At 42.4% G+C, this 271,109-nt stretch overlaps 3 protein-coding genes across 5 annotated transcripts; all 3 read left to right on the top strand.

Moving 5' to 3' along the window:
- The first annotated feature begins 42,318 nt into the window (after positions 1-42,318).
- On the top strand, positions 42,319-54,747 carry LOC110523963 (trimeric intracellular cation channel type B). The gene is made up of 6 exons (XM_021603141.2): positions 42,319-42,728; positions 48,592-48,748; positions 51,504-51,688; positions 52,552-52,639; positions 52,953-53,070; positions 53,668-54,747. Exons 1-6 carry the CDS (start codon positions 42,605-42,607, stop codon positions 53,977-53,979), a joined length of 984 nt encoding a protein of 327 aa, XP_021458816.2. The 5' UTR covers positions 42,319-42,604; the 3' UTR covers positions 53,980-54,747.
- Positions 54,748-114,773: 60,026 nt separating this feature from the next.
- Positions 114,774-210,734, top strand: LOC110523964 (zinc finger protein 462). Of its 2 annotated transcripts, none has more exons than XM_021603145.2 (13): positions 114,774-115,132; positions 153,221-153,468; positions 155,504-160,824; positions 161,108-161,245; positions 177,117-177,517; positions 185,811-185,929; positions 193,319-193,543; positions 203,745-204,009; positions 204,350-204,486; positions 204,782-205,005; positions 206,139-206,364; positions 206,944-207,073; positions 207,263-210,734. In XM_021603145.2, the coding sequence occupies exons 2-13, from the start codon at positions 153,252-153,254 to the stop codon at positions 207,489-207,491; spliced, it is 7,632 nt and encodes a 2,543-aa protein (XP_021458820.2). In that variant the 5' UTR covers positions 114,774-115,132; positions 153,221-153,251; the 3' UTR covers positions 207,492-210,734. The 2 variants fall into 2 exon arrangements, with proteins under 2 accessions (XP_021458820.2, XP_021458819.2); XM_021603144.2 differs by having other exon boundaries at positions 114,775-115,132; positions 177,114-177,517.
- Positions 210,735-227,350: 16,616 nt separating this feature from the next.
- Positions 227,351-243,194, top strand: LOC110523965 (UV excision repair protein RAD23 homolog B). Of its 2 annotated transcripts, none has more exons than XM_021603146.2 (10): positions 227,351-227,556; positions 228,610-228,691; positions 229,027-229,106; positions 233,168-233,358; positions 234,288-234,343; positions 234,497-234,624; positions 237,103-237,241; positions 237,614-237,741; positions 238,573-238,761; positions 242,325-243,194. In XM_021603146.2, exons 1-10 carry the CDS (start codon positions 227,491-227,493, stop codon positions 242,436-242,438), a joined length of 1,173 nt encoding a protein of 390 aa, XP_021458821.2. In that variant the 5' UTR covers positions 227,351-227,490; the 3' UTR covers positions 242,439-243,194. The 2 variants fall into 2 exon arrangements, with proteins under 2 accessions (XP_021458821.2, XP_036833592.1); XM_036977697.1 differs by lacking the exon at positions 227,351-227,556 and adding an exon at positions 227,616-227,730.
- The last annotated feature ends 27,915 nt before the right edge of the window (positions 243,195-271,109 follow it).

Below are 271,109 nucleotides of genomic sequence, written 5' to 3' on the forward strand. Positions count from 1 at the left end.
CCTTTTTCCCTCTGATTAGGTCTCTATATCTCTCTCTGTTTTTGTTTCTGTCTTTGTCGGATTCTCGTTTGTGTTACTCATGCCTGAACCAGACTATCGTCATGTTTGCTGCAACCTTGTCCTGTCCTGTCGGAATCTGCCGGTCCATCTGAGCCTACGTATGTTTCGTTATTAAAGAAGCTCTGTTTACGTTAATTCGCTTTTGGGTCCTCATTCACGCACCTTAACAGAAGAATCCGACCAAGAATGGACCCAGCGACTTCGGATCCTCTCCACTCAGCCGTCGAGATCCAGGGAGCGATGCTAGGCAGACACGAGCAGGAATTGTCTGCTGCTCGACATGCCGTTGAGACCCTGGCCACCCAAGTCTCCAACCTCACAGAACAGGTTCACCATCTCCGCCTCGATCCACCGGCCACTTCCAGGGCTTTCGAATCTCCGGAGCCCAGAATCAATAACCCGCCGTGTTACTCTGGGGAGCCCACTGAATGCCGCTCGTTCCTCACCCAGTGTGATATTGTGTTTTCTCTCCAGCCCAACACTTACTCCAGGAGCACTGCTCGTGTCGCCTACGTCATATCTCTCCTTACTGGACGGGCTCGTGAGTGGGGCACGGCAATCTGGGAGGCAAGGGCTGAGTGTACTAACCAGTATCAGGACTTTAAGGAGGAGATGATACGGGTTTTTGATCGATCTGTTTTTGGGGAGGAGGCTTCCAGGGTCCTGTCTTCCCTATGTCAAGGTAATCGATCCATAACAGACTACTCTATTGAGTTTCGCACTCTTGCTGCCTCCAGTGGCTGGAACGAGCCGGCTTTGCTCGCTCGTTTTCTGGAGGGTCTCCGCGCAGAGGTAAAGGATGAGATTCTCTCCCGGGAGGTTCCTTCCAGCGTGGATTCCTTGATTGAACTCGCTATTCGCATTGAGCGACGGGTTGATTTTCGTCACCGAGCTCGTGGAAAGGAGCTCGCGTTCTCCGTTGCCCCCCTCTCCGCATCACTACCATCTTCCTCTGCCGGCTCGGGTGCTGAGCCTATGCAGCTGGGAGGTATCCGCATCTCGACTAAAGAGAGGGAACGGAGAATCACCAACCGCCTCTGTCTCTATTGCGGTTCCGCTGGTCATTTTGTCACTTCATGTCCAGTAAAAGCCAGAGCTCATCAGTAAGCGGAGGGCTACTGGTGAGCGCTACTACTCCTGTCTCTCCTTCAAGATCCTGCACTACCTTGTCGGTCCATCTACGCTGGACCGGTTTGTCAGCTTCCTGCAGTGCCTTGATAGACTCTGGGGCGGAGGGCTGTTTTATGGACGAGACCTGGGCTCGGGAACATGACATTCCTCTCAGACAGTTAAGGGAGTCCACAGCCTTGTTCGCCTTGGATGGTAGTCCTCTCCCCAGGATTCAGCGTGAGACGCTACCTTTAACCCTCACTGTTTCTGGTAATCATAGCGAAACCATTTCTTTTTAAATTTTTCGTTCACCTTTTACACCTGTTGTTTTGGGCCATCCCTGGCTAGTTTGTCATAATCCTTCTATTAATTGGTCTAGTAATTCTATCCTCTCCTGGAACGTCTCTTGTCATGTGAAATGTTTAATGTCTGCTATCCCTCCTGTTTCCTCTGTCTCTTCTTCACAGGAGGAGCCTGGTGATTTGACAGGGGTGCCGGAGGAATATCACGATCTGCGCACGGTGTTCAGTCGGTCCAGGGCCACCTCTCTTCCTCCACACCGGTCGTATGATTGTAGTATTGATCTCCTTCCGGGAACCACTCCCCCCCGGGGTAGACTATACTCTCTGTCGGCTCCCGAACGTAAGGCTCTCGAAGATTATTTGTCTGTAGCTCTTGCCGCCGGTACCATAGTCCCCTCCTCCTCTCCCGCCGGAGCGGGGTTTTTTTTTGTTAAGAAGAAGGACGGGTCCCTGCGCCCCTGCATAGATTATCGAGGGCTGAATGACATAACAGTGAAGAATCGTTATCCGCTTCCTCTTATGTCTTCAGCCTTCGAGATCCTGCAGGGAGCCAGGTTTTTCACTAAGTTGGACCTTCGTAACGCTTACCATCTCGTGCGCATCAGGGAGGGGGACGAGTGGAAGACGGCGTTTAACACTCCGTTAGGGCACTTTGAATACCGGGTTCTTCCTTTCGGCCTCGCTAACGCTCCAGCTGTCTTTCAGGCATTAGTCAATGATGTCCTGAGAGACATGCTGAACATCTTTGTTTTCGTTTACCTTGACGATATCCTGATTTTTTCACCGTCACTCCAGATTCATGTTCAGCACGTTCGACGTGTCCTCCAGCGCCTTTTAGAGAATTGTCTTTTTGTGAAGGCTGAGAAGTGCTCTTTTCATGCCTCCTCCGTCACATTTCTCGGTTCTGTTATTTCCGCTGAAGGCATTAAGATGGATCCCGCTAAGGTCCAAGCTGTCATTGATTGGCCCGTCCCTAAGTCACGCGTCGAGCTGCAGCGCTTTCTCGGCTTCGCGAACTTCTATCGTCGTTTCATCCGTAATTTCGGTCAGGTGGCAGCTCCTCTCACAGCCCTTACTTCTGTCAAGACGTGCTTTAAGTGGTCCGTTTCCGCCCAGGGAGCTTTTGATCTCCTCAAGAATCGTTTTACATCCGCACCTATCCTTGTTACACCTGACGTCTCTAGACAGTTCGTTGTCGAGGTTGACGCGTCAGAGGTGGGCGTGGGAGCCATTCTTTCTCAGCGCTCCCTCTCTGACGACAAGGTCCACCCTTGCGCGTATTTTTCTCATCGCCTGTCGCCGTCGGAACGTAACTATGATGTGGGAAACCGCGAACTGCTCGCCATCCGCTTAGCCCTAGGCGAATGGCGACAGTGGTTGGAGGGGGCGACCGTTCCTTTTGTCGTTTGGACTGACCATAGGAACCTTGAGTACATCCGTTCTGCCAAACGACTTAATGCGCGTCAGGCGCGCTGGGCGCTGTTTTTCGCTCGTTTCGAGTTCGTGATTTCTTATCGTCCGGGCTCTAAGAACACCAAGCCTGATGCTTTATCTCGTCTCTTCAGTTCTTCAGTAGCCTCCACTGACCCCGAGGGGATTCTCCCTGAGGGGCGTGTTGTCGGGTTGACTGTCTGGGGAATTGAGAGGCAGGTAAAGCAAGCACTCACTCAAACTCCGTCGCCGCGCGCTTGTCCTAGGAACCTTCTTTTCGTTCCCGTTCCTACTCGTCTGGCCGTTCTTCAGTGGGCTCACTCTGCCAAGTTAGCCGGCCACCCTGGCGTTCGGGGTACGCTTGCTTCCATTCGCCAGCGTTTTTGGTGGCCCACCCGGGAGCATGACACGCGTCGTTTCGTGGCTGCTTGTTCGGTCTGCGCGCAGACTAAGTCCGGTAACTCCCCTCCTGCCGGCCGTCTCAGGCCGCTTCCCATTCCCTCTCGACCGTGGTCTCACATCGCCTTAGATTTTGTCACCGGACTGCCTTCGTCAGCGGGGAAGACTGTTATTCTTACGGTTGTCGACAGGTTCTCTAAGGCGGCTCATTTTATTCCCCTTGCTAAGCTTCCTTCTGCTAAAGAGACGGCACAAATCATCATCGAGAATGTTTTCAGAATTCATGGCCTTCCGTCAGACGTCGTTTCGGACAGAGGTCCGCAATTCACGTCTCAATTTTGGAGGGAGTTTTGCCGTTTGATTGGGGCTTCCGTCAGTCTCTCTTCCGGCTTTCACCCCCAGTCTAACGGTCAAGCAGAACGGGCCAATCAGACTATTGGTGGCATCTTACGCAGTCTTTCTTTTCGCAACCCTGCGTCTTGGTCAGAACAGCTCCCCTGGGCAGAATACGCCCACAACTCGCTTCCTTCGTCTGCGACCGGGCTATCTCCTTTTCAGAGTAGCCTCGGGTACCAGCCTCCGCTGTTCTCATCTCAGTTCGCCGAGTCCAGCGTCCCCTCCGCTCAGGCTTTTGTCCAACGTTGCGAGCGCACCTGGAAGAGGGTCAGGTCTGCACTTTGCCGTTATAGGGCGCAGACTGTGAGAGCTGCTAATAAGCGTAGAACTAAGAGTCCTAGATATTGTCGCGGTCAGAGAGTTTGGCTCTCCACTCAGAACCTTCCCCTTAAGACAGCTTCTCGCAAGTTGACCCCGCGGTTCATTGGTCCGTTCCGTATTTCTCAGATCATTAATCCTGTTCTTCTTCCGCGATATCTTCGTCGCGTCCACCCGGTCTTCCATGTCTCCTGTGTTAAGCCCGTTCTTCGCGCCCCCGCTCGTCTTCCCCCCCCCCCCCCCCCATCCTTGTCGAGGGCGCACCTATCTACAGGGTCCGTAAGATTTTGGACATGCGTCCTCGGGGCCGTGGTCATCAGTACCTAGTGGATTGGGAGGGGTACGGTCCTGAGGAGAGGAGTTGGGTTCCCTCTCGGGACGTGCTGGACCGTTCGCTGATCGATGATTTCCTCCGTTGCCGCCAGGTTTCCTCCTCGAGTGCGCCAGGAGGCGCTCGGTGAGTGGGGGGGTACTGTCATGTATTGTCATGTTGTGTCTTGTTTCTGTCCTTTCTCTTCACCCTGTCTCCCTCTGCTGGTCGTACTAGGTTACCTTTTCTTCCCCTCTTTCTCCCAGCTGTTCCTTGTCTTCTCTGACTACCTCGTTCACCCCTTTTCCCACCTGTTCCCTTTTTCCCTCTGATTAGGTCTCTATATCTCTCTCTGTTTTTGTTTCTGTCTTTGTCGGATTCTCGTTTGTGTTACTCATGCCTGAACCAGACTATCGTCATGTTTGCTGCAACCTTGTCCTGTCCTGTCGGAATCTGCCGGTCCATCTGAGCCTACGTATGTTTCGTTATTAAAGAAGCTCTGTTTACGTTAATTCGCTTTTGGGTCCTCATTCACGCACCTTAACAAATACCCCATAATGACAAAACAAAAACTGTTTTTTAGAAAATGTTGCTAATTTATTAAATAGAAAAACCTGAAATATGACATTTACATAAGTACTTAAGTAAAAATACATTTAAAGGACTACTTTTAGTCATATTTTACTTTACTCTTTATTTTTTCACAACTTTTACTTTTACTTCACTATATTCCTAAAGAAAATAATGTACTTTTTTCTCCATATATTGTCTGTAACACCCAAAACTACTTGTTACATTTTAAATGCTTAGCAGGACAGGAAAATTCTCAAATTCACACACTAATCAAAAGAACGTCTCTGGTTATCCCTACAGCCTCTGATCTGTCAGACTCACTAAACACAAATGCTATGTTTGTGTAAGTGTTGGAGTGTGCCTCTGGCTATTCATAAATAAAAAAATAAATAAAAAAATGGTGCTGTCTGGTTTGCTTAATATAAGGAATTTGTATATTTGCATGTTTTAGCACATCTACTTTTGATACTAAAGTGTATTTAAAACCAAATACTTTTACTGAAGTAGTATTCTATTGGGTGACGTTCACTTTTACTTGGCTTTTCTATTAACTTTTTCTTAAGTATGACAATTGAGTACTTTTTCCACCACTGCATACATACTGCATCTACAAATATCTTTACATGGTGATGTTTCTATTATTTGCTTGTATCTGCTAAATATTTGAACCTGATATATAGAGCACTGTATCATCAGCGTATATGTGAACATGTGTATTCTGACAAATTAGAGGCAATTCATTCATGAATATAGAGAAAAGAAGGGGGGTCAATACTGAGCCTTGAGGTACAACACATCGTTTTCTATTGCTAAAATATTCATGGAACCAGGTTTAGTGATCGGTTAGTGAAACCAATGTTTTTATCAGGGGGTGCGCTCAGCACCTCCAGTACCCCTACTTCCCGCAGCGATGATGACATGGCGTGAACAGGATGATGTCCAAGTCTGTTTGTGTGTACTTGCCTTTCCTTGTCTTTCCTTCTCGTACGTGCCATAATGACTCACATGTGCATATGGAGAAAAGGATAGAGTAAACCCCTGGGGAGGACCTTAAAATGGCGCCAGACGAAATTGCAGAAGTTTTATTGGCACCCAACCAATTGTGCTATTATGTGTTTTTTTCACGTTATTTGTAACTTATTTTGTACATAATGCTTCTGCAACCGTACCTTACGACAAAAAAGAGCTTCTGGATATTAGGACAGCGATCACTCACCTCGGATTAGACAAAGATCTTTTCTTCAACAATTCTCCGAAAACCAGACAAGGCCAACATCCCAGTTATTGGCAAGAGGAAAAGAAGCAGGTACAGAGGACACAGAGCGGGATGCCTCGTAAAGATTCTCAGAAGGCGAGTGGGAAAGCTGCCGTTATCGTCAATATTACTCGCCAACGTGCAATCATTGGACAATAAATTAGACGAGGTACGATCACGAATATCCTTCCAACGGGACATCAAAAACTGTAATATCCTATGTTTTACAGAATCGTGGCTGAATGATGACATGGATATTCAGCTAGCGGGATATACACTGCACTGGCAAGATAGAACAGCACACTCCGATAAGACTAGGGGAGGTGGTCTGTGTATATTTGTAAACAACAGCTGGTGCACGAAATCTAAGAAAGTCAAATCAAATCAAAATGTATTTGTCACATACACATGGTTAGTAGATGTTAATGCGAGTGTAGCGAAATGCTTGTGCTTCTAGTTCCGACAATGCAGTAATAACCAACAAATAATCTAACCTAACAATTCCACAACAACTACCTTATACAACACAAGTGTAAAGTGATAAAGAATATGTACATAAAGATCTATGAATGAGTGATGGTACAGAATGACATAGGCAAGATGCAGTAGATGGTATCGAGTACAGTATATACATATGAGATGAGTAATGTAGGGTATGTAAACATTATAATAAGTGGCATTGTTTAAAGTGGCTAGTGATACATTTTTTACCTCAATTTTCCATTATTAAAGTGGCTGGAGTTGAGTCAGTATGTTGGCAGCAGCCACTCAATGTTAGTGGTGGCTGTTTAACAGTCTGATTGCCTTGGCACCCAAAAACAGAAGCTGTTTTTCAGTCTCTCGGTCCCTGCTTTGATGCACCTGTACTGACCTCGCCTTCTGGATGATAGCGGGGTGAACAGGCAGTGGCTCGGGTGTTTGTTGTCCTTGATGATCTTCATGGCCTTCCTGTGACATTCGGTGGTGTAGGTGTCCTGGAGGGCAGGTAGTTTGCCCCCGGTGATGCATTGTGCAGACCTCACTACCCTCTGGAGAGCCTTATGGTTGTGGGCGGTTGCCGTACCAGGCGGTGATACAGCCCGACAGGATGCTCTCGGTTGTGCTTAAAACTTTCTACCCTCTCCACTACTGTCCCGTCGATGTGGATAGGGGGGTGCTCCCTCTGCTGTTTCCTGAAGTCCACGATCATCTCCTTTGTTTTGTTGACATTGAGTGTGAGGTTATTTTCCTGACTCCACACTCCGAGGGTCCTCACCTCCTCCCTGTAGGCAATCTCGTCATTGTTGGTAATCAAGCCTACCACTGTAGTGTCGTCCACAAACTTGATGCTTGAGTTGGAGGAGTGCATGGCCACGCAGTCATGGGTGAACAGGGAGTACAGGACGCACCCTTGTGGGGCCCCAGTGTTGAGGATCAGCGGGGTGGAGATGTTGTTCCCTACCCTCACCACCTGGGGACGGCCCGTCAGGAAGTCCAGTACCCAGTTGCACAGGGCGGGGTCGAGACCCAGGATCTCGAGCTTGATGACGAGTTTGGAGGGTACTATGGTGTTAAATGCTGAGCTGTAGTCAATGAACAGCATTCTCACATAGGTATTCCTCTTGTCCAGATGGGTTAGGGCAGTGTGCAGTGTGGTTGCTATTGCGTCGTTTGTGGACCTATTGGGGTGGTAAGCAAATTGGAGTGGGTGTCAGGTAGGCTGGAGGTGATATGGTCCTTGACTAGTCTCTCAAAGCACTTCATGATGACGGAAGTGAGTGCTACGGGGCGGTAGTCGTTTAGCTCAGTTACCTTAGCTTTCTTGGGAACAGGAACAATGGTGGCCCTCTTGAAGCATGTGGGGACAGCAGACTGGTATAGGGATTGATTGAATATGTCCGTAAACACACCAGCCAGCTGATCTGCGCATGCTCTGATGACGTGGCTGGGGATGCCGTCTGGGCCTGCAGCCTTGCGAGGGTTAACACGTTGTTTTACTCACGTCACCTGCAATGAAGGAGAGTCCGCAGGTTTTGGTAGAGGGCAGTGTCAGTGGCACTGTACTGTCCTCAAAGCGAGCAAAGAAGTTATTTAGTCTGTCTGGGAGCAAGACATCCTGGTCCGCGATGGGTCTGGTTTTCTTTTTGTAATCTGTGATTGACTGTAGACCCTGCCACATACCTCTTGTGTCTGAGCCGTTGAAATGCGACTCTACGTTATCTCTATACTGACGCTTAGCTTGTTTGATGGCCTTGCGTAGGGAATAGCTACACTGTTTGTATTCGGTCATGTTTCCGGTCACCTTGCCCTGGTTAAAAGCAGTGGTTCGTGCTTTCAGTTTCGCACGATTGCTGCCATCAATCCACGGTTTCTAGTTTGGGAATGTTTTAATAGTTGCTGTGCGTACGACATCGCCGATGCACTTGCTAATGAACTCTCTCACCGAATCAGCGTATTCGTCAATGTTGTTGTTGGATGCAATGCGGAACATATCCCAATCCATGTGATCGAAGCAGTCTTGAAGCGTGGAATCAGATTGGTCAGACCAGCGTTGAACAGACCTCAGCGCGGGAGCTTCCTGTTTTAGTCTCTGTCTATAGGCTGGGAGCAACATAATGGAGTCGTGGTCAGCTTTTCCGAAAGGAGGGCGGGGGAGGGCCTTATATGCGCCGAGGAAGTTAGAATAACAATGATCCAGGGTTTTACCAGCCCTGGTTGCACAATCGATATGCTGATAGAATTTAGGGAGTCTTGTTTTCAGATTAGCCTTGTTAAAATCCCCAGCTACAATGAATGCAGCCTCAGGATATGTGGTTTGCAGTTTACATAGAGTCAAATAAAGTTTGTTCAGGGCCATCGATGTGTCTGCTTGGTGGTGAATATACACGGCTGTGATTATAATCGAAGCGAATTCTCTTGGTAGATTATGCGGTCGACATTTGATTGTGAGGAATTCTAAGTCAGGTGAACAGAAGGCCTTGAGTTCCTGTATGTTGTTATGATCACACCACGTCTCGTTAATCATAAGACATACCCCCCCGTCCCCCCCCCCCCCCCCCCCGTCCCTCTTCTTACCAGAAAGATGCTTGTTTCTGTCGGCGCGATGCGTGAAGAAACCAGCTGGCTGTACCGACTCCGATAGCGTGTCTCGAGTGAGCCATGTTTCCGTGATGCAAAGAACGTTACAGTCTCTGATGTCTCTCTGGAATGCTACCCTTGCTTGGATTTCATCAACCTTGTTGTCAAGAGACTGGACATTGGCGAGTAGTATGCTAGGGATTGTTGCGCGATGTGCCCGTCTCCGGAGCCTGACCAGAAGACCGTTTCATTTGCCCCTTTTTACGGCGAAGTTGTTTTGGTTCGCCGGCTGGGATCCGATCCATTGTCCTGGGTGGTGGGCAAAACAAAGGATCCGCTTCGGGAAAGTCGTATTCCTGGTCGTAATGATGGTGAGTTGACGTTGCTCTTATATTCAGTAGGTCCTCCCGACTGTATGTAATGAAACCTAAGATTACCTGCGGTACCAATGTAAGAAATAACACGTAAAAAAACAAAATACTGCATAGTTTCCTAGGAACGCGAAGCGAGGCGGCCATCTCTGTCGGCGCCGCAGATAGAAAGGCTTTGAGTAGAGTTGACACAATTCCACAAAGTAGTGCTAGATTTTGCTCGCATGAAGTAGAGTATCTTGTGATAAAATTCAGACCACACTATTTGCCTAGAGAGTTTTCAGCTATACTTTTTGTAGCTGTTTATTTACCACCACAGACGGATGCTGGCACTAAGACTGCACCCACTCAGCTGTATAAGGAAATAAGCAAACAGGAAACCGCTCCTCCAGAGGCGGCGCTCCTAGTGGCAGGAGACTTTAATGCAGGGAAACTTAAATCAGTTCAACCTAATTTCTATCAACATGTTAAATGTGCAACCAGAGAAAAAAAATATATAGATGACCTGTACTCCACACACACTCACTCGCCCTCCATTTGGTAAATCCGAACACAATTCTATCCTCCTGATTCCTGCTTACAAGCAAAAATGAAAGCTGGAAGCACACCAGTGACTCGGTCTAGGACGTCGTCCCCACAGTGACTGTACGTGCGTACTCCAACCAGAAGCCATGGATTTACAGGCAACATTCGCATTGAGAGAAAAGGGTAGAGCTGCTGCTTTCAAAGTGCGGGACTCTAACCCGGAAGCTTATAAGAAATCCTGCTATGCCCTCCGAAAAAACCATCAAACAGGCAAAGCGTCAATACAGGACTAAGAATGAATAATAGTACACCGGCTCCGACGCTCGTCTTATGTGGCAGGGCTTGCAAACTATTACAGACTACAAAGGGAAGCACACCCGCGAGCTGCCCAGTGACACGAGCCTACCAGACGAGCTAAATCACAAGCAGAAAATGTAAAAAGTAATAGCAATTTCTCTCCCCAACCTATGCTCGCTTCGAGGCAAGCAACACTGAGGCATGCATGAGAGCATCAGCTGTTCCGGACAACTGTGTAATCACTCTCTCCGTAGCTGATGTGAGAAAGATCTTTAAACAGGCCAACATACACAAGGCTGCAGAGCCAGACGGATTACCAGGAAGTGTGCTCCGGGCCTGTGCTGACCAACTGGCATGTGTCTTCACTGACATTTTCAACATGTCCCTGGTTGAGTCTGTAATACCAACATGTTTCAAGCAGACCACCATAGTCCCTGTGCCCAAGAACATGAAGGCAACCTGCCTAAATGACTACAGACCCATAGCACTCATATCCGTAGAGCTTTGAAAGACTGGTAATGAAGAGCCAGAAGAGGACTGGCCACCCCACATATGCTCTCTCTAATTCTCTCTTTCTTTCTCTCTCTCGGAGGACCTGAGCCCTAGGACCATGCCCCAGGACTACCTGACATGATGACTCCTTGCTGTCCCCAGTCCACCTGACCGTGCTGCTGCTCAAGTTTCAACTGTTCTGCCTTATTATTATTCGACCATGCTGGTCATTTATGAACATTTGAACATCTTGGCCATGTTCTGTTATAATCTCCACCCGGCACAGCCAGAAGAGGACTGGCCACCCCACATAGCCTGGTTCCTCTCTAGGTTTCTTCCTAGGTTTTGGCCTTTCTAGGGAGTTTTTCCTAGCCACCGTGCTTCTACACCTGCATTGCTTGCTGTTTGGGGTTTTAGGCTGGGTTTCTGTACAGCACTTTGAGATATCAGCTGATGTACGAAGGGCTATACAAATACATTTGATTTGATTTGATTTTGATTTGATTTAATGGCTCACATCAACACCATTATCCCAAAAACCCTAGACCCACTCCAATTTGCATACCGCCCAAACAGATCCACAGATGATGCATTCTCTATTGCACTCCACACTGCCCTTTCCCACCTGGACAAAAGGAACACCTACGTGAGAATGCTATTCATTGACTACAGACTACAGTTCAACACCATAGTACCTTCAAAGCTCATCACTAAGCTAAGGATCCTGGGACTAAACACCTCTCTCTGCAACTGGATCCTGGACTTCCTGACAGGCCATGCCCAGGTGGTGAGGGTAGGTAGCAACACATCTGCCACGCTGATCCTCAAAACTGGAGCCCCTCAGGGGTGCGTGCTCAGTGCCCTCCTGTACTCCCTGTTCACCCATGACTGCATGGCCAGGCACGACACCAACACCATAACTAAGTTTGTAGACTACCCAACAGTGGTAGGCCTGATCACCGACAACAATGAGACAGCCCATAGGGAGGAGGTCAGAGACCTGGCCAGGTGGTGCCAGAATAACAACCTATCCCTCAACGTAACCAAGACTAAGGAGATGATTGTGGACTCCAGGAAAAGGAGGACCTAGCAAGCCCCCATTCTCATCGACAGGGCTGCAGTGGAGCAGGTTGAGAGCTTCAAGTTCCCTGGTGTCCACATCACCAACAAACTAAAATGGTCCAAACACAACCAAGACAGTCGTGAAGAAGGCACGGCAAAGCCTATTCCCCCTAAGGAAACTAAAAATAATTGGCATGGGTCCTGGTATCATCACTGCCTGGTACGGCAATTGCTTGGCTTCCGACCGCAAGGCACTACAGAGGGTAGTGAGTATGGGGCTAAGCTGCCTGCCTCTACTACTGTATGGCAAGTGGTACTGTATTTTATTTTATTTATTTTATTTTACCTTTATTTATTTATTTATTTATTTATCTAGTTGAGAACAAGTTCTCATTTACAACTGCGACCTGGCCAAGATAAAGCATAGCAGTGTGAACAGACAACAACACAGAGTTACACATGGAGTAAACAATAAACAAGTCAATAACACAGTAGAAAAAAATAGTCTATATACATTGTGTGCAAAAGGGGGGGGGGGGGGGGCGGAGCTGTTGGCCGAGGTTGGAGTAGCCAGGAGGAAGGCATGGCCAGCCGTTGAGAAATGCTTGTTGAAGTTTTCAATTATCATGGATTTATCAGTGGTGACCGTGTTCCCTAGCCTCAGTGCAGTGGGCAGCTGGGAGGAGGTGCTCTTGTTCTCCTTGTTCTTCACTTTAACTATACATTCATGTACATACTACCTCAATTGGCCCGACCAAGCAGTGCCCCCGCACATTGGCTAACTGGGCTATCTGCACTGTGTCCCGCCACCCACCACCCACCAACCCCTCTTTTACGCTACTTTCTGTCCATCATATATGCATAGTCACTTTAACCATATCTACATGTACATACTATCTCAATCAGCCTGACTAACCGGTGCCTGTATATAGCCTCGCTACTGTTTTTTTCCCCTGTCTTTTTCACTTTTGTTTTTATTTAATTACTTAAATATTGTTCACCTAATACCTTTTTTGCATTGTTGGTTAGAGCCTGTAAGTAAGCATTTCGCTGTAAGCTCTACACCTGTTGTATTCGGCGCATGTGACAAATAAACTTGGATTTGATTTGATTTGACATGCATGCACATTCCCCTTATCTAATTTCTGGGTTTCGGCAGTACCAAGACAGGAGTTGGAGATTAGCATGGGTGTGCTAATCTCAATAATAACAAGGATGCATATTAGACGCATGTTAGAATGTGTAGCTCAGTTGGTAGACCATGAGGCTTGCAATTCTAGGATAGTGGGTTTAATTCCCATGGACCACCCGAATATAAAATGTGTGCACGCTTTGGATAAAGGTGTCTGCTAAATGTAATAATTACTAACATGTTATGTTATGACAATCGATCTCTCCCTAGAGAGAGGGATTAGAGAATGGCATGGTAAAACCTACCCTTGCAGTCAATGTGTTGCATATCACCAACAAGATATACTGTATATAATACTTGCGTGTGGAATAATCACAAGGAGGCATGTTAGAATAAGTAGGGTAATATCTCTCTCTCATGTATGCACACACATTCATAGTTCCGTTCCACTAATTTCAAGGTCATTCATTGAACACTGTTTTTCAGGACATGAACTGATCTTCCAAAAGCTGAGGAGGCTGTTATTGTTATTATAATGGTATGTTATGAAGTTGCCATACCAACTGACAACTGATGTCTATCTGTAGACCAGAGATGAAAGTTTGCCAATCAGACAAGCAGGGTTTTGAATAGATGGTATACAGTTCCCACTGGGCACAAACTGGTTGAACATAATTTGTCAACGTATTGTGGAAAATACATTGCATTTGCATAAATGCATACATTGCATTTGAAAAAAGCAATCAATATAAACTGTTGTTTTGAGGGTGAAATTTTACCCACGGGATGATGTCATCATGGTAACCAAATTTCCACATAGACAAACCTTATATAAAATATGTTGAATTTGTACCTTTAAAACAACGTCAGATCTTCAACGTTTGTAAAAAAATTAAGGCTGGGCAGCACCTCCTACTGGAGAATTAATCTATGTGCAGCTACATCCAGGGTTTTAACCATACCAAACCCAGCCCTGCTTAGCTATGAAATTTGTCACTGACTGTTACCAATATGCTATCATGAGAATGATTGTTGCGAGATCTCAACTTAAAAATGAAATAGATTCACTGTTGCTATCCAAGTAATTCCAAAGGGTAGGTTTAAACTTTTTAGGGCTAGGGGGCAGGATTACAGACATTTGGTGTAATGACGTGCCCAAAGTAAACTGCCTGTTACTCAGGCTAGGATATGCATATATTTGGTAGTATTGGATAGAAAACACTCCGAAGTTTCTATAACTGTTGAAATGTCTGTGAGTATAACAGAACTGATATGGCAGGTGAAAACCAGAGGAGAATCCATCTGGAAATGTCTTTTTTTGAGGTCATAGCCCATTCAATGCTTGTTTATGGGAGATTCAAAGGAATACCTTCCAGATTGCAGTTCCTGTGGCTTCCACTAAATGTCAACAGTCTTTAGAAAGGGTTTCAGGCTTGTTTGTTGAAAAAGGACTTAGTAATTGTAGTTTTTCAAGGTGGCTCTCATTTTGGACTGTAGTCTTTTGACGTGCGTGGATGAGGGCGCACACTTCGTTATTTATCTCCGGTATTGAATATACTACATTCCGTCTTAAATGTTATAGTTCATTTACACATTAGGGTACCTGAGGATTGATTAGAAACATTGGTTGACTTGTTTGGATGAAGTTTATTGTTAACTTTTGGGATTCCTTTGTATGCACGTTGAACGTGTGGAACGAGTGGATTACTGAATCAAACGCGCCAACTAAACTGACTTTTTTTGGGATATAAAGAACGACTTTATCGAACAAAACGACCATTTGTTGTGTAGCTGGGACCCTTGGGATTGAGGAACAAACAGAGGAACATCTTTATAGGTAAGTAATTTATTTTATCGCTATTTCTGACTTTTGTGACTCCTCTTCTGGTTTGTGTGTGGGGAGCTGTCCCCAGATAATCGCATGGTATGCTTTCGCCGTAAAGCCTTTTTGAAATCTGACAACGCGGATGGATTAACAAGAAGTTAAGCTTTTCAACAATGTAAGACACTTGTAAATCTATGAATGTTTAATATTACGATTTTTGCATTTTGAATTTCACTCTCTGCGATTACACCGGATGTTGTCGAGGCGCTAGCGCCCCACCTATCCCAAATACGTTTTTAACAGAGCAAATGAAATGTGACCATACTTTATCACTCATAAATTATCAACTGCTATTGTTTCAATTAAAACCAGAATTCAACAAAAATAGACAATGCAGTAGGCCTAGTGTTACAAACTCTGGCTGATTTAAAATGTAATGATATTTTGTGTTTGGTTGACAACATAACCAAATATCATGGTTGCAATGGAGAAGTGAATCAAACAAAAAATTATTAATTTGTAGACAAACTACAATTAAAGCCATACAAAGTCAGTGGCACAGAGGGAACTATCCAAGCAGAAGATACAAGATTCACAGTTCCCAGACCGCTGAGAAGTGTGAATATGATCTGTAAGATGGTTCCACAATGTAAATATAACATTATATTTGGGAGCAGTATAACAGTGAGTGGACATTCCCCCTTTCTCTTTATATTGGATCTTTATTCAGCTCCTGTGAAAAGTTTAGATGTGTGTAAAACCCTCCATAGTCTTAAGTTGCCTTGTCTGTATTATTCGCACTTGGGGAGCCATTATGGTGCCTGTAACTGTATTTAGACATAGACAGTACCAGTCAAAAGTTTGGACACCCCTACTCATTCCAGGGGTTTTCTTTATTTATAATATTTTCCAGAGGTGTGGACTCGAGTCACATGACTTGGAAATATGATGACTTGCAACTCGACTTTGACTTTAACACCAAGGACTTGAGCCTTTTGACTCAACCTGACTTTATACCCTCCCCAAGCCCAAATATTAAAAATGATGCTATAAAAAAAGTGTGCAGCGCATCAACTCTTCATTTAACGGATTACAATTTGAATCGGACAGCAGCCAATCAAATTGTGCCAGCTGAGAAAAAGTTGTACGTGGCAGTGCAGAGGAACGTTGGAGGGTGAATTCAGATGGAGCCCTTGGATAGATGATATCCAAAATTATTATTTTCGGACATAAAGACGATGCTGTATCAACAAAAAGCGGATTGCAACTTGCAAAACATGCGTGAAGAAAATTACAGAAGGAGGCGCAACAATTTACTTTGTTTGACATTTGAAGCTGCACAAAGAACGGTAAGTCGTGACTAATGTAGCCGACAGCTGAAGTTGAAGTCGGAAGTTTGCATACCCCTTCACCAAATACCTTTAAACTCAGTTTTTCACAATCCCTGACATTTAATCCTAGTAAAAATTCCCTGTTGTAGGTCAGTTAGGATCACCACTTTATTTTAAGAATGTGAAATGTCAGAATAATAGTAGAGAGAATGATTTATTTAATAATTTATTTATTTCAACACATTCCCCAGTGGGTCAGAAGTTTACATACACTCAATTAGTATTTGGTAGCATTGCCTATAAATTGTTTAACTTGGGTCAAATGTTTCGGGTAGCCTTCCCCAAGCTTCCCACAATAAGTTGGGTGAATTTTGTCCCATTCCTCCTTGCTCACACACACTTTTTCAGTTCTGTCCACAAATGTTCAATAGGATTGAGGTCAGGGCTTGGTGCTGGCCACTCCAATACCTTGACTTTGTTGTCCTTAGGCCATTTTGCCACAACTTTGGAAGTATGCTTGGGGTCATTGTCCATTTGGAAGACTCATAAGACCAAGCTTTTAACCAATGTCTTGAGATGTTGCTTCAATATATCCACATAATTTTAATTCCCCATGAAGCCATCTATTTTGTGAAGTGCACCAGTCCCTCCTGCAGCAAAGCACCCCCACAACATGATGCTGCCACCCCCGTGCTTCACGGTTGGGATGGTGTTCGCCGGCTTGCAAGCTTCCCCCTTTATCCTCCAAACATAACAATGGTTATTATGGCCAAACAGTTCTATTTTTGTTTCATCCAAAAAGAGGATATTTCTCCAAAAAGTACAATCTTTGTTCCCATGTGCAGTTGCAAACTGTAGTCTGGCTTTTTTATGGCGGTTTTGGAGCAGTGGCTTCTTCCTTGCTGAGCGGCCCTTCAGGTTTCTCATGGATACCCATGTATTTCCATGGAAACACAATGTTTATTTGGAAAGTAATATATATATTTATATATATAAATATATTTTTAAAAGCAGTCATGATTTGCGTAGATGTAATATACTAACTATTACTCTTGTTAAAAATATGAAATGGTATTTCATTTCCTGAAGAGCACATTATAACTTGTTTACGACTCGAAACTCAACGTTTAGGACTTGAGACTTGACTTGATACTTGTCGGTCTTGACTTGAGACTTGACTAAGACTTGCCTGTCTTGTCTTGGGATTTGACTTGGGACTTGAGTGCTAAGAGTTGAGACTTACTCGTGACTTGTAAAACAATGACTTGGTCCCACATCTGCTATTTTCTACGTAGTGACGACATCAGAACTATGAAATAACACATATGAAATCATGTACTGTAGTAACCAAAAAAGTGTTAAACAAATCAAAATATATTTTATATTTGAGATTCTAGTAGCCACCCTTTGCCTTGATGACAGCTTTGCACAATCTTGGCATTCTCTCAACCAGCTTCATAAGTTAGTCACCTGGAATGCATTTCAATGAACAGGTGTGCCTTGTTAAAAGTTAATTTGTGGAATTTCTTTCCTTCTTATTGCATTTGAGCCAATCAGTTGTGTTGTGACAAGGTAGGGGGTGGTATACAGAAGATAACAGTATTTGATCAATTAAGTCCATATTATGTCAAGAACAGCTCAAATAAGCAAAGAGAAACAACAGTCCATCATTACTTTAAGACATGAAGGTCAGTCAATACGGAACATTACAAGAACTTTGAATGTTTCTTCAAGTGCAGTTGCAAAAACCATCAAGCGCTATGATGAAACAGGCTCTCATGAGGAAAGCCACACGAAAGGAAGACACAGACACAGTTACCTCTGTGTAGATGATAAGATCATTAGAGTTGCCAGCCTCAGAAATTGCAGCCTAAATAAATGCTTCACAGAGTTCAAGTAACAGGCACATCTCAACATCAATTGTTCAGAGGAGACTGCATGAATCAGGCCTTCATGGTCGAATTGCTGCAAATAAATCACTACTAAAGGACACCAATAATAAGAAGAGACTTGCTTGGGCCAAGAAACACGAGCAATGCACGTTAGACCGGTGGAAGTCTCTCCTTTAGTCCTAATTTGATATTTTTGGTTCCAACCGCCATGTCTTTGTGAGACACAGAGTAGGTGAACGGATGTTTCTGCATGTATGGTTCCCACCTTGAAGCATGGAAGAGGAGGTGTTATGGTGTGGGGGTGCTTTGCTGGTGACACTATCTGTGATTCATTTAGAATTCAAGGCACACTTAACCAGCATGGCTACCACAGCATTCTGCAGCGATATGCCATCCCATCTGGTTTGCGCTTAGTGGGACTATCATTTGTTTTTCAACAGGACAATGACCCATCATACCTCCAGGCTGTGTAAGGGCTATTTGACCAAGAAGGAGAGTGATGGAGTGCTGCATCAGATGACCTGGCCTCCACAATCACCCTGGCTCACCACAATTGTGATGGTTTGGGATGAGTTGGACCGCAGAGTGAAGGAAGAGCAGCCAACAAGTGCTCAGCATACGTGGGAACTACTTCAAGACGGTTTGAAAAGCCTTCCAGGTGAAGCTGGTACAGAGAATGCCAAGAGTGTGCAAAGCTGTCATCAAGGCGAAGGGTGTCTACTTTGAAGAATATAAAATATATTTGGATTTGTTTAACACTTTTTTAGTTTCTACGCGATTCCATATGTGCTATTTCATAGTTTTGATGTTGTCACTATTATTCTACAATGTAGAACATGGTAAAAATAAAGAAAAACCCTTGAATGAGTTGATGTGTCCAAACTTTTGACTGGTACTGTATATTTAAAACAAGTTGTTGTTTTGTTTTTATTAGAATTATACAGTGTATTTTTAGCCTAGTGAATTTAATCTTGCTTATTGACTATGTTTGACATGTCCATGTCTGAAATTTACACAAGACACTGTAAATACACACCTTGAAACAACCACACTTTGGAGCATGTTCTGATTGGCCAGTGAGGGGCCAAGCCTCGACACACCCAAAACGTGTTTATTCATCAAAACCCAGCCCTTTCGCGCTACCACCAGCTACTGCACCCATAATTCCAGTTGTGAAAATAACAAAAATATTTGTGACACACCCCTGAACTGATAACAGTACCACCAGCGCTAAGATTTAACATTGTGTTTGGTTTGTTAAAATAGAGCCATGAGTATCCCTTTTCACTTGAACCCCTTCACCCCAATCAAATACAGTTAATGGTTTTGGTAGTGTTCACAACAGGCTGTAATAGTGTTCCTTGGTGTTTTGTCAAATCTCTGGCCCCTTCAACACAACAGATACTACCAAGAACCACTACTGACTCTAGTCTAAATGGACATGGGCAATATATTAAGAGAGTGTGTAGCCTAAGCACAAGCCAGTGTATTTTTTTTTACCTTTATTTAACTTGGCAAGTCAGTTTAAGAACAAATTCTTATTTACAATGACGGCCTACCCAAGCAATGCTGGGCCAATTGTGCGCCGCCCTATGGGACTCCCAGTCATGGCCGGATGTGATACAGCCTGGAATAAAACCAGGGACTGTAGTGACACCTCTTTCACTGAGATGCAGTGCCTTAGACTGCTGCGCCACTCGGGAGCTCTGTGAAAGCACAGAGTGTAAAGCATTTATCTCAATCTCTCAGTGACTTTACAGTGCAGGCTGAGTAGTAAAATACTGGCTAGTAGTAAAATACACTAAGGGGCCAATTTGTTCTGCCATTGACATCCCTGTCCGGTGCAGCCCCAGCCAGCCACCTGCAAGGCATAAATCAGACCCAGGCCCCAGGGAGGGCCTCCAACTCCTGCCCTGCCTGGCCTGAACCCTGTCAGCTGCTGGGGTTGCTCCTCTACCCGTCCCCCAGGTCCTGTCCCGGCCTAGAACCAGCCACGGTTCCAGTTTCATACTGCCATAATGTTATGTGGTGTTTAATTTCACTGATTGGAATGAATGGACGTTTGAATCTGTTGGACAAAAGGAATTTGAGATTTGTAGACACACACACACACACAACCCCCATTCCTTATCTGCCCCAACACATAGGGCTGTGGTGATGTGACTGCAGCTCCAGGGATGCTTATTTGGGCTACTTGTCTCCCTCTGAACAGTCCCAGGGCTGTTGTTTCCCATGCTGATGTGATGGTCCTCAAGTCTGTTGGAAGAGACAGACCACATGGCCAGGAGGAGCTCTCTCTCTCTTCATACTACACATTCACACATTCCCCTTCAGACAGGTCCGGACACCAGGGCTTACTTACAGAGGTGTTTGTATATGTATGCGTTCATAAGCCCAATAAGTGTCTCTTTGTGTGGTCTCAGTGTTCCCTGTCAGTGAACTCCCTCCCAATGAAAGTTTGTAATCCGGCAATTATCCTCAAACACAAAGATGAACATTCCACCACAGCAGGACACAACACTGCTTAACTCAACATATTGAACTGAACAATGGTCAACACATCACATGATGGAGAGAACATGTGCTGTTTTTTTGTTTTTTTAAAACTTTATTTAATTGGGAACAGTGGGTTAAACTGCCTTGTTCAGGGGCAGAATGACCAATTTTTACCTTGTCAGCTCAGGGATTTGATCTTGCAACCTTTCGGTTACTAGTCCAATGCTCTAACCACTAGGCTACCTGCCACCCCGCTTGTTCTCTATTGTATTTGTTCTCCTGTCGTAATCAAAAAACAACAACAGAAACAACAGGGACATTATGTGAGGAATGATTCGGAATGTATAATAAACTATATGATGTCTATGCTATCTAATTAATTAATGTTATCTATGCTATCTATCTAGTCAGTCTATTTGCATTCCAATACACATTCGCATTCCAAAGTCAACCCCTTTAGGCATTTCTCAGACTGACAAACCAATTTAGTTTCTCCATCCACTGTGCGCCATAGGATGGCGGATGTATGCATCAGTTATCCCTCGTGGTTTTAACATTGAGGGCCCAAACTCTATTCAGAAGGCACGAAAACCTCCTAGTTTTTCCCACCACCTTCTTTCCCTGTGGTGGTGAAGATCTCCCGGCATAGATCTGGCCAAGATAATGTGTAAAATGTGTAAAGTCCGCTGCCTATTTGCAAGTCTGGGGAAGACAAAAGGGAGCTAAAGGAAGCAAACATGGGACTCGGGTCCAGAACAGTCCCTGAAGGAAGAGTGGAAGTGAGAAAGAGAGTGAATGAAGGGAAAAAAATAGAGAGAAAGAGATAGTTGATACACAACCCATAGGGTATTGTCCCAAATTGCTCCCTATTCCCTATATAATGTGCTGCTTTTGACCAGAGCCTTATGGGCCCTCATCAAACGTAGTGCGGTAAATAGGGAATAGGGTGCCATTTGGGAAGCGAGCTAGGAGTGAAATGAATGTGGTTGTTATTGCCTCTCCACTGTGTAGCCCGAAGGCCCAGGTACTTTCAAAGGAACACATTCACATGGACAGGTTTTTATCTTATTCTCAAAGCAATTTCTTCCAACCTGATCCTTTCAGCCCTGCCCAAGCACTGCAAATCCTGGAATTCATAAATGAAAGTCCACCACTGGGCCTCTCATTTAATCAAATGGTTTGTGAGGGAAAGACAGCAGTGCTAGGATTTGTGAGGCTCCTAACTCTGAGACCAAATAATTGTAGAAAAATGTGTTAACATATATTAAAACGGATCCATATCAGATATAACACATCTTTACAACTTCCCTTAGAGGCCTCCAGTATCTATTTAAAAATCATAAACATAAAACAGTAAATAACAAATATATAACAGCAAACATCAAACAAGACAGAGGTCAGCTTGCAATTATTTCATAATAGGCTACTAATGACATGTCAAAACAATTTGCACACACCCAGCAACAAAACATACTATAAACACCAACAGAGTGACATATAATGTATTCAAAGCCAATGGTGGTATTACCATTCAGTGACCGATTGGCCCAAAGCAAATGACTGCCAATCCCAAGCCTATAAAGTCTTCCACAAGAAAATGAAAACCAGTGCGTTAAAAACCTGGGGGTAGATAGAAAGATTGATTGCTGACAGACAACTATCAATTGGCTCATTCATATCGTCTCCCAGAGTATTTGGATAGAAAAGAGAATGTTCTCAGTTTTTTCCCTGGTAAAGTAAGCTTTAATAATCTAGACTCACATGGGATATTTGTGCTCAGTCAGTGAGAGGGATGGATGCTCAACACCCCCTGTCTTTTCACAGGGGGGAGGGATATTATGGTCCACCTTCTCTTTCTAAATGACCTACAAGTTAAAGGTCAAAGAAGCATTCACCCTTTGCTCGCTTCAGTGTGCTTCAACTCTGTCCATCCTCCCCTCCCCCTCTCCTTCCCCTCCTCCTTTCAACCCAACAACCCTTCACGTCCAAAGTGGGGTTTATCTTCAAGGTAATTATGTAAAAGGAGGCAAGAGGAAGAGGATAAAAAGGAAGAGAGAAACAAAAACAGGAGGTGCTTTAGGGCTTCTGACCCAAGAAGATAACAGCTAACCACCATGTGCATGTTGTGATAGTCTTCCTGACACTAACCTTTTGTTTCATGTAACAATAAAATATACCGAGTGTACAAAACATTAAGGACACCTGCTCTTTCCATGATATAGACCGACCAGGTGAATCCAGGCGAAAGCTATGATCACTTATTGATGTCACTTGTTTAAATCCACTTCAATCAGTGTAGATGAAGGGGATGAGACACATACATACACAATCCATGTCTCAAAATAGAAAAATGTATGTAATTCTGAGGGTGAATGGGCAAACAAAAGATTTAAGTGCTCTTGAACGGGTTATGGTAGGAGGTGCCAGGTGCACCGGTTTCTGTCCACCACCTAAAGGACATCCAGCCAACTTGACACAACGGTGGGAGCATTGGAGTCGACATGGGCCAGCATCCCTGTGGAACGCTTTCGACACCTTGTAGAGTCTTGTAGATGGGGGGGGGGGGGGGGGGGGGAATGCTAATGCTAATGCTAATCTAATGCTATTCTACACATTTTGTCATGAGGCTAATGAGAAAATGTTGTAGTTTTATATCTCATTTCTTTAAAAAAATTAAGAAAATAAAGAAGAAACCCGCACCCCGTTCTTGATAGTATCACTGTTCTTTAATAAGCTTTACGTATCGGCCTCGTGGCCTTCATCAGAGTTTTTAAAATTAGCACCATTATGTAGACATAGCCCCACCCACAACCAAGAGTGTGCAAGCTGTCATTAAGGCGAAGGGTGGTTACTTTGAGGAATATAAAATATCAAATGTATTGTGATTTGTTTAACACTTTTTTGGTTACTACATGATTCCATATGTGTTATTTCATAGTATTGATGTATTCACTACTATTCTACAATGTAGAAAAAGTCAAAATAAAGAAAATCCCTTGAATGAGTAGGTGTGTCCAAACTTTTGACTGATTCTGTATATGATTTCTAACCAAATACCTTCGTAAACATTTGTGACGTGGAATTGAACAATGAGAGGGCATCAGCCCCCCAAAATGTCGTACCTAATGGGCTACTATCACACATAGTGGAGACATGGCACATCGGTATGCTGTAATAACGTTCCTGTCACCAAACTTTGTTGAGATGCAGTATGCATGAGATACGGTATGCATCAATGGTAATATAGGACAGCCCTTCTTTATTCACACACCATTGTCATACCTGGAGGTGACAGTGTTGCTTTCACAGAATCCCTACTTCCAGTTATTATCCAGCAGTAACCTCCAGGACTCAGTGTGGTGTTGTCATTACGCTGGCCTAGCTGGGAGGCTGTGAGCCTCGGAGTGATTAGGAGTCTGTCCTCAAACAGTCCTCCATCGGAGCGATGGTCTGGTCTGTCTGCACCAGAAAAGACTCCGCCTTGACCTGACGTTTCCAGGCATACCCAACTTGCTCCATGGTGTTTAACAAAATAATACAAGATGGTTGGTGAGTGTTGAGTATATGTCTGATAAAAAGAGTGAGAAATGGGAGTGGGCAGTCAGAGAGAGAGAGAATGAGTGAGAGAAATAAAGGTTGGAGCCAACAATTTACCCAGCAGCCTTGGGGTGACACACAGGAACACTCAGCAACATTCCTAGCTTTCCCTCGTACGCTCGGAAAACAGCCTCTGCATCCGGAGAAGGAAACGTCTCCTTCCAACATCACAGCAACAATCACTCCAGCTAGATGTCTCCCACTTCCCAGTAACCGTTACTTGTAATGGCTTTTACCATTGCAATTACAAGAATATACGGATAGTTCTTGGTAGGGTATTTTGGAGCCAGCGATCTATCATGTTTTCCCCATAAATTTTACATTCAAATACAAATCTATTGCAATTACAAGGAGATTTCAAGAATAGCTGTTGGTGCTGTACAGTGGAGCTCAGCTATCAAGATGTGTGTAATCCATTTTGAATTGTGGACTTCCTGGTTAAATAAAGGTTAAATAAATGAGGAGGGAATCTTTCTTTTTTTTATGCCTCCTCTCTCAATACCAAGGCAGGGCCTGATCTGACACCCGTTGAAGTGGTACTGTAGCTGTGTGGTTTGGCTCAGTCGGATTGTGTGAGGCCGGGGAAGAGAGAGTCACCACAGAGAAGCTAGAAGCATGGTTGGGTGGCGGGTAGCATGCATGGAAGGACTGCGGGGCGAGGTCACAAGGATTGACCGCTTTTTCATTAGAGCACAGAGGCTGAGCCCCGAGCCCCCCGACATCCACAGTCTGACATTCCTGTGGAGGAACAATGCTGAGCCATAGAGTGACCTACACGTCCCCTCTAACCTACCCAGGCTCTCAGTTATGACAGCAGCAGCAGGATGTACTAACTCTCTCTCTTCAACGCATGCTGCAGTGTAGACTCAGTACATTATGTAGATCCTAGCCATGCAAAGATTTGGGGTTTAGTTCCTGTAGAAATCACGGACACATAATACAAATGTGCGCGCGCGCTGCATCTGCTAAATGGTTCTACATTAGGAATGTACTGTAGGAAGCTGCTACCCCAAATGAACATGTTGGCTGCGGGCCTGATTGAGACCAATTGTCCTTATTCCCATTCGATTAGAGTTCATCAGATGAGAGGAACATGGCTGGGAATAACGAGGATTAATCAGCTCTTTGGGGGGAGGAAGTGTGTGTATGTGTGTGTGTGTGTGTGTGTGTGTGTGTGTGTGTGTGTGTGTGTGTGTGTGCCGGTTGGTTGGTTGGTTGGTTGGTTGAGGCATACCGGGTTAGCCAAGCCTGAACTCCCCCAACCTCCTTATCATTAGGGACAAGGGTAGTGTTTTTATATAAACAGAGATTTAACAATGAAACTAAGGGGACTAAGGGAGCCTTTGTATGAGTCCTCTGCATTGGCCATGGTTAAAGCAGCGTGACGATAGGCTATTCATATCCTCTATGAGTCATAGGCCACCACTATAACCTAACCTCCAGTAAGGCTTGTCATGTTTGGTCTCTTGGCCACAAAATGGTCTCAGATATGTTAAGGTCACGCTCCTTTGACCTCGGCTCTTTGTCTGGATTAGGGTGGAGAGTGAGTCTGTATGACAATATATGTGTGAGTCACCATGCAGGCTGATGGGGGGGAAAGTAAACAGCACGCTGCTGTGTGTTCGTGGAACAGCGGAACACTACAGTACATGGAGAGGAGGACATTCATTGGCCAGGATTCAATCCAATGCAGATTAGCAACCTGTATGGAGCTGCGCATAGACTTTTTTAGAAGGGAATTTTCCCACGTGTTCTCTGTGTACACCGGTCAATAGCAGTGCACAGGTCATTCATCTGCATTTCTTTTTAATCTAGTAGGAAATTATGGATAGAAAATGCACGACACTTGTGAACATTTCTATGGATTTTAAGAGCTTTGTGACCATTGGCTCACAATGAACTCACTTCTTCAAAGTCGCTTCCAGCAAACTTTAGATGTCTAGTTATAAAACATCGGCTTTATGTTGCGACGTGCAGTAATTACTTTATGGAGTCTGCTATTGTCAAACATCTGAGCAGCTCCTCTGACCAGCTTTAGAAGTTTAAATTGGTTTCAAAATTAGAAAGCTGCAAAAAATTGTATTTCAAAATCATAGTGGTTGGGAGCTGTCCTGTAATTATAGACGTCTCAATGTCGGCTTTTCACAACATCTCAGATGATATCCACACAGTGATGACATCAACCAAAGCCTTTAGACAAGTCCAGCCCAGCCATAGGCTAAAGTGAAAACTAAGCATAGGCATTCTTTACAGACATAGTCTATTGATGGCAGACAGTTGTGAGACCATTTTTTGGGCGAAGAAAGCAGAATGTACTGAGACTTCAAGCAAAACAGACATATTTCTGAAGTATTGAGAGCTGCAGGGGAGAGTGGCGTAAGTTGAGCCAAAGGGGTAAGTTGAGCCACCCTTGTTTCTAGGAAACCATACATAAAATATTTAGGAAGAGGTCATAATTTCATGGAATCTGCGAAGGAAGAAAACACATGGAAAAAGTTGTTAATTTATTGTGTTAGAGGTTTCATGATATTTGTAACTAAACCAAATTTTAAGATTGTTCTATACATCAGTTCGGGTCTCTATATGCTTCAGTATGAGGTCTTAAACCTAGCATGAAAGTGCATCTATATGGGCTAAAGTCCAAATGTTTCCCTTGGGGTAAGTTGAGCAAATGGTTGAGCTAATGACAAGTTGAGCAAGTGTACATTTTTCTTCCCAGGCATCATGCAAGGAATTATCACTTGTATAGTTGAAGTCGGAAGTTTACATACAATTTGGAGTCATTAAAACTCATTTTTCAACCACTCCACAAATGTATTGTGAACAGACTATAGTTTTGGCAAGTCGGTTAGGACATCTACTTTGCTTCTGATAGGCTAATTGACATCATTTGAGTCAATTGGAGGTGTACCTGTGGATGTATTTCAAGGCCTACCTTCAAACTCCGTGCCCCTTTGCTTGACATCATAGGAAAATCAAAAGAAATCAGCCAAGACCTCCTTGGGAGCAATTTCCAAATGCCTGAAGGTACCACATTCATCTGTACAATCAAAAGTACACAAGTATAAACACCATGGGACCACGCAGCTCAGGAAGGAGACGCGTTCTGTCTCCTAGAGATGAACGCACATGGGTGCGAAAAGTGCAAATCATTCCCAGAACAACAGCAAAGGACCTTGTGATGATGCTGGAGGAAACAGGTACAAAAGTATCTATATCCACAGTAAATTGAGTCCTATATCGACAACCTGAAAGGCCGCTCAGCAAGGAAGAAGCCACTGCTCCAAAACCGCCATAAAGAAGCCAGACTATGGTTTGCAACTGCACATGGGGACAAAGATTGTACTTTTTGGAGAAATGTCCTCTGGTCTGATGAAACATTAGAACTGTTTGGCCATATGACCATTGTTATGTTTGGAGGATAAAGGGGGAAGCTTGCAAGCCGGCGAACACCATCCCAACCGTGAAGCACGGGGGTGGCAGCATCATGTTGTGGGGGTGCCTTGCTGCAGGATGGACTGGTGCACTTCACAAATAGATGGCATCATGAGACAGGAAAATTATGTGGATATATTGAAGCAACATCTTAAGACATCAATCAGGAAGTTAATCTTGGTCGCAAATGGGTCTTCCAAATGGACAATGACCCCAAGCATACTTCCAAAGTTGTAATGGCAAAATGGCCTAAGGTCAACAAAGTCAAGGTATTGGAGTGGCCAACACAAAGCCCTGACCTCAATCCTATAGAAAATTTGTGGGCAGAACTTGAAAAGCGTGCACGATCAAAGAGGCCTACAAACCTGACTCAGTTACACCAGCTCTGTCAGGAGGAATGGGCCAAAGTGGTGATCCTAACTGACCTAAGACGGGAAATTTTTACTAGGATTAAATGTCAGGAATGATGAAAAACTGAGTTTTATTGTGTTTGGCTAAGGTGTATGTAAACTTCCCACTTCAACTGTACATGAGGTAACAAAAGGGCATGGACTATTATAAAAGTGTTTAAAAAAGTGCAATGTGTTTGTTAGGTGTTAATCCTGTTTTAAAAAATGCTTAAAATTATTGAAAGATTGTTGTGATTGTGTTGAATTGTGTTGGGAAATAAAGATAGACATGGTTTTAAAAAGGTAGTGGGAATATTTCATTCAGAGCAACAATTTGTAGGTGACTTAACTTTCCCTGTCCCACAGCTCAATTTACACCTTGTGCCAAGAGAACACTTTTTTTGGTTTAAAAAAAAACAAAACTGTAATGTTTACATTAATTTCCTGATTATTCCCAGGGACAGTCCAGACAACATTCTGAAATATACACTGAATATACTAAACATTAGGAACGCCTTCCTAATATTGATTTGTGCCCCCCATTTTGCCCTCAGAACAGCCTCAGTTTGTCGGGGCATGGACTCTCCAAGGTGTCAAAAGCGTTCCACAGGGATGCTGGCCCATGTTGACTTTAATGCTTCCCGCAGTTCTGTCGAGTTGGCTGGATGTCCTTTGGGTGGTGGACAATTCTTGATAGACACGGAAAATGTTGAGTGTGAAAAAAACAGCAGCGATGCAATTCTTGACACAAACCAGTACCTTGACACAAGCCAGTTACTACAATACACCATTCAAAGACACTTAAATATTTTGTCTTGCCCACTCACCCTCTGAAGTGAAATCAATAAGGGATCATAGCTTTCACCTGGATTCACATGGTCAGTCTATGTCATGGAAAGAGCAGGTGTTCCTCATGTTTTGTACACTCAGTGTATGTAGATATATTTGTTAGAATAATACTATATTTTCCTTGACAGAATAAGGCTGAATGTAAAAAATGGCTCAACCCAACTCTCCCCTACGACACATGCACCCATGCACACGCATGTACACATGCGCACACACACACACACACACATGCACACACACACACACACACACACACACACACACACACACACACACACACACACACACACACACACACACACACACACACACACACACACACACACGCGCACACACACACACACACACACACACACACACACACACACACACACACACACACGCGCACACACACACACACACACACACACACACACACACACACACAGGAGTCTTGTCTGAAACATAGGTTACATCCCAAATGGCATCCTATTCCATAGTGTCCTACTTTTGTCCAGGATCCATAACACTCTGGACCATTTGAGATGCAACCATACATAACAACACTTCCCATCCCATGTTGAAGAGGAAAGCTCAAACACCTCTATAAAAATGCAACAGAGAGACAAACGGAGGACAGGAACAAACAGAGGACAGGCCCTCTGACTGTGCAAATGGAGAAGCTATGGCATTGATTTCATATTGCGGTCCCATTCCAGCACAGTTTCACATTACCATATAAATAATTTACTGTGCTAGAATGAATGAAGGCCACCACACAGAAAGAGGGCGAGAGAGACAGAGAGAGGGAGAGAGAAAGGAGAGAAAGGAGAGAGAGAGAGAGGGAGAGAGTCAGCGGGAGAGAGACGTGGGTAGAGAGAGAGAGACAAAGAAAGAGAGGAAGAGGAAAGAGACATGGATAGAGAGAGAAATAGAAAGGGAGAGAGGTATAGAGAGAGTCATGGAGAGAGAGCGATAGAGATATGTAGGGAGAGAGAGCGATAAGGGGAGATGGACAGAGAAATATAAGTGGAGAGAGAGAGTGGGAGAGCAGGGCCAAACACTGCTCTAGGGGACATAGCAGGCATCGACCAATGTCTGGCCTGGATCCAACTCTGCTGTTGTGTGTGTGTGTGTGTGTGTGTGTGTGTGTGTGTGCATACATTTGTATTTGTGTGTGTGTGTGTGTGTGTGTGTGTTTGGTTGGGGCCAAGCCACTCAGTGGGTGATGGGGTGATGATAACTGCTCTATTGTAACTCTTAGAGGAGTGGAGGGGGTTGCCGGTGTGGCAGGATCAGCCACTGAATCACCAGACCTGACTCACACAGTTTTCTCACAGGGGAAGAGAATGGGCAGATGGAACAGACCCAGCTGCAGCCCATGGAGGTCAATCCAGCTAACACCACAAACATCCAGAGGAAAACAGTCACTCAGGAGTTTGTGGAGTGAGAGTCTTTTATGTATGTTCAGGAATGTACGTTTTGTCCTTAGTTCCCGTTTTTTTTAAAGTGACGGTTGACGACTGACTGACACTCTTTACTCTCTCTTCTACTCAGGGAGTTTGAGAGCGACAGAGAAGACAGAGAGCGAGAAATCTCTAGTTTCCCCCTCTAATTTCAGATCCTGGAGTGTTCGGAAGACCCAACAGCATTCTGCTATTTCTTTACCTTTCAACACTGCAGTGGATAGCAGCCGTCTTAGGACAAACCTGACCAATACTGCTATTTTTGCGTGCTCTTTATGCTGATCGTAACGTTTGCACATAGTCATTTCCTATAACCGAAAACAGCTTTTGGACATCATAACAGGGATCACTAACCTTGATTTACTCGGTAGTGGAGTGTTGCAACAGCTTTTTTGGCGATTTTACTCGCTACACGCTTCATCACTCGGTGGTCCCGTTCTGTGAGCTAGTGTGGCCTACCACTTCGCGGTTAAGCCGTTGTTGCTCCTAGACATTTCCACTTCATAATCACAGCACTTACAGTTGACCGGGGCAGCTCTAGCAGAGCAGAGATTTGACAAACTGACTTGTTGAGAAGGTGGCATCCTATGATATGAAAGTCACTGAGCTCTTCAGTGCGGGCCATTCTATTGCCAATGTGTGTCTATGGAGATTATATGGCTGTGTGCTTAATTTTATACCCATGGCTAAAATAGCCAAATCCACTCATTTGAAGGTGTGTCCACATAGTTTTGTATACAGTGCATTCGGAAAGTATTCACACCCCACCAATTTTCCACATTTTGTGACGTTACAGTCTTATTCTAAAATGGATTTAATTTTTGGTTTTTCATCAATCTACACACAATACCCCATAATGACAAAATGAAAGACAGGTTCTTAAAGAGGTATTAAAAAGAAAATACTGAAATACCTTATTTACATAAGTATTCATGAGACTCGAAATTGAGCTCAGGTGCATCCTGTTTCCACTGATCATCCTTGAGATGTTTCTACAACTTGATTGGAGTCCACCTGTGGTAAATTCAATTGATTGAACATGATTTGGAAAGGCACACACCTGTCTATATAAGGTCCCACAGTTGGCAGTGCATGTCAGAGCAAAAACCAAGCCATTTACTTAACCAGGCTGTTTTTCAGTGTCAGTGACTGGGAGACTATTCAGGATCGAGGTAAAGATAAATGGAGCAAAGTGCAAAGAGATCCTTGATAAAAACCTGCTCCAGAGTGCTCAGCACCTGCACTGTCGGAACTAGAAGCACAAGCATTTCGCTACACCCGCAATAACATCTGCTAAACATGTGTGTGTGACCAGTAAAATTTGATTTGACCTCAGACTGGAGGCGAAGGTTCACCTTCCAACAGGACAATGCCCCTAAGCACACGACCAAGACAACACAGGAGTGGCTTTGGGACAAGCCTCTGAATGTCCTTGAGTGGCCCAGCCAGAGCCCGGGCTTGAACCCGATCGTACATGCCTGGAGAGACCTGATAATAGCTCAGAAGGCGTGCACACCTTCCACCACTTCAGAGTATATTACTCACTAATGTTTAGTCTCTGGACAATAAAGTAGAAGAGCTCAGTGCGAGAATCTCCTTCCAGAGAGACATCAGGGACTGTAACATACTCTGTTTCACGATATCATGGCTCTCTCCGGATATACTGTCCCCGTCCATATAGCCATCTGGGTTCTCAGTACATTGCGCAGACAGGAATAACGAACTCTCTTTGAAGAAGAAAGGCGGGGGTGTATGTTTCATGATTAACTACTCATGGTGTGATTGTGATAACAAACTTAAGTTATTTTGTTCACCCGACCTAGAATACCTCACAATCAAATGCCAACCGTATTACCTCCCATGAGAATTCTCTACGGTTATAGTAACAGACGTGTATTCCCCGTCAAGCCGATACCATGACGGCCCTCAAGAGACCATACTAGACTTTTTGCAAACTGGAAACCACATATCCTGAGGCAGCAGTTATTGTAGCTGGGGATTTTGACAAAGCACATTTGAGGAAAATGCTACTGAAGTTCTATCAACACATTCACTGTAGTACTAGTGCAGCTAAAACACTCGACCACTGCTACTCCAGCTTCCGGGATGCCTAGAAGGCTGTCCCCCGCCCTCCCTCATGACTCCATTTTGCTCATCCCTTCCTATAGGCAGAACCTCAAACAAATGCTGGTTTGACCAATCGGTTTGACAATCCATGATTGTTTTGATCATGCGGACTGGGATATGTTCCGGGTAGCCCCTGTGAATAACATACACTGACATGGTGACTGAGTTTATCAGGAAGTGTATGGCGAATGTTGTTCCCACTGTAACTATTAAAACCTACCCAAATCAGAAACCATGGATAGAGGGCAGCATTCGAACAAAACTGATGGCAAGGTGACTGGGAATGTGGTTGAATACAAACAGTGTAGTTATTCCCTACGTAAGGCAATCAAACAGGTAAAACGTCAGTACAGAGATCAATTGGAAGTGTACCTGTGGATGTATTTCAAGGCCAACCTTCACACTCAGTGCCTTTTTGCTTGACATCATGGGAAAATCAAAAGAAATCAGCCAAGACCTCAGAAAAAAATTGTAGACCTCCACAAGTCTGGTTCATCCTTGGGAGAAATGTCCAAATGCCTGGAGGTACCACGTTCATCTGTACAAACAATAGTATGCACGTATAAACACCATGGGACCACTTAGCCATCATACCGCTCAGGAAGGAGACGCGTTCTGTCTCTTAGAGATGAATGTACTTTGGTGCAAAAAGTGCAAATCAATCCAAGAACAACAGCAAAGGACCTTGTGAAGATGCTGGAGGAAACAGGTACAAAAGTATCTATATCCACAGTAAGTCCTATATCAACATAACCTGAAAGGCCGCTCAGCAATCTCCAAAACCTCCATAAAAAAGCCAGACTACGGTTTGCAACTGCACATGGGGACAAAGATCGTACTTTTTGGAGAAATGTCCTCTGGTCTGATGAAACAAAAATAGAACTGTTTGGCCATAATGACTATCGTTATGTTTGGAGGATAAAGGGGAGGCTTGCAAGCCGAAAAACACTGTCCCAACCGTGAAGCACGGGGGTGGCAGCATCATGTTGTGGTGGTGCTTTGCTGCAGAAGGGACTGGTGCACTTCACAAAACAGATGGCATCATGAGGTAGGAAAATTATGTGGATATACTGAATCAACATCTCAAGACATCAATCAGGAAGTTAAAGCTTGGTTGCAAATGGGTCTTTCAAATGGACAATGACCCCAAGCATACTTCCAAAAGTTGTAAATGTAAATGGCTTAAGGACAACATAGTCAAGGTATTGGAGTGGCCATCACAAAGCCCTGACCTCAATTCTATAGAACATTTGTGGGCAGAACTGAAAAAGTGTGTGGAAGCAAGGAGTCCTATTAACCTGCCTCAGTTACACCAGCTCTGTCAGGAGGAATGGGCCAAATTTCACCCAACTTATTGTGGGAAACTTGTGAAAGGCTACCCGAAAAGTTTGACCCCAGTTAAACAATTTAAAGGCAATGCTACCAAATACTAATTGAGTGTATGTAAACTTCTGACCCACTGGGAATGTGATGAAAGAAATAAAAGCCGAAATGAACTCATTCTCTCTACTATTATTCTGACATTTCACATCCCTAAAATAAATTGGTGATCCTAACTGACCTTCGACGGGGAATTTTTACTAGGGATTGAATGTCAGGAATTGTGAAAAACTGAGTTTAAATGTATTTGGCGAAGGGGTATGTAAACTTCCGACTTCAACTGTACATAGACATGAAATCACTGGTCACTTTAATAATGGAACACTAGTCACTTTAATAATGTTCACCTACTACTTTACTTATTTCATAGGTATATACTGTATTCTATTCTACTATATTTTAGTCAATGCCAATCTGACATTGCTCGTCCTAATATGTATTTATTTCTTAACTCCATTCTTTTACTTTATATTTGTGTGTATTGTTATGAATTGTTAGATATCACTGCACTGTTGGAGCTAGGAACACAAGCATTTCAGTACACACGCAATTACATCTGCTAAATATGCGTATGTAAAATTTGATTTGAAATTTGATTTGATTGCAGTGCAGCAATGCACCCCATCCAACCTGACAGAGCATGAGAGGATCTGCAGAGAATTATTGGAGAAACTCTGCAAATAAAGGTGTGCCAAGCTTGTAGCATCATACCCAAGAACACTTGAGGCTGTAATCGCTGCTAAAGGTGCTTCAACAAAGTACTGAGTGAAGGGTCTGAATACTTATGTAAATGTGATATTTCATTTTTTTTCTCTAAAACCTGTTTTTGCTTTGTCATTATGGGATATTGTGCGTAGATTGATGAGGGGGGGAAAAAAACTATTTAATCCGTTTTAGAATATGGATGTAACGTAACAAAATGTTTAAAAAGTCAAGAATACTTTACGAATGCACTGTTACCTATCCCCTTACTTACTACTACTATTACTTACACTGACACCCCAACACACACACACACACACATTACATATGCCCACACACAAATACAACTTTCCCACTCACCACATACGCTGCTGCTACTATTCAGTCTATTATCTATCCTGTTGCCTAGTCACTTCACCCGTACCTACTGTATATGTACATAGCTACCTCAATTTTCTTGTACCCATGCACATTGACTCAGTACTGGTACTCCCTGTATTTAGCCATGTTATTATTATTGTTTTTCATTATTCACTGTGTATTTATTCCTTGTGTCACTATTTCTATTTGATATTTTTTATCTTGAACTCTGCATTGTTGGAAAAGGACCCGTAAGCATTTCACTGTTTGTCTACACCTGTTGTTTATGAAGCATGTGACAAATACAATTTGATTTGATTTGAGAGGATGACAGACACTAGAGAGAGCACCACCAACACAAAGAGCAGAACACCGTACTGCAGAGCACTGTAGAACTACTCATTTTGTGGTGTCCATCAGTAAGGGATATGGGCACACACATTCCTCAGCTCTTGGCCAGGCTTAGAGGTGATCATTGGATGCGACCAAGCTGTCACTACCATTCATAAACTTGATACGTCCCCATATTCACAACAGGAAGCAGATGTGAATGGGTTTACATTGCAGCGACAGGTTCACAGTCACAGACATAATGGAACACATATTCCAGGCAGTTCTGTACCCTTTGTGAGACTGGGCGCGGGCCCCATAAATCCCAGCAATTAAAGGGCATGACTACATCCTAAATGGCACCCTATTCACTACATAGCTAACTACTTTTAGCCAGGGTAGTGCTACAAATCAAATGTTATTGGTCACATACACATGATTAGCAGATGTTAATGCGAGTGTAGCGAAATGCTTGTGCTTCTAGTTCCGACAGTGCAAAATGATCTAACTAGTAATCTTACATTTCCTCAACAACGACCTAATACACACAAATCTAAAGGGATGGAATAAGAATATGTACATATAAATATGGATGAGCAATGAGCCTATGGGCCCTGGTCAAAAGTAGTGCACTATGTGGGGAATAGGGTGCCATTTGGGATGCATCCCGTCACTCTGCTGCTGCCTGTGCTACTGTTGCAGGGGAGACCGGTGCCTTTGATCCTGGACCAGGAGAAGAATACTGATGAGGCTGGGGAGGACCAGGGGAGTCCTGGCAGTTTGGAGGGGTGGGGACTGAGGGACAGCAGTGACAGGCGTGACAGTGAAGAGGGATAGGGTGGGAACAGGGGAGCTACGGTATTGGGGGACTGGGCTGGAGGGGTTGTAGCCTCTTATGAACCATCCTGATCTCGCAAGCTTAAATGCCTAGTGCCTTCAAAAACATGATTTCCTGTATTTTAGATATACAGTATTTCCACACTATGAGGTTGCAATAATACTCAGAAATTGTGAAAATTATGATAATGCCCTTTTAGTGTAAGAGCTGTTGAAAAGACTGCCTAAAATGTCAGCCTGTTTGGGGGGATGGTGTTTTAGCCTGCCTGGTGACATCCAAATCTCTCTGCCTGGTGACATCCAAATCTTTCTGCCAATGACATCCAAATCTCTCTGCTAGTTTTCAGTGTTTCCCTCCCCACTCAAACCACTCTTAGACAGTCCTAGCAAAGCTCTTGCTTGAGAAATTGCTCTTTGCTTAGAAGCTATTTTTATTTATTTTTGACAATACAGTAAGGTAATTAATGGTTACCACAAAATGATTTGGTATCGAGATAAAAACGGCAGCATTGGACAAGGCTAGCGAGTGGGGGCATGAGGGACTGATGAAACTGGGGATTCACAGCCGGGTCCAGGGGGGGGGGGGGTTGGGAGAACTGAGGGGTGACAGTGAGGGGTTGGAGAGTCACAGAGGGGCTTAGGGACAGGGGTGACAGCGAGGATAGCTGGTGGGGGGGAACAGGGGAGCTATGGTTGGTATGGGGGGCACATGACGAGGGGACAGGGGGGTTACTATTATAGAGTGACCATGGGGTTTGAATCTTTTCTCTCACAACCAGCATCAACACGGTTGTTGTCACAGTAACCTGATTTGTGTTTGCTCTACTGTAGGACTCACTTCATCACCTTTCTATGTGCCATAATGGTACTGTACTCTTCTCTTACTGTGTACAGGGTCAGCACTACCTACCTATGCCTTCAAGGCTTTAATAGACATTTCTTCACAGTTTCGGTGCTGTGGCATAACCCATAAGGGGACTTTCCACCAAGAACTTCTAATAGGCCTATAAATAATCCTTTGTGAAACCAAATGTATTTCACTCTCAGTTGAGGTAACAATGACTGTACATGTACAGTGGGGCAAAAAAGTATTTAGTCAGCAACCAATTGTGCAAGTTCTCCCACTTAAAAAGATGAGAGAGGTCTGTATTTAGTATAGGTCTGGATTTTCATCATAGGTACACTTCCACTATGACAGACAAAATGAGAAAAAAAAAATCCAGAAAATCACATTGTAGGATTTTCTATGAATTTATTTGCAAATTATGGTGGAAAATAAGTATTTGGTCACTAAAAAAAGTTTATCTCAATACTTTGCTATATACCCTTTGTTGGCAATGACAGAGGTCAAACGTTTTCTGTAAGTCTTCACAAGGTTTTCACACACTATTGCTGGTATTTTGGCCCATTCCTCCATGTAGATCTCCTCTAGAGCAGTGATGTTTGGGGGCTGATGCTGGGCAACACGGACTTTCAACTCCCTCCAAAGATTTTCTATAGGGTTGAGATCTGGAGACTGGCTAGGCCACTACAGGACCTTGAAATGCTTCTTACAAAGCCACTCGAAGCCACTCCTTCGTTGTGTTTGGGATCATTGTCGTGCTGAAAGACCCAGCCACGTTTCATCTTCAATGCCCTTGCTGATGGAAGGAGGTTTTCACTCAAAATCTCACGATACATGGCCCCATTCATTCTTTCCTTTACACAGATCAGTCGTCCTGGTCCCTTTGCAGAAAAACAGCCCCAAAGCATGATGTTTCCACCCCCATGCTTCACAGTAGGTATGGTGTTCTTTGGATGCAACTCAGCATTCTTTGTCCTCCAAACACGACGAGTTGAGTTTTTACCAGAAAGTTATATTTTGGTTTCAACTGACCATATGACATTCTCCCAATCTTCTTCGGGATCATCCAAATGCTCTCTAGCAAACTTCAGACGGGCCTGGACATGTACTGGCTTAAGCAGGGGGAGACGACTGGCACTGCAGGATTTGAGTCCCTGGCGGCGTAGTGTGTTACTGATGGTAGGCTTTGTTACTTTGGTCCCAGCTCTCTGCAGGTCATTCACTAGGTCCCCCCGTGTGGTTTTAGGATTTTTGCTCACCGTTCTTGTGATCATTTTGACCCCACGGGGTGAGATCTTGCATGGAGCCCCAGATCGAGGGAGATTATCAGTGGTCTTGTATGTCTTCCATTTCCTAATAATTGCTCCCACAGTTGATTTCTTCAAACCAAGCTGCTTACCTATTGCAGATTCAGTCTTCCCAGCCTGGTGCAGGTCTACAATTTTGTTTCTGGTGTCCTTTGACAGCTCTTTGGTCTTGGCCATAGTGGAGTTTGGAGTGTGACTGTTTGAGGTTGTGGACTTTGTGGTCTTTTATACTGATAACAAGTTCAAACAGGTGCCATTAATACAGGTAACGAGTGGAGGACAGAGGAGCCTCTTAAAGAAGAAGTTTCAGGTCTGTGAGAGCCAGAAATCTTGCTTGTTTGTAGGTGACCAAATACTTATTTTCCACCCTAATTTGCAAATAAATTCATTAAAAATCCTACAATGTGATTTTCTGGATTTTTATTTCTCATTTTGCCTGTCATAGTTGAAGTGTACCTATGATGAAAATTACAGGCCTCTCTCATCTTTTTAAGTGGGACAACTTTCACAATTGGTGGCTGACTAAATACTTTTTTGCCCCACTGTATGTTTATCGAAGGAAACATTGAAAATGACATTAGCCTCCAGTACATGATCTGTCACAATCTACTGGCCTGTATTGTGCATTACAGTCCGTGGGTACTGGGCAGGAGCGTTCCCACATACATTCCCAGTTGCTGACGAACATAGAAATCATAACTATACAATGCTGACCTCTGCTGGCAATGATTTAGGTTTGTTGAGCCCAAAGAGGTAGATGACTCTAGTGTCCAAAAGCTTGTTTTAGCATGGGCAGCTCCAGGGCCCGCAAATCAGTTGGACAGGCATTTGATTTCCATAGGGGGGCACATTCTTTTCATGGGACATTCTATGTGTGCATGCACTTGAGCATGCACAAATGATTTGAATGGGTGTTATAGTAAAACTGTAGGCAAGTAGCCTAGTGGTTAAGCGCGTCGGGCCAGTAACTGTAACTCAAAGGTTGCTGGTTCAAACCCCTGAGCCGACCAGGTAAAACATTTTGATGTGCATTTGCTTTGGATGAGAGTGCCTGTTAAATGACCTAGATGTCGGCAGAACGTTTAAGTTTGGGGAAGCTTACAATTGATCCTACCGATCTGCACGGCAGTTATGATTTTGTGGAACTGTTTCATTTCAATAATGACAGCGTATCAATCAATCAATCAAATGTATTTATAAAGCCCTTGTTACATCAGCAGATGTCACAAAGTGCTATCCTGAAGCCAAGCCTAAAACCCCAAACAGCAAGCAATGCAGACGTAGAAGCACGGTGGCTCTAAAAAACTCCCTAGAAAGGCAGGGTTTCTAGGAAGAAACCCAGAGAGGAACCAGGTTCTGAGGGGTGGCCAGTCCTCTTCTGGCTGTGCTGGGTGGAGAAAACTTCCATCATCAACTACGTAAAAAAACATAGGCCTATAAAGCTGACAAATATAAACCTGATGAAAATTCAGGGCAGGTTCTTTATCTGTCTACTCCATCTGTCCGCCTCCTTTTCTACAGTATCTGTCTTGAGCTACCTCTAGTGAAGTGCGACATTGACCACGTTTCCATCCACAGTTGTTATGCGAGTAAAGTCATATTGTGTAAAAAATAAAGATTTGTTTGTTAGACATGGTGGGATCTTTATGTGTTGGTGAAATTAGTTATGCAGGAAATGGCAGTGGCAATGCCTTTGCTATTGATACAATAACCATCATTTTGAATGTACATTTGGAGTCAATGATATGGTGTGATGTGGTGTGTGGTCCTCCCACTACGACTCGGGAAACCATGTAGTTTATTAGGCCACAGACAAAATAAGTTATGATAAACCTCACAGTGATGAGTTAGATGCTGCTTTCCAATAAATATCGAGTGTCTTTTTCTGGTGACGTGATGATCTATGCTTGACCGCCATTTGACATCAAAAAAATATTCTCACTCTTATCCATAATCATCTCAAGACCAGGGTAAGCACATTTGCTATTAAACCAACAGTTTTTGTGACAAAACTATGGTAGAGTTGGATTTTTATTTTCTACATGAAAACCTAAGCGAAAATGTAATTGCATTCTTGTCCCCCCCCTGTTTTATCATTGGAATGTGATACAAAACAAGGCAAAGATGTGCGTCAGGAACCTTGCGGACGCCTCCGAGCGGTCGGATAGGCTGTTTGAAGTGTTTATCCAACTGGATAAAAAATAAAAAATCTAATAATAATAATTATGTCCCACCCACTTCTAAAACCAAAGTTGCGCCTGTGGTGGAAACATACCACTTGGTGGGAAAAGGGACATATTTTCTTTATGCAGATTCTAGAATATTCGCATGAAAATCTGTTGCCAATTGGATGGAAACCTAGCTAGTGTATCAAATCAATCAACTGGGTCCAACCCAAATCTGTCACACAACATTGTATCATCTAGCCCAGTGGTTCCCAAACTTTTTATAGCCCCTTCAAACATTCAACCTCCAGCTCAAATGTTGTTTTTTTGCCATCACTGTAAGCCTGCCACACACACACACTATACGATACATTTATTAAACATAAGAATGAGCGTGAGTTTCTGTCACAACCCGGCTCGTGGGAAGTGAAAAAGGTCGTCAGAGTCTTAAAATCGCAATTTGCCAAGCCAGGATACAGTGGCTTCTGATTAAATACAATTTTCACAGAACCACTTGTTGCAATTTTGATGAGGCTCTCTTGTTCAGATTTCGGCAAGTGGACTGGAGGCAGGGCATGAAAGGGATAACAAATCCAGTTGTTTGTGTCATCCGGTTTGGGAAAGTACCTGCGTAATTGCACACCTTTCTCACTCAGGTGCTTCGCTATATCACATTTGACATTGTCCGTAAGCTTGAGTTCATGACATGATATGACATGCCATACTATTTTTGTCCAGACAGCATCAGATTCATGGTCTACACATACTGAGACAGAGGGGCGCTGTTTCGCTCGCTCAGATGCTTTATCTGAGATTGAGATGTGCCTTTCTGTGGGCGCTTGCCTCGGTCAAATTAACAATGAATATTTCCATATTTTATTTGGACGAGCATGGAGGTAGAGTAGGGTGGGCCAGGCCCCATAACGCTGGCCCTGGGCAGCGCCATTGAGGACTTTCCCCATTTTGAAGTAGTCAACTGGGTGGGACCTCCTATGGGTTAAGGAAGGATCACATAATTCCATCCAGGTCACCAGGAGAGATTATCAGCCAACATAGCCGTGGGAAGTAGGGGTGCTGAGGGTGCTGCAGCATCCCATGAAAAATCATAATTAAAATAAAAAAGTAAAAAAAAAAAAGTCCTTTACTAGTCCTGTATAAAGGCCCGATATAGCCATCTGTAACGTCAGCAAAAAAATAAAAAAAATCGTAGAACCCCCACCCCCAAACATCTTCTTGCAGGCTATGTCAGCCAATTAATTATACCTCTGAGCAAACGTTCCATAACTGCAGGTGGCAGCAAATCGCCAACCTTGGACTTATACCAGTTCAAGCAACATGCTCCAAGTGGCAGTGTGTACCCTTTCAGTTTGTTTGCCAATTTATAGATATAGAAGAAGAATATTTATTGAAAATGGAGGTGGGCTCCATGGCGCTGCCGTGCTCTCACAGGCGCCATAATGGGACAGATACAAAGATGCGATGTCTATCTAAGTCTATGGTTGAGCCCCCAACTTAAACTACAGTAGGTAGACATGTTCTTGTTCATGTTCATGAACTGCTCGATCAAAATAAACCTACACATAAAACATGCATCCCGTTTTTCTTTTTGACAGGTAGGCTTTCATACTGTAATGACTGATGCAAAGTGCAGCTACACAGTTGTTACACGCTACCTATGCACAATGTAAACAGTTGCAACGATAATAACCTGTGCATAACTGTACCTGCTGCTCATGTCATTACAAATACGTAAATAGTTGCAACTCTGTATGCTTGTGTGTGTGTGTGTGTGTGTGTCCACGCGCGTGCAGAAGTGCATTGCGAGAACCTGTCCTATAGCGTCACTCCGCGAGCCACACACGCACCTCTGATAGGCTCATCCTTCCACTTCTTGCCAATCAGAGAGCCCCGCTCGCTCCAACCGCCACACCGTTGACGGACCGACGTAGCCGGAATTCCGCATCCTGATGTCAATGGCCTTGCATTGGCTGTCCCTTGTCCATAGGGAGCCGTTGCTGACCGCTAACCAGGTGTTGCCAGTTTTGCGCTCGTCAGAACCAGCTGTTTCGATCTGAACTCTGAAGACAAGACAGACGAAAGACTGCTACAGATGCTCGGAGTTGGACAACTGCCACTTATTTAAACACCTCGAAGATTAGAAGTAGAGAGCACTCAACTCGAGGGATTCCAGAGTAACAGAAATATGGATTTGTTTGGGGTTCTGAATTTGGACGAAGTGTCCCATGGACTGGCTGGTCTGTCCATGTTTCCATACTTTGACACGGCGCATTACGTTGTCTCAGTGATGGCACTGCGAGAACAGCCAGGTAAGCAAAGACCGTTCCAACGGCGGGTTGACATTGACCGGTCTAGTTTACCACAGTAGCCCAGCTATAACTGTTATAACGCTTAATCTATCTACTTGCCGATTGACTGTTTTGCCTCGTTACTTTCCATATTTTCATGACAATAAGGCGAGGCTTAAGTACTACACTTTTTGCTCACTGATGACAGATTTCAGCCTCGAGCGAGTTGCCGCCACACCAGACGTGTCAGTACGCGTTCGATTAAGCGTGTGAGAACGTGAAACTTGATAGAGCGTTCCACACAACTCAACGTTTTTGGCCACGTTGAATGTTGACGTAGTCTACGGTTATGTTTTCATTTTCGAAATAACCCCAGCTGGGTGGCATAATGATCTTAGGGAATGGATAACTGCTGCGGGATTCATTTGATAATTGACATCCCTCATATAACAAAAGTGACAAAGTTATGCATGAGTCCTAGCTAAATCTATTTATGTTTTTATCTGTTTGCCCAGTTGACTTTAACAAGGTCAAGTCATTCCGCTTTTGCATCCTTGAAGTTCATGTAGTGGACAGTGATTGTGCACACACACACACACAACCACACACACAATCCCTCTCCCACAAACATAGTGAGATTGTGTATTGTGCTGTATCAGGGCGTGGGGACTAATTACTTAAGATTAAAACTGTAGCCTGAACTGTATGTAACAGGAGATTTGCAGATATAAGATTTTTGATACTCTGTGCTTGAGAAGGGAGGCGAATGAGTCAAGGATGGAAAAACGTGACCCAAATGTAGATTATGACCTACAGTAGGCTATAAATGGATAATAACAGAGTGTGTGATTTAGAGAACACAAACAACTACTGTAGCCTATTCTTCATGAATCACGATAATGTTGTTAAGCTTAAAGGTCAATGAAAGTAAATTAGTCAATGGCATGGCTGTATTGACGTCATAGAGATGTTATCTTAACATTTACAACAAACACATTATCACTGGCACTATCCATTGTGATATAGGTAGCAGCTACAGTACAGGCCTACTGGACATCGGGTTGCCTGACACTATGCCAAGTCTGTTATATTTATGTCACTCTTATAGTGGCTCAGTTTAGAGACAGGTGGAGTTTTACAATTTCAATGTTGACCTTTTCCCCAAACAAACCAGACCCGAGTTCAAAATAAAATAAAAATATTCAAGCATTTACTCTAGTCTGTCTGGAGTGCCAGATGAATAGTTGCTTTTTTGTGACTTTTCTATTGGTTCCATTGCGGCAGGCAAGCTCAATCAAGCCCAGATAAAGAATTTGAAATGATATCTAATAGTACTTGAACCCAGGTCTGAAACAAACAGCAGGGTTAGAGCTAGTGTGACTTCACTGACATCTCATTCCCTCTGGCCTGTCAATACCTCAGCCACTGCTGATCCTATAGGCTATGATCTGCATCCCAAATGGCACCATATTCCCTACAAAATTTGGAATAGGGTGTCAATTGGGGTACAGTCTATATGTCCCACAGGCTTCCTGGGTGTGAGTAATGGAGGGGGTTGCCCTCGTGCAGTTTTCCTCTGCTGTCAACCTCCCAAAATATCACACGGTCACCCAACATGCACCAGTGGTCCTAATATAACCCCTCCCCTGGGTGTGTGGAGAATGTGTGTGTGTGACACGATATGGTCATAGCCTTGCCTGTATTATGATGGCTTCTACAACACAGAAAGCCATTTTAGTGGAATCTACAGCCATATCAGGGATCAATTCTAGAACTTATGCCACAGAGAACTTATTAGATTCTAAGTTCCAAATCCTATTTGATCCCAGAAAGGAATGTTCCAAAAGAGCCTGTTCTTTTCCCCTCTGTCTTCCATCCTGTTCTGGCTGGCCTTCATTTTTAGACAGCACTGGATCTTGTCATGATTCCCACAAAGCACTCAGACTTGACATTTTTCATGGAAACAACTGGCACATTGTACATTTAGAGCCACTTGAAAAGCACCACTGATATGTAGATGGTGTTTATAATAAACACCAAGTATTTTTCATGAGCACTTGTCTTTATACAGTTATTTCAAGCCGTGTCCAAACAAACTTCACTGAGAGAGTTGTGCAGGAAGTGGGAGGTCTGTCTGCCATCTAAAATGGAAAAACGCAGCATTAGTTCATTCTGTGTACAGTCTGTAATATTAAAAGAAGTGCCCCATCCTCAAGTTCTCACAGAGGTGACCTAGCCCAGAGAGACAGACCCAGAAAGACAAACGGACTGAACGAGAGAGAGAGAGAAGTCACTCCCGGACTCTGAGGATTCTGTGACGTAAAACTAGTCTCTCAGAGCGACATACATCAGTGTTTTCTAAACGGGGTCTAGTAACAAACCGCAGCTATAGAAACCCAGTAAATGAACCCGGTAGACCGGAACAACAGAGAGACAGGGGTTACACCACATTCTGTTCCTTCCTGTTTGGAGAAAGCGTACGTGAAAAATCAGACTGGGGCCAACTCTACTCACCACAACAAACTACATAGCAGCACGACACCAGGATGTTGTCTTTGCTTTACCCATAACTATCCAAGGAGGCCAGCCTGACAGCGAGATCAGATTTGACTTGTAAATGCCCTCTGAATGCAAAATGTGCTAGTAACCAAGGTCTCTCGAGGCATGGTGGTCAGGGTGAAGTGTATAGTGTCTCCTGCACAACCTAAAAAAAGCTAAACCTCTGCAGGGTTACTCTTTCTGCTGGTTTGTGACGAGAGATTGGATTCCAGCAAGCGTTCCTTTTTGGGGTGTAATTTGTCACACTGTACCTGTCCAAATGCAAAAGTAAAGGGGTCACAGAAATGTCACAATGGAAACATTGTGAACACTTCCTGTCTTTTATTGGGACTGTATATTCAACAGGCAAATACTGTGATTCACGAAAGGAGAAGCACAGCACTTTACATGACGTAATTCAAATGTTTTAGGCTTTCTCTTGAAGCAAAAACTCAACAACCCACACAATCAATATCCCTAGCTGGCAGCATAACCAGTTCGTTCACCCATTCTCAAGGGATTCTCAGTGTGCAAGGGATAGACGATTCAACGAGCTTCAATAATTACAGATATGCAGTGGAACGTATTAGTTGACACAACCTCTCACCTCTCTTGTTTACTTATGCTAAATGGGGGGAAGCGGCCTTAATTTTTGTTGCTTGGCTGGCTCTGCTAGCTCTGCTGCTTATATAGCCCTCAAGGCATGAACTGCTTTTCAACTACAGGAAGCTCATCACAGCTAATTTCACACGCTGCTGCTGTATGTGGCGAAACACACTGCTCCAGGCCTTTGTAACAAAATAACCAACTCTGTTTCTCTGCTGTCTGATCAGTTCTCATGGGAGAAAGAAATCCTCTCTCTAAACAGTGCTACGTGTTCCCAACACTATGCCTATACTCAGGCGATATAACACCTACAGTAGATGTTGTGTACACATTTGCATACATGTCATTGAACTAACTATCTGCACTATTTATCATTGAACTCTTTTGTATAGGCATATTCATGAATGTTGTGCCTTTTGGTTATGTTACAGGTTACAGTATGTTTCCCAGTAGACAGGTATGTTACTACTTCATAAGTACAACTTATTACTACATGTCATTACCGTAACAATCCCATCCACCTTCTATAAAAATCCATCCAGAGTCAAACAGTATGTATAGACTATATACAGTATATGGCTCTGAGTAAACTCATCTTTAGAGATCCACTGTTGACAAATCTTCTATCCAGAAGGCTTTGTCCCAGATCTGGTGCATGCATGGCCGCCACGCTTTTCTTTGTTTGTTTACTACCTTCATTTAACCAAGCCTAGTCCCAGATCTGTTTGTGTGGACTTGCGAACTGTTTGGTGTGACAACTCTGATAGGAGTTGGTAAGTGAACACAAACAGATCTGGGACCGGGGTATATTTAAACGGGTAGGTTAAATATTTCACCATAACAACCTGTTAAGCGTTGTTGTGTCAGTGATCTGAAGGAGCCATGGTTACACCGCTCCTCCTGCTATCACAGTGATTTAACTGTTTACTAAGCTCGTTAAAAGGTTATTACGGCTGTTATAACCTTCCGTCAATTGACCACGACCTGCTTTCAATTGATGGTTTGCATGACGGCAGTTCTTTTGCTTAGGGATGTTGTTGATGTGCTGTAACCCCGACTTGAGTTGCAACATCAACTACCTTGCTCCAACGGCAAACGGCACAAATGCCGCCGACCATGTAGGCTGTCAGTTCTGGTGTGTGTGTGTGTGTGTTCAGATGGGTACTGTTGCGCAAAGCTGAGTGTCCATCTATAGTGAACTGTGATGCACAATATACATTTTCATCCGCTATTGACTGGTTGTGCAAATGGTTGTTTGGTGACGCCTGAGATTTGGAGTTGTGTGGAACCGTTGGTGTATGTTTTGTGTGTTGCGCGTATTTGCTTTTGCTTTGTGTGTTTCTGTATGTGTGTGTGCCAACTGTGTACTGTCGCTCACCCTCTCTTGGAAACAGGTAATCACTAATCCGCATTGCTTGATCTATATCATGTGATATGTAAACAGTGTGCCAGGAGCCCTGCGATTAGATAGTTACACTGCAGATACGGTTGTAGTTCCTCCTGTAAAACCTCTCTTAACCTCTCTCCCCTAACCACTGTTGGATGTGTTGGAATTTGGTCAAGGCATTGTTGCTACCAACTCCAGACCACACATTGCCACAGAAGAGCTGCATGGATTTGATTTCTCTCTCTCCACTGTTTTCAATTTATCCTGTCAATAAAACTTTCAAAATACAGAAATTGATTTGTTTTAGAAAACACAACAGGATAAACACTACTGTCGTTTTTAATTATTGAGACAATGGGAAGTGTCTTATAATAAAGGAAGCCTTAGTTGTGTTCAAGAGAGAGAACTCTAAATAACATGGCTTCCTAGTTGTGTTTGTGCTCAGGGCAGGAAGGTTCCTTGCCTGCCTCTCCAGAAGTCTTTAATCTCTTCAATCCCTCAGATTAACCAGGCTGGCATTACAGGATTTAGTTAGCGTGGGGCTAACCTTGAGACCAGGAAGTAGACTACTTGGGAAATGGCCAATTTAAGACGAGGAAGGGCCAGAGCCAAGGTGCTAAATATGGCTCTGAGAAGGGCCTCAGCTATGTACGTCCTATGCTCACATGGTGGACTGGACTGGTAGGAACTTGATCCTGTACATCAGCAGACTCCATCACCATCAACAATCATTTTCCGGACCCACCTCCCTCCATTCAAGCCATGATCTTTTTGACCCTCCATCTTTGGTGACCAAGTGGTTGCAACTTGATCTTGTACTTGACTAGTACATTTTCACCATGTGAACATACTATATTTAGCCATATTTTTAACATTTATTTGTCCGAGTAGGTGGGGTTTATTAGCTTGTTTGCCACACTGTTTGTGGTGTAATGACCTTTTGGCTGACCTGAGTGACCCAACTACCTGTGTCTGTCCCTAATACATAGACTTCCACTTTCTTAATAGTCGATCCTAGTTGATCTAGAATTCCTTCCTTTAAGAGGCAGTGACCATAGTCTGAGTGAAGGAGACCATACTTATCTTAATTGAGCAGATACTAGCCCTAATCAACAAACGTTTGAGCTCTTAACTCTGCACTTTACTCTGAAGTCCTAGAAAACTGATTCTCATATCTGTATCAAAATGTGTGTAGGTGAGACGAGCACATATCCTAGTCCTGTGGCTGACCTGGTTCTCAGTTCTATATCTACTGTAGTTAATATTTAAACTGCCCTGGACACATTGTCATGTTATATTGCACTTTATTTTACTTAGTTTTAGATAAACTAACCGCTGGGGACTGGGTTTCAGGAGCTCTGGAGGTGGCGCGGAGGAGCCCGTTTGCCTGCTGGTTCAGTTCCATGCTCTACTGCTTCGGAGGGGGCATTCTCTCAGGTTTCATGATGGCTGAGGCCCCCATAGCCTTCCTGTCCAACAGCACCAGCGTTCTCATGGCCTCTGTCATATGGTGAGTCCTCTATTAGCTTTAAGAGATCAGAGGGAGGTAGGGGACAGAGATGGCCCCTATGTCGAACAGTGCCAATGTCCTCATGGCCTCTTATCTGGTGAGTGGAGGGAGAGATGGAGTGTGGGCTAGAGAGCGAGCAATCACAGGAAAACAGCCCAACATGCAGTGTCTCTGGGAAAGACATTGGAATACACACTAGAATACTGTGTAGATTGCATTCAGTGTACCCTGAGAACCAATGGACCATAGATTCTCTGTGAGGTGTATCCAGACTGGGAGAGCCTCGCAGCAGGGGAAAGGGCTGAATAAAATACACCTATTAAAACATTTTTAAAAACGCGTCTACCATGCTTCCTTTTCAATACCATAGTGTTTTAGTGCCCTCTGCTGGGGGGAACCCAACATGCATACTGTATGCAACATTTGCTTACTGACTGAACTGTGCTGTACATTATTTTTAAACAAGGACATTTAAGAACCTGTCTTTGTCAAATCAAATCAAGCTTTATTTATTTCAGACATGGAATGCAACGCAATTTGCTTTACAGGAAAAAAATATATAAAAATAAAAAAAGCTTAAATATTTACTACACAAGATTTTTAAAAACAAAATAGTGACACAAACTGAACAACTAAAAAGCACCCTTAGGAAAATAAAAGCTAAAAATCTGTTTTTTAAGATCTCTTTTAAATATGTCCACTGTTTCAGCTCCCCTCTGGTTAGCTGGCAGGCTATTCCAGAGGCTGGGGCATAACCACTGAAGGCTGCCTCTCCATGCCTCTTGGTCCTAGGCTTTGAGATAGACCCTACCCTGAAGAAGTTAACTATTTTTCTCCATTTCCACCTGACTGACGTGCCCAAAGTAAACTGCCTGTTGCTCAGGCCCTGAAGCCAGGATATGCATATAATTGGTACTATTGGAAAGAAAACCCTTTGAAGTTTGTAGAAATGTTAAAATAATGTAGGAGACTATAACACAATAGATATGGTATGAGAAAAACCAACCAGAAATTATTTTTAATAAAACCAACCAGAAATTCCAATAGAATATTGTATAGGGAAAAATGTTTATCTAGCTCCCAGTATGCAATTCCTATGGCTTCCCCTGGATGTCAGTAGTCTTCGTTCAAGGTTTCAGGCGTCTTTCTTCCCAAACGAGGAAGAATTATGAGTTTTAGTACAGGGATTCAGTCTACGTGCGCGGGACGAAGAGGATGCGCACCTGCTAATATCGTTTTCCTATTGAACATCTTTCCATATGAAATATTATAGTTTTAATTACATTTTAGGGTATCTGAGAATTAAATAAAGGTATTTGGACTCGTTTTATTGAAGTTTAGCAGTAGCGATTTGGATTCCTTTCTCTGCATGTTGAATGACTGGATTACTCAAATTGATGGCGCCAACTAAACTGACTTTTTTTAATTTTTTTTTTTTATAAAGAAGGATTCTATCTAACAAAACAACACTACATCCTGTATATCGCAGCATCCTGTATGTTTAGCAGTTGACCAATGGCTTTCTTGGGTAGACCAGACAGGAGAGCAATACAGTAGTCAAGCCTGCTTGTAATAAAAGCATGGATGAGTCTTGTCTGTATCAGCCTGAGAGAGAAACGGCCACACCTTTTTCACATTCCCAATGTTTGATTTTGATTCCCCTTTGATTCCCTCTCTGTGCTTTGGCTCCAACAAGTACCTTGGTCTTGTCTTGATTTAGCTGGAGGAACTTGTGTGCCACCCAAGTATTTAAATCACTAATAGTCTAATCATTTATTTGTGGAGCTAAAATCCTCTGGTGACACAAATGTAAAGTCGTGTATCTTCTGTGTAGCAGTGAAAATAAATGTTGTGACTTCTCATAATGCTGAGAAGGGGATATATATATAAACTGAACAGTACCAGACCCTTGTGGAACTCCACATATGATATGTATTTTCTCTGAGTTATGTTCACCAAGGGTGACAAACTCTCAACTGGTTAAATAGGTCCTAAACCAATTTAGAACCGAACAGGAGAGACCAACCCACCTCTCCAGTCTGTCCAGAAGGACATCGTGGTCAACCGTGTCGAATGCAGCACTTAAATATAAGAGTACAAAGACAGAGAGCTGTTTGGCATCCGGGTTGGGTCTAAGATCATTTACCACTTTAAATTCAATTTTAGTTACCTTGTGGATTTTAGTAGGCCTATGGGTGTTTTGATAACATACACTTGTGTAACAGAATATGCAAATAAGTGGGTAAATGACCACACAGGAATTAGCCAATCCTGGTCCCAGATCTATTTGTGCTGTATATGTTTAGCATGGCAATGTTGACCATGGGATTTGGCAAGACGGCACAAACAGATCTGGGACCAGGCTAGAATATGTCATTATTCAATTACACTCAAGGTAATATATACTGGGGGCTCCCGAGTGGCGCAGGGGTCTAAGGCACTGCTCCTCAGTGTGAGGCATCACTGCAGTTTTGCTGTAAGATATTACTCACTACTTCGTGAATGTATATTGTGTGGTTGTGGGAAGAATTGAGTAAAATACCGCCCTCTGCTGGCCAAATAGAAGACTGCTTGCTGTTAACAGACAGTATAGCTGGGGGTTTACTACAGTAAACTGAATGTGAACATAGAGCTCATTCTCAAATGTCTGCCGGTATGTATGTATGTGTGTGTGCGTGTGTACATACATTTCTGTGTGAGTCCTGGCTTGTGTGTGTGTGTGTGCATGCCTGCCTTCCCTGTGTGTGTATTCTAGGTACCTGGTGTTCTACTGCCCCCAGGACGTGGTGTACTCCTGTACCACCTTCTTCCCCCTGCGTCTGGTGCTGACGGGTATGAAGGAGGTGACCCGCACATGGAAGGTCCTGGGGGGTGTGGCTCAGGCACACAGCAAGTACAAGGATGGACTGCTGGTGATGATCGCTATAGGATGGGCTAAAGGTACAGTAGGCATCTATTGTGAATGCAATTCACACAAGCATAGTCTGATAACCATACAGATTCTGACAACCTCTGGCCACTATATGCTATGCTAAGGTACCACTGTGTGTGTATACAGACAAGCATGCGAAATATGCCCATATACACACACACACACACACACACAGAGATACATAAACGCTCTCTCTCCCACTTATAAAGTATACCCAACATCTAGTTTTCATTTACATCCGGTTGAGTTGTCAACCAACACAAATTCACCATGTCATTGTTTTAAGGTTAAAAGTCGGGTGGAAAAAAAGACCAAATTCCCTGACGTTGATGACTTTCTGCAAATCCAATCAGTTTCCCACGTTGATTCAACGTCATCACATAGATTCAACCAGTTTTTGCCCAGTGGGTACGTTGTGTGCAAATCAATTTGGAAAGTAAAGCCTTGTAGGTAGTCATTCATAAGACGCGTTTGAGAAATGTAATGGATATCAAAACCATTACTGTTGTCGTTGTTAATGTCCTTAGTTTTGGTCCTTACAAATGTTTCTACATAACAAGAGGTTAAGTTGACACTAATTGTGATCCTGAAAATGAAGCCCGGAAGCCTTTACACACACTATATTCTTAGTATTTATTTAGCAACAAACAAACTCATTGAGTTGACTTTTTAGACAAATTACTGGAACAAAATAGTATAATGCAACTAGCCTGGTCTCAGATTTGTTTATGCTGAATAGCAAACTCATATGGTCATTGTCATGCCAAACAGACCACTGGAGCTGGCAAGACTGCACAAACAGATCTGGGATCAGGCTACACAGGCTACTGTAACAGCCCAGGACAATTACACCGCCTTTACTTCTCTTCAGGTGCTGGAGGGGGTCTGATCAGTAACTTTGAGCAGCTGGTACGAGGAGTCTGGAAGCCAGAGACCAACGAGCTTCTCAAGATGACCTAGTAAGTCTCCTCTACCAGTGCTCGTACTTGGCTCTGTGTGATGTTGTGCACAGAAACCCAGTGACATAATTGGAGACTCACTGAGTGACAGATCTGTCGCTGGCTTGCTGACTGTGTTGGCTTTGAATTTGATCTGTTGTGTGATACTGTCTGTCTGGTGGGCTTCTCCCTATTCTGATACGGGAGAGTGAGGAGGAGGAGAGCGAGAAAGAGGAGATCCTGAATGCCTACCCGCTGTGACTCACAATCTGTTCAGAACCACAAGTCATGACATCTGAGTTGACCTCTGACCTTTTAACCTTTGTTTGTGCAGCCCCACTAAGGTCACCTTGATAGGAGCGGTGCTGTTTGCCCTGCAGCAGAACCAGTACCTCCCTGTCCAGAAACAGCACCTCATGCTGCTCTACACCGTCTTCACCGTCGTCAACAAGGTCAGTCACTGACCTAACCCTCAAAGTCTAACCCTAGCCGCAACCCTAACACTATAGGACTCGTATGTTTATCGGACCCAGATCAAGCCTAGACATGAACTAATAAAGCATACTCAATAGACGATCTCAGCTGAAAGTTGTTGTTTTTTAAACACAGGAATAGGTTTATTCATCTGGGTCTGGGAAAACAGCCAGGACACACAGTTTATGGAAGTCAAACAACATTCTAAAATGTATTAAGTAGTAGTGTTCGCCATGTTATTTTAATGACCTACCATTATCATTAGCTATGACTCAACATTAGTCTTGGTGTTGCCCCAGCAGGAGACTTTTGTATCGTTTTCATCTTGTTGCGTCATTCTTTCTCAATCCTCTCACACTGAGGTCTCCTGCTCTCGACTCTGATTAATCTAAGCACAGGTTTTCAGAACTCTTTCAAATGTTCATTTGGAGTTCACCGGTCAACTCACTAAAGTTGCATTTAATCTGATTAAGCATCTATTTACCTCCTCATTAGTCATTTTTGTAGTAGTCAGTGTATTCTCATCACTCCACCCTCTTTTCCTCTAAATCCTTCCACCCCTCTTTTTTTTCCAGACAAGGATGATGCTGACCGGCTCCTCTTCCTCACCCTTTGCTCCCATCGAGTCTGTCGTATACAGCGCATTCTTCGCTGGTCCGTCACCATCCTCATATACCTCCCTCACCACAGAGACCGAGACCCTTGTAGTGAAGAAGCCATCCACAGCCACTAAGAAGAGCATCAAAGAGGCCTGTGAGAGCCTGAACGGAGCAGCCCCAGGCTCCCCGTCCATGACTGCTGCACACAAGAGGGGAAAGGGCTCCCCGAAGAAGGCCAAAGAGCAACCGGCAAGCACTGAAACAGTGCGCAATAAGAAGAGTGACTAGTGACTGTATACTGTACTATATAGTCTATAGAATGGACAGCCACTTAGCACACTAGAATTTGACTGGTAAAGGCATGGGTACACTTAATATGGCCGCCAGTCCACCCACTGTTAGTACATTGACTTGAATGGGGATGTCCATTCTATAAATTATATTTATATGCTGTGATGCCCTGCTTGTCCTGTGACACCGTCATCCTGTGATAGGTCCCAATTTGTTCACTACCCCACCCCCTTGGTCCTAACACTTTGATGTGTGTAGATCTGTAAGGTGTAAGCAATATGGTGAAAGCTTCACCACTACCTGTATATACTTATCCAGATCCTTCAGATCTTCAAACATCAAATTATGGCTAGGGTTGCAAAATTCCTGCAACTTTCAATGAATTCCCTGGTTTTCCCGAAATCCCTGTTGGAGGATTCCTGGAATCAGGGAATAAGCAGGAAATCTGGAGTCTTTCAACCAGGACTTTTGAAAACCCAGGGAAATTATTGAATGTTCCAGAAATTTTGCAACGCTAGTTATGGCCAAGCGGGAGGAAATTGGGGACCGGCTGAATGAGTGCAAATATAATCTATGCTGATTTTAATATATTATACAGTAAATGTATCTATTTTACTATTTTATATTGAAGTTTGATAATCCTTTTCTAATTATGCGTTGATTAATCCAGTTTTTACTAAGGGATAAATACTGTCCATGATGCTGATCGATGACTGTCAGCCACTGTTTAACTGTATTTTAATATTAAATATTCTGTTTTATTGATCTATGTTTCATTCTATGAAATGTTTTAAGATTTTACATAGAGTTAATATCATTATTACTCTAGATGTTCTATTCTATTTATACTCAAGGAAATGCACTTGAATTACACATTTCTAAATGGAATGCCTTTTGGTGCACTTACTCTTTTATGAATGCTTTAAGGTCTCTTGAGCGCTTTAAAAGTACATGATCGCGTGCACTTTAATCGGAGTCCTTGTCGTTCTCCTACAGTAACACCGAAATGCAAACACTTGGACATTTGAAGACATTTGTATGGTAAAACCTTTAGTTGATAACCTTCATACAAAGCTGTTCAGATTGGAGAACTATTTTCAGATACAGCGTCTCGAAGCTCTGAGTTGACCTACCGATAATGTACTTCTTCAATTATATTCTCACCTGTAACAATGGCTCGTATTTATCTGAGCTGTGGTCATGTCCAGGGCAAGACCCATTTAACGAGGCCAAGGAAAGGTCAGATTTTAGCTGAGAGTAACTAGTGTGCAATAATGCTGCCCTTATATGTGTCTCGGTCTATTGGTTGTGTTTTCCCTCATGTCTTTGATTTGGAACAGTAGAAACTATTGGAGCTCACAGATGTAACATTTCTATCTGTAAGACAAAGAGTGAAACATTGCATCATTGTAGCATCAGAACTTGATTGATAGCTCACCCACTTTCACCACCTTCGGAAAAGAAAATCTGGAAATCCTTCAAGTTCACAAAATAACCTCAGAGTTTGGAAAGGAGTCCCACAGGAATACAAATTAAGAACAGAGGTGGTGTTCAAACTCTAGTCGTAAAGGAGTCTTGTAGCGGATATCTGTCTTTCTAATGCTCACAGTCCACAGAGTTGCCATCACCTCTGCATGTCAATTAGTGTCATCTGTGTTTGTATGACCACTTCCGCGAGTGCTTGCGTTCATGCTCGGCGTGTATGTGACTCTAAGGGTGAGTCCTGGGTAGTTAAAATCGCTGTCTCTCGCTCTCAATTCAATTTGCTTTATTGACATGACGTAACAATGTACATATTGCCAAAGCTTATTTTGGATATTTACAATATTAACAATGAATAATAATAATCAGTATTGTCAACGGGACAACAGTAACAACAATAACCAAGGGTCAAAATAAGCATACATTGAACAACAAGGACATGTGCAGGTTGGTTGGTTTGTCAAACACTGTCCCTCATCTTATGGCAGGCAGAAATGTAGTGCGCTGCCAACCCACATCTCTCTGCGTCCTCCCCCAACAGGACGGGTAGCCTATCCTCCTCAGAGTGGTCTTTGAAACCTTGAATATGTTTATTTAAATAAAATAAAAATAGTCAGGGAATGCAGCTCTGTCTCAGATTCTGCTGTGGTGCAGTGGTTGCACAGCATTTCCTCTACATCAGTTATTCCAAAAGTATGCCAAATTAAAATGTCATTCACATTTAAAAAATATATAGATTTTTTTAATTCACATTTTCAAACAGTATATTTATGTTTTCCAACGGTTCTATACATTTGGGTGTTTTTTCCCCCCTCGTCTGAGTAGCCTCATTTCACTGCCAAAAGTATAATTGAACCATCTAGTGTTCAGCGAAACAACAATGTCAAATACAGGTAGCCTAGTCAAATAATGAACATCCAATCACATTAACCATTACTCACTCACGGGAAATCTTCAATCTTGCGCAGACATTTAGAAAGGAAACATCTGAATTAGAAAAATAAGACACGGGAGTTTTTTGAGTGAGAATAAAAATGACTTTCGAGTAGTAAGACATATCATTAATAAGAAGGGGCTAGACGCATCTTATATGGTGAGCTACCGAGTGGCTAGGACAGGCAAGCCCCATACTGTTTTGAAACAATTACTGCTTCGCATACAAGCCAGTGCATTATGTGTGTTAAAGCTGGATGAGCCAACAGACGGGGCGGGCCTGGCACACCTCCTGGTATACTGTATGTCCGTTACATGGGGGAGTCCATTAAGGAAGACATCCTCTTCTGTGCCCTGGTCCTATAAGAGCTCTTTGTCACTTCCCACGAGCCGGGTTGTGACAAAAACGTACACTCATTCTTATGTTTAATAAATATATTGTATAGTGTGTGTGCGGCAGGCTTACAATGATGGCAAACTGTGCTCACTGAGCCTGTACTTTGTCAAGGTGTTGTTCAGTAACCATGGTCAAGTAGTTTGCCACGGTGTACTATCGATTAAGGGCCAGATCACTGGATTTCGCTTGTGCTTGTGTTTCCCAATAAGTAATGTTGTTTTGTTTTGATCTCATTGATTGGATGTTCTGGTTCTGAGGTTTCAAGTGTGTTAGTCGAACAGGTTTGTGAACTCAGCCCCAGGACCAGCTGGATTAGCGGACTCTTTTCTTTGCTCAGCTCTACTAGGTATTAAGGGGCTTGGTAATGATATGACAGGTGGTCACTGAATTTGAGATGTTTCCATTCCAATTGCTCTTTTTTGAGTTTTTATTATTAGTGGATATTGGCCGAATTCAAGCCTGTGTTCATTGTTTGTAGTTTTCCTCTGGACAGGTAGGAGGATCTTATAGAACTCTGCATGCAGGGTTTCAACGGGGTGTTTGTCCCATTGGGTGAAATCCTGTTTTGCAAGTGGACCCCACACCTCACTGCAATGAAGTGTAATTGGTTCAATGTCACATTCAATTAGCCACATTTTAATAGGTATTTCAATTTGAATTTGTTTTTGATGCCGTAGAATGCCCTGCATGCTTTCTCTCTCAGTTCATTCATTGCATCATTAAGGTGTCCAATTGAGCACATTTTTAAACCTAAGTAATTGTATTATGTGCAGTGCCAATTGAGAACTTTGGTATAATTCCCTGAGATCTGGATCTTCTCTGTAAAATCATTATTTTAGTTTTTTGAGGTTTACTGCCAAGGCCCAGATATGGCAGTACTGCACTAGCAGGTCCGGGCTCTGCTGTAAGGCCATGTGCTGTGGGTGACAGCAGGTATAGGTCATCTGCGAAGAGAAGGCATTTAACCTCTGAATTGTGGAGACTAACACCAGGGACTGGGGATTTTTTCTAGAATAGTGGTCAATTCGTTGATGTAAATATTGAAGAGTGCAGGGCTCAGATTGCAACCCTGGTGAAGGCCCCTCCGCTAGTTAAAGAATTGTTATTTTTTGCAAATTGATTTAATTATGTCATATGTTTTACCATATACACCACTTTCAATAACTTTGAACTGTATGCCAAATAGAATCAAATGCTTTTTGGAAGTCGATAAAGCAATTTTGGTATTATTTTGGCGGACATGTTTATCTATCAGGGTGTGTAGGGTGTAAATATGATCGGTCGTGCGATGCTTTGGTATGAATCCAATTGGGCTTTTACTCAAGACAATGTGCTTATGCAATAAAATGCACATTAATTACTTAAAAATCATACAATGTGATTTTCTGGATTTTTGTTTTAGATTCCGTCTCTCACAGTTGAAGTGTACCTATGATAAAAGATTACAGACCTCTGCATGCTCTGTAAGTAGGAAAACCTGCAAAATCGGCAGTGTATCAAATACTTGTTCTCCCCACTGCAGTTGTTGTTTGCTGCTAGATTGATACCTTCTCTACTATGAGTGGATGTGCTATCCAGAAAGTTATCTAAGAGTGTTTGGATAGTAGGCCATCATTGTAAATAAGAATGTGTTCTTAACTAACTTATCTCGTTAAATAAAGGTTAAATAAAAAAATTAAAAATAAAATATTTTGCTTACTGGCTGCTTTCTGGTATTCTTCTGTGCTGTTTTGGGTCCATCTGTATGAATTTCTGATGTTATACAGCTTACTGGGCTGTGAATGTGTGGTTGTTTCCATAATCTGGCTGTGATCAGACAGAGGTGATAGTGGCTTGACGGTGAATGAGCTGAGAGAGAAAGGGTCAATTTCTATAATCATGTAGTCTACTGTGCTGTGGCCAAGAGGTGGGTAGGTAGGAGACCTGCGCCAACTTCCTGTGCTTACCGGAGGGCGAGAGAGACCGGGCAGGCACCGTGTTATGCTGTGGAGTGCATGGTGTCCCCAGTGCGGGTGCATAGCCCAGTGCGGTACATACCAGCTCCTCGTATCAGCCGGGCTAGAGTGGGCATCGAGCCAGGTGCCATGAAGCCGGCTCTACGCATCTGGTCTCCAGTGCGTCTCCTTGGGTCGGCGTACATGGCACCAGCCTTACGCATGGTGTCCCCAGTTCGCCTGCACAGCCCAGTGCGGGCTATTCCACCTCGCCGCACTGGCAGGGCGACCGGGAGCATTCAAACAGGTAAGGGTGGGCAGGCTCGGTGCTCAAGATCTCCAGTGCGCCTGCACGGTCCGGTCTATCCAGTGCCACCTCCACGCACCAGCCCTCCGGTGTCAGCCCCGCGCACCAGGCTGTCTCTCCGTCTCAGCCCTACAGGTGCTTCCGCCTCTCCAGCGCTGCCAGAGCCTTCTTCCTCTCCAGCGCTGCCAGAGTCTCCCGTCTGTCCAGAGCTGCTAGAGTCTCCCGTCTGTCCAGAGCTGCTAGAGTCTCCCGTCTGTCCAGAGCTGCTAGAGTCTCCCGTCTGTCCAGAGCTGCTAGAGTCTCCCATCTGTCCAGAGCTGCTAGAGCCGCCGGTCAGCCAGGATCCGCCAGGATCCGCCAGAGCCGCCGGTCAGCCAGGATCCGCCAGAGCCGCCGTTCAGCCAGGTTCCGCCAGAGCCGCCGTTCAGCCAGGATCCGCCCGAGCCGCCGTTCAGCCAGGAGCCGCGAGAGCCGTCAGCCAGGCAGGAGCCACGAGAGCCGTCAGCCAGCCAGGAGCCACCAGAGCCGTCAACCAGCCAGGAGCTGCCCTTCAGTCCGGAGCTGCCCTTCAGTCCGGAGCTGCCCCTCAGTCCGGAGCTGCCCCTCAGTCCCGAGCTGCCCCTCAGTCCCGAGCTGCCCCTCAGTCCAGTGGGGCCATTTAGTAGGGTTGCCAATCCTAGGTCGGCGGCGAGGGTCGCTGTTCCTAGGAGGAGACTAAAGCGGACAAAGACTATAGTGGAGTGGGGTCCACGTCCTGCGCCAGAGCCGCCACCGCAGACAGATGCCCGCCCAGACCCTCCCCTATAGGTTCAGGTTTTGCGGCCGGAGTCCGCACCTTGGGTGTAGCCTGTTTTGTGTTGGGTTTTGTGGATGATTGTCTTCTGTCTTTATGTCATTGCACCAGATAGGACTGTTTCGGTTTTCACATTTGTTTCGTATTTTGTAGTGTTCTCGTGTATGGTCTTGATTAAACATGTTGAACTCTAACCACGCTGCATTTTGGTCCACCTCTCCTTCAACGGAAGAAAACCGTTACATGAGCACATTTTCCTGTGCCTGGAAATGGCAGGTTTCTTCCTCAAGGGTGGGGAAGAACTCCTCTGAGTAATATGGGGATTCTGAGAGGGGGATATATATTGCGAAAATGATATTTTTCTGTCAGTACAAGTCATTTTTTCAGTTTCAAACAAATTATATTTACCAATTTTGAGGGTATCAATTAGAATTTGTAGTTCGGATTTGAACCAAATGATCCTCCAGAGTCTCCGCCTCTATTGACAGAGCTGTGTTTCTGTGACGGCACAACTACCCCTCTGTAGCCTGTGGGGCATGAAGTGACAGTGTCTGTCTTACACCATGTCTCCTGCAGAATGACGACACCAACATCTTATAAGATTTATTTATTTTTATCTCCAGGGATGTTCCGCATGAAGGCCATTTCATGCTGCAAAAAGAAAGAATAGCACAGTCAGAAATACAGTAAGTTGTTAAGAGTGTGATGAACAAGATCTCTCTTTCTCTCTCTCCCCCCCACAGCAAAAGGGCCAGGCAGGAGACAGGGGATAAGCCAAGAGCTTGGCATGTTGTGCCAGGACTGTCAGGGTGTCTCTCTGTGTCAAACACACAGCAGATAGGATATTAGGCTGCAATGGCAGCAAAGTTAAATACAGAGGATATGTCCGAAATGGCACACTATTCCCTATATAGTGCCCATTCGGCTCTGGTCAAAAGTAGTGCACTATGTAGGTAATAGGGTGCTCTTTGGGACGCAGACAGGGTCAGGGAAAGGAGGGTTTAGCTATCAAGGAATATTTCATATTGACACCAGCAATTACTTGGAGGTTATTTCTTTAGGGTTAAATCGACTTATCTCAACACCTTGCCTACGCTACTACTTCTGCTTGTCTGTTTTTGAGTGATGAGGAGCTCTATTCAATCTGTATCGTTGAAGCATTACAGATTGGGTGATAACAATTTAAGGACAATTTACGATTGAGTCGACATATGCAGCGTAGAATATTGAAAAACTAGGTAAATATACTGAACAAAAATATAAACATAGCCTCTCGAGTGGCGCAGCGATCAATGGCACTTTATCGCAGTGCTTGAGGCGTCACTACAGACCCGGGTTCGATCGCAGGCTGTGTCGCAGCCGGCCGCGACCGGGAGACCCATGAGGCTGCGCACAATTGGCCCAGCTTGGTAAGGGTTTGGCCAGCTGGGATGTCCTTGTCCAAATGTCCAAGATAATCCATCCACTTGACAGGTGTGGCATATCAAGAAGATGATTAAACAGCATGATCATTACACAAATGCACTTTGTGCTGGGGACAATAAAAGTTCACACTAAAATGTGCAGTCTTGCCACACAAGACGATGCTACAGCTGTCTCAAGTTTTAAAGGGGAGCTTTCTACTCTATCTGAACACCTTGTCTACAGCTACTACTTCTGCTTGTTTGATTTTTGAGTGATGAGGACTAAATTGGCATGCTGACGCAGGAATGGCCACCAGAGCTTTTGCCAGAGAATGTAATGTTCATTTCTCTACCATAAGCCGCCTCCGACATCGTTTTTGGCAGTACATCCAACCGGCCTCATAACCACAGACCATGTGTAACCACGCCAGCCCAGGACCTCCACGTTCGGCATCTTCACATCCGGGATCATTTGAGACCAGTTACCCAGACAGCTGATGAAACTCTGTGTTTGCACAACCAAAATTGTTTTGCACAAACAGTCAGAAACCGTCTCAGGGAAGCTCATCTGCATGCTCGTCATCTTTACCAGGGTTTTGACCTGATGGCAGTTCTGCGTCGTAACCGACTTCAGTGGGCAAATGCTCCCATTCGATGGTCACTAGCACGCTGGAGAAGTGTAAATCGGATAAATCCTGGTTTCAACTGTACCGGGCAGATGGCAGACAGCTTGTATGACGTTGTGTGGGCGAACGGTTTGCTGATGTCAACGTTGTAAACAGAGTGCCCCATGGTGGCGGTGGGGTTATGGTGTGGGCAGGTATAAGCTATGGACAAAAAAACACAATTGCATTTCATCGATGGCAATTTGAATGCACATAGATACCGTGACGAGATCCCGAAGCCCATTGTCGTGCCATTCATCCACCGCCATCACCTCAGGTTCCAGCATGATAATGGCCCCATGATACAAGGATCTCGACATCATTTCTGCAGGCTGAACATGTCCCAGTTCTTCCTTGGCCTGCATACTCACCAGACATGTCACTTGAAGCATGCTTGTGACACTCTGGAACGACAGCGTTTACGACAGCGTGTTCCAGTTCCCGCCAGGATCCAGCAACGTTGCACAGCCATTGAAGAGGAGTGGGACAACATTTCACAGGCCACAATCAACAGCCTGATCAACTCTATGCGAAGGAGAAGTGTCGCGCTGCATGAGGCAAATGGTGGTCACACCAGATACTGACTGGTTTTCTGATCCACGTCCCTACCTTTTTTTAAGGGATCTGTGACCAACAGATGCATATCTGTATACTCAGTCATTTGAAATCCATAGATTACATCCTAATTAAATCAATTTACTGATTTTCTTATACGAACTGTAAAATCTTTGAAATTGTTGCATGTTGCGTTTATGTTTTATGTTTTTCAGTGTATGCAATCTGAAATGGCTTTTGAATTAAATGAGTATTTAAATAAGCACACACTGTATATTTGAGACAAGGAGAACACTGTATTATCCCTTGATCGCTAGTGCTTACTATAGAATTTTGTAGTATACTGTAGAATGCTATACTACACACTGTAGCATCCTCGATCGTGTACTGCTAACTATAGAATCGTGTAGTATACTGCTTAGCAGTGCTAGACTCGTCACTACAGACTGGTTCGATCCCAGGCTGTATCACAACCGGCCGTGATCGGAAGTCCCATAGGGCGGCGCACAATTGTCCGGGTTAGGGGAGGGTTTGACCGAGGTAGGCCGTCATTGTAAATAAGAATTTGACTTGCCTAGTTAAATAAAGGTTAAACATGTTTTTAAAGTGTCTCCCAATGGTGTAAAATACTATAGTTGACTTTAGAAAACTACAGTACTTAATATAGAAATATGTAGTACAATGTATTCTACTGAGAGACCTGCATGCCAAGTATTGTTCCCCACAGATTATAGAAAAGATCATCTCTGAACCAATCCTTACAAGTTATGGAACATGTGCTCTTATAATATTTCTCCAGTAGATTTTCTCAAGGAGAAAGCCCCCACTTCTATGTCAAAGATAATAAAAACTACAGTAAATACTACAGTAATGGTCACAAAAACACTACAGTAAATACTACAGTATACTACAGTAAAGTCCGCAAAAACACTACCTCAGATGCACCCTCAGACTGGAGAGACACTACCACCACCACCACTAGTGTCCTTAGTAAACAAACCATTGTCATAGAAGGGTATGCAGGTACAGGTATCGTCCACAGGAGGGCGTAGGGTGTCCCTCCCTGTCTGGCTGGAGGAGAGGAGAGCAGACAGGCAAGCAGAGAGGCAGCTGCAGGCCGTTAGCGGAGGGGAGGACAGTGGCTGGGGGCTAGATAGCTAGGGACCCCAGCCTCTCCCTCAGTGAGAATGGTAGATGCCCACAGCCACAGAGTGGCACATCCCTAACAAAGGCAGGCAGAGTCCATCAAAAAGACACAAAGAGCCTTCAGCCACACACACAGACATCCCCCCCCCCCCAAACCCCACCAACGATCAGCGACCAGCTATGCAGCCAGGATCAGACAAAGACCCAGATCCTGTGCTTCTCCTTCTCCAGACAGAGGCTGCACACATACAATGTTACTGGACATAGATCCACCACATCTTTATTTAATCTGCACACATACAATGTTACTGGACATAGATCCACCACATCTTTATTTAATCTGCACACATACAATGTTACTGGACATAGATCCACCACATCTTTATTTAATCTGCACACATACAATGTTACTGGACATAGATCCACCACATCTTTATTTATTCTGCACACATACAATGTTACTGTACACAGATCCACCACATCTTTATTTCATCTTGAGCTATTTTTTTATTTAAAAAAAAAAGTTTTCTTCAAAAGTGAAGGACATAAAGTGGAATCCAAGATTTGTATCACAAATGGATGGTCTCTGGCACATTCTGTATGCTGTTTCTGCAGCTGTGAATACTATGGTATGGTGGTGTTCCTTACATAGTGATTGTCATCCATCAGCTGGCCTGACAGTAGACAGTGAACGGCTTAGTAGTGATCATACTGAGGAGCTTTTCTCTTCTGTCCTCTGCACTATGTCAGTAAACCCACAGAAGACATGAGCATAAAGACCCTGTCTAAATCTACAGTCCAGTAATGCATACCGAGCCCCTTAAGCAGTACAATACACAACTGTACAAGACAAAAAGCATGAGTAGAAAGATGTGGGGAGAGAGAGAGAGATTCCCATTTCCATCTTCGGTCAGGCTCAAAAGGAATAGAAAGCACCAACATGGATGATGTTACCAAGCTGTAGTAAGATCCATACTACCAATATAGGTTGGTAGAGTGAGAGAGAGCGTGACAATGAGCCAGAGAGCGAGAGCGAGAGAGAGAGAGGAGCGAGAGAGAGAGAGGAGGAGCGAGAGAGAGGGAGAGAGAGAGAAGGAGTGAGAGAGAGAGAGAGAGGAGTGAGAGAGAGAGAGAGAGGAGTGAGAGAGAGAGAGAGAAGGAGCGAGAGAGAGAGAGAGAGAGAGAGAGAAAAGGAGCGAGAGAGAAGGAGCGAGAGAGAGAGAGAGAGAGAGAGAGAGAGAGAGAGAGAGAGGGAGAAGGAGTGAGAGAGAGAGAGAGAGAAGGAGCAAGATAAGACAGGGTTCAAGGCTTTCAGCGCAGTGGTGTCACATCAGGCCATCATGACAGAGCAGCAGTGATTCACTCTGCCTCTTTTCAGAGAGAGAGAGAACGAGGGAGAGAGCGAGAGAAAAAGAGGGAACCACACAAACAGAGCCCAGCACACTGATTAATCTAAATAAAACACACAGATGGGCCCCTGACAGTGCAACACACTTCAACACAGTATTGCACTCTCCAGAAATTACAACCTGTATCAATGATTTCCTTTCAAGTGCATTTAGCCCTAACTTCCCTGAGATAAATGTGTCAGTGACATAAAATGGATGCATCATAAAGCAGCCACAAAGGCAAACGTATGCAAAAGAAACAATCATTCCAATTTGAAACCTCAAAAATACTATTTAATACCGAATGTAAACACTTAAGAAGATGCAGACATTCAGAAAGAGTATTGGGGCAGCAGGGTAGCCTAGTAGTGAGAGTGTTGGACTAGTAACCGGAAGGTTGCAAGTTCAAATCCCTGAGCTGACGAGGTACAAATCTGTCATTCTGCCCCTGAACAGGCAGTTAACCCACTGTTCCTAGGCCATCATTGAAAATAAGAATTTGTTCTTAACTAACTTGCCTAGTTAAATAAAGGTAAAAAAAAAAATCTGATATATTGTGGCACATTGAAAGAATACAAACAAGATGGAAGTGCCAGTTGGCTATTATTAGCTTTTTAGAGAACCAGCCCTTATTTTGTGAATAGGTGTTTATTTGAGTTGCAGTGGGCATGTATTAATTCTGTGCTTTATGCTTGCCTGTGCATGTTTTTGTTGGTTTGCTGTTCTTCTCGCTTCTTCTTCTTCTTTGGTATAATGGTGTTCGCAACAATTATATGTGCATTCCGCCACCTACTGAACAGGTGAATAATGAAGATCCGAAAAAGAAAAAAATGAGGGGTAAAAGAAAAAGTTAATTCAACTAAATCAGCCTCCTGTTCTGTTTTAATCAGGTCCCTGAACAGGCTCAGAAGGATCCTATGATGGCCGGACATTTCCTGGTGACAGTAGTCCTTGCAGTGCTTCTACCGTTAATTCTTGGTGGCCCAAAAAACTTCTCGGCTGCAGATATAGTGATGTCCAGCTTCTAGGACTCTTGTGCAGTACAATTAATAACTGTGGCTATAAATGCTACAAAATCCACCTTCACAACGAGTGGATCCAGATCACTTGATTGACGTATAACATTTGCAACTGGTTGTGGTTCATCCACCACCATATCTTCTTCAGAACTGTGGCCTCTTGCCCCTTCAAATCAAATTCAATTTAATTGGTCACATACACGTGATTGCAGATGTTATTGTGGGTGTAGCGAAATGCATGTGTTTCTAGCTCCGACAGTGCAGTAATATCTAATAAGTAATATCTAACAAATTACACAACATGTACCCAATACACACATCTAAGTAGGAATGAATTAAGACTATATACATATGGACGAGCGATGTCAGAGCAGAACGGACTAAGATACAGTAGAATTGTATAGAAAACACTATATACATATGAGATGAGCAATGCAAGATATGTAACCATTATTAAGTGAATGAGATACCGTAGAATAGTACAGAAAACGGTATATACATATGAGATGAGTAATGCCAGATATGTAAACATTAAGTAAATAAGATACCTTAGAATATTATAGAATACAGTATATACATGTGAGATGAGTAATGCCAGATATGTAAACATTATTAAAGTGATTAGTGTTCTATTCCTTAAAGTGGCCAGTGATTCCTAGTCTATGCCCATAGGCAGCAGCCTTTAATGTGCTAGTGATGGCTGTTGGCCTTGAGATAGAAGCTGTTTTTCAGTCTCTCGGTCCCAGTTTTGATGTACCTGTACTGACGTCGCTTTCTGGATGATAGTGGGGTGAACAGGTAGTGGCACGGGTGGTTGATGTCCTTGATGATCTTTTTGGCCATCCTGTGACATCGGGTGCTGTAGGTGTCCTGGAGGGCGGGTAGTTTGCCCCCAGTAATGCATTGGGCAGACCGCACCACCCTCTGGAGAGCCTTGCGGTTGCGGGCAGTGCAGTTGCCGTAACAGATGGTAATACAGCCTGATAGGATGCTTTCAATTGTGCATGTGTAACAACTCTCATCACCGCCTCCACATAGGAGATTTGCTGTACAGCCCTGATCCTTAAAACCTCAACCTCTTTCACCCTAACAGGGCACTCAGGGAATTCGGAAATATGATCCCCACCACAGTTGCAACATTTTACAATAACATATTTCTTCTGTCTGCAAACACTTGACAAATAGCCAACCTTTTTACACTTCTTGCACTAACGCTCTTACGGTGTGTGTTATACATTACCAGTATGTACAGAAAACCCTTGAATGAGAAGGTGTGTCCAAACTTTTGGCTGGTACTGTATATCCCAACTTTACATAGGGTGGTAAATACTCATCAAACATCAATAATACAGATAAACTTTGCCTCTTTTTCTCATTCTCCATACAGGTCAAGCCACGTGCATGAAATACTCCTGGAATTGTTTGCCTAAGATATTGATTACCAATGTCCAACGGGACCACAGAGAGAACACCTTTTACCGGTGCCCTGCTCTGACAATCAAAGCTGTCCACTTCGTGTGTCGATCATTTTGTGAGCCACAATGCACGCTCCTTTTGCTCTTTAGATACACACGATATCAACACCATACCACTCCTGGTTACTTTGACTACACGATATCATCACCATACCACTCCTAGTTACTATGACTACACGATATCAACACCATACCACTCCTGGTTACTTTGACTACACGATATCAACACCATACCACTCCTGGTTACTATGACTGCACGATATCAACACCATACCACTCCTGGTTACTATGACTACACAATATCAACACCATACCACTCCTGGTTACTATGACTACACGATATCAACACCATACCACTCCTGGTTACTTTGACTACACGATATCAACACCATACCACTCCTGGCTACTTTGACTGCATCCACTTCTCCCAACGCCTTCTTCACCGTCCTCGTGACTTCTAAAGGGTTTACCAAATACACATCCTTATTCCAAAAAATGCACTCCAACAAACAACTCATTTTCCACAACAATTTTTGCCCTTTTTGTTCCATTCTTGGACATCACTGTTATCCACTCATCTTTCTCACTAACTGTACTCGACGTGCTTTCAGCTTCAAACGACACTTCTATTTCCGCCATCTCACCGGGCTTTGAGTCCACCCCTCTCTGGCTTTGTGTTTTTCCCCTCATTTATTAATTTAGTCCCCGCCCCGTTAGCTGGGCTCCTTGGAGTTGGACGTTCCCCTGAACTGGCACATCTGTATTGGTTCACCCTAACCAGCCACTGCACCGCTCAAAAGGAAAGCTCAGAGCTCATTTTTGGGACTGCTACTACTTGGGACAGACTGCTGCCACTGCTTCTGATGTTATGAATACCGCCAATGTTATGACTGCCGTTACGACTACTGTCACTGTTGCTACTTTCTGGTCCAAGTGGGTGGACTGGAGCCAAACCGATGGCGCTACAATGCTCAGATGACGGCTGACACAACGCACGCTATTTCCCAGGTATGGGAAGAACGATTTTCCGAAGTGAGGTGCTTTGTAAGAATGAGCCCTTCCTTACCCTTGCTCTGTTTTACCCCTACACGTGGCCTGTGCTGGAGTGGCCTGCAATAGAGTCCAGAAACTGTGCGGCAGCGGTCAACCCCCAAATTCAACTGTTCAACTATGTGGCTTCTACTAGGACTGTTCTTGCTGTCACGCCTGCTCCCGCTCTCCCTCTCTGGCGCTCGAGAACGCCAGGCTACCTTTCATTACGCACACATGTCACCATCATTATGCGCATCAGTGCTCATTGGACTCACCTGGACTCCTTCACGTTTGGATTGCCATCCCTATAGCTGTCTGTTTCCTATGTTTCATCCCCGTGTCAGCATTAACGTCATTATGTTTTCATCTCCAGACGCTGTCCTGTCATGTTCCATGTCCGTTCTTAATGAAATGTCCCTGAACTTGCTTCTCGTCTACCAGCATCGATCCTTACACTTGTTTTTTTATTTGCTTGTAAATTGCTTGAAACAACATTTTGAAAACCTTGTCTGTGTGGTGGCCTGGGACCTGCATCATTTGACAAGAAACAGAAGCATTTTGAAAACACTCTAAAAGAGTTTGAAGACTGATGGAAACCATTTCTGGGAGAAATGGAATGGTCTAGCCATTCAAAATGGCAACATTTGGAAATGATCTTAAATCGCTAAGGAATAATATCACCAAAGACCTTACTTTAAAACAAATAAATAAAAATGAATCTCCCTAGAACACCAAAAACCCATTTGACTACCAAATTACACACTGCACTTGAATAAAATACAAAGCCTTAAAAACTGAAAAGGCATGTGGCCCTGACGGCATCTGGAATGAAATGCTTCCACACAGTAATCCTGCACTGCAGGATGCCTTAGTAAAGCTATTTAACCTGGTTTTGGAGTGGCTGTTTCCCTGATAATTGGAACCAGGGGCTCATAACCCAATATAAAAAAGTGAACAAATTAGACCCTATTAATTATATGGAAATATTTGTTGCCAGTTGCCAGGAAAACTGTCTTGTATTCTCAGTGACCGAATACAGACCTTCCTCACACAACGCGCTCAGCAAAAAATGAATTGTCTCTCTACCCAAACACAGAACAGACCACACACACATTACACATGCTAATAAACCAGCATGTTCATCAGAAAAATAGGGAAACTATTTTCATGTTATGTTGATTTTAAGAATGCTTTTGATTCCATTTGGCATGATTATTACACAACCCTCCAAAGCCGTGTTGGGGGTAAAATACACATCATTAAATGCATTAAATCTCATAGAAAATGAAGCATTTATCCACACAACATAACAGTTTAACTTCCACGGGACTGTTAAGCTAACGTAGGCTAATGCGATTAGCATGAGGTTGTAAGTAACAAGGACATTTCCCAGGACATAGACATATCTGATATTGGCAGAAAATTTAAATTCTTGTTAATCTAACTGCACTGTCCAATTTACAGAAGCTATTACAGTAAAATAGTAACTGCTATTGTTTGAGGAGAGTGCACAATTTTGAACATGAAAAGTTATTAACCTGTTAGATCTCTAGGGGCGCTATTTCATTTTTGGATAAAAAACGTTCCCGTTTTAAGCGCGATATTTTGTCACGAAAAGATGCTCGACTATGCATATTCTTGACAGTTTTGAAAAGAAAACACTCTGAAGTTTCAGAATCTGCAAAGATTTTGTCTGTAAGTGCCCCAGAACTCATTCTACAGGCGAAACCAAGATGATGCATCAACCAGGAATTAGCAGAATTTCTGAAGCTGTTTTCCATTGTCTCCTTATATGGCTGTGATTGCGCAACGAATGAGCCTACACTTTCTGTCGTTCGCCCAAGGTCTTAGCAGCATTGTGACGTATTTGTAGGCATATCATTGGAAGATTGACCATAAGAGACTACATTTTCCAAGTGTCCGCCTGGTGTCCTGCGTGGAATTCGGTGCGCAATTGCCAGCTGCTTTTACTTTACCATTTGATTCAGGGGAGAAACCATGTGTCCAAGAACGATGTATCAATGAAGAGATATGTGAAAAACACCTTGATGATTGATTCTAAACAACGTTTGCCATGTTTTCAGTCGATATTATGGAGTTAATTTGGAAAAAAGTTTGCGTTTTGAGGACTGAATTTTCGTTTTTTTTTGGTAGCCAAATGTGATGTATAAAACGGAGCTATTTCTAATACACAAAGAATCTTTTTGGAAAAACTGAGCATCTGCTATCTAACTGAGAGTATCCTCATTGAAAACATCAGAAGTTCTTCAAAGGTAAATGATTTTATTTGAAGGCTTTTATGTTTTTGTTGAAATGTTGCGTGCTGGATGCTAACGCTAATGCTAACGCTAAATGCTAACGCTAGCTAGCTACTTTTACACAAATGATTGTTTTCCTATGGTTGAGAAGCATATTTTGAAAATCTGAGATGACAGTGTTGTTTACAAAAGGCTAAGCTTGAGAGATGGCATATTTATTTCATTTCATTTGCGATTTTCATGAATAGTTAACGTTGTGTTATGCTAATGAGCTTGCTGATAGATTTACACAATCCTGGATACAGGGTTTTTTTCATAGCTAAACGTGACGCAGAAAACGGAGCGATTTGTCCTAAACAAATAATCTTTCAGGAAAAACTGAACATTTGCTATCTGAGAGTCTCCTCATTGAAAACATCTGAAGTTCTTCAAAGGTAAATGATTTTATTTGAATGCTTTTCTGTTTTTTTGTGTAAATGTTGCCAGCTGAATGCTAATGCTAAATGCTACGTTAGCCATCAGTACTGTTACACAAATGCTTGTTTTGCAATGGTTGAGAAGCATATTTTGAAAATCTGAGATGACAGTGTTGTTAACAAAAGGCTAAGCTTGAGAGCTAGCATATTTATTTCATTTCATTTGCGATTTTCATGAATAGTTAACGTTGCGTTATGGTAATGAGCTTGAGTCTGTATTCACGATCCCGGATCCGGGATGGGGAGATCAGAAAGGTTAATAAACAAATTAGGCACATTTGGGCAGTCTCGATACAAAATGTTGAACAGAAATGCAATGGTTCATTGGATCGGTCTAAAACGTTGCACATACACTGATGGTGGCCAACATCTAGTTTGCACCTGGGATGGAATAATACATTATGGCCTTTCTCTTGCATTTCAAAGATGATGGTTCTTTGTATTGGCTTTTACCAGCTTCTACTACATTCCTTTCACATTTCCATAAACTTCAAAGTGTTTCCTTTCAAACGGTACCAAGAATATGCATATCCTTGCTTTGGGGCCTGAGCTACAGGATTCTACTACATTCCTTTCACATTTCCATAAACTTCAAAGTGTTTCCTTTCAAACGGTACCAAGAATATGCATATCCTTGCTTTGGTGCCTGAGCTACAGGATTCTACTACATTCCTTTCACATTTCCATAAACTGCAAAGTGTTTCCTTTCAAATGGTACCAAGAATATGCATATCCTTGCTTCAGGGCCTGAGCTACAGGCAGTTAGTATGAGTATGTCATTTTAGGCGAAATTGAAAGAAAAAGGGGCTAATCCTTAACAAGGGAGGGGGGTGAGTCAAGGGTGCAGTTTAAGTCCAAACCTGTTCAACAGACCCTAGACTCACCCTCAAAGACGAGGTCAGATTCCTGCTCTACGTAGATGACCATGTCCTGCTGTCACCATCAGAGCAATATCTACAGGAGAAACTAGACATTATATGCTAATACTGCACCAACTTGGCAATCAACATTTAATTTAAACAATTTTTTTACTAGGCAAGTCAGTTAAGAACAAATTCTTATTTTCAATGACGACCTAGGAACAGTGGGTTAACTGCCTGTTTAGGGGCAGAACGACAGACTTGCAACCTTCCGGTTACTGGTCCAACACTCTAACCACTAGGCTACCCTGCCGCCCCACATAACTTTCATGAAACCAAAGTTTTGATTTTCCAGAAAAAGGACATGAATCAGAGCAACAAACACGCCTTCAAAAAATCATGGTTGAACGAGCACAATTATACAACTACCTGGGACAAACATTGGAAACCCAAGAGCTGAACCCTGAAAAAAGTCCACTATGTCATCTGTAAAGAACCGTATTGTCCAAACACACATGGACATTAATATCATTGTTATATTAAAACCTCATGTTTGAGAAATTGGGAAAATTAAACAAAAACACAGAATACACTAAATTGATATTTGAGAATACAAAAAAGAATACAAATTGGCAGATTATCTATACTCTGTCATGAAACAAAACAGAGACAAATCCTGACCAAATACAGGCCCAGCGACCACCAATTGGCTATAGAAAAAGGGAGACAAAAAGACTGCCCAAAGAGGAATGTTTATGTGGTCACTGTACGAGGGCGGAGGTAGAGAGAGATGCACTTCCACCTCTATTGCAAAAAAGATTATTCAGCAAGAGTCATTCTTCTAAGAAATTACTTAATTCATTCCACATTTTTATTATTAAACCCAGAGGAAAATGCTTAAGTATTCATGAGATAATATGTTTTTGCCTGCCATAGCTTGAGGGACACTGAGAAACTACATCTGTATCAATAGGCAGTAACAATTGCTATTATTATTATTATTGTTGTTATCGTTATTATTGTTGTTATTGTTGCCATGATTATTATTCCAAATTGTAGTCATAAGGGTAGTAGGGGTAGTGGTAATGGTAACGGTAGTAGTTTAATAGTGGTAGTGGTGGTAGTAGTGGTAGTAGTAGTAGTAGTAGTGGTAATGATAATGGTGGTAGTTGTAGCACTAATATAGTGGTGATGATAATTGTAGTAATAGTGTTAGTAGGTAGCAGGTAGAAATATTGGTGATAGAAATGATAGCAAGTAGTGGTAATGGTAATAGTAGGGATAGTTGTGGTTTAAATGACAGTGGTATTAGGATTCATTTTAGTAGTAATAAGAGTAGCTTGTTATTTTTTATGTTTAGTCGCTGGTTGGCGTCAAGATGGCGCCGGAGAACAAGGCTTATGTTTTACGTATTCCTAACCGATTGTGTTTTTTTGTTTGTTTCTTTGCGTTGTTTGTAACTTGTTTTTTTAAACTTATTTTGAATATAATGTTGCTGTCTCTTATGACGGTAAATAACTTCTGGACTTCAGGACTTACTCACCACGGACAGGCAGAATCCTTTTTTTCCTTTAACGAGTCCGACGAGACTGACGTGAATGATATACTGCTTAAACAAGAACAGGCCCATATCCCTGTCATTTGCGTGAAGAGAAGGCGGACAAAAAGGGGCCAGAGGGCGGCCTGCCTTCTGAGAACTCATAGGCGATCGAATAAACCCTCACTTCCTTCCATTCTCCTAGCAAACTTGCAATCGTTGGAAAATAAAATCTACGCGGAAGATTAAACTACCAACGGGACATTCAAAACTGTAATATCTTATGCTTCACGGAGTCGTGGCTGAACAATGACATTATCAACATAATAGCTGGCTGGTTATACGCTGTATCGGCAGGACAGGACAGCGCCGTCTGGTCAAGGGGCGGCGGATTATGTATTTTCGTAAATAACAGCTGGTGCATGATATCTAAGGAAGTCTCAAGGTTTTGCTCGCCCGAGGTAGAGTATATCATGATAAGCTGTAGACCACACCATCTACCTAGAGAGATTTCATCTGTATTTTTCGTAGCTGTCTACGTACCACCACAGACTGATGCTAGCACTAAGACCGTACTGAATGAGCTTCTATTTCGCCATAAGCAAACAGGAAAACACTCATCCAGAGGTGGTGCTCCAAGTACCCGGGGAATTTAATGCAGGGAAACTTAAATCTTTCTTACCAAATTTCTATCAGCATGTTAAATGTTAAACCACCTTTACTCCACACACAGAGACGCATACCAAGCTCGCCCTCACCCTCCATTTGGCAAATCTGACCATAATTCTATTTTCCTGATTCCTGCTTACAAGCAAAAATTAAAGCAGGAAGCACCAGTGACTCGATCATTAAAAAACTGGTGAGATGAAGCAGATGCTAAGCTACAGGACTGTTTTGCCAGCACAGACTGGAATATGTTCTGGGATTCCTCTGATGGCATTGAGGAGTACACCACATCAGTCATTGGCTTCATCAATAAGTGCATAGATGACGTCGTCCCCACGGTGACCGTACTTACTGTACATACCCCAACCAGAAGCCATGGATTACAGGCAACATCCTCACTGAGCTAAAGGCTAGAGCTGCCACTTTCAAGCTTATAAGAAATCCTGCTATGCCCTCAGGCGAACCATCAAACAGGCAAAGCGTCAATACAGGACTAAGATCTAATCGTTCTACACCGGCTCTGAAGCTCGTCGGATGTGGCAGGGCTTGCAAACCATTACAGACTACAAAGGGATGCACAGCCGAGATCTGCCCAGTGACACGAGCCCACCAGATGAGTTAAACTACTTCTATGTTGGCTTCGAGGCAAATAACACTGAAACATGCATGAGACCACCAGCTGTTCTGAAAGACTGTGTGATCACGCCCACAGCCGATGTGTGTAAGACCTTTAAACAGGTTAACCTGTCTACGATACTGGTTCCCAATTGGGGATCAACCCTCCCACGTTCAGCTGAAACGGTGGCGCATGGAACGCAAAAATATTCTTGAAAATATTTAACCTCCACACATTAACAAGTCCAATAGCTCAAATGAAAGATAAACACCTTGTTCATCTAGCCAGCAAGATTTCAGATTTCTAAAATGTTTTACGGCGAAAACATAGCACATATATATGTAAAACCACCACCAGACACAGCTCATTTCAATAGCCAAAACATGCAATCAACAAACGCAGGATTAAAAAATAAATCGCTCACTAACCTTTTGAAAATCTTCATCAGATGACAGTAATATGACATATTACACAGTACATTTTTTTTTTTTTCAATAATATGCCATAAATGTCCATTTACAGTGAGTTCACCTTCAGAAATTACTCAAAAATGCCCGCAGGAAATCTATGTAGCGCGGCAAGATAACGTAAATAGACATCATAAACTTTGACTAAATATACATGTTCTACATATAGTTAGAAAGATACACTGCTTCTTTATGCAACCGCTGTGTTAGATTTATTTTTAACGTTACAGAAATCGCACACTATTCCATATGCTGAGACAGCGCTCAGTTCCAAGCTACATTTCCACGTAATGTTGGAGTCAACAGAAACACAGATTTAAGCATAAATATTCCCTTACCTTCGATGGTCTTCGTTCAGAATGTTCTGGAAGGCTTCATACTTACCCAATACATCGTTTGGTTTCAAGTCTTGCGTCTTTGTATTAGCTACTGCTAATAACATCAGCTGAAATGCACCCAAAACGTCCTCTGGTCCGGAAAAGTTGCGCATCAAAACTTCAAAATTACACATTATATGTCGACTAAACAGGTCAAACTAAGTGCAGAAGCAAGCTTTATGATGTTTTAGACACGCAAAACAAACTTCAATTCAATCGGCCATCGTCTGCCCTTCTCTTGAGTGCTGGAACAAAGGAATGGCTGGGACCAATTCGCGCCCATACGCACAGCCTATTCTCTCGTGGCACGCACTAATTTCACTCCCATAGGGTCAATTCTCGCGGGATTTGAACGATTCAAAGCTCTAATGAAAGAGGACATCTAGCGGAAGAGATAGAAAGTGTCCCCAGAATCATAGCTGGTTGGGAAGGGTGGGGGCCATGACGTCAAAGTTGCTCCAACTTTCATGGCCACAAAAACTAGTTTGGAAGAATGCCTGCCCTGTGAGTTCTGCTATACTTACAGACATAATTCCAACGGTTTTAGAATCTTTAGAGTGTTTTCTATCCAATAATAATTTTTATTTGCATATATTAGCAATTTTTGACAGATTTTTTTTCCAGTTTACTAGGGGTACCCAATCTCTCCAAAGGGGGCGTATGTCTGCCATATCCTTAACAGGCAAGGCCAAACGGATTACCAGGGCGTGTACTGCGAGCATGCGCTGACAAGTGTCTTCACTGACATTTTCAACTTCTCCCTGTCCGAGCCTGTAATACCAACATGTTTTAAGCAGACCATAATAGTCCTGGTTCCCAAGAACACTAAGGTAACCTGCCTAAATGACTACAAACCCGGAGCACTCACGTCTGTAGCCATGAAGTGTTTTGAAAGGCTGGTCATGTCCGGGGTGGATTGTCTCAGACGATCCCGTAGATAAAGAAGCCGGCTGGGCTGGTGTGGTTGCACATGGTCTGCGGTTGTGAGGCCAGTTGGATGTAGTGCCAAATTCTTCAAAACGACATTGGACGATAAATGGTAAAGGAATTAACACTAATTCTGTGGTAACTGTGGCGTTGTGTTGTGAGAAAAAACTGCACATTTTAGAGTGGCCTTTTATTGTCCCCAGCACAAAGTGCACCTGTGCAATGATCATGCTGTTTAATCAGCTTCTTGATATGCCACACCTGTCAGGTGGATGAAGTATCTTGGCAAAGGAGAAATGCTCACTAACAGGGATGTAAACAAATTTCTGCACAAAATATGAGAGAAATAAGCTTTTTGTGCATATGGAACATTTCTGGGATCTTTTATTTCAGCTCATGAAACATGGGACTAACACTTTACATGTTAGTCCCATGTTAGTACATGTTAGTACATGTTAGTACATGTTTATATTATATTTTTGTTCGGAATATTTTCAATTATACACTGTATATTGTATACGCTAGTGCTTTGGTAATATGTACGCAATGTTTGTCGTGCCAATAAAGCAATTTACATTTTAATTTGAGAGAGAGAAAGAAAGGGAAAGCAAGAGAAAGAGAGCGAGAGCTGCACCATTGAACTGAATGCCAAAGCAACCCGCTGTCTGAGGCTCTGAGCCCAGGCTATTCAAGATCTGACTTGTATAGAAGCAACAGCTGCAAGGAGAATGTCAAAAATTGAGCTTGGTCTTGGAGCTTGCTCTTTGGACTGGGGAGAAAGCAAGGTCTTATTAAGTACCAACTGCAACTAACTACAAAATGTTCTCTTGTAATTACATTTGGTGAGATAAATATTTTAGATTGAGGATCACAGAAGCCGCAAAATCCATGGACCTCGCTGAATGTTTTGAGCTGTTTCCAACTGTTGTCTTGGAGCTTCTTTTCATTTGGCTCCTCTCATCTTTGGTGTAAAGTGAATCATTTCCTCTATACTTAGTTTATCTAGCTAGCTGAAGGTATCAGTCTCTTTGAAGATCTCTCTCTTCATGTTATGATCACATGGCACACACACAACGTGGCGGGTAGCTTCTGAAGGACACATCAGATCTATTCAGAGGAACTTGGTAGGTACACCATGTGCCTCTGCCACCCCCCCCCCCCCCCCCCCCCCCCCCCTCCTCTCCCCTTTCTCCACTCCTTTTATTTGGGGGAAGCAGATGGCTGATGTTTTCCAACGTGACACGTTCATTCTATGTCCTTTTCGTCAAGTCCTACAAAGCCATTGCAGTAGAAGTAAACTGGACTAGACTGGACCTTAGAGGAGCAGCAGAGCTATGAGGAAAACATTCAACACCATGTTTGAGGAACATGTTCACAGCACCGTGCAGTATTTTCTATGTAGACGATTTGTCTGAGGCTCTGTGCTGCTTCTCAGAAGTGACATTGAGATGATTTCTCTCTCTGTGTCTGTCTGTCTTTCCCTGGTCTTTCCCTTTATCTCCTCTCTTTCTTCTCTCTCTCTCTCTCTCTCTCCTCTCTCTCTCTCTCTCTCTCTCTCTCTCTCTCTCTCTCTGTTTCTCTCTGTCTCCCTTTTGCTCCCTCCCTCTTTCTCCCTCTCACTCTCTCCCTGGGGGAACACGTATCACAGTCACCCCTCCCTTATCCCTCCTTTCCTCCTCCCTCCTCGATGCCCCTCCTGTATGCAAAGCAGGTGACAAGGAGAGCATTTCTCCCCACCTCATAAAGGCAAGCGGCAAGGTCCGGGAGGTGGGTGCGTCCCACCTGTGCATCCCACCTCTCTCTCTCATCTCTTTATCTCTGTTTCTCCCCCCCCCCCTCTCTCTATTTTCTCTCTCGACCTCCCTCTCTTTCTCTCTACCTCACAAAGGCAGGCAACAGGGTCTGGTGTGCATCCCCCCAGTCCCTCCTCTCTCTCTCTCTCTCTCTCTCGCTCTCTCTCTCTCTCTCTCTCTCTCTCTCTCTCTCTCTCTCTCTCTCTCTCTCTCTCTCTCTCTCTCTTTAATGCGACAGGGTCGGTGTGCGTCCCACCCGTCCCTCTCCCCCTCTCTCCCTCTCCCAGGAGCGGTAGAGGATCTGTCATTAGTATTCCAGCAGGAGGCCCAGGCCCGGACCAGACATCTGAGCAGAGCAGCCACAGCAGATAAAGAAGAAGAAGCTATTAATCCAATGGGAGATTACCAGCACAGATACTTTATCCCGCAGTAATACAGAAATACAACCAGACTCATTCCATTTACAACAATGCCTTCACATGAAAAGGAGAGGGAAATGGAGCAATGCATAGCTCACCTTCACTATATGCACATACATACACAAGGCTGAGGCTGGGACTGGGGCTGGACACAGACTGCTTGTTAACACTCATTTGCATTTCCTTTGACTGGCAGTGGCAGGGTGGTTGTGTGTGTGTGTGTGTGTGTGTGTGTGTGTGTGTGTGTGTGTGTGTGTGTGTGTGTGTGTGTGTGTGCGCATGCTTGTGTGTGTGTGTGCGCATGCTTGTTTGTTTGTACATGTGTCAGTGTGTGTGTGTGTGTGTGTGTGTGTGTGCGTGCGTGCATGCGTGCTTGCGTGCGCACGTGAGTAAGTGGTTGTGATGTTTTCATTTAGATCAGAATGGGTCTCCTCCTACCACTGGAAGAACCACAGATGTCCACTCTGTCTGAACATTCAGAATGTGTGTCTGCAGCACAACACAAAGGACAGCAGCTGGCTGTTTTTTTATGTGTCTTCCAGTGTAATATCTTGTGTGTGTGTGTGTGTGTGTGTGTGTGTGTGTGTGTGTGTGTGTGTGTGTGTGTGTGTGTGTGTGTGTGTGTGTGTGTGTGTGTGTAATACACAGTCATTGTTTAATCTTGAGGATCCTCACACACACACAATTCTGCTGCCTTCAGAAAACGAACCTAAAAAGGATTCTTTGTAGAGGAGAAAGGGTTCCCCTATGGGGACAAGCTGAAGAATCCTCTATGGTTCAAATTTCTTAGAGTGTAGCATTGGGAATACCCAGGCTAGAATCCTCAGTGGTTTTGCTATAAATTCAGTGCCAGCTTCCCAGTGATACTGTTCTTGGTTGTGAAACTATCCCTGTAATTTCTGATAAGACAATTTAGTTTAGCCTTGGGAGCATGATCTAGTGTTTTAGCCGAGTCAAATGAGCTTCTGAAGTAACAATGGGAACAATCAGAGATAGAACAATTGCATGGCAGATGCAAGATTAGATAACACTTAAAAATAAATGCTTGGGATAAATCCTCTGCCTCCGTGGACTTAAGTACCTGGATCTCTACCTGAATTATTCACAAGAGAGATAGAAGAAACTATTGACTCAACAAAGCCATGGAGTAGTGGAGGAACTAGGTCTACTATAGCGAGGGAAGAAAGAGTATGAGTGAACAGAGAGAGAGACGGAGAGAGAGAAAGAGAGAAAGACCACTGCCTGCAGCTCACATGTCCTGAAGAATATTTAATTCTGAAGACTTGGCAGATAGTGTTACCATGAGAACAGCAGATCTATCCATTGTGCGTAAGGACAGAGAGGGAGTAAGAGAGAGAGAGAGAGAGAGAGAGAGAGAGAGAGAGAGAGAGAGGGAGAGATAGATAGATAGATAGAGAGAGAGAGAGAGAGAGCGAGAGAGAGAGAGAGAGAGAGACCAGACATGCTCCAGCAACCATCTGTTACACCCATTTTACAGCTTACCAGACCAGCCCCAGCCTTAGCCACAGCCCGCCTCTGGAATGCTTCAAGTCAAGTCAATCCAGGACTTCAGAACAAGGAGAGAGTAGGAGGAGCAATAATGGGGCAACAGCTTGAAACCACCACTGAAAAAAGTGGTATTGGACAAACGTATGGATCCCCTTTACTGAATAAATTGGAGAAGTGAGACAAAACTGATTCCTCATAAAACATATCCCATAATCTCAGAGATGAATCCGTCATATGGTCGTGTAAATTCATAATACCCATAAAACCAACTATCTTTTTGTAGACCAACTATGACTAGGGGTGCAGATGTTTAGTAATGGTTTCTCTTCTCGGTGATCTACTTTCTGTCATCTCGGGGGAAGGAGATGGATTCCCTATCCATCTGTCTGTGAGCTTAACAATTAATGAAGCAGGCAATCAGAGCATCATGAAAGTGGATCTGAGCCACGATGCTCTGGAGACCTCAGGTCCTCAATACACTGTCTCAGAACAATCTAGAGCCACTGTTACCAGGGACAATTAGGAAGATTACAGCTGGAGACCTCAGGTCCTCAATACACTGTCTCAGAACAATCTAGAGTCACTGTTACCAAGGACAATTAGGAAGATTACAGCTGGAGACCTCAGGTCCTCAATACACTGTCTCAGAACAATCTAGAGCCACTGTTACCAGGGACAATTAGGAAGATCACAGCTGGAGGTGGATGGTTCTGAAACACATGGAAAATACATTTTTGATTATACTGTACACGCAAAATATTGTAATGGTCAGCCCTTTTGACTTTATGTGTTGTGAAGTGAGCACTGGAAAGTGCACCGGCCATTCATCACCGACGCGACACCTCAGGGATGATTTGGGTTTTCAAATGTACCTTGTGGTTTAGCAGCCCTGACTCCGACCAAGGCCTTGTAATGTCCGATGTTTTATACGTTTAAGAGCTCCACAGCTCTCAGGATGCTTCCTGTCGCCGAGTCCTCGAGATTTTGATGCTGTTTTGCTCATCCGTTGTCAATTCCGGATGAAGTCACGATCATTCATGCCAAGTTTCTGAAAATATGCTTTTATGGACAACTTTTGTAGGATCACAAGTCCTGAAAAAAAATAAGAAGAGAAAAAGAGCATGTAATTACGAAAAATGCATCATACCCCAAACATAACACCAACAAAAAACTGCAACACACTTTACACAGACATCCAAACACGCAGTAAGCATGTCTATTGAGCACAATCTTATTTTTCCCACTAGATAATCCTACCATTTGTCCTCTTGTACACTTCCTGCTTAGTAAAAGCTCCCTCAGAACTCATTGCATTTTTCAACCTGGGAAGCATTTCAGGGTTACTTTAAAAATATGAAATGAATGGCATTCTCACATCGGGGCACGGGGCAACTACAAGAACTGAATGATAAAGGTTGGGTTGCATAGTTACAATTTAGGGAAATAGCGAAGGGCTTATTTCCATTGGTTGAGGTAGAGGAGACTTTGACAGTGATCTAAATGGCACCCTATTCCCTATGTAGTGCACAGCCTTGGTCAAAAATGGTGCACTATATAGAGGATAGGGTGCCATTTGCAACGAACCCTGATACTTCCTGTGCTGTGCTGTGCTGTGTGGACTAAAGCCTCAGTGAATGATGGGCATGTCTGTTTTTGACAGTCTGAAGATAAGGAAGTCCCCTTAGGTATTAGATGTCATTCCTTTTCACTGTGGAAAGCTGTTAAAGAGAGTGAGTACTGTTAGAGAGAGAGAGAGAGAAAGAGAGAGAGAGAGAGGTAGAATAAGTACCTTTAGAGAGAGAGAGAGAGAGAGAGCGAGAGAGAGAGAGAGAGAGAGAGAGAGAGAGAGAGAGAGAGAGAGAGAGAGCGATTGTGGAAAAGAGGTAAGAGTGAGTACCTTTAGCAGAATCAGAAGCACCTTTCCCTTCCTCTTCCTATGAACAGTAAGATTCACAACAACAAAGCCTTCCTCTAAAGTCAGAGAGGAAAAGCCAACGTCGCCGAGGAACACAATATCTGCAGCAGATGAGTAATCCCCTCCGCTCAATCTAAAGCCTGGCACTGAATTTACAATGTCCATAATAACTGGAGTCGTGGATTTGAAGGACACGCACGTACCCACACACATATACTAATACACATTTGTGGATAAGGAGATTCAGGAGGAAATTAATCTACTATGACCATTCGTTTTTTTTCTCTGTTGGTGGACAGCAATACCTAAAACACACACACACTAATTCACATTTGCAGATAAGAAGATACAGAAGGAAATTAATCTGCTATGGCCATTCGTTGTCTCTCTGTTGGTAGACAACAAGAACTCAAGTGTTCTCTCTGCTCCCTCAACATTTGTACAGAAACTGGAATCATCATATCCATGCCCCATTGTTAGTGTGTGTGTGTGTGTGTGTGTGTGTGTGTGTGTGTGTGTGTGTGCGCCTGCATCTCTTCGCGTGTGTATACCTCAAACACTAGAACTGCCTACTGATTTCCTGAGAGGAGCAGGTGGGTCTCTTTACTTACTTTCTCATTCAGCATAGACGTTGGTGGTTCTAGTTATAGAAAGAGCAGCAGGAGGAAGGCCGCATTAGTAAACCCATTTAGCTCCTCCTGCTTTGAAAATATGGAGGCAGCCGAGAGAGAAGAGATGCAGGGATGGACGGATGGGGAGCGAGCTGAGATGCGAAAAGGAAGGGATGGGATGGGGGGAAAAAATAAAATAATGCCGGAATGGAGGGATGGGGAGGGAGGAGAGAAGAGATACAGGGATGGAGGGATAGGGAGGGAGGAGAGGGGAAGAGATGGGGGGATGATAGAAGAGATGCAGGGATGGAGAGATGGGGAGGGAGGGAGGGAGGAGAGAAGAGATACGGGGATGGAGGGATAGGAAGGGAGGAGAGGGGAAGAGATGGGGGGCTGATGGAAGAGATGCAGGGATGGAGAGATGGGGAGGGAGGGAGGGAGGAGAGAAGAGATACGGGGATGGAGGGATAGGAAGGGAGGAGAGGGGAAGGGATGTGGGGCTGATAGAAGAGATGCCGGAATGGAGGGATGGGGAGGGAGGAGAGAAGAGATACGGGGATGGAGGGATAGGGAGGGAGGAGAGGGGAAGGGATGGGGGGCTGATAGAAGAGATGCAGGGATGGAGAGATGGGGAGGGAGGGAGGGAGGAGAGAAGAGATACGGGGATGGAGGGATAGGGAGGGAGGAGAGGGGAAGGGATGGGGGGCTGGTAGAAGAGATGCCGGAATGGAGGGATGGGGAGGGAGGGAGGAGAGATACGGGGATGGAGGGATAGGAAGGGAGGAGAGGGGAAGGGATAGGGGGCTGGTAGAAGAGATGCCGGAATGGAGGGATGGGGAGGGAGGAGATACAGGGATGGAGGGAGGGAGGGAGGAGAGAAGAGATACAGGGATGGAGGGAGGGAGGAGAGGGGAAGGGATGGGGGGCTGATAGAGGAGATGCAGGGATGGAGGGATGGAGGGATGAAGGGAGGGAGGAGAGAAGAGATGCAGGCTTGGAGGGATGAGTCAGCAGAATGCTGAGAATGAATCATTCATCATGGTCACCGTGGTGGAGGGAAGTCGATCACGGTCTGATGGCACATCCTCTGCTGACTCCACAGCCACAGCCGTTAGCTAACTATGGGACTGGGAGGGGGAGCTCCACAGCCACTAGGTGGTAGCTGTCCTCAGCCTGGGTATGGGTGGGGAGAGGGAGCTCCACAGCCACAAGATGGCCTGACTGGACCTGGTGTGGGGTGTGGTGGGGTGGGGTGGAGGAGCTTGTGGCTCTGAAGAGCTAGGAGGCATGAAGGACAGATGAGAAGATACGCAGGTAAAGCAACAAGGACATGGAAAGGAAAGGAAGGAGTACAGGAGAGGAGATACTCATAAAAAGCAAGGGAAGGGAGATGAATCTACTCTACTATGTAGTATATAATGATACAGTGATTGAGGGACTGCTTGAGAGATTTCTCTTCTCTTGATGATGTCATGGTGACGCAACAACAGAAACCAGCAGCTCAATGATGTAAATGATTCAGGTTTGGACTCTTCTTTGCATCTGACACTCAGTCAGTGGGAGTAGTAATGCATCATTTATGATACGGGAAGATTTCCTTGTGGCTTTTGTTCTGTACTATTTTACAATATTCATACACTCATATTCATAGAATATATAAATATTGAAAACATATTTGTAACATTTTCTGACATCTAAACATCTAATTCTAAGGTCCCCATGATGATTCTCTCCACATGGTGTCAGCAACAGTTACTGTTGCCTGCTAGAAGTGGGTTTTTGATTTGTGGGTTTCTTAGGAAAAGGAAGTCACAACTCACTGGGTTGCAACCTGAAACATTCCACAGAGAGAAAGGGGGGGGGGGGTGAGAAAGAGGGACATTGAGAGAGAGAGAGAGAGAGAGAGAGAGAGAGAGAGAGATACATACATAGAGAGGGAGAGAGAAAGACAGAGAGCAATGAACGAGAGAGCAAAGAAAGAGAGAGAAAGAGAGAGGGGGAGAGAGCGAGAAAGAGCGAGCGAGAAAGAGAGCGAGCGAGAAAGAGGGCGAGGGAAAATGAGAGAGAGTGCTGCCCAGGGGGTAGAATGGAGAGTCATTGACCTCCTCCCCATTGTTGAACTGCACAAGAGCCTGTCTGGCTAGAGGCCACTACAGGGTAGGTAGAGAATACATTAACCAGGAAACAGCCAACTGAACAACCCACTAAAACCAAAACAAGAAACAGAGAGAGACAGAGAGAGAGAGAGAGAGAGAGAGAGAGAGAGAGAGAGACAGACAGAGAGTGAGAGAGAGAGAGAGAGAGAAAGAGAGAGAGAGAGAGAGAGAGAGAGACAGAGAGAGAGAGAGAGAGAGAGAGAGAGAGAGAGAGAGAGAGAGAGCGAAAGAAAGAGAGCTCTATCCACTCTTTGAGAACTTGAACTGTTCAAAATGTTGTTGTTTTTTCAATGGAAAAATGGGGATATACTGAATCTCCAATCTAGGCCCATTGCTCCACTAGGAGCTAAAAGGTAAAAGTCAAGTAAGTCAAGACTGTACGTATGTTCAACAGGGTGTGTTAAGTAGAGCAAGACAGTGTGTGAGGATGACTAAATAGACGGTGATTCATGATTGGCGGAGAAAATAGAGAATAACAGGAAGGATGTGGGCTGACTGGTCAGAGACTAGAGAACATGTGCTGTGCTAACAGAAGGGAGCGCTATGAGATCTTAGTACTTGGGAACATGTGCTGTGTAAAGGAGTGCAAGGAGAGAACGCAGAGCTCTGTAGAACATGTGCTTGTGTAAAGAAGTGCTGAGAGAAGAACGTCTGTACTCTGTCAATCTCAGAACATGTGGTGGTGCCTGGAGAGATCTTATTGCTCTATAAACCCGAGAGGTGCTGCCGAGTCTCAACCACGGAGGACGCTGTCTCGCAGACACCAAGGAGATAAATGAAATAACATTGCATATTTGAAATCATTACTGTCATTCTCTAATAATCATCTTCAAATTACTCAGAGAATTCATAAAACCGTCACAGTTTTACATTTTTTTTAAGTACTCGTAAAAAAAAACCTCCCCTTTTAACAGATTGGGCGTTTATTCTCATCACCATCAGAGGGCGTTGTGTTTGTTTACACCAGAGGGTTGTGTGAGAGGTGTATGTCCCTCCTCGCTTCCCCTTTAAATCCCCTTCATGATTATGATGATACATCTGACAGCGCCAAGGTAACTGGCATTACAGAAAGATGATGGAGGAGGGGTTCACTGGGCCGTGTTTACCTTTCTCCCTTGGTGTGAAGAGCTGCTAAAAGGGCTGTATAATGACACAGGTCATTACATTAGGAAGCCAAGGTCAAGGACATTATGAAGCTCGTAGCTCCATAAGGATTAATAGTCAATAAAAGTAATTTTAAACAGCTCACCTTGTGTAGTGAGGATGTGCCTTCCTCTGTGATGGAAAACAAAAGGGGAAAAGAAAACAACGGACAAGACAACAGGGTTTTGAGCATTGCAGATAGAAATAGAATGAACAGAGCGGACACAATTCCCTGTTCTCTCAGACAGACGATCACATCTGTCCTACAGGACACACGTTTCTATCTGAATGTTCTGTCGTGTCTGTAAAAGGCATCCGACAAACTGTCATTTAGCTTGGCCAGCTGACTTCTACTGACTGTGTGAACACAGACTCATATTGCTACAGTGTCAATTAGGGGGAGGGACTGCCTGCTGAGGACTTGGCAGGGCATTAGAGACCATTGTCCTCTTCAGTTCAGTCAAACTAGATCAGGTCCAACAGCAAGTTTTAACATGAATAATGAATAACGGGTCCACACCTTTGATTCATTCATGATTCACCCAGCGTTCATAAAGCTGTACTTTACTATTTGGCCATGACAGATTAACACCAGACTATAGCCACAGTCCAATAAGAGCCACAGTATCACACTATGGCCGTTGAGGGAGCACGTTTTATTTTCTCTATTTCAACAGGATGAGTCTTACAGTCTGACATGTTGAATGACACGTTGACATTTAAATGAACAAAGACAAATGCAGATTGGATCTCTGTGTGTCTGGGGTGTTTGATCTTGGGACTCCCAGCTACCTGGGTGATGGGAGATTGTTTGTTGTTGAACGAGATGAAGTGATGAGGGGCGAGGGGGATGCGAGGAGGAGGGATGGGATGAGTTACGCTGTCGCGTTGAGATTGGCTGTCTTTTGACAGCAAAGATAATAAATCAGTAGAGATGTTGGCTCGCGGAGGCTTTGGGTAATATTGACTCAATGCAACGCTGCTCTGTGACATTGTCTTTCGTTGTCTGCCCACCAATTCATCTTCCACGGCGCCCTACACCATGGCATTAGTAGTCAGATTTCAGATGGAATATCAAATCCTTTTTTTCCCCTCAGACTGACTTACACAAGACCACTGTGGTGTTGGTGAGAAGACAGGAGGGCCACGGGGTCATCGGGGGTTATGCGCTCTGATAGGTAGACGTTCCTCTGACATCCTGTCTGGCGCCATGGTGGACTCTCTCAGCTGACCCATGCAGCTGAAATGAATGACATGGATCTTTTGATGAACATGCCACATTAATGAACCCAAAAGGTTGCTCCCTATAGTACTATGCATCAGTAGCATCCTCTGTGAAGAGCACTGTATTCTTTTCAAGAATAGGGGGGGATTTTCATTCTAAAATAGGATTATTACCTCATATGGCAAATGCAACGTCGAGGAAACATGCTGCAACCTACAAAGAACTAAAATAAAGGAATACGTCTACAGGAGAGTTCCGAGGAAGCAAAAAGCATTTACTATTTGGCCTGAGACTGAGGGAGAAGGAAAGTCCTGTCTCCTCTCCCCACCTCCACAGGAATGCTGCATTATGACAGCACGAGATTGGAAAAAAATTATTGGTTAAGCCAGGGAAATGAAAATAGTGATGGCTCGAATCTCTTAGTTGAGAAGATGGCCAGTTAATTGAAGTGTCACTCCATTTCGGTTTTGAGTGACATCATACAAATAATATCACTGTTTCTCCGTTGCCGCTCCACTGCTCCACATAAACCAAGTGTTTAGAGATCATTCTGACTGTAAACTATGTATGTTTGGTCAGTTGGTTCTCATATCTCCTCAGTTAGACGATTACTACTGTGTCCAGTTAAAAGGAACTGGAGGCTACTTCCTTGTTATCTGTTGACTGATTGACACTCTAATCGTCTCTTAACCCAAGGCTGCAAAAACACATCATATTCTGAATCCCTCATTCTCTCTATTCAGATTGTGGCCAGATAATATTTGATGTCTTCGTTGAATACCAATTGTGAGCAGTTCTGTAGTCTAAGAACAAGCATGGCAATCAAACTCTGCTGTGGAGGGAACAACATACTGTATTCCCCCCGCCTCTGAAGACCTACAGTATCAGGTGCACAAGTTACTGAATAGCTGGAAAAGCAACCACATCCATAGAGATCCAGTATAAATGGAAAACATGGTCCGTTTGTGTGGAATCTAATTGTTTTGAGGTGGAGCTCTACGGCAGAAACAATGTGAACAGAGAATTTTCTGTTGCCCCCACAAGACCTCTTTGTGCCGTATTAGATCTGCGGTTGGCTGGTAACAAATTCTATTATAATCACCTGTTTTTGTTTTTCAATTAATCTATGCTCTGTTCTCCCCCCTTGAGGGAAATCTACCGAGTCCCTCTGATGAATCTCTCCTCAACCTTCACGCTTCCTTTGTTCCTGCATTTTGATTTCTCCATGCGACAGGAGCGTGAGACATGCTATTTCCTGCTTGAGAAGAAAGACAATCACAGTGGGAGTCTGTCCCTCTCTTTCTTTTTTTGTGTTGCGTTGGAATGTTCTCTCTTTCTCTCTCTCTCTCTTTCTCTCTCTCGGCTCTCCCCCAAATAATGAAATGCATGAGCGACATGCAGCGAGAAGGACTATTCCCAGGTAGCAGATGTCAGAAGGAAAGGTGGTGGCAACTACACACAAGTACCAAGGTTATTACGGGGTGGCACTAAACTAGTCACAAGGTTATTAGTTGTTGTTGAGGGCCTGGGAAAGGGAGGGAGGGCGGAGAGGGTGGATTTTTTTTTTTTTTTAAGAGGAGGATGAACAGCACGAAGGTAGATCCTTTTGAGGAACAAAAACAAAAGGGGGAATCCATACAGATAGAAGTGCAAAAATAACAGGGACACCTTGAGGTTGTTTTTATGTTCAGAGAGGAGAGACGGTCTGAGATAAAAACGTGGCGTGGCCTCAATCACCCTGGCGTGATAGGTGGAATGAGTAACATGGCGGTATGCGTCTGCCACAGAGCCAAAGGATACATGAGAAGCTCTGGCACAAGAGATGACAGCAGTCTGCAGTGACACGCACAGACACAGGCATGAACGCACATGGACAGACAGGCAGGCAAGCACACACACGTGCAGGCGCATACGCACGCACACACACACGCACGCACGCACGCACGCACGCGCACGCACGCACGCACGCACGCACGCACGCACGCACGCACACACACACACACACACACACACACACACACACACACACACACACACACACACACACATAGGCCTGTACTCTGACACAGATCATGTCTGCCAGGTGCGAATAGTGACAATTTTGTCAGAACAGCAGACAGCAGTGGAGAAATCAGATATGAATATTGGCATTATTTATTATGCTAAAATGATGCTGTCCTTCTGGAAGCCGTTTGAGAAGGAGGCAGCATTGCCCATATCAACACTTCACTTATTTTATTCAGAGTCCTTTTGCATTATTATTCTAACAACTCAATTCGTCTTCTTTTAAAGTAGCTACATCTGACCTGGGCTTTTCAGTTTCACACTTTTAATCAACCAACTAAAATTACATGTGCGTGACATGGTGGCTTGATAAAGGAATCTCGGTGAAATTAACGAGGGTTAAATCTGGCCATCAATAAGCTGCTTGGGTGAGTGCCAGGAGGGCATGCTTCCTTATCCTGCAGATGTACTGTAGCTCAGTTTAAAACAGATTCATCTGGATCTGTGACTGGGAGGCGGGTAATGGTGGGGTAGAACGTTTTTTTTTTTACTTCAACATTTTGGTCTGTGATTGGATGAGGCCAGTTTTAGGTAAAGGATGCATGTTTGGATGAAGGTTTTAATAATAGCTTTTAAGGAGGAGGTTTTAGCTAGCAAGGCTTGCTCGCAATCTGAACAGCTTAGCAGCATCTCCTCCAACCAACCGTAAGATCACAGGGCCAACCTAACCACGACCTCAAACAGGAAACAGGAAATAGTGTGCTTCCACCTGACTAGGTCTCTGTGCTACATCAGTGCTAAGGGAAAACATACTGCATGCTGTTGCTACCTCACAGTCCAACCAAAGTTCATGAACAGAAGAACAAATTGCATATGAGAGGAGTTCAGTCACTATTGGATGACAAATGGAAGTTTGTAGAAAATAGCTTCTCTATTGTTCAAAACCAAACAATGCAACAATGCAACAAAGCAAGCTGTGGTGCATCAGGAAGACATCCAGGAAACTCACAAGGCCAAGGAAAATCCCACCCAGGAGTGTGACAAAATTGAAGTCCTCTATCCACATGATCTATAGTAGTTTGTACCAAAAAAAAAGGCCAAAAGGTAACTGACTGTCTCTGTAAAAAGAACATAATCCCTCCCTAAGAGGTCACTGAGGGATAAAGGCCATTGAGTGAAAAAACATCTTTGACAGCATAGAAATAGGTTTTAGGGACATATTTGAGATGGGATGTGTCTGTCTCTTAGGTTGGCAGCCCAAAAGTCACTGCTGAATGCAATCACTGGGGAGTGCACTAGAACAAGATTGGCAACGTGTGGCTCTCTTGAAATACTCCTTCAGAATTACGAGCTTCAGTCCTCTCGCCTTCAGAGACAAGATGTTACCAACAACAAGAGAGCAGGGGCCGGTATCAGGGGTTTGATGTACTCCATATGTAGGATCTTAATTTGAGACAGTTTGCTACGGCATGAAAATAATCCTGCAGCAACAGGAAATGTGAATTATTATGTGGATTATAATTAACAGGCATTTTTAATCACGTCTGAACTTTTAAAGTGGAAATTACAAACTTTAGAAGCCTTTTAGAACTTTGAAAACACTACAAGTTTGCTTTTCCTACTGTGCAGGAAAATTCCTGCAACAACGGGGTAGTCCAATTATGATACAGCATCTGTAGGCCTGCATTGAGCTCGACCTCGGAGGAATGTGGTGTGACCTGACTGAATCTATACACTGTGCCTCAGAGAAGCCTCATTCCTTTGTTGTGCTATACATGTCTTTTTTTAAATGTATTTTTATGTATATGACTGCTGCAATAGCAGTGTAATCATGGTGTTTACAAAGATAGTTACAAATTCAACCTATTGTTGACAACAGCGAGATGTGAATAATTTGACGATTAAAGATGATTAGTCCAATTTTGTTGAATATAGTTCTTCTTGAGGTGACACAGACATGTTCATAGGTATTGCAAAGCCATCAAATTCCCATAGCAGCAAGTCTGTCAAGCATCTAACACAAACACAAGGAGCTGTATCAAAATGTATAAAATAATGTAGTCATAAGTCATTTACATGCAAAAATCTAACCTGATTATCTCCATCTACAGGGATGAATTTCTAGGATAGAGAGGTATTTAATATGCGAAAGGACACAAATAAAACTCAACTCCCATTCACTCGCTCCCTCTCTTCCCACCGGAAATGTGACCATTATCACTAACTATGTCTTGAACTACTTCTGTATTATGCATCCATCACAATCAGAACAAAAACAACGTACCGAAATAAATCAGCAACCGGGTTTGCTGTGAAGAAATGAGTCCGCCCACACTTTCCAAGATGTAGCTCATTATTATCATAGCTTGCAATAGGCTCGCCGCACATAAACCGAGCTACCTCACAAATGGCAACCTGTTCTCTACAGGCTGGTGTGGTCAGCCCAACATCTCACCGGGGGGTGTTGCCTGCCTTCCAGGACATCTACGGCACCCGGTGTCACAGAAAGACCAAGAAGATCATCACGGCCACCTGAGCCGTACAGAGAGTCATTGAACACTGGTCACTTTAATAATGTTAACATACTGTGTCATCCACTTTATATGTCTGTACATCTACTAACGCCTCATCCTATATAACATTTGAAATCAAATTCTGTATTGTTATTTTTTTTGATTGCTAGCTATTACTGCACTGTTGGAGCTAGAAACACAAGCATTTAGCTGCACCTGTGATAACATCTGCAGATCTGTGTACGCGACCAATCATTTGATTTGATGAGATCTACTACTTTTGAACAGAGCACTATGGGCCTGGTCAATGGTAGTGCTCTATATAGGAAATACGGTGACGTTTGAGATGCAGCGCCGCAGATTTCCTGAGGTAATGTCTTTGATTATGTTTTCAGATGAGAGATTATACAAAATGTGTTGAAAGCAGATATGTTTCTTGCACTGCCTTGTTTGAGAACTTCCTTAACTGTAAAATATATACAGTACTAGTCAAAGGTTTGGACACACCTACTCATTCAAGGGTTTTTCTTTATTTGTACTGTTTCTACGTTGTAGAATAATAGTGAAGGCATCACAACTATGAAATAACACATATGGGATCATGTAGTAACCAAAAAAGTGTTAAACAATGTTAAACAATCAAAGTATATTTTATATTTGAGATTCTTCAAAAATAGCCACACTTTGCCTAGATGACAGATTTGCACACGCTTGGTATTCTCTCAACCAGCTTCACCTGGAATGCTTCTCCAACAATCTTGAAGGAGTTCCCACATGTGCTGAGCACTTGTTGGCTGCTTTTCCTTAACTCTGCGGTCTATCCCAAACCATTTCAATTGGGTTGAGGTGAAGGTTCACCTTCCAATGCAGAACATAGTAAAAAATTAAGAAAAACCCTTGAATGAGTAGTTGTGTCCCAACTTTTGACTGGTACTGTATGTATATTTGTTTACTTACTCAATAAAGATGATGAACTTCAATCTAAAACCTATTCCTGGCTACTGGTTTACACCATCATGAGATTAAACAAGACAGGTTGAATTAGAGCCAACAAACAGTGCATTCAGACCCCTTGACTTCTCACGCATTTTGGTACGCTACAGCCTTATTCTAAAATAAATTAAAATGTTTTTTCCCCTCATCAATCAATCTACACACAATATCATATAATGACAAAGCTAAAAAAACAGTTTGTTTGGAAATTTAGAAGAAAAAAAAATGAAATCACATTTACAGTTAAAGTCAGAAGTTTACATACACCGTAGCCAAATACATTTAAGCTCCGTTTTTCACAATTCCTGACATTTAATCCTAGCAAAAATTCCCTGTTTTAGGATCACCATTTTATTTTAAGAATGTGAAATGTCAAAATAACAGTAGAGAGAATGATTTATTTCAGCTTTTATTTATTTCATCATATTCCCCAGTGGGTCAGAAGTTTACATACACTCAATTAGTATTTGGTAGCATTGCCTATAAATTGTTTAACTTGGGTCAAATGTTTCAGGTAGCCTTCCACAAGCTTCCCACAATAAGTTAGGTGAATTTTGGCCCATTCCTCCTGACAGAGCTGGTGTAACTGAGTCAGGTTTGTCGTCCTCCTTGCTCGCACATGCTTTTTCAGTTCTGCTTACAAATTGTCTATAGGATTGAGGTCAGGGCTTTGTGATGGCCACTCCAATACTTTGACTTTGTTGTCCTTATGCCATTTTGACACAACTTTGGAAGTATGCTTGGGGTCATTGTCCATTTGGAAGACACATTTGCAACCAAGCTTTAATTTCCTGACTGATGTCTTGAGATGTTGCTTCAATATATCCACATAATTTTCCTGCTTCATGAAGCCATCTATTTGTGAAGTGCACCAGTCCCTTTTGCAGCAAAGCACCCCCACAACATGATGCTGCATGGCTTCACGTGCTTCATGGTTGGGATGGTGTTCTTCGGCTTGCAAGCCTCCCCCTTTATCCTCCAAACATAACGATGGTCATTACGGACAAACAATTCTAATTTTGTTTCATCAGACCAGAGGACATTTCTCCAAAAAGTACGGCCTTTGTCCCCATGTGCAATTACAAACCGTAGTCTGTCTTTTTTATGGCGGTTTTTGAACAGTGGCTTCTTTCTTGCTGAGCGGCCTTTCAGGTTATGTCGATATAGGACTAGTTTTACTGTGGATATAGATACTTTTGTGCCTGTTTCCTCCAGCATCTTCACAAGGTCCTTTGCTGTTGTTCTTTGATTGATTTTCCCTTTTTGCACCAAAGGACGTTAATCTGTAGGAGACAGAACGCGTCTCCTTCCTGAGCGGTATGACGGCTGCGTGGTCCCATGGTGTTTATACTTGCATACTATTGTTTGTACAGATGAATGTGGTATCTTCAGGCGTTTGGAAATTGCTCCCAAGGATGAACCAGACTTGTGGAGATCTCAGGTCTTGGCTGATTTCTTTTCATTTTCCCATGATGAAAAGCAAAGAGGCACTGAGTTTGAAGATATGCCTTGAAATACATCCACAGGTACACCTCCAATTGAGTCAAATTATGTCAATTAGCCTATCAGAAGCTTCTAAAGCCATGACATAATTTTCTGGCATTTTCCAAGCTGTTTCAAGGCACAGTCAACTTAGTGTATCTAAACTTCTAACCTACTGGTATTGTGATACAGTGAATTCTAAGTGAAAAAAATCTGTCTTCTAAAGAAATGTTAGAAAAATTACTTGTGTCATGTACAAAGTAGATGTCCTAACCGACTTGCCAAAACTTTACTCAGTACTTTGTTGAAGAACTTTTGGCAGCGATTACAGCGTCAAATCTACTTGGGTATGACGCTACAAGCTTGGCACACCTGTATTTGTGGAGTTTCTCTCATTCTTATCTGCAGATCCTCTCAAGCTCTGTCAGGCTGGGTGGGGAGCGTCGTTGCATAGCTATTTTCAGGTCTCTCCAGAGTTGTTTGATTGAGTTCAAGTCCGGGCTCTGGCAGGGCCACTCAAGGACATTCAGAGACTTATCTTGACGCCACTCCTGCACTGTCTTGGCTTTGTGCTTCGGGTCGTTGTCCTGTTGGAAGGTGAACTCTCACCCCAGTCTGAGGTCCTAAGTGCTTTGGAGCAGGTTTTCATCAAGGATCTCTCTGTACTTTGCTCCGTTCATCTTTCCATCGATCCTGACTAGTCTCAGAGTCCCTGCCGCTGAAAAACATCCCCAGAGCATGATGCTGTAGGGATGGTTACAGGTTTTCTCCAGGCATGATGCTTGGCATTCAGGCCAAGAAATTCAATCTCAGTTTCATCAGACCAAAGAATCTTGTTTCTCATGGAATGACAGTCCTTTAAGTGCCTTTTGGCAAACTCCAAGCAGGTTCCATCTAGCCACTCTACCATAAAGACCTGATTGGTGAAGTGTTGCAGAGGTGGTTATCCTTCTTGAAGGTTCTTCCATCTCCTCAAAGGAACTCTGGAGCTCTGTCAGAGTGACCATCAGGTTTTTGGTCAACTCCCTAACCAAAGCCCTTCTCCCCGATTGCTCAGCTTGGCTAGGCGCCCAGCTCTAGGAAGAGTCTTGGCGGTTAGAAGCTTCTTCCATTTATTCTTGGGGACCTTCAATGCTGCAGACCTTTTTTGGTACCCTTCCCCAGATCTGCGCCTCGACTCAATCCTGTCTATGGACAATCCTTCGACCTCATGGTTTTTGCTCTGACATGCACTGTTAACTAAAGGACCTTATATAGACAGGTGTGTGTCTTTCCAAATCATGTCCAATCAGTTACATTTAGCACAGGCTGACTCCAATCAAGTTGTAGAAACATCTCAAGGATGATCAATGGTAACAGGATGCACCTGAGCTCAATTTCGAGTCTCATAGTAAAGGCTTTGAATTCTTATGTGAATAAGGAATTTCTGTTTTTTTATTGACTAGGGATGACTGATTTAGTGCCTAAGAGATATGTAAACAAGTGGTATTCCTCCGCCTCACAAACAAGACTTTGATAAGAGTGTGCAATGCACATACTGTCGTTTTTGTTAAACAAAAGGCACTGTCAATCAAAGATGTTTCGCCATTCACTGATTAAGAATATTTCACTTTGTCAACAGACAGTAATACATTATGTATTCTGTATCAGAATAACTTCATTATTTCACTATTTTGCTCTAAGTACTCAATGATGAGCATGTTCAGTCATACAGTAAAGTTACTGGTCTCCAGTGTTTGAACGGGTTCAGTAGTGTCTGGATTGAGGATCATAATGAGGTCCTATGTGGATGTGGGTCCTCAGAGTGTTGGGGATCAGAACGATGGGATCACACATGTTCCTAATTAGGTTCCATGATGCCCAGCAAGGTTCTGGTTCTAGATCTCTAAATGTCGGGTTGGCTTGTAAAGCCCCTGGAAAGGTAACTAACTAACTAACTAACTAACTAACATTATTCAGACGGGGACGGGTCTGTTAATTATTTGTCTTTCCTTCAAGTCTTCCTGAGCTGAATCTTAAACCGTTATTCCACCATCCCTTCTTCCTTTACTCTGTGTTACATCATCAACTCTATCATCAGTGTGTCTCTCTCTGTCTGAGGTTCAAATCGTGGGAAGGAAGGGGGCTGTTGTAGTTGTTATGATCAAGTGAATGTAAAATTAAAACTTTTTAATGAGAGGAGTTTTGCAGGTTTCATGGAGCATGACAAGTGGATAGGAGGGATTATTGTGGTATTACTTTGTCTCTAATGAACAGAGACCAGAACCAATACCTGTCAGACAGTAAATCCCAACCCCTTACTCACCTCTCCTCTATAAACCAAATGCAAATGATTCGGTCTGATGGTCTCTGCCCTACAGTCACACTAACAGCTGTACGTGCACATGTGCATAAATACACACATGAGCGCGCACGCAAGCACACACGTACACACACATACACCTCCACCCCCCCCCCCCCCCCACACACACACACACATACACACACACAATATATGGATATTATGTCTCTTTGTCAAACCATGAGCCATCTCTTCCAATCCATCCAATGGGGAATGCTATCCTCCTCTTTGAAATTCCTCCTCATCTTGTGGAGCTAGGTGCAGTCTGCAGACTACTAGACAGGCAGCTTTATCTGTCCTTAAAAGTTTTGCTTGGTGAGGCTGACAACTGTGATGTTCCTTAATACAGTGGCTGTGTGAGAAAACGCTGACTCGGTCACTTGTCTCGTGAATTATGCCCTGTGTCCCAAATGGCACCCTAGTCCCTGTTTTAGTGCACTGCTTTTGACCAGAGCCCTATGAGTCTGATGGGCCCTGGTCAAAAGTAGTGCACCTAATAGGAAATAGGGTTCCATTTGGGACGCAGTCCTAGTGCTGCTGCTGTAGCCGGGAGGAATCTGCTGACACCAAGGCCCTGTCTCAGTCTCAAATCTCAACAAAGAACTCATATTAAATGAAATGGCAACAACTTCTCCTCCTCTCATTAGTTTCTCTTTTGCTGCCACAATATTTATTTTCCCACTTTCATACCTTTTATTGATCAATCTGACCTGTTACTAACGGTACAACCTCTGGTTAGAGTGGTATTACACCTGATAGTGAAAATAGTTTGCTTTGCAACTCTTATTTACTGGTGTTACACATTGTAGGTTTGTACCTATTTGAAACGGATAAAATGCTACTGTGTATTATCTGTTGCCTAACGCTGTCACTTCTGGGCTGAAGGTAGTAGTACATTCACTCTCCTCTTCAATACATCATGCAGGAGTTTCATCAAGAGAAGGCAATCAGAGGGGAGTCATGAGCAGCTCTTTAGAGGGTACTGAACCCAATTAAGTATCTCTCTATTGTCTCTGTCCTCATCCTTCTGCTGATCCAAAGACAAACAGGACACTGCAAGTCCACCTTGCACTCACCTATCCAAATACTGTCCAAGTGAAATGTAATATGGTATAGAAATTTTGTATCCAGAAATATGGTATCCAGAGCCATATGTATATATATGTATATATGTATATATAGTACTGTATATATACTGTATATAATAAAAAAATGTATTTCACCTTTATTTAACCAGGTAGGCCCGTTGAGAACAAGTTCTCATTTTCAACTGCGACCTGGCCAAGAAAAAACAACAACACAGAGTTACACAAAAACAAACGTACAGTCAAAAGCACAAAATAAAAGAAAAATAGAAAGATCTATGTACAGTGTGTGCAAATGTAGAAGAGTAGGGAGGTAGGCAATAAATAGGCCATAGAAGCGAAAATGATAAAAACTTTAGCATTAATACTGGGGTGATAGATGTGCAGATGATGATGTGAAAGTAGAGATACTGGGGTGCAAAAGAGCTAGAGGGTAAGTAATAATATGGGGATGAGGTAGTCGGGTGTGCTATTTACAGATTGGCTGTGTACAGGTACAGTGATCGGTAAGCTGCTCTGACAGCTGATGCTTAAAGTTAGAGAGGGAGATGTAAGACTCCAGCTTCAGAGATTTTTGCAATTCGTTCCAGTCATTGGCAGCAGAGAACTGGAAGGAAAGGCGGACAAAGAAAGTGTTGGCTTTGGGGATGACCAGTGCAATATACCTTCTGGAGCGTGTGCTACCGGGTGTGTGTTGCTATGGTGACCATTGAGCTGAGATAAGGCAAGGCTTTGCCCAGCAAAGACTTATAGATGACCTGGAGCCAGTGTGTTTGGCGATGGATATGTGGTGAGGGCCAGCCAACAAGAGCACATAGGTCGCAGTGGTGGGTAGTATATGAGGTTCTGGTGATAAAACGGATGGCACTGTGATAGACTACATCCAGTTTGCTGAGTAGAGTGTTGGCGGCTATATTGTAAAGGACATCGGCAAAGTCAGGGATCGGTAGGATAGTCAGTTTTACGAGGGTATGTTTGGCGGCATGAGTGAAGGAGGCTTCGAAATAGGAAGCTGATTCTAGATTTAATTTTGGATTGGAGATGCTTAATGTGAGTCTGGAAGGAGAGTTTACAGTCTAACCAGACACCTAGATATTTGTAGTTGTCTACATGTTCTAGGTCAGAACCGTCCAGAGTAGTGATGCTAGTCGGGTGGGGGGGGTGTGGGCAGCAATCGGTTGAAGTGCATGCACTTAGTTTTACTAGCTTTTAAAAGCAGTTGCCACGGAAGGAGAGTTGTATGGCGTTGAAGCTCGTTTGGAGGTTTGTTAGCACAGTGTCCAAAGAAGGGCCAGATGTATACAGAATGGTGTCGTCTGCGTAGGGGTGGATCAGAGAATTACCAGCAGCAAGAGCAACGTCATTGATATTTACAAGGAAAAGAGTCGGCCCGAGAATTGAACCCTGTGGCACCCCCATAGAGACTGCCAGAGGTGTGGACAACAGGCCCTCCGATTTGACATACTGAACTCTATCTGAGAAGTAGTTGGTGAACCAGGCGAGGCAGTCATTTGAGAAGCCAAGGCCATTGAGTCTGCAGATAAGAATGCGGTGATTGACAGAGTCGCAAGCCTTGGCCAGGTCATTGAACAGTACTGTCTTTTATCGATGGTGGTCATGATATCGTTTAGGACCTTGAAGGTGGCTGAGGTGCACCCATGACCAGCTCGGAAATCACATTGCATAGTGGAGAAGGTATGGTGGGATTCGAAATAGTTGGTGATCTGTTTGTTCATAGAAAGGCACGGCAGGATGGATATAGGTCTATAACAGTTTGGGGCTAGAGTATGTCCCCCTTTGAAGAGTGGGATGACCGCAGCAGCTTTTCAATCTTTGGGGATCACAGACGATACGAAAGAGAGGTTGAATAGACTAGTAATAGGGGTTGCAACAATTTCAGCGGATAATTTTAGAAAGAGAGGGTCTAGATTGTCTAGTCCTGCTGATTTGTAGGAATCCAGATTTTGCAGCTCTTTCAGGACATCAACTGTTTGGATTTGGGTGAAGGAGAAGCGGGGGGATTTGGGCAAGTTGCTGCAGGGGGTGCTGAGATGTTGGCCGGGGTAGGGGTAGCCAGGTGGAACGTACGGCCAGCCGTGGAAAAATACTTATTGAAATGATCAATTATCGTAGATGTATCAGTGGTGACAGTGTTTCCTATCCTCAGTGCAGTGCGCGGCTGGGAGGAGGTGCTCTTATTCTCCATGGACTACAGGAAGTGCTACAGGAAGCAAAATTCTGTTTGAAAAAGCTAGCCTTAGCTTTCCTAACTGTCTGAGTATATTGGTTCCTGTCTTCCTTGAAAAGTTGCATATCTCGGGGGCTATTCGATGCTAATGCAGAACACCACATTATGTTTTTGTGCTGGTCAAGGGTAGTCAAGTCTGGGGTGAACCAAGGGCTATATCTGTTCATAGTTCTACATTTTTTGAATGGGCATGCTTATTTAAGATGGAGAGTAAAGAACTTTTGAAGAGCAACCAGGCATCCTCTACTGACAGGATGAAGTCAATATCCTTCCAGGATACCTGGGCCAGGTTGGTTAGAAAGGCCTGCTCACTGAAGTGTTTTAGGGAGCGTTTGACAGTGATGAGGGGTGGTCGTTTGACCGTGGACCCATTATGCACGCAGGCAATGAAGTAGTGATTGCTGAGATCCTGGTTGAAGACAGCAGAGGTGTATTTAGAAGGCAAGTTAGTCAGGATGATTTCTAAGAGGGTGCCCATGGTTATGGATTTAGGGTTATACCTGGTAGGTTCCTTGATGATGTGTGTGAGATTGAGGGCATCTAGCTTAGATTGTAGAACGGCTGGGGTGTTAAGCATGTCCCAGTTTAGGTCACCTAACAGTACGAACTCTGAACATAGATGGGGGGCGATCAATTCACATATGGTGTCCAGGGCACAGGTGGGGGCTGAAGGGGCCTTCCTAAGCCAAGATTCAGACACGACTAGGACATCCAGGTTGGCGGAGTGTCTTAAAGCAGTGAATAAAACAAACATAGGGAGGAGGCTTCTAATGCTAACATGCATGAAACCAATGCTTTTACGGTTACAGAAGTCAACAAATGAGAGCGCCTGGGGAGTGGGAGTGATGCTGGGGGCTGCAGGGCCTAGGTTAACCTCTACATCACCAGAGGAACAGAGGAGGAGTAGGATAAAAGTATGGCTAAAGGCTAAAAGAACTGGTCGTCTAGTACGTTCGGAACAGAGAGTAAAAGGAGCAGGTTTCTGGGCACGGAAGAATAGATTCAAGGCATAATGTACAGACAAAGGTATGGTAAGATGTGAGTACAGTGGAGGTAAGCCTAGGCATTGAGTGACGATGAGAGAGGTTTTGTCTCTAGAGGCACCATTTAAGCCAGGTGCGGTCACCCCATGTGTTGGGGGGTGGAACAACAGGGCTGACTAAGGCATATTGAGCAGGGCTGAAGGCTCTACAGTGAAATAAGACAACACTTACGAACCATAACAGCAATAGACAAGGCATATTGACATTAGGGAGAGGCATGTGTAGCCGAGTGATCATAGGGTCCAGTGAGTAGCTAGGTGAGCTGGAGGCACGGAGATTCATACAGCTAGCAGGCTGGGGCTAGCAGCAGGCTAGCAGATGGGCCTCAGGGGAACGTCGCAATGGGAGAGCCTGCTGAAACCCCCCCGGACGGGTACGTAAGCAGACCAGTTGTGATGGATCGACGGGGCTCCGTGTCGGCAGCAAAGGGTCCAGGCCAATTGGCAGAAGAGGTAATTGAAGCCCAGGAATTGCTTGCTCTTCGGTTACCCGGGAGATGGGCCTAGTTCGAGGCTCGCTCCAGGCTAACTGGCGCTTGCTTCAGGACAGAGACAGGAGTAGCCACTCGGATAGCAGCTAGCTAACTGGGATGATCCGGAGTAAAGGTTCAGAGCTTGCCGTAGGAATCCGGAGATACGGTGGAGAAAAGCAGTCCGATATGTCCTGGGTTGATATTGTCGTTCTGTAGTGGCATCATGCAATGAATGTGATGATTTGAGATGGAAATCTAAAGGGTTAGTTCTCATGTCATGTTACTGGAGCTCTGGAGTATGTTATTTATTGAGGGCAATAATAAAAATAGAAGACAGGGAAATATCTCATTTTCCAAGGCTTGCCTTCAGTGGGTCGTATCTAGGACACACTGCCATCTCCTAAATACATGTATCTGTATCCATAGCCTTCTATCCAAGTAACGTATTCATTTTGGTCAGGGCAGGCAGGGTGGTGTATGGTGCATTTCATTTGTATGCAGAGAGCACTATAAGCTTTGATTTGTCCTATTTCAGTGGCCTTCATTAAACTAACAGCAGGGGCAAGCTGATGTCCTTCCAACATGCTCACAATGTACATCAATTACCAACCTGTTATGTGGCTCTACATTGTAAATGGTACTGTAGGAAGTGTTCATATTCACACGATCATTTGTTTATCACTTAAACCACTGCTTGTTTATGTCCATCTTTAACCAGCCCGCGGGTTTGCAATGCGGGAACAATTATAAGAAAATACCACCGGTGGTTATAACACATCCGTGTAGAGTGCCTGTTTTCTTCCCACTGAACTCTGTCTTATTTGAGGCACTTTTTAAAGGGACCTGACAGCTCAATTTAATAAATGGGGTTTGCTGACGGAATACATATCAAATCTGCGGCGTGCAATTGTCACTCCGGCATTTGCATGGCTTATGACTTCTGCTGAAGCTTTGGATCAATCACGCCTTTTCCCTCTCATCTCCTCTGCCTCACGGATGGATGGAGGGAGGGAGAGAGAGAGAGAAGTAAGGAGAGAGAGAGAGAGAGAGAGAGGGGGGGGGGGACAGAGGGAGAAAGAGAGAGAGGCGGAGAGAGAGAGAGAGAGAGAGAGAGAGAGAGAGAGAGAGAGAGAGAGAGAGAGAGAGAGAGAGAGAGGGAGAGAGAGAGAGACACAGAGAGAGAGAGAGAGAGCGAAAGAAAGAGCTCTTGATCACCTGCTTTGTCTGAAGTGAGTCACCTTGCAAATTATGAATAGCAAATGTGCTAGAATATAATCTGGTGGCTGACTGCTACATCCCTCCTATTTGCATACCTGCCAGCCCCTGTTGCTAAATACTGCATCTTAGGCCCCCAGAATGCCCAATGGCATGCATACATTTCTCCCTTCTCCTCTCCCCTCAGCACTTCTTCTGTCAGACAGACGTCAGGGAAGGAATGTGTTTTTTCGGACAGGATGCATGACAGGGGAGCAGGTGGAACGAAGAGCAAATGACACATCTCTCACTGTCCTGCCAGAGGGGCCCCTCTCCCTCTCCTTCCCTCGTTCCTTGCTCCTCTTACGGACCCCCTTGGCACATTGATATTCAAATCTACACAGCATTCCATCCTCAGCTGCCACACAAAGGGCTCTGAGGCTGCTGCATACCTATGGAGGAACAGGGCAGGGTTAATGTCTTCTCCTCTTCTTGGTTCCTACCCGTCGCAAAGTTCCTACAGGAGTGGAACAGAACAGGAACAGGGGAGGGCTCAAGCGGATGATCTGACAAGGGAAACGTCTCTATTGAACTGGAATACATTCTCTAGTAATCTGCTGTGTTGTTTTGTTGTCTGTTGCCACCACGTTCAGAACAACAATAAGTCGTGTTTTTTTTTTCATTCTGTACCATTATTGCGTTTATTGATTTTAATCATATACTCTCCCAGAGGTAAAGCCTTGGTGGTGACACAGACACTGGAATGTTTTGTGCTGTAGCTATGTCTAAATGAAACGTTTGTTCTGGAACATACTGTGTTCACTGTTTCTTTCTATTGAGCTTCCTTTCTTGGCCAGGTCTACCTCGAGAAAGAGATCTTCTGACCTTTACTTTATTTCACCTTTATTTAACTAGGCAAGTCAATTAAGAACAAATTCTTATTTACAATGACGGCCTACCCCGGCCAAACCGTAACGATGCTGGGTCAATTATGTACCACCCTATGGGACTCCCAATCACGGCCGGTTGTGATACAGCCTGGAATCAAACCAAGGTCTGTAGTGATGCCACTAGCACTGAGATGCAGTGCCTTAGACCGCTGCGCCACTCGGGACCTCAATTGGGCTACCTGGTTTAGTTGGTGTTAAATAAAAAATATGCTGTAAATGACATATTACATGCACCTTACTGTAATGAGGGTAGGTTAATTAATGATTAAACCAGAGAAACAGGCACCATTAGACAACCACGAAACAACAAATTACAACTACAAAATCAAAACAAAACATAGCAAACCCACTCACCTTTAGCCTGTCAAAGTGAAACATGCTTGGAGGTAGTGGGGGGCGGGGTCTGCTGCTGAAGGTTTCTGGGGATAGAGAGATAGAAGGTGAGAAAGAGGGAGAAAGTGTGAAAGACAGAGAGAGAGAGTGAGAGAGAGAGAGAGAGAGAGAGAGAGAGAGAGAGAGAGAGAGAGAAACAGAGACAGAGACCGATAGTGAGAAAGAGGGAGAAGAAGAAGTAGAAGAGGAGGAGGAGAGAGGAGTAAGGCCCGTATACCCGTCGCAAGACCCACTGGTTGATGCTTATTTATAAAGCCCTCTTAGGCCTCACTCCCCCCTATCTGAGATATCTACTGCAGCCCTCATCCTCCACATGCAACACTCGTTCTGCCAGTCACATGCTGTTAAAGGTCCCCAAAGCACACACATCCCTGGGTCGCTCGTCTTTTCAGTTCACTGCAACTAGTGACTGGAACGAGCTGCAACAAACACTCAAACTGGACAGTTTTATCTCCATCTCTTCATTCAAAGACTCAATCATGGACACTCTTACTGACAGTTGTGGCTGCTTTGCGTGATGTATTGTTGTCCCTCCCTTCTTGCTCTTTGTGCTGTTGTCTGTGCCCAATAGTGTTTGCACCATGTTTTGTACAGCTCCCATGTTGTGTTGCTACCATGGTGTTGTCATGTTGTGTTGCTACCATGCTGTTTTGTCACGTGTTGCTGCCTTGCTATGTTGTTGTCTTAAGTCTCTCTTTATGTAGTGTTGTGTTGTCTTTCTTGTCGTGATGTGCGTTTTGTCCTATATTTGTTATTTGTATTTTTTATTTGTATTTTTTTAAATCCCAGCCCCTGTCCACGCAGGAGGTATTTTGCCTTTTGGTAGGCCGTCATTTTAAATAAGAATTTGTTCTTAACTGACTTGCCTGGTTAAATATAGGTTAAATAAAGAAAGACATTTTAAAAAGGCCATGTTATTATTGACAGGGTCCCCCTGGAGCAGACCAAAGGCGCAAATGTCTCACATGTGGCCGTGCGTGATCATTCTCTTTGTCCTCCTTCTCTGATGAATCTGCACTGGTCTTGGAATCTGCCAGGGTAGTCGCTGGCTGTGTTTAAGGGGCTCTCTCTCTCAGCCATGGTTCTGCATCTCAAATGGCCCCTTATTCCCTATATAGCGCACTCCTTTTGGCCAGAGCCCTATTGGTTTTCCTATGGGCACTGGTAAAAAAAATAGAAGAAAAGTGCACTATATAGGGAATAGGGTGTCATTTGGGACACATGCATGGTCCACTTGGCAAAAGCCTCTTACAAACCCATTTAAGCAGGGTCTATGGATTTCATGGCTCCCCAGGCGCTTTCTCCTATTTCAATAAGGTAAAGGGAGAAGGCTTTATCCATCCATCAATAGAGCAGGAGAAGCAGTGGATGCAGCATTTTCTAATCCTCAGAGTGCATGGCGCTAGCTGATGTCCTCTGTACTGTACGGTCCGTTGGTCATCGGTCTGATTGGTGGTCTTGGTTCGTCTTCGCTCATCCTCTCACCTGGGACCTCTTTGTCTCCATGAAGGATCACGTTTATCTTACCAAACAGCTAGTTTATACCACACAAGATGGACCTGAAGGTGTCTCCAGGCTTTGCAGTGTCAATGTGGTAGTGGTGCAGCATGATACAATGAAATGGAGAAATACAGGAGAAAGACACCCCCAATTGCATTTGAATGATTGTACTCATGTGACATCTCGTGGAGTTCCCAAAGCTGAGGAGGAAAGCAGGAACTCGAGTAGATCAACGGCAGCACATCATGGATTAATGAACTGAAAACCTTTATGTAGGCACACTGAGTTAATCTGGCTTCTCCTTTTAAAACATTATTTTAATGTTGAGGTTGAATATTGTTACTAGTGTCTTGTTAATTATTTTTATATAAACAAAGGACAGAACCACATCTACAATATCAAACCGTACTAATCCCAAATTGCCCCAAATGTATAGTCTTTAACTGAGATCGTCCAGACAGTTGCTGAATTTGTTTGCGTTTTGCCTGGAGACAGAAGATGACGAGATCATTTTGTTATTTGGAATCTTTGATATTCATCCCATCACTCTAGAATCAAACATTTCTACCCATCGACTGGCAGTATCGACCCAGTCACTGGTGGGAGAATGATGATCCACACTGTCTAACTGTGAAATATGTGTGTCATGGACATGTCATATCTGTACCACAAAACCACAGATCATGAGCATATCCATGAAAAGGATACATTCTACACTGGAATCCTTACACTGCAACAAAAAGGACATCCACAAAAATAGGTGACATTGTCTTGTCAATAGTAGGTACTGTTCTGTGAAAGCTGTACTACAATGTTAAATCTAACACAATTAAAAGGAGGATTTAGAGTGCAATACTGTCCTCATACTGTATGATACCTGTGCCTATAGCCTTGTCCTATAACCCAGACTAGGATTATCGAGCTGGCGAGGAGGGCAAGAATAGAAATCTGTATTCTAATCCCATATTAACACACTTAAGGACAGATATACTGCACATGTATTGTTGAGCCATTGTTGTGTCATGCAATGGAGAGGGCAGCTGTGGGCAACCTGTTAGACCGTTGAGTGGAGTCTTTCTCCTTTCTCTTGGGCCGTGTCCAAAATGGCACCCTACTCCCTACATAGTGCACTACTTTTGACCAGAGCCCTATGCAGGGAATTAAAGGGTTCCATTTCGTACGCGTTACACAGCAGCACGGGACGTCATGAGGTGTCATATGAGGGAGAACAGAGACAAACAAGAGTGGCAGGGCAATCCTTCAGCCTGGCCCAGACCATGGGAGATGTGACAACACCTCCTGATTAAAATATCCATAGCCAAATGAGGTGTGTAAGTGCTATGCAAATATGGAATGCATTCTGCATAGGCAGCAGAGGAGGCAGCCTCTGACAAAGAGGGAGGGATCTTTCTTTAGCATCAGCTCCACAGTTTCTAATACTGATGGCGGTGAGCTAATGCCAGGGAGCTGTACATGTATCTTCATGTGTTACTCAAATCTACATGGTTTGATGACGTGTGTTCTCAGTGGGCGAAGATGGTTGAAACAATGTCATTACAGTCAGATTTCAACCAGTTGTAGTTGTAATGATGTTATCTCAACCATCTTTCTTGCTGGTTTGTGGGTGGGACGATCGTCGCTCTTATCACCCAGGGTTGATGTGGGCTTTCATGGCCTGACAAACATAAGAGCAAGGTTTCTCTTAGCGTTTTTCAAATTCACAGGGGGAGTAATTGATCATACAACTAATCTGTGTTATTTCCCTTTCCTCCTTGTTTTTGTTCGTCTTTCAGCTACACGTAGAAAAGGGAGAGTGATTTGGCAAAAAAATTGATTATTTATGTTTGCAGAGAAATAATCAGCCTACAGTGTTGAAGAGCCCTTATCACGTATGCTTGGAGGCTGCATTTATGTATATTTGTACTACAATATTCTCTTTTTAAAATTGCCCTTGATAGTCTGGTGCTTCTGTGTTTGTCAAAACATATCAATAGAGCCTCCCTTGAAAAGTACTGCTTTTTCTTCACTCAAAATTGCATTCAAATTACACAGCAGGCACAGCCATTGTTCCGTCCATGGTTGCTTTTTTTTTTTTTGTATTTATGTCTAAGTGTGTCCTCAAAGCAGTCTTTTTAGTTTCGATTTTAGCAAGAATTTGACTTGAAAATGTCTTTCAGAAGATCAAAAACCTAATGAAAGACTAAAGGCTTTGACAAACTCAACAAACTCTAAGCACTCTCAGATAAGACCAAGAATCTTGCAGACATTGTCAATGTTTGTACACACTTTGAACAGCCTGCTTTCATTCTGGTGTCTGTCTGGTGTCTGTCTGTCTGTCTGTCTGTCTGTCTGTCTGTCTGTCTGTCTGTCTGTCTGTCTGTCTTGTCTGCCCCAATGTTTCACCTTTGTTAACAGTTCATTGATCTCTACATACAGCCCAGCACCTCACCGGTTGACATCAGCTAGAACCTGAGAGGCATCAGACAGTGACACGTGGATTTGATTGAACAGGTCGTGGGATACTGACAGACTGCTAAAGAAGGTAGCTCATGGAATGGACAACAATGCTAACTGAGGAGGCCTCTTCAATTGTTCACAATACAGTACATCGGTCCTGTGTATCAATACCAACACAGGATGTTTACTGGAACATTGTATCATAAGCTGTGGACACTCATGGTATACCTTTATTTTTTCAAAAAAGTTTCCCATAAATGAATCGATCCATTTTATCGAATCAAATAAGTGAATTCAATCATCCCAATCAATTATACACGGAAAAGGACAACACAGTATTAACCATTTGGATCCACAAGGAGGACCATATTCTCTGAGGTCATCTTCCAAATCTGTACCTTCCCTATCCTCCCCCCCTCCCCTCCTACTGTTGGATGTACCTCCCACCCTCCCATGGTGGAACTATATGAATCCCTGACGTCTGTCTGTTTTTAGCTACATGCTCTGGAGCAAGGCCTGGCACTGAGGCACGGAGGGGGATGTGGAAACGGTTGGTGTTTCCCGGTGCAGCCTCTGCCGCGCTGCATCCCAAATGTCACCCTTTCCTCTTTTGTGCACTACTTTTGACCAGGGCACATAGGGCTCTGGTCAAAAGTATTGCACTGTATAGGGAATAGGGTGCCATTTGGGACACAGCCCTGGCCCTCCCATATTAATCAGATTTTCCTCAGCAGCCATATGTCGTAGCAGCGTGATAGACCCAACCACAACCAACTCACAAACCTGGCCTGGCTGCGTGTGTCTTTCACAAGGATCTCCTTCCAAATCCAAACACATTCCTATGCTATAGTGAAGGTCATGGGCTATCTTACGCCTGCCTACATGATGGCTCTGGAAGTCTATTCTTCTCTGTGGTAAAGGTGAAGAAGAAAATGGTACACTCAAGAACTAAAATCACAGAGAGCTCAAAAGTGGTGAGGATGAAGAGGTTGCCAAATGATGATCACTCACTTTCACAACAACAACAATCTTGGTGCCCTCATCGGTGCTTTGGACCGTATGGATTCCAGAATATTGCGTTGGCTACAGTAAATACAGGGAGCTACAGATTAGTTGGGCAGGATCCGTTGTGTGTGTGCGTGTGCGTGTGTGTGTGTGTGTTTGTGCGTGTGTGCGTGTGTGTGTGTGTGTGTGTGCTTGCGTGCGTGTGTGTGTGTGTGTGTGTGTGCGTGCGTGTGTGTGTGTGTGTGTGTGTGTGCGTGCGTGTGTGTGCGCATGTGTGTGTGTAATACACAGTCATTGTTTAATCTTGAGGAGCCTGTGTTGATACAGTATGTACAAGTCATGTGTTATGTGTTCTCCATCTGTCATCTGATGTAGCTTTGCCCCATCGATAGGAGAAACATACAGTTAGAAAGATATAGTGAGAGATATACCTAGTTCATATTATTATATCTCTTATAACAGTCAATTAGCATTAAATCCAATGCCACTAATAGAGATACAAGGTAGGGTACAAATGTCATGTAAAGAAAGATATTCACAAATAAACCACAAGGCATACAGAATCCAAAATTCCCCCAAATAATCTCAAATATAGGCTCAGTCTCTGAAACACAAATTCAAATGCTAAATCAAGTCTCTGTTTTGTCAACAATGTAATTTTCCACCAATAAAAGTAAATGTTTGATTAAATTATGTCCAACAATCCAGCAAGAAATCCAAAATTATGCAAAAATCCCAATTAATCCAGTAGGTGTTAGAAATAGCCTCCAAAATAAGTCAATAGTCCACAATAGGAAACTTATTTTGATTATCAATATCCTTTACAAATCTTTTACAAAGTTCTCACCTGTATGACATGATAAAACTATGCCTTTAAAGGCCCTATGCAGTCTTTTTAAGTTACATTTTTGAATCATCACTGTGTGTCTAATAAATCACTGTGTGTGTGTGTATTTAATGAAAAGAACTCGAAAATATAGTTTTTATTTAACCGGGCAAGTCAGTTAAGAACAAACTCTTATTTTGCAATGACGACCTACCCCGGCCAAACCCTCCTCTAACCCGGACGACGCTGGGCCAATTGTGCGTTGCCCTATGAGATTCTCGATCACGGCCGGTCGTGATACAGCCTGGGATCAAACCAGGGTCTGTAGTGACGCCTCTAGTCCTGAGATGCAATGCCTTAGACTGCTGTGCTCCTACTCGGGAGTTACCACTTGGTAGTTTATCATTTATTTCCCTGAGCCTCTTTGGCCATTGAACTGCTCATGTGAAGATATTTACATACACAGCCCTGATTGGCTAATATGATGGTCTAGAGCCCACCCCCTTACCCAGATGAACGGTCATTGGTCTATTATAATCAGATCAGATTGTGACGTCATGATTTGGGCCGAAAACTCCATCCCACCTAAACAGACTGAAATTCCAGCCATTTTTCCCAAATAGCTCTTACACACAAAAAGGGCATTATCATCCTTTTCACATTTTAAGAGTGTTATTTCGACTTCATAGTATGGAAATAAAAAACAGGAAAACCACATTAGTAACTGTACTGCCCCTTTAAACTATCAACGTTTCCTAAGCTGCGTTCATAACATTGACTAAATAACTGCATTTGACTCGGAAAAATCCATTTGAATGCCTCTCCAACTGGTAATTACTAGTGGGAAACTCGTCTACCCACATGCTGAACTCCGATGTCGCATACTAAGGAAATGACCCTGTTAACACATTTTTGGCAGTAAAATGCAACAACAAAGCATTATTTATAGGAAAACAATCTATTAATATGTATTTTGAACACTATTGTTTGTTTACAAGCATGATAGCTGTCATTTTTGTTTATGGTTGACACAGCCTTTTTGCCATTAGCCAATCAGTGTTCTCAACGAGTTTAAAGCATGTGAATGCACACCACTCTTTTCTCCCAGTTTACAAGTAGTATTTTCAGAGTTTCCACTTATTATGAATGCAGCTTAGGTCACAATTTTATTTTTTACAAGATGGAGTCAAGATAGATCCCCCCCATTTCCTGGCATACCCACTCCCTATATCAAGTCAAACCAGGTAGTGACTATGGGTGTGGCTAGGGAGTGCCCAAAGCGGAGCCCATAGCCTATACACATCTCAATGAGTGGATCTAAACCTTATTTTCTTGATTCCTTATGTCCTCTCTCCTTGCCTTCATATCCAAACATATTGGAGGAGATGATTTGAATTGAGGAATCTCAGATCTCCAATGCGTTTTATGAAGGAGGCGAGGAGAGAGGACATGAGGAATCAAGAAAAGACAACTGAGACTCACCCAAGGAATCATATTTTTTGCTTATTTAATCAGGCAAGTCAGTTAAGAACAAATTCTTATTTACAATGATGGCCTGGGAATAATGGGTTAACTGCCTTGTTCAGGGGCAGAACGACAGATGTTGACCTTGTCAGCTCGGGGATTCAATCTAGCAACCTTTCAGTTACTGGCCCAACGCTCTGACCACTAAAGCTCCCTGCCGCCCCATACACACCTCAGATCCCACCTGTCACCTGATAGATAGGAGAAGAAAATATCTCCTACTCTTGTATCTGAGTTTCAGCTGTCAAGGTACCATTTATTAGTCACTGGATTTTATGACATCATCTTGAATTTATTCCATTCAGGCTCTGTAACATGACACAAATAGCATATTGAATGATGCACCAAGTGAGCGACAGACGGAAATATGATTTCCAGTCTGAATCATTCAATTCTATTCTTTATACAAAATACTGTATGGACGGCATATTTCAAAACTCACGAATGACATGAACACATTTCAAACCAAGCGTAATTAATGATAGTGTCACTCCCTGACCTTAGAGAGCTTTTCATGTCTCTATTTTGGTTTGGTCAGGGTGTGATTTGGGTGGGTATTCTATGTTCATTTTTCTATGTTTTGTATTTCTTTGTTTTGGCCGGGTGTGGTTCTCAATCAGGGACAGCTGTCTATCCATGTCTCTGATTGGGAACCATACTTAGGTAGCCCTTTCCCACCTGTTTTTGTGGGTAGTAATTTTCTGTTTTGTGTTTCTGCACCTGATAGAACTGGTCGTTGTCGTTTTGCTCTTTGTTCAAGTGGTTTTTGAAAATAAATACCACGCTGCGCTTTGTTCCACTCCTTCAACAGATGAGCGTGACAGAGAGGTTCAAGCAGCGAAGCTGGGTGAAACACTATCATATTTGTTTGCCGTTATTATTATTCTCCTTCCGGCGATTTGGTGAAAAAAAAATGCTAACTCCGGTGAGATGGTAAGGCCCAGGAGGGTGAAACTTTGCAAGATTGTAAAGGGCCAAGGGCCACACCCTATCATCCAATGCCATGCTATTTGGCCACATAGTGGAACTATAACAAGCAATTGAAAATGCTAACTTTGAAAGGTCATGCCCCTCGGTGTGTGAACTATAGTCCTGAAATTTGGTACATAGGTCCCTCTCCTCACGAGGAACACATTTGCCTGAAGGACCATTAAGGTCCGGCATGGATTTTCCACCATTTTGGATTTTGTGAAAAACACTAAAAACGCTACTCCTCTGGCACCGAATGACTGACCTGCAAAAACACTAAAAACGCTACTCCTCTGGCACCGAATGACTGATCTGCAAAAACACTAAAAACGCTACTCCTCTGGCACCGAATGACTGACCTGCAAAAACACTAAAAACGCTACTCCTCTGGCACCGAATGACTGATCTGCAAAAACACTAAAAACACTACTCCTCTGGCACCGAATGACTGATCTGCAAAAACACTAAAAACGCTACTCCTCTGGCACCGAATGACTGATCTGCAAAAACACTAAAAACGCTACTCCTCTGGCACCGAATGACTGATCTGCAGAAAACTTGATACATGGCATCTATGGACCAAGCTCTAAATTATGTTTTTCCAGGCTAGCATCTCAAAAATGGCTGCTACTGACCAATAAACATTGATTGGTTGGTCTGGCACATAAATGCATATTAATCAATTGTGCGTCGCCCCACTGTCCCCCCGGTTGCGATGGAGCCTGGGCACGAACCCAGGGTCTCTGGTGGCACAGCTGGCACTGCAGTACAGCACCCTTCACCACTGCGCCACCCGGGAGGCCCTTGAACTAGAGTCTTGAGTTCTGATATTTAGCAAGCGTGGTAAGGAGTACAGCAGTCGCTCATCCTAAGTGGACGTATCCAATTTGTCCTGATTGTGGGGCATGTTGTATTTCTTTGTCAGGTATGTGTCAAATAATCTCTTGATATTATCCATCATAAAATAATTAACTTAACCAACAATTTTATGCACATGCTTTATGCACAGTAACATGGAAATGAAATGCTTTATTACATAATGAGAAAAATAAATAACCCATAATTAGCAGGACATTGTTTTAGGTGTTTATTATATTGATATTTAACTGCTTGCTACACTGACTGTACATTCATATTTGTATCTGGGGGTTCTGACATAACTTGGAACATGATATTGTAACTGAAGCAATAAAAGAGCCGGACAAATGAACTTAGATGAGTTTCACTTTTGTTTACGTTCCCTTCAACTGGGGATGTAGTTCTCTCTCTCTCTCTCTCTCTCTCTCTCTCTCTCTCTCTCTCTCTCTCTCTCTCTCTCTCTCTACACTAATAGAGAATCACAACAGGATGTCCCAATACTTTTGTCCTGGGGAGATTCTCAATTAAAAAAAGAAAAGTCCTCTCCTCGACGACTCTGTCCTCCTCTTCTCATGACCCAGAAAGCGTGAAGTGGTTGAGGAGTGTGCCAATTCATTTGTAGTCGAACAGAGGAGTGTGCTCCCCTCTTCGATTACCTACTTCGACAGAGGATGCACAAGAGTATCCTCCCGCCGGAGAGCGCAGAAGTTTTTAAAGATCCTCAACACCCCTTTTGAATCAGCAGTGTTCTCAAAGGAGAAAAGCATTTACACATTTAAAAATGATACGCTACTTATCCTTTTATCTGTAAAATGTCTTGCACACTAACTGTTGTGATCACTTTACACATTTATTTTGGGGTCCCACCACTGTAAATGTAAAAATGCCAGATGATGCACGAGTGGAGTTTCCTTCCATACATTTTGAATTTGTTTCCACGTTTCCTCTCCTTGTCTCCATTCCTCGATTACCTTTGACCTTTTTCAAAAGCAGGCGAGGAGAGGACAGAGAAGAGGATGCTAGGAGTTGAGCATCCAATTGAGATTCTCCCCTGGGCTTTACCTTTGTTTCCATCTTGATGGAGCAGCATTGACTAGATAGCCAGGGAGTACACTACTAGGCTATGGGTATCATCACAGACCTCATTAGTCATAATCCACCTGCTGTACCTTTTTAATTTTCTCTTGAATCTGTTTATTAAACCAGTACTTTATTACAAAATGAGATGGGGAAGCCAATATTCTACTATATTCTGCCTGTCTATTCTATTCTCACGTCTTTCTGTCTCTCCCTTTGTATGGTCTGTCGGTCTAGTATGTATTTGGGGATACACAGACAGCATAATTACCAAGGTTCAGTCTGTGAACTGCAGATAACCCTAATGACGCGTGCATATGGATATAATCCTTCTATATCCACGCAGTCGAGATGTTAACGACGTCCATTCAATCTGACTGTAGCCTACATGGGTTTAATTTGACTCAATGGAGGATGAGTTCCTCTGGGGATACACACGTTGATCATCATCTTGCTGTTCCTGCTCCTTTCCTGTCGTCTTATAGCAAACTCTTGTGCACCCTCTGGTGCTTGCTAGTCTCCAAAACTTATTTGTGTTGCCTGCTTTGCAGATTGTCTTCCTTGTCTCTGTGGTTGCTCATTATTCAGAGACAGGCGGATCTCAGGTCATCTGCAGCTGCAGCAACGGAGAAGCAGGAAAGATGGCGATCATCCATTAGACCGGACGCACGCATGAAATACAGGACAACTTTCAGGAAGAAGATCGCTTCTCCACCAGAAGAAGACATACCTGTGAGTTTATAACGCAATTTACCAGTTTGTTCAAGATCACGGCTCGCTTGGCTTCATGGTTCAGGAGCACGTCGTTGTGTGGTAGATGAAATACAGAAGCGAGCGCCTCGTGAATGACCTGCAAAGAGCTCATCTCGTTTTCTTGGTGTAGGACCAGACGTGGTGAATTGAGATAGCCAGCCGGTGCGAGCGAGAATAAACGGGTGAACGAACGAATAACGCTTGAGCTGGCACCCATTGTATTCAAAGTAACCTAGGTTATTCTACCTACTCACAATATACTCCCAACCTTCCATTCGTTTAGCTTTCTATCTATCCGTCTTTCGTTTAGCGTTTTGTTGAACTAGTCAAACTGGACAAGGAGGGAAAAAAAGAGAACCGAGGTTGTGAGCTGCGTGTTTCAGCACTAGGTCGGGAGAGTTTTATTTTGGCATGTCTGGCCAGGGGATTTAGCGTCGGTCCCCCGTCTGTGTTGTGCGATTGCTTCAAGAAGAAGCCATTGCACGGATTGCTCTACCTCCTCTTCTAGCCCAGCCAGCAAACCAGCCAGCCAGAGCCGAGAGTCCAGCCTCCATTAGCGACAGTCTGGCTGGCATAGCCGCTGGTACACTTCCAGACACTCACTAAAAAGCCATAGCTTGTTCCCTCAATTAAAATCTAATCTGCTGGGGATTTCGTATGGTTCTCCTTATGATTTGATCTATCAAGCTACATGGCAGCTTCATGGATGAATTGCCACCTTTTTTATTTTCAGTTTACACTTTAAAAAAAAAATGTATTCTTTGAGTCTGATCACCCGGGCTCTTGCTCTGGAGCTGTGAGCATAGCTGTTTTGGATGCGTATGCTGTCAGCCAGGGCTCTGAAGTCAGGTATGTCATTGTGGGGCTTCACCATAAAATGGAGGAAGGCAGATGACTCTCAGAGGAGAGCCTGGAGTCAGACAGGAGCCCTCATGGAAGAACAAAGGTTGACTTTTTTGTTGTTGCCCTGTACAGCAGCCAGTTTTGGGTTGTTATATTCAGTAGTTTGAAAGTTTTTTTGGGGGCACTTCCAAATATTTTTGTTTTATTTTTGTCGTGATTTTGAGAACTAGTAAAGGGGAAGTTTATCTTATTTTTTTACAACCTTCAGTTATTTTATTTTATTTTCCTTTCCACCTGTTACATTATTGCCATTGATGTTAGGGAGAAATGGAGGGTGTTGCGTTATTGGGTCCCAGTGGTAGGAAAGTCAGTGATGGCTTGGAGCTGACAATCAGAGGCGAGAGGACAGTCAAGACACACATGGATGAAATGGGGATTTTTAATATCCCCCCCCCCCCCCACACACACACACACGATGAGGAGTATGAAGTTGGGCTAACTCAGGAAAGTTACTGAGAGTAAAGTAGACACCTTTGAAAAGCAGTTTGCTACATCCCGACCATCTCACATTGCAGGCTGTGGTTATTCTACAATTTAGGCTTCAGTAAATTACGTAGACAGAGCTCTCCAAAGGGTAACAATTGACACGCTGTATTACACATTGTTTTGAGATTTGAAGTTGATTACAAATGTATGACACGTGTTTTGTGATTTAGAGTTTGAATACAAGGTGATACTTGGGCTATTAAGTAGTTTGTTCATTGATTTGTTATTTATGTACTTGTTCTCGGCATGTAAAGTACATGTAGTTCTCTTCAACCTCAGTTTAACTCTGTCGAACCTATCACTGAAGGAATGCCATTCCTTGTCACTCAGTCAGAAGAAAACAAGGTGTGCTCCTCCATGTGCGCCTGCCTGCCTTGTGTGCCTGCCTGCTTGCATGTTCATGCTCTCCTACAGACTCACTCACACTGGCCACGGTGAAATCTTGCTGACAAGGAGACAGAGCTAGACACACTCTGCGACAACTGTGGGCTAGGAGGCAATCAAAATGGTGGCGCTAGTCTCGGTCTCTCATGTCATGTCAAGGGAACCAGTTTCTCAAGGTGGAGCTAGCTGGATGTTTGGACTGAAAATATGAAGGCTAGTGGTTGAGAATTGTGTTTCTCAGATCGCTTCAGAGCAGGTTCTTGTGTTTGCTGGGAAATTATGTTCTTGCTAGATATCTTGTTAGACTTCACATTGTAGTTACTGTGTAATCTTTTACAGACACATCTTGTGCAATGCATAATCGCTTCCTCTCTGAAGGATACTGTTACAGCCCAAGTTACCTGAGTTATAATATACTATGATCACAATTCATCACTGTGCTAAACAACTTGTCATTTCAGTCCACTAGCAACATGTTTCCTTAGTATTACTTGCGCTAGAGTATTCTTGGATTTCCACAATAACAAAAATATAATAGAGGGAAAAAAACATCTGTATTTTCCATGTTTTTTTAAAATAACATCTTCCTGGTCTATAATGCAAAGACTAACTGATAAAACATCTCTTTGAAGTGAACTTCATGTCTATTTTTTTATTCCCAAATCTCACTTTATTACACAATACTACTACTAGCCCAACTGGTGGTTTGTTCAAGACCTCCACAGGTTGTGTGATTAGTTTACAACTATAGAGGTCAGAGGGCATGGCATTATTGAAGGATTTTTTAAATATTTTTTTTTACTTCAGCGTTAATCCTGATATATATTTTGTTCGTCGTTGTACTCATTACTAATAGTGCAATGTTTAGTTCAAATATTTGTGGACTGCTGTAGCAATGATCAGGATTAAGCCACAGATAGCGCTACAAAGTCTCTCCAAATTAAACAAGGTGACTTTTAAGTTCCTATACAAGTATTGATAGATGTTTTATCCCTATTTAATTGTAAGCGGAGCCATTTATTTAGTTAGAGAGTTCGGCCAACTTTTAGAACAGCTGCCATGTTCACACCTTTAAGCATTCCATTCATCCATTCATTATCAGTGTTTCTACGACGGGTTGGTCAAAACCCATACACTGTACATATATTCTATTGTGTTATTGACTGTACGTTTGTTTATGTGTAACTCTGTGTTGTTTTTGTCGCACTGCTTTGCTTTATCTTGGCCAGGGCGCAGTTGTAAATAAGAACCTTTTCTCAAGAGGCCTACCTGGTTAAACAAAGGTGAAAAAAAACACAAAAAAAAACAAGCATTGATAGGTTGAGACTCGTTTGTTTGACCTGACGAAGATCCGTTTCGGATCAAAACGTTGTCAGTGAATTGGGAGCTTAAAGAGTGTGCGGGCCTTCTTGTTCTTTACTGAGATGTGTTCAAAGCCATACTAAATAACCCGTTTAGCACGAGTAAGCCTATGACGCCATCATTAGAATCTTGTTTTCTGTTCCATTTGAGAAACCTCTGAGCATCCAGGGGGTTTGTACAAACCTTGTCTGCCTTTCGACATTTGCAACAGTGTTTCAATATTGAAATTCGATCTCCAGTGTCCTATTGAGAATTAACGTGTCAGGACATCTTTTCTCAGCCAGTAGAAATCATGAATAAGCAAGAAATGTCAATACAAAAATAGGTCAAATGAAATGAAATTCAGCTACTTTGCTGTTATTCTAGCTGCACTGTTTGACCTGACCGTGTTAGCCATAGTTGGCTAGCTAGCAAGCAAGGGATAAGTGCGTTGCCAGGCAGCATGGCAACAGAACATTTAGAACAAACGACTGGGTCACGCCCATAGATATAGAACTAAAATACTTTGCGACTAGGTAGCGTCTCTGGCAACCAAACTGATAGAATGAACTGCCAGCCGGATTGGCTAGCAACCATAAATGTGTCGGGATTAGGCCTATATTTTCATTGAGGGATGAAATAGTAGCCTATGAATACATTTCTCAAAATATTTTTATTTATTTAATTGGTAACCCGTTGTAGAAAAGCAATTGTACACTCGAGGTTGTGCAAAGCAACTTTTTTAGCACGGTTGTGCTTGGCACACCCTGATCTTAGAGAGCCTTTTTATTTCTCTATTTGGTTAGGTCAGGGTGTGATTTGAGTGGGCATTCTATGTTTTCTATTTCTTTGTTTTTGGCCGAGTGTGGTTCCCAATCAGAGGCAGCTGTCTATCGTCTGATTGGGGATCATATATAACTTGTCATTTTCCGTTTGGGTTTTGTGGGATCTTGTTTTCTGTATAGTTTCTTTGCCTTGCAGAACTGTGCATGTTTTTTTGTCGTTGTTATTTTGCTTTTGGTGTCAAGAAAAAAATTATGTACGCCTACCACGCTGCACCTTGGTCCGGTCATTCCACAAAGGAGAGCCGTTACAGTGCTGTACTCTGCGGACCGCAGCACAGCCATGCTAGAGAAATTGTTTAGCACGCCCTCTCGTGTACAATTTGCTTTATTGGAATCTCAATATTGCCCATGGTGAGCTAACATGGCTGCCATGACATGTAGTGTCGTGTAAATGCATCATAATGCAGAAACCTCATTGTCCCAACTTTCTAAACACATGGCTCTGGTTGTAAGGGATCTACTGTTGTGAACATTAGTCCAGTTCTTATAACAATCAGATATGCAACATAAAGAGGGACGTTAGAAACTTTGAAAAATGTCACAGCAGGATTTGAAGGTTAGGTATTTAAGGATTACGTCAGAAAGCCTCCATTTATACTGAACAAAAATATAAACACAACATGTAAAGTGTTATTCCCATGTTTTATGAGCTGAAATAAAAGATCCCAGAAATGTTCCATACTCACAAAAAGCTTATTTCTCAAAGATTGTGTGCACAAATGTGTTTACATCCCTGATAGTGAACAATTCTCCTTTGCCAAGATAATCCATCCACCTGACAGGTGTGGCATATCAAGAAGCTGATTAAACATCATGATTATTACACAGGTGCACCTTGTGCTGTGGATAATAAAAGGCCACTCTAAAATGTGCAGTTTGGTCACACAACACAGTGCCACAGATGTGTCAATTTTTGAGGGAGCGTGCAATTGGCATGCTGACTGCAGGAATGTCCACCAGAGCTGTTGCTGTTCATTTCGCTGGCATGCTGGAGACGTGTGCACTTCACGGATGAATCCTGGTTTCACCTGTACTTGCCAGATGGCAGACAACGTGTATTGCGTTGTGTTGGCCAGCGGTTTACGGATGTCAACCTTGTGAACAGAGAGCCCCATGAGGGCGGTGGTGTTATAGTATGGGCAGGCATAAGCTACAGACAATGAACACGAGCGCATTTTATCGATGGCAATTTAAATGCACAGAGATACTGTGACGAGATCCTGAGGCCCATTGTTGTGTCATTCATCCACCGCCATCACCTCATGTTTCAGCATGATAATGCACAGCCCCATGTCGCAAGGATCTGTACACAATTGCTGGAAGCTGAAAGTGTCCCAGGTATTAAATGGCCTGCATACTCACCAGACATGTCACCCATTGAGAATGTTTGGGATGCTCTGGATCGACATGTACGACAGCGTGTTCCAGTTTCCGCCAATATCCAGCAACTTCGCACAGCCATTGAAGAAGAGTGGGACAACATTCCAAAGGCCACAATCAACAGCTTGATGAACTATATGCGAAGGAGATGTGTCGTGCTACATGAGGCAAATAGTGGTCACAGCAGATACTGACCGGTTTTCTGATCAACACCTCTACTTTTATCCCCGTATCTGTGACCAACGGGTACAATATCTGTATTCCCAGTCATGTGAAATCCATAGATTAGGGCCTAATGAATTTATTTCGATTGACTTATTCCTTATATGAGCTGTAACTCAGTCAAATCTTTGAAATCGTTGCGTTTCTATTTTTGTTCAGTGTATTTTTTTTAAAAGGGGAAGAATTAGACAACATAATGAGTGGTGGTTTGGAAGTGGAGGAGGTAGGAAATGGAGCTCACACGAGGCAGAATGATGCACTCTACTGTAGGTACCTGGGGCAGAGGTAGAGACTGGAGAGAGACACACAAAAGCCAACTGAAATGGTCCAGTGAGTGCTTTCTTGACATGATGCATTGGCTCACATTTTTATATAGCAGGCTACATGACCCTATTTCAGAAGGGCCCCTATGTGTCAATATTGGCCATTTGAATGCGTTTTGACTTCTCAAAACACAGCTTCCTGTTTGTTGATGAACTTTAATTTGATTCAAACACTAGCTCACGTTACAGCTATTTCTATTCTGAACTTGATTTTGTCTTTAGGTGAATGGGCACAGGTCATGGTAGAATAAATTAAACTGGATAATGAGGTGGTTTTAATGTGGAAATGACATTCTGGTTACTGTTGCCATGTTTCACTTCAGTGCCAATGGCGCCATCTTACTCTGTATGCTAACTTTGGAAGTGGTTATGAAATAACTTTGCTTAACTGTTTAAAAATAAAAAAAAATGTGGTCATATTTACTTTGCATTATAAAATACATTAGGGCCAGGGAGTTTTTCCCGGGTTATGCCAGCTTGTGGAAGGAGCTTCTTATGTGTTCTATCTGTAGAAACATTTGACACTATATATCATTTTGTGTGAAATGTTTTTAAGCATTTGGCTTTACGGTATGTGACGACTGCACTTACACTTATATTTTGAAATGATAAGGCACGGAAACAAGACACAATGTCCAGGGCCCATCATGGCACATCTAGGCCTATTTTGACCCAAATGGAACAAGACCCATTGTGTGTGTCGAAGCCAAGTCTTCTAACAAGTTACCATATTTAATCAGACTGATATATGCTAGCCACCAGCTTTAGCTTTAGGTCAGAGGTCAGCTAGTCTGGTGAGTCTCATCCACAATGCTTCATAAGCTTTTCAAGCAAGACACAGTATTACTAACCCTGCGAGTTAACTCTGAGCTACTTCCGAGTTGTCTGTGGTGGAAAGAGAGAGACGCCTGGAGATGCCTGTTGCTGAGGCAGTCTGGTGGCAGGGCACAAGGCCGTCTTTGAGAGGGAACAGGAGTGGTCTTGTAGAGACGATCCACTGGCCTCAGCCTACGGAGCAATGAAGCTGTCCAACGGCGAATTTAAATATTTCAGGAGTTGGAATGGAGGCCCCACTGGTAAGTTAATATTAATGGGGCTCTTCAACTTTCCATCACAATTTGTGTTGCTCTTCAAGAGGGTGGTTCGGCTCACCTGAAGAGGGAGCGTTAGGGATACGTCTCCTCTACAAATAAGAGAGTCACAAAAAAGCTGAAAAGGTTTAAAAAGACTTTCCAAAAGATTCAGTCGCACTTCTTTTATGCTACCAGTTTCCACCAGTAGGATCTATGTCTATGTCCCTCTCTGGTCATATCAAGACCTCTGGACCAGCTTGTAACCTCACCAAACATTGTAACTGTAGTATCTGCTATGTCAAGGTTACAAGGAAGATGACGGTAAATGATGAATGTTTTGGCAGACGTACAGAGAGAAGGTCATTTTGAGAAGTTTGCCCTACACCTCATCAAAAGCAATAATGTTTTAAGATTAGTCATGCTCTTGTTTATCTTGAAATGTTGCAGCTATATTAAAAGATTAAAGGAGACATAAAAAGAGACATAATTTACAGACCTTTGACCCAAGTCTAAAAATAGAGGACAGCCTTCAAAATTCTTCTGGTGTTGACTTATTGAATGGTTTGATTCTTCAGATGACAGCTCTGAACGTAGTGGGCAAACCCCAACGCATGGAGAGAGAGAGAGTGAGCTGATGTAATCTTATAGTAATCTTGTAGTGGGCTAATCTTGTTACAACCTATTCACATCCTTTGTTTCATACCCATGTGGGTGTCTGTCAACAGAGACCAATGATAGTCACGCTTTGCGTAGTATGTGTGATCCCTCAAGGGAGAAATGAAATCCGTGTGCCTCAAGTCTATTTTGAATCGGACACATTGGTAGATTCAGATTGGCTCTGTAGATTCAGATCGGCTTTGTAACATTGGAAAAACAGTGCCAAACAGAGATGGGTTATGGACTGGCTGCATGGTTGTATTGTGGAATGCTGAATGCACCATGAGGTATAGGCCCTGGTCAAAAGTAGTGCACTATATAGGGAGTAGGGTACTATTTGAGACACATAGTTTCCTTTCCTGAAGTAATTGTCTTTGTGGAAAAACACTTCCTGGTTACTCTCCAAGACTGTCCTTGGAGATCCTTCTTCTGTTTCTTTAACTCCACTTATTAATCCTTGACCCAGCACATTCCCTTTGGGAAATACAAAACCAAGCCATTTTGAAAGAAAGAGCCATAACTTGAGTTTTGCTTCAACCAGCAGACCGAGGGTTTGACTCCTCTCAACTGGTCACGAAATCTAGAATCTTGTTTTAAGTTCGGTGATCACTAGTCACCATTTTAAAGTTCTCATACATTTGTAAACGGGAACATGAGTGTTGCCATTTGCTCAGTTTGTTTGTTTCCATGCTGACCTTTTGGCCTGGGTCTTTGACCTTGAGGCCTTTCGACAATCACACCATTTGATAGAGATTCCTGGATTTTGAGAGATTTCTTGTGACTTTATAATGGTAATTTGCACAGCCTTGTGGTGCTGAGCAGCTGTCATGTGGGTAGGATCATGGAAATTCCACAATGTGAGATGACCCTTTTAATTGAGTACTAAAGTGATGGTTTAATGGTAATGGTTTTAGATATGGGAGGCAGATATTGTTTCATAGTGGCCTTGCATACAGCTGGTCTGAATGATTGCGGAATAGTTGTTTCTTGAGACAGTTGGTGTGTCGGATGTTTTTCTGCAACTCGAATGCACACCGTTTTCCCTTTACTACGTATTACTGAATTTCAAGCAACGACTGTAGCTAGTGAGAGCGTTGAGAAAATTGATACAAATGATGAAATCCTGACACTATGCCAAGCAAAGCATTGGCAGGATATGGCCTCAAGGATTACATTAAATTAATGACATTTGAACAAAATGTAATTTAACACATCTTGTTGGTGCTTAGCCTACCTGTACATCTGTTGATTCCTTTCCGTTGCAATGTAGCACTCAAGCGCAGGTGTTTTGAGCAGGAGCAACATCAAAGTAAAGCGAGGTTTGCGTCATCTGAGAAGTTGCTTAGGTGCATGTCTCAGCTCAGGCCATGGAGAATACTCAAAACCCAAAAGGCAGAGAAACCTGGCGAGAAATACCTCCACCTATTTTGTTAATAATAAAATAATCATGCTCAAGGCTTGCAATTAATCTGCGAACTTAATAATTTTTGAGGATGCCATATTTAATTAACCTGGTTGCTGTGAGCCTAAAAGCAAGAGTTTTGTCAGTTTCTATCAGAAATAGAAACATATTAACTAAATATGAAGCACGGCAAATGTAGTTCATTAAACACAAAACGTGGAGTCACCAGGTAGATCTGTCTATATTTGTGTTACATTGTGTTATCTGTAAAACCTTTCTCATGGCCTTTCTCATGGCCTTTCTCATGGCCCTTCTCAAGTTCCGTATTTGGTGGCGGTGTGCACTATGATCCTCAAATCTCTTGAGATCTGTCTGTCTGAAGAAGACCTTGTGGTGATCATGCATCCACCGACCAGAAAACAACTTCTCCTTTCCCTGGCAGCTATGACGGCAGAAAATAAGAAAGGAAACTGGTCCAGGTCTGTGCTCTTAGCTAAACAGTCCTATCTGTGTAACAAGATAGCAGGGTATGGAGGGGGAATGGGTTGCCAATGCAGACCTTGAGGATCACAAAATGGTGGATGACCGTCCAATGCCACTGAGCCACTGACACTTCCCCGTTCTCTCTCTCTCCTGCTCTGCAATGGGCTGGGACTCGGCAGTGAAATGGAGTGCTGTCTCTGTGTAGCTAGCTCTGTTCTGTCTGTGTAGCTAGCTCTGTTCACCCCAGCCTCGGCTCTGCTGCCCTCTGTGATGCAGAAGATAATTCTGTCAGGCCAGAGGGAACAACAAGCCATGTGAGGTGACTCTGCTTAAAACAGGTTGAGCAATAGTCTGATGAGACATCACTGTACCCCAGCCATGCATGGCAGGAAGGATCCAGAGTACTGAGACTCTTATCTAGCCTAGCTGCCATCAAACCAAACCGACCAGGTTTTTACAGGTTTACTAAGCCATGTTTTGTTGCTTTTGTTGATTGCTTTTTGCAGTTTTGAAGGTCACACAGTCAGTTGGTGAAATGATAATGGTTTCCCCTTTGGATTAATCCAGCAATGTTTGTTGTTAATATTCAATGTGGTGTATGTTTGCTTCAGCAGGCCATGTTAAATGTTAGGAGAATATTATACTAGCACATTGATCTATGAGTAGATCGTAGCAGCCTTGTCTTTGAGGCTTTATACCATGATTAAATACATAGCTAGCTAAATGACATGAGAGGGACAACTATGGAGGAGAGCACTTTTCTTTCTTGATCTGCAGCTCCATGATCTTCTGCTTGTGCAAGAGGGGCCATTGCTCTTGAGTGCTCTGTGTCACAACCACCCTTTTAGAAGCAGTGTAGCAACAATAGAAGCTTTCTATAAGAGACAAATGCTACCCTCGGAGCAAGGTTGTACTGTGCCATGACGTGCTCTTTTGATTCAACCCTCTGAACCATGGAGTGGCTTTGATGGAAAGAGGAAATGGGAAATGGTTTGGTTTGGCAGGCAGGCAGCTCAGACCGCATAAAGAACAAAAAAATGTGGCGATTATTAAGTATTAAACGCTGGTGAGCGGTAGCTAGCTCGGTTGATGTCAGGTGACTGACTATCTGTCATCTGATAATGACTGTCGGACAAGGCTCCTTTCCTGAATTTGCGGGACTATGGATTCCCAAACATCAATAGCAAATGACAATTTCTCACTGTGGATTAGCATAAAATTGTGCTTAGCTATCCTAATGGTGTTTTTTGAAGTGAAGCCCTGCTTCAAGCTCTCAGTCAGCATTTCAAGTCTGAGGTCCAAAGATCAAAAGCCTCTTCTTGCTCTATTAGTACAGAAGCCACACAGGTTTAGTAATGACATGTAACACAACAAGTGTTTAACAAGCGTTTTTTTTGTTGTTGTTGATAAGAATAGTCATATTATAAGCATTTACATTGTCAATTAATTCATTAGCTCATTATTACTCTGAGATCTATTAAAATGGAGGAGATCAAGATATTTATTTCAGAGGAGAAGCTGTTGCTATCACGTTTACATCTCTATAGTAAACATGGCCATTTTCTGTGAATACCCATGATTCAGACGGGTCCTGTCGTCACCCAGTCTGTATCTCCACTCCCTCAGTCGGATTGTGATATTAACAACGGTCAGTGAAACATCTGCCTGTGTAGAAGCAGGGCTTTAGTTGGGTGTTAGGTGTTCTCTGTCTGAGAAGCTTCATGTTAGTTGGTTAATGGTTGACCTAGTTCAACTCGGCTGCCATATGCTTCCTGGAACACATTTCATCCAAAATAAAAGCACATTTTTTTTGTGTTGGAGATTGTACATTACAGTAATCTTTTCCAATCATCTCATTTAGTAATGTTTCAAGCCAAGGTGTCATAATATTAAAAGATGTTGACTAATTTTGAAAACATTGTAAAATATTGGATTATTAGAATCCTGATCCATCCATGCTGATTGATTCATCATATTCACAGTGGTCTGCAGTGGGCTAAATCAGGGTCACATAGTGTTTCTTGGTAGTCTTAAACTAATCTACTTTGAAACAAATGTAAACTCCTAATCCACATGCTTATGGGTTAAAACAAGAAGACACCTGTACCAGATATAGAGTTGAAATGTATTCAATTTTGAGTTTGCATCCCAATATATCAAAACCGTTTGACATAGAAACACCAGGTTTTCAGTAATAGAAACACGATTTTTGGCGTAAAGAAAAAGTTAATAACAACAAACGAATAACATTCCACCCATGAGGCCACTAGAGGGAGATTTGGTCATTTGACTGCAGGAAAGGTCTACAAAAAACTAGATTAAGACCTTTTTAAAGACCTTCTTTACTCAAGTGGTTAACGACTTACTTTTGGTCATGTAGTGTATGTGGACACCTATTTGTTGAACATCTCATTCCAAAATCATGGGCATTAATATGGAGTTGGTCCCCCCCTTTGCTGCTATAACAGCCTCCACTCTTCTGGGAAGGCTTTCCACTAGATTTAGGAACATTGCTGCAGGGACATTCTTCCATTCAGCCAAAAGAGTATTAGTGAGGTTGGGCACTGATGTTGGGCGATTAGGCCTGACTCGCAGTCGGCGTTCCATTTCATCCCAAAGGTGTTCGATGGGGTTGAGGTCAGGGCTCTCTGCAAGTCCTTCCACACCGATCTCGACAAACCATTTTTGTGCTTTGTGCACGGGGGCATTGTTATGCTGAAACAGGTAAGGGCCTTTCCCAAACTGTTGCCACAAAGTTGGAAGCACAGAATCATCTAGAATCTCATTGTATCCTGTAGCGTTAATTTCATGACTGAACAGTTATTGTGCTGACGTTGCTTCCAGAGGCAGTTTGGAACTTAGTAGTGAGTGTTGCAACCAAGGACAGACGATTTTTACGTGCTACGCTCTTTAGCACTCTGCTGGTCTCGTTCTGTGAACTAGTGTGGCCTACCACTTTGTGGTTGAGCCGTTGTTGCTCCTAGACATTTCCACTTACAGCACTTACAGTTGACCGGGGCAGCTCTAGCAGGGCAGAAATCGGATGAATTGACTTGTTGGAAAGGTGGCATCCTATGATGATGCCACATTGAAAGTCACTGAGCTCTTTAGTAAGGCCATTCTACTGATAATGTTTGTCTATGGAGATTGCATGTCAGTGTGCTCAATTTTATACACCTGTCAGCAACGGGTGTGGCTGAAATAGCCGAATCCACTAATTTGAAGGGGTGTCCACATACTTTTGTATATATAGTGTATGTCACCACCATTTTAGACTACTGAGGAGATATCTCCTACTCCCAGCCTGGGTTGATGTCACCACTCACCATGCCTAGCAGCTGCCCACTGGGCAGGGACTCACTGGAAGATGACTGTCTGATGTAACCTCATATGGCCCATGATACCAGCAGGGTGCCTCTGAAATCGCACCCTATTCCCTATGCAGTGTACTACTTTTGACCAGGGCCCGACCCATGATACCAGGGCTGAAATGACACTCTGTTCACTAAAGTGCACTACTTTTAACCAGAGCCATATGGCACCCTATTCTCTATGTAGTGCACTTCTTTGGCCACAGAGCTCTGGTCAAATTATACCAGCAGATTTTTTTTTCCCACTGATTGTTCTTTTGACCAATCACATCAGAACTTTTCATTTTCAGATCTGATTGGTCAAAAGAACAATTAGTGAAAACAAGATCAGGACTGGGCTGCCTGTCAACCAGGGGAGAATGATTCCCCTCTCATTGAAGTCACGGAAGTTCAAGGCCCACCACGACACTGCAGGCACGGCAGGCATTGTTAGCAGAAACGATTATTTTTAAATCACAGACAGAAGCATAATTTGGTTGCTAATGGCAGCCCGGTCGGGGTACTGCAGGGGCCTTCAATTTGAGTTCCTACTCCATGAGAGGGAGCAGCACTGAGCTAGCCTGCAACGTCACTTCCTAGAGTAGCTCAAATTGCGCATGTTATGTCTCCATGAGACGCAATCTTAACCGGCTTTATTTGACTTCAATGTGCTATTGAGTCTTCACATAGGAATTAATGGTGTCACATGATCAATGGCTTTGTCCATTCATATATACAGTCATTGGTCTAAACACAGACATAAAGGCGCTGCATGGTCAATCTGATGTCTGCATTGGCCGTGCAGCATTTACGATGATACGGCCTCTGCAGAAGTCAAGGGGGCATTCATATTTCTTGCTCTTCGCAGCGCAGCGCAGACCTATTCAGCAGAGCTGTTGTGAAGTAAGTTATCAAGGAAGTGAGTTTGTGGTTATACAAGACCTTCCGCCCGCTACCTACCGTCAATCAATCAGCTAAATGGAGCTATATGGAGCCCTCCTCATTGTTAAAAATTTGGTGATGCGGTACGGAGTGCAATTTGGCCTCTGCATGCATCCGGAGGCTCCGCAATTGTTTCACACCCTCTACAGTGCATTCGGAAAGTATTCAGGCTCCTTGACATTCTCCACATTTTATTACGTTACAACCTTATTCTAAAAATGTACTCATCAATCTACACACAATACCCACAATAATGACAAAGCAAAAACAGTTTAAAAAAAAAAAATTTGCAAAGTATTTAAAATAAAAAACTTAAATATCACCTTTACTTAAGTATTCAGACCCTTTCTCAGTACTTTGTTGAATCACCGTTTGCAGCGATTACAGCCTTGAGTCTTCTTGGGTATGATGCTTCAAGCTTGGCACACCTGTATTTGGGGAGTTTCTCCCATTCTTCTCTGTAGATCGGGCTCTGGCTGGGCCACTCAATGAATTCAGAGACTTGTCCCGAATACACTTCTGTGTTGTCATGGCTGTGTGCTTAGAGTCGTTGGAAGGTGAACCTTGGCCCCAGTCTGAGGTCCTGAGCGCTCTGGAGCAGGTTTTCATCAACGATGTCTCTGTACTTTGCTCCGTTCATCCTTTCCTCGATCCTGACTAGTCTACCTGTCCCTGCCGCTGAAAAACATCCCCACAGCATGACGTTGCTACCACCATGCTTCACGGCAGGGATGGTGCCAGGTTTCCTCCAGTTGTGAAGCTTGGCATTCAGTTCAATCTTGAATTCATCAGACCAGAGAATATTGTTTCACATGGTCTGAGTCCTTTAGGTGCCCTTTGGCAAACTCCAAGTGGGCTGTCATGTGCCTTTTACTGAGAAGTAGCTTCCTTCTGGCCACTCTACCATAAAGGCCTGATTGGTGGAGTGCTGCAGAGATCGTTGTCCTTCTGGAAGGTTCTCCAATCTCCACAGAGGAACACTGGAGCTCTGTAAGAGTGACCATCGGGTTCTTGGTCCACCTCCCTGACCAAGGGCCTTCTCCCCCGATTGCTCAGTTTGGCCGGGCGGACAGCTCTAGTAAGAGTCTTTGTGGTTTCAAACTTCTTCCATTTAAGACTGATGGAGGCCACTGTGTTCTTGGGGATCTTCAAAACTGCCTAAATTTTTTTGGTGCCCTTCCCCAGATCTGTGCCTCGACACAATCCTGTCTCAGAGCTCTATGGACAATTCCTTTGACCTCATGGCTTGTTTTTGCTCTGACATGCATTGTCAACTGTGGGATCTTATAAAGTGTGCCTTTCCAAATCAAGTTGTAGAAACATCTCAAGGATGATCAATGGAAACAGGATGCACCTGAGCTCAATTTCGAGTCTCATAGTAAAGGGTCTGAATTCTTAGGTAAGATAAGATATATATATATATATATATATATATATATATATATATATATATATATATATATATATATTTAAATACATTTGCAAACATTTCTAAAAATCTGATTTAACTGTCATTATGTGGTATTGTGTGTAGATTGATGAGGGAAAAACATATGAATTCAATTTTAGAATAAGGGTGTAATGTACCAAAATGTGAAAAGTCAAAGGGTCTGAAGACTTTCTGAATGCACTGTGTATCGACGCTCCCACCACATTTTCAGATCAAGCATAAATTGGCTTCTAAGTGAATACATAGGGAATAGGGTGCCATTTCAGACACACACCAGTTGATATCTTATTAATCTTATGTATATTATGTATATATTGTACCCATTTTAACTGCAGACTATTGATTTATGTCCTCTGTTTTGAATTTGACTCATCGATCAGCCAGGTGGAATCAGTGATTAATCTCTGTGTTTTTAGACACCTGCTCAAATGAGTAAAGCCACACAATCAAATAATTTACATTTTCTCCTCTTATGACAATGTCACGCCTGCTCCCGCTCCCTCCAGGCGGCCCATCATTACACACAATTGTCATCATCATTACGCGCATCAGCACAATATTGGACCCACCTGGACTCCATTACTTTGTTGATTGCCCCTCTATCTGTCTGCTCCTCAGTTTGTTCCCCGTGTCAGCATTGATGTTATGTTTTCCCCTGCCCAGACGCTGTTCTTGTTTGTTTCTTGTCTGTTATCCATTACATTTTCACTCCTGGTACTTGCTTCTCGTCTTCCAGCGTCTGTCCTTACAGAATGCTGACACCACAATTTGAAGCATCTGGAAGTTTTTTGTTTTATGTTGGTGACGTCGGATCCGGGTGCTGCTGCCGGAGGAACCGGGGGTGCCTCAGCTGGCTCTTCAGGCTCCCACGCCTCAGCCAACTCATCCCACGTCATGCCTCAGCCGGGTCGTCGGGCTACCATGTCTCTGCCGGCTCATCAGGCTCCCATCCCAAGTCATGACTCAGCCGGCTCGTCAGGCTCCCACGGTTCCGGCGGCTCGTCAGGCTTCCACGCTTCCGCCGGCTCGTCAGGCTCCCACGCCTCAGCTGGCCCGTCTGGCTGGCCCACACCGGGTGGCGCCCCTAGAGGGGGGGGGGGGGGGGGGGTGCAGTCATGCCTGCTCCCGTTCCCCCTCCCTGGCGCTAGAGGTCGCAAGGTGGCCCATCATTATGCACACTTGATGATGCACATGCATGCACACACCTCTCCGCAATATTGGACTCACCTGGACTCCATTACTTTGTTGATTGCCCCTCTATATCTGTCTGCTCCTCAGTTTGTTCCCCGTGTCATCATTGATGTCGTTATGTTTTCCCTTTTTCCTCTAAATATAACGATGCACAAAGTAGAGGTCCTAACCGACTTGCCAAAGCTATAGTTTGTTGACAGGAAATGTGTGGAGTGGTTGAAAATGAGTTTTAATAACTCCAACCTAAGTGTATGTAAACTTCCGACTTCAACTGTATATACAGTGCCTTCAGAAAGTATTCACACCTTCACTTTTTCCACATTTTGTTGTGTTACAGCCTGAATTTAAAATGGATTACAATTTTTTGTCACTGGCCTACACACAATACCCCATAATGTCAAAGCGGAATTATGTTTTTCAAAATTTTTATGTGTTAAGTCAGTAAGTATTTTACCCTTTTGTTATGGCAAGCCTAAATAAGTTTGGCGTTAACATTTTTCTTAACAAGTCACAGAATAGTTGCAGGAACTGATTGTTGAATGATTACCTCATCTCTATTCCCCACACATACAATTTTTGTAAGAGCAGACATTGAATATCCCTTTGAGCTTGGTAAAGTTATTAATTACACTTTGGATGGTGTAGCAATACCACAGTCACTGCAAAGATACAGGCATCCGTCCTAACTCAGTTGCTGGAGAGGAAGGAAACCTCTCATGGATTTGAACATGAGGCCAATGGTGACTTTAAAACAGTTAGAGTTTAATGGCTGTGATAGGAGAAAACTGAGGATGGATCAACAACATTGTACGTACTTCACAATACTAACCTAATTGACAGAGTGAAAGGAAGGAAGCCTGTTCAGAATAAAAATATTCCAAACATGCATCCTGTTTGCAACAAGGCACTAACTTAATACTGCAAAGAATGTGGCAAAGCAATTAACTTTCTGTCTTGAATACAAAGTGTTATGTTTGGAAAAATCCAATACAACGCGTTACTGAATACCACTCTCCATATATTCAAGCACAGTGGTGGCTGCATCATGTTATGGGTATGCTTCTGATCGTTAAGGACTGGGGAGTTTTTCAGGATAAAAAAGAAATGGAGCTAAACGCAGGCAAAATCCTAGAAAACTTGGTTCAGTCTGCTTTCCACCAGACACTGGGATATGTATTCGCCTTTCAGCATGACAATAACCGAAAACACAAGGCCAAATCTACACTGGAGGAGCATACGAAGAAGACATGAAATGTTCCTTAATGGCCGAGTTACAGTTTTGACTTAAATCTACTTGAATGTCTATGACGAGACCTGAGAATGGTTGTCTAGCAATAATCTACAACCAATTTGACAGAGCTTGAATTTTTTTTTAAAGAATAATGAGCAAATTCTGCACAATCCAGGTGTGGAAAGCTCTTAGAGACATACCCAGAAAGACTGACAGCTGTAATCGCTGGCAAAGGTGTTTCTACAAAGTCTTGACTCGGGGGTGGGAAAACTTATGTAAATGAGATATGTCTGTATTTCATTAAAAAAAAAAAATATTTCATCCATTTTGAATTCAGCCTGTAACACAACAAAATGTGAAATAAATCAAGGGGTATGAATACTTCCTGAAGGCACTGTATATATATTTATTTGCAATTCGTATGATATGTTACAAGTCACATTCGTACAATATGTTACACATTTGTTGTGCTTAAGATCCCAGACTCCATCTTTAACTACTGATGTCATCCACTACGAGCAGATTGAAAAGTTCAACTAGACTACAGAAAGGTTCTAATCTACACAACCAACCCCAACTGTTGGCAAATTAGACATGTGTTGTATACAGTGCATGTAGCTGAAATATCACTTTGAACTAGAGAGAGTTATTTTGGTTGCTTGCATAACCGTTGTGTGCATAGTGAGGGCACCAGTCACAATTTAGATGAAAATAATTCCCAAAGCATGCATTAGGACATTCTTTGTAGATCCTTTTTAGGTAACAGGGCTTCCTATGATCTTTGAAGGAGACCTGAATAGCTACAACCCATACCTCTCTGATTCAGAGGGGTTAAATGCAGAAGATACATTTCAGTTGAATGCGTTCAGTTGTACAACTGACAAGGTATCCATCCCCCTTTCCCTTTACTAGACCTGGATCAAATACTAACAAATATTTGAGGTGCGCTTGATTTAACTTGTCTGCTATAACGGAACCAATGGAATAATGTAATGCAAGCTCCACTCACCCTGCATGACTTCTGTTAAAGCACACGTCAAGTATTTCGAAGCATTTCACATGTACTGTATTTGACCCAGGTGTGATAGCTTAGCCATCTATGCTGTCTTATTTTACCACACTGCGGTCTTGGGTTGGAGGTTGAGGCTGGAGCAGCAGCGCCAGCAGGAGCAGCCCTAGGTCTGGTAGTCTGGTCTATTCAACATAAATAATACATGGGAATGTGATTCTAATTATATCAAGAATATAAGTGGTCAACTTTGAAACATGTCATCCCAAGCCACAACACATTGGAGACGATTCACTGACAGACAGGTGACTTCATTTATTATTTATATATATATATACACACACACACACACACACACACACACAGTGGGGAAAACACGTATTTAGTCAGCCACCAATTGTGCAAGTTCTCCCACTTAAAAAGATGAAAGGCCTGTAATTTTCATCATAGGTACACTTCAACTATGACAGACAAAATGAGGAAAAAAAATCCAGAAAATCACATTGTAGGATTTTTTATGAATTTATTTGAATTTATGCTCTTACAGTTATTATGGTAAAGAACATATAGGCTACACTATCAAAACATGCTCTTACAGTTATTATGGTAAAGAACATATAGGCTACACAATCAAAACATGCTCTTACAGTTATTATGGTAAAGAACATATAGGCTACACTATCAAAACATGCTCTTACAGTTATTATGGTAAAGAACATATAGGCTACACTATCAAAACATGCTCTTACAGTTATTATGGTAAAGAACATACAGGTAACAGCCAAAATAAAGGAAATAAATAAAGGATCTTGAGTAATTGAGGGATACAAAGTTTTGGTATGTTATGGTGTGGGGTACATTTTCCTGTCATGGTTTTGGTCCACTCAAATCCTTAGAGAGCAAGGGCCAAAAAATACACAGCCATTCAGAGTGATCACCTTCAACCTATGAATCATTTGTATCATGATGGGAGTGGTCTCTTCCAGGATGACAATGCCCCCCATTCCACAGGGCACGAGTGGTCACTGAATGGTTTGATGAGCATGAAAACGATGTAAACCATTTGTCATGGCTGTCTCAGTCACCAGATCTTATGGGAGATTCTGGAGATTCTAGACACTTTATGTGGGTGTTTCCTTTATTTTCTGAGTTTCCTGTATCAACCCACTTGGCACAAACTGCTTGAATCAATGTTGTTTCAACGTAATTTGTCAACATATCGTGACTTTGATTCTACTTGGAAAACACACGTAGAGGGTGGGTAAAATTTCAACCACAGGTTTATGTCATCATTCCCCCACGGATCATTTTTTATGTAGGACTCAACCAAAAATGAAATGAAAGCTCAGTCTGGGGAAGTTGCTATAACATCCTCCACACTTCTGTGAAGGCTTTACACTAGATGTCAGCCACTGATGTTGGGCGATTAGGCCTGGCTCTCAGTCTGAGTTCCAATTAGTGATGCACCAATATGATAACCGATATTGAAAATTTTTGCGGCCTATTAAGCATTCTAGTTAAATAGTTAAATAGGTAACACACAGATATGGACGCAGCGGCCTAAGGCACTGCATCTCAGTGCGAGAGGTGTCATTTCAGTCCCTGGTTCGAATCCAGGCTGTATCACATCCGGCTGTGATTTGGAGTTCCATAGGGCGGCACACAATTTTTATTTATTTTTATTTTTATTTTTTTACCTTTTATTTAACTACTTAAGAACAAATTCTTATTTTCAATGACGGCCTAGGACAGATTTGTACCTTGTCAGCTTGGGGGTTTGAACTCGCAACCTTCCGGTTACTAGTCCAACACTCTAACCACTAGGTGGTCCGAATTGGCCCAGCATCATCCGGGCCGTCAATAAGAATTTGTTCTTAACTGACTTGCCTAGTTAAATAAAGGTTACACACACACCGTACTGACCAAGAAGTTATTTCATTGGCATTTATGCATGTCCCCATTACCAGTAAAATATAATCAAAACCTATTTCTTTCACTTACTTCCTGTTTCGTTGTTCATTTGTTTTGTCGTTTCATTCTCAACCAGGATTTCTATGGAACGCCGCTTGGGTCTTTGCGTGTCAAAAAAAATATCACTATTTGACCAATCAGGACCTGAATATGACTGCATGTAAATAATAATTTAACGCTTTCATACATTTTTTAAAGTAGTTATTACACATTGATTACGCTATCACTCGTATTTCATATGTCACAGTGATTCATCGATAAGTATGCTATGATGTTGGTGAAGTTGTCTCGTGCACCTACAGTGCTGGTCATAAAAAAAGCTAGCTAGCTCATGGATGCAAACAATGTAGTTCTTCCCCAAAAACATAGCAAAACGACCTAATCTGTTTCAGTAGCTATAGTTAGCTAGCTAACTATATAGCTAGGTGTCTTCATCTAAAATAACCCTAATTTACAAGACAGTTCTTATTTGATTAATGGTGGTCGGACCCATCTATGTGAAGCTAGCTACAATAAGGATTAGTCACAATAAGTGGACTTTGCGGTTAGCCTTCAAAATAAAAGTATAGCATAATTCTACTATTTGTGTTCATTTGCATCATTGTCAATGACATACTTTTATTTTGAAGGCAAACTGCAAATCACTATTGTGCCTAATCCTGATTGTGGCTAGCTTCACAACACATAACCCGGTCCGGTCGAGCCTCACTAGCCAGATGAAGCTAGCTGGCTGCTTATAAGGTGGGCAACAGGGTTAAGTAGCTGGCTAGCTATTTATTTTCATGAACTGAAGGTCAATTTCAATAGGCGAACAACATGTGGCAACCTAGCTAATACTTACTCACAAGGATTCCCAAATCATTGCTAAGAATAATGAAAATGACTGCAGTCTCTAATACTGGTCGTTGTTTTCAGGCTGGTTGTATTGGTGCTAGCTAGGTACCAAGCTAAAGCTAGCTACCACAGAAGTTGCGATCGAACAAATTATGCTTTATTACCAACGCGGTATTGTAAACACATCGTTCGTGGCCGGTGTTTACTTTTTTGCAGACCTTTTTGTACAGCTTTGACAGTGCTACTGTATCTTTTTTGACACGCAAAGTCCCAAACGGCATTCCATAGTATGTATGTCGTGAAGCTAATAGCAGTGATGTTATTACTGTGTAACTCCTGTAGGGAAACGTCTGAAAAATAGCGCACTTGGTAGTGTGTGCCGGTCCTCGACCAGTCGGTCGAAAGCCAACATCACCCGCAACAGAGACCGGTTGATTTTCAAGGGCAATGAATTCCATTACCTTGGATTTAATTTCGCCTTTGAGTTGTCTCGCTGAAATGATCTTACTCTTTCAAATGACTGCTTGACTTGTTGACTACTCAATCCACACAACAGACATTGTGGGCTAGGTTAGGAATGCTGTGTTGCCCGTGTAGCGCAACATTTTACGTGGCGTCATTACGTCCTGTACCCAGGTTATATAGGTATGCACGGTAGCTTTGACATCAGTTTTTAACATCGGGCTGATAACGATGTTGGTATTTTTAGCTAATATCGTCCGATTCCAATATGTTCACCGATATATCGTGCATCCCTAGTTCCAATTCATCCCAAAGGTGTTCGATGGGGTTGAGTTCAGGGCTCTGTGCAGGCAAGTCAAGTTCTTCCAAACTGATCTCGACAAACCATTTCTGTATGGACCTTGCTTTGTGCAGGGGGACATTGTCAAGCTGAAACAGGAAAGGGCCTTCCCCAAACTGTTGCCACAAAGTTGGAAGCACAGAATCGTCTAGAACGTCATTGAATTCTGTAGCGTTCACTGGAACTAAGGGGCCTAGCCCGTACCGTGAATACAGTCCCAGACCATTATTCCTCCTCCACCAAACTTTACTTTGCACTATGCATTTGGGCAGGTAGTGTTCTTGTGGCTTCCGCCAAAGATTGGTCCGTCGGACTGCCAGATAGTGAAGCGTGATTCATCACTCCAGAGAACACGTTTCTACTGCTCCAGAGTACAATGGCGGCGAGCTTTACACCACACCAGCCAACGCTTGGCATTGCGCATGGTGATCTTAGGCTTGTGTGCTGCTGCTCGGCCATGGAAATCCATTTCATGAAGCTCCCGACGAACAGTTCTTCTGCTGACATTGCTTCCAGAGGCAGTTTGGAACCCGGTAGTGAGTGTTGCAACCAAGGAAAGACCATTTTTACGCACTACACGCTTCAGCACTCGGCGGTCCCATTCTGTGAGCTTGTGTGGCATGCGACTTTGCGGCTGAGCCATTGTTGCTCCTAGACATTTCCACTTAACAGTAACAGCACTTACAGTTGACCGGGGCAGCTCTAGCAGGGCAGAAATCAGATGAATTGACTTGTCGGAAAGGTGGCATCTTATGATGATGCCACATTGAAAGTCACTGAGTTCTTCAGTAAGGCAATTCTACTGCCAATGTTTGTCTATGGAGATTGCATGCCTGTGTGCTCGATTTTATACACCTGTCAGCAACGGTTGTAGCTCAAATAGCCGAATCCACTAATTTGAAGTGGTGTCCACATACTTTTGTGTATATAGTGAATCTTCTGCTTGGATAGATCTGTGCCACTGACTCTGACTGGCTTTAATTCAAGTTTGTCTACAAATGAATAATGAATATGTTGGATTCATGTCTTCATCTCAACCAGTAATAAAGCAACCAATATTTGGTTGCTTTATTACTTTTGTAATACAGTAAATCCTGCAAACTAGTGTAGCGGGTCGAGAGTTTCAAGTTCCTTGGTGTCCACATCACCAACGAACTATCATGGTCCAAACATACCAAGACAGTCGTGAAGAGGGCACAACAATACCTTTTCCCCCTCAGGAGACTGAAAAGATTTTGCATGGGTCCCCATATCCTCAAAAGGTTCTACATTATTATTTTAGTCTACTTGGTAAATATTTTCTTAACTCTTCTTGAAATGCACTTTTGGTTAAGGGCTTGTAAGTAAGCATTTCAAGGTAAAGCCTATACTTGTTGTATTCGGTGCATGTGACAAATAAAGCTAGATTTGATTTGAAACTAATTTAACATTATTTATTCAACCTTAAAGAAAATATTTCAGAATCAGTTTGCTGTTTTTAACATTCTGATTTGTTTCAGCTTTCCAACTAAAAGTCCAAATACAACACATCACAATTTACATTTCTATTTTGGGAGAAATTTTTATTTTATGCGCATTTGACCAAAGTTGGAAAAGTATTCGGAAAAGTGATGTAAAGAGAAGGGTGTCTGCCCAGAGTGGGTGAAAACGCACTTTGGTGTTGAAATTTCACTTCCTTATGTTATAAAATACATTTTACCAAGACAAATATGATTATTATTGTTGACAGAGAATTGCAGGTTTCTCGTAACAACATTTGAGGATTTTACGCGTTGTGGTCGTCATATTCAGCGGTAACGTCAGCTTGTCAGGTGGCTACCTGAGTAATGGCGGAAGTGAATGCTGATGTGGATCTTGAATCTAATGGCGGTGGAATCGGAGAATTGGACTATTGCTCCATTTTCCATTATTTTGGACAAAGTTGCGTACAGTGCTGAGAATGTCCCTTCTTATCTTGTAGGAGTATGGTTTGTTATTGAGGAGCAGTTGATCGGATTACCAATCTTGAATAATCCATTTGAGATATCCAAACTGGTGGAGAGAGTGCTGGGTAAAGTGAAGGCTGTGGGGATCATGAGAGGCGGCCTTGTTTCGATTTTTGGATCAGAAGGAACTTGTTTTGTGTCTCACCCGATTTGAGAAGTTTGACGTGTTGTGTGTGTGTCTCGTCGGAACAGGGCACCCTTCAAGAGGGTAATATCTGGTGTCTCGTGGGAAGTCGATGTTGCAGATATTAAAAATATTCCTGGAGTGATTGCACGTTGGGTGAATCGTGTGGTGAATGAAAAAAAAGTGAAGCATCTATCTGCTATTTTTTTTTTCATATGGAGTCTCTCCCTGCTCAAGTGCAGTTGGGCTATATAAACTACAGAGTCAAAGCAGTTATTCCAAGACTAATGCCGTGTGATCACTGTAAAGCTTTTGGTCCGAAGTCCGGAACCAATACACGCAGTCAGTCAGGAAAGCTAAGGCCAGCTTCTTCAGGCAGAAGTTTGCATCCTGTAGCTCCAACTCCAAAAAGTTCTGGGACACTGTGAAGTCAATGGAGAACAAGAGCACCTCCTCCCAGCTGCCCACTGCACTGAGGCTAGGTAACACGGTCACCACCGATAAATCCATGATTATCGAAAACTTCAATAAGCATTTCTCAACGGCTGGCCATGCCTTCCGCCTGGCTACTTCAACCTCGGCCAACAGCCCCGCCCCCCCCCCCCCCCCGCTGCTCCTCGCCCAAGCCTCTCCAGGTTCTCCTTTACCCAAATCCAGATAGCAGATGTTCTGAAAGAGCTGCAAAACCTGGACCCGTACAAATCAGCTGGGCTTGACAATCTGGACCCTCTATTTCTGAAACTATCCGCCACCATTGTCGCAACCCCTATTACCAGCCTGTTCAACCTCTCTTTCATATCGTCTGAGATCCCCAAGGATTGGAAAGCTGCCGCAGTCATCCCCCTCTTCAAAGGGGGGGACACCCTGGACCCAAACTGTTACAGACCTATATCCATCCTGCCCTGCCTATCTAAGGTCTTCGAAAGCCAAGTCAACAAACAGGTCACTGACCATCTCGAATCCCACTGTACCTTCTCCGCTGTGCAATCTGGTTTCCGAGCCGGTCACGGGTGCACCTCAGCCACACTCAAGGTACTAAACGACATCATAACCGCCATCGATAAAAGACAGTACTGTGCAGCCGTCTTCATCGACCTTGCCAAGGCTTTCGACTCTGTCAATCACCATATTCTTATCTGCAGACTCAGTAGCCTCGGTTTTTCGGATGACTGCCTTGCCTGGTTCACCAATTACTTTGCAGACAGAGTTCAGTGTGTCAAATCGGAGGGCATGCTGTCCGGTCTTCTGGCAGTCTCTATGGGGGTGCCACAGGGTTCAATTCTCGGGCCGACTCTTTTCTCTGTATACATCAATGATGTTGCTCTTGCTGCGGGCGATTCCCTGATCCACCTCTACGCAGACGACACCATTCTATATACTTTCGGCCCGTCATTGGACACTGTGCTATCTAACCTCCAAACAAGCTTCAATGCCATACAACACTCCTTCCGTGGCCTCCGACTGCTCTTAAACGCTAGTAAAACCAAATGCATGCTTTTCAACCGATCGCTGCCTGCACCCGCATGCCCGCCTAGCATCACCACCCTGGATGGTTCCGACCTAGAATATGTGGACATCTATAAGTACCTAGGTGTCTGGCTAGACTGCAAACTCTCCTTCCAGACTCATATCAAACATCTCCAATCGAAAATCAAATCAAGAGTCGGCTTTCTATTCCGCAACAAAACCTCCTTCACTCACGCCGCCAAGCTTACCCTAGTAAAACTGACTATCCTACCGATCCTCGACTTCGGCGATGTCATCTACAAAATGGCTTCCAACACTCTACTCAGCAAACTGGATGCAGTCTATCACAGTGCCATCCGTTTTGTCACTAAAGCACCTTATACCACCCACCACTGCGACTTGTATGCTCTAGTCGGCTGGCCCTCGCTACATATTCGTCGCCAGACCCACTGGCTCCAGGTCATCTACAAGTCCATGCTAGGTAAAGCTCTGCCTTATCTCAGCTCACTGGTCACGATGGCAACACCCATCCGTAGCACGCGCTCCAGCAGGTGTATCTCACTGATCATCCCTAAAGCCAACACCTCATTTGGCCGCCTTTCGTTCCAGTACTCTGCTGCCTGTGACTGGAACGAATTGCAAAAATCGCTGAAGTTGGAGACTTTTATCTCCCTCACCAACTTCAAACATCAGCTATCTGAGCAGCTAACCGATCGCTGCAGCTGTACATAGTCTATTGGTAAATAGCCCACCCATTTTCACCTACCTCATCCCCATACTGTTTTTATTTATTTACTTTTCTGCTCTTTTGCACACCAATATCTCTACCTGTACATGACCATCTGATCATTTATCACTCCAGTGTTAATCTGCAAAATTGTAATTATTCGCCTACCTCATGCCTTTTGCACACATTGTATATAGACTCCCCCTTTGTTTTCTACTGTGTTATTGACTTGTTAATTGTTTACTCCATGTGTAACTCTGTGTTGTCTGCTCATACTGCTATGCTTTATCTTGGCCAGGTCGCAGTTGCAAATGAGAACTTGTTCTCAACTAGCCTACCTGGTTAAATAAAGGTGAAATAAAAAATAAAATAAAAAAAAATGTTTCAAGTATTTGCAGAAGGGAGAAGCCGAGATATCCACGTTGTGGAAAATATCATATATCTTTTAAAAGTGATGAAAGTGTGACATGTTGCACTTGTGGTGGGAACCATGAAGCCATCTCTTGGGAATAACGGACAAGGGTGAAAGAGATTGAGGTGGCCAAAGTCGGGGGTGTCCAGAGCATTTTATATGCAGCGGCTGTTAAAATTGGCTGTTGAGGGTCCGAATGGTGACTTCGATGAGTCCATGGTGGTGGAAAGGCCTTTACTGCAGGCTGCAGGGGTTGCCTTTCACCAGCATGACTCTGATATTTTAAAGATTAAGAAGGCACTGCCAAGGTGGAGAAGAAGTCCGGGAAAATAGATATCATTGTGGATGGGGCGGAGCGGTTCTTGGGACTCAAAGACTTCTCGGCAGGGAAGAGTTGCATGTATTGTCACAAGCCACACCTCCCTCTCAGGTTCTAGAGCCTGAGAAGGGAGATATGGAGGTTTGAAGGAAGGATGAAGTGGGAGTTTTGTTGTTGTTTTTGTCAATGTACTATTATATTTTAATAATAGTATGTATTAATGTATTAAGTTTGTTTTCACTATCACGTGTAGATTTTCTTTTTAACCTTGTTTTTTCAACCCCATCTAGTTGGTAACGGCAATACACCTTTTTGGGTTCTAGTCTGCCATAAAACCCACAGAAGTAGAAGAAGAAGAAGAAACCTAGCTGACGCAATGCAATGTTCCCTAATTTTTCTTCTTTTTTTCTTCTAATGCCTCCATTTATTTTGTCACCCTAATTCTGGCCACCCTACACCGGTAAAAACTCCAGTAACTAGGTTTCGACCATTGGTTTTCTGAGATGATTGTCTACACAATTAATAATATATTATTTTACCTATTGGTCAAAATATGCATTTTTAATTGAACTCCCTATAATGCGAGGAGCACTACACGAACAAAAATATAAACGCAAAACATGCAACAATTTTAACAGTTTTACAGAGTTACAGTACATGTAAGGAAATCAGTCATTTGAAATAAATAAATTAGGCCCTAATCTATGGGCTCAGCCATAGGTGGGCCTAGAAGGGCATGGTCTGCGGTTGTGAGGCCGGTTGGACTTACTGCCAAATTCTCTAAAATGACGTTGGAGGCGGCTTATGGTAGAGAAAGGTAACATTCAATTATCTGGCAACAGCTCTGGTGGACATTCCTGCAGTCAGCATGCCAAATGCACGTTCCCTCAACTTGAGACATCTGTGGCATTGTGTTGTGTGACAAAACTGCACATTTTAGAGTGGCCTTTTATTGTCCTCAGCACAAGTTAGGACAAGTTATTAAGTGTAATGATCATGCTGTTTAACCTCTTAGGGATCCCTTCACCCCCATTCCCGCTCGGATCCCGTTAACAGGATTGATTTGACAACATCCAGTGAAATTGCAGTGCGACAAATTCAAAAACAGAAATACTCGTAATAAGAATTCATTAAACATACAAGTGTTATTCATCAAAATACAGCTTCACTTCTTGTTAATCCAGCCACAGTGCCAGATTTCAAAAAGGCTTTACGGCGAAAGCAGACCATGCGATTATCTGAGGACAGCACCCCGCATACAAACACATGAAAATCAGATTTCAACCAGGCAGGTGCTACACAAAAATCAGAAATAACGATATAATTCATGCCTTTGAAGATCTTCTGTTGGCACTCCAAAATGTCCCATAAACATCACAAATGGTCCTTTTGTTCGATAAATTCCTTCATTATATCCCCAAAATGTAAATTTATTTGGCGCGTTTGATTTAGAAATACACCGGTTCCAACTCTCAAATGATCTAATAAGTTACCTGTAAACTTGGTCCAAACATTTCAAGCAATGTTCCTAATCCAAATTTATGTATCCTAAAATGTAAATAATCGATCAAATTTAAGAGGGGAAATACTGTGCTCAATACCGGACGAAAACAAAGTGAAGCGCGTTCCAGGTCGCGCTCTCCAAAATTCTTGAGTCCCTTTTGTGTGACACATGGAAAGAACAGGATTACTTCTTCATTTCTCAAAGGAAAAACATCAAACAATTTCTAAAGACTGTTGACATCTAGTGGAAGCTAGGGATTACCATAGAAAACTAATGGAAAACACATTGAGCTCAACATTTGTTTTCCCTGGATGGATTGTGCTCAGGGTTTCGCCTGCCAAATCAGTTCTGTTATACTCACAGACATTATTCAAACAGTTTTAGAGTGTTTTCTATCCAAATCTACTAATAATATGCATATCCTAGCTTCTGGGCCTGAGTAGCAGGTAATTTACTTTGGGCACGCTTTTAAAACGGCCTTGAAAATACTGCCCCCTAGCGCAAAAAGGTTTTAATCGGCTTCTAGATATGTCACACCTGTTGGGTGGATGGATTATCTAATAGGGATGTAAACAAATTTGTGCACAGAATTTGTGAGAAATCAGCTTTTTGTGAGTATGGGACATTTATTTTATTCCAGCTCATGAACTTGTTCTCAACTAGCCTACCTGGTTTAATAAAGGTGAAAAAAAATAAAAAATGAAACATGGGACCAACACTTTACATTTTGCATTTATATACAGTACCAGTCAAAAGTTTGGACACACCTACTCATTCAAGTATTTTTCTTTATGTTTACTGATTTATACATTGTAGAATAATAGTGAAGACATCAAAACTATGAAATAACACATATGGAATCATGTAGCAACCAAATAAGTGTCTTAAAGTAATGATGGACTGTTGTTTCTCTTTGCTTATTTGAGCTGTTCTTGCCATAATATGGACTTAATGCTATCTTCTGTATACCACCCCTACCTTGTCACAACACAACTGATTGGCTCAAACGCATTAAGAAGGAAAGAAATTCTACAAATTACTGTCACGGCCGTCAAAAGAAGTGGACCCAAAGTGCAGCGTGGTGAGCGTACATATTCCTTTATTATGGAATGACGCCAACGAAACAAGGTAAACAACCGTGAAGCTTACGAGGGCTAAGTGCCGCTAACAAAGATAACTACCCACACTGAAGGAGGGGAAAAAGGGCTATCTAAGTATGATTCCCAATCAGAGACAACGATAGACAGCTGTCCTTGATTGAGAACCATACCCGGCCAAAACATAGAAATAAAGAAACATAGAAAAACAAAACATAAAATGCCCACCCCACATCACACCCTGACCAAACCAAACAGAGAAATAAAACTGCCCTCTAAGGTCAGGGCGTGACAATTACCTTAAAACAAGGCACACCTGTTAATTTAAATGCATTCCAGGTGACTACCTCATGAAGCTGGTTGAGAGAATGCAAAGAGTGTGCAAATGGTAGAATTAGTATGTTGTTTGTTTTGTGGAAATATATTGTGTAACCTCTCCTTTAAAATTAATAACATCCATGGTCACATTTTGAGGTTACTGTAACTATAAATGTGTTCTTATGTAATCATAGAAAGCGTGCATTTTCAAGATTGCATGCAAAAGTCACAGGTCTGTGGAGATCTTCACAATTGCTTTAGTAATCTGTGCATTATCTCTAACAGCATTTATGACTTGCACTATGTGTTTTTAATGTAATCTCAACTGCAATCCAGGTCATTTGGTTGTGCTATTTGCTTAAGCGCAGTAAGAACACATTAAGTTGTGATATAAATATAAAATATCTGACATTGTATTCCCGTTTGAATTCCCATGTGTTGTGCTTTGAACTGGTGAAAGTGCAGAGATAACACATTTTAGATGGAAACTGATTTAAAAAAAATCAGAAACAAATGATCAATTGGAATTTTGTTACGCTTTTAGATGCTTGAAAGCATAGTGATAACACATTGGGAATTCAACATATTTCTGGCTGTGTTTTTGAGTGGGTGATTAAAGGTTGAAATCTCATTGATCAACCTCTCAACCAAATATGACCGAAATGTCCACGTTGAAATTATGTTGTGTGCCCAGTGGGAATACACTCTTAAAGTTATTATGGTCAAGAACATAGGCTATTCATTTTGGTGATTTAAAAAAAACTTTGATTGCCCCTAATAGAGTTCAGTTGCTAGGTGCACTAGCATAGGCTAGTAAGATCCAATGGAGACATGAAGCTGTGACTCAACAGTGGTCCTTGGTGCTGACCCTCGGGGCTGTGGTGGCCTGTTGCTTAGTGTTAATGGTAGTTAGTAGAGATACAGGGTCACACAGTCACTGAATGCTGGGTTTTAGCTGAAAGAATGCTGTGAGTCTATTTTGAAGGGAAGAACAGGATACAGTCATTGTAGATGTTGGAGTGATCAGGTATTCAAAGCATGCAAACCAGTAAGCAAACACCTCCTCTGATTATTGTTATGCAAAATGAACTAGCCATAAAGTCAATCATGAGAAACATTAGCTATTATTTTGACATTGTTCTATACGGCTGTATTTTCAGCAATCGACATATATACCAGTGGATTTGAGTGACAACCTTGGCTATTTGTAAGAGCGTGGTGGAAATAATTCCACTTCATTCCATTGATGAGGCACTGGCTTTTAGGTTGTAGTCTAGTTTTGTTTGCTTCATATTCTTTCTAAAAGCCACGATGAAGGCCATTGATTAAGGCCAAAACGTCATGCTTTTAATAGCTGCTTAAATACAATATAGTTTTTTATTGGTGCGCAGGCGCTGCTTCGCCTTTTACTTTTCAAAAACATAAGACAAAGTGACCGGGAGCTGTTGGAGCTTCCATCTTTATCTCCCTCTCCTTTATCTTCTGTTTGTGCATGAGGCCAAAAGAACAGGCTCACTGATTTGTGACGCAACCTCCCCTCTGCTGTTGGGACAATAGAAGCTTTCTACTCCATGACTTCTACTGGCACAAGACTAGAGGTAGGCTAGAGTCCCTGTGGGTTACAGTCAAAATCTGGTTTTATGTTTGCAATTTCTAGCCTAAACCTTTTCAAATATGGAATCACAGGCTAATTTTATTGATTTCGCTCTGGTGGTGTGTTGTGTGTCATCTCTCACGGACAAGAATAGATTTCTGGCGGCTTGTAGGGTGTTATTATTACTTGTTTATAAAATGTTGATGTTCTCAATCAATCAAGCATGAATAATTGAGGATCTCTACACTTTCACAATATGTGTCCAATACTGCCAATCCATGTTATCAGATGAATATGTGTCCCCACTGTGGTCACATAATATAATCTGTGACCTCCCTCTCCTGTATACTACATGAGATGGTGGACTGGAGCGACCAGCCCGACTAACGGTTAAGGACAAAACCTCTGTACTCTTAATCAGCTTATTGCTGGCTTATTCAAAGGCCCTCTTTCAGACAGAGCAGCTGCTGCCGCCGGGCCGGGCCCAGTTTGAGTTAGAGGGTGTGACTGCTGGCAGGCCTCGCCGATGCAGAGAGACCGGTTGGTGATTAACAAATGTCAGTAGACTTTGGAATCTGGGGAGCCGAGTCAGATGGCATTGTCCTCTGTGCTCAGAGGAAGGTCTCCCAGGTGGCCTGGTCATGCTGGCATGCTTTTCCTTTCTTTCTCCCCTCTTTCCTCACCCCTCCTCTCTGGCACTTCAAGCCCAAGGCTGCAGATTTTTTTCTTTGCTCTGAAAAGGAAGTCCAGGCATGCTTTGCATTGTTAAACCCCTTGAGGAGCTTAAAGACAATTCCTAAAATGCAATTTTTATCTCTTCCTGATTGTTAAAGAAATGGTGTGGTGTCACTCCAAACATCCAACCCTCTCGATTATTTGGGTACAGTCATTTTATAAATCCATTTTATAAGTCCCCAATAAATGAAAGGGCTAAGTCGGGATGGCTGGCAAGTGCAAGGTGGTTTTGCTGAGCTTTGCAGGCTGTACCGAGGCAGCCAGGCTGAAGGACTTGGGTACAGTACATTGGGCAGATAGATTTCTGTCAGCAGCTCTCCAGTCACTGTCTGGGCTGTCTCAGGCCCCATCACAAAGTACCCCCTTTTCCCAATTGTAGTGCACTACTTTTGACCAGGGCCCATATGGGATAAGGTGCCATTTGGGACACAACCTAGCTGTGAGGAGGATCTGATCCATGGGTCCATGTTGTGCAGTGAGAGCACTGGCTGAACACCTAAGCACACATAGCTGGCTGGCTCCTAAAATGGCTGCCCTTGAAGCTCAAAGGATCTGCCGCACAGCTCATTGCCTGACTGTCAAAGCCCTGATAGAGTAGATGAAAGCATTACAAATACCATCCATTAACTTGGTGTGGCTGTCATGGAGTCACTAAACTGACACCAAGAGAAATAGCAGTAGTAGTAATTTTAGGTTGAGGCTGTTTTCTCCTTTCATTTTTTTTTTTTTTTTTACCTCAAAGGATTCTTCTTGATATCCATGTCAAGGAACCTGGCTTTAGAATGCAACTTTGTTCTGTGTTCTGAGTTCTGACGAGAGCTGCCAACAGATCAGGGATGGGCCTTTCATGGCGCAGTAACCTGACCCTGGACAACAATAAGGCTGTCTTCTCAGGGACACACTGGCAGGCAGCAAGGGTTGTTCCAGTGGAGGTAGACTGGTTACTGAACGTCAACTGTTATGGTTTAAGTCCAGAGATCTGCAGCAACAACAAAAAAACGACCTATGATAGGGGTAATAGCAAAACAAATGGACATATGACTCAGTTTCTTCCCTTTCTACCAGAGCTCCGTTGGTTTGGCATAGTATTATAGTAATATTAGTAGTAATATATTTTTTTTAGCTCTGCAACAGGTTGTTAACCATGTTTAATCCTTTTTTTTTACCTTTTGTATGGTGAACATGTACAGGACCAGGCAAAGGGAGAGAATGTGCTCAACTCAAATTTCCATTTAGAGGACACCATTTTGTCCAGAGGTCTGTTGGTTAGCCATAGGTGAGGAAGGCTGATGTCATGTGGCTTTCGAGCTCTGCAACAGGTTGTTTTTTAGCAAACTATACCTTCGGTATAGTGAAAATGGTAGGCTACATTTAGAGGACACCATTTTGTCACGGGTGCAGGCGCTTCAAATAATCAGGAAATACTAGGCATTATTAAAAAAATTGTTTTTTTTAAATTCACCTGTTTTTAACCAGGTAAGCTAGTTGAGAACAACTTCTCATTTACAACTGCGACCTGGCCAAGATAAAGCAAAGCAGTGCGACACAAACAACAACACAGAGTTACACATGGAATAAACAAGCGTACAGTCAATAACACAATAGGGGAAAAAAGAAAGTCTATATACAGTGTGTGCAAATGGCGTGAGGAGGTAAGGCAATAAATAGGCCATAGTAGCGAAATAATTACAGTTTAGCAAATTAACACTGGAGTGATAGATGAGCAGATGATGATGTGCAAGTAGAAATATTGGTGTGCAAAAGAGCAGAAAAGTAAATAAAAACAATATGGGGATGAGGTAGGTAGATTGGTTGGGCTATTTACAGATGGGCTACAGTGCCTTGCGAAAGTATTCGGCCCCCTTGAACTTTGCGACCTTTTGCCACATTTCAGGCTTCAAACATAAAGATATAAAACTGTATTGTTTTGTGAAGAATCAACAACAAGTGGGACACAATCATGAAGTGGAACGGAATTTATTGGATATTTCAAACTTTTTAAACAAATCAAAAACTGAAAAATTGGGCGTGCAAAATTATTCAGCCCCTTTACTTTCAGTGCAGCTAACTCTCTCCAGAAGTTCAGTGAGGATCTCTGAATGATCCAGTGTTGACCTAAATGACTAATGATGATAAATACAATCCACCTGTGTGTAATCAAGTCTCCGTATAAATGCACCTGCACTGTGATAGTCTCAGAGGTCCGTTAAAAGCTCAGAGAGCATCATGAAGAACAAGGAACACACCAGTCAGGTCCGAGATACTGTTGTGAAGAAGTTTAAAGCCGGATTTGGATACAAAAAGATTTCCCAAGCTTTAAACATCCCAAGGAGCACTGTGCAAGCGATAATACTGAAATGGAAGGAGTATCAGACCACTGCAAATCTACCAAGACCTGGCCGTCCCTCTAAACTTTCAGCTCATACAAGGAGAAGACTGATCAGAGATGCAGCCAAGAGGCCCATGATCACTCTGGATGAACTGCAGAGATCTACAGCTGAGGTGGGAGACTCTGTCCATAGGACAACAATCAGTCGTATATTGCACAAATCTGGCCTTTATGGAAGAGTGGCAAGAAGAAAGCCATTTCTTAAAGATATCCATAAAAAGTGTTGTTTAAAGTTTGCCACAAGCCACCTGGGAGACACACCAAACATGTGGAAGAAGGTGCTCTGGTCAGATGAAACCAAAATGGAATTTTTTGCAACAATGCAAAACGTTATGTTTGGCGTAAAAGCAACACAGCTCATCACCCTGAACACACCATCCCCACTGTCAAACATGGTGGTGGCAGCATCATGGTTTGGGCCTGCTTTTCTTCAGCAGGGACAGGGAAGATGGTTCAAATTGATGGGAAGATGGATGGAGCCAAATACAGGACCATTCTGGAAGAATGGAGACTGCAAAAGACCTGAGACTGGGACGGAGATTTGTCTTCCAACAAGACAATGATCCAAAACATAAAGCAAAATCTACAATGGAATGGTTCAAAAATAAACATATCCAGGTGTTAGAATGGCCAAGTCAAAGTCCAGACCTGAATCCAATCGAGAATCTGTGGAAAGAACTGAAAACTGCTGTTCACAAATGCTCTCCATCCAACCTCACTGAGCTCGAGCTGTTTTGCAAGGAGGAATGGGAAAAAATGTCAGTCTCTCGATGTGCAAAACTGATAGAGACATACCCCAAGCGACTTACAGCTGTAATCGCAGCAAAAGGTGGCGCTACAAAGTATTAACTTAAGGGGGCTGAATAATTTTGCACGCCCAATTTTTCAGTTTTTGATTTGTTAAAAAAGTTTGAAATATCCAATAAATGTCGTTCCACTTCATGATTGTGTCCCACTTGTTGTTGATTCTTCACAAAAAAATACAGTTTTATATCTTTATGTTTGAAGCCTGAAATGTGGCAAAAGGTCGCAAAGTTCAAGGGGGCCGAATACTTTCGCAAGGCACTGTATGTACACCTCCAGCGATCGGTTAGCTGCTCATGGTGAAAGTGCAAATGCTTCTCCTAGGAAGGGAATGCTGGTGGATGGGTCTGTAAGATAGGAACACGAGTCAAATAACAGCGTTTCTGCAATGCAACAGTTTGTAAGCTCTCTACTTTCTATTTTTCTGAACAGGAACTGTCTGGCACTGATTTTATAGGCCATTGCCATAAGGGCTGGTCAAATTTTATAGACATCTTACCAATAAATGACCCCCAGAATGTTATGTTGTGATTTTTCATTGGGCTACACTGTGCTAGTAGTGTGAAGCATTAATCCTCTTTAAATACATGGAAATATTAATGTCCTTGGCCTAGACAAATGCACAGCACAGAGAACCTCTGGCAAATGGATGGAAAATGTATTAAATATTGCCTCTGCTTCTGCTATCTGCAGATTTAGGCCTAGTGTTTTAGTTAAGCTTAAAGAAAGTGTTAAATCCAATAAAATAATATTTTAAAAAAAGAGTGCACATCGCGTCATGGCCAGTTTAATTGCTAACGAGTTACATTTCAAGGTAATGCCATGTGTCTCTCTGTGTCATCGGGTGGACAAGAGGAGAAAACCATTTGATAAAAAACTGTCAAAACTGCCACATAAACAGCCATTTTATGCCCCAGTCACTTTTCACTCTGTCAGTTTTATTAATGCGTTGAAATATATATATTTTTTCCTTTTTAAATGACACTGAATATAAACTGAATATAAACTCCTATTATTGGTATTTTTTTATGCTCTAAGAACTGGCCTGTTTTATTTTACATACTGTATTTGTTGAAACATATTTTAGAATGGAAAGGTTACCATTTGGAGTATTTGTGGTTGCCACACAAGTTCTGGGTTTATGTTTGTTTCACAACAACAATACATCTGTGGCATTGGTCTACATGAAAAACTATCCATTTGAAACAGAAATATGAATGAGGTGGCTATATATCTGGTGGCTATGAGTAAGTACTGGAAGTCAGTTTGACTATCAAGCAATGCCATTGGTTAGTTAGAATGCCAAGGTCAGAGGTGACAGGTCATACCAGCTCGGAAGTGATGTTGACCTTATCATCAGTTGTGTGTTTCATCAAGGAACAGAATAGCACTGTAGTCACAAACCTTTCTCTCTCTCTCAGTGGATTCATTCAATCTTATTTGAGAGGGAGCTAGGGCGTGATGCAATCTGAGGGAATTGTTTGTATGTGTGATGTAGATACGGGGATGCAGTCTGATGGTTGCATCCCAAATTGCACCCTAGTCCCTATAAAGTGCACTTCTTTTGACCAGAGCACTATGGACTCTTTTTAAAAGTAGTGCACTATATAGGGAATAGGGTGCCTTTTGGGATGCAGAATGCCAAGGTCAGAGGTGACAGGTCATACCAGCTCGGAAGTGATGTTGACCTTATCATGAGTTGTGTGTTTCATCAAGGAACAGAATAGCACTGTAGTCACAAACCTTTCTCTCTCTCTCAGTGGATTCATTCAATCTTATTTGAGAGGGAGCTAGGGCGTGATGCAATCTGAGGGAATTGTTTGTATGTGTGATGTAGATACGGGGATGCAGTCTGATGGTTGCATCCCAAATTGCACCCTAGTCCCTATAAAGTGCACTTCTTTTGACCAGAGCACTATGGACTCTTTTTAAAAGTAGTGCACTATATAGGGAATAGGGTGCCTTTTGGGATGCAGTTTGACGGTGCTGCACTCCAGCTGTGGCTTATCCCAAGGTAATAAAATGGAACAAATCAACTCAGTAATCCCTCCTCAGCTCGCCATTGTTCTTGGAACCATGGAACAAACAAAAAAAACAGATCTTCTTCTTAGTATGCAATGCAGTAATGTCAGAGCTGAAGAATCCAGCCTTTTCTCAACCTCTCTGTTACATTTCTATCACAGGTTTTTAGCCTACACCGGTGCTAGGCCTAAAGATTCAGACTTTTGTGTTTCCACCCCTGAGGCCTAAATGTGACATGTTATTGTCTGAGTCTGAGGCCTCACCCATTCTCTTTTGTCTTTTTCTTACCAGGTTTCCCTGATTTTCCAGGGAGTCCTCAGCGATGGAGGTGCTACAGTGCGATGGCTGTGACTTCCGTGCTGAGTCGTACGACGACCTCAAGACCCACATCCAGGATGTACACACGGCCTTCCTGCAGCCCACTGATGTTGGAGAGGGGGACGGGAGTCCCTGCCAGTCCAGGGCAGACTCTCTGAACTCCCCCAACCAGACAGAGGGGGAGGAAGAAGAGCAGAATAAATCTCCACAAACTGAAACGGGTAAGGGAACTGCATCAACGGTGATGTTTATGGACAAATGATTATGATTAAGGTTATGGTTATTATGCTAAAGATAAATGTTTGTTATTATTATTATTTATGATATTGATATAATATGTATATGTATATGTCTTATTCTTTGCATACAGTGCCTTCAGAAAGCATTCTTACCCCTTGACTTAATTTTTTTGTGTTACAGATTTTTTTTTTTAAATGGATGAATTAGATTTATTTTCTCACCCATCTACACACAACACATGTCAAAGTGAAAATGACAAAGTGAAAACATATTTTTAGACATTTTGGCAAATTTATTGAAAATGAAATACAGAAATATCTAATCTGTACCAGTCCAAAGTTTGGACACACCTACTCATTCCAGGTTTTTCTTTATTTCTTTTACAAATTTCTACATTGTAGATGAATAGTGAAGATATCAAAACTATGAAATAACATATATGGAATCATGTAGTAGCCAAAAAAGAATCAGGTCTTCATGGTCAAATTGCTGCAAAGAAACGACTACTAAAGGACACCAATAAGAGGAAGAGACTTGATTGGGCCAAGAAACACGAGCAATGGGCATTAGACCGGTGGAAATGTGTCCTTTTGTTTGATGAGTCCAAAGATTTTTTGGTTCCAACCGCCGTGTCTTTGTAAGACGCAGAGTATGTGAACGGATGATCTCCGCATGTGTGGTTCCCACCCTAAAGCATGGGGGAGGAGATGTGGGGGTGCTTTGCTGGTGACACTGTCTGTGATTTATTTAGAAATCAAGGCACACTTAACCAACATGGCTACCACCGCATTCTGCAGCGACACTCCATCCCATCTGGTTTGTGCTTCGTAGGACTATCATTTGATTTCAACAGGTCATTGACCCAACACACCTCCAGGTTGTTTAAGGGCTATTTGATCAAGAAGGAGGGTGATGGGGTGCTGCATAAGATGACCTGGCCTCCACAATCACCTGACCTCAAACCAAATGAGATGGTTTGGGATGAGTTGAACTGCAGACTGAAGGAAAAGCAGCGAACAAGCATATGTGGAAACTCCTTCAAGACTGTTGGAAAAGCATTCCTCATGAAGCTGGTTGAGAGAATGCCTAGAGTGTGCAAAGCTGTCATCAAGGCAAATGGTGGCTACTTTGAAGAATCTCAAATATAAAATATACTTTGATTTGTTTCACACTTTTTTGGTTACTACATGATTCCATGTGTTATTTCGTAGTTTTGATGTCTTCACTATTATTCTGCAATGTGTAAAAATAAAGAAAAATACTTAATTAGTAGGTGTGTCCAAACCTTTGACTAGTACTGGAAGTTTCACACCCCTGAGTCAATACTTAGTAGTTTTTCAAGATAAAAAAGAAACAGAAAGGCACTAAGCACAGGCAAATCCTAGAGTAAAATCTGGTTCAGTCTGCTTTCCACCAAACACAGGGAGATTCATTCACATTTTAGCAGGACAATAACCTTAAACACAAGGCAAATCAACAATGGAGTTGCTTACCGAGAAGACAGTGAATGTTCCTGAGTGTCCGAGTCACAGTTTGGACTTAAATCTACCTCAAAATCTATGGCAATACCTGAAAATGGTTGTCTAGCATTGATCAACAACCAATTTGTCAAAGCTTGAAGAATTTTGAAAAGAATAATGTGCAAATGTTGTATAATTCAGGTGTGAAAGCTCTTGGAGACATACCCAGAAAGACTCACAGCTGTAATCTATGCCAAAGGTGCTTCAACAAATTATGAATTCTTATGTAAATGAGATATTTCTGTAAAATATTTCCAAAAACATGTTTTTACTTTGTCATTATGGGGTATTGTGTGTAGATGGATGAGGGGAAAAAATATATTTAATCCATTTTGATTGAAATCAGGCTGTAACACAACAAAATATGGAATAAGTCTAGGGGTATGAATACGTTCTACTATTTACAGTATATTAACATTGAAATTGCTATTTAAGGAAAGACTGTTTTATCATCTCTTTTTTCCTTTCTTTTCCATTGGCCACCCCTTTGAAACAGACTTTTCAAGTTCAAACCAAATGCCATACAGCAAGTCAGCAAACCATCCCAACAAAACTGCAAATCAGTTATTCCAGTGCAAAATCTGTGTTCGTTACTTCAGATCAAAATCTCTGTTGTCTGAACACACCAATAAGGTACATGGAACCTCACTAAGTGGCGGGAACTCACCTGCCTCCCATACATCCAAACAGTCCAACTATAACATCGTTATCCATGACAGTCTTGGGAAAGTGTTCTCCTGCCAGTATTGTACATACAAGTCCCCACGCAAAGCCAGGATCCTGAAGCACCAGAAGATGTATCATAAAGGAAATCTGGACCCCCCAGAATCTCTGTCTGAGGCTGTTGATGACCCTGAGTCATTATCGTCCGAGGAGCCCAGTGAGGAACTATCAGAAGATGTGGTAGAGCGTGGTATCCTAGAGTCCATGGTTAAACCTCTGGGGAAGTCGAGGGGAAACCAAGCGCTTCGAAGAGAGTGGTGTGACAACATGATGAAAAAGCACCGCAACATGGTGAAAATGATCTCAACCATCCAGCCGAGTGGAGAAGGAGAAGGAAGCGCAGGCTCTTCTAAATCTGATTCCCCTTCCTCCCCCAGAAGCCCTCCTATCTCCAAAATGGTTTTCAAAGATCTGAGTGGTAATGAAGGCTCCTCTGTAGTCAACTCCTCAGTTTTCAAGCTCAACAAGCCTGCCTCTGGGATATCACCCTATCAGTATTCACAGATTCAATCGGTAGCGCCCAACAGCACGGGATCCTCCATTTTGTCTGAAAGGTCCACCTTTGTCATGTCCGATGTTTCCAACTCTGCCATGGAGATGGATTTGAGCATGCTTGACGACTCCAGGAGCACCTCTGAGGAAGATGACGAGGAACTGGGTGATGAGGATGATCCCAATTACACCGACCCCTTGTCAACTGGGGATTCTGCCAAGCAGCTTCTGTCCGAAGAGGATAACAAGATGCTGGAGACTAAAGGGATACCATTCAGAAGGTACATGAACAGGTTCCAGTGTCCTTTCTGCTCTTTCCTCACCATGCATCGCAGAAGCATCTCCCGTCACATTGAGAACATACACCTATCTGGGAAGACGACGGTATACAAGTGTGATGAGTGCCCCTTTATCTGCACCAGCCCTCTCAAGTTAGGCACGCACAAGCAAAGTCACTCCTCAGACTGGGACACCATGGACCTGACCAGTGAAAGCCCAGGTCCTCAGAATAACGAGACACCAGAATCAGTGAACGGAGGAAACGTTGCTGCTTCCAAAGTCAATGGGAAAAAGCTAAGTAATGTGGGCAATGATCTAAACCAGCAAAATCCTCACCGCTGTACACTCTGTAGCTTCTCGACAACCACGCTGAAAGGGCTGCGAGTTCACCAGCAACACAAGCACTCCTACTGTGACGACATGCAAGCTGCCAGCTTGGAGGGCTCTACAAATGAGCAACAGGACTCGGAATTGGAAACATTCTCCAGTTCTCCGAGCCAGGTACAAAAAACACAGACTTCAATTCTAGGACTTGGATCCAAAAAGCACTTAACTGGGAAAACTGCAAGGAAGTCCATCAATGATCTACCTTTGGATCTGTCCCCAGTCAAGAAGAGAACTAGGATTGATGAAATTGCCAACAACCTTCAGAGCAAGATCAGTCAGCAACAGGAGGATCTGGTGATTAATCTGGAAGAAATTGATGATGAAGAGGAAGGCGAGCTCAACATGAATGAAGATGCAGGCAGAGACAAGGAAGAGAACAACGGTGAGAGTAAAAATCATGTCTACGTTTACAACAAGCTTTACGAAGGCCGGGTGGGTAAAAGAAAAAGAACCCTCACGTCAAAGCTAAGAAACATTCCCATTGCAATGACACTCTCTGATGATGAGGACAAGGAGTCTATTGATCTTAAAGCGGATCTCCAAGACCAGAGCAGCCAAGACAGCCGGGACACTTCTTTCCAGGAGAACCTTGACTATACAGAGGACTCAGGGATGGCACGATTCTATTGCAAGCACTGTGACTACCATAACAAGTCAGCCCGCAGTGTGAGCACCCACTACCAGAGAATGCACCCCTACATTAAGTTTAGCTTTAGATACATTCTCGACCCTGAGGACCAAAGTGCCGTATTTCGTTGTCTGGAGTGCTTCATCGAATACACCAACTTCAACAACCTTCATGAGCATTACATGGATCACCACCCAGAAGCCAGCAATGTGCTGAACTTCAACCAGCCAGATTTGTTGTACATGTGCCGCTTTTGTTCGTACACAAGTCCAAACGTCAGAAGCTTGATGCCCCATTACCAAAGAATGCACCCTGAGGTGAAAATAAACAACGCTATGATCTTCTCGAGTTACGTGGTGGAACAGCAGCACAAGGGAGCAGAATCTCAAACGCTTAGAGAAATTTTAAATTCCGGTCCCAAGAGTTTCACATGTAGCTCCTCCACTTCCACACCAAAGTCCTCGTCCAGTCCTGTGCTCAAAAGTGTTGCAAAGACACAAGATTCAAGCTCTGAGACAGAGGCCCTGAAAGAGGTTGGTAATGTTGTGGTCTATGACTGTGACTTATGCTCCTTTGCTAGCCCTAACATGCACTCTGTATTGGTTCACTATCAGAAAAAGCACCCAGAGCAAAAGGCCTCATATTTCCGCATTCAGAAAACCATGAGAGTTATCACAGTCGATAGGCCACAGTCAGCAGGCAACTCTTCTTACAACATCAATATACCAACCCCTGCTAAGTCGCCAAGCGCCACCATGCCATTTGGTACAGATGAAGAGATATACTACTGTAAACATTGTGTGTACAGCAACCGCTCTGTAGTGGGAGTTCTTGTCCATTATCAAAAGAGACATCCAGAAATAAAGGTGACTGCGAAATACATCAAGCACGCCGCTCCCACCTCTGGGTTGATGAAACTAATGGATGAGCTTCAGATTGCACCCCCAAAGCAGTTTCTCAAACAGTTCAACAACAATGGATTTGATGGGTCCAGCAATTCTCACGCTAGAGTTGTCACAGAGAAAGGAGAAGCAGAGATGCTTTTCTTCTGTCAGCACTGTGACTACGGGAACCGCACTGTAAAAGGAGTGCTTATTCACTACCAGAAGAAGCACAGGGACGCAAAGTCCAATGCTGACCTTGTACGCCGGCACACTGCAGTGGTCCGCAGTCAAAGAGAGCGAGCGCAGATGGGCCAGTCAGGCACTGCCGCCTCTGCCATAGCCCCTGCTGCTCCCACCGAGACCGAGGCATCCTCCGGATGTCTTCGCTCACTGAAGTGCAGGCACTGCTCTTATACATCTCCATACGTTTACGCATTGAAGAAGCACCTGAAGAAGGATCATCCTACTGTGAAAGCCACAGCCATGACCATTTTACACTGGGCGTACCAAGATGGCATCCTGGAGGCTGGTTATCACTGTGAGTGGTGCATCTACTCCCATGCGGAACCCAACGGGCTGCTAATGCATTACCAAAGACGCCACCCAGAGCACAATGTTGACTACACGTACATGGCAAGCAAGCTGTGGGCCGGGCCTGATACCACCACCTCCCAGCCAGGGGGGAACGCTGGGGACAGTAAGCACTACCAATGCAGAGATTGTGCTTTCGAGGCGTGCTCCATCTGGGATATTACCAACCACTACCAAGCTGTCCACCCCTGGGCTGTCAAAGGGGATGAGTCTGTACTATTGGACATAATCAAAGGTCCAAGATCCCAAGAGAAAGTCCACCCCTCAATGGCTAAAGGACCACCTTTCACTTTTCTTCCAACTGCTCACGATGAAGGACCATTGGATATCCCTACCTCACCTCAAGAGCACCAACACCACCAATACCATCCCAGGCTCTCCCACACAAGCAACTCGATCTCCAACAACCCCTACCAGTGCACTGTATGTCTGTCTGAGTATAACAGCCTACATGGACTTCTGACACACTATGGCAAAAAACACCCAGGCATGAAAGTCAAGGCGGCTGACTTCGCACAAGAAGCTGATATAAATCCAAGTTCGGTTTACAAGTGCCGACACTGTCCATATGTGAATTCACGCATCCATGGAGTTCTTACTCATTACCAGAAGAGGCATCCGTTGGTGAAAGTCACCGCTGAGGACTTTGCGGATGACATCGAGCAGGTTAAAGATATAACTGAAGTGGATGACAAGTGCAAGACCCAAAGACAGGGTTATGGAGCATATAGATGCAAAATGTGTCCGTACACTCATGGAACATTGGAGAAACTGAAAATTCACTATGAAAAATATCACAATCAACCTGCTTCAGATATGTTCAAGCCTTCCCTCGTGCCATATTCCACTGTGAAAGAGGAGGTGGTCGCTGAATGCAGTGCCACAAGTGTATCATCAGAGGTACAAGAGGTTAGCGAATTCAAACTTGCTCTCACCCAGTTCCCTATCAACAAAGGAGATACCCATGCTGTGTTTAGGTGTCAGCTCTGCAAGTACTTCTGCTCAACCAGAAAAGGCATAGCTCGACACTACCGCATCAAGCACAACAACGTCAGAGCTCAACCGGAAGGCAAGAACAACGTCTTCAAGTGTGCTCTCTGTTCATACACCAATCCCATTCGCAAAGGACTGGCGGCACATTACCAGAAACGTCATGACATTGATGCCTATTACACACATTGCCTGGCAGCCTCCAAGACTTTGACGGAGAAGCCCAGTAAAGTGGTGGTGCCCGTGGCATCGGAGGCTGAAGGGTCGGAGCTGAGCGAGGAGCTACGATTAGCCGTGGAGAGGAGGGAGTGTTCGCTCTGTGCGTTCCAGGCCTTCAGCAGGAAGAGCATAGTTTCACACTACATCAAACGCCATCCAGGAGTCTTCCCCAAGCGGCAACACACCAGCAAGCTTGGACGCTACTTCACTGTGCTCTATGCCAAAGAACCAGAACATGTTGAGGAGGTAACAGAAGTGGTGGAGGTTGAACCGAAGCCCGAGCCAGAGGGAGAGGTTGCCGAGTGGCTGCCTTTCAAGTGTTTAAAATGCTTCCAGCGATTCAGCACGGTGAAACTTCTCTCCATGCACTACAACGACCATCACAGTGGCAAGGACCACAAACAGGACTTTGTCATCCACCCCAGCCTCACGGAAGATGGGACGGAGACAGAGCTCTATCAGTGTTCCCACTGCGAGTTGAAGTTCCTGGGCCTTCCTCTCCTCAGCACTCACCTGATGAACCATAACGAGGAGTTCCAGAAGAGGGCGATGCGGCAAGAGAGGAGGAAACAGCTCCTTTGCAAGCAGAAGTTGTCCGAGCCACCGGAGACAAAGCCTGAGAAAGTGAGTAGAAGAGTTTACAAAAGGATGGTGATTTATCATCTCAGTAAAATACTAGATGTGGCCATTGTTTTGGACTAGAATGAGAATGAAAATGAGACTGTGAATAATAACTAACAAACAGTATATGAAGCATTTCCACTGTATTGGGCTAACATAGTAATGTTACACATAGTATTGATGTTTAAAGTTTTATCGTTAGAAATGAAATCCGTTATAGAGAATATCAGTGGAATGAGTGTAAGGCTGTTAGATTTACCACATTTTCTTCCCTTTTTTCTTTTAGCTTGTGAATAATGCTGACAAAGCACCAATCGGCTACAGGTGTAACTTCTGTGTGGAGGTCCACCCTACTCTCAGAGCCATCTGTAACCACCTGAGGAAACATGTCCAGTACGGGGAGGTCAAAGAGGGCCATGTCAAGGTAAGATCAAATAGCCAAGAGTTTGGTAACACACGGGGGTCATGCATGCTCTTACAATGCATTATAACCACATGATAATGCATTATACCTTCAGGATTTAACCGGTTAAGCGTAAACTCTGCAATTCTGGGGACTTACGTTATTATTTCATTGAATTGAGTTTGCCTCAGAAGACCCTGGGGTATCAGGTTACATATCCACAGCAACTGGAAGCTGGAACCTTATTGAGAGGTCTCTGAATAACTGAACATATTCACTCTTGCTATCTATGGGTAGGTTTAACAGAGAATATTAAATGTAACCATACTTTATAAGTTATATATCATCAATGATACTATTTAGCCCTATGGCTTTTGCAAAGTCATCAAGAGCTGTTTCAATTCAACCCAGGTTTTCACAGAAAATAGACAACACAAATAAGGTTTTGGCTTCAAGTTAATTATGAATATGTTGGATTAATTGAAAGAATGGAACTAAATCAAATGAAACTTTAGTTGAAGTGCATTTAGAGTTTGATTGGATTAGAGTTAGTCCTTTTCTTTATCTTTGAGGTTTGGTTGAGATGAAGATGTGACTCCAACACATCAATTATTAAGTTGTAGACAAACTGGATGTTGAATTGTGTTTGGTTGTCTGTGCAACCAAATATCAACATTTGAAGGAGATTGGATAGTTCTGCTTGGATAGTTCCATCTGTGCCACTGACTTATTCTGGCTTGTATTCCAGTGTGTCAACAAATGAATAGTTTATATGTGGGATTTCTGTCCCCATCTCAAACAAAAATCTAAGTTAAGGAATAGGTCTGTGGAGATCTTTACAATTGCTATAATAATCTGTGCAGAATCTCGAACAGCACTGATCACTTGCGCTATCTACTTTAAATGTATTCTCAACTGCAATCCACGTCATTTGGTTGTGCTATTAGATGAAGCACGGGGATAACACATTCATCTGTTGTATAAATAAGCAACATATCTGACATTGTATTCTCATTTGAACTTTTAAATAGTTTGTGTGACTACTAAACCAAAAATCAGACATTGTTTTTCCATTGGAATGTGGATGTGGTTTTAGATGGTTAAAGGCATAGTGATAACATATTGGAAGTGTAAAACAATTTTGGCTGTCTTTTTGAGTGGGTGAGTATAGGTTGTAATCTCATTGATCAACATCTCAACCAAATATTACCCAGTTATCCACATTGAAATTATGTTGTGTGCCCAGTCGGATCGTTCTACAACAAACACAAATGGTTTTATATCAAGTTTAAAAAAATAAAAATAAAAAATGTGTAGATGTGAAGAATGAATAAAAGCCGCGACCCAAAAATAAGGCTACTTTTCCCTAACTACAAGTTTTATCATCATCTATTACAGTAGTATGGTAGCTAAAATCTTATAGGATGTCATTTGTAAAGTTGATTGTAGATATATGTAGATTATCCCAAAACATAATGTATGTCAAATCCGGAAACTATCATTTCGAAAACAAAACATTTATTCTTTCAGTGAAATACGGAACCGTTCCGTATTTTATCTAACGGGTGGCATCCATAAGTCTAAATTTTCCTGTTACATTGCACAACCTTCAATGTTATATCATAATTATGTACAATTCTGGAAAATGAATTACGGTCTTTGTTAGGAAAAAATTGTCTTCACACAGTTCGCAATGAGCCAGGTGGCCCGAATTGCTGCATATACCCTGACTGCTTGCACGGAACGCAAGAGAAGTGACACAATTTCCCTAATTATAAGAAATTCATGCAGGCAATATTAACTAAATATGCAGGTTTACAAATATATACTTGTGTATTGATTTTAAAGAAAGGCATTGATGTTTATGGTTAGGTTTGGTGCAACGACAGTGCTAAATCATCAACCGTTTGGCGAAGTAGGCTGTGATTCGATAAGAAATTAACAGGCACCGCATTGATTATATGCAACGCAGGACACGCTAGATAAACTAGTAATATCAACCATGTGTAGTTAACTAGTGATTATGTTAAGATTGATGGTTTTTTATAAGATAAAAAAGTTAAGTTTAGCAACTTATCTTGGCTTCTTGCTACCCTCGCGTAACAGGTAGTTTAGCAACTTACCTTGACTTCTTGCTACCCTCGCACTCCACGAGGAGACTGCGTGGCAGGCTGACTACCTGTAAGGCGGGTGGTTAGAGCGTTGGACTAGTAACCGGAAGGTTGCAAAAACGAATCCCCAAGCTGACAAGGTAAACGTCTGTCGTTCTGCCCCTGAACAAGGCAGTTAACCCACCGTTCCTAGGCCTTCATTGAAAATAAGAATGTGTTCTTAACTTACTTGCCTAGTTAAATAAAGGTGTAAAAAAAATCGAAATTACATTTTATTTTAAAGATCGGCCAAATCGGTGTCAAAAAATACCGATTTCCGATTGTTATGAAAAGTTGAAATTGGCTCGGCCATTCCGATTAATCTGTCGACCTCTACTCCAGAAGGCGCATTTTCTTCTGTTGGAGCCATTCTTTTGTTGATTTACTTCTGTGATTTGGGTCGTTGTCCTGTTGCATCACCCAACTTCTGTTGAGCTTCAATTCGCGGACAGATACCTAAGCCTAACATTCTCCTGCAAAATGTCTTGATAAACTTGGGAATTCATTTTTCCGTCGATGACAGTAAGCTGTCAAGCCCCTGAGGCAGCCAAGCAGCCCCAAACCATGATGCTCCCTCCACCATACTTTACAGTTGGGAGGAGGTTTTGTTGTTGGTGTGCTGTGCCTTTTTTCTCTCCACACATAGTGTTGTGTGTTCCTTCCTAACAACTCAACTGTAGTTTCATCTGTCCACAGAATAATTTTCCAGAAGCGCTGTGGAACATCCAGTTGCACTTTTGTAAACTTCAGACATGCAGCAATTATTTTTTTTTTTGGACAGTAGTGGCTTCTTCCGTGGTGTCCTCACATGAACACCATTCTTGTTTAGTGTTTTACCTATCGTAGACTCATCAACAGAGATGTTAGCATGTTCCAGAGATTGTAAGTGTTTAGCTAACACTCTAGGATTCTTCTTAACCTCATTGAGCATTCTGCGCAGTGCTCTTGCAGTCATCTTTGCAGGACAGCCACTCCTAGGGAGAGTAGCAAAAGTGCTGAACTTTCTCCGTTTATAGACAATATGTCTTACTGATGCTTACTTGCTGTTGAACATCCAGGCTTTTAGAGATACTTTTTAACCCTTTCCTGCTTCATGTAAGTCAACAATTCTTAATCTTAGGTCTTCTGAGATCTCTTTTGTCCGAGGCAAGGTTCACATTAGGCAATGCTTCTTGTGAATAGCAAACTCACATTTTGTGATTTTACTGTGCCTTGTGAAAGTATTCAGCCCCCTCGAACTTTGCGACCTTTTGCCACATTTCCGGCTTCAAACATAAAGATATAAAACTGTATTTTTTTGTGAAGAATCAGCAACAAGTGGGACACAATCATGAAGTGGAACGACATTTATTGGATATTTCAAACTTTTTTAACAAATCAAAAACTGAAAAATTGGGCGTGCAAAATTATTCAGCCCCCTTAAGTTAATACTTTGTAGCGCCACCTTTTGCTGCGATTACAGCTGTAAGTCGCTTGGGGTATGTCTCTATCAGTTTTGCACATCGAGAGACTGACATTTTTTCCCATTCCTCCTTGCAAAACAGCTCGAGCTCAGTGAGGTTGGATGGAGAGCATTTGTGAACAGCAGTTTTCAGTTCTTTCCACAGATTCTCGATTGGATTCAGGTCTGGACTTTGACTTGGCCATTCTAACACCTGGATATGTTTATTTTTGAACCATTCCATTGTAGATTTTGCTTTATGTTTTGGATCATTGTCTTGTTGGAAGACAAATCTCCGTCCCAGTCTCAGGTCTTTTGCAGACTCCATCAGGTTTTCTTCCAGAATGGTCCTGTATTTGGCTCCATCCATCTTCCCATCAATTTTAACCATCTTCCCTGTCCCTGCTGAAGAAAAGCAGGCCCAAACCATGATGCTGCCACCACCATGTTTGACAGTGGGGATTGTGTGTTCAGCTGTGTTGCTTTTACGCCAAACATAACGTTTTGCATTGTTGCCAAAAAGTTCAATTTTGGTTTTATCTGACCAGAGCACCTTCTTCCACATGTTTGGTGTGTCTGTTTGACTTGTGGCAAACTTTAAACGACATTTTTTATGGATATCTTTAAGAAATCGCTTTCTTCTTGCCACTCTTCCATAAAGGCCAGATTTGTGCAATATACGACTGATTGTTGTCCTATGGACAGAGTCTCCCACCTCAGCTGTAGATCTCTGCAGTTCATCCAGAGTGATCATGGGCCTCTTGGCTGCATCTCTGATCAGTCTTCTCCTTGTATGAGCTGAAAGTTTAGAGGGACGGCCAGGTCTTGGTAGATTTGCAGTGGTCTGATACTCCTTCCATTTCAATATTATCGCTTGCACAGTGCTCCTTGGGATGTTTAAAGCTTGGGAAATCTTTTTGTATCCAAATCCGGCTTTAAACTTCTTCACAACAGTATCTCGGACCTGCCTGGTGTGTTCCTTGTTCTTCATGATGCTCTCTGCGCTTTTAACGGACCTCTGAGACTATCACAGTGCAGGTGCATTTATACGGAGACTTGATTACACACAGGTGGATTGTATTTATCATCATTAGTCATTTAGGTCAACATTGGATCATTCAGAGATCCTCACTGAACTTCTGGAGAGAGTTTGCTGCACTGAAAGTAAAGGGGCTGAATAATTTTGCACGCCCAATTTTTCAGTTTTTGATTTGTTAAAAAAGTTTGAAATATCCAATAAATGTTGTTCCACTTCATGATTGTGTCCCACTTGTTGTTGATTCTTCACAAAAAAATACAGTTTTTATATCTTTATGTTTGAAGCCTGAAATGTGGCAAAAGATCGCAAAGTTCAAGGGGGCCGAATACTTTCGCAAGGCACTCTTTTTTGTATAGGGCAAGGCAGCTCTAACCAAGATCTCTAATCTCATCTCATTGATTGGACTCAATTAGCTTTTGGAAAAGTCATTAGCCTAGGGGTTCACATACTTTTTCTCACCTACACTGTGAATTTTTAAATTATGTATTCAATATAGACAAGAAAAATGCAATAATTTGTGTGTTATTAGTTTAAGCACACTATGTTTGTCTATTGTTGTGCCTTGGTGACCAATTTATGCAGAAATCTAGGTAATTCCAAAGGGTTCACATTCGATTTCTTGCCACTGTAAAAGTTAATGATTTATCTGCATATTATTCATGTGCATGCATTCAGATTAATTACTTTCTTACAAATAGAATGATGATGTATTATTATGTTCTTTTCATCCCATAACTAATTTTAGCCCTTACCCTCTCAAAAACAGGAAATATAATTTTTTATTATTTCAGCTGTAACTGAAAGGTTACTTCTGAAGCTGCTTTGCAAATAATACAATTCCCCTACAACTTCTCTCTAAATTCCACTGTGTCCCCCAACTCTTTAGTTCAGAGTCCGACTTGACTTTTGACTCCTAGCCCTAAGAGACCCCACACTGCCGAAGTCTGTTTTTACGGATGGCAGGGTTCTGTTTCCATTTTTTTTTTTTATTGCAACGGAGACCCCTGGGTAGACAGTCTGTCAACTTCCCCTGGAGAAAACAAGCGAGGTAGTCCCTCCTGACCGTTGCAGGCAGGCAAGGGGAAAAGAGGCCATAACATTGAGGGCAGCGGGTAACCGTTTCAACATTAGTATTCCGATGAGGTTGCCAGGGACTTGGCAAAGGGACGGCAAGCCTGAGGATTTAACGCCTCACCCAAGACAGAAGCCAAATTAAGGCCTTGTTGGTTTTGCAGACCAGGGCCAGGCCAGTCCAGGCAGTTGTACACTGAATACAGAAGATGGCATGTCAGGATATCTCAGGACAAAAATTAACGTGGAGGAAAAAAATTATAATAATGGCAATAGGAAAAAGAATAACTCACAATCTACAACAATCCTTTGTGGATTATTATACATGTAATATTTAGGATGCTTAATAAGTGTCAACAAACAACAAATATATAAAGACAACAGTATTCCATTACTCAACAATATGAAAGCCTGCGGGTGGTTTAAACCTTCCAGACTTGGAAGTGTATCCCCTCACTACCCAGGGCTTTTACTTGAGACATATAGTTAATTGCACTAACGAGGAACAGTGGGTACATATTGAAGATGATCATGCTCATCCCCAGAATCTGTTTATGTGTCTATTTTTCAAAGGATAAAGCTAAAAACATAAACAACTTCATAGTTAAGAACATTTTAACAATATAGAAGAAAATGTAACATATTCTACAAGAACCAATGTCACTCTCTAAAAACACAACCTGGATAACGAAAGGCGTAGAAACCATTATGTCACTTGGTAACTTGAAATACACGTATTTCCGTTCCAGAATTTAAAAAGTAATTTTGGACTGACCAATGTAGATCATTTCAAATACATATCACAAAAATTACATATCACACCATTTCGATTTGAAATATGTTGATCATCAGAGCAACCCATGAGGGAATCTTATTTGAGTCGGAAAGGGATGTTCATATGATAGGTAAGATGTACAAAACCTTGCAGAGAGCCTATCCAACTGACAATCTCTTAATAAAATAAACTACTTGACTTAAAAAGAACTGATGTTGGCACAAGATGGAGGGAAAGTTGAAGCATAACTAATGAAATTACAGTTAATAAAAATGTACGCTTAATCCAGTATAAACTAACGTATAGAATTTATTATACAAAAGACTAAATGTACACATTCTACAGTACAACGGTAGAGTCATATCTTAAGTCTAGAACTAACAATGATTCAATAATCTATGCTTTCTGGGAATGCTATAAAGTCCAAAAGTTATGCAAACTTACTTTTAATCCGTCTGTCTGCATATTTCAGAACACGGAATATGGGGGTGTAGTTAGATACCCAATGGGCTGGACGATTCCCTTCTCATCTTGAAAAAACGTAATCCGCCATCATTAATACAATGGAAAAATTGAATGATTTATTATTGAAATAGCGTGGGCGATTGAGAAAAAAAACAAATTGGCACAATTTAAGTCCCGTGGCAAGCAATGCAGGCACTAAGGATAGGGGTGTCTGTAAATTGTTGTTCATATGTTTATTTTACCCCCCCCCCCAAAAAAAAAAATAATAAAAAACTATAGGAAAGAGAGAGCGAGAGAAGTCATCTTCATACCAAAAACGCTGGAAATTTGTCCCCAACTAAAGCGAAAAACTAGCGAGAAGCGTGTGAGCGGAGCAAGCAGAGCGAGGTGGATGGAAAGGACTGGACAGGCAGAGCAGTGACTGTATGCAGTGCCGGATTAAGAAATCATAGGCCCTAAGGCTTTGAGTTAAAAATAGTTAAAAAGTAAGAAAAATATTAGCTAAATAAAAAAGGAGATAGTAACACTTTTTTTTTTTTTTTAAGAATGAGGCTATATACAAGGATTACCAGTACCGACTCAATGTACAGGGGTGCGAGGTAGTTGAGGTAATTGAGGTTATACAGTATGTATATGTAGGTAGAGATATGAATGTTTTTCCTCATCAATCTACACACCATACCCCATAATGACAAAGTGAAAATAGGTTTCTAGAAATGTTTGCAAATGTATATATATATTTTTAAAACATAAATAAGTTATTTACATAATTATTCTGACCCTTTGCTATGAGACCCAAAATTGAGCTCAGGTGTATCCTGTTTCCATTGATCATCATTGAGATGTTTCTACAACCTGATTGGAGTCCACCTGTGGTAAATTCAATTCATTGGACATGATTTAGAAAGGCGCACACCCGTCTATATCCGCGCACATCTGTATATATCTGTCGTTCTGCCGCTGAACAGGCAGTTAACCCACTGTTCCTAGGCCATCATTGAAAATAAGAATTTGTTCTTAACTGACTTGCCTATTTAAATAAATGTCAGATAAAATATAAGGTCCCACAGTTGACAGTGCATGTCAGAGCAAAAACTAAGCCAGGAATTTTCCATAGAGCTCCAAGACAGGATTGTGTTGAGACACAGATCTGGGGAAGGGCACCACATCATTTCTGCAGTCCCCAAGAACACAGTGGCCTTCATCATTCTTAAATACAAGAAGTTTGAAACCACCAAGACACTTCCTAGAGCTGGCCGCCAAGCTGAGCAATCGGGGGAGAAGGGCTTTGGTCAAGGCCCTGATGGTCAAGAACCTGATGGTCACTCTGACAGAGCTCCAGAGTTATTCTGTGGAGATGGGAGAACCTTCCAGAAGGACAACCATCTCTGCAGCACTCCACCAATCAGGCCTTTATGGTAGAGTGGCCAGAAGGAAGCCACTCCTCAGTAAGGCATATGACAGCCCGCTTGGAATTTGCCAAAGGGCACCTAAAGACTCTCAGACCATGAGTAACAAGATTCTCTGGTCTGATGAAACCAAGACTCAACTCTTTGGCCTGAATGCCAAGCATTAAATCTGGAGGGAACTTGCACCATCCCTACGGTGAAGCATGGTGGTGGCAGCATCATGCTGTGAAATGCTTTTCAGCGGCAGGGACAGTGATACTAGTCAGGATTGAGGAAAAGATGAACGGAGCAAAGTATAGAGAAATTCTTGATGAAAACCTGCTCCAGAGCGCTAATGAGCCATTTCCAAATGCCTGAAGGTGCCCAGTTCATCTATACAAACATTAGTACACAAGTATAAACACCATCGGACCACGCAGCCGTCATACCGCCCAGGAAGGAGAAGCGTTCTGTCTACTTGAGATGAACGTACTTTGGTGCGAAAAGTGCACATCAATCCCAGAACAACAGCAAAGGACCTTGTGAAGATGCTGGAGGAAACAGGTACAAAAGTATCTATATCCACAGTAAAACGAGTCCTATATCGACATAACCTGGAAGGCCACTCAGCAAGGAAGAAGCCACTGCTCCAAAACTGCCATAGAAAAACCAGACTACGGTTTGCAACTGCACATGGGGACAAAGATCATACTTTTTGGAGAAATGTCCTCTGATCTGATGAAACCAAAATAGAACTGTTTGGCCATAATGACCATCGTTATGTTTGGAGGAAAAAGGGGGAGGCTTGCAAGCCGAAGAACACCATCCCAACCGTGAAGCACAAGGGTGGCAGCATCATGTTGTGGGGGAGTTTTCCTGCAGGAGGGACTGGTGCACTTCACAAAAGAGATGGCATCATGAGAGAGGGAGAAAATCATGAGAGAAAATCATGTGGATATATTGAAGCAACATCTCAAGACATCACTCAGGAAGTTAAAGCTTGGTCGCAAATGGGTCTTCCAAATGGACAATAACCTCAAGCATACTTCCAAATTGTGGAAAAATGGCATAAGGACAACAAAGTCAAGGTATTGGAGTGGCCATCACAAAGCCCTGACCTCAATTCCATAGAAAACTTGTGGGCAGAACTGAAAAAACGTGTGCGAGCAAGGAGTCCTACAAACCTGACTCAGTTACACCAACTCTGTCATTAGTAATGGGCCAAAATTCACCCAACTTATTGTGGGAAGCTTGTGGAAGGCTACCTGAAACTTTTGACCGAAGTTAAACAATTGAAAGGCAATGCTACCAAATACTAATTGAGTGTATGTAAACTTCTGACCCACTGGGAATGTGATGAAATAAATAAAAGCTCAAATAAATCTTTCTCTCTACTAATATTCTGACATTTGACATTCTTCAAATAAAGTGGTGATCCTAAATGACCTAAGACAGGTCATTTTTACTTGGATTAAATGTCAGGAATTGTGATAAACTGAGTTTAAATGTATTTGGCTAAGGTGTATGTAAACTTCCGACTTCAACTGTATGTATTGCAGGCTATAGTAGGCTTCTAAATAAACTTTCCAGTGACACACTGACTTACCGGTTATGGCCGATGCGCTCGTCATGGCAATATCCTATCTGAAGATAAGCTACTTTGATTAAAAAAATGGCGCGGGTCGCTTAAAGTTGGGAGTTGTTGAGAATGAATTGTTATATTGCTTTTACAGACAGATTAGTCTTCTCTTTTCAACAGTAGGCATTTCCTTTCCGAATTGTACATTCTCCCCAAAATTGTATTTTGAAGTTTGCTACAGGCAAAATTACAGCTGCAACTAACTATAGAAATATAATCCATAGATGGCAGTACACAGTCAAGTCAGGACTGGGATCCATTATTAGTTTTTCCATGATTTTAACAGTCAAATCGCCTGAGTAAGAGGTTCTAAAACCCTTCTATGGATTATGCTACATGTCTATGGCCACAAAGCAACAAGCTGTTCTATATTTGGCAAGCGTGCTGCCTAGGGCTGTGGCGGTAATTACATTTTGCCAGACGGTTATTGTCATGCAAAAGTGTGCCGGTCTCACTGTAATTGACCGTTAATGAACATAAACACGTTTAGCGTCTCCTTGCATACAAGCCACTGATGCGCACCTTTGGAACATCTACGGGTTTTTTTTTTTTTAAGTAGAATAAATCAGTTTAATACACACCATCACAATAAATCCATTATTTATTTTAGGCAGGTCTAAAGAAACATTATGATAGGAAGACATTTTGTTTCAGAAGAACGGAATATGGGATGGCCTACTGTATGTTATCTGGCTATGCGCCATGCCATTGGATGTATATCACAGATCCCTCCGGAACTTTCATTACGCACACCTGTCCCCTATTCCCACTGATTAGTACTTGTATAAGTGTGACCTTTGGTTTCCATTGGGCTATCCATTATTGTTACTTTGTCTGTTGGTGTGTGTGAGTACCTGTGCTGTGTGTTTAGGCTTTCCTGCCATTGTGGATTGAGCAGATGATTACTGGTCTCGTCCCAGGTGTTAATCATTGTGCACGTGTGTTATTTATTTGAGGTATTCCTTGCTCTTTTGTTTTGGGTTTCTACCCTGTGTTTTGCTAGGTGTTTGCTTGGTCTTTATGCCCATGCCGTTACACGGCACACCGTAATTTGGGCTTTATTTTTTTTTTTATTGTGCATTCCTGCGCCTTTCTCCCAAATCTCTTCATACCAACGTGACACTGTAGGATTGTTCATTCTTTTTTTCTTTCACCTTTATTTAACCAGGTAGGCTAGTTGAGAGCATGTTCTCATTTGCAACTGCCACCTGGCCAAGATAAAGCAAAGCAGCTCGACACATACAAGAACACAGAGTTACACATGGAGTAAGCAAACATACAGTCAACAATACAGTAGAAAAAGTATATATACAGTATGTGCAAATGATGTAGGATAAGGGAGGTAAGGCAATAAATAGGCCATGGTGGTGACATAATTACAATTTAGCAATTAAACACTGGAATGGTAGATGTGCAGAAGATGAATGTGCAAGTAGAGATACTGGGGTGCAAAGGAGCAAGATAAATAAATAAATAAATAAATAAATACAGTATGAGGATGAGGTAGTTGGATGGACTATTTACAGATGGGCTTTGTACAGGTGCAGTGATCTGTGAGCTGCTCTGACAGCTGGTGCTTAAAGCTAGTGAGGGAGATATGAGTCTCCAGCTTCAGTGATTTTTGCAGTTCGTTCCAGTCATTGGCAGCAGAGAACTGGAAGGAAAGGCGGCCAAAGGAAGAATTGGCTTTGGGGGTGACCAGTGAGATATATACCTGCTGGAGTGCGTGCTACGGGTGGGTGCTGCTATGGTGACCAGTGAGCTGAGATAAGGATAAGATCATTTAGAAGAGAAGATATGCTTATAAGTCCCATGCCATTATTTTATATTATATGATTTTATAGTAAGAAGAATATAAATGATCTTAGCTGAATAAAATATATGTTTCCCATCTGGAGCGAGTGCACATATGAAGTGGCTATTTTGAGCTTAAAAAAGTGTTAATTTGAAAAAGGTCCTATATGCTAGATTTAGAGGTATTTGCAACTTTAGTTGTGAATGAAACAATCCTTAGAATGTCTTAGAAATCAAAACATCTATGGGCTGCATGATACAACTATAGGCTGTTGATGATTTGAGAAAGTAGCAAAAAAAAGCTTGCACTCTGTTCTTTGCCTCAGGCTGCACACTCTCAACAAGTGATCATATTTTCACTATTCTCAATTGAATCTAGTCTTTTTTAAGATGTGAAATTTGTTTCCAAAAGACATGTTATCCATATGCACTCAAATAGTGAATGGATGCCACTTTCCACTGGTTCCTTTTTCAGGCTACTCCGTTTATTTCACTACATTAATCAACCACTGCCCGACAGGTGATATTCTGCCCAAACTCTGTATGCCACGGGCTCTCCAACCCTGTTCTCGCATTTACCCAGTGCTTAATTTGGGAAACATAGTGAAATCTGTTCGGGAACATCGATAGTAGCATGTATTCACAACAAAACATATATCATTAAATTGTTGACAGCCACTCTCTCAGCACGCTGGAGAAAGGGATGAAGGAGAGAGAGGATATGGAAACGCACAGGGGTGAGATATTCTGTAGCTAACGGTAATGTCAGCCTTTTAATTGGGATTTTTTTAAAGTCCCTATTACCTATTACTATCAAATACAAAATAACTATAATTGTAGGCTTAGACGCCCTGCATAGTCAGTGAACCCACAGCATCGCCTAGGCCTGTACATTCTCTCCCAGACTCATGAATAGAACGTTTTGGATCATAGCATAAGGTAACCAGCCCAGTCAGTGTGCATAGTAATACAGTCCACATTCAAAGGCTATTTACTAGAATTTGTTTAATTTTGGAGGTAGGCTAGACCAATTATGTACCAAAGACATCTTAAATCAGTTTTTATTTTTTCGATTGGTTTTTCTACACAATCATTATAACGGTACAATCATTATTTTAATTCAGGTTTTCTCTAAAATGCACATGGATGTTTTGAATTGATCATTAGAAAGTCCATTTCATTGTGTTAGGCTTTGAAACAACATCCACAATGACCATGTTTTCCACATGCTGAACTTCTTTCTTCAGATTGATCAATCACAGTGAGGTGAATTATAAAATCACCTACTGTTTCGATGATAAGTGTTTGATGGGATTTTCTCTAGCATTTGCATTGATGTCAGAGTGATTAGAAGGACAATAGAGCCCTGAGTACCAGGCCATTAGCGACCTGATGGTCGTTAGCGAGTTGGGTCCTACCAACACATGTCCAGGCTGCATAAAAGGAGATTACCGTGACTCAACAATCACTGGAAATTTTACTCCAGTCATGACTCAAGACTGCCAGTGTGGCGGTAATACAGTCACCGCAACAGCCCTAATGCTGCCCAAATTGCAGACTTCCCAACTAACTGTAGGCATACCGATAACTGATGAAATAAAGGAAACACTTGAGTAAATGAAGGATACAAAGTATATGTTATGGTGTGGGGGTGCATTTTCCTGGCTTGGTTTAGGTCCACTTGTAGAATCTATGCCAAGGTGCACTGAAGCTGTTCTGGCAGCTCATGGTGGCCTAACACCATTTTAAGACACTTTATGTTGGTGTTTCCTTTATTTTGTCAGTTACCTGTATGTGCTTGTGATAAAACTTAATCCACAGTTATATATTTTTTTTAGAAACGATTTATCCTCTGTGGCCAAATTATGTTCTCTGGTGTATTTTGAATTAATCCGAGCCTGACTGTATGCTAGCAGGATAGTCCATATCTACAATAATCTTTGCTGATAGCGATGTTGTGTTTCCATAAGTGGATGAATTGGTCTAATTTAGTATGAACGGTAAAGCCTCAACACTTAGCTACCTCTTCCAATTAAAAAACAACAACACCTTTGTTATTGTTTTGTGTGACTACAGCATCAGCTATAAAATGCGAAAATAGAGTCACCTTCGAATTGAGAGAGGCGTCAAAGTGGACAACCCGCCTGGTTGGGTCATTATAATTAAAAACAATGCATTCTAAAATAAATCACATGCATGCTCGCCTTTGGTGAGTTTTGGCCATAAGTGTGTTGGAAATGTTTTTAATATGATGATATGAAGTCTGCCAGAGAAACACAAATGAAAGGGAATAATTATACTATATTAGTTTCATATGAACATGTAGGCTATTAGAAGTTTCTGTACTGATTTGTACTAGATCTCTTGCCATTTACATTGTGACTGGCCCTGGTCTGTCCGCTAGCGCTCTCATAGAGTTGGTGAGAATAGGCTGATGATACAAGGCTGGGCAGCTCTGTGGACGCTCATCTTATTTATGGTCCTATGAAGTGCAGGGTCAGGTCCTTCAACAGAAATAGTGAGCTTCCCGTAGGCCATAAAAAGCCAGGTTGGCTGTCTATTAATTGTTTTGTGTGTGTGTGTGTGTGTGTGTGAGACAGAAACCACATTTTTTGCTTTCCCAGATCAAGGAAGTGGGACGTGCAGACCAGGGCAGCCTGGGGTTGTATTCATTAGGCACGAAATGGAAGAAACAGACTGAAACGTCTTGGACTCTAATAAGAAATGTTCATTTCTGTTTCCCATTGCAATACATTTTTAGGGCAGGCTGTGGTCTCTGGTCTCCTGGTAGGAGGCCTCTTCAGTTACAGGAAGGCAAAGTTAGTTTTCTATGGCTAATGAATCAGGAACCTAATAACAGCCACAAAGGTGTGACAAAGGAGTTCGATTCCAGGTCCTCTTTGAATATCAAGACCGTTTTAGCCTGAGCTAAAGCCTAGGTCGCAGGCAAGGTGCCTAGGTCGCAGGCAAGGTTACTCACCACCCGTACAATGGCAACATTTCGGAGTACAGTACATGAGTCTGGATTAGAGGTCGACCGATTATGATTTTTCAACGCCGATACCGATTATTGGAGGACCAAAAAGCCGATACCGATTAATCGGCAGATTTTTATTTTATTTGTAATAATGACAATTACAACAATACTGAATTAACACTTATTTTAACTTAATATAATACATCAATACAATCAATTTAGTCTCAAATAAATAATGAAACATGTTCAACTTGGTTTAAATAATGCAAAAACAAAGTGTTGGAGAAGAAAGTAAAAGTGCAATATTTGCCATGTAAGAAAGCTAACGTTTAAGTTCCTTGCTCAGAACATGAGAACATATGAAAGCTGGTGGTTCCTTTTAACATGAGTCTTCAATATTCCCAGGTCAGAAGTTTTAGGTTGTAGTTATTATAGGAATTATAGGACTATTTCTCTCTATACCATTTGTATTTCATATACCTTTGACTATTGGATGTTCTTATAGGCACTTTAGTATTGCCAGTGTAACAGTATAGCTTCCGTCCCCCTCCTCGCCCCTACCTGGTCTCAAACCAGGAACACAACGACAACAACCACCCTCAAAGCAGCGTTACCCATGCAGGGCAAGGGAAACAACCACTCCAAGGCTCAGAGTGAGCGAGTGACGTTTGAAACGCTATTAGCTCGCGCTAACTAGCCAGCCATTTCACTTCGGTTACACCAGCCTCATCTCGGGAGTTGATAGGCTTGAAGTCATAAACAGCGCAATGCTTGACGCACAAGGAAGAGCTACTGGCAAAACGCACGAAAGTGCTGTTTGAATGAATGTTTCCACGCCTGCTTCTGCCTACCACCGCTCAGTCAGATACTTAGATACTTGTATGCTTGTATGCTCAGTCAGATTATGTATGACACGCTAAATAATATCTAGTAATATCATCAACTATGTGTAGTTAACAAAAAAAAATACCAAATACCAGTGTCCAAAAATACCGATTTCCGATTTGTTATGAAAACTTGAAATCGGCCCTAATTAATCTGCCATTCCGATTAATTGGTCGACCTCTAGTCTGGAAGTCATGTTACCTGCCAGAGCATATTTGTGAAATGGAAATTGAGAGTAAATATTTATCTTATAATGTTTCAACAGCAGGAAGTCGCAGATGTGCCGTTGTCCACCATCCCGGCTGAGAGCAGCCTCACTAACGGGGAGGTGGAAGAGGTGACCAACAACTCTGTCATGGAGTCAGTCCCCAAGGACCTGACGATGGTGGCCGTTGCGATGTGCCCGGTGGTCGCCGGGGCTGCTGTTGCCATGGAGACGGCAGAGATGGCAGTTGGGATGTCACCGGTGGTTGGGGCGGCGGTGTTGCCCGTTGACCAGGTGAAGGAGAGGCTGACGGGGGGACACCCGTGTGCCCAGTGCGACCGTGTCTTCATGTCCATGCAGGGGCTGAGGTCCCACGAGAGGAGCCACTCAGCCATGGCCATGTTCACCAGAGAGGACAAGTACAGCTGCCAGTACTGCCAGTTCGTCTCCCCCTTCAGACACAAGTAAGAGGACATAATATAAACTTAAAGTGGAACTGACAGTGTTTTAACTACTTAGCAAATGTGAAACAAACAAACAATCATATTATCAGTCAAAAATATAAAATGCCTAGTTTATGCTACAAAACCAACTTTATAAGAGGTTTTACAAATAGGTTCTATTTGACTCAAAATTCTATGATGTACAGTGTTGGCAGAATAGATAGATGCAGTTCAATGCATAATTAATATAAATCACCAGTACATTTCTTGGTAGTCCAAAAAATATTGCTATCAGGTTGTAAATCACAGCTGGCCTGGTACATTTTTTGCTGCCTCCACTCATTCGGGACACACTGTTTCAATTTCAACGACTCAATATTTTGAGAAAAAACGGATTACTGTAACTAAGGCTGGGAATGCCAATACAATCAAACTAGCAAGGGCAATGATCACAAGTCAGTCATAACTTGGCTAATTGGCTAGCGTAAGTGTCAAACACAAGGCCTGCGGGCCGAATAGGACACACAAGCAAGTGAACAGTTGAGTTCTACTCTATTAAAATTACAGGCTGATGCATTTGCATCATTGAATTCAACTTCAATTGCTTTGCTTTTTTTTGTCCCGTTTACAGCGAGCAGTGGAGGGAAAGTGTACAGACACGTGAATCGTGTTGCTAGCTAGCTATGCTGAACTTATGCACAGTTAGCATATATCTTAGCTGTCAGTCAATGTATTTGGCAGTCAGGCAGGAAAGTTCCCATTCAGTTGTCAAAATGTGGGTTAGTCTAGGCAGACAACTTGCAGAAGGAAGTGCAGGCTACTAACGTTACTCCCCATCGTTTAACAGTGCAATTTTGACGGCCAACTAGCTGAAAAAGTTTGAGGGGGTTTATCTAGTGTTCCCTCGTTTTTATCTCATCTCTCTCTGGCTAGCATTAGTTGTTGATCTTGTTTTTGTTGATGTGCATAGGCAACTGAGGGAGGGAGCATACTTTTTTCATGGTTGTTTGATCAATAGGTCTGTGAAGTGCCCAAATGTAAGATGACTACCATTCTATACTACATGGCCAAAAGTCATGGCCTTCAAATTAGTAGATTCAGCTACTTCAGCCACACCCGTTGCTGACAGGTGTATAAAATCGAGCACACAGACATGCAATCTCCATAGACAAACATTGGCTGTAGAATGGCCTTACTAAAGAGCTCAGTGACTTTCAACGTCATATAATGCCACCTTTCCAACAATTCTTCAAATTTCTGCCGTGCTAGATTTGCCCCGGTCAAATGTAAGTGCTGTTATTGTGAAGTGGAAAAGTATAGGAGCAACAACGGCTCAGCCTCAATGTGGTAGGCCTCACAAGCTCACAGAACGGGACTGCCGAGTGCAGTAGCGTGTAAAAATTGTCCTCGGTTGCAACACTCACTACCGAGTTCCAAACTGCCTCTGGAAGCATCATCAGCACAAGAGCTGTTAGTCGGGAGCTTCATTAAATGGGTTTCCATGGCCAAGCAGCTGCACACAAGCCAAAGATCACCATGCGCAATGCAAAGTTTTAAACCCTTCAAAATATATTTTATATTTGAGTTTCTTCAAATTAGCACACTCTTGGCATTCTCTCAACCAGCTTCACCTGGTATGCTTTTCCAGCAGTCTTGAAGGAGTTCCCACAATATGCTGAGCACTTTTTGGCTGCTTTTCCTTCACTCAACTCCAAACTGTGTTGAGGTTGGGTGATCATGGAGGCCAGGCCATCTGATGCAGCACTCCATCACTCTCCTTCTTGGTCAAATAGCCCTTACACAGCCTGGAGGTGTGTTGGGTCATTGTCCTGTTGAAAAACGAATGATAGTCCAACTGGGATGGCGTATTGCTGCAGAATGCTGTGGTAGCCATGCTGGTTAAGTGTGCCTTGAATTCAAAATAAATCATCAACCGTGTCACCAGCAAAGCACCCCCACACCATCACACCTCCGTGCTTCACAGTGGGAACCACACATGCAGAGATCATCCGTTCACCTACTCTGTGTCTCACAAAGACACGGCGGATGGATCCAAAAATCAAACATTTGGACTCGTCAGACCAAATGACAGATTTCCACTGGTCTAATGTCCATTGCTCATGTTTCTTGGCTCAACCAGGTCTCTTCTTATTATTGGTGTCCTTTAATAGTGGTTTCTTTGCGGCAATTCGACCATGAAGGTCTGATTCACGCAGTCTCCTCTGAACAGTTGATGTTTTGATGTGTCTGTTACTTGAACTCTGTGAAGCATTTATTTGGGCTGCAATTTCTGAGGCTGGTAACTCTAATGAACTTAACTGCTTCTTCCTTTCCTGTGGCGGTCCTCATGAGAACCAGTAGTTTCATCATAGCGCTTGATGGTTTTTGCGACTGCACTTGAAGAAACTTGTTTTAAAGTAATGATGGACTGTCATTTCTTTTTGCTTATTTGAACTGCTCTTGCCATAATATTGACTTTGTATTTTACCAAATAGGGATATCTTCTGTATACCACCTTTACCTTGTCACAACACAACTGATTGGAAGGAAAGTAATTCCACAAATTAACTTTTAACAATGCACACCTGTTAATTGAAATGCATTCCAGGTGAATACCTCATGAAGCTGGTTGAGAGAATGCCAAGAGTGTGCAAAGCTGGCAAAAGGTGGCTACTTTAAATAATCTCAAATAAAACATTTATGATTTGTTTAAAACTTTTTGGGTTACTACATAATTCCATATGTGTTATTTCATAGTTTTGATGTCGTCACTATTATTCTACAATGTAGAAGATAGGAAAAATAAAGAAAAACCCTGGAACGAGTAGGTGTGTCCAAATTTTTGACTGGTACTGTATATAAATATATATATTTTTTGTAAATACATTTTCGGGATGGAAAAACGTTATCACTGTAAACTTAACTGACTAAAAAGATATTAAAGATATTAAATATGTAGAAAAGACAATGGACCTATATATTTTTTTATAATATAATCTTTGAGAACTAACATTCCCCAAAATAAAATCTAAAATTCCCAAAACAATGAATTTAGCAGTATTGATTTTGTTATTATATTTGAGCAAAAGAACACAGTGTTAACACATGGCAAAATGCACAATTTTCTCTCAGCTCCATGGCAGAATATGTGGAATCACAGGAAATGAGCTTTAAAACTACTACATTTTTTCTTAACTCCATGGAGATATTGGTAGAATTCCAGGAATAAATATTAAAACATTTCTCTACACCTCAAGATGGGGGCCTCTAAAATGTTATCTAAAATCCAGCCCATTGCTATGCACCCTGCCATGCCCCATGCCACGCACACCACCTAAGCCCACCTAAGCTTGTAACGCCAGGCTAGTGGGTTTGTTTCCTGGGACCATCCATACGTACAATTTATGGTCGCATGACTGTAAGTTGCTTTGGATAAAATATTCTGCTAAATGGCATATATTATATTACACTGAGTGGACAGAACATTTGGAACACCTGCTCTTTCCATGACAGACTAACCAGGTGAATCCAGGTGAAAGCTATGATCCCTTATTGATGTCAGCTGTTAAATCCACTTCAATCAGTGTAGATGAACGGAAGGAGATGAACGGAAGATTTTTAAGCCTTGAGACATGGATTGTGTATTTTGACATTCCGGGGGTGAATAGGTAAGAAAAAATATGTAAGTGCCTTTGAATGGGGTGTGGTAGTAGGTGCCAGGCACACCTGTTTGAGTGTGTCAAGAACTGCAATTCTGCTGGGTTTTTCACCCTCAACAGTTCCTTGTGTGTATAAAGAATCGTCCACCACCAAAAGGACATCCAGCCAGTGGTCAAAAACGGGTCATTGATGAAAGAAGACAAAGGAGGCTGACACGAATTGTGCAGAGCAACAGACTGACTACGGTTAGTCAACTGACAGTCCAGTACACCATTGATGCCCAAAGACATAAAATAACTCGTCGTACCTTGACACAATGTGGTATTTCAGTTCCACTTCTTTCAGCATCAAAACAAGAGACCTCGGTTGCAGTGGGCTAAGGAACGAAAACACTGTGAACACTTGAGAATTGGAAAAACATTGCCTGGTCTGATGAATCCTGGTTCCTGCGGTTTCTCGCTGATGGGAGGACTTAGGGTATGGAGAAAACCACACGGGTACATGCATCCATCAGCGTTTCAACTTTGCACACTGGTGGTGGTGGTGTGACTGTGTTGAGGCTGTTTTCATGGCACACATTGGACCCCTTAATAAAAGTGGAGCACTGTTTGAATGTCACAGGATATCTGAACATCATTACCAATCAGGTGCAGCCCTTCACGGCAGCAGTGCAAATAGATTTCTTTCAGCCGGATAATGCCCCATGCCACAAGGCTAGGATTGTCCAGAAATGGTTTCACAAACATGTCAGCGAATTCATCTTACTGCAGTGGCCTGCCCAGTCACCAAATCTCAATCCAATTGAGCATCTGTGGGATGACCTGGGTTATTCGGAGGGATCCTCTATCAGCCAATTTGACTGTGGGAAAATGTGTGGGAAAATGGCACAGCATCCCTGTGGAACTCTTTCGACACCTTGTAGAGTCCATGCTCCAACAAATTGGGGCTGTTCTCAGGACAAAAGGGGGTGCAACTCAGTATTAGGTTGCTAATGTTTTGTACACTTAGTGTACACAGTTGAAGTCAGAAGTTTACATATACTTAGGTTGGAGTCATTAAAACTTGTTTTTCAACCATTCCACAAATTTCTTGTTAACAAACTATAGTTTTGGCGTTTAGGACATCTACTTTGTGCATGACACAAGTAATTATTCCAACAATTGTTTACAGACAGATTATTTCACTTATATTTCAGTGTATCACAATTCCAGTGCATCAGAAGTTTACATACACTAAGTTGACTGTGCCTTTAAACAGCTTGGAACATTTCGGAAAATAAGGTCATGGCTTTAGAAGCTTGTGATAGGCTAATTGACATCATTTGAGTCAATTGGAGGTGTAACTGTGGATCTATTTCAAGGCCTACCTTCAAACTTAGTGCCTCTTTGCTTGACATCATGGGGAAATCAGCCAAGACCTCAGAAAATAAATTGTAGACCTCCAGAAGTCTGGTTCATCCTTGGGAGCAATTTCCAAACAGCTGAAGGTACCACGCTCATCTGTACAAACAATAGTACGCAAGTATAAACACCACGCAGCCGTGATACCGCTCAGGAAGGAGAAGCGTTCTGTCTACTTGAGATGAACGTACTTTGGTGCGAAAAGTGCAAATCAATCCCAGAACAACAGCAAAGGACCTTGTGAAGATGCTGGAGAGAACAGGTACAAAAGTATGGCAGCATAATGTTGTGGGGGGGCTTTGCTGCAGGAGGGACTGGTGCACTTTACAAAATAGATGGCATCATGAGGTAGGAAAATTATGTGGATGTATTGAAGCAATATCTCAAGACATCAGTCAGGAAGTCAAAGCTTGGTCGCAAATGGGTCTTCCAAGTGGACAATGACCCCAAGCATACTTCCAAAGTTGTGGCAAAATGGCTTAAGGACAACAAAGTCAAGGTATTCGAGTTGCCATCACAAAGCCCTGACCTCAATCCTATAGAACATTTGTGGGCAGAACTGAAAAAGCATGTGTGAGCAAGGGGGCCTACAAACCTGACTCAGTTACACCAGCTCTGTCAGGCGGAACGGGCCAAAATTCACCCAACTTATTGTGGGAAGCTTGTGGAAGGCTACCCGAAACGCATGTCCCAAGTTAAACAATTTAAAGGCAATGCTACCAAATACTAATTGAGTGTATGTAAACTTCTGACCCACTGGGAATGTGATGAAAAGAATAAAAGCTGAAATAAATCTCTCTCTACAATCATTCTGACATTTCACATTCTTAAAATAAAGTGGTGATCCTAACTGACCTAAGACTGGGAGTTTTTACTAGGATTAAATGTCAGGAATTGTGAAAAACTGAGTTTAAATGTATTTGGCTAAGGTGTATGTAAACGTCTGACTTCAAGTGTACGTCTCGTGTCTGAGCCTTTGAATTGCAACTCCACTTTGTCTTTATACTGACGTTTTGTCTGTTTGATTATCTTACGGAGGGAATAACTACACTGTTTGTATTCGGCCATATCTCAGTCACCTTGCCATGGTTAAATGCGTTCGAGCTTTCAGTTTTGCTCGAATATTGCCATCTATCCACGGTTTCTGGTTAGGGTAGGTTTTTATTGTCACAGTCGGTACAACATCTCCTATACACTTCTCGATAAACTCAGTCACCGTATCAGTGTATTCATCTGTTATTCTCGGAGGCTACCTGGAACATATCCCAGTCCACGTGATCAAAACAATCTTGAAGCGTGGATTCCGATTGGTCAGACCTGTGTTGACTAGTCCTTAGCATGGGTACTTCCTGTTTGAGTTCCTGCCCATAAGAAGGGAGGAGCAAAATGGAGTCGTGATCAGATTTGTCGAAGGGAGGGCTGGGGAGGGTCTTGTAGGCATCCTAGAAGTTGGAGTAGCAGTGGTCGAGTGTTTGAGCAACACGACTTCTACAGTCAATGTGTTGATGGAACTTCGGTAGCGTTTTTCTCAAATTTGCTTTGTTAAAATCCCAAGCTACAATAAATTCTGCCTCAGCATATGTGGTTTTCAGTTTGCTTAAAGTCCAGTGAAGTTCTTTGAGGGCCGTCGTGGTATCGGCTTAAGGGGAATATTCACGGCTGTGACTATAACCGGAGAGAATTCTCTTGGGAGGTAACACGGTCAGCATTTGATTGTGAGGTATTCTAGGTTAAGTGAACAAAAGGATCTGAGTTCCTGTATGTTATCACAATCACACCATGAGTAGTTAATCATGAAACATACACCCCTGCCCTTCTTCTTCCCGGAGCGATATTTATTAATGTTCTGCGTGATGAACTGAGAACCTAACTGGCTGTACGAATTCAGACAGAGAGCCATGTTCCCGTGAAACAGAGTATGTTACTATCCCTGAAGTCTCTCTGGAAGGAATTCCTCGCCTTGAGCTCGTAAACTTTATTATCCAGAGACTGAACTTTAGTGAGTAATATACTTGGATGCGGTGGGTGGTGTGCGCACCTCCTGAGTCGGACTAGAAGTCCACTCCAACGACCTCTCCTCCGCCGGCAGTGTTTTTTGTCAGCCTCTGGAATCAGTTCAATTGCCCTGGGGGGTACGAACAAAGGATCAGATTCAGGAAAGTCGTATTCCTGGTCGTAGTGCTGGTAATGCTGGTGAGTTACCGCCGTTCTGATATCCAAAAGTTCTTCCTGGCTGTAATAACACAAAAAAATTACGGGTTAATAATGTAAGAGATAACACAAAAAATATATATACTGCAAAGTTTCCTAAGCGCTAGAAGCACGGCAGCCCTATCTGTCGACGCCATCTGTCATCTGAGCTGTGCTTTATGTCGGACATACACTCTGGATGGAATGTAGCCTAAGTGCCAGTCTGTTTGTGATTGACAATGACGGAGCAACGGGGTAGAAAAGAGCACAAAGAGATCTGGCACCAGGCTAGATGGAATGCGCATTTCCTCCAAAACTCACTCCAGTAGAATCCATTGAGACACTGTAGACATGGCAGACATTTTGATAGTGTAATTTGTCTTCTTATCCAAAGCTGAAAGACCTCATCTCAGCTCCCTTGTGTAGTCCCACTGTATTGCTGACCCAGAAAGTAAATGTGTTCCTATGCCACCCAAGAGGCTGGGATGAAAACACATTCATATTCCCCAGATCCCTTCTATGTGGTTTGCAGTCAGACACACAGAGATACACTAGGGATACTGGGACCATGGTAGATGGTTTTCTGCTATGGCCTCTGCTCAATAGTCCCTAGAAATTCTCTGCTAGTTGTGGTTCAGAAAATCAAGTTAGGTACAATCAGATTCCCTCTGCTTCCTTGGAAGTATTCTGTTGTGATGTGTTGAAACATATGTGCAGACCAGGGGTCGGAAAACATTTTGGCTCAAGGGCCACAGAATTTCAAGCGCCGCACAGATTTTTTGTAATTGATTTGATTGTAAAAAAATCTATTTGCAGGCCAGGAAAAGTCCATTCTAATTTCGACATACTTTCTATCTAGTTTTAGATGTTCAAGAGTAAAAAAAAAAAAGAAGTATTTATCAAACCTCCCGTGGGCTGGATTGAATGGGCCGTAGTTTGCCCACACCTGGTGTAGAAGTTTCTTTCTCTACATCCCACTCTGACCCCCCCCCTCCTCTCTCTCTGTCTCCCTCCCTTTCTTCTCATTCACTCTCGCTCCTCTTTGTCTGTGTCTCTCTCCTCAGTCTGGACAAACATGTGCAGTCTCACCACAGGCACCACAAGCCGTTCAGATGCAAGCTCTGTCCTTTTAAGTCTGCTTACCTGAGCCGATTGAAGAGTCATCTGCACAAAGCGCACCCAGGTAAAAACCACACACCTCACTACTCTGTGCTCACCACGACTTCACCAGTGGTCATTGTTTGTTATGGGGCAAAAATTCTACTTCCAGTGCCTTCAAAGTTTTCACACCCCTTGAATTGTTCGATGTTTTGTTGTGTTACAGCCTAAATTTAAAATGGATTAAATTTCGATTTTGTGTCACTGGCCTACGCCTACGCATACCCCATAATGTCAAAGTACAATTATGTTTTTAGCCATTTTTACAAATTAATTTTTAAAATGTACGCTGAAATGTCTTGAGTCAATAAGTCAATTATCTGTACGGTCCCTCAGTCGAGCAGTGAATTACAAACACAGATTCAACAACAAAGACCAGGAATGTTTTCCAATGCCCCTATTGGTAGATTGGTAAAAAAAAAAAAAAAAAAGACATTAAATATCCTTTTGAGCATGGTGGAGTTATTACTTACACTTTGGATGGTGTATCAATACACCTAGTCACTACAAAGATACAGGCATCCTTCCTAACTCATTTGCCAGAGAGGAAGGAAACCGCTCAGGGATTTCACCTTGAGGCCAATGGTGACTTTAAAATAGTTAGAGTTTAATGGCTGTGATAGGAGAAAAACTAAGGATGGATCAACAACATTGTACTTACTCCACAATACTAACCTAAATGACAGAGTGAAAAGTAGGAAGGCTGTACAGAATAAAACATATTCCAAAACATGCATCCTGTATGCAATAAGGCACTAAAGTGAAACTTTGTCCTGAATAAAAAAAAGTGTAATGTTTGGGGGCGAATCCAACACGTCACTTAGTACCTCTCTTCATATTTTCAAGCATGGTGGTGGCTGCATCATGTTATGGGTATGTTTGTCATTGGCAAGGACTAGGGAGTTTTTTTAATAAAAAGAATCTGAGGAAAACCTGGTTCAGTCTGCTTTCCAACAAACTGGGAGACAAATTCTCCTTTCAGCAGGATAATAACCTAGAACACAAGGCCAAATATACGCTGGCATGGCTTACCAATACATCATTGAATTTTCCTGAGTTTTTACTTAAATCGTCTTGAAGATCTATGGCAAGACTTGAAAATGGCTGTCTAGCAAGGATCAACAACCAACTTGACAGAGTGTGAAAGAAATTCTTAAAGAATAATGTGCAAATATTGTATAATCCAGGTGTGCAAAGCTCTTAGACTTACCCAGAAATATTCACAGCTGTAATCAATTGATTCTAACATGTATTGTTGATATGTATTGGTTTAATACTTATGTAATCAAAATATATTTGTGTTTTATTTTTCATAAATGTTTTACAAATGTTTTTCTTCCGCTTTGACATTAGAGTATTTTGTGTCGATCGTTGACAAGAAATGACAATTGAATCCATTTTAAGCCCACCTTGTAACACAACAAAATGTGGAAAAAGTCAAGGTGTGTGAATACTTCCGGAAGGCACTATAAGTAGAATTTTTACTCGTAGTTGGCTAAACAGCACAAACTGATCCTGAAACAGACTAGTGGGTTATTGACCACACCTGTGTATTGGGCTGTGGGCTAGTCTGAATGTCTGACTACCACAGCTGTTTGAGAATCTTAAATCAACACTAATATCGTCATTCCCTTAGGATGTCCCCTATGGGAATATCTTAAACGGAGTCTTGTGATTGAGTACATTGAATATCATAGCTATGCAAAGTCTTTGGTTGAGTCCAAAATGGTCAAAAAGTAGTGCACTATATAGAGAAAAGGGTGCCTAGGGAAAGGGTGCCATTGCAGACGCAGCCTATATATTTTCTCTGTTCAATGTTATGTTTCTTTCATTAGATATTTTGTATTTTCGCAAAGGATTCTGTAGTCTACAGAAATTGATTCCACAGATGCAGCCAGTGAACCAATGCCCGAGCAGAGGAATAGATAGTCAATCATCACAAATGACAATGAGAGTACAAAAACTAGTCATGAATGGTTGTCTACAGTTATGATTGGAAAATAACACAGAAAGATGAGTCAACAACAATCAACAGTTGATTCAGATAATCGACTTCCGAACCAGAGCCATTTAGAATTTGATTACATTTTGAAAGTGTTCTGACATGGTCTGTTGGTGGTGGTGTCAAAAACACCATGTTTTCTGCTTCTGTTGTGTATTGTATCAATCTCACAATCATCCAGCCACTTATTTGCCTGTGGGTTTTGATTGCTGCCTTGGTAATGCATAATGTTTATGCTGTGGAATCCATACCCATTGGGCACAAACTGGTTGAGTCAACGTTGTTTCAACGTAATTTCAACGTAACTCATTGTGACGTAGAATCTACTAAAAGTCATCAAAACGGATGTTTTGAGGATAACATTTCAACCACAGGATTATGTCATGATGGTAACCAATTTTCACCTTGTATAAAATCTGTTGAATTTGTACCTTTGAAACAACGTCATATTTGCAATCAGAAAAAAAAATGATAAGCTGGGCCGCACCCTCTACTGGACAGTTGAACTATCTACAGTACAGTTACCTATTTAGTTCTCCCATCCAGGGTTTTAACTAAGGTCAGCCCTGCTGAGCTTTGTATTTGTCACTGACTACTGCCAATGTGCTATCGTGAGAATGATTATTGAATCTATCTATTAATAACGAAATATATTCACTGTTGCTATCGAAGTCCTTTAAAGGGTATGTTTAACAGGGCAAATAAAATATAACCATACTTTATAAGTGATATATCGTCAAGGATACTATTTAGGCCTACGGCATTTGAAGTTAGTAACAACTAATGTTTCAATTCAACCCAGGGTTCAACAAAAAATGTCCAATACATATAAGCCTAGGACTTCAAGCATAGGTTGATTTCAGATGTAATCGTCAAGTTAATAATGAACGTGTTGGATTCACGTCTCCAGCCGAAAATCAAAGATAAAGGATAGGAATAAATCAAATCAAACTTTAAATGCACTTCATGTTGATATTTGTTTGCATTGTCAACCAAACACAATTCATTATTACTTTTGTAATACAGTACATAGTCTAAAGTAAATGCCATCTTGCAAACTATTGTAACAGTATTTAAAGAGTTTATTTTCAAAAAGCCATATCCCCCTTTTTTTTTTCTTTTTTTACATTTGTCTGTTTTGTTCAGAAATGATTGCTTATGGGTACCTTCATGTTTGTGTAAAATATTACTGTTCTCAGTAATAGATTCATAGATTTTAGATCTGCTAAATGACAAAAATGTCAAATGTAAATATTTAACATGCAGATCACACCTTATTGTATTGAATAATTTGGATTATTTTATATATATATTGATGTCACAAATGTATCATTTGTACAGTTTTTTTATAGAAAATGTAGTTATTTGTTACATTTGACTGTATAAAACCTAGCAGTACTACTACTTATAAGAAGTACAGTGAAGATGTATAAATACAGAATATCTGACATTGTATTCCCATTTGAACCTTGGGCCAGATTCTATCAGATCCGTGCGAGCCGACACTTTCTCGTTCCAAACTTCTAACACAAGTGGGTGGCTTCGTGACAATGACCACAGGAGCAGCCGCTCTGATTTGACAGCTCTACCTCGGACACCGCCAAAGCACTACCTATGCGGGTGTCGGCTATCGCCGGTTAATGCTTGATCTGACCTAGGCCTTTGTCGTGCTTTTAAATAGTTGAAAGCGCAGTGTTTCAAGACAACTAAACCAAAAATACAACCTTGTTTTTTTTATTGGAATTTGGTTGTTCTTTTAGATGGTTTTAAGCATAGTGATAACATGTTGGGAATTCAACAAACTACTTACCCTCCTTGTGAGTGGGTGAATAAAGATTGAAATGTCATTGATCAACATCTCAACTAAATATTACCAACATTTCCTCGTTGAAATGACATGATGTGCACAGTGGGTAACGTGTGGTATGTGAATGCTGGTTCTCTCGATAAGGTGCAAAAGTCATTCAAGGGTAGATTAGCAGAAAATGAGTGTCAACACCCCTCTTTTCAGATCCGTCGGCAGGCGCTGGCTCTGTCTGTCTGGCTGAAAGCTTTTGGGCTTACTATATAGTATCAAGCCTATCGATTTTCCCTTGAATGGACTGAGGGTGGTCATCATAAAATTGTAAAAAAAAATGAAAATTGTTGACAGAGGCAGATTTTTGTGTCTTGTGCTACTCGAAGTCTGAACACTGAATGACATGCTCAACTCTATACTAAGTTGGATAAAGCCACTTTCAAAAGAGTTTCTCTCTGACCAAAGTTCATGCTCCTTTGCCAAAGAGAGAGAGTCCTTGCTTGTGCACTCTGTCTTTTTCTTTTTAGCTGGGTTGAACTGTGACTTGGGCATTAACGAAATTAGAATGATATACAGTGCCTTGCGAAAGTATTCGGCCCCCTTGAACTTTGCGACCTTTTGCCACATTTCATTCAGGCTTCAAACATAAAGATATAAAACTGTATTTTTTGTGAAGAATCAACAACAAGTGGGACACAATCATGAAGTGGAACGACATTTATTGGATATTTCAAACTTTTTTAACAAATCAAAAACTGAAAAATTGGGCGTGCAAAATGATTCAGCCCCTTTACTTTCAGTGCAGCAAACTCTCTCCAGAAGTTCAGTGAGGATCTCTGAATGATCCAATGTTGACCTAAATGACTAATGATGATAAATACAATCCACCTGTGTGTAATCAAGTCTCCGTATAAATGCACCTGCACTGTGATAGTCTCAGAGGTCCGTTAAAAGCGCAGAGAGCATCATGAAGAACAAGGAACACACCAGGCAGGTCCGAGATACTGTTGTGAAGAAGTTTAAAGCCGGATTTGGATACAAAAAGATTTCCCAAGCTTTAAACATCCCAAGGAGCACTGTGCAAGCGATAATATTGAAATGGAAGGAGTATCAGACCACTGCAAATCTACCAAGACCTGGCCGTCCCTCTAAACTTTCAGCTCATACAAGGAGAAGACTGATCAGAGATGCAGCCAAGAGGCCCATGATCACTCTGGATGAACTGCAGAGATCTACAGCTGAGGTGGGAGACTCTGTCCATAGGACAACAATCAGTCGTATATTGCACAAATCTGGCCTTTATGGAAGAGTGGCAAGAAGAAAGCCATTTCTTAAAGATATCCATAAAAAGTGTTGTTTAAAGTGTGCCACAAGCCACCTGGGAGACACACCAAACATGTGGAAGAAGGTGCTCTGGTCAGATGAAACCAAAATTGAACTTTTTGGCAACAATGCAAAACGTTATGTTTGGCGTAAAAGCAACACAGCTGAACACACCATCCCCACTGTCAAACATGGTGGTGGCAGCATCATGGTTTGGGCCTGCTTTTCTTCAGCAGGGACAGGGAAGATGTTTAAAATTGATGGGAAGATGGATGGAGCCAAATACAGGACCATTCTGGAAGAAAACCTGATGGAGTCTGCAAAAGACCTGAGACTGGGACGGAGATTTGTCTTCCAACAAGACAATGATCCAAAACATAAAGCAAAATCTACAATGGAATGGTTCAAAAATAAACATATCCAGGTGTTAGAATGGCCAAGTCAAAGTCCAGACCTGAATCCAATCGAGAATCTGTGGAAAGAACTGAAAACTGCTGTTCACAAATGCTCTCCATCCAACCTCACTGAGCTCGAGCTGTTTTGCAAGTAGGAATGGGAAAAAATGTCAGTCTTTCGATGTGCAAAACTGATAGAGACATACCCCAAGCGACTTACAGCTGTAATCGCAGCAAAAGGTGGCGCTACAAAGTATTAACTTAAGGGGGCTGAATAATTTTGCACGCCCAATTTTTCCGTTTTTGATTTGTTAAAAAAGTTTGAAAAATCCAATAAATGTCGTTCCACTTCATGATTGTGTCCCACTTGTTGTTGATTCTTCACAAAAAAATACAGTTTTATATCTATATGTTTGAAGCCTGAAATGTGGCAAAAGGTCGCAAAGTTCAAGGGGGCCGAATACTTTCGCAAGGCACTGTATTTCTTTACTTCATTTTAGCAGGGAGTCCCATTGAAATCAAACCCGGCATGAGCACAATTCATAAAATGTACAGCATTCAAACATACAACGTAATAAAAAAACATACAATGCTACAAGCAATTTAAGAACAAACACAATGAGGTCCTTCGTTAACGACTTAAACGACTTGAACTGCCCTAGAGGCACCAGACCATCAAAGTGCAGAAGGCTTTGCAGATTTCCTAATTCTTTAGTGATCAACGGGACCTCTAGCGTTAGCCATCCCTGCTATTGGGTCTGGTAACTCGTATGTAATTTAACAATGAAGTAAGGTATCGTGGAAGTTTGCACTAGAAGGCTTTATAAACAAAAACAGAGCAGTGAATTGATCTACGAGACTTGAGAGAGGTCCATCCTACTTTCTGATAAAGAGTGTAGTGATGTATACTGAACCTATTGGTGTAATGAAAGGTAGTACACTATGATAAACTGCGTTCAATACAGTGGCAGCTGCATTCATATAGACAATCTCACCATAGTCTAAAGCTGGAATGAATGTCGACTGAATTATTATTTTCTGCTATATAACGAAAGGCAAGACATATTCCTATAAAATAAGCCCATTTGAAATCTTAATTTCTTAACTAACTCATTAACGTCCTTTCTGAAAGATTTTCGTCAATCCAGATGCCCAGATATTTATAAGCGGGGACACGATCAAATGTACATAATTATACATAAATCATCAGATACATTTTGACGTGAATTAGAAAATAACATTCTGTACTTGGTTTCACCTGCATTTAGTACCAATTTGAGTTAAACGAAGGCTTTCTGCAGGGCATTAAAGGCAGACTGGAGCTCCGAAAGAGCCAGAGCCGACTGCGGGGGCAATAGCATACACAACAGTGTCATCTGCATACAGGAGTATAGTATGTATTAAAAAATCAATTGCAGAAAGACAAACATTGTTTATACAGACAGTAAAAAGTACAAGACCTAAAATTTACCCTTGCGGGACACCTTTCATAATGTCAAAGAAACCTGACTTAGCACCATCAGAAGAAACCCATTGTGTCCTGTCTATCAGGTAATTTTCAAACCAATTGCAAACTGCCTGACCCAGGTCAATGTTAGACCAGTCTAAGAATGAATAATGGAACGTCAACAGTGTCGAAAGCCTTTGACAGGTCTATAAAAGGGCAGCACAATGCCTTTTGTCAATGCTATTTACAATGTAATTTATTACCAAAGAAGCAACAGATATACGTAGTTTAGAGATTGGGCGATAATTATTCATGTCCGAGGGGGTCATAATAAAACTGCGAGATTCATGAAAGATTGATTTCATTCCTGTTTACTCTTGACACACACAGGCGTCTTTAGGTCCTTAAAAAGTGCTCTATAAAACCCTTCTATTATTATTATTTTGCAGGAGAGAACACGTATAAGTGCTTGTCCTGCCCCTTCTCCTCAATGACTATCAGCCAACTGAAGGAGCACTCTCTGAGGGACCATGGGCAGGCCCTGACCCTCCCCAAGCTGCGCGCTGGCACTACCACCCACACCCAGGTTCTCCAGGCCGGCCACGACCCCCAGATCAGTCCCTTCAGGCTGGGCTCAGATCCTCACCAGACAACCCTGACCTCTGACCTTGACGGTAAGAGCTCCATCTGTAGCATCTAACAGATTGGGGGACTTTTATTGATCTTAGAGTTTTTGGTTTTGTTTATTTTTGTCTTATTTATTTATTCTTTATTTACCAGGAAATTCACAATTAGATAGATCACTTTTTCAAATTAGCCCTAATTTATCATTTATTCGCTGATATGCAGTTTAGGCGCTGTTGACACAAATACACATTTTCAATTACTACCAGTACAAGTCTTGTTCATTTCACATCTGGAGAGCATCAGAACTCAGCAGGGCAGCCCATTTCACCGCTTTGGGAAACATTGTGGTAGGAGTAAAAGCATGAATGAAGAATGAAGAATCACAGAATTCACGGTGTTAGACCTGATCAAACAGGATATATCTTTCTGATTGTGCCCATGACTGGTTCCCAGAAGGTGTTAATCTAGCGTGTCAGGTGCCCGGCTCTCCATGTGTCCAACCGACCTTCCGCTCTGTTCTAGAATGTTCTTGGCAGCTGTCATCTGCTGCTGGCACAATGGAATTTTCCCTCTAGGTGGAAGTGGAACACAAAACATGGAACACAGACAGATCAGAGAAGCACTATGGAATGCAACCCCCATGTCACCGTTGGCTACAGAAAACAAATTAAGCATTGAGGAGGACCAGAGCCCATCAAATATCTCTCTCACTCTCAATCTTTGTAGCTTGGTAACATGGCAAAGCTGGTGGATTGCTTGCTAAACGTTTAGTTAGGTGTAGAGTTTTAAGCTATGAACGATCTCGTCTGTTGCTTGACTGTCTGTGTTCGTAATGATACTAGTGTAAAACGATTTTTAAGATGACGAGCTATCGTTGCTGGAGGCTGCGACAGTTTTAATTCGACCACGCCGTTGGAGAACTTTGCTGCAATGCAGGACATTACAAACTTGTAGTGTCTTTGAAGTTTTAAAGTGCTTCAGAAGTTTATAATTTCCACTTTGAAGAAGGCTTGCTTTCTCTCCTTGGCTGATCTTCTAAACTCCCCGACGACTCTGCTGCTTGCTGCTCCATGGTGGTTTTGCACTATTAAATACAGTACCAGTTTAAAGTTTGGACACACCAACTAATTTCAGTGTTTTTCATTATTGCTACTATTTTTTACATTGTAGAATATAGTGAAGGCATCAAAACTATTAAATAACACATATGGAATCATGTACTACCCAAACAAATGTTAAACAAAATTTGCTGTCACACTCTTGGCATTCTCTCAACCAGCTTCAATGAGGTGGCAAGAACAGCTCAATTAAGCAAAGAGAAACGACAGTCCGTCATTACTTTTAAGACATTAGCGTCAGTCAATGCGGAACATTTCAAGACCTTTGAAAGTTTCTTCAAGCGCAGACGCAAAAACCATCAAGCGCCATGATGAAGCTGGTTCTCATGAGGACCACCACAGGAAAGGAAGAACCAGAGTTACCACTGCTACAGAGGATGGACATCTGTCCTTTGGTCTGATGAATACAAATTTGAGATTTTTGGTTCCAACCACTGTGTCTTTGTGAGATGCAGAGTAGGTGAACGGATGATCTCCGCATGTGTGGTTCCCACCGTGATGCATGGAGGAGGAGGTGTGATGGTGGGGGGGTGCTTTGCTGCTGACACTGTCTGTGATTTATTTAGAATTCAAGGCACACTTAGCCAGCATGTCTACCACAGCATTCTGCAGCGATACGCCATACCACCTGGTTTGCGCTTTGTGGGACAATCATTTATTTTTCAACAGGACAATGGCCAAACACACCTCCAGGCTGTGTAAGTATCATGTTTCAGGTAAGACCCAAATGCAGACTGTGTTGAAGTAACAATGTCTATTACAGAAACAGAGGCAGGCAAACAACCGGTCAAGCCAGGCAGGGGTCGATAATCCAGAATAGAGGTACAGGACGGCAGGCAGGCTCAGGGTCAGGGGCAGGCAGAGTGGTCAGGCAGGTGGGCTCAGAGTTAGGACAGGCAAGGGTAAAAGCCAGGAGGGCGAGAGAAAATAAGAGACTTGGACAAAACAGGAGCTGAGATAAAATGCTAGTTGACTTGACAAGCAAGACCAACTGGCAGCAGCCAAACAGAGAACACAGGTATAAGTACCCAGGGGATAGTGGGGAAGATGGGTGACACCTGGAGGGGGTGGAGACAAGCACAAGGACAGGTGGAACACATCAGGATGTGACAGTAAGGGCCATTTGACCAAGAAGGAGAATGATGGAATGTTGCATCAGATGACCTTGCCTCCACAATCACCTGACCTCAACCCAATTGAGATGGTTTGGGATGAGATAGACTGCAGAGTGAAGGAAAAGCAGTCAACAAGTGCTCAGTAAATGTGGGAACTCCTTCAATAATGTTGGAAAAGCATTCCAGGTGAAGCTGGTTGAGAGAATGCCAAGTGTGTGCAAAGCTGCCATTAAGGCAAAGGGTGGCTACTTTGAAAAATCTCAAATATGTTTAGATTTTTTTAACGCTTGTTTGCTTACTACATGATTCCATATGTGTTGTTTCATAGTTTTGATGTCTTATTATTATTATTATTATTATTATTATTCCACAAAGTAGAAAATAGTCAAAAGAAAATAAAGAAAAACCTTTGAATGAGTAGGTGTGTCTGTAAGGGTCCTGTGTGTAGCTGGTGTAGAGAGTCAGGCGCAGGACAGCAGAATTGCGTAATCAATGTATTTTACTCAAACAGACAAATTTACAAAGTAACATCACGAGCCCACAAAGACGGACCGGATTACAATAAACAATCACTCACAAACACAACATGGGAAACAGAGGGTTAAATAATAATAAAGTAATTGGTTGAGTGAAGCCAGGTGTGTAAGACAAAGACAGAACAAATGGAAAATGAAAAGTGGATCGGTGGTGGCTAGAAAGCCGGTGACTTCAAACACCGCCCGAACACCGCCCGAACATGGAGAGGGACCGACTTCAGCGGAAGTCGTGACAGTGTCCAAATGTTTGACTGGTATTGTATCACTTGGACAGAGGTATTGGCTCTGCTACTCCTATTTAAAAAGACAGATTACTACTTTCTCAAACTGTGCTTGCCTTCTCACCTACATATTTTCCTCTTTTACAGAGAAAATATTGCTGTTATGAATCAGGTGTGGCATTGTTCGATTTATGACCTTTTCGGACCCGCTTTAAATGACGTGCAGCTTGTAAAGGCTTCATAAATCCTTGATAAACACTACATACAGTGGGGCATACAGTTCTCCCACTTAAAAAGATGAGAGAGGCCTGTAATTTTCAGCATAGGTACACTTCAACTATGACAGAAAAAATAATATTTGACATGGGTGGTTATGCCACAGTTATGCCACATTTATTAACCCTTCATAGAGCATGACATACAACTATAGATGATATATGTGACACATTTACAGTGGGGCAAAAAAGTATTTAGTCAGCCACCAATTGTGCAAGTTCTCCCACTTAAAAAGATGAGAGAGGCCTGTAATTGTAATCATAGGTACACATCAACTATGACAGACAAAATGACAAAATAAATCCAGAAAATCACATTGTAGGAATTTTAATGAATTTATTTACAAATTATGGTGGAAAATAAGTATTTGGTCACCTACAAACAAGCAAGATTTCTGGCTCTCACAGACCTGTAACTTCTTCTTTAAGAGGCCTGTCTGTCATCCACTCGTTACCTGTATTAATGGCACCTGTTTGAACTTGTTATCAGTATAAAAGACACCTGTCCACAACCTCAAATAGTCACACTCCAAACTCCACTATGGCCAAGACCAAAGAGCTGTCAAAGGACACCAGAAACAAAATTGTAGACCTACACCAGGCTGGGAAGACTGAATCTGCAATAGGTAAGCAGCCTGGTTTGAAGAAATCAACTGTGGGAGCAATTATTAGGAAATGGAAGACATACAAGACCACTGATAATCTCCCTCGATCTGGGGCTCCACGCAAGATCTCACCCCGTGGGGTCAAAATGATCACAAGAACGGTGAGCAAAAATCCCAGAACCACACGGGGGGACCTAGTGAATGGCCTGCAGAGAGCTGGGACCAAAGTAACAAAGCCTACCATCAGTAACACACTACGCCGCCAGGGACTCAAATCCTGCAGTGCCAGACGTGTCCCCCTGCTTAAGCCAGTACATGTCCAGGCCCGTCTGAAGTTTGCTAGAGAGCATTTGGATGATCCAGAAGAAGATTGGGAGAATGTCATATGTTCAGATGAAACCAAAATATAACTTTTTGGTAAAAACTCAACTCGTCGTGTTTGGAGGACAAAGAATGCTGAGTTGCATCCAAAGAACACCATACCAACTGTGAAGCATGGGGTTGGAAGCATCATGCTTTGGGGCTGTTTTTCTGCAAAGGGACCAGGACGACTGATCCGTGTAAAGGAAAGAATGAATGGGGCCATGTATCGTGAGATTTTGAGTGAAAACCTTCCATCATCAAGGGCATTGAAGATGAAACGTGGCTGGGTCTTTCAGCATGACCATGATCCCAAACACACCACCCGGGCAACGAAGGAGTGGCTTCGTAAGAAGCATTTCAAGGTCCTGGAGTGGCCTAGCCAGTCTCCAGATCTCAACCCCATAGAAAATCTTTGGAGGGAGTTGAAAGTCCGTGTTGCCCAGCAACCGCCCCAAAACATCACTGCTCCAGAGGTGATATGCATGGAGGAATGGGCCAAAATACCAGCAACAGTGTGTGAAAACCTTGTGAAGACTTACAGAAAACGTTTGACCTCTGTCATTGCCAACAAAGGGTATATAACAAAGTATTGAGATACACTTTTGTTATTGACCAAATACTTATTTTCCACCATATTTTGCAAATAAATTCATTAAAAATCCTACAATGTGATTTTCTGGATTTATTTTGTCATTTTGTCTGTCATAGTTGATGTGTACCTATGATTACAATTACAGGCCTCTCTCATCTTTTTAAGTGGGAGAACTTGCACAATTGGTGGCTGACTAAATACTTTTTTGCCCCACTGTAAATGTGTCACATATATCATCTATAGTTGTATGTCATGCTCTATGAAGGGTTAATAAATGTGGCATAACTGTGGCATAACCACCCATGTCAAATATTACATAAAGCTGTGTTTAAGTAACGCATAATAAAGGCTTTATAAATCATAATAGATTGAGGCTTCACAAAGAATGTATAACCTTGTCATGCATATTTGTAGAGCATTGCAATGCCACGATAGTGGGTTCTATTCCCGGGACAGCCCATGGAAATGTATGCACGCGCACACATGACTGCAAGTCGCTTTGGATAAAAGTGTCGGCTAAATTGCATACATTATATTATTCTAAACCAGGATGGCCCAACCGTTTTTTCTCTTGGGTGCATCGCCAATATTGAACCTGACCTCAACTTTCCCTAAAATGCTGGACTACAGGATGAGACACTTTAAAGTGCAGTCATGCACAGCAAACGAATGAAATGTATAAAATTACATTGCTGGACTTTTGGAAACTTAATATATGTGTATTGTTTTAAAAAAAATACAAGGAAATGTATGGTTTAACCATGTTTTTAATGTTTATATGTGTTACTTGTTAGTGATAATTCCCTTCATGTATGTGTCATGAATGACCAAAAGTGTCTGACTTGATATACTGAACAAGTGTCTGTCCAACGTTTCATGAGCTGACATAAAAGATCCCATACATTTTCCATGAGCACAAAAAGCTTATTTTCCTCAAATTTGGTGCACAAATTTGTTTACATCCCTGTTAATGAGCATTCCTTCTTGGCAATATAATCCATTCACCTGTCAGCTGTGGCATATCAAGGAGCTGATTTAACAGCATGATCAATACACCTTGTGCGACAATAAAAGACCACTCTAAAATGTGCAGTTTTTAATCGCACAACACAATGATGGGGACGATAAAAGGCCATTCTAAATTGTGCAGTTTTGTCACACAACACAATGCCACAAATGCCTCAAATTTTAAGGAGTGCAATTGGCATGCTGACTGCAGGAATGTCCACCAGAGCTGTTGCCAGAGAATTGCATTTCTCTACCATAAGCCTCCTCCAACATTGTTTTATAGAATTTGGCAGTACATCTAACCAGCCTCACAACCGCAGACCATGTGTAACCACACCAGCCCAGGACCTCCACATCCAGCTTCTTCACCTGCGGGATCGTCTGTGACCAGCCACCCAGACAGCTGATGAAACTGTAGGTTTGCACAAATTTCTACACAAACGGTCAGAAACTTCTTCAGGGAAACTCATCTGCGTGCTCGTCGTCCTCAGCGGGGTCTTGACCTGACTGCAATTTGGCATCGTAACCGACTTTAGTGTGCAAATGCTCGCCTTCGATGGCCACTGGCACGCTGGAGAAGTGTGCTCTTCATGGGTGAATCCCGGTTTCCACTGTATCGGGAAGATGGAAGACAGCGTGTACGGGTATGTGGTTGAGCGATTTCCTGATGTCAACGTTGTGAACAGAGTGCCCCATGCTGGCGGTGGGGTTATGGTATGGGCAGGCATAAACTACGGACAACAAACACAATTGCATTTTATCGATGGCAATTTGAATTCACAGAGGTACCGTGTCGAGATCCTGAGGCCCATTGTCGTGCCATTCATCCGCCGCCATCACCTCTTGTTTCAGCATGATAATAGATTGACATGTACGACCGTGTGTTCCACTTACCACCAATATCCAGCAACTTCCCACAGCCATTGAAGAGGAGTGGGACAACATTTCACAGGCCACAATCAACAGCCTGATCAACTCTATGTGAAGGAGATGTGTCACGATACATGAGACAAATGGTGGTCACACCAGATACTGACTGGTTTTCTGGTCCACACCCTTATCTTTTTTTAAAGTTATCTGTGACTAACAGATGCATATCTATATTCCCAGTCATGAAATCCATAGATTAGGGCATAATTCATTCATTTCAATTGACTGATTTCCTTATATGAGCTGTAACTCAGTAAAAGATTTGTTGCATGTTGCGCTTTAATTTTTGTTTTTGTGTGTGTGTGTGTGTGTGTGTGTGTGTGTGTGTGTGTGTCAGAGCCAAGATGATTTGGAGTAGTCTTACGTGAGACTACCGCACCAGGTATTCGTCTTCTGTTCCCATGTTGGAGAGCAGGGCTTGATTGCAATCTGTTACAATGGTGCCAACTTCTTGTGGCTGATCTTTCAGCGGGAGAGTGGGTGAATGTGTCAAAGACCTGACTTGGTCCATCAATGCACGGTATGGCTCATTATATAGTTTTGTGTGTGTTTGTATACTGAAGAACAGGTGATTTGGTTCCAGAAGAAACACACTTTCAATTTCCTTATGTTGGGGGCTTTCATCAAGATACGTGTTTTTTTTGTATAATGCCGTCTCCAGGCTATTGCGCACACAGCACATCTAAGCCTGAGATATCCACCATTCAATGTTGGCCTTAGAATTCTATGGTCACGCCCACTATGGGAGGGACCTTCCTGAGTTTGCCGGTCGTCACTATTTAACACAGCCACAAAGTAATCATTATGGCTATACCCTGTCCATTTCCATAATTTCTCTTCTTAAAATTTGATTTTAAGCTTAACCCTAATTAATGAAGGCCACATTTGATGCATTGGTCCACCAGACCTTCCACGCGTGGTGGACCAATGCATCAAACGTGGCCTTCATTAAAATATTAGGTGTAATGTGACGAACATGACTTCACTTTAGAGAGTGTGCCATCCTTCAGCACAACATGTCACCCTTTTTATAAAGCACATGTTTATATCATATCGACATAGAGGGTTATGTCACCTTTGACACACAGTAATGACATACAGTTACAGATGCTTTAACACATGTATGTAGTGCTTATGAAAGCCTTATGAAGCCTTTATAAGCTGAACGTCATTTCAAGCGGGACCCAGTTTTCTTTCCCAAGTAAGAAATGCATTTTATTTATTTTTTTATCAGTCTTTCTGCTGTCTCCTGCGCTCGCTTCATCTTGACACTGCTGAATGAAGTATTTTCACATGCAGACATCCTTTCACCGGTACTTGGTTTTATTTATTGATGTGGTGTACTCTGGAAGTAGGACAAGTAGATGAGGTTGCTCATTGATATTATACACTACACTGGGAATGGGAGGGGACGGAGGGGGAGTTGTGGTGACAATCACAGGCACTGTTCTGGGATGTTATAGTAGAGCTGTTTGAATTCCATTCCAGGATCATCTGGAATTCCAGAAGAAAAACCCTGCACACTTCAAATCCATTCTGAGTCTGAAGCGATGTTTACTTATTTGGCTCTTTGGGTAAATCCTCACACTTCTCAGATTCTGGATGGGTGTTAGGAAGTTATTGTATCCTGGTTAATGGTAATATTTCCTCCATGATTATCATTCACCATGTCCACACTCGGCCCTTCTCTGTAATTACAGTTGAAGTTTAAACTTAGTTTTACACAATTCCTGACATTTAATCCTAGTAAAAATTCCCTGTCTTTTTTATTACCTTTATTTAACTAAGCAAGTCAGTTAAGAACAAATTCTTATTTTCAATGACGGCCTGAACAGCTGCCTGTTCAGGGGCAGAAGGACAGACTTATCAGCTCGGGGGTTTGAACTTGCAACCTTCGGTTACTAGTCCAACGCTCTAACCACTAGGCTACCCTGCCGCCCCAAGGTCTTAGGTCAGTTAGGATCACCACCTTATTTTAAGAATGTGAAATGTCAATATAATAGGAGAGAATTATTTATTTCACCTTTTATTTCTTTCATCACATTCCCAGTGGGTCAGAAGTTTACATACACTCAATTAGTATTTGGTAGCATTGCCTTTCAATTATTTAACTTGGGTCAAATGTTTTGGGTAGCCTTCCACAAGCTTCCCACAATAAGTTGGGTGAATTTTGGCTCGTTCCTCCTGACAGAGCTGGTGTAACTGAGTCAGTTTTGTAGGCCTCCTTGCTCGCAAACACTTTTTCAGTTCTGCCCACAAATTCTCCATTGGACTGAGGTCAGGGCTTTGTGATGGCCACTCCAATAGCTTGACTTTGTTGTCCTTTTTGCCACAACTTTGGAAGTATGCTTGGGGTCATTGTCCATTTGGAAGACCCATTTGCGACCGAGCTTTAACTTCCTGACTGATGTCTTGAGATGTTGCTTCAATATATCTATGTAATTTTCCTCCCTCATGACGCCATCTATATTGTGAAGTGCACCAGTTCCTCCTGCAGCAAAGCACCCCCACAACATGATGCTGCCACCCCCGTGCTTCACAGTTGGGATGGTGTTCTTAGGCTTGCAAGCCTCCCCCATTTTCCTCCAAACATAACAATGGTCATTATGGCCAAACAGTTCTATTTTTGTTTCATCAGACCAGAGGACATTTCTCCAAAAAGTACAATCTTTGTCCCCATGTGCAGTTGCAAACCGTAGTCTGAGTTTTTATGGCAGTTTTGGAGCAGTGGCTTCCTCCTTGCTGAGCGGTTTTTCAGGTTGTTTCATTATAGGACTCATTTTACTGTGGATATAGATACTTTTGTACCTGTTTCCTCCAACATCTTCACAAGGTCCTTTGTTGTTGTTCTGGGGTTGATTTGCACTTTTCGCACCAAAGTACGTTCATCTCTAGGAGACAGAACACGTCTCCTTCCTTAGTGGTATGACGGCTGCGTGGTCCCATGATGTTTATGGGACAAAAGAAATCAGCCAAGACCTCAGAAAAAAAATGGTAGACCTCCACAAGTCTGGTTCATCCTTGGGAGCAATTTCCAAACACCTGAAGGTACCGCGTTCATCTGTACAAACAATAATACTAATGGAAATTTGGAAATTGCAGCCTATCACAAGCTTCTAAAGCCATGACATCACTTTCTGGAATTTTCCAAGCTGTTTAAAGGCACAGTCAACTTAGTGTATGTAAACTTCTGACCCAGTGGAATTGTGATACAGTGAATAATAAGTGAAATAACCTGTCTGTAAACAATTGTTGGTAGAATTACTTGTGTCATGCACAAAGTAGATCCTAACCGACTTGCCAAAACTATAGTTTGTTAACAAGAAATTTGTGGAGTGGTTGAAAAACGAGTTTTACTGACTCCAACTTAAGTGTATGTTAACTTCCGACTTCAACATTTTATGATATTAGTATTTAGCAGACACTTTTTCCAAAGCGACTTACAGAACTGTCAATATTGACAGTGACACACTTCTCTCTCTCAGATGCTGGGTACCTGCATGAGACAGTGGACGTGAGGCGGCAGCTCAGTCACTACCAGGTGGCGTCTCGTAGTCATGTGACATCCTCTAGCCCTACCGCCCGGCCCCAGGCTGCGAGCTCTGACACCCGGCCGGACGGCATCCTGACCTGTGAGTTCTGTGAGTTCAGTTCGGGATACATGCAGAGCCTGAGACGCCACTACAGAGACCGACACGGAGGCAAGAAATTGTTCAAGTGCAAAGACTGCTCCTTCTTCACCTGCTCCAAGTAAGGAAATGAATGTTACTGTGACAACATAAGATGGTCTCTTTTTCAATTTCAATCACGTCCTCTTTCCATTTTCTCAAACCGCATTGGAGGAGAGGATCCAAGGTCCCTCATTTCGGACCTTCTCCTCCAAAGCATTTTGAGAAAATGGAAAGAGGACGTGATTGAAATTGAAAAAGAGACCATCTTGGAGTGGACGTACGAAATCACTGAGAGACAAATTGGGAAAGAGCCGATGTCTTCCTTTTCTTATTTTTATGATGGTTGGTTGACAACTGAGTTGTGGGTTGTTTTTTCTTATGTCCATTCGGCCTCACTAGATCTATTCTGTTCTTCTCAGGTCGACATTCACCATGCACGTGGAAGCAGGACACACTGTGTTTCCTGAGGAGGGTCCCAAAGACCTACGCTGTCCCCTCTGTCTCTACCACACCAAATACAAGAGCAATATGATCGACCACATCGTCCTGCACAAGGGTAAGCCAAGCCAAAACCCGTGATTACTTGTTTTATGTGCTCAAATATTGTTAAGACAATTTAGAGGAAATAACTGTTAGTGCCAGGTGGAAGGAGCTCATTGAGTCTCCCTAAAAGTCAAAGCTGTACTAGTATTGCAGCGCTTGACATCACGCCATATTGTCGCACACCAAAATGATTAGCTATACTTATTAAGTTATACTTCACAGTTGGAGGTGCTATGATGCTGTTGACACAATATTTCTCTCTTTCTCTCTCTCACTCCCTCCCTCTACCCCCTCCTTCCCTAACCCAGAGGAGCGTGTGGTGCCCCTGGAAGTGTCTCGCTACAAGCTGTCTCGCCACCTGGCCGGCGGGGAGTTCCGATGCCACAAGTGTACCTTCACCTGCTCCAGCGACCAGAGCCTGCAGCTGCACCTCACCAAGCACAATGAGATGAAACCCTACCAGTGCCAGCTGTGCTACTACGACAGCAGGCAGCGCTACCAGCTGGAGACACATCTCCGAGAGGAGCACAAGGTGGGTCAGAACTACAAGTCCCAGCATGCACCCTGGCTCAAACCTACAGTCAGCTGTTTTAATACAAGTACCTGGAGATAGCATTTGGTAGGATGGGTCGGCTTTAAAAGAAAATTATCCAAAATGACCTACTTACTGTTTAAAGCAGGCCGTTTTCTAAGGATGTCGCCCTGAGACAGTCACGAGGTCGCGTCAACTTGTATACAGTTCCGTTTTGGCACACCTTAACCTCAGAGATGAAAACCCAAAAGGATTGGATATCTTGATTGTAAAACAATGGCTTCAATTAGTCTTTAGTGTTTTTAATATCAGTGTCTAATAAGTTCTGAGTTATTTCAGTACTGTATCATGCTATCTCCATGACATGCAGATCAAATGTGCTTACCGATAAAAGGATCTGTAGTCATACAAAGTAGATCATGCCAGATGATTAAAATCCCACACACATATGCTTGGTAGGAAGAAGCTGCCTGCTATCTATTCTGAGTGCATATCACAAATAATAGGTTTCATTTCCCTTAGTCCCATAATGGGGATAATGCATGAGATGCTGAGCGAGGTCACATGGCATTTCATGAAGTTGAAGTATACATTAAACTTAAAAGGGCACAGACGGAGACAGCAGTGCTTGCTCCCTTTCAAGGGAAGGAAGAGAGAAGTTACTCCTACTGTGTGCTCATTGTTGGCCAATTACAGCAACTCTTTCTGACACGATACCTGTCAATCATAGTGTGTGGTGGAGTGCTCATAGATTGTAAAATAAAAATATACTTCTTGTTGAATAATAGCATTATATACAGTACCACTAAACATGAGCAACTTGAACTGCCTGTAGAATGTGTATTCAGAGACAGTCCCATTGGGCAGCAGATTGAAATGACTTCATTACAACCTGTTCACAACCAGAATTTGTTGGATCAGTTCCAGTAATACCCAATGGGGTCTTCATACTCAGTGATGTAGTGGGGAAAAAAAGAAACTGCCATTCACGGGGAATAAAGTAACACTTCCTATACTTTCAATGCACTTAAACTCTCAAGGCGTTTACCTTCCACTGCAACACTGATCATACTGATTAATCAATTATTCATTAATCAATCAATCATACCTCTTGTCTTTTTTTTGTTGATCAGGTGATCCGTAACTTTGAGTTGATGGGGCAGGTCAACCTGGATCAGCTGGATGCTATAAAGGAGAGGAACAGTAGTGCCGAGGAGGAAGAGGCGAGAGAGGAGGATGGATTAGGAGCGATGGAGGATGAAGTGGAGATGGAGGAGAGTATAGATGAAGAGCTAGAGCAGAAGGAGGAGAAGAGGATTGAAGAGGAAGAGGCAGAGGCAGAAAAGCCAGCTCCAAAAGGTTAACAAGGATCTTCATCATCATTATTGATATGACTAACAACTCAGTGGCCTTATGGTTAGTGTCCGCCCTGAGATTGGACAGTTGTGCGTTCAATCCCTGGCCGAGCCATACCAAATACTGTAAAAATGGGACCTGATGCTTCTCTGTTGGGAACTCAGCATTAAGGAGATATATTGGGGGTAAGGCCCTGCGATAGACTAGGGTCCTGTCCAGGGGGTGTACTTGTACATAAAGCTGCCACTTGCTACAGAAACAGAAGATAGGGAAGGAAATTATGAGCCATTCTGGCTTGCACAAGCCAAGGCTCATGCAAGCCTACTTACTTACTACTAACAATATGACTAACAATGCCAAATGCATCTCTGTTGGCTGCTACCAAAAGGTTTGGGCTCAGTCCCATTTCAGTGCAGTCAATTCAGAGAGGTAAACTGAAATTCCAATTCAGTTACTTCCTGGATTTAAATGGGATTCACTCCAGCCTTGTAATCTGACATGACTGGGTCTCTGCTGTATCTGTCTGGGCTGATGTCGTATCATACGCCCCTCTCATCATGCTGATCTCTGTCTGTTCCCCAGACGTCCCAGTAGTTTCCCCCAGCAGCAGCAGTGTGACTGCCTCCGCTGAGAAGCGCTTCCCCTGTGAGTTCTGTGGTCGCTGCTTCACTAACAGCATAGAGTGGGAACGGCACGTCCTCCGACACGGCATGTAAGTCTCTTTCTCTCTCTCTCTTCCTACCTCCGTCTCTCCTTCTGCCTCACACACATACTTTCTCCCTCCCTCCCCATCTCTCTCTCCTTACCCCTCTTCCTCCCTTCCTCTTTCTTCTGCATGTTTTCCCCCAATATTCTCCTGTGGTAATGGACATTGACCTTTCCCCCTCTCATCATAATACAGGACTGTTACCAACAGCAGAACAGACACTAGCACCACCCCAGCAATAGACGCATCAGCCTCAGCTCTGCCTTCTATTGGCTCGTCGACCATTGGGACGATGACGGACAGAGGATTGGACCTATCTAGCAACGGCATGGAAGTGGGGAAAGAATATGCCTCCGACCTATTACAGAGTAGTAACAATCTGAATGAGGAAGACGACAAAGAAATGCTTGAAACCAAAAAATGACATATAAGAAGATGGAAGAGAAGCGTACTGGGGCCTAACATTGTAGTCACTTTGCTAGAGACTATACATTAGGTTGGATTGATATTGATAATGGGTTGGGTATCAAAAATAGGCTGCTAAAGAAAGAAAATAAAATGATGGAAACAAAAAAGAATTGTCACCTTTTGGAGTACTGTTAGATTTTAAGTGTTACATATTGGAAACTATAGGTTGTGTTACATCCTACATTTTTTAAATGGCTGAACCTTAAAATGAGTCAATGGTCCCGTAGGACAGATGTTAATATATTGGTAACCAATAGTGAATGTTACTGTAAAGCACACATTATGGTCAAATCTGCAGTTTCTACAGTTTAAAGTCCCAGATCATGTCTACTAACTACAATATTTTGTAGAAAGAAAGAGTGGGTCACATTTCCCAAAAACGTGTTTGAAATTGTGGGAAGAAATGTTGGGGGAATTTTCTTTTTATATATACGTAGATATACTGACCCCTTTGGAAGTTCCAAACAGGGGGTTCTATAAATATAGATAACCTACTGTATGAGCTACCACATTCAGTTCCCTGCCCCCCTTTTAGCCTCACTGCTACCAACAAGATCCTAATATACTTATAACCCCATCATCTAGTGTTGTAATATTGAGGGACAGGCCGTGTGTGAGAGATGACTCACCATGATCTGGGCCTGTGTTCATAAAACATTTCAGAGTAGGAGAGCTGTTTTGCCTTTTTAGATCAAACTGAATACGATTGTATGGACAGGGGGGCACCTGATCCTAGATCGATCTTCTCAGCTGTCACTCTCCACCCCATCCATACTAGCTGTAAAACCACACAGTAGAACGGTTTCTGTGATTTGACCCGGATGATAACTTTACATTAGTTAACCTTTTTATTTTTAGCCTTGTGTTATTAATCAAGTAGAATAATTCCTTGAGGAATAGTTGCACCTTATTTGTCTATAGTATATTTCAAACTTTGATTTGTTACATTTTTAGAATATTGACTTGACTTTTGCCCCAAAGTTTATATATAGCAAATTGTTATATACAGTAGTACCCTTGAATATGATAAATATGGCTTCGGCCTTAGGCATTCCCGGCACTTCCACTCTTTAATACCGCTTTCATTGTCTTTTGTCCGTCCTCTGACAGTTGTAAATTTGAAAGTGAACTGACACAAGTGTCCCCACAACATGATAACCAGCAGTTGAATCAATAATGTTTATTATTGTGACATTGATTGGTTTCCTTGTTGTTTTTGTTTATCGATAACAAGTCAGATGTTGTTGTACAACCTACACTGTAGTTTGTGACCCAGTGCATGTCCTCAATGTCAGAAGAACATAGAGGGAATGCTGTACATCCTGAAGCTGTAGTTTCTCTTTCTGACATTAAACATGGGGGGGAATGGCATGATGCAAGCGGATAATTCACCTCATCAACAGATAATTTGTGACAGCATTTATAGGAGAACGTGTACGTACGCTAGAGAAACGGATTAGAAATGTGACTGACCAGCCATGTCAAAGTACAACACTTAGGTGTTTTAACTTACATTTTGCAGTGTACAGTGCTGTGTTCTATGATTCTATTATTGTGTGTGAAGATGATTCTGAAGTCTGGTCTCCTGTATGCTTTTTAGACTACGCTGTTTTGACAAATAAGGCAGAGATTGTATATGTTAGAAGTTGCTGCTCAAATACCCCAAAGCCTTATTAGAATAATGAATAGCAATTATCTCAAGCTTCGTCAATATAAATGCTTTCCTTCCAACACTGGTTGGTTGGAACCGATACAAACCAATACAAAGTGATTGACAGTGTATCTGTAATATGACTCCTTTGAGTCATCAAAGGAGATACGCAAAAACAAAACAAAAATGGAAATGTGCTCTTGGTACCAAAATATTTAGCTGGCTATGTTTGCTACAATGTTCTTTCCTGAGTAACGAACCATTGTTGCAAAGGGGGTTGGAACCCAGAGACATAAATACATGTATATATGGCTCTGGTAAAATCCTAGTCCCCTATAGGGTGCATTCCGAGAGTCATGCATGTACGTATGTGATATGCAGTTGTGTATAGAAAAACAAACTACTTGTCAAGTGTTTGAAACTGTGGTGTTTCAGAAAGGAAATGTTTACCTTTTTCCTTTTAGGTGTTGGTCTCATATTAAACAAATAAACAAAAATAGATAAAGTAAAAACATGAAAACCTTTGTGGAGTGAGCTGTTTTTCAGACTCCCAAATCAAAACGTTATAATAAGCTGTTGTACAACGTCTGGTTGATAAGAAATATGTCTTATTTTATTTTGTACCTTTAAGAACAACAACATGGGGGTGATTTGGTGCTGAATCTTTTACCCCTCCTCCTCCTCTCCTTTAAAAGGACTAGCTTAGCTTTTTAAACATGAACCCAATAGAGAAATGTTTGTTTGAGGAAATAAGCTTTTTTGAAGTGGGGTTAATTTGGGATTTTGTAAGGTGGTTGGAACTGTCCTGTCTCTCTGTATCCCAAATTGGTTGCTTTTCCATTGTCCATTTTGAATAGACATCTGTTAAATACTCACTGTATTCAGTGTCCCACTGTACCATAAGGTGATGGGACTTTGTTGGTCTCACCCCTTCCTCCCGCCTCCCAATTGAACCCCTGCTCGTCATAACACACTGGATACTTGTATGTATATATTTAGTTTGTTTCCATGATGTTTCTCTCCTCTTCTTCTCTTCAGACTGTTCTCCATTGTTTGACTACCTTAGATTCTCCATTGTTTGACTACCTTAGATTCTCCATCTTGCCTTTCTCCTGTGAAAATCTGATTCCTGATGGTGGGTTGTGATATTACCTAGAATGACTGTTTACAATTGTATTCCATTTTATCTCTGGATATTCTGTAAATATTGTAACTCATTGTCTTTTTTTAACTTGTTAATAAAGTTATCAGATAACGGTACTCTGTAGTTGTTGTTGTTGTTGATGTCAGGGATTATAGTTGCGTTCTGTTTGTTGTTTCCAATCGGATATAGCTGTTTATGTGTCTCTGTCACAAATTCCCAGAAATCGCAGGTCAATCCGCGTAATCATTTTTTATTTTGAATTGAATGTAATATTTTATGTTGTTCTTGTCTATAACTGTTCTGTACTTTGTAATGTATTTGTATGTTTTATGTGGACCCCAGGAAGAGTAACTACTGTATGAGCAGTAGCTAATGTGGATCCTAATAAACTAAACTAAACCATTGTTTCAGGTTACTGACACTCCAAAAACAATTATTTGTACAGGCCAAATCTATTAGTATGCCTTTCCCAATAGCTGTCTATTGTAATGCTCGAAGCGAAAGCAAGCTTCCAAGAAAGCAGATTACAAACATCAATGCTTGCTTTCAAGGACAGAATGGATGAGATTCTCAAAGATGAAATCATACAAAAGTGTTTCACAATCACTGCTATGCAAACAATTGTTATCCTTAATTCATTATGTATTATTTATTACTCATCCCATCCCTCATGGTTGCTAATCATTTGTTAGTGTAATAATAATTATTTTTGGATGATTCCAGAGAATGAGAAATGGATAAATATCAAATACGTTTGCTTGCTGCAGTTGTCGTCCTACAATGCGGCTTGTTTGAATGTGTCTGTCATAGACGGTGGCAATCTTCTGTTAGATCAAATGTCTTTATGCATCTTCAATCGTCTGTTAGTGGAGTGATGCACCCATCCCTTGGTGGCAGAGGACAAAGAGAAAGTTCAAAGGAGAAGCCATCCCAAATGGCACCATATTCCCTATATAGTGCACTACTTTGGACCGGGACCCATAGGGCTCTGGTCCAAAGTAGTGCACTATGTAGGGGATAGGGTGCCATTTTTATTTGCATAATCCTTTGTCTCTCCTGTCAGTCACAGATTTAAAAAAATTATGTGACAAACATTCGATAGACTGTGAAACCAGCGGACCAAGCCAGGCTATATTCACAGCTGGGACTCCCTCCTCATCTGTCCATAGGTCTGAGAAAGTGGCCAGAGAAGAGAAAAAGTATAAAGACAACTGTCCGTTCTGTAGCTACCAGAGAGATGAACTGTCCTAGGGCAGGGTAGTTCTAGAACTCCCTAGTAGGATGTCTGGTTAAAACCGCTATGGTTTACTTTCACTGTCAAAGATTAAACTGACGTGACCTAATCAATCTGATAGTGTTAATCGATATAAGAGTGAAGTCTCGATACGAGTGAAGATCTTTTATGAAGATTTCATAGGAGTTTTTATGAACCCTTTAGATGAACTACCATGCCAATGTCAGTCCCTACCCCAAGTTGACAACATATGTTCTACTCTACAACTTGTTCAGTTTACCATCCTCTCTCTATACAGGCAGTCCTGTTGGATGGTTGCCACGGAGAGAGAGTCCTCAGAGCAGCTCATAATAGTCACAACAGCTTGTCCACAGGAAATAGCTACGGAGTGAGAAGACATCCCAGTGGTCCATAATTCTATGTTCCACCCTTCCACCCAGTACCTGCCCAGCTAACAACACGTTCCCACAACTTTAGAAAATGTTCCCTTAATTTAACTTATGTTTGCATAAGAATGTTCCTGTGAGGTGCAAGGAATGTTTCCAAGAGACCATTGCCTTAATGTCAAATAGAACTTACCCAGCACGTTGTTACCATGTTCTCACAATTTAAGATATGAGGCCTCCCGAGTGGCGCAGTGGTCTAAGGCACTGTATAGCAGTTGCTAGCTGTGCCACTAGAGATCCTGGTTCGAGTCCAGGCTTCTTTTGCAGCAGGCTGCGACCTGAAGACCCATGGGGCGGCGCACAATTGGCCCAGCGTCCGGGTTAGGGGAGGGTTTGGCCAACAGGCATGTCCTTGTCCCATCGCACTCTAGCGACTCCTGTGGCGGGCTGGGCGCATGCACGCTGACATGGTCGCCAGGTGTATGGTGTTTCCTCCCGACACATTGGTGTGGCTGTCTTCCGGGTTAAGCGGACATTGTGTCAAGAAGCAGTGCGGCTTGGTTGGGTCGTATTTCGGAGGACGCATGGCTCTCGACATTCGCCTTTCCTGAGTCCGTCGGAGTTGCAACGACAAGACTGTAGCTACCGATTGGGGAGAAGAAAAATAGAGAGAGATTTTTTTAAGATATGAATGTTCTAGACATGTTTCATGGGAACGCTGCAAGAACAGTAATGTGTCCAGTTTTCCGTGGGTTAGGAGAATATTCCATCAACGTCCCACAAAACATACACAGAACTTGGATGCCATGTTCTCTGAATATAAGATATTAACGTTCTCGACACGTTTCATAGTAACTTTGCGAGAACATTTCTGTGTATCAGTTGTCAGGACATCGCCTGATTGTCCCAAAGAAACGTCCCCCCCCAAAAAAGGTTTCATACACATCAAGCCCTGTTACTGTTGCCAAGTCAATGAACTATAACTTTACTAGCCCAATAGGCACATGCTCTAGATACTGTATATCCCTTATTGGGACAGTGGTTCAGGCATTAGTCATTGGGGCTGGTGGCCTGAGTTTCAGACTTGCTAGGGGAGTCACCCTACTCTCACATTTTTAGCAATCTTAATGTAATTATTTGTCAACAGTTAAAACACACCTATCTGACCTAATTACAATTAATTTCTCATTGACACATGTTTGTTCTACATGAAATATGTGGTGTTAGATTTCAAAAAGACGATAGTGTTCTCTTTGAGATGCTCAGCTATATACAATTAATAAATACTGATAATTGAATGTGGTCATAATTCGTGCTCAAGGGGAAATCCTATGGATTCCCATCTTTCAATGAGATCTAATTTTATTAGATCAGATAGGTGTGTTGTGTAACTGTTGCCAAATAATGACATTAAAGAGCAAATGCCCCTAAAAACGTACAATTTTGAAAACAGCCTGTGGCATCGATATGAGTCCGAAACATTTTTTCTACTGTCAAAATTTACTACAAAGTGGAAATTTGTTTACATTTTGTCATAAAGTCAGTCTTATCCAAAACAGAGATTGTGAGACTTGTGGTTGTGACTGCATCACAACATAAATTAAGGTTGGGTTTGCTTCAATCCTACCCACATGCCCACAGCGGGCATCTATAAATTACACAATGTACATGGGACAATATGTTAAAATTCCAATAGCTCCAAGTTTCAATGACTTAAAAACCTCAAACCAACTATAAATTGTAGAAATTCATATACATATATTGAAAGGATTTCATGAGAAAACTAAAAGGTGTGCAACATGAAAATATTGTCTAATTTACATTGTGTAATTTATTGACGGTCCCTAACTAGCCCCTGAGGCAGGCTATCCAAAGTCAAACTTTGCCACAGTGTACACCAGCCGGCTGAAGCTAATTGACAAAATAATTTCTCTAACTTTTCCCACTTGTGAACACACACACGAAACACCTATATCAAACCACAACCTGAAACCAACTCATGTTGGAATGGTTCCTAGAATTTCTTAATTAACCAAATCCATAACAATGCCAAATTAGGAAGTGCAGGCCCTTTTAACATGTTTTGCTAAGAATGTGAGAGTACAGCAAATCCCCTAGCGGGTCTCAAACCTAGGCCACCAGCATCAATGAAGGACACCCTAACTACTGTCCCAATAAGGGATATCCCTAGGACATATACTTATTGGGCCTGTATAGTTAGGCCCTGTCCAGAAGAAACCCTAATCCAACCTCCCTAGGCACTTGTCGAGAGCTTCAAGTTCCTCTGTGTCCACATCACTAAGGAACTATCACAGTCCACACACATCAACACAGTTGTGAAGAGGGCACCCCAACTCCTCTTTCCCCTTCAGAGGCTGGAAAGATTTGGCATGGGCCCTCAGATCCTCAAAAAGTCCTACAGCTGCACCATTAAGAGCATCTTGACTGGCTGCATCACCGCTTGGTATGGCAGCTGCTTGGCATCTGACCGCAAGGCGCTACAGAGGGTAGTTTATCAGTATATCCCTGTCAACCAGGACCTCTATAACAGGCAGTGTCAGAGGAAGGCCCTAAAAATTGTCAAAGACTCCAGCCACCCAAGTCATAGAGTGTTCTCTCTGCTACCGCACGGCAAGCGGTACCGATGCACCAAGGCTGGAAACAAACAGGACCCTGAACAGCTTCTACCCCCAAGCTATAAGACTGCTACATAGTTAGTTAAATAGCTAACCAATAGCTACCCAGAACAATCTGCATTGACCCTTTTTGCACTAGATCTTTTGACTTATCACCTAGGTTGCTGTTACTGTTTATTATCTACCCCATTGCCTAGTCACTTTATCCCTACCTATATGTACATATCTACCTCAATTACAAGTCAGCTCAGTGCTGTTACCCCATCTATATAGCCAAGTTATATATATATATATATATAAAAAAAATTCTGCATTGTTGGGAAGTAAGCATTTCACTGTTAGTCTACACCTGTTGTTTACGAAGCATTTTGTAGATCTGATAGGTGTAAGGCTGTAAGCAATAGGGTGAAAACACTTCGAAGTAATCTCAGCTCTGTTAAAAGTACACAAAAAAGACAACTTTTATTGATTATAGTCATTCAGGTGTATCATTAAAACAGGTTAATATTCCCCATCAGCAATAGACAACTATGCAGAAAGCCCTTAAATTGCTGAAATAAGTCAATCAAATTTAATGATGAGAGAACAGTCAAATGAACTGAGAACTGACATGTTCTGTGTATGTCTGGTGGGACGTAAATGGAATATTCTCTTAACCCTCAGAAAAGTAGACAGGAGTGTTCTTGCAACGTCTCATTAAATGTGTCTAGAACATGAATATCTTATATTCTGAGAACATGGTAACCACGTTCTGGGTAAGTTTTGTTTGACATTAAGGGAATGTTCTCCTATCTGTAATGCTAAAAAGTTTTTGCTAACATAGACTAATGTTCCCCTAACTAACAGAAAAGTGGACGTTCAAACGTTAGGGGAACATTACAGGAAACATTACAAAAATGTTCCCTCTCCCTAGAATTGTTAGCTAGGTGGCTTCTCTCACTTACCCACTAACATCTCGGTCATCAACTCTGTATAACTGGGAACTGAGTTCAACTGATCCAAACCACAAACCCAGAGGAATGCTTGACTACCAATCCTGTACAGGATACACAGTTGTGATACAGAAACAGTGGGGTAATGTAAGCCTATGTAAAAAATCATATAAATTAAAGATGTCTCCTCAGGCATTTTAGAATAAGATATGCTTGTACTGGAGTGTTAAAAGACAGTAGCTTGTCAGTGAGTTACTCCTTTAGAGTTGGGTCTCTCTTGTCTTAGTACATCCAAGTCAAAGTCTTACTCTCAGTCTTACTCTCAGTTCAGTGTTTCCTAATACCTATTTTGGAAGCACTTTATTTCACAGTTCTAACATAATCTTAAAAAAAACATATTCAAGACATGTGAGATCAGGAGTGGGAATCTCTGAAGCTCACCACTTCTGAGGGGACAACGGCAGACTCACGACCCCTAGAGACAGAGAGACTGAGGAGCAGTCATGGCAGGCAGCTAGAATTGAGCTCTCCCACAGGAGTAGAAGGAATGCCTGATGTGTGTTGCTCTCCAGTGACTGGACCAGGCAGAATTAGAGGAGTGGAGCTAGGGACTTAGAGAGAGAGAAAGCAAGAGAGAGAGAGAGAGAGAGAGAGAGAGAGAGAGAGAGAGAGAGCAGCCGCAGGCCAAGGGCATTGAGTTCCAACATATTATCACTCACTTGACAGGGTCCTCTGAAAATCAGATGGGCTGTTCAGAGAGACAGCAGATTTAGGGAGGGGAGGGGGGAGTCTGTTAGTAAAATTTGGGTGGGGATCTTTAACTAGAAGGATCTTTAATTAGAAAAATGATTTATTAACAAAAGGTGAACAAATACACTATATATACAAAAGGATGTGGGCAAGGCCTCCCGAGTGGCGCAGCGGTCTAAGGCACTGCATCCCAGTGCTTGAGACGTCACTACAGACCCGGGTTCGTGTCACTACAGACCCAGGGTGTGTCACAACAGGCTGTGACTGGGATAAATAAAATAGTATGTGGACACCCCTTCAAATTAGTGGATTTGGATATTTCAGACACACGCGTTGCTGACTGGTGTATAAAATTGAGCACACACTACTGCAATCTCCATAGACAAACATTTGAAGAAGAATGGACTTACTGAAAGAGCTCAGTGACTTTTGACATGGTACTGTCATAGGAAGCCACCATTCCAACAAGTAAGTTCTTAAAATTTCTGCCATGCTAGAGCTGCCCTGGTCAACTGTAAGAGCTGTTATTGTGAAGTGGAAATATCTAGGCGCAACAATGGCTCAGCCATGAAGAGGTAGGCCACACAAGCTCACAGAACGGTACCGGTGAGTGCTGAAGCATGTAGCACATAAAAATCGCCTGTCCTTGGTTGCAATACTCATTACTGAGTTCCAAACTGCCTCTGGACGTAATGTCAGCACAATAACTGTTCATTGGAAGCCTCATGATGGAATTCCATGGCCGAGCAGGCACACACAAGCCTAAGATTACCATGCACAATGCCAAGTGTTGGCTGGAGTGGTGTAAAGCTGCCATCATTAGACTCTGGAGCAGTGGAAACGTGTTCTCTGTAGTGATGCTTCACCATCTGGCAGTCTGATGGACAAATCTGTGTTTGGTGGATGCCAGGAGAACACTACTGTAAAGTTTAGTGGAGGAGGAACAATGGTCTGGAGCTGTTTTTCATGGTTCGGGCTAGGCCCCTTAGTTCCATTGAAGGGGAATCTTAATGCTACAGCATACAATTACATTTGAGACGATTCTGTGCTTCCAACTTTGTGGCAACAGTTTGGGGAAGGTCCTTTCCTGTTTCAGAATGACAATGCCCCTGTGCACAAAGCGAAGTCGATACAGAAATGGTTTGTCGAGATTGGGGTGGAAGAACTAGACTGGCTTTCACAGAGCCCTGACCTCAACTCCATCAAACACCTTTGGGATGAATTGGAACGCAAACTGCGAGCCAGGCCTAATCGCCTAAAATCAGTGCCGGACCTCATTAATGCTCTTGTGGCTAAATGGAAGCAAGTCCCCGCAGCAATGTTCCAACAGTTAGTGGAAAGCCTTCCCAGAAGAGTGGAGGCTGTTATAGTAGCGAATGGGGGACCAACTCCATATTAAATGCCCATGATTTTGGAATGAGACATTCGATGAGCGGGTGTCCACATACTTTTGGTCATGTAGTGTACGTTTGCTTTGCAGAACATGCTTTTGTAGCCGTTTTACATCTAATTTCCTGCAATTCTACACATTTTGCCATGACTTATACCGTGTTAATATGATATCTGATTGAGAGGAATTAACTACATCAATGGGGGCCCCTTGGAGGTCAGGGAACCTGGGCATGTGGCCTGTGTGCCTGGTCTGTAATTTGGTCATGACTACAAGTTTACCTGTTGTCCATAAGGTTTCCACCCAATTGGCAACAGATTTTCATGCGAATATTCTAAAATCTGCATAAAAACAATATGCTAATTTTCCTAGCAGAGATGTGTTTCCATCAAATTGACTTGCGGACTAAATGCTGTACGTGATGAGGTAGTGTACATAAAAAATAACTTTTGCACTTAAATTCTCATGTACCAAACACAAAATATAAGTTAAATGGGTTTCCATCGCATTATCAACTCTACGGATCGTTTTGTCACAAAATATGTTGCGTTATATAGCGAATGTGTCCACTCTGGTCTTGGCACACTCTAGACATCAGCTTGCAGATACAGTGCAGGTAGGCTACCTTCATAGTAAGATTATTATGGACAAAAGAGCAAGATCATTTTTATTTGTCAAAAAGCAGCCAAGCATCGATCAACATGTCACCAGAATAAGACCCTCAATATGTATTGGAAAAGACCCACTAGGCAAAAATGGGTTAAATCAACGTTGTTTCCACATAATTTCAACCCCAAAAATATATGTGATGACTTTGAATCAATGTGGGAAAATGATTGGATTTGCAAGAAGTAATCAACGCAAGGGAAATGTATTTTTTTTTCAACTCAACTTTTAACCCAAATCAGATGCAATTTTTTTGTCGATTTCACGTAATTCACGCAAGTCAACCAAATGTAATTGGCAGCTAGAACTGACGTCTGTGTCCAGATGTGAGCATAAAGTTCATCATGTGCACTTTCACAATCCTGTTAAATTCATCATAATTTTACAGTATATCTGTAGCTAAATAAACTGCATGCTTCCCAAGTAGTAGAGGGAGAACCACAATTACATGGCGTGACTCCAAATTTACCTAAATATGATGGCTATTATATCAATATTTGTGCATAATTCATTTTACCGACACAAGAAGATCCCACCTTGTCTAGCGTATTGTATTTTGTCAACCTTTGGAACGTTTACTGACTAATCTGTTTCCATCAGGCCTGCCATTTCAAAAAAATATTCGACATGTATACTTTACTCGCATAGAAAGGTTGGATGGAAATCTGGTGATGCACAACCGAGTTTTGAAATTTTACATGGTGATTTCTACTATTCTAACTCTCAACAGTTTAAAAATTGAAAAAAGAATCCAAGGTTCGGACATCGGTGTTCTCATAATGTATCAACTGTATGGCCCTTGGTTAAACAGGATAACTTACTAACTGAATACAGAATGTTGAATGATATAAACGGTTGAATGAGTTTAGATTTTTGAAAGACTATTGTTACACCAAAATGAGCGTCTCTTCCAGTTAATGAAGAGAGTAAAGGGAGTACTATTTGTAGTGAATGTGTTCAAAAATATACAGTCCCGGTGAGATATAAAAGGAAACAGATAATAAATAGATAACGAATAAACCACACGTTACCTTGAGTTTACTAATACTTAGGTAATAATTAATTCAATTGAAGACAATATAGTGTGGTGCTTGATTTCATTATCAGCTATACGTTGTATGACTCTATAAAATAAAACAATTCATGATTGTGTATGAAGAGCCAGACTTACATTGCCCATTGGTGTGGTCTCAATGTTGGAAAGTCAAAAAGGTTCATGCCCAATTACCCTCTGGTACTTCAGGGCACAGCTTCATTCTTTTAGTGATCACTGGGTTGTTCTAGCAGGTCAGAGGCCTACCTCCTTCTCCTTCACTCTGAGATGTGGAGTCTTCTCTGTGGTTCTGACCTGACTTAGCCTACGCCCTCAGACACTTCATGGCCTAGCATTAATATAAGCAACTTTCAGGTTTACCCATGTCACAACCTCTGCCGAAGTCGGTCCCTCTCCTTGTTCGGGCGGCGTTCGGCGGTCGACGTCACCGGTCTTTTAGCCATCGCCGATCCACTTTTCATTTTCCATTTGTTTTGTCTTTGTTTTCTACACACCTGGTTTCTATTCCCCAATTACATGTTAATTTGTTAACCCTCTGTTTCCCACATGTTAGTGTGCGTGTTTATTGATTGTTCATGGCGGTACTTGTCGGCTGGTTATGTTTGTCGGGTTATGTATTTATACCCGTTATTTTCGAGTGACCGGTATTTCTCAGCACTTTGAGTATTGTCTGTATACTGGTGCTGTCCTGGAATTACATACCTTGTACACTAATTTCTGCTCCCCTGCGCCTGATTCACTGCACCAGTTAACCACCGCCTGACAGAAACACACAGCACGAAATGGAATCAGCAGGAGCAGGTGCCCCGGTTTTAGGGGTTAAGGAGCGCGTCCAGCAGCAGGCTGCCATGTTACAGCATCTTGGCACCGCCATGGATCGCGTCCTGCAAACTATGGATCGTTGGGAGAGAAGAGGAGTTCCTCCAGCGCCTCCACCAGCACCACCACAGGCACCACCACTCACCCGGTCCCGGTGGGATTTGGCTCGCTCTTCCGAGGGGGTATAATGGGACGGCTACTGGATGTCAGGGGTTCCTACTCCAGCTGGAGCTCTACCTGGCAACCGTCCACCCGGCTCCTTCGGGCCGTGAGAGCGTGTCCGCCCTCGTCTCCCGTCTCTCAGGGAAAACTCTGGAGTGGGCCAACGCCGTATGGGGGGAAGGAGGAGCGGTGCTGGACTAATACGAGGAGTTCACCCGCCGCTTCTGAGCAGTATTCGACCACCCACCTGAGGGTAGAGCGTCTCGTCCACCTGAGGCAGGGGACGAGGAGCGCACAGGAGTTCGCATTGGACTTTTGGACCCTGGCCGCCTGCACGATGTGGAGCGACAGGGCCCTGATCGATCACTACCGTTGTAGTTTGCGCGAGGACGTCCGATGGGAGTTGGCCTGCAGGGACACCAACCCTACTTGGGCTGACAGATACTACAACAGCCCTATGCCTTACTTTGTGAGACTGCTTAACTGTAATATTATATACTACATCTCTTATAATTTTTTTATTTGGACACTCAAACATCTGGTGAACACTACGGTTAACATTACAAAAACATTTTCTCTCCCTAGAATTGTTAGCTGGTAGAATCAAATCAAATCAAATGTTATTTGTCACATACACATGGTTAGCCAATGTTAATGCGAGTGTAGCGAAATGCTTGTGCTTCGAGTTCCGACCATGCATTAATATCTAACAAGTAATCTAACAATTTCACAACAACTACCTTATACACACAAGTGTAAAGGAATTAATAAGAATATGCACATAAAAATATATGGATGAGTGATGGCCGAACGGCATAGGCAAGATGCAGTAGATGGTATAAAGTACAGAATATACATATGAGGTGAGTAGAACAGGGTATATTAACATTATATAAAGGGGCTAGTGATACATTTATTACATCCAATTTTTAATTATTAAAGTGGCTAGAGATTTGAGTCAGTATGTTGGCAGCAGCCACTCAATGTTAGTGATGGCTGTTTAACAGTCTGATAGCCTTGAGATAGAAGCTGTTTTTCAGTACTCTGCCCCAGCTTTGATGCACCTGTAATGACCTGGCCTTCTGGATGATAGCGGGGTGAACAAGCAGTGGCTCGGTTGGTTGTTGTCCTTGATGATCTTTTTGGCCTTCCTGTGACATCGGGTGGTGTAGGTGTCCTGGAGGGCAGGTAGTTTGCCCCCGGTGATGCGTTGTGCAGACTTCACTACCCTGTGGAGAGCCTTACAGTTGTGGGCAAAGCAGTTGCTGTACCAGGCGGTGATACAGCCCGACAGGATGCTCTATATTGTGCATCTATATTGTGCATCTGTAAAAGCCACATTTCTTCAGCCTCCTGAGGTTGAAGAGGCGCTGAGGTGCCTTCTTCACCATACTGTCTGTGTGGGTGGACCATTTCAGTTTGTCCGTGATGTGTACGCCGAGGAAATGACAATTTTACACCTTCTCCACTACTGTCCCGTCGATGTGGATAGGGGGATGCTCCCTCTGCTATTTCCTGAAGTCCACGATGATCTCCTTTGTTTTGTTGACATTGAGTGTGAGGTTATTTTTCTGACACCTCACTCCGAGAGCCCTCACCTCCTCCCCTGTAGGCCGTCTTTTCGCTGTTGTTTATCAAGCCTACCACTGTAGTGTCTTCTGCAAACTTGATGTTTGAGTTGGAGGCGTGCATGGCCACGCAGTCATGGGTGAACGGGGAGTACAAGAGAGGGCTGAGAACGCACCTTTGTGGGGCCCCAGTGTTGAGGATCAGTGGGGTGGAGATGTTGTTTCCTACCCTCGCCACCTGGGGGGAGCCCGTCAGGAAGTATAGGACCCAGTTGCACAGGGCGGGGTCGAGACCCAGGGTCTCGAGCTTGAAGACGAGTTTGGAGGGTACTATGGTGTTAAATGCTGAGCTGTAGTCGATGAACAACATTCTTACATAGGTATTCCTCTTGTCCAGATGGGTTAGGGCAGTGTGGTGTGATGCGATTGCGTCGTCTGTGGACCTATTGGGGTGGTAAGCAAATTGGAGTGGGTCTAGGGTGTCAGGTAGGGTGGAGGTGATATGGTCCTTGACTAGTCTCTCAAAGCACTTCATGACGACGGAAGTGAGTGCTATGGGGCGATAGTCATTTAGCTCAGTTACCTTGGCTTTCTTGGAAACAGGAACAATGGTGGCCCTCTTGAAGCATGTGGGAACAGCAGACTGGGATAAGAATTTATTGAATATGTCTGTAAACACACCAGCCAGCTGGTCTGCGCATGCTCTGAGGATGAGGCTAAGGATGCCGTCTGGGCCGGCATCCTTGCGAGGGTTAAAACTTTTAAATGTTTTACTCAAGTTGGCTACAGTGAAGGAGAGCCCGCAGGTTTTGGTAGCGGGCCATGTCGGTGGCACTGTATTGTCCTCAAAGCAAGCAAAGAAGTTGTCTTGGTCAGATTTTCCGACAGGAGTGTGGGGGAGGGCTTTGTATGCGTGGTGGAAGTAAGAGTAACAATGATCCAGGGTTTTGCCAGCCTGTGTCTCGCATTCAATATGCTGATTTAAAAATGGGGGGGGGGGGGGGGGGGGGGGGGGGGGAGGGGGTATACACGCCTGTGATTATAATCGAAGAGAATTCAAATAGGCCTATTTGGGAGGTGCGTAAGGATGGTAGATCTGGATACAGGAAGGAGGGTAGCGCAGCCTAAAAGTTACAACTCTTAAAAACGTATATAATATAGTGCTGCGCCGATGATGATGATCTGCTTCTGTGATGTACTGCTACCAATGAATGAATGAATGGATGGATGGATGATAACTACATTTCTCATGTCTCGTGCACGTCACACTCGCATCACGAGTTGGCGTATGCCTAATCGTTTTTTTGTGTAAAGGTTTGTTTATGGTTAGCGCTGAAAAGGCAAAAGCGTAATGGTGGTGGACAGCCTCTGATGTGGATTTGTTGTTTGAGTCTTATGGAGCGTTCAGTAAAGTTGGTGGAAGTGAGTTGAAGACTGGAAAATTGAGAAAAAGGGATAAAGTTGCAAATAAAGTTGAGGCTCGGTCTAATCCCACTGGGAAAGAACTGGTTGCATCAACGTTGTCTCCACGTCATTTGAACAAAAACGTTCAATGTGATGACGTTGAATCAACATGGAAACTGATTGGATTTGCAAAAAGTCATCAAAGTAAGGGAATTTAGTCTTATTTTCACCCAATTTCTAACCTGAATCCAGTCACATCGTACTTTTTTCTTTTTTTGGGGGGGGGGGGGTTCACGTTGAATTAACTTTATATGGCAACTGAACCAAATGTAAATCAAAACTAGACATTGAAAGGACATCTTTGCCTCATTCCTTGTTAGAGTTCGACTAATCGATAAGGATGCATTTTTGGGAGACCCAATTGCTGTTGCACAGATGGTGGAGGACGCACTGGGGTTAGGTGGAGGACGCACTGAGGTTGAGTCGGCCAGCATTACCAGGAATGTTATGGTGTTGATTTATTTTTTCATAAGAACAAAAGGAAAGTGCATTGCGGCTGGGGAAATTATGGGAGTATGAAGTGGAAAGCTTTGACTTTCTGAGCAGGGCATCGGCAAAAGGTGTCATCTCTGGCGTCTCGGTGGAAATTGAGGCTCAATGTCATAATCACCATGTACCAGGTCCGGGAGTAGTGGAGGCACATCCCTTGAACTTTATGGTGGATGGAATCAAGAAGAAAAACCTACCCGTGTTATTGCTATTTGATGAAGAGTTTCTCCCGAAACATGAAAAGCTGGGGTATATGAGATACGCAGTGAAAGCTTTTTCGTTCCGTTGCAACGTCGTAATTACAAAAAGTTTGGCGATGTGGCAGGTGTGTGCAGACGGAATAAATATGTTGTTGAAGAGTTAGTGGATACACGATGATGCAATTGTGGTGGGAACCATGTTCCCGAGTTTAGGATGGCCCTGTAAGGGTGAAGGAGGTCGAAATAGCAATAATAAGGGCTGTCCAGCAGGTCTCATATGTGGAGGCAGTGCAATTTGGGGTGGCAGGTAGCCTAGTGGTTAGAGCACATATGTCAGAGTCAAGGCCCGCGGGCCACATCCGGCCCGCAAGAAGGTTTTTTACGGCCCCTGGGATGATCTTGATTTATTATTAGAACCGGCCCGCAGCAAGCCGGCAGCCCGCAGATCTTTTACACGCACCAATACTACATTTCCCACAATGCAAAGGTGACGCACCGAGCAGTAGGCTGCTTCATTTCAATATTTATTGGCACAGCAGTCGTCAGCATCACAGTAAAATTAACTTTCAGATACCCATCAAAAATGGCAAAACGGAAGGTGGATACTGAGAACCGGGGGTTTCAAACAAGGTGGGAGTCGGAGTATATGTTCACGAAGGTAGCTGGAAAACCTGTGTGTCTTCTGTGTGGAGAAAGTGTGGCGGTACTGAAAGAGTATAATCTGAGACGACATTATGAAACGAAACACGCGGACAAAAACAAGAATATGGACATGGAACAAAGGCTACAAAAGGCAGAGGAATTAAAACGAGGCCTCAAATCTCGACAGGCTCTGTTCAAAAAAGCCAAATCACAAGGCCAGGCTGCTGTCAAGGCCAGTTTTATTTTGGCAGAAGAGATCGCTAAATCAGCCCGGCCATTTACGGAGGGGGATTTCATCAAAAACTGCATGATTAAAGTTTGTGACGAAGTTTGCCCAGAAAAAAGGCAACTCTTTTTAAATGTGAGTCTGAGCAGAAACACCATTGCCGAGAGAGTAGACCAGTTGTCCATCAATCTAAAAGAGCAGCTTGTGAAAAAGGGAAAAGATTTTATTGCATATTCCTTGGCTGTGGATGAGAGCACCGACATTTCTGACATTGCCCAGTTGTCAATTTTCATCCGCGGAGTGGACTCCAACCTAAGCGTGACAGAGGAGTTTTTGGCTTTACGTCCTATGCATGGCACAACTACGGGGCATGATTTGTATGAAGAGGTGTCAAGATGTGTAAATGAGATGGAGCTGCCTTGGGAAAAACTCGTGGGTTTGACAACCGACGGAGCACCTGCGATGTGTGGACACAGGAGCGGACTGGTGGCGAAGATACGGGAAAAGATGCAAGAGGAAAACGCGACAGGTGAGCTGACAGCTTATCATTGTATCATACACCAGGAAGCGTTGTGCGGTAAAGCCTTGAAAATGGAGCATGTAATGAGCATCATCACGCGCACAGTTAACTTTATCAGAGCCAAAGGTTTGAATCACCGCCAGTTCAAGGCATTTCTGACGGAGTTAGAAACGGAGCATGGTGATTTGCCTTATCACACAGAGGTGCGATGGCTAAGCCAGGGAAAGGTGCTTCAAAGATGTTTCGAGCTTCGTGAGGAGATTTGTCTGTTCTTGGACAGCAAAGGGAAAGACACAACACAACTCCGAGACGAAATGTTTCTGTGTGAAATGGCTTTTCTGTGTGACATTACGAGTCATCTGAATGCAATAAACTTGCAGCTGCAGGGTCGGGATCGTGTCATCTCTGATATGTACAGTACAGTGAAGGCATTTAAAACCAAACTGACTCTGTGGGAGACGCAGATGCGGAAAGAAAATTTGAGCCACTTTCCCAGCTGCCAGACCATGAAAGAGAAGCTCTCTACCAGTGCGTTCCCGAGCACACAGTTGGCTGATAAAATAGGTATGCTTGCCGCTGACTTTCGACGCCGATTTGCTGACTTTGAAGCACAAAAAAGCAGGTTGGAACTGCTCGGTAACCCATTTGCTGTTGACGTGGAAAGCTCACCACCAAACCTCCAAATGGAGTTGATTGACCTCCAATGCAATGATGCACTGAGGGCAAAATATGCGGCAGTGGGTGCTGCGGAGTTCGCCCGTTTCCTCCCCGGCACAATGCCCCAGCTGCGCATCCAGGCTGCTCAAACGTTGTCTATGTTTGGCAGCACATACCTGTGTGAACAACTGTTTTCTTTGATGAACCTGAACAAAACATCACACAGAAGTCGACTTACTGCTGAACACCTCCACTCAATTCTGAGGATTTCTTCAGCTCAGAGCCTTACCCCGAACATTGATGAACTTGTGGAAAAGATGGGACACCACCAAGTATCACCCTCAACCTCAAACAAGTGAACATTACTGTGCAATCACATATTTAGAGTTTTTACTCAGTTCAAGTTTAAAAGTTAAAATTTAATATTTGTTTTCACTGCATGTTACTTCTCCTTAAACAAAGTGTTGTTTTTGATTAATAGATTTTTGCACTTTATTTTTTTGTATTTCAATCCAATTATATTTTAAAAATATTTCAGTTGAGTGGATGATAGAAAATTGCTATTATTGTTTTTTCTTTGAAGTAAATTTAGCCCACTTTTGCTAAAATAGAAAATATAGTCTACTGATGGTGCCTTGAATACCGGTTTCTTTCATTTAATGTTCATGTTATGGGGATATTTATATAAAGGAAATTTGTCTTTTGTGTCTGTTGAAAATTAAAGATTACTGACAGAGCCATAAGAAAATATTGCTTTATTTATCTGATCATATTGTAATATATTTGTTAGGTTTTCAGTAGGTTCAATTAGGTTCACTAGACTATATGCGTCATTTAAAAATTTTTCAATGAACATTCGAACAGTCCGGCCCTCGTCTTGTAGCTGATTTTTTTATTTGGCCCTCCGTCCATTTGACTTTGACACCCCTGGGTTAGAGCGTTGGGCCAGTAACCGAAAGGTTCCTGGATTGAATCCCAGAGCGGTCAAGGCAGCCCCTGAACAAGGCAGTTAACCCACAGTTCCCTGGTAGGCCAACATTTTGCAGGGAATACGGTCTGAAGATGATCTTCCCTCTTAGACCCCAGAGCCTGTAGGGATCTGCGTATGCATTTTAATCTGAATAAAGGAGTACATAGATTTATTTTGTGTATGTTCGATTTTTTTCCTCACCCTTTCCGTATTTCCCCGTGCTTTTTCTGCGTTAAAGTTCCCCAGTTTTCACCCCACACAGTAGGTGGCGGCATAATACCAGAGCAGCAGCCTATGACGAGCTAGCGAAAATAGCATCAAATCTAACTACACCTTCGGAAAGAGTACGGGGTGAAACAAGTTAAGAAACCTAAGCTAAATTGCTCGCCGCCAAAATGCAGATAACATTAAAAACTCTCCAACAGCAGACATTTAAAATCGACATAGACGCAGAGGAGACGGTGAGTTGAAACCATGCATTTGTTGAAGGGGTGGAGGACTTCGTCTAACTTACCGTTGCGTTGGCTAACAAGCTAAGCTAACTTGCATTCTTAGCTAGTTTGACATGGCTGGCTAACGTTAGCAAAGCAACTTCAACATGTTTAAGTCCTCAGTCAAGTAACTAGATAACGTTGGTAAGTTTCTTAGTAACGTTACTTAACAAAGTAGGTTGTTCGTTACTGCAAATACACCCATTGTGATTTTATGTTGGCAAAAACTGGTAGTGGTAGTGTACGCGGTAGCTGACTAATGCTAGCATTAGCTGGTAAGTGTTGGTAGTTAGCTATCTAATTGTCTCAAGTTTCTCAACCCCAACTATTTGTTAGCTAACTAGCAATGGCTAATTCAATAACTTTTGCCATGGATAGCCACAATGTGCTCTAACGATATATATTTATTCAAAACGACAACTTTCGAGTTTAGCGTAGTTAGCTAGCTCCCTAACGTTAGCTAGCTAGCTATGTATTCTAACGTTAGCTAGCTAGCTAAACAGCTGCTGCCTCACGTGTCTTATGAAGCAGTTGGATAGTTTATTAGCTAACCTAGCTAAATGTTGATAATCCAAATAATTGATCCATATAACGTTACTGTAGCGATCTAACTTCGTTTGACACCCCTATAGCTAGATAGATACTGTCGGCATTTGGTTGTTATTAGCGAGGCAAATATTAGCTAACGTTAGGGGACGTCGTTATCTAACGTTGGGCTGAGGAGAGGTCTCTGCATTGAGTCATTGACAGTGGCCTATTGGCGTGACCCAGAATTCTGATAAGTTGTCAATCATAAACTGTTTTTATTTTAGGCAGTGTGTAGTTAGTTGCCAAGTATTAGTACTATAAGACCTCTCTCAGAGAACTCGGGCACCAGACTTTGAATTGTTTAATTGGTTTCATAGCTATCTCTTTTAGCCTAATCATCAGCCATTTAACCAGTAAACTGAGACATATCATATGCTTCTCGCAATGGACTTCGTTCTCTTTATGATTTGTCTGTCGTCTTCTCTCTCTTTACAGGTAAAAACCTTAAAGGAAAAAATTGAGAATGAGAAGGGAAAAGATGGTTTTCCGGTTGCTGGACAAAAGTTGATATATGCAGGTACAGTTTCAGTCTTGTATTCCCCTGCTCTCTCTTTTGTCTGACACTTTGATGAGGACAGATAGAAATGCATAGGTCGTTGCGCTGTCACAATATAATTACATGTCTGTGTTGGCTTGTCCTGTGGCATCTCAATGTTTTCATGTAATTATGTTACGGGATTGCAGCAATAGTGTTCAATCTGTGTATGTGGCATGCTAATGTTTCTTCACCACTATGAATTAACCTTATAGGTGATGGGGATGGGTTTCTGGCAATTTCAATGACAAAGAATGTCAGGGTTATTGTGGAATTGTCGGTTGATAAATGAATATCTTCATGTTTGTTGCTTGAAGGGAAAATCCTAAATGATGACACAGCCCTCAAGGAGTATAAGATTGATGAGAAGAACTTTGTGGTCGTCATGGTGGCAAAGGTAAGGGATTAGAAACGTTGCGATTTGTCCATGAAATTACATGCCTTTCATTGGGGTGGAGACCTGAATACATAACATACGCTTCACTATTTTCAAATCCATCATAAACATGCTACACACACACACACACACACACACACAGTGACAACCACTGATAGTGGCAGATGGACTTAATTAACTTTCCATGTCACTGGACGTGTGTGTAGCTTGTGTGTGTGTTCACCTTGAAGCAATATTTTCCCAGACCTGTCACATGCACCTCAATATCACTAAGAAGACAGGCAGAATGCAGATTAAATCCCACTGTGCAGAGTGGATTGCAATCTGTTACATCTCCGCTCCCTATGCTCTCAGGTGCAGCAACAGTTCATGTAATGGAGTTTCTCACTGCAGAGCTACAATATGTGCCTTCTGCACAGTTTGAATGTCTATAATAGAGGTCGACTGATTATGATTTTTCAACACCGATAGGAATTATTGGAGGACCAAAAAAAACAATGCCGATTAAAAATATATATATATATTTTTTTTAAAATGTTTTATGTTTTTACATTTTTTAAATTTGTAATAATGACAATTACAACAATACGGAATGAACACTTTTTAACTTAATATAATACATTTAAAAAAAAAAAAACTATTTAGCCTCAAATAAATCATGAAACATGTTCAATTTGGTTTAAATAATACAAAAACAAAGTGTTGGAGAAGTAAAAGTGCAATATATGCCATGTAGAAAAGCTAACGTTTGAGTTCCTTGCTCAGAACATGAGAACATATGAGTTGCAACAAGGTAGGGGCGGTATACAGAAGATAGCCCTATTTGGTAAAAGACCAAGTCTATATTATGGCAAGAAAAGCTCAAATAAGCAAAGAGAAATGATAGTATCATTCTTTAAATACATGGTCAGTCAATAACAAAAAGGTCAAGAACTTTGAAAGTTTCTTCAAGTGCAGTTGCAAAAACCATCAAGCACTGATAACTGGCTCTCATGAGGACCGCCACAGGAAAGGAAGACCCAGAGTTACCTCTGCTGCAGAGGATAAGTTCATTAGTTAACTGCACCTCAGATTCCATCCAAATAAATGCTTCACAGAGTTCAAGTAACAGACACATCTCAACATCAACTGTTCAGAGGAGACTGTGTGAATCAGGCCTTCATGGTCAAATTGCTGCAAAGAAACCACTACAGGAGGACACCAATAAGAAGAGACTTGGTTGGGCCAAGAAACACGAGCAATGGACGTTAGGCCGATGGAAATTTGTCATTTGGTCTGATGAGTCCAAATTTGAGATTTTGGGTTCCAACCGCCGTGTCTTTGTGAGATGCAGAGTAGGTGAACGGATGATCTCCGTGTGGTTCCCACCGTGAAGCATGGAGGAGAAGGTGTATTGGTGCTTTGCTGGTGACCCTGTCTGATTTATTTTGAATTCAAGGCACATTCTGCAACGATGCGCCATCCCATCTGGTTTGCGCTTAGTCCCACTATCATTTGTTTTTCAACAGGACAATGACCCAACACACCTTCAGGCTGTGTAAGGGCTATTTGACCAAGATATGAAGTGCTGCATCAGATGACCTGGTCTCCACAATCACCTGACTTCTATCCAATTGAGATGGCTTGGGATGAGTTGGACCACAGAGTGAAGGAAAAGCAACTAAGTAACCAAAAGCAACAAGTGCTCAGTATTTGTGGGAACTCCTTCAAGACTTTTGGAAAAGCATTCCATGTGAAACCTGGTTGAGTGAATGCCAAAAGTGTGCAAAGCTGTCATCAAGGCAACGGGTGGCTACTTTGAAGAATCTCAAATATAAAATATATTTATTTATAAATATATTTATATATTTTTTTAATGGTTACTGAATTAAGAGTTATGTTTAGGTTTGTCTTCACTGTTCTACAATGTAGAAAATAGTTAAAAATAAAGAACTAATGAGTAGGTGTCAACTTTTGACTGGTACTGTATATGCAAGTACACCATTGCCATATGTGGATCTGTGCCATTCACTTTGAACTGGATTGCTTTTTTACAGTATGAGCGGTCATGAGTAGATGCTTTTGTTTTGAGATCAGAGTTAAATTTAAGCGATGTGCACATTTGACATTTGTTCATATCCTTCGCTAATTAGTGAGATATTATCCAAGTTCTAGATCATTTGTAGTCAACAATGTGGGAGTGATTGCTTTGACAAAGAGCACCAAACGTGTGAGCTTTTCTTTGTCCTAAAGGGGCAGTGTATTTTGAGACGGGCTTGAATAAGCTAAGTTTTCAGTCACCTGGTCTGAAGGACAAGTGGATAAACGGGTCAATGTCAATCCCTGCATGTTTTTAATAAAAGTAATGGAATGTAGGCCTACATTGAACACCACTCTGGCTGCTACTGTAGGCTGAACAATATCGGCTAATTCCATGTTGGAATGTTATGTGATGCAGTTTCTATTTATTTTTTTGTTGATCGTATACCACTCTGGTAGGCCTACATTATGCTCAAAGAGCCACAGTTTTAAGTGGTCAAGTAAGCTACTAACTTAAAGTGAGTACTGCCTCTGTGTTCACAGTAAACGTGCGCCGGAAGTTACAATTTTCAGTGTTCCAGTTTGTGCTCAGCAGACCTGAAATCTGCTTGTTGAGGGAAAAATGTAGGGAACATTGGCTACCATTTGATATCCTGTAAGTTATATTGGCCAGTAAAGCTCAGGCAGTTCAGCAAAAATAAGGACCTTGAAAATTAACAATGACATCCAATTATGATATTTGACCATTCATTCATTTCTGCAAAACATGGAGTATTCTGTTGATTTTAGTTATTGTATCTGTGTGAGTGGGCCAGTTCGTTTTGCATGGCCCGGTGCACTTAGATAGCTGACTTTGTTTTTATCATCAAACCAAAAACATAACATGACAACTCCTAGGGCCCTTTAGTACCTTCTTAGCCAATTTTCACATCCATCACTGAAGCCACCCGCCATGTCGCTGTAACACCGATGTTGTCAGTAGACTTGGAGCCTACATTGACAGTGGGCACAGAACCGGTTTCAGCTTCATAGCGAATACACTCTTCCACTGTTGGTAGCCAGTGTAATCGTTCGGGACAAAGTGAGGCCCTCATATGACTGAAGCACGAGGGGTTCCCCTGACCCAGTAAGACTTTCTTCCCCTCTTGACCAAACATGCATGCCGGTAAACAGTGCGTTGCCGACACCAGCAGACCGTTCCTCTCTGAATGTCAAAGCCACAGTGTATTGTTGGTATATTACTTTTTGATACATGTATTTTCGCAACTTTTTTTTCCAAATCAACATTTGCATAAATAACTTTTTTAAAAATGTTTTTGATGATCATCAATCCACGATGTTAGGTTTGTGGAAATATATTGTGCAACCTGTTCTTTTTAAATCTTCAGATGGAAAAATGTTACTTATCAAAATGAGCAGCCTGGGAGTTAAGGGGCAATTCTGCCACTTTTCAGCCTCGTATTCAGGTCCGCACCAAACTAGTGTCTACAAATGTGAAAACGTAGCCTTTCTATGATCTGTGGTTAAAGATATATTAACAAAAGGTCCTAAACATTTTTTTTTTCTCTGATATCACAGGGTAGGATTAAAGTTTTAAACTGTGAATTTTCAAAACCTAAAACACGTTTCTAGCCGGAGGGTATTTCGAAGTGCTCCCCACCGCGCAAATCTGTTTTACCTTTTGATGTCATTGGGTAGAACTTTCTAACTATATTGTTGAAAAGTGCCGTTTTCACATGTAGAGACTGGAATTGTGCTGGAGATAATTTTCATTCGTTAGTGGTGGAATTTCCTTTTTAAGATGGCTTGCTATTTTTTTGCTACCTCACAAAGTGATAGTGGCCTAAAATGGTAATTGTTACTGCCAATCGGTATTCAATGTGTCCATGTCTGTAGCCTAAATCAGATCACAGGCTTCTTACCTGACAAGCCATGTTGCTAAAATAATTTGTACTCTATCACCTATAGGCCTATGTTTTTAAGTAAAATATGCTGTTGAGCCCAACCTTGAGCACTGGACATTCCCCTTTTTCTCTATGTAGCCTAAAGCAGCCCCAGCAGCTGCCCAGCCTTCCAGCGCTACCACGACCACCACCTCCAGCACTACAGTCCCCACAGTACCCGCTGCTGCCTTGTCAGGCTCAGATAACCCACCCGAGGGGGGCAAACCAGAGGACAAACCAGCTGAGGAGAGGCCCTCCAACACCTCAGCCCCAGCATCAACTCCAACCAGGTAGGGCTGGGTCGGCAGTCAATGGCTCTCAAATTGCAAACCTATTCCGTATACACAGTGTACAAAACTAATTAAATCTTTCCATGAGACTGTCCCGGTGAAAGCTATGATCCCATATTGATGTCACTGGTTAAATCCACTTGAATCATTGTAGATCAAGGGGAGGAGACATGTTAAATAATTATTTTTAAGCATTGACTCAATTGAGACATGGAGTGTGCATGTGTGCCATTGATGGTGAATAGGCAAGACAAAAGATTGAAGTGCCTTTGAACGGGTAGTAAGTACCTGGCGTTTGAATGTGTCAAGAACTGCAACGCAGCTTGGTTTTTCATGCTCAATTTTCTGTGTGTCAAGAATGGTCCACCAACAAAAGGACATCCAGCCAACACAATTGTGGGAAGCATTTGAGTCAACAGCGTCCCTGTGGATCGCTTTCGACACCTTGCCCAGACAAATTGAGGCAGCCTCGCTGCCATTAGGTACCAAGATGAGATCCTCAGGGGATGCAAGTGAATATTGGGAAGGTGTCCCTAATGTTTTGTTCACAGGCCCTGGTCTTGTTCCCTATATAGTTCACTGTTTGACCAGAGCCCGATTGCCTATAGTGCACTACCCCCCCCCCCCCCCCTCCCCTCTAAATTATTGAACTACACATAGGAAGTAGGGGGGTACCATTTGGGATGTAGCCACTGTTACGTTTGGCCTGGGTCATTAATAGGAAGCTGCTGTTTCCAGAGTCATGTTCGACGGTAGCCACATGCAAAACGTTAACTGAGATTGCATTCTTATTGGAAATGGGGACGTTTTAGATTCCGCTAGTGTCGGTTATAGTATAATTAATATCTCCTAATGGTTGTATTTTATGAGAACAGATCATGGTACAATGGAACAGTACTCTTATCAGCTTTATACGCCTTCTCTTTCAGTTCGTCTGATCTCTTGGCCAATGTGAACATGTTCGAGGAGGCAACTTCTGCTCTAGGTAAATGGTCCTCCTGCTATTCCTTTCACTTTTTTTTATCTCTCAATCTGTTTTCATTAGGCTGTTTATCCTAGTGAATGTCATCTGAAGTTTTCAAGAGTCTCCCTGATCAAAATGGCATCTGATTGGTTGGTTGTTCTTCCTGCTCCTCAGTGACAGGCCAATCATATGAGAACATGGTGACCGAGATGATGCTGATGGGCTATGAGAGGGAGCAGGTGGTGGCATCACTCCGAGCCAGCTTCAACAACCCAGACAGAGCTGTGGAGTACCTGCTTACAGTAAGTACCTCCCATCACTCTATCCACTTCTCCAGTCTGACACCCCTTTTTTATTCTGAATGGTTTAGTCTAAAAGTGATATAATATGACAGTGACCACGTTTTCATGCGCACAGTATTCCGGATAGGAGCTCATATTCCGCTTAAGGTAGTGTTCGGGATAAGCTGTTTACATGCACCTTTTGATATCCCACTCACGAGTATCCATTAATAAACAGACTATTCCAAATTAAGTTAATATGGGTTAAATGGACTAGTAACTGAAATATGGACACTGACTGTAGGGCTACCTTATGTAGCGTAATATACAGTGCATTCAGAAAGTATTCAGACCCCTTCACTTTTTCCGCATTTTAAATCACAGCCTATATAAAATAAATAATAAAAAAAATCTTAATCTAAACACAATACCCCATAATGACAAAGCCAAAACAGGTTTTTAGATGTGTTTATTTTTAATAAATGTTTAAAAATATAAAAAAAAGATTTGCAAAGGTATTTATACCCTTTGCTATGAAACTCGAAATTGAGCTCAGGGGAATCCTGTCTCCGTTGATTATCCTTGAGGTGTTTCTACAGCTTGATTGGGTCCACCTGTGGTAAATTCAATTGATTGAACATGATTTGGAAAGGCACACCCCTATCTGTATAAGGTCCCACAGTTGACAGTGCATGTCAGAGCAAAAACTGTGAGGTCGAAGGAATTGTCCGTAGAGCTCCAAGACAGGATTGTGTCAGATCTGGGGAAGTGTACCAAAAAATGTCTGTAGCATTGACGGTCCCAAAGAACACCGTGGCCTCCATCATTCTTAAATGAAAGAAGTTTGGGACCACCAAGACTCTTCTTAGAGCTGGCGGCAGGCCCATAAAAGACTCTCTGACCATTCTTTGGCCTGAATGCCATGCCTCACGTCTGGAGGAAACCTGGCACCATCCCTACGGTGAAGCATGGTGGTGGCAGCATTATGCTGTGGGGGTGTTTTTCAGAGGGAAGGGACTGGGAGACCAGTCAGGATCGAAGGAAAGATTGCCGGAGAAAAGTACAGAGAGAACCTAATCCACAGTGCTCAGGACCTGGCGGCATCGGTTCACCTTCCAACTGGAGAGACCTGAAAACAGCTGTGCAGCGACGCTCCCCATCCAACCTGACAGAGCTTGAAAGGATCTGCTGAGAAGAATGGGAGAAACTCCCCAAATACAGGTGTACCAAGCTTGTAGCGTTATACCCAAGAAGACTCAAGGCTGTAATCGCTGCCAAAGGTGCTGCAACAAAGTACTGAGTAAAGGGTCTGAATATATATGTAAATGTGATATTTCAGGTTTTTCTTTTTTTTTTGTCTCCCCAAAAATGTGAATGCTACTGTAATGTTGTCTTTGACACTTATGCAAGCAGACGGTAAGAACCACATAAAATATGCACCCAGACTAATTGAAGTCTTATCAGAAACGTGTTTCATTGTTTTTTGTCAGCTTTTAATTTCCTTAAAATCAGTCAAACGGATAACTTTTGGACATTTTGCACAGGACCAATCTCTCCACTGTTTTGGAGTTATTGCATTTGTTCCTTGGTCCCTAAAAGACATTCAGCAGTGTTTAACTAGATTACTAATGCATTCATTCTGTCAATGTAAGACATTATTCTGGTGAGCACTACTTTATTTAGTCTTCTGGGGCAACAATTTATGACAGAATTGAAGCTGCATGTGTCTAACGATTGGCTAGTTGACAGAAATAATAATAATAATAATACGGCCTACAAAGTGTCAGACATTATAAGCAGGAAGTTGTCTAAATTTGGGGTGAAAGTAGCCAGTAGGCTATACGATCCTGTTCGGAGTATCAGCAAAATACATTATGGAGTTATGGTGTATCGAACTGTGCGGGTAGCCTACTTTTTTTAAATGATTTGTTTGAGAATCAGATAACAACACCAATGATATACAAAACTGAGGCTGCACAGACTGCAAAAAAAACAGTAAATGGGATAAGATGCCACAGATCAGCGTGTCTTTTCCGGGTTTCTCAATTTAAATGTTTAATTTTTTTTTAACCTTTTATTTTACTAGGCAAGTCAGTTAAGAACAAATTCTTATTTTCAATGACGGCATAGGAACAGTGGGTTTAACTGCCTGTTCAGGGGCAGCTCGGGGATTTGAACTTGCAACCTTTCGGTTACTAGTCCAACGCTCTAACCACTAGGCTACCCTGCCGCCCCCTCACAACCGGGATACAAGATTTTTTGGGTTATTGTAAACGGGATCTGATGTTTGTCATCACAAAAAGCATAGTACTTGAGTATCCCGAATAGTAACGGTATATTGGTGTGCATGTTAACATGGTCATTGACTCAAAATATCCCGTTTTTTTTTTGTGCTCTTTGATGGTTTTCATCCATGTGTTTCTTCGAGCTGAGATGATGGAGCTAGATTCCTCAACCCTGTCTGGCAGCTCTAATGTATCTCCTGTGGTTGTTCTTCAGGGGATCCCAGCTGGGGAGGAGGGCCATGTGAGTGCTGACCCAGTGGTGCCCCCTGTGGGTGGAGGAACTCCAGCTCTGAACACTGGCAGTATGACCACCCCAGCCAGCACAGGCTCCCTAGCCAGCGCTGCAACAGGAGGTGTGTGTGTGCCTGCTTCTCCACTATACGCATGCACATGTGTAACAACACTTCTGTATGCAGTGCACACACAAATAGCATTTGACGGCTTTCTATTATTTTCCTTTGAATAATAAAGAGATGCCCTATGTGCTGCACTGTATCAATTGTTCTATGCCATAAACGGTTTGGCATACTGGAGTTTAGAACACTAGTGTGCTGCTGTGTGGAAGAGGAATGTAGAACTTTGGGAACAAAGAACATACAAAATGGACCTGTAGAAATAGAACATGGAAATGGAACATAGAACTGTGTGGATTGAAAATAGAACAGTGCCATTGTCCTTCTATGGTGTGACCTCCAATCCCCTCTCTCCCTCTCCTGTGTTTCCAGCCAACCCTCTGGGGTTCCTGGTTAACCAGCCCCAGTTTCTCCAGATGAGACAGATCATCCAGCAAAACCCCTCTCTGCTCCCTGCCTTACTACAGCAGATAGGGAGGGAGAACCCCCAGCTTCTGCAAGTATGGACAACACACTCACGCAAACGCCTCGATTTACAGTCTGTCTCCGATATACTCCCGAATCTCTGGCCTCTTGATGATAGACAATTATTCCACAATTTTGTAGGCTACAATGAGCAGTGAAATTGATAGAATTCCAGTCCTTCTGCCAAATACATTTGTCTGTGTCATTTAGCTCCCCAGGCCTCTCATGCATATTGAAGGAATGAGATCAGAGCCTGAAGGCATAGCAGCAGACCCCCTCTGTGATACTGTTGTGTGTCCCAAATGGTACCCCATTCTCTTTATAGTGCATTACTGTTGACTAGAGCCCTATGTGAACTCTGGTCAAAAGTAATGCACTATAAAGGTAATAAGGTGCCATTTGGGAAGCAGAATGTGTTCAGCCTCAAACCAACCTCTGGTCAGCTGTAATTACCTGGGATTTATTCAATGATGTGAAATGTTCATAATGTTGTAGGTATCAAAGGTTCTTGGAACCACTGGCCTGGACTGGTGCGTTGACCAAATCTAAACCATCAGATTCATTTGTAGAGGGGCTGCACTCAATGTTGCTGGTAGAAATGTCATGTGTAGAACTGTGACTAACAGTTGGCTCATTTCCTGATCTGTACAATGCATTTCTATCTGAACGTTGAGTCTGTTGCTCCTTCCTGAACAAACCCCTGATCACTCTCTCTCCATGGGTGTGTTCATTATGTACCAAACGGAGGAGAACTGAGTAAAGCGAGAAGGGACTACTTGGAATCGGTCTAAGAAAGGCCTGTTTTCCGTTGTTTTTCTGTTGTGTGCCCTAATGAACACAATCCTGTTTGTCTGTTTCCCTTTCAGCAAATCAGCAGCCACCAAGAGCAGTTCATCCAGATGCTGAACGAGCCAGCCCAGGAGGGGGGTCAGGGAGGAGGAGGAGTAGGTGGTGGTGGTGGTGGAGGAGGTGTTGGAGTGGGGGTCGGTGGGGAGGCTGGAAGTGGCATGAACTATATTCAGGTCACACCCCAGGAGAAGGAGGCCATTGAGAGGGTAAGAAAGGAGGGAATCTTACAAGCCAAGATGACTGTTGATAAGTGGCTACAGTTGAAAATTTGCTAGTTAGCTAAATAATTTACAGAAATGCTGATTTATTTTAATTATTTAAAAAATATATCTAATTTAAAAAGAACGTTAAATACATTGAGTAAACATAGCGTTTCTCTGGTACTTTTGTATTGTTTTTAGCCAATAGTTCTGAAAGTAGCGCTCACGAGCCAAAAGTGGTCACCAAAAATGGTGTACTACGTCACATACACTGTATACAGTGCATTTGGAAAGTTTTCAGACCCCTTCTGTTTTTCCACATTTTGTTATGTTATACAGCCTTATTCTAAAATTGATTAAATATAATGTTTTCCCTCAATCTACACACTACCCCATAATGACAAAGGGAAAACAGGTTTTTAGAAAATGTTTTATATTTATTCAAACGGAAAAAACTGATACCTTATTTGCATAAGTATTCAGACCCTTTGCTATGAGACTCAATATTGAGCTCAGATGCATCATCTTTCCATTGATCATCCTTGAGAAGTTTCTCCAACTTGATAGACCTGTGGTAAATTCAATTGATTGGACATGATTTGGAAAGGCACACACACACCTGTCTATAAGGCCCCACGGTTGACCGTGCATGTCAGAGCAAAAACCAAGCCATGAGGTCAAAGGAATTGTCCGTGAAGCTCAGACAGGATTGTGTCGAGGCACGGATCTGGGGAAGTGTACCAACAAATGTTTGCTGGATTGAAGGTCCCCAAGAACACAGTGGCCTCCATCATTCTTAAATGGAAGAAGTTTGGAACCACCAAGACTCTTCCTATAGCTGGCCAAACTGAGCAATCGGGGGAGAAGGGCTTTGGTCAGGCAGGTGACAAACAACTCGATGGTCACTGACAGAGCTCCAGAGTTCTTCTGTGGAGATGGGAGAACCTTCCAGAAAGACAACCATCTCTGCAGCACTCCACCAATCAGGCCTTAATGGTAGAGTGGTCAGATCGGAAGACATGTGGTCAGTTAAAGAAGGGAGGACTCTTCCTCAACTGTAATCGGTTCTGGATAGGACATTCAGAAAGGACTGTTAATTTGTTACTAGGTAAATGGAACATGACAGCCCGCTTGGAATTTGTCTCTCACACCATGAGAAACAAGATTTAATCTGGTCTGATGAAACCAAGATTGAATTCTTTAGCTTGAATGCCAAGCATTACGTCGGGAGGAAACCTGGCACCATCCCTGCGGTGAAGCATGTTGGTGGCAGCATCCTGCTGTGGGGATGTTGTTCAGCGGCAGGGACTGGGAGACTAGTCAGGATCGAATGAACGAAGCAAAGTACAGAGATCCTTGATGAAAACCTGCTCCAGAGCGCTCAGGACCTCCAACAGGCTCAGGCTTCACCTTCCAACAGGACAACAAACTCTAAGCGCACAGCCAATACAACGCAGGAGTGGCTTCGGTAAAAGTCTCTGAATGTCATTGAGTGGCCCAGCCATAGCCTGGACTTGAACCCGATCGAACATTTCTGGAGAGACCTGAAAATAGCTGTACGGCGACGCTCCCCATCCAAACTGACAGCGCTTGAAAGGCTCTGCAGGGAAGAATGGGAGAAACTCCCCAAATAAAGGTGTGCGAAGCTTGCAGCTTCATACCAAGTCGTCTCAGGGCTGTAATTGCTACTAAAGGTGCTTCAGCAAAGTACCTAGTAAAGAGTCTGAATACTTATCTAAATGATTTCATTTTTTTATTCATACGTTTACAAACATTTAAAAAAAAATTGCATTGTGGTTTTGGGGTATTATTAGTAGATGGATGACTGAAGAATCTATTTTAGTATAAAGCTGTAACAAAATGTGGAAAAAGTAGAGGGGTCGGAATACTTTCTGAATGCAATGTATAACAATCTAGAACAGGATTATGTGTTATGGATGCAATTTGAAAGGAATTGATAGACTGCTCGCTCGTGCACAGATTTAATACGATGTTAGCGTGATGGGCTGTTTTTCACTCTGCAGCTGCAATAAAAAAATCTTTACAATTAAATATGGTGACCCCTGAAAGCAAGATGGAGATGGGTGTATTAGACACGCATTCAGTCTTTATTACTGTAGCATAGACTACGCAAATGTAGGTCCACTTGTCAGAAAAAAGTCTACGTGCATCGTGAACTGCGCTCCATAATGAGGTGGGCGATCTGTCACCACCCTGAACGTTGATGATTCATCATGCAGAGGCCGTAGAGATGACGGCTGTGAACATTGCATATAATTTAACAGTTCCATTTCACGCCATGCTGTTCATATAAATCATTTTATAAACTGGATGGTTTGAGCCCTGAATGCTGATTGGCTGACCGTCTTGGTATATCAGACTGTATACCCGGGGTATGACAAAACCCGTAGTTTACTGCTCTAAATACGTTGGTAACCAGTTTATAAAAGCAGTAAGGCATCTCGTGGTATATAGCCAATATACCATAGCCACGGGCTGTGTCCTGGCATGCCGCGTTGCGACGTGCTTAAGAACACCCCTTAACCGTTGGGGTGGCAGGTAGCTTTGTGGTTGGACTAGTAACCGAAAGGTTGTGAGATCGAATCCCTGAGCTGACAAGGTAAAAATCTGTCATTCTGCCCCTGAACAAGGCAGTCAACCCACTGTTCCTAGGCAGTCATTGAAAATAAGAATTTGTTCTTAACGGTCTTGCCTAGTTAAATAAATATACCACACCCACTTGGGCCTTATTTCTTAATTATAATTTACCGGTTTCTCAGTTATTTACCCCGGGAAAGGGGAGTGGGTTTGTGCGGTAAATCTCGGTATCCGGGTTCCCTCCATTCAGCCCTAATTGAAATTCATAATGTGCCATGGATTGTGTAAACAACAGGAATTGTTGGATGGCGGGCATGTGGGGTGTGTTCCAAACAAAACTACAAGGGTGCTTGCTCTAGTTCCTCAACGGCACAGCTAGGAGAGCAAAAACAATAGCTACTCTATTTTGAGTCATAAAAGTGCATTGAAATTACGTAGGAACTGTGCACACTTTGGAGAGGTGTGTGGCCACTTGGAGACACCAGTTAGTCCTCTCACTCAAACCATTGTATTTTTTTTGTCTGCATCTACCCCACCTTTTCCAAGAATATTCTTATGTTACTGAATGTGTCCAGAGTATTTTCAGATTTGATCAACCAATGCAGTGAAAATTACACTAAATGCAAATTGAACACAATCATCAGTGTAACGTTTGGATTCAGTCTTGTCAGGTGAACTGTTGTCCTCAGCTTGGGTCAAATGTTCCTATAATCTCAACTGTTTCCTTTCAGTTGCTACTATGCTTGTGCATATGTATTTCATATTTCTTTAAAAAACATTTCAATTTAGCCCTATTCTCACTAGTGTAAAGGGCTTAGCGACGTGTTGATTTGACTGCATTGTTTTCAACTGAAGATGCATGAATAAATGCCTATTTCTGGGAATAGGAATGTAATATCAATCCTGTCATCGCTATTCAGGAATGTTGTTAATGTCATTTCAATATTGACTCTGTCTGTTTTGTCTTACAGCTAAAAGCCCTAGGATTCCCTGAAGGACTTGTTATACAGGCCTACTTTGCCTGTGAGAAGAATGAGAACTTGGCCGCTAACTTCCTCTTACAGCAGAATTTTGACGATGACTAAAAAGGGAGCCATGATAGTCATTTCGGTCCTTATTTTTTTTTCTCTACTTTTTGATTGATCAATATTGGATGAGCATAAATAAAACATGGCCTTCGCATTTTCCCAAATTTTACTACAAAATACATGATACATATTTTTTTGTGAAATAAAAGCTGTTACTCTGATCACCTTCCTTGAGTTAAAGCTACTTGGTTCATCAGATATCACCTGTGTGCTACCCGTTTGTTTATTTTTTTATTTGGCTAAAGACCAACATGATTGTTTCTCATAAGGAAATTAATACTGGTTTTAAAGGTTGATCGCAGAATGTAGTTATAAGAGGAGTAGTTATACAAGTATGTGATTGGGCCATTTGTTATTGCATATTCATATACATCATTGTTCTTGTTTGATAGTGTTTTTCTTTGTCTCAATTGACCAGTATAGGGATCCCAGTACATAATAAAAACTGCAGTTTTAAATTACATTTTTAAACAAGCAACATTGTTATTTTGCTATTTTCATATTTTTTGTTAAACTTCCAACAAACTTAAAGTGAATTGCATGAGCTACAGCAGATTTAAAAAAGGCAACTGTACAAATATGGGAAGTACTGATGTTTCATGCAGCCTGAAAATAGCAAATTATCCTAGTTCTTTCAGACCTCTAAAGGTATGTATATGACTTCCGTAGCTCATAGTAGCCTTGTGTTTACAGTTACTATCCACTTGATTTACTGTCATTTTTACAAAGAAATAAAACGTTTCAACAGAGTAATGCTATTTTGTTTAGTCTTTTAAAGAGGGCGGGTGTAAGCAGCTCTTTTGACCGTTGACTCTATGAATAACACTAGGAAAATAATATTGTTGCTCTTATTTGAAGATCCATTTGTGTCGGAGTCTCTACTAGTCTTCCACACAATATAAGTATTTATTTATTCCTTCTCCAATTGGTATGCAGTCATCTGAAAATGCCTACAAAAGGATGCCATTTTAGATTATTGCGATGCACTCATACACCAATGACTTGTACACAATTTGTACAGTACACCCCACCCACCACTACACCTTCTCAAGCAGACGACTGAGACCAGCAGGGGGCAGCATAGACTGCAACATACGTCTTGAAAGTTTCTTCCAAACCACTGAGGTGTGTGTTCAACATCAGGGTTGAGGTTGATTTGAATTAAAGCCAGTCAATTCAAGAAGGAAGCTAAAATTCCAACTTCACTATTGTAAAATGTTATATTCCTTCTAAATAAGAACCTATTAAAGTTTTCAATTTGTATCTTCAATTCAAATCACTTTCTGAAATTACTGACATTTTTGTCTGACTCAATTACACTTTGTACATTATGAGAAAGTGTGGAGTTTGTCATCATTGTGCATCTGTGTATAAGTTTCTAATTGACATTTCTTAACTAACTTTATGACCATTATCTAGTCCTTTGTCTCACTTGTTTGAGATGTTTTATTTATTTCCCTTAAATGAGTAATTCTCCCTGTCTCCACTCATTGAGAAACAGACCCTAAATGTCAGTTGAACATTCGTGTCAACCAGGTTTCCATCCAATCTTTTTATGCAAGTAAAGTAAAATTGTTGACAAAATATGCTAGACAAAGCGGGATAATTTTATCGGTCAAATTTGTTGGTACTACCACTTGGGAAAGCATCCAGTTTATTAGGCTACAGATGAAATAGTTATGATCTTCGCAGGGTGGTGAAAGTGCACGTTGATGAGCTTGATGCTTCTTTCCAATAAATATTGAGTGTCTTATTCTGGGGACATGATGAATCAATGCTTGGTTGTATAACCGATGTGAAATGGCTAGCTAGTTAGCGGTGTTGCGCACTAATAGCGTTTCAATTGGTGACGTCACCTGCTCGGAGACCTTGAAGTAGTGATTCCCCTTGCTTTGCAAGGGCCGCGCATTTTGTGGAGCGATGGGTAACGCTGCTTCGTGGGTGACTGTTGTTATGTGAAGAGCGTCCCTGGTTCGTGCCCGGGTATGGGTGAGGGGACGGTCTACAGTTGCTGTTTCACAAATACAAATAATCTTGCTCTTACCCATAAAAAGCTAATGTAGTTAGCCTACCCTCATCTGCTAACTGTTGGCTAGAGCACTTTTTTTTTTTTTAAAGCAAATCATTTTGTGACAAAACCATCAGTTGACAATGATGGAAACCCACCCAGTCCAATTGATGGAAACATCTCTGGGAAAATGTGCATACTGTTTTTATGCAGATTTAGAATATTCGCATGAAAATCTGTCGCCATTTGGATGGAAACCCTAGCTTATGACATGTCAATGATATTCTCAAAATTCACCCCTATGAATTTTGATTTAGTTCAATTTAAAACTAGGATATGAAACAGATGAAGAATGGGACTTGAAGGGACATTTGATTTATGCAATGCCAATTTTGACAGGACAGCAACATGATCAATTAAACTCGTAAAATGCAACTGAGCGTTATGAAGAGAGACTTATATGTTAAATAAATAAACTAAAATAAAGGTTATATGAGTATTTCTTAGTCTTCAAGATCTGTGAGTCAATATGACAATATTTAAGTCAAGGAGAAGTCACATTAAGAATAAAGGTTGTAAAAACATACTTGGGCAGTTGCCCCTATACAGATCTAGGATCAGCTTTCCCTCCACACCTAAGTGGGAGAAATAAAAAATTGACCCAGGACCAGTGTCTAGGGGCAACTTCACCCTACTCCCACACATCTAGCCAGTAGCCACCTACAGTACCAGGAAGTTTCCTGTGATCTGATAAGGCCATTTGCTGAGCAGGTACCAGCAGGTTTCTGTGTGATTGTTCCCTAAACATCATGTTAGCTTTCTTCCGTTACATCAGCATGCCTGGGTGACTCATCTCACCGTGTTGCCCTGATAAACAAGGCCATTTTACTTACATTCAAATCTTTCCTGTATTGTTTATGATCATGTCCAAATATAACAGAATTAGACATGATTTTGTTTGATCTTTCAATAAAAATCTTCACAAATGATAGTTTACCCACCTTTTTATTTTGCGAATAGGGTTTAGGCCTAGGTTATTTTGCATTATGGGTTTACCTACGTATTTACCTACGGTGATCAGGGCACTTTTGTACTTTACCACTACGTCCCTGATGATAATGTCAATTCGGTATTGCACCTTCAATTCTTCCCTCAACAGACCACTTTTGACCAGGAAACTGTTGACCTTAAGAAGCTGCTTCTGTCTGCCTGACAAATTGACCATTGGAAATAATCCACGGATCTTAACTTCTGGATGCCAGTCACAGCGTACCTGTCTGGCTTGCCAAGTCCTGAATAGTATACACTGAAACATGCCATTACCATTCAAATATGCTTTCCTTCCTGCGTCTCAGAGCAGAAAGACGTTTTTGGTGTTGAGGAGAGACAGTAAAGTCGATGGGTTCAAAGTAGCTGGAGGGGAGAGAGAGAGACAGAAAGAGAGCTTCAGGAGAGTGCTAAAGCATTGGCTAGGGAAGGGAAGACACCTCTTTTCAATATGTACTGCTGGATCTGGACGGAGAGGCGGAGTCGGTCCGAAGGAAGACTTCTGGTCCACACAGGGTTGTGAACAGGCTTTTTAGTTGAGAGTGGGAATACAGCCTAGAACTCATTCCTGATTTTTTTTTCTCTTCTTACTCCTATCAATTCCCTCAAGCAGCTTGCTTATGAACATTCTGTTGACTTTATGTGAAGGTCCCATTGTGAACCAACCATGCCAAGTGTTGCTTAGCCAAATAGCCTCTCGATCCCAGCATACCAGTTAAACTACCAACCACTCAGCTGTAATGCCCGTTTCCAAGTTTTAACATGACACAGTGGGAACATCAGAAGTCCATTACGTGTCATTGTAACCTGTTGTAGGTAATGTATCTTACATTCATTAACATCTATAAAGTCGACAACATGCCATATACAATTGAAACCAAATTACTATTTTGGCTTTTGGAGAGTATAGTGTGCATTGATATATATACACATACACACATAGGCATACATGCACACACATAATCCGCACACACACACACACACACTCAGAAAGTTTTTCTCTCTACGTTGTACAGATCAGGCCGTGCAGTGCCAGAGGTATGTGAGAGAAGCTGCCCTGGCTCTGTGGTTTGTATCAGTTTCAAATGTTCTGTGAAAAACATTGCTGCTGCTACACACGTATGCCTCTCTGGATAATGATAATGCTCCCGTTGGTTTTCTCCACATTACCTTCAGTACATAATCAACCAGGTGAATGTGATGAATGACGCTATTGGGGAGGTGAAATGTTGCTGGTGATGGTTTACCTCTGTGCAAGTTTTTTAAAAACTTTCCTACAGAACTATAATGATTATAAATGGGCAGTACCAGTCACTATAGTCGTAAAGATCACCCAGAGTGTAAATAAGTGCATCATTACATAGTTCTGATTCCTGCTCTTAGATATTATAGCTAGATTGATGTTTAAACACAGAGACAGGCAGCCATTTACACTCGCACCCAGATCCATGACATCAAAGGCATGCAGTGTGTGTGTGTTATTGAGAGCAGCAGGAGAAGATGTATAGGACCTTAGTATTGCTCTTGGACCGGAGCCAGAGCTGCATATGGTCCTGGTTTGTGTTTGTGCAAAATGGCTGTGAGGCTCACGCTTCCCAAGTGACCATGACGAAACACAGCAAAATCAACACGCAGCACGCCAGCACCAGACCAGACTACACACACACACATACACGCACACACAAACCAGACTCCACTCCAGCAGGCCCAGCCTCGGGTCAGCAAAAGCAGTCAAACTCCTCTGAGAGTTCCGGGTCGTGCTTTTATTAAGTGGCACTGTTAAGACTCTAACTGTTAAGTCACATCGCCTCGATCTGCAACACTCCCTCAAGGAGTTCCCTTAAAAAAAAAACACGGCTTTCTTGTAGTGGTTAGCTTTGCATGTGCGTCACTGTCAATGGCAACAATAACAGCTCTAATGAAGGATGCCTACGTAGGTAAGTAGACGGGCCTGCTTTGGACCTACCTACACAAAGTGCACTACCTTAGCAACAACAAACAATAACAACAAGGAGAGAGGGAACCCTGCCTTCCCGGGAGTTCCTCTGGAATGCTAAGCTCCAGTCCACCCTGATATTTGTAGTCTCAAAAAGGAGGTTGTCTTGGCGACAGGGGGGGGGGGGGGGGGGGTGTCTTTGAGGGAAGCCCCACATCTTGCTGAAGTTGCTGTTTGGATTGTCACGGTGCAAAGTTCTTGGAAGTAGTAACAACTAGTCGGCAGCCACACCTTGTGTTGGTTCAGGTCTAGTTTACACTGCAGACAGGGCTTTTGTTGTGGCATGTGTCGAGGCTCTATAGAGATACTCCAATGTTTGGGCGGAAGAACACACCATAAAGGGAATGAATGGGTTGTTAAATTTAAAAAAAGAAAAAAAGTAGTACCTTTCAGGGACTGGGTGAAAGAGTTGCACCTTCATATAGTTTCTTGAATGAACCACAGATTGTTTATCTTTGTAGAAGGAAGTCTAGTTTTGTTTATTAGGATACCCATTAGCTACTACACATGCAGCAGCTACTCTTCCTGGGGTCCACATGTACAAAACAGTAATAGACAAAAACAACAGAAAATATGACATTAAATTCAAAATAAAATAACAGACAAAAGTTTGGACACACCTAGTCATTCCAGGGTTTTTCTTTACTTTTACTATTTTCTACATTGTAGAATAATAATGAAGACATCAAAACTATGAAATAACACATATGGAATCATGTAGTAACCAAAAAAGTGTGAAACAAATCAAATGATATTTTAGATTTTAGATTCTTCAAAGTAGCAACCTTTTGCCTTGATGACAGCTTTGCACACACCCATCAGCGTTGCAGTTCTGGACACAAAATTGTGTGCCTGGCACCTACTACAATAGCCAGTTCAAAGGCACTTCACTCTTTTGACTTGCCCATATCACCCTTTGAATGGCACACATACAATGTCTCAAGGCTTAAAAATGCTTCTTCAAACTGTCTTCTCCCCTTCATCTACACTAATTGAAGTGGATTTAACAAGGGATCATAGCTTTCATCTGGTTAGTCTATATCATGGAAAGAGCAGCTATTCATAATGTTTCGTTATTGAATGCGAGAGTAGAGTGACACCGCTAGTGGGGTCTCGAACCCAGGCCAATGACAAACACCCGAATCACTGTCCCTATAACAGACATGACTAGAACATGTGCTTATTGGGCCAGTATATTTGTGCCCTGTCCAGAAGAAACCCCAAACTCTCCTTACTGCACACTTGTATAGATCTGAAACAACTTGATAGGTTTAAGCAATAGGGTGAATGCACTTGGAGGTAAATCTCAGCTCTGTTAAAAGCTGAGAAAATATTTTATTGAGCATAGTGATTAAGGTGTATTATGAAACAGGTTAACATGCCCCACCAACACCATACAACTAAACAGAAAGCCCTTCAATTGCTAAAATAAGTAAATAAATCAATCATCATCTTAACTGATACCTGACACACACATGGTGGCGTAGCACATCGGCATACCGTGAAAACAAGAGTTTGTGAGTTCAAATCCCAGGTTGAGGACATATTGAATAGTGTAATTATTGCATAAATGAACATGCACAATGCAATCATGTATGTCAAACATGTAATTTAAAAGTACTGTGTGAGTATCTCTAACCTTGCCAACAGACAAAGAGCCATCGTAGCTCACAAATCATGGCCTTGATTGGTTCGGTGATGTGCAATACATTTTTCTTTGGACACATAAATGTTCTTGCAACGTTCCCACAACATGTGTCTAGAACATTAATATCTTATATTCTGAGAACATGGCAACTATGTTCCATGTACGCTACCATTCAAAAGTTTGGGGTCACTTAGAAATGTCCTTGTCTTTGAAAGAAAAGCACATTTTTTGTCCATTAAAATAGCATGAAATTGATCAGAATTACAGTATAGACATTGTTAATGTTGTAAATGACTATTGTAGCTGGAAACGGAAGATTTTTTATGGAATATCTACATAGGCGTACAGAGGCCTATTATCAGCAGCCATCAATCCTGTGTTCCAATGGCAGAGTTCCTCTATCCAGTGTCTGTGTTCTTTTGCCCATCTTAATATTTAATTATTACTGGCCAGTCTGAGATGTGGCTTTTTCTTTGCAACTCTGCCTAGATGGTCAGCATCCCGGAGTCGCCTATTCACTGTTTACGTTGAGACTGGTGTTTTACAGGTACTATTTAAGGAAGCTGCCAGTTGAGGACTTGCGAGGTGTCTGTTTCTCAAACAAGACACTCTAATGTACTTGTCCTCTTGCTCAGTTGTGCACCGGGGCCCCCCACTCCTCTTTCTATTCTGGTTAGAGGCAGTTTGCGCTGTTCTGTGATCACAACAGCGTTGTACCAGATCTTCAGTTTCTTGGCAATTTTTCGCATGGAGTAGCCTTCATTTCTCAGAACAAGAATAGACTGACGAGTTTCAGAAGAAAGGTCTTTGTTTCTGGCCATTTTGAGCCTGTAATCGAACCCACAAATGCTGATGCTCCACATACTCAACTAGTCTCAAGAAGGCCAGTTGTATTGCTTCTTTAATCACAACGTTAGCTAATCTAAGTTAGCTAACTTGGCTAATTGATAATTAGAAAACCCTTTTGCAATTATGTTAGCACAGCTGAAAACTGTTGTGTTGATTAAAGAAGCAATACAACTGGCCTTCTTGAGACTAGTTGAGTATGTGGAGCATCAGCATTTGTGGGTTCGATTACAGGCTCAAAATGACCAGAAACAAAGACCTTTCTTCTGAAACTCGTCAGTCTATTCTTGTTCTGAGAAATGAAGGCTACTCCATGCGAAAAATTGCCAAGAAACTGAAGATCTGGTACAACGCTGTTGTGATCACAGAACAGCGCAAACTGCCTCTAACCAGAATAGAAAGAGGAGTGGGGGGCCCCGGTGCACAACTGAGCAAGAGGACAAGTACATTAGAGTGTCTTGTTTGAGAAACAGACACCTCGCAAGTCCTCAACTGGCAGCTTCCTTAAATAGTACCTGTAAAACACCAGTCTCAACGTAAACAGTGAATAGGCGACTCCGGGATGCTGACCATCTAGGCAGAGTTGCAAAGAAAAAGCCACATCTCAGACTGGCCAGTAATAATTAAATATTAAGATGGGCAAAAGAACACAGACACTGGACAGAGGAACTCTGCCTAGAAGGCCAGCATCCCGGATTCGCCTCTTCACTGTTGACGTTGAGACTGGTGTTTTGCGGGTACTATTTAATGAAGCCGCCAGTTGAGGACTTGTGAGTTGTCTGTTTCTCAAACTAGCTCCAGCACAGTTATGTACGTTTTGGAGCAATACAAGGCAAACTGATAAGAGATCAGCTGATTGAAGAAACTTTTAACCCCCGAGTACAAGAAATGCTGTTACTTGAAGATGCTAATTTAACCCTTGCTCATTCACTCAGACTTGCTCTACAAATTGAATCTGCCACTGAACGTGCTGCTAAAATAGGTGAAAACACAAGCATAACCCATAATGAGTGCTTTCATTGGAGAGCAGTCAATGCAGCAATTACAGCGCATTCGGAAAATATTCAGACCCCTTTTCCATTTCTACATTTTGTTATGTTACAGCCTTATTCTAAAATATATATTTTTTCCTCATCAATCTACACTCAATATCCCATAACGACAAAGCGAAAACAGGTTTTTAGAAATGTTAGCAAATTTATCTAAAACAATAAAAAACGAAATACCTTATTTACATAAGTATTCAGACTTTTTGCTATGGGACTCGAAATTGAGCTCGGGTGCATCCTGTTTCCATTGATCATCCTTGAGATGTTTCTACAAATTGATTGGTGTCCACCTGTGGTAAATTCTTTTGATTGGACATGATTTGGAAAGGCACACACCTGTCTTTTTAACGTCCCACAGTTGACAGTGCATGCAAAGGTGGGAAAAGTACTCAATTGTCATACTTGAGTTAAAGTAAAGATACCTTAATACAAAATGAGGAAGGAATGTAGTGAAGTAAAAGTAAAAGTAGTCCAAAATATATATAGTAAAGTAAAGTACAGATAGTTCCTCGGCGTACATATCACTGACAAACTGAAATGGCCCACCCACACAGACAGTGTGGTGAAGAATACGCAACAGTATGAGTGAAAGTAAACACAGACAACTAAGGTGAAGGACATTGTGACTTCTTGTGGACAATAGAGCCTTACACTTACAAACTAAGGAGAAGGCCCAATCTAACCCTTTTCACAAAGTGGAACCCTTTTCACAAAGACCTGGGTCCAACAGAGATGCATGACAAAGACCTTCAACACGTAAATACATGCATTACTTCTTACCCAAACAGTCGCAATTCGGGGCAAGGTATTAGGATTACTGTGAGCGTAGTTCCCAAATGTATCCAAGTGTTGTCTCTCTCTCTCTCTCTCTCTCTCTCTCTCTCTCTCTCTCTTTAACTCTCCATCTTTTGTAACAAGTGTCATATTGTGTTAGTCCGCTCAGAATGAGACCGATATGAGGTAATGATTAAATCAAAACAGAGAACATCAAGGTAAGTAGAGTATTACCTTTAGGCCAACACTACTTACACAGCAGACGCCTCTAAAACAAGCATGTGACTAAAAAACAGAACCTGTCCTAGTTCAAACTACTGGCTGAGTTTTTATTTCTAATTATAAAAACATTTGAGTTTGAGATCACTCACACTGCCCACCTTTTAAAGTGTGATCTGTATAGGCTACTGCACACGTTGGCCACCATGCTTCTTTGGTTTCTGTCTATCATCATCTCATTGCTCAACTATGATGGGCTGTATCTATGTAATGGTTTTATAATGACTTTGTGACAGTCCAACAAAGGAAACGTCACAGTGTGTCTTGGCATGTCACACTTCTTTTATTGCCTTCATTACGCTTCTCTTTCCGTGCAAAGTCTTGGCCAAGTTATAGTTCTATAATATTTTTTTATATAGTACATCACAGTCTTTAAATCCAGCAACACATTGCTTCTCTTTTTGCTTTGGTTTCTGGCTGGAGCAATATAAAACCTTTCTTCTGGATCATATGATGTGTCCCAAATGGCACCCTGTTCTCAATATGGTGAACCAATGAGTGCATGAGTGCACTATGTAGTGAATAAACGGCCACTTGGGATGCAACTCCAGTCTTTTCCCCTGTGATGTTTTGGATTGTTAAATCTGTCATGAGGATTTGTAAAAAGGGAGACACTGTGGCCCTCCAATCCTGGCTTCTCACACGGTACACGTCTCTGCCTCCCCACCTCTCTCTGGCATGCTTCTGGTGTGAGAGTGATCGCTGTGTGGTTTTCATGTGCTATAACTCATCATCACTTAGACGGTCCCACAAAGCTGTCTACTCAGGGGGATTTCATATGTAAGGGAGTTCTCACTGATGTGCTCCTTTAACACATAAAGTGAACGCTGCAATTACCCCTGAGATGACAATCAGAGAGAGAGAGAGGGAGGGGGGGGGGGGGTACCATGTTGCTGTCATCAAGGCAAAGGGTGGCTACTTTGAAGAATCTACAATCTAAAATGTATTTTGATTCTACAATGTAGAAAATAGTACAAATAAAGAAAAATCCTGGAATGAGGAGATGTGTCCAAACTTTGACTGGTACTATAGGTTCAATCAGTAAGCCGGTCTGAATGGCTTGCACACTTTAACTTCATCCAGTAATCACAATATATTCACATTGTTTTCTCTCTATGGGCCTAGCTGGTATTTAGCGTTATTATCATTATCAGCATAGCGTCACGTTCTCTCCTCTTTTACTCTTAGCCACGTGCAGAATGTCATTCACCTATTGCTGTATAACCTATGAGCATTGCACAATGACGCAATTTCACCACGCTTGCTGAACAATCACCTCCTCTCTCAACCCATGAGCATATACAGTGCCTTGCGAAAGTATTCGGCCCCCTTGAACTTTGCGACCTTTTGCCACATTTCAGGCTTCAAACATAAAGATATAAAACTGTATTTTTTTGTGAAGAATCAACAACAAGTGGGACACAATCATGAAGTGGAACGACATTTATTGGATATTTCAAACTTTTTTAACAAATCAAAAACTGAAAGATTGGGCGTGCAAAATTATTCAGCCCCTTTATTTTCAGTGCAGCAAACTCTCTCCAGAAGTTCAGTGAGGATCTCTGAATGATCCAATGTTGACCTAAATAACTAATGATGATAAATACAATCCACCTGTGTGTAATCAAGTCTCTGTATAAATGCACCTGCACTGTGATACTCTCAGAGGTCCGTTAAAAGCGCAGAGAGCATCATGAAGAACAAGGAACACACCAGGCAGGTCCGAGATACTGTTGTGAAGAAGTTTAAAGCCGGATTTGGATACAAAAAGATTTCCCAAGCTTTAAACATCCCAAGGAGCACTGTGCAAGCGATAATATTGAAATGGAAGGAGTATCAGACCATTGCAAATCTACCAAGACCTGGCCGTCCCTCTAAACTTTCAGCTCATACAAGGAGAAGACTGATCAGAGATGCAGCCAAGAGGCCCATGATCACTCTGGATGAACTGCAGAGATCTACAGCTGAGGTGGGAGACTCTGTCCATAGGACAACAATCAGTCGTATATTGCACAAATCTGGCCTTTATGGAAGAGTGGCAAGAAGAAAGACATTTCTTAAAGATATCCATAAAAAGTGTCGTTTAACGTTTGCAACAAGCCACCTGGGAGACACACCAAACATGTGGAAGAAGGTGCTCTGGTCAGATGAAACCAAAATGGAACTTTTTGGCAACAATGCAAAATTATTATTATGTTTGGCGTAAAAGCAACACAGCTCATCACCCTGAACACACCATGCCCACTGTCAAACATGGTGGTGGCAGCATCATGGTTTGGGCCTGCTTTTCTTCAGCAGGGACAGGGAAGATGGTTAAAATTGATGGGAAGATGGATGGAGCCAAATACAGGACCATTCTGGAAGAAAACCTGATGGAGTCTGCAAAAGACCTGAGACTGGGACGGAGATTTGTCTTCCAACAAGACAATGATCCAAAACATAAAGCAAAATCTACAATGGAATGGTTCAAAAATAAACATATCCAGGTGTTAGAATGGCCAAGTCAAAGTCCAGACCTGAATCCAATCGAGAATCTGTGGAAAGAACTGAAAACTGCTGTTCACAAATATTCTCCATCCAACCTCACTGAGCTCGAGCTGTTTTGCAAGGAGGAATGGGAAAAAATGTCAGTCTCTCGATGTGCAAAACTGATAGAGACATACCCCAAGCGACTTACAGCTGTAATCGCAGCAAAAGGTGGCGCTACAACGTATTAACTTAAGGGGGCTGAATAATTTTGCATGCCCAATTTTTCAGTTTTTGACTTGTTAAAAAAGTTTGAAATATCCAATAAATGTCGTTCCACTTCATGATTGTGTCCCACTTGTTGTTGATTCTTCACAAAAAAATACAGTTTTATATCTTTATGTTTGAAGCCTGAAATGTGGCAAAAGGTCGCAAAGTTCAAGGGGGCCGAATACTTTCGCAAGGCACTGTATCTTGTGACGCATTTAAAAAGTCAACTTACCTGTGTTCCCTCACGTCCAGCAACAGTCTGACGACCATCCACCTCCCACCACCACCACCATCACCACCAAATGAAGGCCCGTCATCGAACTCCCGTCTCCCAGCGGGCGGGTCTCCCAGCTACCCCCTGACATGGCATCATATAATCTGACTCCAATGATCATTCCTCGGAGACAAGGCATCCCCAAACTAAATAAAAAAATATTGATTCATATTGCACATCGTCTCTGTTGTTCATTCAATTAGCCTGTCCTCGATTGAAAGGATCCATAGTTCAAGCACATTTGAAAAATAACTTTTGTGGATACACAACAATTGGTACACTTTGATTATGTTAATATACAGTAAGGGGGAAAAAGTATTTGATTCCCTGCTGATTTTCTACGTTTGCCCACTGACAAAGAAATTATCAGTCTATAATTTTAATGGTAGGTTTATTTGAACAGTGAGAGACAGAATAACAACAAAAAAAATCCAGAAAAACGCATGTCAAAAATGTTATAAATTGATTTGCATTTTAATGAGGGAAATAAGTATTTGACCCCCTCTCAATCAGAAAGATTTCTGGCTCCCAGGTGTCTTTTATACAGGTAACGAGCTGAGATTAGGAGCACACTCTTAAAGGGAGTGCTCCTAATCTCAGTTTGTTACCTCTATAAAAGACACCTGTCCACAGAAGCAATCAATCAATCAGATTCCAAACTCTCCACCATGGCAAAGACCAAAGAGCTCTCCAAGGATGTCAGGGACAAGATTGTAGACCTACACAAGGCTGGAATGGGCTACAAGACCATCGCCAAGCAGCTTGGTGAGAAGGTGACAACAGTGGAAGAAACACAAAATAACTGTCAATCATGCATGAAACTTATGCATGAAACTTTAGATAAACTTCTCCATAATCTGAGAACGGCGCTCAGAGCCCAAACCAGCCAGAGAAATATCCGACATGTTGGGTAGTCAACATTATTCATAAATAGCATTATAAATATTCACTTACCTTTGATGATCTTCATCAGAATGCACTCCCAGGAATCGCAGTTCCACAATAAATGCTTGTTTTGTTCGATAATGTCCATCATTTATGTCCATTTATGTCCAATAGCTTCTTTTGTTAGGCCGTTTGGTAAACAATCCAAAAGCGCGATCTGGTCCAGTCGGACGAAAAGTTCAAAAAGTTATATTACAAGTCTGAGAAACTTGTTAAACTAAGTATAGAATCAATCTTTAGGATGTTTTTATCATAAAAGTTCAATCATGTTCCAACCGGAGAATTCCATTGTCTGTAGAAAAGCAATGGAACGAGAGCTACCTCTCAAGTGAAAGCGTGTGACTGAGAACGAGGCTGCTGGCAGACCCCTTAGTCAAACAGCTCCCATCCGGTCCCCCTTTTTAAATGTTTAAATTTTAAATTTTAAATTTCACCTTTATTTAACCAGGTAGGCAAGTTGAGAACATGTTCCCATTTACAATTGCGACCTGGCCAAGATAAAGCAAAGCAGTTCGACACATTCAACAACACAGAGTTACACATGGAGTAAAACAAACATACAGTCAATAATACAGTAGAAACAAGTCTATATACGATATGAGCAAATGAGGTGAGATAAGGGAGGTAAAGGCAACAAAAAAAAGGCCATGGTGGCAAAGTAAATACAATATAGCAAGTAAAACACTGGAATGGTAGATTTGCAGTGGAAGAATGTGCAAAGTAGAAATACAAATAATGGGGTGCAAAGGAACAAAATAAATAAATAAATACAGCAGGGAAAGAGGTAGTTGTTTGGGCTAAATTCTAGATGGGCTATGTACCCCTTCACATGAGAAGCCTGAAACAACGTTCTAAAGACGGTTGGCATCTAGCGGAAGCCTTAGGAAGTGCAAAATAACCCATATCCCACTGTGTATTCAATGGGGGTGAGTTCAAAAACTACATCAGGGACAGAGTAGGAGGCAGTTCACTCCGGGCACGCTATTCATCCAAAAGTGAAAATGCTGCCCCCTATCCCAAAGAAGTTAAAGAAGGATTTTTAAGCCTTTAGACACTTGAGACATGGATTGTGCCTGTGTGCTATTCAGTGGGTGGGTAAATGAGCAAGACAAAATATTGAAGTGCCTTTGAACGGGGTATGGTAGTAGGTGCCAGGTGCACCGGGTTGTCTCAAGAACTGCAACGCTGCTGGGTTTCACACTCAGTTTCCCGTGTGTATCAAGAATGGTCCACCACTCAAAGGACATCCAATCAACTTGACAACTGTGGGGAGCAGTGGAGTCAACATGGGCCACCATCCTTGTGGAATGCTTTCGACACCTTCTAGTCTATTCCCAACTAATTGAGGTTGTTCTGAGGGCAAAATAGGGGGTGCAAGTCAATATTAGGAAGGTGTTCTGAATGTTCTGTACACTCAGTGTATGTTATTGGCTTCTAATATCGAGGCTCACGCTACTATTAAATTAGTTATAAAAAACATCAGTACAATATGTACTTGTGTGATCCATTGAGAGTATTTTCTTACATCAGAATGTACGATATTCATGTCGTAGGCCCCACCAAATAATGTTATTCTGTTTGAATGTTGCTCCTGAATATATAATATACAGTGCCTTGCGAAAGTATTTTGCGACCTTTTGCCACATTTCAGGCTTCAAACATAAAGATATAAAACTGTATTTTTTTGTGAAGAATCAACAACAAGTGGGACACAATCATGAAGTGGAACGACATTTATTGGATATTTCAAACTTTTTTAACAAATCCAAAACTGAAAAATTGGGCGTGCAAAATTATTCAGCCCCCTTAAGTTAATACTTTGTAGCGCCACCTTTTGCTGCGATTACAGCTGTAAGTCGCTTGGGGTATGTCTCTATCAGTTTTGCACATCGAGAGACTGACATTTTTTCCCATTCCTCCTTGCAAAACAGCTCGAGCTCAGTGAGGTTGGATGGAGAGCATTTGTGAACAGCAGTTTTCAGTTCTTTCCACAGATTCTCGATTGGATTCAGGTCTGGACTTTGACTTGGCCATTCTAACACCTGGATATGTTTATTTTTGAACCATTCCATTGTAGATTTTGCTTTATGTTTTGGATCATTGTCTTGTTGGAAGACAAATCTCCATCCCAGTCTCAGGTCTTTTGCAGACTCCATCAGGTTTTCTTCCAGAATGGTCCTGTATTTGGCTCTATCCATCTTCCCATCAATTTTAACCATCTTCCCTGTCCCTGCTGAAGAAAAGCAGGCCCAAACCATGATGCTGCCACCACCATGTTTGACAGTGGGGATGGTGTGTTCAGCTGTGTTGCTTTTACGCCAAACATAACGTTTTGCATTGTTGCCAAAAAGTTCAATTTTGGTTTCATCTGACCAGAGCACCTTCTTCCACATGTTTGGTGTGTCTCCCAGGTGGCTTGTGGCAAACTTTAAACAACACTTTTTATGGATATCTTTAAGAAATGGCTTTCTTCTGGCCACTCTTCCATAAAGGCCAGATTTGTGCAATATACGACTGATTGTTGTCCTATGGACAGAGTCTCCCACCTCAGCTGTAGATCTCTGCAGTTCATCCAGAGTGGTCATGGGCCTCTTGGCTGCATCTCTGATCAGTCTTCTCCTTGTATGAGCTGAAAGTTTAGAGGGACGGCCAGATCTTGGTAGATTTGCAGTGGTCTGATACTCCTTCCATTTCAATATTATCGCTTGCACAGTGCTCCTTGGGATGTTTAAAGCTTGGGAAATCTTTTTGTATCCAAATCCGGCTTTAAACTTCTTCACAACAGTATCTCGGACCTGCCTGGTGTGTTCCTTGTTCTTCATGATGCTCTCTGCGCTTTTAACGGACCTCTGAGACTATCACAGTGCAGGTGCATTTATACGGAGACTTGATTACACACAGGTGGATTGTATTTATCATCATTAGTCATTTAGGTCAACATTGGATCATTCAGAGATCCTCACTGAACTTCTGGAGAGATTTTGCTGCACTGAAAGTTAAGGGGCTGAATAATTTTGCACGCCCAATTTTTCAGTTTTTGATTTGTTAAAAAAGTTTGAAATATCCAATAAATGTCGTTACACTTCATGATTGTCTCCCACTTGTTGTTGATTCTTCACAAACAAATACAGTTTTATATCTTTATGTTTGAAGCCTGAAATGTGGCAAAAGGTCGCAAAGTTCAAGGGGGCCGAATACTTTCGCAAGGCACTGTATCTTGTGACGCATTTAAAAAGTCAACTTACCTGTGTTCCCTCACGTCCAGCAACAGTCTGACGACCATCCACCTCCCACCACCACCACCACCACCACCACCACCACCACCACCAAATGAAGGCCCGTCATCGAACTCCCGTCTCCCAGCGGGCGGGTCTCCCAGCTACCCCCTGACATGGCATCATATAATCTGACTCATATGATCATTCCAAGGAGACAAGGCATCCCCAAACTAAATAAAAAAATATTGATTCATATTGCACATCGTCTCTGTTGTTCATTCAATTAGCCTGTCCTCGATTGAAAGGATCCATAGTTCAAGCACATTTGAAAAATAACTTTTGTGGATACACAACAATTGGTACACTTTGATTATGTTAATATACAGTAAGGGGGAAAAAGTATTTGATTCCCTGCTGATTTTCTACGTTTGCCCACTGACAAAGAAATTATCAGTCTATAATTTTAATGGTAGGTTTATTTGAACAGTGAGAGACAGAATAACAACAAAAAAAATCCAGAAAAACGCATGTCAAAAATGTTATAAATTGATTTGCATTTTAATGAGGGAAATAAGTATTTGACCCCCTCTCAAACAGAAAGATATCTGGCTCCCAGGTGTCTTTTATACAGGTAACGAGCTGAGATTAGGAGCACACTCTTAAAGGGAGTGCTCCTAATCTCAGTTTGTTACCTGTATAAAAGACACCTGTCCACAGAAGCAATCAATCAATCAGATTCCAAACTCTCCACCATGGCAAAGACCAAAGAGCTCTCCAAGGATGTCAGGGACAAGATTGTAGACCTACACAAGGCTGGAATGGGCTACAAGACCATCGCCAAGCAGCTTGGTGAGAAGGTGACAACAGTGGAAGAAACACAAAATAACTGTCAATCATGCATGAAACTTATGCATGAAACTTTAGATAAACTTCTCCATAATCTGAGAACGGCGCTCAGAGCCCAAACCAGCCAGAGAAATATCCGACATGTTGAGTAGTCAACATTATTCATAAATAGCATTATAAATATTCACTTACCTTTGATGATCTTCATCAGAATGCACTCCCAGGAATCGCAGTTCCACAATAAATGCTTGTTTTGTTCGATAATGTCCATCATTTATGTCCATTTATGTCCAATAGCTTCTTTTGTTAGGCCGTTTGGTAAACAATCCAAAAGCGCGATCTGGTCCAGTCGGACGAAAAGTTCAAAAAGTTATATTACAAGTCTGAGAAACTTGTTAAACTAAGTATAGAATCAATCTTTAGGATGTTTTTATCATAAAAGTTCAATCATGTTCCAACTGGAGAATTCCATTGTCTGTAGAAAAGCAATGGAACGAGAACTACCTCTCAAGTGAAAGCGTGTGACTGAGAACGAGGCTGCTGGCAGACCCCTTAGTCAAACAGCTCCCATCCGGTCCCCCTTTTTAAATGTTTAAATTTTAAATTTTAAATTTCACCTTTATTTAACCAGGTAGGCAAGTTGAGAACATGTTCCCATTTACAATTGCGACCTGGCCAAGATAAAGCAAAGCAGTTCGACACATACAACAACACAGAGTTACACATGGAGTAAAACAAACATACAGTCAATAATACAGTAGAAACAAGTCTATATACGATATGAGCAAATGAGGTGAGATAAGGGAGGTAAAGGCAACAAAAAAAAGGCCATGGTGGCAAAGTAAATACAATATAGCAAGTAAAACACTGGAATGGTAGATTTGCAGTGGAAGAATGTGCAAAGTAGAAATAAAAATAATGGGGTGCAAAGGAACAAAATAGATAAATAAATACAGCAGGGAAAGAGGTAGTTGTTTGGGCTAAATTCTAGATGGGCTATGTACCCCTTCACATGAGAAGCCTGAAACAACGTTCTAAAGACGGTTGGCATCTAGCGGAAGCCTTAGGAAGTGCAAAATAACCCATATCCCACTGTGTATTCAATGGGGGTGAGTTCAAAAACTACATCAGGGACAGAGTAGGAGGCAGTTCACTCCGGGCACGCTATTCATCCAAAAGTGAAAATGCTGCCCCCTATCCCAAAGAAGTTAAAGAAGGATTTTTAAGCCTTTAGACACTTGAGACATGGATTGTGCCTGTGTGCTATTCAGTGGGTGAATGAGCAAGACAAAATATTGAAGTGCCTTTGAACGGGGTATGGTAGTAGGTGCCAGGTGCACCGGATTGTCACAAGAACTGCAACGCTGCTGGGTTTCACACTCAGTTTCCCGTGTGTATCAAGAATGGTCCACCACTCAAAGGACATCCAATCAACTTGACAACTGTGGGGAGCAGTGGAGTCAACATGGGCCACCATCCTTGTGGAATGCTTTCGACACCTTCTAGTCTATTCCCAACTAATTGAGGTTGTTCTGAGGGCAAAATAGGGGGTGCAAGTCAATATTAGGAAGGTGTTCTGAATGTTCTGTACACTCAGTGTATGTTATTGGCTTCTAATATCGAGGCTCACGCTACTATTAAATTAGTTATAAAAAACATCAGTACAATATGTACTTGTGTGATCCATTGAGAGTATTTTCTTACATCAGAATGTACGATATTCATGTCGTAGGCCCCACCAAATAATGTTATTCTGTTTGAATGTTGCTCCTGAATATATAATATACAGTGCCTTGCGAAAGTATTTTGCGACCTTTTGCCACATTTCAGGCTTCAAACATAAAGATATAAAACTGTATTTTTTTGTGAAGAATCAACAACAAGTGGGACACAATCATGAAGTGGAACGACATTTATTGGATATTTCAAACTTTTTAACAAATCCAAAACTGAAAAATTGGGCGTGCAAAATTATTCAGCCCCCTTAAGTTAATACTTTGTAGCGCCACCTTTTGCTGCGATTACAGCTGTAAGTCGCTTGGGGTATGTCTCTATCAGTTTTGCACATCGAGAGACTGACATTTTTTCCCATTCCTCCTTGCAAAACAGCTCGAGCTCAGTGAGGTTGGATGGAGACCATTTGTGAACAGCAGTTTTCAGTTCTTTCCACAGATTCTCGATTGGAGTCAGGTCTGGACATTGACTTGGCCATTCTAACACCTGGATATGTTTATTTTTGAACCATTCCATTGTAGATTTTGCTTTATGTTTTGGATCATTGTCTTGTTGGAAGACAAATCTCCGTCCCAGTCTCAGGTCTTTTGCAGTCTCCATCAGGTTTTCTTCCAGAATGGTCCTGTATTTGGCTCCATCCATCTTCCCATCAATTTTAACCATCTTCCCTGTCCCTGCTGAAGAAAAGCAGGCCCAAACCATGATGCTGCCACCACCATGTTTGACAGTGGGGATGGTGTGTTCAGCTGTGTTGCTTTTACGCCAAACATAACGTTTTAGATTGTTGCCAAAAAGTTCAATTTTGGTTTCATCTGACCAGAGCACCTTCTTCCACATGTTTGGTGTGTCTCCCAGGTGGCTTGTGGCAAACTTTAAACAACACTTTTTATGGATATCTTTAAGAAATGTCTTTCTTCTTGCCACTCTTCCATAAAGGCCAGATTTGTGCAATATACGACTGATTGTTGTCCTATGGACAGAGTCTCCCACATCAGCTGTAGATCTCTGCAGTTCATCCAGAGTGATCATGGGCCTCTTGGCTGCATCTCTGATCAGTCTTCTCCTTGTATGAGCTGAAAGTTTAGAGGGACGGCCAGGTCTTGGTAGATTTGCAATGGTCTGATACTCCTTCCATTTCAATAGTATCGCTTGCACAGTGCTCCTTGGGATGTTTAAAGCTTGGGAAATCTTTTGTATCCAAATAAGGCTTTAAACTTCTTCACAACAGTATCTTGGACCTGCCTGGTGTGTTCCTTGTTCTTCATGATGCTCTCTGCGCTTTTAACGGACCTCTGAGACTATCACAGTGCAGGTGCATTTATACGGAGACTTGATTACACACAGGTGGATTGTATTTATCATCATTAGTCATTTAGGTCAACATTGGATCATTCAGAGATCCTCACTGAACTTCTGGAGCACTGAAAGTAAAGGGGCTGAATAATTTTGCACGCCCAATTTTTCAGTTTTTGATTTGTTAAAGAAGTTTGAAATATCCAATAAATGTCGTTCCACTTCATGATTGTGTCCCACTTGTTGTTGATTCTTCACAAAAAAATACAGTTTTATATCTTTATGTTTGAAGCCTGAAATGTGGCAAAAGGTCGCAAAGTTCAAGGGGGCCGAATACTTTCGCAAGGCACTGTATATTCGTTTTTCATCAGTGTATTTTTAACAGGGCTCAGGTGTGTTTTTAATTGTTGAAATGAGTAAATTGAATCCAGAATACTTAGATTAATAACAACCAAAATAGCAGTGCAGATAGCACTATTTTGCTTAGATGTGTTATAGGTTATGAATGTGTAGACATGATTCTTTTCAGACTTTGCGGAGCAGCAGAAAGATCAGCATACCCCAAATCCAGAGGTTGTGAGTTAAAATCCAAGGTGGGGTCATATTGAAAAGTCAGTACTAAGTGATCATGTTATCATTGTGTAAAGTGTTTTCAACACTATTTCCTCTGAACAGCGTACAACTTACCTTAAAACCCTCCTACCATTTAATTACTTTACCTATAATGCTTTGGGACACCTGGGACCATCAAGTGACAAAAACCTCCAGGGGACCACGACACAATGTCTCAAGAACATGCTTAAAATGTCCTCAGGGATGTCCCCAGGACAAACCAGGAACTAGACAAAACCTCCACGGGACCATGACACAACGTCCCAAGAATGTTCAGGGTACCTTCAGGGGACCATGACACAATGTCTCAAGAATGTCCTAAACACGTCCCCAGGACAAATTGGGATCTATAGAAAGGACTCCCTTGGGAAAGGACTCCCTCCTCGTTCCCTTGGGACCATCAAGCAACGTTCTTAGAGCATCAGTGGGATAATGTTGCACCAAAACCATTAAGGGGACCTAATGATAACGTCGCCGAATGTCCTCAAGGCATTCCCTGTTTGCTGGCTACTCTATAATTATGATGGACAGTCTGAAGTAAAGCAGTCGTGGGCTAAAGATTTGTTTCCTTTGCCTCATGTCAAAGATGGTTGACAATTACAGATGTCATATTTTCTCCAGCGTTGTACTTTATTTCCCCTAGAGCCTGTACTTTCAAACTTGCATCACATCCATCGCAAGCTTTCATCTTCTTTCTTGTCCTCGACTCAATCAAAGGAACATAAGATTTAGGGAAAGTAAACACTCTGGTTTTATGATTGCCCCCTTCATAGTACGGAGTGGTCCATATAATTGAGTCCTCAGTGTCTATTTTTGGGATACTAGTGGGAAAGAAACCCCAGGAGACTAGCTGGGAATGGGACTCTCACGTTCTCTTTCCCATTCACTGATTCTTCAATCAAGAACCTGGTCTGTGTTTTTTAAACTGTTGGAAACATGTATAAAGACTACAAGGGAATATGATTTTGTGCTATGTTACTAAATGTATAATTTTTTTTCTCCAGCTGAAAGTCGAAAATCAACCATTTATCCATTTGTCTATTTTGTGACAAAAAAAAGACGACGGTATCCCTCAATTCAACGACATTAACAAAAGAAAAGACGTCCTGTATTATCCAGTTCTACAACACTGAGCTTTACTGACGGAGAGAGTAGACCAGACCATCTGCCTGCTCTTAACACCGACTCCACAATCCCCAAACCACCAACATCCCACAAACTCAAATGAATGTTGTTTCACTGTGAGTAAAAGTTTAAACAAACAGAAATAACAGCAGTCAGCGTCTTCGCTGTTACCCTGCGTGTGCCATAATGAACTGCTTGTTCGGTTGAAATTATAACAAGTTATTTTGGAGCGCTGTAGTTAGAGGCCCCATGAGGACACTGTACTATTAGGTCTAACAGTTATAATGTACTCTTAAAAGACGGAAATACTTTTGAACAGTAATGCGTCTCATTCATTCATATTGGTAATTGATTATTACGTTACAATAATCTCATTGGTTGACAACCTGATATAAAGATGTGTTAAAGAATGCAGGATGTTACTAAAGTAGACCCTTGTCTCTCAAAAGATTCATGCTTACCAGCTCCTTAAAATATAAATTAGACACTGAGTTATTATGACCACCGGGGGGGAAAAAAGGTCCTATTTTAGGACTATTTCCTGTATGTCATTTTAGATATCCTCTCTATCAAACACACCACTCATTGGGCTTTAGAAGTAATCTAGTCTGGAGAGCGAAAGAAAAACAACCACACTAGGCTGACTTACAGTGCCTTCAGAAGGTATTCATACCTTTGACTTATTCCACATTTTGTTGTGTTACAGCCTGAATTCAAAATGGATTCAATAGATTTTTTTTGTATCACCCATCTACACCCACTTTTGCAAAATTATTGAAAATGAAATATAGAAATGCAGTATCTCATTTACATAAGTATTCACACCCATGAGTGTGAGGTAGTCATTCAAAAATTATGTTAAACACTATTATTGCACACTGAGTCCATGATACTTATTATGTGATTTGTTAAGCACATTTTTACTCCTGAACATATTTAGGCTTGTCATTACAAAGGGGTTGAATACTTCTTGACTCAAATTTCAGAAAACATAATTCCACTTTGACATTATGGGGTATTGTGTGTAGGCCAGTGACAAAACGTCTCTGTTTAATCCATTTTAAATTCAGGCTCTAACACAACAAAATGTGGAAAAAGTCAAGGGGTGTGATAATATTGGCCCATAAAGTAATGTTAAAAACGTAAAAACGCTTCTCTGCAAACCCCCATCACCCCACAAATAAACCCACAGTAGAGAATGTTGCTCTGCTCTAATTTTGTTTATCATGAGCTCATAAACATGCGATTTATCTTTTCCACTGCTATCACAGAAATAATGGGTATCTAGGTGCTGCTTCCTTTATAGGAGTTTCCACGAATGAACTCTGGCTAGCCAAGCTATATACTTTGCGACTTTCTTCACTCTGTAATCGAAATGCTTCTTTCCTGAATATGTAATATGTAATTGAATAACTTCCTTCCCAAACAGAATTCCTACAGGCTTCTAGAACTATACAGTGTCGTACTTTTGAGTTGTAAATTATTCACCAATGAACAACAGGATTTCAGGCGATACAATCACTGACATCCTGACAATCCTACAATTGCTGACGTTTGACTTCTTTCTCAAACTTCAAGGGTTAAATGCACTCTAAGAGGCGCTGAACATGCCCGTTATACTGTGTTGAAAACGAACACAATAACATGCTCAGAGAGAATGGGCTGTGATCTTCAACATCATAGTTGTAGAGTTACATTATGGCTAATTTAAGTTAACAGCCACTTCAATGACAATAAAAAACACAGTAAGCTCAATAATGAAACCCATGAGCTCTTTCCAACATGGTAGTTGGAACCAGACAAACAGAAGCATACTTTCCCCTCGCATCAACAAACAACTAACTACTGCAGAGGGTTATTACGCCTTTTATAAAACGAGATACTTTAAACCTTCGCTGGCTGGCAGACATTGTTTTGCCTTTAATTAAAATTATACTCACATAAAATACCAATTTTATTTAATACAGCCCGTCTAGACTATATTTTTATTGTCATTAATGCTAGTGGCTAATTACTATTTTATTGTGTCAGTCGATTGTTTTTTTCTTCTCTCCTTTGTTTTTCCAAGTTTTTGTCATTCTTTCTGTCTCTGGGGAATGCTAGCCAGCAGCCACCCACATAGACACACACACACACACATACACGCATGCACACAGACAGAGACTAGCTGCTGGGGAACTGCGGGGAGAGCTGACTTCTTGTGGCATGATCGTAGTCTGTGGTCGTCTGGTGTCTATTTGTTTAACCATACTTTTCTTCATCATATGAAAGAATAGACTTACATTTTTCCTAGAGGGAACCCTGTCCTTATCATTTATCTGGTCTCAGTTTGGTCTGGTGGGTAGAAGTGATGTCTGGATTCATGTCCTGGTATCAACAGGCTACCTCTCTAAACAGTTGTGATAGTGGTGGGGGTCCTGACCATGGAGTTGATTGTGTTGCCCACTCCTGACCATGGAGTTGATTGTGCTGCCCACTTTGACTTTAGAAAGCCACAAGTTGCTTTTTTAGAACCGAGCCCTTTCAATTGAGCAGCTTTTGAAGAAAGCTACAAATGTGGATTTGAGATTTGTGTTGCCTGACACCACCTATGTATCACGTGCGTGATGAGCAGTGTTGAGCTCAAATCTTTGAGTCCCGTCCCCACGTCCTCTGTCTGTTTTCCTGGTTGTTTTCTCCTTTAGGATATCTGACTGCAGCACTGAACTTCAACTTCAACTGTCGTTTCTCCAGGGAACCAGCTTGTTTCAAGCTAATTCAAATGTCAAAGTGGCTATTTGCACTGTGGTCAGACACACGTCGCCTCTTCCCTCTGCTCCCACCCCTGCTTCCCCCAGCCTGCTCGCTCCACAAAATTTCCACTAAGTCATAAATGTCTATCGGGTCAGATTCTCCGAATATTTATTTTTCTTCAAAAGTGTATTTTTCATTTTAAAAGCATGCCTGTGATATTTAAAAAAAAATCTGGCATCGCACTGAGATAAGTCAGGTTCTGTATTTTATATAGTTTCACTAGAATATAAGTAACCAAATATTCTTGTGAAATGTTGTAAATGTTGTACCAACTATAGCAACCAAAATAATGAATTTCCATTAAGAACAAGTCATTACCAACTGTTGAACTAAATCATTTTTGGTCCTTACCGCCAAAGAAAGTGTAACTGAATTGTGTATGACATTTTGTTACTCTTCCTTTATCATCGGCTAACCACATGTCTAGAAAGCAAAGTCCATGATACAAGTCAGTATTCGACGTTCATTAATGTCTGCGGACAATCGGGATGTGACATGGAACCCGGCCACTAGGGGCAACAGTGAGGGCTGTTACCTTCAAGTAGGTTTCGGTTTTGCTAGAATGATGTGGTCGGGGATGGTGGATGGAGGTAATCTTTTAAACTCTTCGAAATTTGACATTTGGAACAATTAAAAAAAATTGACGCTTGAGAAACATGGATGAACATCTAACTCTGATGTGAGACTGTGAGAGCTAGTTGGATAAAGCACTGGCACTCAAACTGAGCTTCTAATTATGATCCTACCTCAAATACCTTCTTTTAATCTCTCTCCCAGAGACTCAACCCACCTCGTTAAAGACCAAGTTAAGTTAAACCAGATCGAACATGACGCCGTAAGTCACTGAAACCTGGAATAGGCCCTAGGTTTATGATACCACAGTAATGTGTACAGAGATATTTTTTTGTGTATGTCCTGTACATGAATTAACTATCTTTTTCAACACTTTCCCAGGGGTAATTTACAGTAAGTACCACAGTGCTCTGTCTAAACCAATTCCTCATCTTCTTAACCGTGTTGTAGAGTCATTGAATAACTAATTCAACATCCAGAAATGGTTGTGATATACACACAAAAAATGATGGTTCCTCAAGGGTTCTTCGGGAAGGGTAATGGTTCTACAGCACGTGTTTGCAGTTTTAAAAAATCGTTATTTTCTATTTTAGTGATAACAAAAATGTAGGGTTGGAAGCTCATTTGAATATTTTGGGGCATGGTTAGCGCACAGCTCTTTTTCTGTAACAGTGAGTGAGTGTGTCATTTCAGTTTATCTAATCTGTTGTGTTATACTATTATCTGTTATACATTACTGGTGGCAGTGACAGTGTCTTGTGAAAGACTCACATACAGCCTTGTGTCAAATTGAGAACTGTTGTCTAAGTCTAAGTTCTCAACTCTCTCCTCAGAGACACCCAGCCATTCCAGAGCTAGCACACCTGATTGTTAATCAACACAAAATACAACCTATGGAAATGTAACAATATAATATGTCTATTAAACCAGAATAAAAACTCTGTACTGTTCTACAAAGAACCTTTGTGATTGAGAAAGGTTCTTTAAAGAACCATTCTCAATAAAGGGTTTATAAAGAACCATAAGAAAGGTTCTATATAGCCGCAAAAGGGTTGTAACTATAGCGTAACCCTTATTTGGTGCTACAGTATAAAGAACCTTAGGAAAGGGTTCATTATAGATTTTCCGGTTAGAACCTTATGAGCATCCCACTGGGCATACACAAGTTGAATCAACATTGTTTCCACATCATTTCAATGATATTACGTTGAACCAACGTGGAAAATACTTTGAATCTATGCCCAGTGGTATGGTTCTTTATAGAAACTTCACCAATAACAAATCTATATACAATGAAAGTCGGAAGTTTACATACACCTTAGCCAAATACATTTAAACTCAGTTTTTCACAATTCCTGACATTTAATCCTAGTAAAAATTCCCTGTTTTAGGTCAGTTAGGATCAACGCTATATTTTAAGAATGGGACGTGTCAGAATAATAGTAGAGAGAATTATTTATTTCAGCTTTTATTTCTTTCATCACATTCCCAGTGGGTCAGACGTTTACATACATGTACACTTTAACTTGGTTGAAACGTTTCGGATAGCCTTCCACAAGCTTCCCACAATAAGTTGGGTGAATTTTGGCCCCTACCTCCTGACAGAGCTGGTGTAACTGAGTCAGGTTTGCAGGCCTCCTTGCTCGCAAACACTTTATCAGTTCTGCTCACACATTTTTGAGGTCAGGGCTTTGTGATGGCCACTCCATTACATTGACTTTGTTGTCCTTAGACCATTAGACCATTGTTGTCCTTAGACCATTTTCCACAACATTGGAAGTATGCTTGGGGTCATTGTCCATTTGGAAGACCCATTTGCGACCAAGCCTTAACTTCCTGACTGATGTCTTGAGATTTTGCTTCAATATATCCACATAATTTTCCTCCCACATGATGCCATCTATTTTGTGAAGTGCACCAGTCCCTCCTGCAGCAAAGCACCCCCACAACATTATGCTGTCACCCCCTTGCTTCACGGTTGGGATGATGTTCTTTGGCTTGCAAGCCTCCCCTTTTGTCTCCAAACACTACAGTGGTCATTATGGCCAAACAGTTCTATTTTTGTTTCATCAGATCAGAGGACATTTCTCCAAAAAGTACGATCTTTGTCCCCATGTGTAGTTGCAAACCGTGGTCCGGCTTTTTTATGGCGGTTTTGGAGCAGTGGCTTCTTCCTTGCTGAGCGGCCTTTCAGGTTATGTCGATTTAGGACTTGTTTTACTGTGGATATATATATACTTTGTACCGGTTTCCTCCATCATCTTCACAATGTCCTTTGCTGTTGTTCTGGGATTGATTTGCAATTTTCGCACCAAAGTACGTTAATCTCAAGGAGACAGAACGCGTCTCCTTCCTGAGCTGCGTGGTCCCATGGTGTTTGTACTTGTGTACTATTGTTTGTACAGATGAACATAGTACCTTCAGGGGTTTGGAAATTTCTCCCAAGGATGAACCAGACTTGTGGATGTCTACAATTTTTTTCTGAGGTCTTGGCTGATTTCTTTTGATTTTCCCATGATGTCAAGCAAAGAGGCATTGAGTTTGATGGTAGGCCTTGAAATACATCCACAGGTACACCTCCAATTGAGTGAAATTATGTCAATTAGCCTATCAGAAGCTTCTATAGCCATAACATCATTTTCTGGAATTTTCCAAGCTGTTTAAAGGCACGGTCAACCTTGTGTATGTAAACTTCTGACCCACTGAAATTGTGACACAGTGAGTGAAATTATCTGTCTGTAAACAATTGTTGGAAAAATTACTTGACATGCACAAAGTAGATGTTCTAACCGAATTGCCAAAACTATAGTTTGTTAACAAGAAATTTGTGGAGTGGTTGAAAAACGAGTTTTAATGACTCCAACCTAAGCTA

Source organism: Oncorhynchus mykiss, chromosome 5, assembly GCF_013265735.2.
Source record: "Oncorhynchus mykiss isolate Arlee chromosome 5, USDA_OmykA_1.1, whole genome shotgun sequence".
NCBI classification, from domain to species: domain Eukaryota; kingdom Metazoa; phylum Chordata; class Actinopteri; order Salmoniformes; family Salmonidae; genus Oncorhynchus; species Oncorhynchus mykiss.

Bases quoted from the DNA above. Each gene is read 5' to 3' on its own strand.
- LOC110523964 (XM_021603144.2), top strand. From the start codon at position 153,252: ATGGAGGTGCTACAGTGCGATGGCTGTGACTTCCGTGCTGAGTCGTAC. The intron at 160,825-161,107 runs GTGAGTAGAAGA...TTTTTCTTTTAG, and splicing joins CGGAGACAAAGCCTGAGAAA to CTTGTGAATAATGCTGACAA. The intron at 185,930-193,318 runs GTAAAAACCACA...ATTATTTTGCAG, and splicing joins TCTGCACAAAGCGCACCCAG to GAGAGAACACGTATAAGTGC.
- LOC110523965 (XM_021603146.2), top strand. From the start codon at position 227,491: ATGCAGATAACATTAAAAACTCTCCAACAGCAGACATTTAAAATCGAC. The intron at 227,557-228,609 runs GTGAGTTGAAAC...CTCTCTTTACAG, and splicing joins ACATAGACGCAGAGGAGACG to GTAAAAACCTTAAAGGAAAA. The intron at 238,762-242,324 runs GTAAGAAAGGAG...TTTGTCTTACAG, and splicing joins AGAAGGAGGCCATTGAGAGG to CTAAAAGCCCTAGGATTCCC.
- LOC110523963 (XM_021603141.2), top strand. From the start codon at position 42,605: ATGGATTTGTTTGGGGTTCTGAATTTGGACGAAGTGTCCCATGGACTG. The intron at 42,729-48,591 runs GTAAGCAAAGAC...ACTGGGTTTCAG, and splicing joins GGCACTGCGAGAACAGCCAG to GAGCTCTGGAGGTGGCGCGG. The intron at 53,071-53,667 runs GTCAGTCACTGA...TTTTTTTTCCAG, and splicing joins TCTTCACCGTCGTCAACAAG to ACAAGGATGATGCTGACCGG.